Source organism: Aptenodytes patagonicus, chromosome 17 (genome assembly GCF_965638725.1).
Source record: "Aptenodytes patagonicus chromosome 17, bAptPat1.pri.cur, whole genome shotgun sequence".
Classification (NCBI taxonomy): Eukaryota; Metazoa; Chordata; class Aves; order Sphenisciformes; family Spheniscidae; genus Aptenodytes; species Aptenodytes patagonicus.
This window is the reverse complement of record NC_134965.1, coordinates 11,402,291-11,640,550: the sequence shown is the minus strand read 5'-3', so window position 1 is coordinate 11,640,550 and position 238,260 is coordinate 11,402,291. Positions and strand designations below refer to the sequence as shown.

At 44.1% G+C, this 238,260-nt stretch overlaps 3 protein-coding genes and 1 long non-coding RNA gene across 18 annotated transcripts in view; 1 reads left to right on the top strand and 3 right to left on the bottom strand.

The window, feature by feature from the left end:
- Positions 1-5,251: 5,251 nt before the first annotated feature.
- On the bottom strand, positions 5,252-31,862 carry TADA2A (transcriptional adaptor 2A). Of its 2 annotated transcripts, none has more exons than XM_076354501.1 (16): positions 31,823-31,862; positions 30,118-30,302; positions 29,175-29,281; positions 28,025-28,084; positions 27,295-27,386; positions 25,754-25,911; positions 24,215-24,303; positions 23,358-23,430; positions 16,911-16,974; positions 14,958-15,001; positions 14,312-14,422; positions 12,861-12,932; positions 12,111-12,243; positions 11,355-11,398; positions 8,692-8,765; positions 5,252-6,829 (listed from the first exon to the last, which is right to left on the bottom strand). In XM_076354501.1, the coding sequence occupies exons 2-16, from the start codon at positions 30,140-30,142 to the stop codon at positions 6,644-6,646; spliced, it is 1,332 nt and encodes a 443-aa protein (XP_076210616.1). In that variant the 5' UTR covers positions 30,143-30,302; positions 31,823-31,862; the 3' UTR covers positions 5,252-6,643. The 2 variants fall into 2 exon arrangements, with proteins under 2 accessions (XP_076210616.1, XP_076210617.1); XM_076354502.1 differs by lacking the exon at positions 31,823-31,862 and adding an exon at positions 30,851-31,042.
- Positions 31,863-32,030: 168 nt separating this feature from the next.
- Positions 32,031-185,180, top strand: ACACA (acetyl-CoA carboxylase alpha). Of its 14 annotated transcripts, XM_076354481.1 has the most exons (59): positions 32,031-32,156; positions 41,151-41,321; positions 41,491-41,621; positions 49,515-49,561; positions 51,528-51,780; positions 55,881-55,952; positions 65,839-65,971; positions 66,607-66,745; positions 66,977-67,086; positions 67,548-67,629; positions 68,855-68,953; positions 69,534-69,640; positions 70,399-70,509; positions 71,019-71,228; positions 71,776-71,946; positions 74,282-74,443; positions 74,722-74,885; positions 75,785-75,935; positions 76,463-76,566; positions 77,466-77,547; positions 78,661-78,806; positions 79,805-79,955; positions 81,292-81,426; positions 82,334-82,480; positions 83,007-83,195; positions 83,791-83,891; positions 84,474-84,562; positions 85,976-86,100; positions 90,635-90,748; positions 92,321-92,434; positions 93,126-93,215; positions 93,697-93,815; positions 101,297-101,320; positions 104,002-104,145; positions 104,768-104,864; positions 106,213-106,320; positions 108,571-108,627; positions 108,933-108,977; positions 111,810-111,851; positions 112,463-112,678; positions 113,204-113,359; positions 115,211-115,414; positions 117,878-118,033; positions 118,639-118,785; positions 131,219-131,488; positions 131,850-131,947; positions 133,710-133,830; positions 134,292-134,402; positions 148,431-148,574; positions 149,338-149,458; positions 151,904-152,000; positions 155,794-155,890; positions 156,591-156,726; positions 162,975-163,152; positions 164,971-165,083; positions 175,373-175,527; positions 176,299-176,469; positions 179,809-179,945; positions 181,329-185,180. In XM_076354481.1, the coding sequence occupies exons 5-59, from the start codon at positions 51,554-51,556 to the stop codon at positions 181,453-181,455; spliced, it is 7,116 nt and encodes a 2,371-aa protein (XP_076210596.1). In that variant the 5' UTR covers positions 32,031-32,156; positions 41,151-41,321; positions 41,491-41,621; positions 49,515-49,561; positions 51,528-51,553; the 3' UTR covers positions 181,456-185,180. The 14 variants fall into 14 exon arrangements, with proteins under 14 accessions (XP_076210596.1, XP_076210601.1, XP_076210599.1 ...); XM_076354486.1 differs by lacking the exon at positions 55,881-55,952; XM_076354484.1 differs by lacking the exon at positions 101,297-101,320.
- Positions 35,007-36,769, bottom strand: LOC143168371 (uncharacterized). Its single transcript, XR_012996678.1, has 3 exons — positions 36,705-36,769; positions 35,994-36,133; positions 35,007-35,169 (listed from the first exon to the last, which is right to left on the bottom strand). It is a non-coding gene; the product is annotated as an uncharacterized LOC143168371 (long non-coding RNA).
- A 4,001-nt stretch (positions 185,181-189,181) lies between the features above and the next one.
- Positions 189,182-238,260, bottom strand: part of AATF (apoptosis antagonizing transcription factor) — a 57,316-nt gene continuing 8,237 nt past the window's right edge. Inside the window, exons 5-12 of the mRNA XM_076354500.1 lie at positions 225,369-225,483; positions 224,811-225,015; positions 223,882-224,046; positions 223,030-223,113; positions 212,006-212,073; positions 209,891-209,971; positions 206,521-206,592; positions 189,182-190,426 (exon numbers count right to left, since the gene is read on the bottom strand). Of these exons, the coding sequence (XP_076210615.1) occupies positions 190,363-190,426; positions 206,521-206,592; positions 209,891-209,971; positions 212,006-212,073; positions 223,030-223,113; positions 223,882-224,046; positions 224,811-225,015; positions 225,369-225,483 (854 nt within the window). The 3' untranslated portion in view covers positions 189,182-190,362. The remainder of the gene's footprint in view (positions 190,427-206,520; positions 206,593-209,890; positions 209,972-212,005; positions 212,074-223,029; positions 223,114-223,881; positions 224,047-224,810; positions 225,016-225,368; positions 225,484-238,260) is intronic.

The following is a 238,260-nucleotide window of genomic DNA, read 5'->3' as shown; positions in this document are numbered from 1 at the left end:
CCAACAACCGCATCCCAGGGTGGTCAAACCACAGGGCAACAGGCACTGACCGTCCCGGCAGCACTGGCGTCCCAGCTGAACGGCACCTTTACGGCGTTCGGGAGAGCTGCGGCACGGTTTTGGGGTGCTGCCTTCTCCTCCTCACCTCCCTGATGGCAGCAGGGACCCGGGGGAAGGCAGTGAGTGATCTTCTGGGGATAAATCCAGCCGCGGAGCCATCGGCTGCCTCTCGTCCAATGCGAGGTGACAGCGCAGAGCAGAGATCCCTGAGCAGGCGCTCAGGCTGTGGCTTGTTAATAGGGAAAACAAAACCTGGGCTTTAGGTCACTGCGTACAATTTAAGTGGCCGAATACCGGTCACCGGAGGCTTCTCTGGGGAGGCAGGGGGATGTCAAAACGCGGCAGGATTTTTGTTTGCTTTCCAGTGACACAAGGAGCAGAGGGGTTAGCACATCCCAACCCACGGGCTGAGTCCCCCTGGGCAGGAGCAGATTTTGGCTTAGGGGCTCCTGGGGCGCAGCCGGCTGTGAGGGTGCATGACCATTTCCAAATCTATGGGATGCTCTGATTCACAGGGCCAGTGGGTGAAGCGGGAAGTGTTTCCATAGCCCGGGTGTGTTGCACCCAGCCCCGTTTGGCTGGCTGCGGGGAGCCACGCATGCCAGAGGTTTGGTCACCTCTGGGGCAATCCTTGTGCCTCGTCCGGGCATCCCTGGCTGCCTGGCCGGGCTGCCTGCGCCGCATGGAGGAAAGCACCATCCCCCAAGGCCAGTTTTCCCTCTGCTGTCCCGCCTGATGGGCTGTAGGTGACTGTGGGCTCTATAGGGTTGTGGGGAGCAGCTCCACTGTATGTTTGTTGCATTGAGGGGTCCCCTCGTTGCATTGACCGGCCCCTCGTTAGACAGCGGGGGAGCAGAGTTGGTGCGTTGCGCAGGCACCCCGTGGTATGGGCTGCGTTTTGGCAGCTCCCTTGGTGAGGCGCTGGGCACAGAGGGGTGCCGGGGTGCTGTTTGGGCTCAGGAGGGTGGGGTGAACTTCATCTGGGCACTCGCCCACTGAGTCACGGGGCTGTGCGGCCACGCAAGCCAGAGCCATGGCATGCGTGCCTCCAGCCTGGCTGGTGGGTGATGCTCCGCGTCCTTCTCCAACCCCGCTCCCCATGCCTCGGGGAAAGGCTCTGTGGCCAGGTGGGGAAGCGAGGGCTGATGGACTGACGTGGCCTGGCAGCTCAGCCTCCTCAAAGGTGCTTGCTGCTCCTTGCACCTCTCCCACCGCGGCTCCCTCCCTCACCATCCCAACCCATGCATCACTACCTGCCTCCCGGGCAGCCGAGCCGGGGTCTCTGCCCCATCGCAGGGACCTCAAACATCTCCTGGAAGCCCAGCCTGCAGTGTGCTCCTGCAGAGCTTGCCCCGCCAGCGCTGCGCAGGGGTGCTGCAAGCTCGCGTCCCCATTGCATTTAATGGGAAGGGTTAGGGAGCGCTGGTGCCTGCGGATGCTGGTTCATGAAACATTGACTTTCCAGACAGGGTTTGCAAAAGAAATGAGATGTTAGTGATTGTACGGAAAGCTCAAGGGATGCCAGGTTGCTTTCTCAGCTGCAAAAGGTGATCCTTGCTCAGGGCCGGCAGGGAGCCTGCGGTGGAGCAGGCATTGCCTAGCAGCTCCCACGCCATAGAGGCCCAAAACGCTGGGTACCCCGCGTGCTCTGAGCTTGTGCTTGACCCCACGTCTGGGTTTCTCATGCTCTTTCCTACTCCATTTGAGGCCTGTTGGGTTCCCACACGGTCCCGACCCAGCACTGGGATGTGTGGTCTGGCCTGTGGTTCCCCTGCGGAAGCGCGTTTGGCTCCGTGGGGAGCAGCCAGGTGGGACGGGGGCACAGCAGGACAGGGGGCTGCAGGCATTTGTGTGCATGAGGCTGCCGGTGGGTTCGCTCCCTGTCACCCTCTGTCGGCTCCAGTCGAAGGGAATGGGGTGGAAACGTGTGTGCTTTCCCTGTGCCACTGCGCGCATTCTTTCCGCACTCACTAATAAATCCGTGCTGTTTTTTCCCGGAAGGCTGCTGAACCAGTTTGTTGGAAAAGCAGAGGAGATGGCTGTGGGGCATCGCCTAGTGGCTTGGATTTTTCCCTTTTTCATGTCGCACCGGCCAGGAGGGCAGCTCTGGTGTTTCTTTAACCGCAGCTGAAAAGCTGCTGTTCCAGTGTGGTGGTGTTTGTCTCCAAAAGGAGGTGGTTTAGGTTTCACCGGCTCCACCTGACGGGAATTCGAGCAGGCACTAAAACTAGGGCTTCTTGTGCCTCCTTATCGGCATTATCTGCTCCGCTGCAGCAGCCGTGGGGAGCGGGGGAGCCCGGTGCTGCGCTGGGGGTGGCGCGAGTCCCCGGGATCTGCTCCAGGCAGCCCCCACCTCCCAGGGCTGAGTCACCAACGGGCCGAGTGCGTTTGCTGCTGGTGTGACGGCAGCTGTGAGACCCAAAAAAAACCCAGCACTGATGCTTTTAATGACAGGCGAGTAACACAGCCCTGAAGAAGATTCATACCGTGCATACCTCATGCGACGGCTATTAGTGGTGACTAAGGCTGTGCTGGGATGGAGCAGCGACAGCCTCCCCGCATCGCCCAAGTCCTGGCGTAATTAATTCTGCAGGTACCTGTATCGCCACATTAACCCAAACTGGCCGTCTTCCCGCCTGTCCCCAGCCTTGTTCCATATTTAATCTTTCATGTTCACCTGAGTCTCTAATTAAGCCAACTGCAATCCTTAGCTGAGAGCCCGCAGTTTACTAACGAGGTCTGGCGTTCCCGGGGCGCCGTGCATGCGAGACCCACACAGCAGCCCACCAAAAACAACCCCCGCGACGATGTGTTTTTCCTTTGGTTTCTCTTTCTCTTTTTTGGTGTGTTGTCCCCCCAGGCCCCCGAACTAACACTGGTCCCAAAGCAGGGTCTGAAGTGAGGGCCCGTTAGCAGCAAAGTTCTCAAAAACGGTGTGTGGGGACTGTCTTTTTTTTTTTTTTTTTTTTTTTTTCCCCCTTTTGTTACAGCAAAGTCATGACCAGTTAGTTTGAGGTATCTGAAAAGTGCTTTTATTTGGTTTCTTTTCACTGGCAGCAGCTGTCCAGAGAGCTCGTGTCTGCGTGAGGCAGGGCAGCACGGAAACCCCACGTGCTGCTTCCCAGGCAGCCGGCGGAGGAGCTGGCCCGCGGCAGGGGCAGGAGCAGCCGCTGTCCTGCCCCTGACGTCCCGCCTGGCTGCCTTCCTATTACAGCATCCCAGTTAAAAATAAAACCCCACGCCAAGGCGGTGAATGGGGTTCTGATTTCCCTCGGTTGCTGCGCGGGTCTGGGTGATGGGGAGAGATGCGCGTTGTAAATAGAACAGCATATCCATGGCAACCCCAACTTTTCATTATTGTTAATTACTTGCACAGAGCCAGAGCCGTGCATGGCGCTTCCCAGCGCGGATAAAGATAGATCCCCCCTTTCAAAGCCTCTCCAAATGACATCGAGGCGACAGCTAGCTCTTGGGAGGCTGGAGCCAGGTCTGGCAGGCAGCGATGGAGACATTTTGTGAGGAGTCGGAGAGGAGCCGGGATTTAAAGGAGGAGGGACTGGCGTGGCAGAGAGGCAGCTGGGAGCTCGGGGGCGTCTTTTCTCCCAAAAAACACCTTCCCTGTGTGTCAGAAAATGGTTCAGAGGGGCCAGAGCAGCGCGCACCCAGCTGGGAGGAGGGGGACAAAAGTGATGGGGAGAGGGGCCGCCCTGTGCCTGAGCACTGGCTTTTCTTTCCTCTCCGTTTAATGGTGCTCAAGAGAGCGTGGAGGGGAGGAAGCGCCAGCGGTGATTGTCACGAAAGGGGCAGGGATCTGTTGGCGTTGGCTTGAGCCCTTGTGCCCTGGAGGAACCTCCTGCAGAAAGCCTGCCCTGTTTAAAAACCAGTGCAGCTGAGCTCGCTTCTGAGCAGAGCTCGGCCTCAGCTGGCCCCGTTTGGGTGGGTTTTGCTTGTCTGTTTTATTTTATTGGAAGTGGTTTGAAAGTTCTTGGGTGAAGAGGTCCCTGTCCTGCCTCCCCCCTCCATCAGGCAGTCTGGCCCCAGCCGGTGCTACAAGGGGCTAAGATTTGTACCCAAAACCCTGCTGTCGGTGTGTCTCTGGTGACTGATCGCTCACCCGTCCTCAGACCGCGGGTGTAAGCAGCAGTGGGATGGTCGTGCCTCGGTGGGGTGTGCATGGCCACGGCCACGGCACTGGCCAGCCCCCGCGTGCCTCCCCTGGTCCCCACCTCACCCCCGAGCCTGGCGCAGGCACAGGTGGAGCTTTTTATCCCAACAGCCTTCTCCTGACGTGACGTTTCTGGCTTGCTTTCTGCAGCACAACGGTGCATTGTGTTAGAGCCCGGCAATTAAAGGCAACAGGAGCAGCAAAGAGGTGCTGACGCTGGCACGGGCGCGCTGGAAGCCTGTTACCTTCCCTGCTTGGGAGATGCCCTGCGAAAGGGGAAAACCTGCTGTTTGTGTACTTTGATGCTATTTGAGGGAAGCATCCCAGCCCCACTTCCCCACTGCCTCGCGCTCTCTTACCTTGGAAAAGAAAAGTCTCTTTTCTGGTTCCCCTCCTGGCCAGTTAAAGGATCTCCGTTCTCACCTTTCCAGAGATCTTTTCTCCCCGACATTTTCCAGATGACCAAATTATTTAGCACTGCCCAAAGCGCAGGGCTCGGCAACAGCTCGGATTTGGGTAGTTCTGTGTTTGGTCAAAGCAGGTCACGCTCGCGGTCCTGTTTGGGTCCCTTTGGGGCAAAGGAACGTCACTGAAGTTTGCTGGGTGGGGACGTCGCTGATCTCGGGATGGTCACAGCAGGTACCAGTGTACTTCGCTCACCTACTGCTTTTTTGTACAAGCCACAGCATAGGAGGCTGGGCAAGAGGAAAGGTAGTTTGGCTTTTTGTTTAATGTTAAAAGACAACTGGGAAAAACATTCCCAAGGATTTACAGCTTACTTTGTCCCTTCCCTTGGCTTTCCCAGTCTATACAGTCTCAATTCCTCCAGACTTTAATCTTCAACGTGTAGTTTATTACTGCTGCTTTTCTTTAAACAGTAGTATTTTCTAGGTAATTTAGTGGTCGCACCCATACAGCCACTGTTGTGCACGTCTCTCTTCCCTCTCATGGTGAAAAGCTGATGGGTATAGATACAGGCAGCTGCATGACCTTTGTGGTACCACTTGGAGTCCACCAACACGGATGTAAGATTGTTTCAAGTAATTTTGATTTTATTGCAAACCAAAATACTTCACATTCAATGGCACCTCAGGTACACAGGATAATTACTCTTGGGGGAAAAAAAAAAACCCCAAACCTAAACACCTTAAATAGGTATCGGTATAGTTGTAGCTCAGGCTTTTCCACATGAGATCCCAAACTTGAGAGCACCCAACATCCCACCTGCTTTGGCTGTTAGGTTACTTATGGGACATTATTTCAGCATTATACGTTAGCAATGAAATGTTTGATAAAGACTTTACTGTCTCGTAAACCATGCCGAGCCGCATCTGAAAAGAACCACCTTCATCATCCAATTGTATTTTCAAATACAAATGTTTTGTACTGGTCACACAATGGATCATCTGATGTGACAGGGTGTTGTGTGTGTAGCAACTTGTTGCACCTCATCGTTGCTTTGTTGGTCAACTGGGTATGTCGCCGCTGAAGCGGTAAGCTGAGAGAATAAGGCCCCAGGAACAGGAGGGCAGGAAGGGCTGAAGTGTGTGCTCTGGGCAGTTTGTCGTGCTCTTCGCTTGTTATCTTTTGTGAGAGAACGTCGGGGTACTGAGCGTCTTTTTATTTATGTTCCGAAAGGCTGCTCTGGTTGTAACATCCAGCCTTTCCGACAAGCCGGAGCAAAAAAGACTTAAACTGAGGGATTATATGTAACTTGACAATCACAAATCAAGTAGCGAGCAGATGAAGCTTATTGGTTTGTACAGTGCTTTCATGCTGTGATATGTGCTAATATCACATAAAAGTAACAACTGTTGAGGAGCTTCCCTGCAATGTCCTTTCCCATCCTTTATCACAATTAAGTTAAAAAGACTGGACCACTGCAAGCTCTATTTTTATACCCTGGGGCATGAGCTGTCTCCTTTGAAAGCTGACACTGTTTTAGGAAGGAGTACAAGAAGGGAGGGGCCTGCATTTCTATACCCCTGTACTCACACAAAGTCAAAGTGTGACTCTCATTACGTGCTGCTCTTCTGTCCTTATTCTGTGTCACTGTCAGAATAAAAGTGCCGTGATTCTCTTTTTAGTTACAAGAGGTGTTAGAAATGAATGCCCATTCACATTTAAGGTTAGCTTATATGGTGTGTGGTTCTTTCCAGTGCTATGTGGCAGCGTAATTCTGACAACAGCAGTGTTAAACGGCAGAGTCAAAAGAAAACCAGACGAAGAAATGTCAGTATTCATACAATTTAACAAAGCTCCCTACTTGTTTTTACAAAAAAAAAAAAAAGCCCCAAAAGATCTTAAACAAACGGAAATGTCCTTCATTCAACACTGCTAAAATCTTTCAGTGCTGTCAAAGTGGCTTCAAAGCTTCTCCACATCTGTCTGCTCTAGCCAAAGCGCTGATGTCTGTCCTCAGGCTTTCGTGATATACCCTTCTCTGATAAGGAAGTCGTAGATTTTCCTGGTTTTGTTCACATCGATCTTGATGAGTGCTCTAGCCTGTGCTAGTCTCAGGCCTCCTTGTTTGTTACACTCGTTCACTAAAGCAGCTTTATATTCTAAATAGGCTCCAGGGACCAACCTCACCATCTGACAGAGCTGGAAAACAAAAGGTGAAGTTAATAAACACTAACACTTGTCACGCTCCTTCATTCTGCGATCCCTGTTGAGGGAGTAACATTGTGAATATCTTTCAGAAAACATTTTAAATGTGTTTTTTTTTTTTTTGTATGGGGGAGGCACACAGTAATTGCATTATGAGCTGTTTCGATCCACAGGTAGGGAGGGGAGGAGCTTGCTGGCTGCTGCATTCAAAAACATTCCTGACTAAAAAATAAACTAGGAGGATGAAAGGGAGCTCTCGGCTCACAGGAGCGTAACTATGAGTGTGTCCTGTGTGGGCGTTGTTCTTTACAAACCAAGGGAAGTACACATGCCAAAAAGACTTGCAACCAGCAATTCAGCATGCTGGACGAGAGCCAGGGAGGGCATCTGTCTATTAATCCCCTGCAGACTAAGTCTTTAATATCTTTCTACAAAAGCAGCTATGCACACAGCGCCCTGCCCCCTCCGGAAGTCTAGGGTGGAAACTGCGCAGGGAGGGCACGATGTGTTTGGAAGTTTGGTAAAAGGAATTGCTTTCAAAAGCCCCCCTGCTCTGCTGGTAGGTTGCAATGCTCCTATTTAGCTTCCAAATACCAGTCGCCTTCTAGATGGTGCACTGTGTTGCTCCCAATGGAAATACTGGCTGTCTCCTCCTTTTAATAAGGAAATGCTTAATGATTGTTCCTCATTGATAGGAAATTGCAGAATTCAGAGGAACTCAGACTTTATGTCTCAGCTGACGAGGAAATCTGATTCCCCATACACACTAATGTCCTAGTCACAATTATTTATATGCTGAATGGAGCCAGAAATGCCATGTTCCATGGTGAATCTGTGTTCTGATTTTCAATGCTGCCATCTCCAGTGAAGGGGAAACGGCTTCCACGCAGAGGGAAAAGTCTGAAATACATCTGCGTTTCACGTACACTGAAATCTGCCTTGTGGACAATCTAAGGACGGATTATGACTTCTATTAAAAAAAAATAAATCTTTTATTTCAATAGCTTTCCAGTGTTGCCTTTCACTGAATTAGGGGACAGGCCTACACTGGGCTGCAGAAGAAAGTGAGCCATAAATCCACAGCAGGCCCCTTGCTGCGTTGTTTACCTCTCCTGTGGGTTGCCGCATGGGTTGCAGTCCCATTTCTGTCTGCTCTGATCTTCCCTGTGCCTCTGGTTGCTTTAGGTGACTGTGCAAGAGCACTCTATATGGGACTGCAAATGGCAACACCAGGCCGAGCTAGCAACCCATGGCTTAAAGAAAGCCAGATTCCATTCTCTGCTATACGCGCATACAAAAAGCTTGGTATATGCACTGTAAAGCAGAAATATGGAAAAAAACATGAAAAGAACAATACACTGTTATCGCCTCTATGGTTCACATTAGCGTTACAGTGAAAAACCAACCATAACTGGTTGAGGTTTGGCTGCGAGGTATCTATAATATAGAAAAAGCTCCGCTATTCAGGTTCAGTGATCTGTCCAGTGAAGCCCTTGACAAAATCCTCTGCCAGTTTTAAAACCAACGTTCATTAAGAAAAAATAACCCTTCTGCTCACCCCAGTCTCACAACGGAGGAAGAGAGGATGTCATACTCTGGATGTTATAATAGCACCTTGGCGCACTCCACCTTTCTTTGCTAAATAAGCTAATTTGCTGCAGCTATGTTGTACGTATAGTACAGTAACTGAAATTAAGAAACCAACTGGGAAACCTGAATGATTTTTATGAGCAGGAAAGAGTAGTCAGGGCATATAGCTGAGGTTATACTCACAGCACCTGAGACAGACGGTGTGAGCACCCCTGCACTGTGAAGATAAAATTTTATATAGGTTATCTTTTCATTCCTTTCCTCACCTCCTTCTCCTTCTCATTAAGTTTCTCTGTCCCTGGGAGACCTGTGAGGTTCAGTGGTGGGGCGCTCCGTCTACCTGCAGAGACAAGAAAGGAAAACACTGAAGAACTCTGAGCAGTTTGGCGGTGGCTGTTCCTTAGGTGTCTTATCACAGAGGCAATTAAATCCCTGTGATGTTAACCCAGTATGATCCAAGTGTTTACAGACAGGGTTATTTAGGGCTTAACACAAAAACTGCACTGATGTGATAAAAGGTATGATTTTGCAACTGACATAGTTAAGCACCGTGAATACTTGCATGAGGACTCTTACGCTGTTAATTCCGGCTCACTGGCTTTCAGGAGGAACTGAAAGACAACAGCTTTCTATCAAATTGGCACTGACCATGTTTAAGCTGGGCTGTACCTCCTGACTAAACCAACTCTTCCAGCCGGGGTCAGGGAGGTCAGTGCTGCGTGGAGGGTGTGCACAGTGTGCAGGACTAACTCCCGGCAGGTGTGAAACTGGTACTTTGCAAGGATGCTGAGATTATTTATTGGTGTGATTAGCAGCCGATTTCTCTGGCACTGCTGACAACTTCATGAAGCAGAGTTTTCTTTAAATGCCTTTGAATATATGCAGATATTGTAAAGCAAATGCAGTTTGTGGATTTATTTTCGTCTGTTGTGATAAACAGTACTGAAAGAAATATTACAAGGTAGTCTGATAGTTCTCACTTTCGCTATTGTTTATAACTTTGCTGAACTTGAACTGGTGCAGCTTAAACTTTCATGAGGGCTGTCTACTTGCAGGTTTGGTGTGGTTTTTTTTTCCTAATAGTATTTTTTTTAACTTCCAGAGCTCAGAACAAAGCTAGGGTTATTTATTTACATTTTTAGAAAGTCTATTGCCCCCGTGCTGTGGGTTGCATATTTAGCGCTGTTAGAGATACGTCTCTCTATCCCAGGACAGACTTCCCAAATTTGGTGAAGCGATGAGATCTTGGGAAATCTGCAGATCCATCTTCCCAAGGACTGTGCTGGCCAGTGCTCCAGAACCTGCCCTGTCCGGGTCCTACCTCTGGGAGTCTCTCTCTCTTTCTCCTGTGCATCTGTAGGAGACAGATGAGAGCCTGTCTGGGTGAGGGGAGCTTGATCAGAGGGAGAACTGAGGGACTGGAAAGAAGCTGGAGTAGTGAGTGTCTGGTAGGTGTAGAGGAAGTTATTTCCTAGCACTGCTCCCTCTTTCTACAGCCTGGAACGAGCGTGCTATGATGAGACAAGACAGAATTTGGTTTTACTCTTTTAAAAACCTAGGAAATAACACACACGCACAAACTACATTAAAGAAAACATATTAAGGCGGCAAAGTCAAGATCTCAAAAATCTAGAAGTAAAGTTAAGCAACGTTAATTTGCCCTATTGTATATTCAGTGTGATGCAGCCTTTAATTATATAGACACGTGGCAGGTTTTCCGCAGTATCCTTGCCTTATTCAGTATGCAGGATGTTTGCTTAATTAGCAACTATATGTATTTTATTTGGGTTTTGTTCAACATGCATGCTATCTGAGTTCCATAGGCAAAACAATTCATGTTCTCTTGGCCTCTTCTCCTTCACTGGCCACTGAATACTTGACAAAAAATTAATTTCATTCTTCATACTAGCCCTTCAGCTGAGGGGATACCATCCCCATTTCATGGACTCTGGATGCCCAGCCTGAGATACACAATGCTGTTTTCTCTCCAAAACACCAGACCTTAGCTATCACCAAATATGTTTAAAACGTAGTGCATGCTGCAATGACTAATTGCTTGGTATTCTGACCCAAATTTCCAAGGCTCCTGGCAGAAATGAGGAAGAACATCTAGACTCAGTGGCCACCTCTGAGAAGTTTGGTTCAAGTGGTTTATTAGCATCCACATAAAAACTGGATGTAGAGACAGAGCTAGAAGCCAGTTTTCCCTGGCAAGATTTAACAGCCTTATAGTAAAACTTTATCGTAGTTTCATTCATTGCATGCCGCCCTGTGACCTCAACAAATGAGATGGGATTTTATAGAAGTCTTGTTCACAAGGGCCTTGACTGACCCCTGAATCTGTCCTTACTGGGCACTGAAAGAAGTAAGGGTTGTCTTGGTGGAAAAAAACGTAATTTGTGATTACAGAGTTAAAGAATATAAAAGCATATTCATAGAAAAGGAAAACTGAATTTGCGTATCATCTCATTCTGTCACTCTAAAGTGCTTGATGCTGCAACCACTGCCTGCTTCTCAGGCAACTGTTTTTTGGTGTTCTGCCCTCCCAAATCTGCTTTCTGTCAGGTTCATATTGCTATGGTATGTGCTATACAGCTTCATTAAAAACCTGGATTAGCTTTATCTTTTAAAGATAAAATTTTGTTCTCATGTGAAAATTCTTTTCTTTCCTGCCTTGTTAATGTAGCTTTAGGATGGGTTTTCCATCTGTAGCCAGAAAAATCTAGACATTCAGCAAAAAACCCTACAAGATTTGCACGTGGAATGAGTTGCAGATTGAGGTAAAGTTGACTTGACCAGTGCTTAACCATGAGGCTTGAGGACTGACGCTTTTGCACTGAAGCAAAAGAGTCACTCTCCAACTGGCTGTCAGAACGGTATTACTGATGTACGGCTGGCTTTTTATCACAGACCATCACCCAACAGTTACCTGAATTTGAAGGAACTGGTACCGTGGGACTCAGTCCAGAATCACTGAAAAGAGAGGAAATTTCCAAATTGCCTTCATGTTTTTTTAAGAACAACTGCACATATTGGCCCTGAAACTACTTTTTCCCCAACTGCTAATAATTATACAATTCAACCTGCATAAGCCAGGCCCTGATCTGAAGTCAACAGGATTTCTAAATATTTAGCACTCCCAGATTGAAGACCATGTCTGAAACCTGTTTTAAAAGAAAAAAAAAAGGGGGGGGGGCAGGGAACACAATAAAAAATTCAGTGGAGACGGGAAATTCCAAATCATCTTCTCAGACCATGTAGCATACAGGATGCACTTCCTTTGCATTGCAGCTTGCTCCTTAAATCAAAGTGCTTGTGCAGGGTGACTACACGTTAATAATGCTGCTACATCTAAAATCATCTGAAACATTTCGAGTGTCATCTGTGACCTCATTAATATCCATAAAGACCTCATTTCCCTCCACGACTTTATTAACAGCAGTTAAGTTCCTGAAATATAAAATACAGAAAACTGAGATTTTGAGCCCTTACTAGTCACTTCCTTGTCTGCACTTCAACAAGCACTACTGCTGTTATCCACAGTTTCTTGCCCTTCTGAATTTGGCGGACTGTTCCTACTGTAATAAATTGGGAACGCATTTGTTGTTATCATACAGAAAAACATGTTTGGTGCACCTGACTAAAGCGTAGGTATGTAAAATGCACAGTCTTACTGTAACCGTACATATCAGCTTGTCGACTGAGCCACTGCTGGCAGGCACTGCTGTCCTGGATGTACTGCAGGACTTCAGAAAGCATAGTGCGCTTTAGGCGTTCCTCATCTCTTGTCTTCTTAAGGTGATCATATGTTCTGGCACCTATGGCAAACAGATACCACATCCTCACCAGCTGCCTTGGTCAAAATTTTCTGTTTGTTTTTCTACTTCAGAAAATAAGTGAGAAACTGTTCTCTAGCTCTGGACCAGACTCTGCTATTCTCCCTCATGACAACTACTTGGCATCAGAAGGTATTAGATTCCACCCTGCACCCCTCCCCCCATTAATTTTTGAGGCCAAAAGCAAACAAAAAAGGCTTCCATGATCCAATTCCAGGATAAAACAGGCCATTTCATCTATGCAGAGGTCTTAGGCCTCTCTCCAGATATCATACTTGTTGATAACCAGTGAAAGTGTCCAGAGATAAAGCATGGAGACCACTGTGCCATGACATACATATTTTTTTTCTGAATCTTTTGCAAAGTGGTGACTAAAGCAGAGCTCTGCTAGACAGCGCGTTCTCCAAGCTGATGGCTCAAACTAGCTTTAAAAAAGCACAGCTGGATGGAAGCATTATTGCTAAAGCCTTGTTCAGTTAAAGAGCTAGGCAAATGCATTTCAAAACTGTCTTTTTATTCAACACATCCTAAATGTCGTAAAATCATCCTTCCACACCTTGATGAATGGGAATGGGCTGAATAATGCATCGGGTACTTACTACAGAAATTGGTGATTCCTGCTGCTCTGTATTCCTGCAGTCGCTTTATTTCCCTTCGCAGCTCAAATTCCACTGTTTTACCCCAAGAGTAAGCAGAAGGGAAATCCAAAAAACAAATGTGGGTCAGTGGGGGTGGCAGTGAACTGTGGTGTACTAGAAACACTGCTATTTCTTATTTATCTACACAGTTCAGCTATGAAGTATACAGAACCACAGACAGGGTTAACCTCTCTGCGCAAGTCTGTATCAGATCTCAAACTCACTGTGTCCTAACACTCTTGATCACAGATTTAAGCTGGTTTCTAGCGTTTGTGTGCTCAGAAAAGTTATTTTATCTTCATGCTTTGACAGTTCCTTTGCCGTACCCTGGACGAGGCAAATAACAATAATGTAGGATTTCTGGAAGGCATTTTAATTTTCAATTGAAAAACTACTCCATCCAGGCTCCTTATAGCATCTAATATTGTCTTTGAACTATGATTTTCATAACCGGACCTTCCAAAATATTTCCTTGCAGACAACTCTTTTTCTGCAGTCAGTAAGATTAAATACCCGTGTTTCTTTTGCTCAGAGATATTTACTGCCTATAGCTTTTATCAGCTGGCTTCCAGGCATTGCTTAGTTTTACAGCCAGCAAGTTTGCTTGTCTTGAATTTGTTTACTTGTACTACTCAGGAGATCTGTATAATGCGTGTACTTGACTATCAGGTTAACTTGAGGACTTCGCTGTCACTACAACAACAAAACTAGGTTCCAAGACTAGCACTCACACATGGGACTCATGATTTTGCAAGATCATACTTTTGGTATTTCACACAGGCTGTCCTGAAAATACAGTCGCAACTGTTTAAATGCTTTGTTCCTTCTAATGAGCAACAATTTTCCCAGTTTACATCCTGCTTAATTCCGTGACTTAATGACTCATACTGGAATTTGACTAAATGCATGCTATGATTATGCATAAAAACTCGAGATGATTTGGTGATGGAACAATGCCTCTCCCTTTAAGGTAAGGGACATAATGACAGCTGTGCTATATAACTATGTACACATGTAATAGTTTAACATGTATCTTTCAAAGAATTCACAATTTGCTTCCAGCTCCCGATCTCTCAATACAGACATAAATTTTAGGTATTTTGTTCTTTCAGTGATATAGAGTCCCAGTAAATGAATAGTGGTCTTTTGATAAGAAAATACTACTTCTAACACACGACCAGAATGTTCAGTCAACTGAGAAATCAAACAAAGAACTCGGACACAGTTTAGTGGAAAAAACCCACTTGCTGCTCATTTAATGTTTCAAACCACAAATGTATTTGTTTTTCTGACGTAGTTAGATGGGGGAGGAGGAGAAAAACAACCTCCTTATTTAGGAAAGATTGTAGATAATGCAACCCCTCATTATGCCTATTGAAGAACATATATGCTAAAATCCTCAAAATACTTACATGCATGGCTTTCAATGAACTTATCGTGCTCTACCGGTCCAAGAATTCGTGCAAATCGTCGCATTGTTTCATAAAGGTCTTGAACCTCCTTTGGATATCGCCTTTCCAAAACTAGAGGGGGAAAAAAGTGACACACCTTATCACTCCTACTGCGAGAAGAAAATAAATTCAGTGGAACCTGAAGTGACTACCAGCCTCTGAACTGCCCAAAGATCCATTTTCGGTACACCTCTTGGCCATTTTGGTGTCACAACTACAAATTGCTGAGTAAAAAGCAAGAAAATTATACAGCCCTTAAAATTCTAAAAGCATAAAGGATGATATTTAAATGTTGTTTAATCATTTCTTAGAATAGTGAGATGCACTTAAAAGGTCTAGATTTCACCTTCACCCCTCTCCCTACTCAGAGGAGCCTAAAACGCTTCTGAAGAGCAATTCTGAGGCAATAACTAAAACACTGAACTGGGAATAGTTAGAGCCAGCTGGTTGGAAACAGTTGGGGCAGGAAATCTGCTGGAATTCAGACCATCTGAATATGGTCGAGTATGAATAAACCACACTGGTGCGCTGGAAACAGTGAACATGCAAAGTTTTGCTTCCCAAGTAGAGGCCACTTTCAAGTTAAGCAGTTACACCTGATACTCACTCTGAAATTTTCTGAGGTTGATTAGGCCATGATCTCTTATAATTCTGTAATTGAGAGCAAAATGGTATTAATAAAAGGCGTTAATTTGTGTATTACCTCATAAATACAAAGGCTTCAGAAGAAACTTTGATTTAGACCATCAGAGGGGTCTAAAACTAAACACGTATGAAACTTCCATAACCCCTGAGCTGGCTAGCCAAGAAACATGATGTAGTGATGCAGTGCGGCTTTCATCAGGGTAAATTTTGGATAGCGGTGTACATTAGTCCAACTCTGACAGCACTAAGCACAAAGGGAGCTACAATCGCTTTAAAGGTTTGAAATTGCTGCTTTAGGCACAGATTTCACATCTACAGTGTCTTACAACTTGTCCTTCCAAAACTGGAGGTAAAGGAATGTCTCATGAAGCATGATTTCCAGCTTCAGAGAGAGACAAACATCCTTCTACTAGAGCAAGGGTGAGAGAGAGACTGTAAATTTCACCACTGGGAGCAGGATGAAGGAATTTTTCCATGACAGCTTAGGTTTTAAAAAGAGGAAAATGATTTAGGTACCTCATAAGTTTGACGTGCTCCTGACAGGATCAGGGAAGTGAGCAGAGTAAAAAGGCAGGTAAGATATTTACAAGTGCATGACAAATACATTTGTCACAGGTTTCAGCAAATGTCATGTGGTCAGTCATTGCTATGTGGCGATTTGATAAACACCCGACTTTCGCAAATGGTAAGAGATACTACAAAGTTGGGCTCGTCAAGGTCAGGCTGGAATTTGCTCTATAAAATCCATTACATTTTCTTTAGTATGTATAAAAGAATATTCCTGCCCCATGTAGAGAAAGCCTTTCTGAGAGTGACATCAGCATTTTTATGCCATTTTCCAGATTTTTGTCCCATCCTGCTGTAGAAACTTTACAAAAACTGACATCGATTTATGTAACTGAGCCTTATGGCACTTTCTTTTAGTATGACATGATTTATCATAATGGAAATTATACCACATAAATATTTTTTATTTATGAATTATAAAGAACCAGGTCAATGCATATCAACTCTTACCTGTCATTCAGCAGAACTATGCTGTATTATGAGGAGAAGGAATGGAGGAGTCTTACTCCAAATTACTAATTCTTCCAGCAGGGAGTAATACAGCAAGATATAATTTTAAATATTGAACAAAGTATTTGAAAGTTATAACAAAACTGAATTTAATTAATAGATTGAGTCATTCTAAAAAGCTGTCAAATGAACTGAATAAATTATTCAAACTCACATCAGCAATATAGTTATCTTCATTACACATTGTGGAAAACTAACTTATGGACCACTAAGAATTAAAAATAATGATGCAAACATTTCTATGGAGAAAGTGGGGGTCTAGCAATTAGTCACAGACTGGCGGCTTTTTTTTTCCCCTAAAGTAGAAAATGAATTATGTGCAGTCCATCAGCATTACCTAGGGAACAAAAGGAACAGAAATTTGCCTCTTTTCTGGTTCCTAGCCCTGAATCTGTGACCAGTTTCCCAGATAGTATTTCAGTTTCTCATTCTGCAAAACAGCTACATGATCTCATAAGGTGTGCTAAAAGCTTAGTTATTTATGTATAACTGGATTGGGGATATGAAGAACACTGCGTACATGACTTTCACGCACTAAAAAGGACTGGAAAATACGCTTTTCACAATTAATGACTTGGTTTGAGAGTTTAAAGGAGAGTTATGGTGTGTAGAGGTCCTTTGTCAACCATGTGTACAAATAAGTATCAGGGTCTGTTAATCTCTGTTTTCTGGGCTGGTACCATTGCTAAAGCCACGTGCCTGATCTTAATCTGTGCACAGAAGGAGAACCACACATCCAGGATGAAGCCTGTCATGCAAATCTCATAGCAGAAGGTCTCCATGCATGGGAATTGTCTGGAAGGATACTATAGGAAATCAATTATGCTTGAAAACTCACTTTTTTCTTCTCTGTCTTTCCTTTAACCTGGAATGATAGATATCTACAACTGCAATCTTCAGAGCTGCAAAATAATAAAAAAAATAAAGATTACAGAATACATAAGTAATCACTGTATTAGGCTAATTTTCAAGCCTTTATGTTCATGGTAGGCTGAAATGGTCACTCTACTTCACTCTACTTTGCTGTTTTAAAAATCCCGTGGCAATTTTACAGGGGCATAAACTCACTAGAGGCTAACCTTCTGCAGACTATACTTGCTACCTGTAGAAGCTTTCTTTTGCTTACTCCTTCCAAATACAGTACTGCCTGTAAGCATGAACCTGGGTAGATCCTGAGAACTCTTTTCCTCTCCCTTCTTGGACTGTTTTACTGTTAGCACTTATTTGTTCCTTCATACATGCAATTGTTAAGTATTCCTTCTCCTGAAAAGCAAATTTATCAGATTTAAGGATCTGAGGTATCATCTTTGGACAAAGGCTTCTTTGCACAGAACAAGGAACTCCAAAAAATAGAAAGACACAGTTCTGAACTGTGAAGATTCAAAGTAGCCTTTGCTACAGTTCTCAAAAACATCTACAAGATTTTAGCTTGTTAACTTCTAAACTTATCTGTCTGCCAGAAGAACAAAGAGAACAGCTCACGACCATGTGAAGAAGCACAGGAAAAAACCATGCTCATTAGAAATCATATCCTTTTCAAAATCAAATCTGTCTGCAGTCTGGCTGATCCACTCGGAGATTCTTCAGCTCCTTTTTCCTGTAACCATTAGGTTAATAAACTTTTTTGGTAAATTCTTGAAAGAAAGGATAAGGAGACACCTATCACCTTCCCCTCCCTCATTTTGTTAAATAATGCAAAAATTCTAGGTCATTAAATAAGCGTAGAGCTGGCTGATTTCTTGGTTGGCTTTTCTTCCTTTACGTTAATCATTTCAATATGCTCTCAGGAGGAAGAGGCTTAAGACTTGACAGTGGCTTTACAGTCTGTAGAGACCACATACAGCTCTCTGAAACTAAGCAAGAGCACGTCCCCTTTCAGCCCACTGTGCTGTGCAAACAGGGGTGGCCCAAGTGTGACAGAATCCAGAATCCACTCCTCCCTCTGTAGTTACAAGAAAAGGGCAAAACTGATACTGGCAGTTTATTGATTGCACTCTCCAGTAAATAATTAATAATGCAATTAAAAAAGAAGTGTGGTTATGTGTCTATTTTAAAATATGTATTTATATGTAAACACCAGGAAGCCCCTAGCCTCTAGGCAATTCATCTGTGCAGTCCCCTGGGTAATAAAATTTCTTATAAACAGGGACAGCTAAAGCCCAAAGGCTGTGCGTATTAGCTCAAGAGCCAACAGTTTTGAGTTACGCTTGCTGTTCCTGTATTAGCAAAAAAAATCTTCAATTTATACAAAACTGACCTGATGTTAATCGAGGAGCAAAAGATTACGTATGAAGATAGGAGAGGTGGTACAATATTCTTACTTCTTTTTGCAAATTTCTTGCAAGGCCAGGGTGTTCAAGAATCATCATGTATTTTCATAAAAAGGTATTTAAGTTTCCTAATTTAAGAACAAGCACAGGTAGCAAATTCTCCTTCTTGCTTAAATGTGGGAACAAAAAATTGGCAAATGCAGCCAGTTAAACATGAATGAAATACATTACTAAGTGTTGAATCGGTGCCAATTTATGGAAAATATTTTTGTATTTTTAAACCCTCTGCAAGCAAAGCTAACATGTTATTTTCTGGGGTTTGTGTGGGCAGAACTTAATAAGTACATGCAGAAATTGCATTGGAGAACCTCTATAAATATCACAAGTAATTATGCACCTATAACCATTGCATTTTGATGCTTTCACCTGAGTGCACAATATTCTGAAAGAAATTATGATCAACTGGGGAAGGGAAGGAATATTCATAAGAACAAATAAAGGAAAAAAAAATGGAGCTTCTGCTTACAGAAAAATTAGTATTTGCTGCCACGTGCACTTTTGGAGGGGCTTTTGTTTTTAATAGACATATTCACACAGGAACAGCCGATTACAAAATCTGGAATGCATGAATAACTCAGACTACTATATTGTTACATGCTGCATTGAAATGAGAAAAGAGATGCTGTACGAATGAAAATGATTTGCCTGTGCTTTTCCCCATGCATTATACTAGAGAGGCAGTTGTTTGTACTGGTAACTTAAGATAATCCAAGCTGACATTGTGTTCAAAGTGTCCATTTTGGGAAATGATAAGGTTCTTTCAGATGGTCAGAGTAGTTTTGAAGGATCCCGTGATAGGCAGAAATTCAAGGCTCCCTTCTTCATTCCAAAAAATCAAAATATTTTGGTTTCTCAAGAGTGTGTCCAAAACAGTTTCTCTGCTTTTCATTTCTCTTCAGCCTCATTTGGACTGCAAAAACTTTTTTGAACGCTAATGAGTGAGACCTTTGTTTCAGGCTAGCTAACCTCTGTTTGGCATGCAAAGCCCAAATAATGGGAAGAATGCAAACTAATCAAAGTAAACAGGCTGTGTATCCAGTGCCTTGGTTCGTACAAACTTAATGCCTATGATCCAAATCCACCCTCCCTAGGGGAAAGCAGGACCCTAGGCAAACAGAGTATCTGCCTTTGGAGCATGTCAGGAACTTCCACAAAAGAATAAACATCATGTAATATTTAGAAAGATATTGACTGCCTTGTATCTTATGAAATGAAATTCCACTACTGTACAGCCAGAGTTGCAGTCTATTTCCACGCACTTCTAAACCTGCGGTTTCAGCAATTACTTTCCAGTGTTACAAGTAAAAATCATTTACATGAGAAGGAAAGGGGAGAAAAAGCCGGGAAAAAGATAAATTAGGAAGGTTACAATTCAGTCTGATTAAAACTTGTAATTCATGAAATATTCAAGCACTCTGGGCTGAATTAGATTTGTAACTAGTTGTTTCTTTTGATATGTCCATTATGTTTTTGTTTAACTGCAATATATAGTTGCATGCACTTATGATATTGCGAGTACTGAATAAAAGTTAACAGTTCAAGAAGTTAATTGAAATATGAGCGATTTCATATAATTTCTACCATCTCACTAATATTAAGAAGTGAATAAACAATGCCTGTGACCTCTTGTGTGGTGGGAGGAGCTGGTGAGTCAGCAGGTACAGGTTTCTGTGTTCCTCATAAAAGGCTGCCTGGGAGTCTTTCCACCTTGTATTAAATTGCACTCTTCTTTCTTGTGGGAATACTGAGAACTTGTTTAGGGTGACAGGAAAATATAACAGGGAAAATGCAATGCTATCAGGAAACAGAGGTCAAGCAGCTTAGATCTAGAACTTTTTATAAAATGATTTTTACAAAATTTTAAGAAAAGCAGAGCAATGTGGATGAAAGGGAAGAAGGAGGAATTCTGTTCTAATGAAAGCATCAAATATTCCTGTGTTACGTGCAACCTAGACATTGCAGTACTGATCTGCGACGTGTGAAACAAAAGAAGGAAAGCGAGACCATAGGAATTATTCTGGTCAGTGTGTTCTCTGGGTCTAGCTTGAGTAACTTTCAGAAAATGGAATATAAAAGTAGTTTTCAAAAATTAATCTTGAACCCAGTGAGGTTTAATGTATGGCAGGAAAACAAACTGAGGATTTTTTCACAAACCTGATACTTAACCTATGCTGCAAGACTCCATTTGGGTTTCTCTGGGCTATAAAATGAATTAAAACCCTGTTTTATATCTTTACCTTTTTAAAAAAAAAAAAGTTTGCTGTTTGGCCAGCAAAAATTTGTCTCAAGCAGGAGTGGAAGACAGCCACAGGACTGCTTTTCAAGGACGTTTCTGTAAGATCTAGTGTAAGAAGTTTGCCAGTGGGCAGGGCTGGGGTAGAGAGGCACGTTAGAGCCGCTGCCTGGAAGTAGTGGAACAGGCACCCTTGGGAGAGATTACGAGAACCCGGGCCTCCAGGGCTGCCTCACAACCTTCTCTGCCTGTTAACTAGAAAGTACAAACGCTTCTTAAATCATCCAAATGCCTGTCCCTGCCTTCAGATCCAAGTGTTGAGCCACGTTCTACAGTATGAAATCCTACAATTAGGTTGCAAAATACTCTTGAGCAATCAAGCAAAGTCAGCATCTGAGATCTTTAAAACTGCAGGACAGGGAGCATGTGGCTCCTTCCTTTTTTGTATTAACTTGGAGAAGGGAAAGATCTAATTCCAAAGTTTTTTAGAAAATAATTCTTTCTCTCCCCAAGACGCCTCATGTAAAAGAAAAACAGCTGGCTAGACCCTGGGACTTCATTTTTTAGAGGCATTCTCTCTCACATGGGCAGATCTAGGACAGCTGTGGGAAGGAAGATGCCAGAGTTCCTGAGCTAAGAGATCAAAAATGTAGTTGGTCATGCTCCATAACCTCTGCCAAACAGTTTTCACAGGGCAAATGCCTGACGTCCTATACTAAATACTGAAGACAACTAAAGAATGGACTAGAGAACATCCAATGACATTTTCAGGCAAAAGATTTGACAGACAGAAGTAAGTATTTTTTCACACAACACAATTAAATTGTAGAACTCCTAACTCAATTGTGGAACTCACCGCTACAGGATGTTATGGGGGCAGAAGTACAAATATATATAGTTCTAACAGTAGTTAGCTAAGTTCATGGAGGACAGGTCCTTTGGTCAAAATGGTCTGAACACAACGTATGGCTCAAGAAGTCTCTAAACTTATCACTGTAGGAAATGTGGAAGATGTGCCAGGAAAAGCATCTGCCTGTACTTGCCTTTTCTTACATTCTTCTCCTGTGCGTCTGCTATGGGGTACTAACAGAACACCGAGCTAGACAGACCAAGGGTCTGGCCCTGCATAGCTTTATGACATTCTGAAGAGATGAGGAAAGCTGATTTTTGCATTCAGATCGACAACTTAAACAGGAGGCTGGTAGGAGATATCTTAAATGGCTGAACTGTGCAGTGGGAGGAAGACGGGTGTGAGGGGTATGGAAGACAGTGCTGGTAAACCAGCTTGAATGAATATTAAGCTATCAATTAATGAACAGAACTAGGAGATTATTTTGCTTTTTCAGTTTACCAGGCCTCAGAATAGGACATGGAAGCAAGAAAACATATCTTTTCATAGTAATAAAAAGAAACAGTAGAGAGATGGCATGATGAATCCGTGACATGTCCACAAGACAGTCCCCCTTTCAATAAATGTTAAAAGGGAAGAGAGACTGACATACGATTCTCATAACCTTTTTTGAGCCGAGGGAGTTGCATTCCTTAAAGCTCTGTGTACACTGCTAAATTTCAAACTGATTTTTTAAGTTTGGAAAGACTGTCTGTACGTAACAGGATTTGTCTGTCTCCAAGGGATACTAAGGCTTTAGCTTAGAACTGCCTGACATAAATGGGAGAATTCTGAAGCATAAACACAGTACTTTTAAACACTATATGTACTTATAAATGTGGGGAAAATTACCATCTTTTCTTCTCTATGGATTAAAACGTCATTTTAATAATTCCTGTTACTTGGTATTATTAAGGCAGCTATGTTCACAGAAACTCAGTAGCAGTAGTTGGACTCATAACAAGAACCATCCTCTTTACAATAAAAAAGTTGTCACATACAGCTAATGCTACTATAACTCAGCGTGCATGCTTAACGCATGAAAAACCGCACAACTTCAAGAGTAGAACAGTTTCAATGTGTTACACATAGTCTTAAACTACATACCTCCTTGCTGCCTGTATTAATACCTATCCTGATACCAGATTTCCTAAACTAACAGAGGTTAGAGAAAGTGACAGATCTTCTAAGAAACTAGATATAGTAGGGGAAAGGGGTATTAGTAACAGAGAAGAAAGTGTTCCCTTTTCTGAATCAGAACAAAAGTTGTGCCTTGCTATGATGCTCACAGACATTATGTAGACGGAAAGAATATCTTTCAGCCAGGGAGGGGAAGTAATGTCAAAGCATTGATGCTTCTGTTTTTTAACAGGCCTGTAGGTCTGTTTATTCAAACACTGATGTACTGCTACCTGTTTCCAGACAAATTGCTATCTTGGATAATTTGCTTCTACTTAGCTAAACTTTCTCTAGAGTTCATACTGGATAAAACATCATTTGTGTCTTTCCTAAAGAGATGCCTACTACAGGTGAAGACTATTTGATTTCAGTCATGTTCTACTTTAAACCTGGCTACATTTCAGTAGTGAGTGAAGTGCTTTATTCTATATATAAGTACCATTTGTACGTCAGTTGATTAAGAGCTTTTAAAAGAGATTCAAAAGGGAGGACCACAGAAATGCCAGTGTTTAAATCCCAGCACACAGAAGTGAGATCATTAAAAATGTATGTTCACTTTTAAAAAGGTGTGTAGAGAAAAAGAGGCCCAATGAAATGTTGTGTAGGCACTCTGGAACATTGTTTTCAGACAATGTACAAAAATATGGGACTTACCATGCAAAATGTCTGAATCATCTTCTACAAAATCAATATCTCTCAAATCCCATTCAGCATAGTTGTCAAACTCCTGTTCAGAGGTGATTAATAAATGGTCACTAACTAGCACTAAAAAATTCGTATGAAGTTTCAGTACACTTGGAAGTACTGAAAACAGTACTCATACACAGTTGTACAAGGTTCCATCCTTGAGCAACATACATCACAGGGAAGCTTTAACTAGGGAATGTATAATGTGCACCCCCACGGCTGGAACTGGAACAGGATGCTGTGATAGGATAATGAGAATTAATCAGGTAATCTCCATGACTCCCACACTGTGGTGGAAATTCTGCTCAAACGTACAAAAACAACGAGCCCCTATATGGCTGAATTCATTACTTCATGTACAGGAGCTTGTTTTGCAACAGGAATTGGGGCCCTGGGCCCACAGCTAGAAACACTGAAAACAATGCAGGTCTTTCAAGTGATCTTTGTATCAGGCTCATACGTGCTTCTCTAAGGCAAACGAAATAGAAGCATGCTGAAGCTGACCCCTTTTGCTAAGCATCTAATTCACAACATCTAGTCCGCTTACATAAGAGGCCTTCATTACTGGACATCTGGTGGCAGCAGCATGCCTTACAGCCCGTGTACACAAAGCCAGTGACTCACAGACTGCCTGCTAGCAGCTTTGTAGGCCTGCAGCGCCACCTCTGTAATTAAATCCTTGGTTTAATCACTCTGTCCTGTCCTCTCTTCTAATGTTTTTTATATGAAGAGTAAAGACCTATAGGCAGGGGCAAACAAGTGTCCGTTTGCTGATCTTGCATTCAGGAGCAAATTTAAAATAATGGGAGAAGAGAGAGTCTTACCTCAACAAAGTCAGCTCTCGCTGGCATGTACCCAGCCATATCCCTAGAGAGCAAGGAATCAAAAGTAGGCCGTGGGGGATCATCAGCAGCTGAAAAAATAAAGGTTTTTAGTTGTTGTGTAGGGAGTGGGGTCTTTTTTTAATACAAAACGATCCGTAAATAGGTGTTTCTTCTGCAGGAGAAGTGGGAATAATTAGCTGAAGAAAACCACCCTGATTGGGCTTTTATTCAGCGTTATATTTAGAAAAAGACTGAGTTCATCCAGGGAAAAACACAGTAATCTGAGATCTTCATAGTGTTCTCAAAAGTCAAACACATAAATTCAAGGTAATAAATAGGTTATAAAATGTAAACTCTACATTTCAGAGCTCAGCATCCCCCCAGTAAACCTCTGCAGATCACTCGGTCTCAGCGCGCAGGTTCTTTTAGTTAATAGCAACAGGGGTGTTAAATCTGCCATCTTCTGGGTGCCATTTACAGAGAGCTGCAATTAAAGGTATACAACTCTGAATTTTCACAGCGCTTCCCAACTGAGGAGTTCAGTGTTTTACAGACAGTAACAGACCGAAGCTCACAACACACTTGTGAAGGAGCTAAGCATTATAAGTCCCATGCTACAGATAAAGCAAGCCGAGGCACAGAGAATTTGTCTTCGCCCAGGTCACATAAAAAAATCAATGGCAGCCAGGGACAGAACCAAAATTGTCCAGTTCCTACTGCTTTAGCTCTAACCACTTTATCGTGAAATTTAAACCTCCAGACACCAAGGAATCTTTTTACCCAGCCATTTTGGGGAGCTTTCTAATGGAACAGCTGCTAGACTGGGGGAATTCTAAAGATGTTAAATTTAAGAAAAACTGAAAATTTGTTAAATTGCTGAAATTTAACATACATGTTTTAAAAGGCAGTTTTAAAGAGAGAGGTGTGAAATCAGCAGTTTAAAGGGAGTGATTTTATGACAAATCACATCAGCAGTTAGGCCCGCTACACAGTGGATAATCAGATGAAATGTTTTAAAAGTAGAAACCCCTCCTCAGTTAACATTGCTACGCAGGGTCTGGACAAGAAAAGTAACCACCCCAGCATGACGGTGAGAACTCACACTGGTATTTACCACGAAGGACATGCTGTTATATCGTGCCACATGTGAAGTAGCTTTGAGGTAGCATGTCCTTTAAATGAATATGCACATCCAGGCTTTTGCTGTGGTGATTTCTGTGAGTGACCATTTCCGCTGGCTGTGCAGGAACTTCTCGTTTTGTGAACTGATGTTTGTATCAGACCACTCTGTTCCCTCCCTTCTCCCACTGAACTGGCAGTCTTGTTTATTTGATACACCAATGATTTAACACAGTGTGAAGAAAACCCTACTACTAACATTATTCAAGTTAGGCATCAGAACAAGCTCTCCTTCGGGGAATGAAAGCAAGCTGTATGTGTGGTGCATGCCTTTCTTGAAAGGCTGCTCATTCCAGTTTTGGAAGAGCAGAGACATTGTGGGAAGCTCCCTCCGTGTGCTAGTGGGCAGGGGATACTCACGGTGGAAAGGAATGGCTGTTTCATTGTGCTGCGCCTCCTCCGCCTGCTTCAGGTTCAGTAATGTAGATGCAAACAAGGGATTGTTGATAAAGTGTTTCATATAATGTTTCTCACACTCCTCCTTGGATTTTGTACACATCTGGTTGGCTACATCCTGCCTGAAGTGGGGAAAGGGGGAGGCTTAATATGAAGAACACAGAAATGTTGAGGGATTTTTTCTAGTGGGAAAAGATAATTTTGGACAAGAGATTGATCGCGTTGTATGCAGAGAACTGATCTGTGATGATGTCTGAACTCACATTTTGCCTACTGACACTGAGCCAATACTTGCACGTTTGATACAGTGCTAGGGAGCACTTTTTTGGTGGTCACGAGCAATGCAGTTCACTGTCTTTACATGAGAAACTCCCTGGCTGATGGAATGTACCAAATGGTTTATATGTTTGAAAATTTAGTATTGTTATCTGACTGCTTTTTATACATTTTACTAACTCCAGGTAATGGTAAAGTCTAAGTCCGGAACTGCGTTCTGCTTCTCAAGTTTCTCTTGCGATTTTAACTGGATAGTGGTTTCCCCTTTCGTGTAGTGATGTTAAACAGGTTTTTTTTAAACACTGAAATGTTTGTACAAAATGCATTCTAGAAATCATTGCCAAACTTTCTTGGAAAAGTGGTTGACTAGAAACATGAAGTATTTTGTCTTAATAAAATGGCTGTGTAAGTTGAGGACCTTAAAAAAAAAAAAATCCACCAGCAGCAATCATTTTAATTTCTGTTAAAGTAAAAACTGGATGCAGGGGATTCCAGGAAGAAAAGTCAGTTTTTCCTTTATTTGGTAAAGGCTGAAAAAAGCCAAGTGCTTAAGGAAAAAGTTAAGATTACTTGTATTGCTAAGTAGGGCAAAGTGTACTAGACAGCATACTTGCAGAACATAACTACCACCAGTTTTCAGTCTTAATTATGACAGCAATGTACACATAAGAACTCACAGTTCTGTTTCAGTGAAGTCTGGAGTTCTACACTTTTAATACAGCTATTTTTTCATGAAGGAGAAGAGAGATAACTCATGACTACACATCTCCTTTATTTACAAATGCATAAAAATCCTGTAGCAACTACAGAAATTAACTTAATTAATATCTAGCTAGTCAACTGTAAGCAAACCAAAATCACACAAGGTAAGAAATTTCTGTAGTTGGTTTTTACATAGAAATAAACTGAGGCACAGAAAATCTTGTGCAATAGTTGAGCTCCTTCAAAACCTAGTGACTTTAATGCAAACTGAGGGAACTTTGTTCTCCACTGGAGGTGCCCTGCATTTCACAAGAAGTCTTTAACAATTTCCTTACATATCTAACAGCAGATTTGAAAACAGAATCTGCTACCCCATTCTTCCACTTTAGCTGCTAAATTAGTGTCTCACCCATAATAAGTCATTGAACATTCGGTGTGCACTGATGTATGCAACAGTAAGACCCAGTGAAATGAAAGGAAAAACTACCCATCATTCACTGAAGTTGGCTGAACCACTAACTTCTCACCAGTTTCCAAATCCACAGTCCATCACAGCTTCTAGGAGTGCCATTTCCTCTTGAGCTGTCCAGTTAGGATCCAAGACAGGGAAATCCGAAGTCTAGAGAAGATAAAAGCAAATCAAACTGCTGTGATCCTCTGTTATAATCCACCACATGAAGAGAAAAGAAGTTCTAAGCTACAGGGCAACATAGTATGTAATACTGGTAGTTTTAAAACTTTTACTGTGTCCCATGAAACCTGATCAAATAATTGTTGAATTATTTAGGGCATTGGGTCATCAACCACAGTAAAAACTAGTTTGTCACTACAGATCTTCTGATATACTGTTACATGTTGTATCTACCAGATGTAATTCAACAATGTTATGCTATGAAACACAATAAAAATTACTGAAGACTTTTAAAATTATTAATTTTAGGGAAGAAAAAACAAGAATAGAGAAACAGAAGTTGATTCACATGGTTAAAGAATTGGAAGTCTAGTCAGATGCATTGTGCTATCTAGGCACAATAAAAAAATATAGCTTTAAATGTCTCCACTATTCCATTAGGTTCCAGGTGGATATTTTTCTTTGCTCTCAAGGAATACTTTTTCTTTTTTTAGTAGTTCTAAACCTCTGAATCAAAGAATTGTATCACTTAACTTTTCAATGTAATATTAGTAAGCAAGGGTCTAACTCCTGGGAAGTTATGAAAGCTCAAGATTGAGTAGGCGTTATCTAAAAGGAATATTTACCATTATCTCATAAGTATGATCACTTTGATGTTTCTTGTATTCAAATCCTCGTGTGAAACACTGTAGAACAAAAGATTAGCATTATGTTAGTCTCTTGCTTCTGCCCTGAAAACACTTTAACTGGTCCCTTTTTTCCTTTTATTCTCTGACTACTGGGTATCCAAAACTGACAACCTGATATGCTGAAAAATCTATTCAACTTTCTGATTTCATTTTAGAAAAAACATAGAATGGTAGAAAAATCTTTGTTAGAACTATGTTAAATCTGTCTTTGTATCTTACTTGTCTTTTGCACCAAGACATAACTCCTGTGAATCGACATACTTTTTTGTTAAGTATTTATGGCAAAGTTAGGCAGGTGAAAGAAGCTTGGTGGTATGTTTTAAAGTGGATCGTTCCAGGAAGATAGCACAGAGCATTTCTTAAGCACTGAAAACACAGTTTCCCTTTAATCTTGTTTTTTTGTTTAAAAAGCACCAGCATGGTTTGCAGCAATTTTCAACAGTTAAATTTCTTTTTAAGTACAGGTAAATGAACAAAAATATGGTTTTGTGCATTTTGTACGTATCTGAGCAAAAGGCTAAGCTCCTTTTTCAGTTTTAGAGGTTATTGCCATTTTTTAATCATAAATAACGCAAACTTATTTATTTAATAATTAAAACTAGCAGTACTTTCTGTGGTTATCAGATCACACACATAATTTTTAAAGAATTGTATCTGGTCACAAACAATTATTGTCAATATTGCAAACTTTCCCCAAATTTTCTTTGCCATTTGGGAGGAAAAAACCAATGTGTGGTGACAGGGAAAGGGTATTTCTTGATGGCTTTTCTTTTCCATGCCATAAAAAATGACAGAAACGATACCTCTCTAGACATGCAGCGGCATGCTCCGTTACACAGTCAGGCTGACTGCATGTCTTTAGGTAGCTTTGGCTGCCTTCACAAAGATCTGCTTCAGCTGCTCATGCCCAAGTTCTTCAGCCTCCAACATTTTCTTTGTCATTTCCCTGTCCCTGAGCAAATAAGTGTGTTGATACAAGTTTACAGAGACCAGTTATTAATGTGTTTATGGAGCAGCTTGGCACCGGACAGGCCTTTGATGACTTTCTCAAAGAAATGAATGCCTTTGCTTTTATCCTTGCACTCACCTGCAAACACAGGAGGAAGGGAGGAGGCCCACACTCAGCACACTTAACGTAGGGCTCTGTGAGGTATGAAGAGCAACCTCGGCATGGAGGCTTATCAAAAGGGTCATCTGCGAAGCCAAAAGTAAATCTCATGCAACACAAACAAGGCACTGGTTTTGCAATCACCTAAATTCACTTGTGCCCAGTAATTGTAAGTGACCTCAACTGTATATAACCTCTCTCCTACTGCAGCTTCTCCAAATATCTGTTAAAAGTTCCCTGTTCAGCTAGAGTTGCAAGAGAGATGTTGGCACTGCATCCCTGCTAGACCTGATACACTGAGGGCTAAACCGAAACTTGTGCAACGGACTCAAAGGAAAATCTTCTCTGTAGCAGCCTCCTCGTACAACTCAGCAGTGACGCCAGGAGCTGTGCTAGCTGGCTGATTTGATCCGGTGCCCATGCTCGTGTTCTGCACTGAAGACCAGACCCAAGACCTTATTTGTGGAGAATACTGCACAGACAGCTGCGGTCTCCCATCCATCTACCTCAAGTCAGACTCGCAAAGCATATTGCTGTGGTTGCAAAGGCATCAACAAGATTGTTCTGTAACCCGTCCAAACCTCAGACTCTGCTCAGATTGCTGAACAAGGAATGAAACACTGCTCTGCAAGTTTTTCTTATTCTGTTCATTGCAAAGTAGTCAAAATAAATAGACTGTCAAGTTATAAGGCACATTTTTTCCAAGAAAATGGATTTGAACTAGCCCGACTATAAGAAGTAGATAGAAGAAAAGACCTGAATTCCCACTGAATCATTCACGTACTTGTGCTCTTGAGAATTTGATCAAAGAAGTGACCCTGTGGACCAAATACTGCTAGTTTTTCGTCTCCCTCCCCAAGATGGCTGCTAATGTCTTTAAACAATGGCAAACACTTTCCAAATGTCATCTTACGGTACTTACTACTGAAGGAGGCCAGGCGCTCCATTCCTTTCCCTCGGTGGTGTTCTTGCTCCTCTGAGTAAAACCCGTCTTGCCTAAAAGCCCGTAGCGTAAGCCTTGCCCCAACCAGTATGTCCAAAAAGGGTATTCTCTCCCTGAAGACGTCTCTCACGCAGCCCTCGCAGATGAGATCCTCCCAGAGCGTCCTGAACAGAAAAGCAAAAGGGCGGTCAGCAGTCTTCGTAACAGGGACCACTTGACACGGCTGAGAGTCTGTTTTCTGCGCATGAGAAGAAATCAAATGCGGAGAGACGGGATACAGCGTAAGAAGAGATGTGAAGTGATGGGGATATAAGCCAATCCTGAAACGAGGCTTTCGGTGGGAATGTGTGTGCTGAGCAGAGAGTTATGAACAGCTGTTGTGCAAGAAAGTGCTTTGCACCTCGAAGAAGCACCGGGAAGAGAACGAACAGGTTAGATGTGGCATGGACACAGCGGTGCAAAAATCTACCATGCTCATGTCAACTACATTTTCAGTGTTGACTGTGTGGCAGCCTCTATGAACAGGCCTGATTCACTGACACCTGTACAGTGAGGTTCTACAGTGCTGTCCACCATCAGGGAATTGAGTTGCTTTCCACTGTGGGATCACTAACATGTCTCACTTTTACAAGGAATTTTTGCTGGGAATGGCTCAGGCTTCTCACTTATTGCAATTCATGTTTCTCTTTCTAGACTTTTCTCCTCCATGCACCGTGTGAGGAGGCATGGTCCTGCGTCCAGTGACACCACTGAAGCTGTGCTGCAGCCCCTCCACGCAGATGGCAGCTGCTTCCACCCCGGCCACACATCCCTGCAGCTCTGCTTGGATCCTCAGACAACCAAGAGCAACTTTCCAGGCTGGACGTTTTACCCCGTGGCCGCAAGTGACACCGCACAGCCACCTCTGGGCGCTCACTTCGCTCTCTGAATTGCAAACCGCTCTAGCCCCGTCTCCAGGGCTGCTTGAACCTGCGCACCACCAACCTGCCAGTGCAGTGCCAGCACCAAGCACAGCAGCACAGGCCACTCCTGCAACAGCCCCGCGCGCTCCCCCCATACGCCACTCCCCAAATCTCCCCCCCCCCCCATCCCACTCCCCAAATCTCACCCCCCCCATCCCACTCCCCAAATCTCACCCCCCGCATCCCACTCCCCAAATCTCACCCCCCATCCCACTCCCTATAACCCACTCCCCAAATCTCACCCCCCATACCCCACTCCTCAAATCTCACCCCCCCACACATCCCACTCCCCAAATCTCACCCCCCCACATCCCACTCCCCAAATCTCACCCCCCCACATCCCACTCCCCAAATCTCACTCCCCATATCCCACTCCCCATAACCCACTCCCCAAATCTCACCCCTCCCCATCTCCCACGCCCCGTCCGGCCCTGGCGGACCCTTCTCCCCATCACCGCCAGGCGGCGCCCTCCGCTCCGCCGGGCCCCGCCCCCGCCAAGCGCAAGCGCGGCCCGTGAGGCGGGTGTGGGAAGCGCGCGCTCCCGGCAGCCCGCTCCCCCCTTACCCCCCCCGCCCCGCCGCCGGCTGCCCGGACGCCGCCCTTCCCGCTTCCCCCGCCCCGGAACCGGCTCCTCCCCGCTATGGTAGGGTCCCGACTTCCCCCTCGCCCCTCACGGGCCGGGCCGGGGCGGCGCGCCGGCCGCGCCCCCGCCGCCTCTCACCTCACGCCGGGCGGCGGGCAGGCCCCGCGCGCCACGGCCTTCCGCGGCCGCGCCCCGCCGTGTGCGTGCGCGCCCCCGCGCGGGGCCCCGCGCTGCGCCGCCGGCCCCGCCCCGTCCTTCGGCGGGTGCGGCTGCGGCCGCTGGTGCTCGCTGTGGGGCTGCGGGTGCGTGGGGATCCCACGGGGCGGCCTCAGCGTCCGTCCACGGCGGCAGGGGAGTGCTCCCAAGCGCCAGCAGCTCTGCGTGACGTGCAGTGTGTCTCCATCGCCCGCCCGCCCCACAGCTGGCGCTGACGGGTGTCTGTTTATCCATCGCTTTGAGGCTGCACAGCGCGGTGCGTAATGAAGAGGCCCTGGCGGCCTCGGTTCTTCTTCTGATACGGCGCTGTGCTGCACTGCAGATACACCAGGGAGAAGTTTAAACTTCTTCCCTTATCAGTTAATAAATCAGCTTTCAGGTGGTTCCTGCCAATGGAATCATCTTTTCGGGTTCATCCTTGAAGTTTCTGAGGTAGTGCAGGCAAATCTTGGGTGACTTTCACTTGAGAAAGGGCTCTCCAGTCCCTTCCCTTCTGCCCGCAGGCACTATCCTGCCTACAGGATCTTCTCGTGGCTGTCTCCCATGTACGCTGTGGATGTCTTGTGAACTAGGTGCACACGTGGGCTTGGGCTTGTTGAGAACATCCAGTCAGAGGGATTTGAGTAGAGCTTAACGAGTCTTGCATTGCATAAAACCCTAAAGCTCGGGAATGGTTTATGCTTTTTTTTAAAATAGCAATTTGTTTTCATATTAGACGGTCTGCGCAGCCAACCTGGCACAGTGGCAATACACACCTCATAGTATCTCTTGTCACCTCTGCGGTAGCCTCGTACGCTGTATTGTGTTCCCCTGGGGACATGGTACTTGTTCAAAGCCTGGTGCAATTGTAATGGCAATGCTGACAAAATGTGGTTTAACACAGATATTAAGTAGATTCTCTGTATGTTTATGGTGCCCTGGTGCTGGCAAATGTAACTGGTATTTCATGGATTTCAAATACTTGCTTATACTTGGGGGCTGTTCTTGCAGTAAACTTGACCTGCCTGGAACACCTTGCATGGCCAGGGCTGGGTCTACCCCACATAGCTCAGTGACCCCATACCTCTTCCAACAAAAAACTCCTCTCATCACTGTTTCTGTGCAACATTTTTTATGCTGTTGTGAGATACTAATTTTGTGTGAAATTCTTCTTGTGCCCCTCAGAGCATGCATGATGTTGATTTAGATGAACAGGATCTGCATCACTGGGGGGAAGTGGTATGTTGTTTGCTGTGAGGCTCAAAGGCTGCTTCTATTCATTTATGCAGATTCCGAAGCATTGAATCCTTTGCATGGGAACTTGAGAGCTGTTCTCTGTAGCAGACAGATGTAGCCTTTGGCAGTTCATATCTGAGAGCTGAAGATTGCGTTAGATAGAAGTACATTGCAAATAGATCAGAGATTCATTTTGTATCAGCACATGAAAATGTGCGCCTACTCAGACCTAGGCAAAGGCTAAAGCTCAATAATTAATATCTGCGTTATTCCTGTTGAGGCTGGAGGAGAAGGTCTGGTATGCTGAGTTTGCTACATGTCTGTTCCTTGTCTGAACTATTTAACTGCAAGACTAAAAATACTGGAAATTATTTCCTTTTCCTTTTGCCCAGGCCCCAAATGTATGTGAAAAATGATGGGAAAATATTAAGAATTTGGGAGAGGCAGAGTTTGGAATGTCAACGAAATATTTATTGCTTATGCCAACAGGTTTTTCCTGTATCTGGGAATTAAAATAAGAATCTGGGTAGTTAATGGAAGGAATCAGCATATGGGTGTCTTCTCAGTGGTTGCTTTCTGCTGTTTCCAGTAAGTGGTGAGGGAAAGGTGATGCACCTTCACAGGTAAAAAGGGTGTTCTTCTGAGGCCTGCAGCTTTTCATGGGTAGGTTTCATGCATGACAATGATTTTGGATCTTTTCATGTAAGGGTCTTGCTATTATGCCTCTGCCTGGCAAGGAAAGAAAAAATATTCATGAGGAATGTTAAACAACCCTACTCCTAGAGTATTCCAGTGCTGCACTTTTCAGATCAGTAATTCAGTGGTGCGACATCTCCTGGCTGAATGGAACTAAAGAAGTTACGGCACGCCTCATGTCTCCTGGAGAGAGCAATGACATAAAAAGTCTTTTGCCTTAAGTCTGTTCAAATGGTTTTCAGCTTAGTAGAGGCCCAAAGGTGTCACCACCTGATGGCTGTTCAATGGCTTGTGTGAAATGGCTCTTAAGGGTCTCAGTTCAATTTCCGAACCTCTCACTATAGCACATTTCTCACTAGTTACACTCCAAGAAGATCTAAGTGGATAATTTGTAATGAATAATGTGCTCACATGCTGCCTTTTTCTACTCAGAAGTTTTAAGAAATGAGGTAATTTTCATTTGCTATTTGAAATTATTTGCTGATAATTTCTGCAAATTAAATGCTCTCAAGCGGTTCGTTCTGTATGTGTAATATCCAGAGGGCTTCTTGTGTGTCGGCAGGGCTAAGCTCTCCAGCCTCACTACAAGGCAGTCGTTAGAGCTGGGTGGCAGACAAGTAACTGGGTAAGCTGAAGTTGAGAAGTGGCTTGATCCCAAGTCACAGTGAGAGGTGGGAGTAGAGTATAACTGTTCAACCTCAGCAGTTCACTTAATGGGGTAGGAAGCACAAGATTAAATCGCTTCCTCGTGAAAAGGCACCTTAATATGTCAGGGTTATTTAATTTCTTGAGGGGGAAGGGATAGGTCTATCTTCAAGCAGTTATTGTTGCTTAGATGCACCTAAAACCAGGTTACCCTGTGAAGAGCAGAATGGATGAGCCCAGACCGCCCCATACCTCCTCCCCAGGCCGACAGTCCCAGCTTCCCTCCTGTCTCACTTAGCTCCCTCCTGTCTCCACTTGTGACCATGGGCATGATGGCATGTGCTGCGTGTGCTGTTTGCCCAGGAGGTACGCAAGGCTTGTCGGATGGCTGCCAGCCAGCATGGGGACAGCTGAGCCCACCCAGCTTCCCCCGGGGACAGATTTGGCTGTCTCCTTACTACCTAATCAGATCTTCACTTGGAAACTTGCTTGCATCGAGGCCTGCTATCCCTCGGTCAAATTTGGTTGACACTGACCAGTAGTACCTGGGGAAGGGAGGCTGAGGGTCAGACAAAAGCTTTCAGTGGCTTCTGTTCTGCGCCCTTCAGAAACGGGGTTAGAAGTGTTGCTGTTTGGTCATGCACTGGGACACAGGCTGCAGACAGGCTTCTTCTGCTGCTCCATATGCTGTTGATCCAGTCAGGGCACAAGCACTCGGGAAAGAAGCAAAAGCAGTTAGGGGTGTGTAGGGGGTGGTGGGGAATACCAACTGTTCAAAACAAAAAAAAGGCTATGTGTTTCTGGAGGGGCCATGGTGAATGCTACTGGATTTTTAGGCATCAAAGTAATACGGCTTTACAGAAGGAAGTTGGCATATCGTAGCCCCTGATGTCTTTTGTTCTCAGTATCTCCCTCTTGTATACATGCCCTCAACCAGCATGCTTAAATAGTTCATCCTGCAGCCTAGAAGACTAGAGAGGCTTACCTGTCCTTTGAAAGTCTTGCCTATTGTCTTCCACCCCTAAACTGTTCTTCCTCTGGCATCAGGAGTACCTCTCCCAGCTGGCCAGCAGCTGCCCGAGCACAAGGTTGTTCTGTGCTTCTTTCTGACAGAATTGCCTCACATTGACAGCAGTAATTTGGGGAGCAGGTGATTGCAACCAAAAATCAGACATGCCTCCCATAAACCAGTAGCTGGGTTGACAGGGAGCTAGTGAATTGCTCTGCTGCTAATTGCTGCTGAGAAGGAGGAACAAGGTTTCCTCTAGGAAGAGCAGTCTCCTGATATATCAAGAAGTTTGTGAGATGGTTGTGGTCATCATAGTACAGTGAATTCAGGAGGTCTGCAAATCTCAGACCATGTATTTTTCTTGTCTCACTGTACTGAGCACACAGCTTCTGTCCATATCTGTAAAGACAGTTCTCCCTTCCTGAAAACTTGGTAAACGTATTTCAACTCATCAGTCATTCTTACAAGGCTGTATTCTGGATGAGTGTGGGGGATTGAGATGAGAAACTATCATGTTCAAAAACTTACCAGGCAGGGAATTTCGTATATAACAAACACGATACAGGGTAGTGCGAAGGCTAACAGGATGCAAGCGATGAACACTTTAATGACGACACTTAGTTTTTGTCTGTTCAGCACATCTTTGTCATTTATGGATGGAATTCCCTCTAAAATGAGATAGAGAAGAGTATTTAAAATGTGTTTACAATTCTTTGACAGGTCAAAATTTTCTTCATTTTGGTTAGGTTGGGCTAAGTTAGGGGGACCACAGCAGAGGAACAATTCAGAGTCTCCTGTAGGCTTTCACAGGAAGCTGTAAATCTCTCTAGAATCTTGGAATCTTTTTACTTTAAAATATTTGAAATATCTTTTCGGTTCCTGCCTGGTCCCCAGGTGAATTTGGTGTGTAAGCCCAGTCACAGTAGAAAGCCTTGTAACTTCCCGATGAAGTCAGGTGAGGTTTTTAAGGGAAGCTAGGAGCCCTCATGGGGCACACTTAAAACATGGGTAACTTTTTGTGAAAGTCGCTGCTTAAATACTGTTTTCTCATCACAGCCATGGATTCACAAAACACCTGGGCCAATGCACTTATTGGTAGAGGCAATACTGCTATTCAAAGAAATCGCTGCTTGGGAGAACTTCGTCAAAGTCGTGTGTGTGAAAGCCAGTATCTTTTTCTATCCTTTACATCTACTGCTATACTACTTTTGTGACTCTGGAGGGAGAACTGGTACGTACTCTCTGAAGTCTGGTTTTCTTGGTGCACATGTGGGACAGTCAAACCCTCTGCAAAAACTTTCAGCTTGGGCAGCTTTGCTGTGATGACACAATTGGATATCCCTGCTAGAAACACTGGAAGTAAAAAGAAGTTTTAAAACCAGATGTTTGTATGTGTTTAAACTGAAGAACCAGAAGCAGTTGAAGGCTAGAATTACTTGCACGCTGACGCAGTTGGCAAGAGGTGGCAGCGTACCTGGCAATTGGCAGTAAAGTACTAGAGACAGTTAGTTTTCTTGCTTGTGTGCAATTCCCAACGTACAGAATTTTCTACATGTATTAATATTGGAAATTATATTTGCCAAAACCTCCTGGCCCTCCCAAAAGAAGGAAAAACACCACCATGGAATTGTTCCAAAACCTGAAGCTTTCAGTAGTGTTAATTCTGGATCATTACTTTCTCCTAGTTCTTCTTTTTTTTTTTTTTTTAATAGGTACAAATAGTCTTTTTTAGTAACTGCTAAGGTATCAGCTATATGAAACTGAAGACTGCCGTCCTCTGACATACCTAAGCATATATTTGCTACATTTAACTTTTTACCTTTTTCTCTAAGAATAAATTTTCTCTGAAACTTTTTTCTGTGGCGTGTTAGTAAAACACAGGTGTGGCTGATAGCAGGCTTCCTGTCTGCACTGGTGACGACTTTCAGGCTCTGCAGGGTACGTTTCTCTACTGTCTGGTTTGCCAAATCTCCATGCATCTTCTCCAAATACAGCAGATGCACTTGCACGGGGCTTTGAAGACTAAAGCATTCCAGAGTAATGACTTTTTGGATTCTGCTTAACTTCCCCTTGGTTGCTGCTATCCCAGGGGCTGGAAAAGGATAAGAAACATTAGAAATGGCTTCTCTTAAATTATTTGTAGTTCTTCTTGCAAAAGGCTCAGGCCAGCAGAGTTAGCTGTGAGGGACGTACTGCTGTAAAGGAACTTCAGAGACGGCTCGCTGTTAGTGTTACAATGAGGAAAATTCAAGCAAGTTCCCTGTGTGTAATCCCTTTGGTGGTTCTTTTTTGTCGGACTAGCTTTATTCTTAATGCTCAAGCACAGTAAGCTGTTACACTCCGGAGGACAACATTCACACCGTCTAACTTCATAACAACGTAACTACCTATGGGCAACTCCCTGAATAGTCAACAGACAGACCCCTCTGTTTGGGGTCCCTGTTGCCCTTGGGGACTCAAAAGGCTGTGTAGGAGCCGAGGCCCTTATTAGAGGTGCTCGGATGCCGAAATCTGAAAGTTTCAGATTTTATGCATAATTACTGATGGCAAGTGACACCAACCCATCAAAGGTTACTATAATGGTCTCTTTGGTTTTTAGCAAAACAGAGCTAAAATTTTGCATGCCCTCTTGCATCCTTTTTGGGCAGGTGGCTGAGGAATAGCTGAGACAGCTGAAAATGTGAACCAAACCATTAAGAGCCCTGACAGCTTTCCTCTTCCATTCACTCCTTACCTTGCAGGAAGATGTTCAGGCTTCTTATGCTGCCAGATATTTCTGAGGCATTTTCCACATGACATTTGTAGTCCCTGGGGTCTGAGGGAATGGAGTGAAGGATGAACCACTTTTAATTCCAATGCACAGTTAAGTCAGTACTACCCTCTTTTAGTAACTAATTTCAAATGTCAACGTTCTGCTGACAGCAAAGGTGCAAAAGTTTGAGGTGAGGGCGTATGGATTAAAGACTTAGTTCAGCATATGGTAGAGGAGAGAAAGTTAACATACATTTATTCCTAATATTACATAAGTTAGTTTCTTACAAAATCCTTAGTTTTATTCAGGTAGAACTTGCAAGGATGTGAACAACTCACCTTTTCTGCTGAGATTGTTGTGCGCAAACACTAAGCCAAATATTAATATTGTGAGCATAATTACATCTTCTCTTGATAATCTCGAAGCCCGTTTTATCTTTACTGCTTCCTTTGAGTAATGTTGTAAAGGTGTTTAAGCAGATACCGAGCTGATTAGTAGAGATCCCCAAATAGCTCTGTAGTCATATATTCCTGTTCAAAACTCCTGCACCTTTAACCTGGTCGACATATGGAGGGTTTAAAGTTAGAGCCTTAATTCACTGTAGATTGTACTAATTTCTAGTTTTGATCCAGTCAGGAGAGATGTGGTATTTGTTAAAAAATGGACCTGAAAAAAAAATCTTACCTGTCGGTCAAATCTCCTTTCAATAGGTATGTCGCAAATTAACCCTGGTCCTGAACACGAGTCCCAGAGTTAAGCACTGAAACGGGTGAAACAGGTAGACGCGGCGTCTCGTGGGAGAGGGGTCTGGGCCACGCCGGGGTCCTGGTGTGGTCTGGGGGCCGCTGGTTGCCATGGGGCCGAGCTCCTTCTAGAATGGGGCCCCACGGCAGCCGCCCCATTGCTGGGGGGCAAACAGAACCCTTTCCTAAAGCCTTCTCCCTCAAAGAGAGGGTCCTCAGCAACCTCCGGGGAGCTGCGGGGGCGTTTGAGCCTGCCCAGACCCTGAACACCCGCAGGCCAAGGGCGAGCCTTGGTGCACAAGCGTGGCTAAATACGCCAAGCCGCTCGGGTGAAGTAAAACCAGCACCATGCAATCCCTCAGCCGGCATCGCCTGCCCTCACAGGCCTTTTGTAAAGACGAGCCTTCCCACTTGCCTAGGGCAGCTCCAAACGGGGGCAAGGACAGTGCTGCAAAGGGTCACAAGCGCTGGCAGGGATTTCTGCCGGAGCTCTGGCATGGGGAGAAGTGATGCCAAGCAGGCTGGTCCCAGGCCATTTCGGGCTTTTTAGATTATTGATAAAGCCTAAAATCACTTAGGAAATGAAGGTAGCCTGTGATTACCTGCTGGCCCTGGTGCAGGTTTGCTCCCAGGAGCTAGGAGGGAGCCCAGGCTGAGCCCCGCGTGCCGCTGGGTGAAATGCAATAGCTCTTGGGGGCAGCTGTGACCAGCAAATTCAGAGACAATACATAAAGGCAGCACCCAGAAATAAGCGGGAAAATTATCAGGCTACTGTCTGCAGCTTTAATCAAAAAGTCCTGGTGAGATTTCTTTAGGCTTCTTGGGTGTTTTTGGAGAATTGGCATTTTCTGTATTAGACACAAGGTGGCGATGAAAATCACTTTTTCCTCCAAAGCCTCTGGCTTTTAAATGCTGAATAACCACAGGTTTATGTCCCCGATCACAGAACGAAGGATAGAATATTGTTGTTCAATCTAAAATAACCCCTGACATTCCAAATGACTGATACTCTAGAGGCTCAAGAAAACGTTTCCATAAGCATTGATAATGCCAGAAGACGTTTAAGTTTAAAAAGAGAGCAAATGGAGTGGGAAGGGCTTGGCATGTCAATATTTATTTTGCATGCCTATTTTGTTTAGATATTCATGGTGGGATGGATTTTAGTATAAATATTTAATATTTACAATCTATCAGGTGGTATAAAAAAACAGATTCTCATTGCAATTGCCTCTTCTGCAGGTATGGAGACTGTGGTTTTTATTTTAGTGTATTCAGCTGCTTTAGTTCAATGATTTTTTTCAATTAAAATTGAAAAGCCAATAGTAGAATTAAAAAAACCCAACCCTATGGTAAAGGTGTGAAAAGATAAGATAGTTCTAGAATCTGAAATAGCATGGCTAGTGTGAGATAACATTTGATCTGCTCCATACCTAGGAGGGCTTCCTGATAAACTGGCCCTCGTATTTATGATTAAGTATTTTTCTGAAGTGCTGTGTTTGTTCATAAATGACATCCAGTTACCATAAACTGCAACTTGACGCCAACCATAAAGAATGAATGTCGAATAAGGATACCATTCACCATTTTCCAATTAAAAAAAATAAGAATGTGAATCTTCCTGAGAAGTATAGAACACCACACAATCCCCCCCCCCCCCAGTGTAGTACAAAGAATATGTAGCTGCAAATCAACACATTTAAATGTTTATCCAGTTGAATGAATCTTTTATTTTGGAAATGGTATATTAATGCAAAATAAAATAAAAATGTTCACTCACGTTTCTCTGCTTGTGAAATGCAGTGCACAGATCTCCAAGGGAGACCTGTTAGGATCCTTTATAGAGGAGGATTTCATCATCTTGTCAATAAGTGTGTTCTCACGCAGCTGATCAGAAACGTCTTATCCAAACTTTCTTTTTTAAAGAAAGTTTGGAGAAGACACTTCCCTTCTGTATCCTTTTTTTAAGCTGTATTTCCATACTTAATGATTTCTATGCAACTTTCTCAAGATAGAAATCATTAGGAATCCAAAATTCCTCAGCCTGTAAATAAAAATTCAAAAATACTGGAAAGAGAAATAGATTATAAATAATTTCAAACAACTAAATGTTCATTTTTAATGCAGTTATTCAATACCATTACTAAATGTTCACCATTCCATCTACAGTGCTCAGTTTTGCTTTCTGTTTAGTTCTGCTGCTGCTCTTCCTGGGCTGGGAATGCCGAGACAAGCCTGACTTTGCAGTTTTACAAGACGATTTAGGGCGCTTCCTGAAGCTGTAAGAAAACTTGGGACCAATAACAGCACATCTTGTGGAGTGAGTTAGCGATGGCAGCTAACCTGCTAGCTGGAGAGAATGAGGTATTTTGTTAGTGATTATCCTTGAAAACAGGCAGATATTGTCAGTGTTGCGAGGATTAACATTTAAATTCTGATGTTTAAAATCTTCTGTAACATTTTCTAAATAGCTAAAATATGATTTTGCTTTAAAAAAGCCGTCTGACCTTTCTCTCTTTTACTTGCCTGCCAGGATGTGAGTTGTGCCAGGATGGATGGCGTCACTAACCCCCCTAACCTAGAATAATCTTTCCTGTGTTTGCACTGGTGATGTTATCAGAGCCTGGAAAAGAGACGTGGAACCCTAACCTGGCGTCATAAAAGGTAGTAACATTTCCCTTGTATTTTTTTTGAAATTATTTACTTGCATCATTAAGGCTACACTTGCTTTTTTGAGAAAATGTGTGTGTGGCGGGGCGGGGTTGCACGTGTAAACAGTGCATGCACTCCTAAGCCATGCAAGAGTGTACTGTGTCCAGTTTCTGAACGAAATGGAAAAAGGCCATGCACTTAACCACCCCCCTCCCCCCCAAGCAGAAATGGGGTTACCGTTCAAAATCTGATAAAACTACTGGAAAGTACTTTGTGAAACAGTATGTTTGCATTAAAACACACATTATTGCTGCCCACGGTTTGAAGCCTGAACACGTTTTTAACCAGTGCTTTGTAACTACTTCAGTCTAGAACTGAGGGAAATTTTGAACCCATTTCTGCTCCTATGTAAATCAGCAAAATTCACCAGGTGTCCTAAATGTGGGATTTGATTCAGCATGGCCAGTAATAATTGCTGGGTATTCCTTACCCTGCAGTGTATTCCGCATCAGTTACTGTAATTCCTCCCAAATTGCCTTTCCTTGTAAAAAGTGTTCTGCCAACACTTGTTGACAATGAAGTGGGATTTTCTTGCTGGCTTCAGTGGGTAAGAGCAGGTGTGAAAGATATAAAGCCCAAAGCTTTTATTTGCTTGTGTAAAATTCACATAGTGGAGTATTTTGGGATCTGTTCTGTGCTGTATGCGTATAGGCTATTAACAGCTGTCCTTCTGTACGATGTGCCCTAGGATCCATCTGTGAAAAAGCCCAACCGTTAATGTTGTAACAGTAAGTGAAATGCTGCTTTAAGGCCATCAAAGCTGAGGGTGGCCCAGGGATATTATTACTGTTTAACTTCAAAAGCGCCTTCCAAATCCATGCTTTATTTTTAAGGTTAATGTATTTCATTTGCTGTTTTCACAAATTTGCCCTTTGAACGGGAGAGTTGCTACAGGATTTAATTATCTGTAGCAATCGCTCCTCCAGCAGTATTTGAATAGTATTTATTAACTGAGTGGATGAAATGGGCAGGGCAGACAAGCAGCACGCAGGTTTTAGCATGACCAGAGTGCTCACAACACTAGGCAGGATGAACTACCGCACCTGTCGTAATCTCCGATTTTGTAAGTTCAGTATATAGTTAATTATCAGTGATTTAGGGCACAATCCCTCAGCGTGCCAAGCACTACCCCTCACTTTGTGTGAGCTGGGATTTAGTACTGTGTATGATTAGCCTAACATTGACTAGCCTTCTCTCTTAGCGCCTTCATACAAGTATTTAAACGGAGGAAGATTCTTTACGTAAAAGACATTATCTACAGAGATATAAATAAAAATGTCCATGCCCTGAACAATTTTCCAGATTTAGTCCTGATGGAGGTGAGAACATGGTCTGTTCCCCCTAATAACATTATTAACCACAAAGCTACAAAGCCCCAGATAAGATTTTCCAGATGTGCAATACTTGCCTGCAGTAGGCACACATGCCAACACGTGCTCCCAAGTCAGTGTACCGTTTCCCGGTAGAGCACAGTCTCACATCCCTGGTAACCATTGGCTCAGTCTTGAAACACATTTTGAAAAGAAATTGCCTGGAGTTTTAAACTGTCGTCTGTGGCTGAGGAAATTCACTGTTCTGTTCTCACTCCCGCTGCTGCACTGAAGTTTCTGTGAGCCTGAGACAGCTGTCCCAGGGCAGTCCCCAGAGCCAGGACGAGCTCTCTCAGGAGTATCCTCTCAAACCTGGCATCGCCCTTTATTCGAAGTGCAGGAATAAAGAACCCAGTGCACATATAAATTATACAACAAAACCCTGTTTCCCCCAGGAAGGAGAGGAAGGTCCAGTGACGTACGGGTGTTGGCTCTGTCCCTCTGAGCACTGCCGGAAGGTGCTCACGGTGACGAGCCCTGCCTGAACACAGTTCGAATAGACCCCAAAACTCTCTGCGCAGGTACTTATGCTTTTATACCTCCCTGGCACCACTGCCACTCCCAGTGGGGAGAGGATCTGCCTACACAGGTGACCAGATCCAGCAGCATTAGGAATTAAACTTGCATTGCTTATTCGATTTAAATTTCAGCAACCCTATAATGCAGCAGTCTTTAAACAAAACTGAAAGCAAGCGGAAGGGGCAACTCTTTAAGCCATCGTTCATCTACAGAACAAGCGGCTAAAGGTCAAAGAACAAGTAGGGAACGCTCTGGCAGTGCCTGGCCCGCTTTGCCGTGTCCCGGCCACGCGTCGTCTGCTCCGTGCCCCGGGAGGGGACAGGTCAGTGCTCCCGCTCCACGCGGTGCTCTCACGCACAGGGCGCCGGGCCTGGTGCGTCGCGTTGCAGGGACGGGGTCGCTCCTGCCGCGGGGCCGCCGTGGGCGAGGGTCTCGCTGGGTGGGGGTCCTGCTGCTGCGCCAGGCCCTGCTGCGGGCTGGCGTCCAGCCTCACGGGCCTGGCCGTGTGCGCCAGGCCCAGCGGCGTGGGGCCGGCCCGTTGTACGCACCAGGCCCCGCTGCCTGTACCGGGCCCCCGCGTGGGCCAGGCCCTACTGCAGGTTGGGTCCCGTGACCGGCCCCGCTGCGTGTCGGTCCTGCAGCCCCCACCGTGCAGTTTTTCTCCCAAATACAGCGATTTCGGGACGGGAAGGTCTGCGGGGGCCCTCGGGGGCAGGCAGCGGGCGAGGCCCGGCGGCTCCTGGCACGGCCCGCCCGCCCGCGGCCGCCGCGGCCCGGAGGGGTTAGGGGGGCGCGGGGGGGCCGCGCCAACAGGGGCCGGGGGGAGTGTGAGCGCGCGTGTGTGTCTGTGTGTGAGAGCAAGCCCAGCCAGCAGCGCCTCCCCCGCGCGGGCAGCCAGTGGGCGCGCCGAGCCGGCGGCTCAGGCCATAGGCATCTCCTCATTGGCCACGCCCCGGGCGCTCTGCCTGATTGGTCACGCCCCCCGCTGTGTTCCCCCCGAGAGCCAATGGGAGCGGCGCGGGGCCGGGGGCGGGAGGGGCGGGGTTAGAGGTGCCTGACCTGAGGTACCCTCTCGCATCACACCACCGCGGCGGCGGGGCCGGCGCGGGGGGCGGGGCCGGGCGCGGGGGGCGGGGCCGGGCGGTGAATGGGGGGGCCGCGCCGCGCCCCCGCCAGCTCCGCCGCCCAGCGCCAGGCCGGGGGCCCGCCGCGCCTCCGCAGCACCCGGCACCCTGAGGTGAGCGCCCCGCCCCGCCGGGCCCGCCGCGGGGCCCGGGAGCCCGCGCGATGGGGGCCGCCGCGCTGGAGGGCCGGAGGGGCGCGCGTGGGTCGGGGCCGGCAGCCCGCGGAGCCGGGGCCCGGGGGAGCGCGGGCCGCGCCGCGCCGGAGGGAGGCGGCGGAGCGCCGCCGGCTTTGTCGGCGCCGAGCGGGGCGGGCGCGGTGCTCGTGGGCTGCGGGCGGACCCGGGTCCGCCTTCGGCTCGAGAGCGGCCCGAGGCGGTCCCGTTTCGCGCGCGGAGGGCGGGAAGGGGGTTTCCAGCCGCGGGGACGCGGCGCGGGCGGCCGCCCGGCGCGGAGCCGCTCCTGCCGACCGGAAGAGCCGGCCGGTTTCCCGCCGGTGCCTCGCTGCTGCCCGCGCCGGAGCGCGGTCTGGTCTGGGCCGGCCCCGCCGCTGCGGATCCGCCGCGCGGCGAGTCGTGCCGCGCCAGGGGCGTGTGGTTCCCGTGTGCTGCTCTTCGACCGCTCGTGTGGCCCTGCCGGGTGTGTCCCGTCCCCCTCCCCCCCCCCCCGCCCCGCGCACCTCCCGCCTGCCTCCGCGGACCTGCTGGTTGCGCCGGCTGCCGCTCCAGCGCGGAACAACAAGTTGGTTGTGGCTTTGCCTCCTGCGAGCCAGCTAATTCACAAAAAAATAAAACCGAGTGCGTTGGAGCCACCGAATCGGCGTAGGACTAAGAGCGTGAGGCGCTCGCTTTGCCAGCTTAGGCATCCCTCTTCTTTATTGTCATCCTTCTTCCATCGCTGACGGGATTGGGAGGTCTTGAGGGAAGAGTTTGGGGCCTGGTTTTTCAGAGGGGCTGAAAGGAGCCCCTGGGAATGCCTTCTGAAGGTGCTGCGGGGTTCTCAAAAATAATAAAGTTGTAAAAGCAGATTTGCAGAGCAAACCGAATTATTATTCTCGCCTCTCCTTTCGTGGTGGTGTCTCTTAAATTTTCCTGAGAAAGTTTTAAATTGAAATACACCACGTTAAAAAATAATCCAAAGTATAACTGTAGTCTGGTCCAATTTAGCAGGCTGTAAATAGTCAGCAAACCATTTAAGTTATGCCTAATTCTCTCAAAGATAATGGGATTTAGACAGTGTCTTGAGTGTTTTCGCAAACTGGGATAGCTGTAAATATAGGCTCTGTTTTTGTCTTTATGTTCTTTTTGGAAGTGAGACAGACATGTTTTACCTGAGCAGACCTAGGAAGCATGTATTCCACTTGTACGTTTAGCTTTACGTCTCCAATGTTGATACAGTAAATCTGAAAACTAACTAGAACTTCTAACCTGTGGACATACGGTTTGTGAAGTACCTTTCAGTACAGAAGAAGCAAAAGAACTTCGTAGGGTGTTTGATATTTGCCGAGAACATTTTAGGGTAGGAAGTTAAGCAATGCCCAATTATTAACCGGGAGGCATGGCTCAGGTGGAGCAGGGTTTGAGTAGCGGCCCACCGGTTGCGTAGAGATACAGGCTGGCGAAGTCTTGAGACCGAGCGAGTCTTAAAATGCGTCGGCAGGTGGCCTGATAGAAGAACGCAGGCGAGCAGCTCTGCAGGTAAACGGTTTGATGCTTGGTGGCCTGTCTTGGCGCAAAAATCATCTCTTTGCCCTCTCCTGGTCTGGAAGCTCACTGTCAGTCCTGGTGTAGGTGAGCATGTCACTGATTTAGTGTGTTCAGTAAAAGAGATTAAGTAGTCAACTTGTTACACGTATACCATCTATTTTTACTTTGTTTTTTCCTTTTTTGTTCCTTTGTTTTCTGTTACCCGTGTTTATTCAGTTAGGGTGGTGAACGTACACCTCTATTTCATTGTTTTAAAATTATTTGTGTTGATTAGCGATACCACAGATCCCTGGGCTTTAAAGAGGAGACCTTTAAATAAAACTCTTCTTGTTAATTTCCTTTTTATGTGACTTATCAATATCGTAGAGGTGCTATTCTGAGTCTTTGAAAGAACCTACAACTCATTTTCACTGAAATAATAATGTTCTTTTCAGTAGTGTAATTATCTTCAGAATGGGGTGGTTTGAAAAAACTAGAAACAATTTCCAACTGACATTATGTGAGTTTCATGCCTAGGTGTATTTTACAATAATAAAAATGATCTTAAAGTTACAAAAACTTCTAAAGTCTAATATTTTTACATGTGCGTTTCACTGGCAAGCCAAAAATTTTACTAATGATAGTAGTAGAGCTGTGGAGAAGTGAATTGGGTTTTGTTTCACCTCAGGCAAAACTAGATACGTTACTTTTTGAATTTGGATTGCAGAATTTTCATTGCTTGTAGTGTGAACACAATTTGCATCTTAAATAACTTATTAACTGCAGAGGTGGGGAGTTAGGAAAATGCTGTGTATCTTCAGACCTCTAATGTGAGCTGATTTCTTCAGGAGGAGGGAGGACAGCGTGGCTCAGGTTCTGTTAAGATTCAACTGTGATTTAACACGTTTGTGTAACTGAACATGCTCGGAGTGTGTGATGTTACCTGTTCTTAAATCTTTGCAGGATCAAATTCTCAATCTGCATCCTTCTGTAACTTAGGTTTTTTTTCAGCAAAAAGTTGTCTCTCTGCAAAAGTTAACTTGTTTGACAGGCTATTGACGCCTGCAAAAATAAGTGTAGGGGCTGCATACAGTTGAGGAGCCAGACAATTTTGTTTTTTCGGGTCTAGTTCAACATTATTAAAACTAAACAGTACATCTGTTAAGGTTAGTGGTACATGAACGTTGTCTCGGTGGTCAGCTGGATGCTGTGTTAGAAGCTATAGTGAATACAGTGTGCAGAGGTTTGCTGAGACTTGCGCATCCTGTTTGCAGCATTGAAAGCGAAAGGCTTCTGTGGGGAGATCTCTGAGAAAGTCTGCATTTCATTTGGCCCCAGACGATGCTGAAATTAATTTAAATATGAATAACGAATTTGAGCATACTGAGAACAAGCTGAGCTTATGTCTAATTCAATGCAATGTTGAGTTACCAGTTGATTGCAAAACTTTAGCGGAACTCATGACTTTGGGACTGGACTACAAGGGGTTGGAAGTGCATTGGTAAATGCACTTGAATGGGGCTTCATGGGTAACTAACTGCTTTTGAACCGAGTTGTACAAACGATGTTTGAGTCAAGTTGTTTGAGCGTGGCATTGGGGATCAGGAGCCTTGGCATTGGTTTGATGCTTTCTCATGGAGTATTTGAGTGAAACGCTTCACTGCCTGTTCCTCTGTTTCCTTCTCTGCTTAGGAAAAAAAAAAAAGCCTTGAAACTTGCTTATTAACTATAAGTTCTTAAGTTTTTCTTTGTTAAGAAAGGGTTGAAGTTAGTTTGGCTGTATCCCAGATTCTTCAGCGCTGGTAATTGTACCAACAGTAAATCCATCTGGATGAAATTCTGTAGGAGTGATCTGATGCCAGGATAAATATAAACGTAAATATTATCTTCATGTTTACATGCACAAACAAAATTTGATTAAATTTGTGCTATCATCTGAGCTATAAGTCCTGCCCAAGCACCTCAGTTAAAGAAATCTTCTTGTATGGTTTAGTTTCTGCACGTCACAGATAGGTATGCAGACTTTACAGTCATGCTTCCCCTTCTTCTCCATCTCTACCCTCAAAAAGGCGGATCGACTCACCCTTTTAATGCCTATGTTGGACAGATATTTGTGGCTTTTCAGTCATAAAATGGTTAAGTACGTCTCTCTCTAAAATGAACTGCCCGTGGCCCCAGTGAAACTGGAGTTTGTGGGAGTAGTGATGTCAACATAGGGTTTGATCTAAATAATTCAGTCAAGTACATTGATGGTAAAAGTGCATAAGCCAGTTGGATCAGTTTTTAATTCTCAGTTACCGATGAAAAGAAAGAGCATAGTGTTTAAGGATTGCACTGTCTATAAATTCCTTGTCTGTGCTCTAATTAAAACTATGATCGTGTCCTATTTGTGGTCCAGTTTTGCTTGTGTACTGGATGGAAGCTGTCATGTTCATATCAAACCAATTATGCTGCATCCCTGTACTTGGTATAACATGGCTATAATTAGCAGGACTGATGAGGTTTTCCCACCGGTTTGGGATATCAATGCGGCGTGAGAGTTAAGGGTATCAAACCAGTCCTTTCTGCATAGTGAAGTACCTGTTGGGAGAACGAGGCCCTGAGATAAATGTCCCCTTGTCTTGTCCTTGTCTGTATTGCTGTATCACAGTGTGTTTCACAGGTAAACTATTGGTTTTTTCATGTAAAAATATGGTATGTCAGCTGTGTCTTCTAGCCACCAGTTTTTCACGAGATTTCTAGTTATCATTGGGATTTACTCTTGACCATCAAATTCAGCTGAAATTGGCCAGCAGATTCAGAAGTTGACAGAGGAAAAAAAATTGACATAAGTAGATAGCACTGGCACAAAGCGTAGTTTCTTTTAGAAACAGAACTAAAATATATGTGGGGTGATCAGGTGTGTGCTAGCACATTGCTCAGAAGTTGCCAGAACACTGGACTAGCAGGAGGTGCCGTGGCTTGACTTGGACATCGCAGGTTCAGTTCCTGGTTTACTCTTGTGACCTGGAGCAAGCGATCTAATCTGTTTTGTGTGTTTCTTTTTTTTCCCCACAACAGTTTTGTGTTCACTGATTCCTAGTCGGGAAAACAAACACAGAGTATTCTTCATAACAATTATATTTACTTGTTAATTCTTTTCTTTTGCAGTTCATTTTGGAAGTGGATAACTGCTCAGATTGCAAGAATAACAAGAGGTTAGTGCATAAGCAGTCCTAATTTTATAATGATGTGATTTCCAGCTGTGTGTACTTGTCATATAAGTGCATCGAAGTCAGGCAGAGCAGGGTGTATCAAATGTTTTTTACCCATCCCACCTGTCTTTGTGCTGTGAGATGCTCCTTTGTTTTCTCTATCTGTCATGTTCTTTCTTTCTCAGTTGAAATTTTTTTTTTTTTTAATTTTGAAGAAAATACATTCATTCCCTGTTGGAACAACACTTAATTTTGATACTCAATTCCCCGTATTAAGGGATTCTTCTCTATGTAATGATTTTTTTAATGGAAAACGGAGACTTGAACTTTTATATTTTCCTCTGACAATTGTAAATCATGCCACTAAGTTTCAGTATATTACCATAAAGTAGGTACTATCCCCTTATTGACACGGATGACCTGAGACCAAGAGTTTTAAGTCAGGGTGAAGTTACAGAAGATGGCTGAGCCAGTCTGACAGCTCACTGCTGCCAAAGAGGGGAAGTTTCGCTTCTGTCCACATCGTTACTTACCAGTGTCTTCCCATCCGCTCCCTTTGCTGCTCCAATTCCACTTGCTAACCTCGCAGGAAGTTCTCTTGTTTTGTTGGTTACAGTTCTGATGATTTTGTTGAACCAGATCAGAAGGTGGTCTGGAAAGCACCAGAGCTGGTGGGGAGTAGGCAGTGTGAACACATAGCTGGGGCAGAGAAGGGAAGAGGTGGGTATGAATGGAGTGAGACCTTTCACTTTGACAGTGGTGGGTCGTTAGATTTGTTAAAGTCATCCTGGTGGTGACTTCTCCTCAGACTTGAACGAGCTTTGAAGATTGAAGTCTTCCTAAAGCTTGATCTTTTGAGGTTAAGGATAAAGCAGATGGCACAACAGTATGTGGAAGAAGTTTAAAAATAATTGCTGCTTGTGTTATACCTGTTATATGCATAGAGAACTCTTTAGAGAATTGTTTTTTATAAGATATTCAGTTAATCCTGTAGTTGTTCCAGAATCTGTGGATGCTTCTCTAAGTGAAAACCTCAAAATTACTCACTTTGCGTCAGGAACTTTTCATGCCATTAAGCCCAAAGGTAGCAATTCTGGCTTGAGTTCTTGGCATGGGAAGCTGAGATGATATTTTGGGGAGGCAAACTATATGTTCAGCCCGTTCTTTTTCTCTTGTCCAAGTGTCTGCTGTTGACCACAGTTGGAGGTGGGCTCGTGTGCTGAACACTTCTTAGGTTTTGCCTAGCCCCACCTGGCTGGCAGGCTGCTGGCCATTACACTGGATCTGCTTCCCAGAGTTTGGTAGATCAGCTCAGATTCCTAAAAGAATCCTAAGAAACATGAGGTTTTCTGAAAGAATGTAAGAGATAATGTGTCTTGCACCTGGCAAGGCCTGGGAAAAGGACATTTTTGACCAATAAAATCCATCATTTGAATAGCAGTAAATGATGCTATGTGCAGTACCTAGCACAATGAGTCCCAGTGTTGAAATACAAATTTTTAATCACAGAATGGCTGAGGTTGGAAGGGCCTCTGGAGATCATCTAGTCCAACCCCCTGCTTAAGCAGGGTCAGCTAGAACAGGTTGCCCAGGACAACCAGTCAGGTTTTAAATATCACCAATAACTAACTAACCAAAGAAGAGTCGTAGAACAAAAATTTTGGATTTCTAGTCATGTATTTGTATGTGATTTTTTTTTTTCCTTTTAAGTGACTACTGCAGCTTTGTCTAAACTAGCAGGTTCTGCAACAGATCAGAATGACCAGCTGCTTTGACCTCATAGTCCTTGTGCAAACAGAAGAGTCAATGATTGTAGCAGAAGTAACTGTTCTTGATCCTGGACTCCTATCTGGGTTCAGCTATGGTGTTTTAACATGGCGTTTCCTATCAGAAGTGAACCTTGCTTTGTCCTCTTCATTGTTCTGCAATAGCAAGTTTTGGGTTTTTTGCTTTCTTTTGCCCCTTACAGTGCTGAGAGCCCAGTTTGTAGGAGCCATGGAAGAGTCTTCCCAACCCACTAAACCCCTGGAGGTGAACGCTCACTCTCGCTTTATTATTGGCTCTGTGTCAGAGGATAACTCAGAAGATGAGACAAGCTCCTTGGTGAAACTTGATCTGCTAGAGGAGAAAGAGAGGTCTTTGTCGCCTGTATCTGTCTGCTCGGATTCCCTTTCAGATCTAGGACTTTCTAATGCTCAAGATGGCCTGGCAAGCCATATGAGGTACGGATAAAATAGTACTCATTCAGTCTTCAGTCTTTCTACCCCATCCATTCCAAAGATAATCCAAAGATTCAACTTTATATCCAGGTTTGGCTTCAAATGTTTTTGTTGTGCCAAGACAGCTTCTGGCATTTTGTTTCAAAATGACCTCTTGCATGTTTATCTGTATCAAACTCGTATTTGCCATTGGTTTTAATGAACTATCTGTGCCTAAATTCCTTAAGCACTGTTCAGACATCTCAGCTGTTGAGTGTTACGGTGGGCTTGCTTATACTGTCTGTCTCTTGCCCCGGCTTTCAGAAAATTGAAATGTGTTGACTGAGATCTTTAAAGTTTTCACTTGTATATGTCTTTTAGATGGGCCGTGTTTGTTGAGAACAAGGATGTTATTTGCTTATTTTGTCTTTGTATGGGATTTGATGCTTTATATGTAGCCAAAGAATTGGCAGGACCCCTGGGTAAGATTGATGACTCCATATCGCTTGGAATGTTTTTTGTTTTGGATAGAGAAAATTTTGTTGATGGTTAAAGAAAAGATTGGTATTAATATTAATTGGTGTTAATATTTCCTTGTCAAAAGGCCCCTTTATTTTTACGGTGTTGCTGATTTGCATACCACTAGTGGGATGTGCCCATTGGGATTTTCTCTGTTATAGGCTAGGTATCTTGTATTTCTCAGTGTGTGTGCAGATGACAGTTTCTCGGTGTCTGATCAGTCTTGCTTCACTCTTCCATGTCCCCTTCTTTTGTTTCCCATATACTAAGGAAGTCTGGTGCCCAGACCTGTACGCAGTACTGTACCTGAGGCTTTGTCGGTAGAGCAGCGTGGGTAGAGTGAGGAGGTATTGTACCGGGGGAGCAGCAGTCCATGAACAATCACCACACTGGACATGGGTAAAGTTATACTAGGTGTAGTAATTGCAATTGTCATTACTGAATTGCAGCTGCTCGTTTCAGGTTACTTTGCCACCTTGTCAAATTCCTTTAGAATTAGATTCTTGATTTCAAAGCATCCTCAGTCGTTCATCCATTTGATGGTAACCTCATAACTGATGAATTTAAAAGGAAAATGTTAAACAGTGTTGGTGTTGGAATGGATCCTTCCCAAAGCCCCGCTTCTTACATCCTTCCAGTTTAACTGAACAGTTGCTCACCAACTACCCTGCGGTTGTTTCATGTACACTTGTTCTATTTATGGAAATGTAATTTTGGACAGTGTCAAAAGTATTCCTAACATCCAAATTTACTGCAGCAATTGACAGTCCCCTGTTTGCAAGCCTTTTTAGCATGTAAGGGAGCAAATGCATTTTTGTTTAGAGAAGATTTGTCCTTGATGTCTTCCAGCTGGATGTAACTTACTGCCTTTTTGTCTGCTAGTTCTTTACAAATAGGTTCGTGATTGTTTGTTCTGGTGCCTTTCAGCCTCAGGTTCTCCCAGCAGTTCCTCCCAATGGTCAGAACCAAATCTAGAAGAACCTCCTCTTGAGCTACTCCTTCTGCCTGCCTTTTTAAAAGGTGTTGTCCCATTCCAGGAACATACAGGACAGTCTGAATCCCACTATAGTTTTTACTGAACAATCCCTCACTACTTCTAATCTGTCGCTTTTGAAGAAATGGTTGGTTCCAAAAAGGCTTCTGGCTTTTACTGACCAGTAGGAGATGTTTATATGACCAGCTAATCCTTTAACCATGTTCTTCTGTTTTACTGGTTTCTCTGCTTGTGCAGACTAAGGAATTTTAATCTGTCCTTTTATTGGTGGTTCCCTTCCCACTTTAGGGACACAGCCTCTGAAAACAAATCGTAGCAGACTCTGGGTTGGGGCAGAAGGGGGATAGTAGTCAATACTTTACAGAATTGTTATGGTCATACTGATGGACATGTTTAGCCAGCTGGCACTAATATAACAGAGGGAAAATCTTAACGCAAATTTAAAGGAGATTACCTTTCCAGTGACTGCCAGTTACAATAATTTGGCAGCATAAAAGGTAATTTTGAAGCAGGAAAAGATCTAGCCCTGGAACTATATATATTTTAGGAACAGAAGAAACTGGATGAACACATAACCATTAGTGTGGAAATAGACAATAGGAGAGCAAGAAAATCAAACAACTTCTAGGACACTCCCTGGCATCGGAGAGCTATAATGCAATAGGTGTGCAACCTTGAGCACCTCTGTTGTAACTTGCTTACTTTGGCACTCTCTTTTGAGGGTACTTGACTTTCAGTTAAATTGGAGAGAAATGCCAGTTCAAATAAAACAAGTTGCAGCATTATAGGCTGTTTTTCTAAGATAAAGTAAGATGAATTGAAATAGTTTTCCAGGATGGTAGTCCCTTTCATCAAAAGATTTCCAAATAATGTTTACAGATGGAGAAACTGAGACAAAGACAAGTTCAACAACTTGCCTGAAGTCACTCTGTGACAGTGAATTAATGGAACACACTGCTTCCAGCTTCCTTTTGGTAATCACAAAGGTACAACGTTTTCTAAAGTGACAAAGATAAATTCATGGGGAGTTCTGTACAGTTTGACTAGTGGGTCAAACAAGGTGCAGGTCCAAGGGAGCGTATCTTTTTGAAGAGGTTGCCAAAAATCTTTCCATTTGCTGGTTAGTTTCACAGAGGAGATTTTGGTCAGCTAAACATAGAGATAGCTTGTATTTGAGGTGAGGGGCTTTGCTGCAGAGAAGTCCTTCTCAGAGAACAATTATGTCTAAAATCCAGAATTTAGCTGAAAAAGGGTTTGTGAGTGTATCTAAACTATCCTTTTACCTCTTCATAGAGCATGTCAGGTAGTAAGTCTGTTGCTCTGATGGCTAGAGAAAAGAGATTTCTTCTTACAGCACAGGAGAGCTGGAAAGTAGGGTTGTCAGCCATCTGATCAAGTTGTTTTTTCCTCTCATAATCCTAGGTCACTGAAGTTCAGACAGTAAAACTTCCTTTCTCCTCTAAACTCCATGTTGTTGCTTTGTGGTGGTTGAATGTAAGACTGTCTAATCCATCCCATAGTATTCAGTGCCAGTGATCGTTTGTACCTTTTGTGCAAAGGGCTGTTCCAGCGCTTATCTTGACATCCCAAGCAGATTTTCACCCCTCTGAGGAGCACTATGTCAATATTAAAATGACTGTGATAGTTAGAAATGCTCTTCCTTGGTCATCAGCTCTCATGAACTGTCCTGTTCGTGCTGTTTTATAGCAAAGCAGCTCATTCTACTAGAGGCCATATTAACTATATTTGTGAAAGATGCTCGAGCCTCTGATGCCACGATGGGAATCTCATGGCAGTCATGCCTCACAACACATCTGGTCATCTGAGAGCCTCTTTTGCTGTAGTAACAGGCATTGCTGCTCCTCTCTTGCTCTTAGACCCCCGTAAAAAGTGACATCACATAGCCAGTTCATGAAGCATAGGTGTTTCAGTAGACTGTTTGGCATATGTTCAGTACCTGAGATTTGCAGGTCTCCTGTCTGAGCTGGAAAACATTGCTGAGAGCCTTATTGTCTGACGGAGTTGTGATGTCTAATCGATATATCCTGACCCAGCTATGGGTAGTCTGTATGCCAACTCATGTTTCTTCATTTGAGCATGCAGACTGTGTGTGCTCTGTGCTGTTCCATCTATCACCTTATTGATCATGTTAAGTGTTTATGCTGTTGCTAAAGACAGTCTTGCTGGGACAGGTTGTACAATATAGGCTTCCATACCACTAGAGATCTATGAAGACCTTTGATTGTGCCAGTTGGCTGCTACTATATAGGACTGAGAAAGCTATGCTCTGATAATGAACTTTAAATTGGTGTGTGGTACATCAGCGCTTAACAGAAACTGTGTGTTGGAAGAGTAACCGTGCAGATTAAAATGTTCTGATTCTTTTCTTGCTTGTAGTTGTGCTTTATTTAAAGAGTATCAGTAATAAAAATCATGCAAATGTCCTCCTCACTCTGTTAGTTATAGCATTTAACATTGGAAATGAGTGTTCTTAAAGAAAATACTCTGCTTGTGTACAGTCTACATCAACAAAATTTACTCTTTGTTGCATTTTGCACCTTTAGGTAATAAAACCAAACATACTGTTTTTTCTTTATCTTTTTGCTTCCAGGCATAATTGTGTTGTCTTTGAGTTCAGAAGTTTCCGTCAGCACTTCCAACCGAAGGCAGTAGTCCTGTTGGGGTACAGTTTTTGCTTGCTGTGTAGTGAGCTGCTAGACAGTTGCTATGCTCCTTTCTGAAGTTTTAGTGGTAGACTAAGTAACTTCTCTATAAATGCCACTTGGAAAGTACTTTGAGTCTGTTTGTTTTGTTTAATATTTGTTGACTATTGCTAAATTTAATTCCTAGCCTCAAAGATGGTATCTTATATCAAATTCTTGTTTAAAATAGAATAAATCCTGCATGTCTTCTGAATTTATCATCAGGGCTCTGGTTTCATAAGCAATGAAATGGGTGTACAAAGTCACCTGACAATCCACTTGCATCAACTGAAAGCCAAATTTTTAGAAGTAGCTCAGCTGTTACCTCTGATATTAAGCCAGCAGAGACTTTAGCCTTTAGCACCTAACAGTATTTGGACTTCTCAGTAAATAGTCTCAATAAATTATTGAGATGCTTAAGAACAACTAATCATCTATTAAAGTAATTTTGGAAGAACACCTCAGTTTTAGTCTGGACAGTAGTGTGTTGAGTACGCCCAGCCCGGCACTGGGACAGGGTGCCTGCCTAGAAACCAGTCATAGAGTGATCGCAGAGAGTACTAAAAGAAAGAAAGGACCCTTTCGAGCTTGTTTTGGATTTAAAAAAATTCCTTTCCAGTCCGACTGTTTGTGGCTAGGAGATTACACTATAGAGCATTGATCTCATAAAATTTTAAGTGCCGCTGTAATTTTATGCACAAGTGTGTGCATAGAAGTACAAGTATGCTTTAGTGTCTGCAAGGCTGATGCTTTCACTGCCGTGTCCGAGACTGGCCCAGCTGCATCGAAAAGGATTTCTCCTTTGCTGAACCGATTCCTTCCCGTTCCAGGCTTTCTGCATACTCCTGGCTGTGGGGCCGCTGCTGGAGTGGAGGGCTCCTCCTCTTGCTCTGCTGTCTGTGCTATCAGTTGCCATGGTGCTGCTGAGGTTTTTGTGTGGGGCGACTTGCATGGGTTTGCATCTCGCAGACCAGAAGGCTGTTAATGAAACTGGAATTGCATGCTGCTTGCTGAGACATTTTCCTTTGCATGCGATCCATTGCTGTTGGCTCAGCAGATAGGGGAGAGTGATACTGTTGCGTGTTTCTGCAAGTTACTGAAATAAAGCTGTGCATCTTCAGGGAATCCCTGCCAAAACGAAGGATTTACCTTTTGTTACCGCTGCTGCCAGTGAGTGATGTTGTGATTTATATTTTGAACCTGATTCACCTGGAGTGAAAAGTTGAATTTCCTCCTGTATCTGTTGAAGAAGCAGCTTGTAAGGTGTTTTGGATTCCTAGCTGTTTCTGGTTATACTGATGACCTGTGAATTATAACTTTTTTCTTCTCTGAAAGCTACTCTGTTTGGTGAACAAATACACTTTAAAGGACTTTTCATCTGCATACCTCTCAAAAGTAGCATTCTTCTTATTTTGGTGTAACAGATATTTTACTCCCTTTGACTTAAGTTAACATGGGGAAACATCTCTAAATTCAGTAATTTGTAGGGAGATTTTGCAAAGATTAGCTGGCTGAGATACCACAGTGGTGACAGTGTCTCCTACTTGCTTACTTATCTGATATTTCTAATTGAAAAGATGATGAAGTATACTTTGTCCCTATCAGAATACTTCAGGGCCCCCTCCTGTATTTTGCTGAATGCCCTCGCTTTTCACCCAGACTGGGATGTGTAGCAAAGGCATTCAAAGACAAGTGCTTTTGCAGAATCCCCTCACGGCCTAGCGCTTGTATCTTCAGTGGCTGCAGGAGAAGCTGTCAATGAATGTAGGCTTGCAACAAATCTGGGAAAAGAGGAAGTGTCATTAAACCTATTACAGGTAGGGAAAGCAAAGAATCTCCCGGCTAGGGAATAACTTGCATCTCTTGACTCCGTATCGTAACTCTGTCTGTAAGACTAGTAGCTGAAATGGGCTGCACCGTGCTTTCTGTACAGGATTCTCTTACACTAGGCAAAACCTCTTTCAGTGATAAATTTTATGCAAAACTCCCTCACCTACCCCCTTAATTCTGGTTGGTAAAAAAGATACATTCTCTCGTTCACGCAGATCAGATCTGTTAAACACTTGAACTTTGTCAAAGAGCGCTGGGATGGCTCCTTGCCAAAGACTTCAATTCTGCTCTCTTCTCAGTTGCAGAACTGTCTCTTACTGTTGTTGTTAATAACTTTTAGCTTGGTGGCAGGGCTTGACCTGGAGAGCATTAGGCTGTTGCTCCAGGAACGTGTGGAATTTTCTACTTCATGAGGATGTAAAAGTAAAGATCTTTCAGTACTTTGTGGTTTTAGGAACTGGAGTACGGATATCAGTTAGATTTAAATTTGGCTATTTATTTGGATTGACATTTGGATTTACTGGGTATTTTTGAGGGGTGAAAATTCGGTGCCATGGGTCTAAGTGGGAAGGACATGATGAAGAAATGGGTTCTGAAAGATAAATTTGAAGAAGAAGGAAGGGACTTGGAGCGTGCAGGAGGCTAGAGGCTTGTCAAGCATGAGACTCAAAGTTGAGTGCAGAATACCTTGGAAGGAAGAGTCAGAGGGAATGGGTCACAGGGTATGTTGAAGAGCCTCAGGAGTGAAGTGGTTTTGATCATAGTACATAAGAGTGTGTGATCCAGAGGAGCTCAGTGAGCTTTAAATCATCAGGTTCCCTCCCATAATAACAGCTGTTGTGTTGCTTTGGAATTTGCAAGGAACACCAGTGTTTTGGTGTGTGCATCCTGTGGGTATGGTCCAGTTTAAAATGCATAGGGCACAGCAGATAAAAAGCCAGCTATGTGGTTTAGGAAAAGAAAATATCTGACAAACAAGTGTCTCAGCACTTAAAATCTGCATCCATTGCAGCTGTTGGTACTTGGTTATTTGAGAGGAATCCTAGCATCTTGTGCCAGTTTGGGCTCTGTAGTTCTGGAACCAAAGTTACTGCTTTAGGCTAAAGACCTGCCTCGATGGCTGTTCAAAATCTGCGTTAGCATGAAAGTGAAGTTACTTAGCCAGGGAGTAGGGAGAGCGCTGTTTTTGTTTTTTGTGCTGCATCCTTTTTTTAATTTCCTGAAATCCTTAGGCTCAATCCTTTGTCAGAGCTGAGTTGAGTTTAAATTTTTTTATTTATAGGTTGAAGCACTGATTTCCGGCAGTGTCTGCATTCAAGCCAGCTGTTCTGTCTCTTTAAAATTGCAGGCAAAAACTGTCTTTGAGTAAGTCCAGATAGCTGCCTCCCAGTGCCTATTACCCGAGACATAGTGAACCATTTACTTCAGCTGCAGAATTATGCATTGCTTGCTGGACTACGTATATGCTTGCTCTTTCTCTCTGCCTTTTTGTGAAGTAGGTTGCAAGAGCAGATCTAAAACTGGAGCAGATCTTGCGGATGCTTCAACTGGCTTGAGTCTTACCACCCAGATAGATACACGCTCACATCAGCGCTTACATATTTACAAAACATACAGCCCGAATTGATGATGAGAGCTGCCCTCTCTCCGTACCCTTTACAGGCCTAATCTGGAGGGGAAGAAAAAAAATCCTTTCTCGGGGGTTGTGTGTGTGCGTGTGTGTATGTGCTGCAGTCTCCTTAAGGCTGCCTTTCAAACAAGCCAGCTAATGCATCACTGCCTTTGGAATAAACTGCTACGTCACTGATAGCACTTGGCATGTTACAGTGCTGGGATCAATGCAGGCTCCTAGCTGCGATGTGCGTCAGGTATGTGTCTGTAATGAATGCTTTTTTTCTTGGAGGCTAGAACAGAAGAGAACTGCACAGGCTTTCCTTTTGTCTAACAGCAGGCCTAGGGTCTAAAGAGGGGGATGGTTTTCATATGATATTTGCCATTTGCGTTCTGAGTAGTATTATGTTTAGGAAACGAGCTTTGTAGTGTGTGTGTGCGTTTGGTAAGTATTGTATCAGAATGACACATCCGTGTGTAGCATATTTTTGTAGGGATGTTGCAGCAAATCGTGTCCATTGATTTCGTAGCAGTGAATTCAGCTGGTAGAAGGCACGGTGAATATTTTTAACCAATGCTGAAGCTGCTCCTCTAACATCAAGCTGTGTGTAGCTGTAGGATTTGTTTCCTTGCAGCTACAATGGTCAGAAACTGTTTGGATTGGGGGCTGTGGGTGAGGTTTTTTGGAGCACGGGCAAGTATTTGGGAAACCGTTTTCACAAAACCTGAAAAATAAAATTTCAGTTATACTGTGTATAAATTTTAATCTTGAATCAGGATCAAAAACTGAGGAAATCTAATGGAACCCTAGATTGTGCAAGTATTTTATTTTGAAAATGATGAAATATACCATTTTCTACATGAAATACATATCCAGTAGAGTCACTGAATGTCTGTTGGGTTTTGCTGGTCTTACGTAGTGATGACCAGAAGAGAAAGTGACACAGGTTTTATCAAGCAGAGTCTGTAGGTTCACAGTTCTCTACCCTTATGATGGCTTGTTTGGAACTGGTGAAATGGTGGGTTTGTGGTAGCCTCCCTGCAGAGGTGAAGGGAAGTAGGAGCCTGGAGAACCTGGGAGAGCAGACTTCCATGGCCGGAGTCATGCGTGCTGGGGTGTGGGAGGCTGGGACCCTGAGTTTGCTCCGGTGGGCTGGGAGCGGGGATCTGTACCATGCCTGGGTAAGTGGTGTGGTGGGAGGCCTCTCGAGATGGAGCCAGTGCTGGAAAATATTTCAAGACAAGTTGCTTTTTCTTGCATAGTTATGTTTTAAAATGAATTAAATGGGTAATTTCTTGTATATGTCACAGTTCGGTAGTTTGAGTAGTTCTTCAAAGAGGAAACAAAGGCTGACCCGTGAGAGAGGCATTTAGTTATTAGGCAGATATGTAATCTTGGGTTTTTTTGTTTGTTTAAACTCTGTTCTTTCCCTGGTATCTCTTGTCTCTGCTGTCTGGTGAAGAGATTTATTTCCATTGCGACTGCCGCCTTCAGTGCCACAGTGTGTTTCTGTCCCTTACCCTTCTGCTGACAATGCTTGAAGAAATTAGATCCTCACAGAATGGTTTGCCTGCACTTTATCAGACACATGGCACTTGCTGTTGGTCATCGCTCACATTGTCGCTCATATCGCCCGTACTATTCTTAGTTCCCTGTCTCCTGCAGTGACCTCACCTGCCCTTCAGGGCTCAAGGTTGCATACTGTCATCATGTTAATGTGACACTTTTCCTCCGGGTACTTGTTCCCTTTTTTGAGCGATCCCCTCCTGGGTGATTGCATGGCTTTTGCTCAGACTCTTGGAATGTGTGTGCATCAAATTAAAGCTGTGCTACCTGGATATGGCCCTACAGCAGGACAGACCCAAATGTCATGAAATTTAAAAACGTAATCCAGTTGCTGTGTCTAGTTCCAGTCCAGGTTTGATCGTTACTATTGCTGTAGTCATTGCCCTTGCTTATCCTTTCCCTACCCCCAAATTTGCAATTTATGTTTTTGCATGTGCTCGATACTGAGTAAACATTCTTCCTTTCTCCAGCGATGTTATTGGACCCTGCAGTACTGTAGCACTTTGCTTGTAAGGATACTTATTCCTATAGCACTTGGAGTGATCTCATCTCCTTTTTATAGGTGGAGAAACAGAGGCACAGAAAACTTTAAGTGACTCGTCCAGGGTCTCCCAGTTTCCAAGCTAGTGTCCAGTGTGATCTGTTGTCTCATGTCTGGATCACCACTGTGCTCTGTGTGCCTGTACGAACTGTGCATCTGACTTTCTTCTCTGCAGCCCTGGAAATGCTTTCCTTGTCATCTCCCCACCCACTGTGAAAGTCTGGTATTAAATCCTACATGTTGATTGAATTCTTCAGGCTAACTGGCCCCTGTAGTTGCTCCTTCGCTCTCACAAAGCTAGCTGCTGAGGAGGTGCTCGCCTGCTCCCGGCGCAGTTGTGTGGCCAGCCGTGCAGGGTTCCTCTGGACGCTGACGGATCGCGTGGGGAAGCTGTGCAGTCTCTGCTTCCTTGCGTGACCCCCGTTGTGGGGAGCGTGAACTGGGGCTGACCATTGCTGCAAACAGCCACTGTGCATCGTGTGAGCTGCAGCAGCGGTGCTGTGTGTTAAGCCTGATTACGTAACCTGTAGATCATTTTCTCTCTTTCCTGATCAGCTGCTTTCCTCTGAATGCAGAAGAGGGAAGCTGCTACCCTCTCTGTGCATGCTGCGTCACGGGAAGAGTGACTGAGAGAGAGGGGTGGTGGAAAGCAAGGGACAAAGGTTAAAAGATTGAAGCAATCTGGGAAGCGCCACTGCTTCAAGGAGAACCGCATGAGTGCAAGAGGCTCTTTGCAGCTTTCTCCTGCTGGGTTTTGAGCTGCAGTATTGAAAAAAATAAAATAGCAGCAGCTACACTAGACGAGTCATAGGCAAGCCCGAAATCTGTTAATTCCTTCACTGAGACAGCATGGAGGATTCAGCAGAGCAGAGTCAGGAAATGAGATATCACATGCTGCAAAGGTAAGAATTACAGATACGATTGTCTCCTCATAGCAGCAGCCGTCTTGGACTGAGGCCGTTGGGCACTTTGTACTGGAAATGCATACTGATATTTTTCCATGTTAATTTTATCCTCTGAAACCTCACCAGTGACTGAGGTATCTGTGCATGCAGTCTGTAAGAAAGGTGCTAGAATACATCTTAGTGGGGAATCAGTGTTAAAGTTTGAGATTCTGCACAACTTCTAACCTCTATAAACTGAAGGATAGATGAGCATTTTGAAGGTTCCTCTGTAACAAAACATTGCAGTTGTGACCTGGTGATTAATAGGGATGACTGTTACTAACTCAGCATTTATTCTGTTTTGTTTAGAGCTCGGTGTTCTTTCTTCCTTGCTGCCCAACTTCTACCTCATCTTACCCTGCAAAAAGAAAAACTCTCTCCTGTTTTAATTATAATGTGCAGCCTGTGGTTATTAGCAAATAAACTTAATGTTCTTGGTATGCTTACTGTCACAAATTAAATGGAGCTACACTTGCTTATACGCAAGTGTTTGTGCATTATTCTGCATGATGAACCTCTGGTTTTGTTGACATTTTATCTGTAGTGGTATCTTCATGTGTGTAGTAGTTTCAACTTGACAGGATAGTTCATATTCATACATGTTCACAGGTTCTGACCCCAAGATTTTTATCTTTTTTCTATTTTTGTTGAGACTGCTCTCAATAAACCTGCAATGAATAAACCTGTCTCACTTGTTGGACTCTGCTCCTTCCTTGCCGTGCCATAGATTCTGACCCTCTTTAAATACATCAATTTAGTAGAAATTCAACCTTAACTACACCTTTCCCCTTTTTCCTGCCTGTTGGCTCCTGTCCTTGAATTCCTGGGCTGAGATTATCACAGAGCAGTTTGTGAACTCTTGCTGACAGGGACAAGTTTTAAGTTCAATGGTGATGTCTATCTCTGAAAGTGTAGCTCACTGGAAGGGAAAGTACACGGGGGAAGAACCTCTGCACACTTAACTTGTTCTTATGCCCTTCTCTGGATATCAGCTAGCAGCTCTTACTTGAGACAAGTTACTAGACTGGATGTACTTTGGTCTGACCTAGTGCAGCCATTATATGTCCCAGAATATCACTGGGAGATAGGCATCTGGTTTTTTTTAGCATGCTTTAAAATCACCCTATTGGTCTTGTTTTTCCTGTTACCTTTACTTCTCCCACTCTTGGCTTCATGGATTGCTTCAAAGTCTCTTTCATTGTGCTTAAAACAGGTTTTCACTTCCCAGTTAAGCTCAGCATTTGCAAGACCATAACTTGAAGTTCTCTACCAGCATGGCCATTTGTCATGGGAATTTCTCATGTGTGGGAGAGAAGGATTGATGTGTTAATGCAAAACACAGGATCTGAATTTCAAGTGCTGTAAATATGCTTTCTTGCTGTTCTGGAAAATCTCACAATGTCAGGGTTGTGCCGCAGTAGGACGTCACAGCCAAAGTAGATGGTGTGCACGAAGGCAGAGAGGCAGGGAAGGATCCACTCCGTCCTGCATGTGGTAGATAAACATGTCTTTATGGTCAGAGCTGGGCACTGATCTTGCCTTACCTGAAAGATCACCTTTCATTCTAGTACAGTTCTTGGTTGGTTATACTGGGATTTGGCATATACTTTTTTGACTAGGTTGTGCTGGATGATATGGGTCAAGATCCTTTTTGTTAATGTGTACTGCAAAGTCCAGTGCAGTCTGTGTTAGTACCATGATCGTTCATAGGAAAGGTGGGTAAGAGAAGAATCTGGATTTAAACCAGACACTAGCTACAGTTTGTTCAGGGCTTCTTTCGTCAGCAAATTTTTTAGTCAAACTACTGGCCTGTGGTGTTACTGTGCTCCTGATGAAGAGTTAAGGAGGGTCTGCATTCTAGATGGGTAAATCTTCATAGGCCGTAACGTATTTATGAGGGAACGTGAGGGGGAATCTGTGTGTTTCCTCTCAGGCTGTCACCAAGCACCTCTAACAGCAACTCGTTCAAGCCAGGATGCTCTAAACCTCATGTGGGGCAGTGAACTTCACAGGTACAGATCTCGGGCTACCTGCCTTTGGTGGCTGTGTTTAAAAGGAGACCTCTAGATGTTGTGCGTGACTTGGCTTGTCCTTGCTGTCCTTCGTGCCCTCCCCCAGCAATTCCAGTCACTTTCTGCCACATCCCATCCCATTTCCCAGTGGAGTTGCTCAATGGTATCAGCACTTCAGCAGCTGATTAGGTCAGAGGTTCCTGATGGGTTTCCCATGGCCGAAGAGCAGCCAGCAGGGCCTGTGTGGCTCCTGGGGACCGATGCTGCCAGTTACACAGCTGCTCCAGTGGCACTGATCCCCTTGGTTGCACTTGGGTCTTTCCAAAGCATTGAGTAGTTTTTTAAATACCTTCCCAATATTCATCTCTCCTTCCTACAGACAGGTTCTGTAATCCTGCGTGGTGGCACGGGTAAGGACTTCAGTGTGTTCGTGGGAAAGGAACCTGTTAAGAAAAACGTGCTAAATACAGTAAGAAAAATGGGTAAACTGTGGGGTGACCCGAGAGGTAAAGCTTCAGGAGCTTTAAAATAACAAGTATCTTGTTATTGCCACGGTCATGCTGCACTACGGTAGACGCATGGTGTGAAGAGTAGGTCTTTGCTTTTCTATTGAGTTTCCTCTCACAATTTCAGCTTTGTAAATTTTGGCAAACCAAATCCTGTAGTACTTGCAAAAGCAAAGGGTGATTTATCCATGTGTCACTTCTGAGGAAGCTGAAGCCTAAGAAAGGGAAGCGACTGTCCCATTCCCACACAGAAAGACGGTGGCAGAGCACAGAGTTGATCTTGTCAGACACAAAATTGGCTTTCACTGCTTGTAGTAGAAGTAACGTGATTAATTTGTCCTCTAGCTGTCAGAACTTTTGAGGAAGATATCTAAGACTGGATGGTGGAAAATGCTTGTAAAAGGGTAGCAGAGTCTCTCATTTACACCTGGAGACTTACTTGCTGTGGATCCCAAATAGGATTTCTTGATGGAGTCTGATCTTAGTAGTTTGTTTCACCAAAGCCAGAAAACATTGTTGTCATTTCCCAGCTTTCCTAGATGAATCGAAAGCAATGGGGTGGAGTATTGTTGTTCTGTGTTGGGCAGCAATATTTTTACCTATTTATATATTAGCATAACCAGAATTTCTCCAGATAACCTGGCTTTTGCAGAGAGATAACTGAAAGTTATTTAAAAAACAAAGTCATCGCTGTAAAAGCTGAGGACCAGGCGCCACAGTGGTCTGGAGGCAAGGAGTGATTCTGCTTGGGGAACACGGTCAAGGGGAACTTTACAAATTATTCACATATCGTCTTCTATTTGCGTACCTCTGCACTGCCAAGTTGCTTTTTTCTGTCTCCCACAAATTGCCTTAGGCCCAGTATGTCTGGTTTACACCTTGTAAAGCAAGGCCGGGACAGGAAGAAAGTTGATGTGCAGCGGGATTTCACTGTGGCTTCTCCAGCAGAATTTGTTACTCGTTTTGGAGGGAATAAAGTTATTGAAAAGGTAAGTTACTGACCTTTTTGACTTTAGCATATTGCATTTTGTTCCCTTCTCTTGAGCTATGATTCTCTCTATATAAGGCTGTACACTGCAGATATAGAAATATTAGTATTCCTGAACTTGAAAGTTGTACTTCTGCCTGTAATCATTTTGTTTCCATTTTATTTTATATGTGATAAATAAACATCCCATTGTTTTAGCTTAGTGTGACAGGAAAAAAAATAGAGTGAGCTAGAGCACTTCTGCTGATACAGAAGGATTTATAGACAGATACAACAAAAGCAGACTGGAAAAAACACTAAGAAATGTATTTAAAAATATATGATCGTTTAATGGATGAGGTCTCTTACTTTCAGGTATTGAATGTTTTAACCACTCGTTATGCCTATTCTCATGTGTCCTTCTGCTCTTTAATCCAAACAAAGTATAATACATTAAAGTCTTTATGGTCGAGAAAGAGCTGATTTCTGAATTGACTGATGGGCCATTAAATGTTCTTGCTGAATTGAATGCTGGGTAACGAAACTGCACAGCCCCAAAATTGGATGAAGAGTCTGCAGAGAAAAAAATGTTTTCATTATTGTTTAGAGTTTTGTGCTATTTAGACTCTATCTCATCCCTGCTTCTAACATACTCAGGTCCTGATAGCAAATAATGGCATTGCAGCAGTGAAATGCATGAGATCCATCCGACGCTGGTCCTATGAGATGTTTCGAAATGAGCGGGCAATCAGATTTGTTGTCATGGTGACTCCTGAGGATCTGAAAGCAAATGCAGGTGAGTTGTGAAGAGTGTGAAGGTGCACAACCTTCTCCTTGCACAGACCCGTGTGCCCACAAGGATGCAAGAAGTTGAATGTATGTCTACTGCATCACGTACCGTTCTGTCAAGTAACAGATTTTTCTGAGAGGAGATTAAGTATTTCCAGTACTGTAGATTTAGGGAGTTTTAGACCAAGTACCGTTTATTACATTTGCAATCTGAATGAGACCACCTTTGTGTTTGCAGAGTATATTAAAATGGCAGATCACTACGTCCCAGTTCCAGGAGGACCGAACAACAACAACTATGCAAATGTGGAACTCATTCTTGATATTGCTAAGCGGATTCCAGTGCAGGTGAGAAGTGTCAAAGATAGTTTTCAAAACGGGAGGTAACACTAAGCAATCTTTTCTCCTTAAATTATGAGTTATTTCTGGGGAAAAAGACAGGTCAAAGAAATTGAAATTACAAACCTATACTAGCACCAAAAGGCAATGCATATTACAATGCAGTGGGTTTCCCAGTATGAATATCTGCAGGAGATAGAAGGTTCCCTTCACCCTGTCACTTCCCTACACTTAGTTTCTCTTCAACAGCTTGCTTTGGCAGCCGCCTTTGACTTGTCTACAAGATGCAGGACACTAGCCCTTTAAACTAAGCGTACCACGTAGTTCAGGATGCTGGTCTGGCTTATGAATGTTATGAGGCTGTTTTCAATGAGGAAAAGAAAGACTTGAAGTATCTGCATGCTTTCTATTTCTGCTCACTTGCTTGTTTTACTAAAACAAAGAGTTAATTATGTTATTTTCTTCTGCAGGCTGTATGGGCTGGCTGGGGCCATGCATCTGAGAACCCTAAACTACCAGAACTTCTCCACAAAAATGGGATTGCTTTCATGGGTGAGGATATATACTTCTGATCTAACGTCTAGTCCTTATTTTAAGATGCGTGGTTTTAGTGAGATAGAAAATTCTGAGTCTAAAAGAGAGCCATGAGGTATGGTTTACAAGTGCGAGATCAATGATACGTCCTTTACAGTAGTCAGAGCAACAGAATATGTTGTCTAACAGCATAGTCTGTTTCCAGTCGTCGAGGCTAACGGAACTAGGTAAGGTTTGGACATATGCTGGGAAATAGTTCTTGTATGGGAGAAGTGGCAAGTTCTCCAACATGTCTTTGAATATTGTGAGATACAAAATCAGAAAAGATTCCTGTTAAAGTAGATTGTTTCAAAAGCTGAATGTCCCTGTTGTCATTTTAAAGAGGGTGTTTGTAGTTTGGTTTTATGGAAAGAGTGGAGTTCTACGTGGACAGTACATGAAGTTTGTGTTCTATTTAGCAGTGTAGTTAACCAAGTGCTGGAGATGTTTGTTGCAGTAAGCCTCCTCTCCTGAACCACGTGGATCTGAATATTGGAGAAGGTTTTGGACACGTGCTGTGTTTAAAACTAAAGATGGACTTGTGATAAAAGTCATGGTCTGAACGTAGCCTGAGGACAGTTGTATCGTGTTCTGACTTCTAGCAGATCTTTTTATCTGTAAAGTCTTGAGCCATAACCACAGAAATACTCTGGACCCTTGAAGAGGAATGGATTTAAAAGCTGTATTTTAATTCCAGTTTAAATCTCTTACCAATCATACACTACGGTCCCATGCAAACCACATTTCAAGTAAAATCAGGGCACTGAATTCCAGTAGCATGCGATGTGCACACCTAATACCAGTTACTAGTACCTGCCATCCCTTTGAGAGCAGGCCCAGCTTGAGGACACATGGACAGAGAGTAGCACTTGCAAGCTGAGCGTGCCAGGACTTCTTTAACAGGATGGGCGCTTAACAAGCTATTGTGATGTGTCTGTGGTTGCACTGCTGCAGTTTCAATTGCCTTTTCCTCCTTCTTGGTCAAAAGTACTCTAGTCTGTTTTTAGTTTCCTGGCTGATACAGTTAATACACTCTCTTTTGATTCAGAAATGTTGATTTATACCAGTTGAGATGTGGCATGCAGCAACCCTGCTAAGAGTGTTTGTTTATCCCTCTTACATGGAACCCAAATCAAACTTCTGGCCATTTCCCTAATGTCTGGTATCTCTTGTGTCTCTCATGCATTGTTTTTGCTCTTTGCAGGTCCTCCAAGCCAAGCAATGTGGGCCTTAGGAGATAAAATTGCTTCTTCAATAGTGGCTCAGACTGCCGGCATTCCAACTCTTCCTTGGAGTGGCAGTGGTAAGAAGGAAATTGCTGTGTTTGTCAAGATCATTCTAATCTTTTTTTCTTCAACACATCTAATCTTTAAGAAGTGTCTGTGCACAAAAAGGCGTTGGAAGAGATGTTCCATCTGTTTAGGGTTTCAAATTTATATTATCTGAGGCTTAGACATAATGACTACAATATATATGGATATGTCAGGCAAAATTTACATGTTGTGTAACGTGCTGTTAGTCTAACAGTACAGCTGTAATATCTGGTATTTCTGCAGTCTCTACTTTTCTAGCGTGTTGTTTTGGAGCATACAGCCAATACTCTGCTTCCATGGAAGCTCTATACAGTTTCAAAAGACTGTAGATAACTTGTTTCTCAGAATTGCACAAGGTAAATGAAGGAGGATGTAATTTGTTGGATGAAGCGATCTGCTCCCCAGAAAACAGAAATGTCTGTTTACGTTCTGCATTCTCTCTTTTGTAAATGCTTCCAGACTAGTTCCTTGTGGAACTATGACTGCTGTTTGTTTTGCCAATGTCTGATGTGTGAGTTCTCACTGAGCCTTGCAGCAGAATGAGCTAAGAAGATAATGCTTATATTTCAGGTCTTCGAGTGGACTGGCAGGAAAATGATCTTCAGAAGCGTATCTTGAATGTTCCTCAGGAGCTATATGAAAAAGGCTACGTGAAAGACGCAGATGACGGACTGCGGGTAGGTGGCTAGTATTTTGAAGGTATTTGAGGACTTGCTGCATACACACCTGAAGAGAGCTAGAGGTTTAATTTATTTTTAATGGGAGTACAAACTAGAATTAGACTGTCAGCCTCACAGAACTGAGTCTTGGAAATTGGAAAGTGATCTTTCACATATCATCTTTGGGCCCAGCTTGCAGAATTAGGTGAGAATTAGGAGAAGGAGATAAATATGGGAACAAAGTTGTATTTCATTAAGGGCTCTCTTCTGGTTTTTGTTTAATGCAGGAAGAAGGTGTTTTTAATAAAGACCCGTGACCTCACACTTGGTTTCATCTTTTGTTAAGTTTTCCTTTGAGGAAGATTTCTAGAATAAGAAATATTCCTGGCACAATACAGGGTTTGGGAATTTTCCTTTGTGAAGAGAGGGGGTGGGGTATATGATTTTTCCATGTTACCCAGCTTAATGATTTTCTGTATTACAAAAAAGTTTTTCTGTGAGTTTGTAAATTTAATGGCGTGAAGCACTGACAAAAGATTTTGTGATCACTTCGAGAGGCTAGAGTTCTCTATAGTCACAAAATCACTGCTGATTTTTCCAACTACAGGCACCCTCTCAAACTGGAATATTTGGTTTCTATCCCATTCATGTCTTGGTTGCTAAATAGAGTCAGACATGGAAGCTTGGACACAAATCAACAGGGAAATAATGATCTTTTCAACTTGATTCTGCTAACTTTTTGTACTTACCCATGTTTTTCTGCCCATCTTGATCAGGCTGCTGAGGAGGTTGGCTACCCTGTCATGATCAAGGCTTCTGAAGGAGGAGGAGGAAAAGGAATCAGGAAAGTTAACAGTGCAGATGACTTTCCCAACCTATTTAGACAGGTAGCTTTTCCCATTGATTTGTACTGTCTTGTTCTAAATGTTCAGGTTGGGTGATTCTGAGAGCACTGAATTGGAAATGTTAAAGAACTGAAAAAGTCTGCATTATGTATCAGAGCCTGTTTAGCTACTTTGAATCATGAGTTCATGCTTTCTTTGCTCTGTATGTTGGTAGGATTTCAATATATCTGCATACCCAATAGAGTTGTCAAATGCCCAAACATCACAGGAGATGCTGAATAAATCCAAGTAATGGAGGGCACCTGCAGTGTAACTCAAAAATGTTGAGGGACATGAGCCTTCTTTAGTTTGTGGGTTATTTAGGAAAGCTGAGAGGAATGGAAACAGCACTGTAATTATATACAAGTGAACACAGGGCATTTTCAGCCTTAAGTGGCCCAGAGGAAATATTATGGATGTTCCTTGCTTAAAAAATGAACTTGGGGGGATTGTGACTAAGATAGGTGTTTACAAAAAATGATCTGCCTGTTTATATGCTGTCTCTGCCATAGGTTCAAACTGAAGTCCCAGGCTCTCCAATCTTTGTAATGAGACTAGCCAAACAGTCCCGCCACTTGGAGGTGCAGATCCTGGCAGATCAGTATGGCAATGCCATCTCTCTCTTTGGCCGGGATTGCTCCGTGCAGCGCAGGCACCAGAAGATTATTGAGGAAGCACCTGCTTCTATCGCGACTTCGGTGGTGTTTGAGCACATGGAACAGGTGAGAGTGGCTCTGCAAGTTCTCTTTTCCTTGTGAGTCTCCAGAAACAGGCAGGACTTCTTTGACATCGCCAAGAGTTTTGCATTGCTGAATCTTTTAAAGGAGCAATATAGGGTTGCGTGTCTTAAACTGCTTAGTGTGGGCAACTAGTCACATTTCCAAAACTGACTGAGTCCACCATGTGCTGACAAACAGCTGTAGAGCTCCCTTCAAAAATGCGTGCACCCCAAAAATAGGAGGGAACTGTGTTTTAAATGTATATTGTCATATTAAAAGCAAGCTGCAGGAGTTGTATGAATTATCTAATGCTGAGTATTATAAATATTTGCTTCAACCTCTGCCTTCTGTAAATTCTAAATGAAATAACCTGGAAATGAAAACTCCTGTGCCATATGCTTTTCTTTGAGCAGTTCTCGGGCCTGTTACAAGCTTTTGGATGTTTCAGAATGCCAGTAAAAAAGTCTGAAGTGGGTGGGGTGGGTGAACAGAGCATAGGTAACTGAGCATGGGGCCTGGAAATCAAATGCTCTTTTTTCCTGTATCCTAGTGTGCGGTGAAGCTTGCCAAAATGGTGGGATATGTGAGTGCAGGCACTGTGGAATACCTGTACAGCCAGGATGGCAGTTTCTACTTTCTGGAGTTGAATCCCCGCCTGCAAGTGGAGCACCCCTGCACAGAGATGGTAGCTGATGTAAATCTGCCGGCAGCGCAGCTCCAGGTGAGTCAAGTGCCCAGGCCCTGTGCTCCTGGAGGCTTTCAGAAGTACTCGAGCTGGGGTATACTGAAGAGGCCTGAGCATGAAAAACCTGTTCTGCTGAAACCTTAGTAAAACAGGGGGGCGGACTCTTGTCTGAGTCACAGCCAGGGTTCTGTGTTAAAACTGGATCACATACTGACATTATGCAGACAACTAGATCTTGGTACTGATAGAGGGGAGAATATAAAGGAAGTATTAGAGAGCTCTGCTAAACATGGCCTATATCCTCATGTGCAGATAGGTGATAGATGACTTCCCCACATTTCCTCCTCAACAAAAATACCCAATAACTCAAAGGCCCATTTTGGTACTTTCTCAGCTTGGGATTTATCGTCTGTGGCTGGAGCAAAGCTTCATTCAGTGTTCCAAAATATATATGCATCCCTTCTGTTACGACTGTTTCACTAAGTTACAGCTCTACCATTTGGCTCTTTCTGATTTGGAAAGCAAAGAGAGGTTACTTTCTAGTTGTTTCTCCTGGACTGCTCAGGTAGACCTTCAGTTAAAAGGAGTGTGAAGGGAAGCAATAGGGGAGTAAAACATAGAGGTAGGAAAACTGATTTAAGGAAAGGTTGTGTGTAAAAAAGCCTGTCTCAACAAGCTTTAGCCATGAGTAGTTCAACTTTAAGCTCTGAAATTATTTTGTGAAACAAGTTGGCTTCTGAGGCTAGCAGTGTGATCAAATGCTGTGCCAGTTTTGAGCAGTGCGTTCCCCACTCTGCCTCCAAGGGACAACAGCCTCTTCCCAGAGTTTCTAATGACAAAAGGAGGGAAAAAAGAACAGACAATTGGATTTTTCATCTTTCAGCAAGTTCAGCAGTTGTTTGAAGTTCAGGAAAGTGACTTGGGTCTTTTTAAATTTGATAAGCAGTTCCTGACTTCCAGAGCAATTGTTTCCACGTCTCTAAGCTCCTCACTGATTTCAGGTGCTTTCTTCTCCTGGCTGAGTTCCCTGCTCTTTAGCTTTTCTACAAAACAGGATCTTTGCTTAATAATTAGGTACTTGAATAAATGTGGCAAAGTGACCAAGAATTTGTCTTGATTTACTGCTCTTTCAAGGGGAAGTCATGACAGTAGGTGACAGTTATGGCTTACGTGATCGAGTAGGCTTTTTGTTGTTCTGATCCCCAAAGTAATGAGGGAATCCTTCACAGATCCTGTAGAAAGCATTTGTTGAATATGCTGTGGCTCATCTGTCCCTCGTGCATCCCCACCGAACTCCCTGTGTGCTGCCATGCTATCTCCCTCTTCTCAGCCCCCATCTTTTCCACCGGTGGACGAAGGCCGCAGTCCTCTTTCCCTCTTTTAGACCACATTAGGGGCTCTAGGTGCTTTTCTACCTCTGTTTTCTCATCCCTCCCATTCTTACCCTCTTGCTTGCTTTCTAGTTTCTTTCTTCTCCCTGCAGTTTGCGTTTTGAAGTTTATTGGATAGATGGTAGAGAAAACAAACAGTTGAACTGTAATGTCTTGTACGCTGCTCAGGAGCAGGATCATCTTAATTTTGTTGGGAGGCTATTTGGCTTTGGCTTGAGCCTTCTCTCAGCAGGTGATTCCAGTAGCTCTATGTCTGTATTTGCCAGGCACTGAGAATTTTGTAACTGGTCAGGTGCTTTCCTCATTGTTTGGGCACTGTTCTTCGTATTGCTGATGCTAGATACAATTTCATAGAATGGCACATTGATATTGTAACCAGTTTGGTCTTTTGTCTGTCGGTGTCTGGCTAATAGACAGCTGAAATAAATGGTTAAGCTAAAGCTCAGCCTTTTTGAACTGTAGCTGTAAAAAAATTTCCCGGCTAATGAACAGAACAAGTGGGACTTTACTCCATACGGATACAGCCAGCAGCCAGTTCTGCAGGTTACTCTCTCCCCAGTTTATAGTTGCAAAATTCCACGGTTTCTTATAACCAATTAGGAGCCTTCTGTCTCACTGGGACCTTAGTATATTTTTAACAGGCCTAATGCGTGCCTATCTTCAGCTGACCTAGCACTGGCCAGCTTTCTCTGGAGCCTTTTAATCAGTCAATGGAAAATGCTGGCTGAAGGGCTTAAGGTGGATATTACACTGAGCTCAGCTGTCCTGAGAAATATGAATGTTCCAAGACATGTCAATGGAGAAGGCTCACAGAAAACAGGCATGCATATTTGCTATACTAGAACTGCAGCATCAGCTTCTACAGAGAATTGGTGGAATTAATTCTTCAAGGAATAGGTACTCTCTGTGAGGAGAGAAACTTACTTAGTGGTGGTTTCTATTATTATTATTATTATTATTATTATTATTATTTTCCTTAGATTGCCATGGGGATTCCCCTCCACAGGATCAAGGATATCCGAGTGATGTATGGTGTTTCTCCATGGGGAGACGCATCTATTGATTTTGAGAATTCAGCCCATGTCCCCTGTCCACGCGGCCATGTCATCGCTGCACGCATCACCAGTGAGAATCCTGATGAGGTGAGTGTTTTAAATGCTGTAGTTACTGATCACACTCTGATAACCGTAGACTTTACACCGAGGTTCAATCCCTGCTGCTGATCCTGAAAATTTTGGCAGCAAATTTAAAAGATTCTTCCCTTATCTCACTTAGCTGATGGTTCTGAACTTACTTGCATATATATCATGTTGCAGCACGAAGAGATGCTCTGGCCTTCAGAACTCTAATTACTTCCCTAATTCTGGATTATTTACTTTTTTTAGGACGTATAGCAATGTCTGTCTGTCTGTCTTTACAGGGATTTAAGCCCAGTTCTGGTACAGTTCAGGAACTGAATTTCCGCAGCAATAAGAATGTCTGGGGCTATTTCAGTGTTGCTGCTGCAGGAGGGCTTCATGAATTTGCTGATTCTCAATTTGGTCACTGCTTCTCTTGGGGAGAAAATCGTGAAGAAGCCATCTCGTAAGTAGTCGGAAAAGTGGTAGATCCTTGGAAATTGCTTGGTTTTGTCCTCTTTGATCCAAAGTGCCATGGATAAAACAAGACTCCTTACTTCTAGGAGTTTTAAGATAAGTTTCCCTCTCTTTACCTTGTTTGCCACATCATGGTCAGGCTTCTCATCCTGTCTTGCTTTGCAATTCCACTGTGTTGCACCTACATTTCTACACTTTTTGCTTACTTCTCCATTTTTTTTTTCCTTTCTGTTCCATTCCTGCCTTGTATAGAATCGTAGAATCATTAAGGTTGGAAAAAGACCTCTAAGATCATCGAGTCCAACCATCGACCCAACACCACCACCCTGCTGCTTGGGGTATGATATAGCTACCATTGTGAAGTCCCTCTTTGAAAGCGTTCAGGTGGAAGGCTTCTAACAGGAAAAACGATAACTTGTTATGCCAGTGCCTTATAATGGTTTATAAACCACTAGGTGTCCTTATGTGGTGTGGAACGGTAAAGCATCCAGTCGTAAGACAAGACTGTCTGACCTGCCATCCATGCCGTTTTTCATCCAGAGCCGTTCCTTTGTTCCATTCTGGGTGGGATGGAGACCATGTCTGTCTGTCTTATGTATACTTCTGACATGTGGTAGGTGCCCAGATGATGATAATAGTGGGAACTCCTGATCTCGTAGCTGGTGCTGGCTGAGCTGCTCTTGTTCACACCGGCAGCAGATTGAAGAAAATCAATATTCTTTCATTCCCAAGCATGTCATATAGGATCTTGCTCCAGTGTACATGCGCTTCTGCTATTACCTTCAGACTGTTTTTTTCCCAGCAGCTCATGGAGAACTATCTAGAGTTACCAGCTTGCACATTACTGTTCAGTATGGGATAGATAATAGGTATTCTTTTCTCTTTCAGAAACATGGTAGTGGCTTTGAAGGAGCTGTCCATCCGAGGGGATTTCCGAACCACTGTTGAGTACTTGATTAAACTGTTGGAAACAGAAAGTTTCCAGCAGAACCGCATTGACACTGGCTGGTTGGATCGGCTTATTGCTGAGAAAGTTCAGGTGCAGCTGCTTGCTTTACAGGATGACAAATTGGAGTGAGGAGGGCAGGGGGTGGGGGAGCAAGCTTGGTGCATGCTGGTTGCAAGAGGACAAGGATTTGGGAGTGGTTAATTTCCTCTTACCACTTTATGAATAAACATTTTCACTGGCCTTAATTCTTATTTAATCAAAATCCCAGGTCACCCCTGTCAGGGAAAAGTGGTCTTAAAGTTGGCCGGAAAAGCATCTTAGTGTACGTGTGAATTAAGGCTAGTATTTTGGTTTGCATTTTGGGACAGATGGTAGTGGAAATGCAGGTGAACCCTCAAGATTTGATCCAGGAAGAAAAAAATGTGGTTTTCTTCTAAGGAGTTACAGAGGTAATTGCTTCTATATAGTGTTTGCATGGATGCTACACCAACTTAATTTTAAAGAGAGGTTGGCCGTGAACCAAAAATAGAGCTGAGACTGTTGATTCTTCAAGTGGGTGTGCAGAATGGACTGAAGCTAAAGGAGATGTAACTGTGTTATGCACCCTTTCTTTCTAGGCTGAAAGGCCTGATACCATGCTGGGAGTGGTGTGTGGAGCTCTGCATGTGGCTGATGTGAGCTTCCGAAACAGTGTCTCAAACTTCCTGCACTCTCTAGAAAGGTAAAATTGCAAGCTGGCCTGGTAGATAGCTGATAAGCAGATAGTAATTAGTTTTGATTTACAAGTTTTGTTCCAAGTACAGTACAGTCCAGAAATGGCCAGAGCTTGTTATCAGCTGACTGTTCTCTGGTCCCAGGAAGCTGTTTGTCTACTGGCTTAAGAAAACTGGTAGATATCTATGCATGTCCCCAAAATATCCCCTGCTGTTTGCACAGATGTGTTTTGTTTCTGGCAGTTTTGGCAGAAGCTCCAAGAAATGGGACAGAAATGTGGAGTTCTTTCTCTGTGTGCTGCTAGGGCAACATCAGGGAGTCTTGAATCACCAGATATTGTCTTCCTCCTGTTTTGAGGATTGATCTAATTTTTCCAGATTTGCAATAGTTTTCCAAATTGAATGTTTCCCACTAGTACTTAGAAAACCCTCTCTGCTTCTGCTGGCTTCAAACTAGAGCAAGCACTGTAGGGAAACTAGTCATAACACTCTGTGAGGCTAAACCTGGTGTGATCCTGGCAGGTCTGCTCTTAACAGAGTTCTTCCCCTCAGTGTCCTGTTGGTGAGTCCATACGTAAACAGAGCTGCAGGGGGAAAATCTGCTTTATTCCAATGTGAAGTCATGCTACATGTTCTGTAATTCAGGCTGTGATGTTCCTTTTGCAGACTCTTCTCTAAGGCAAAAGTGGGTGAATGGAAAGGAGGGTAAAGCAGTCTGTGTGAGAGATGGGCTGGCTTTGTCAAACTGATACGTGCCTCTCCTAAGAAGAGATGGTTTAAAAGCCTACCTCCATCTCTCTGCTAGTGTTTTCCAAATTCTTGCATGCATCTTTGAACCTGCTTGGGTCCCTGATAGCCGTTTGGTGGCTTCTGGAAGACCAGTTTTATTTTGTACTTCTCTTTCAAGGGGCCAAGTCCTGCCTGCTCATACTCTGCTAAACACTGTGGATGTGGAACTCATCTATGAAGGACGGAAGTATGTGCTGAAGGTATGATGCACAGTGTGGAAACCCATCCTCTTGCCACTTTTAGTTGGAAATGTCTGTTTGTGTGCTGCTCTAGCTTAATCTTTGCGATATGTGTAATTATTGGCATTAACTGTGCAGGGTTTATTTTCTCTGCTTTAGTGGGGTTAAGAAATCAGTACAATCTCCCTTATGGTAATACCGCATCGCATCTTTCCATTGCAATATCTCTGTAAACATTTTAACCTTTCGGGGTCAAGAAATGCTTTGCATAGGGTGAAGATCGCTTTGTTGTAGGCAAAGACTACTGCCCGTTGGTTGACCAAAACTTTCAGTTGATGTTTCTGAATATGTAGATCTGTTCTGTTGGGTGTTTGAGCCCAGTTTCATCAGTATGACAGAATTTGTAGCAATTTTTCCCTTTAGTGTTGCTTTTTCTTTGCTGTGTGCAAAAACCTGTTAGAAATACTGTTTAAAGGTTGCAAAACGAAGCATACAAAAGTTAGGAAATATTAGACTTAAGATTGCCTGTGCAATCTTAATCAGATTCCTCGGGCAAATTTATTATGGTGATCACCTCCATGATTTTATCTTGGCACCCCTCTGATGAGAAATAGAGAGGCACTGAACAGCAGCTAAAGTATGCTTTAAGTGATTTACCCAGCTTCAAATAGGAACTCTGTGGCAGAGACTGTGATAGGATCCCTTTTTCCGGGGAGAGTTTTAGCTGCTTTCTCTGTGAGACAATCTCTCTCTCCCCGCCCCCCCCCACCAAATTATCTCATTCATTATGCAATTTTAGTACACGACTGTGACTTGTACGTAGATCGGGGTGGAGAAATGGTGTATGATTGCATAATCAAACCTGTACAATTAATGCATAAGAGTGAGAGGATTAAATCAAGATTCATGGACAGCATTAGTTGTGGCATCTCTTGACTGCTAAATGCTTGGCTTTGTGATCCCAAATTTTTTTACATTGTTTTTTTCCATCTGACATGAGAACAAATGGCTCTGTTCCCCTTCTTTAATTCCCGCTGTTGCAGTGCTTGGAAAACGGTGTATGTTGTGGCAACCAAGGCACTATCAATGCTGTGTTTATTTCATGTCATACGTACCATTCTTGTGGATCTGCAGGTGACCCGACAGTCTCCCAATTCCTATGTGGTCATCATGAACAGCTCGTGTGTGGAAGTTGATGTGCACCGACTGAGTGATGGAGGACTGCTCCTATCTTACGATGGTAGCAGCTATACTACCTACATGAAAGAAGAAGTGGACAGGTAGCAACCTGTAAAGACTAATGTTTAACATTCACATACAACCCAAAATTAGGTGTACTTGTCACTTTATGCTTCCCAAAGATCAGCTGGGAATGGAATTCTCTCCTAGGAAGAGGTTACTAGATGTATTATGGATGAGTTTAAAGGGAGAAGTTGCCTTCACCTGAAGAACAGATCTTGGCTACTGTTAGAAGAAAGATCTGAGCGTGTACCAATGTGGAGTCCATATTCTCCTGCTTGTTCTTTAAAAGTGCCCTTTTGGATTATAAAAACAAAAGACAGAACATGAAAATCTTTAAAATCCTTGAAACTCCACAGCTGCCTTAGAAATAGATACAAGATTTACTGTTTTGGTGCATTCCCTCAAAATTCCCTGCAGGGATCATAGCCATAAGGTCAGTAAATCTCCAGCTTCTGGAATGTGAACCACTGCCCCCTCTGCTGGTTTCTTTTCTGTGACAAATGTTAACAGATCTGGTCAGGAGTACAAAGGGAGTTTGGGTAACTTTCTGGGTTGGAAAATGCTATAAAATCTTAACCTTTCAGTCTGCTACATGGGCGCATCCTGCTCTTTTCAGCTTTGCTCTGTATACAAGAGGATTTTGCATGAGGTGGGCAGTTTGGTGAATGTATTGTGTGTTATGCATGGCAAGTGTAATCTCCACTAACATCAGTTTTTGTTTATATGAAATCTTGAACTTCATTGGCTCTGGTTCTGACAGTGAGTGATGCCTGTTGGTAGAGAAGAAGCACAAAAGTAACATACGTACAACCTTGCTAAGGGCTATTCTATCTGGTTTCTGATCCCTGGCTTCCATAGTCCTGTTTTGATATGATTAATCTGAACTTTCATATGCAGTTCAGCTCAGAAGAGCTGATTGGGGTGTTTTTGTTTAGTTTTGTTTTGAAGTAGAATAGGGAAAGAGAGAATGGATTTTCCCCTTCCTATGCTTTCCACAAGAAATTCTGTTGCAGTGATTTGTCCCATTCTTTCCTAGGTATCGCATCACTATAGGTAACAAGACCTGTGTGTTTGAAAAGGAGAATGATCCCTCCATTCTGCGCTCACCTTCGGCTGGGAAGCTTATCCAGTATGTGGTGGAGGATGGGGGACACGTGTTTGCAGGGCAGTGCTTTGCAGAAATAGAGGTAAAAGAGTCTCAAAGAACTGACTTGGCTGCAGATGCTGAATCTGCCCAGGCAAAAGCTTGGGGGGAGGGAGGGAAGTTGAATGCTTTGGAACTGGGAATTGAGCGTGAGGGATAATTCACAGTATTTCCTTTCCAAATTTTGTCTGTGTTTTAACCTGGACTAATGCAGGAATCAGCAGTGAGAGTGATGGGGTGGGAAAGAAATTACTTAACAGCTGAAATTTGAGTGTTAATGACTGTATACCAAGTGACAAGCAGAATTTCTCAGCAGTGAGACCATGGTTATCATCTTGCTGTGATACCAAGGGAGAGCAGGATCCATGTGTACTGTGTTTTCTGGCTGTGACGAAGGCGGCCTTCTATTTGTAGACCACTACTTAGTACTAACGCAGACTCAGAAGCAGTTACATGCCAGGATTAAGTAACAAATTAAGACTTCTCTGATTACCTGATCATTTATCAGGTTGATTGGATGAGTTAATAAGTGTCACTCCTCTCTTCTCCCTTGGAAGTTACTTAACTCTTAGAGAGGAGGAGGATGAACAATTTCTGCATCACTGTGAGGAAAGCATGAGTTTGTGTAGGAGTGCATGGCTCAAAACAGATTTGAAGGAGGGGAGGGTGTGTGTTGACAGAGGGGCAATTAAACCAGTTGGGGACAATGTGTAGGAGAAAAATATCAAGCCAGATATTTCATGTAAGTGCTTTTACGCTGCAACAGAGCCATGGCTAAGAAGCAACCACCTGCTCAATTCCTCTGTTCCCAGTTGTGGTGTATAGTATAGCAATGGTAAAACTAGACTGTCTCCCCCCATACCCAACCCTTCTGCTCCAAAGGCAAGAGCTTCCATGGTTGATCTAAGGAAGCATCTCTGTGAAGAGCAGTCTGAGACCTGTGACCTCTAGAAAGTAATCCTAGTTCCCTCTGCTAAAAGCGAATGTGTTGCTGTAGCTTTTGAGAGTGGCTCTCCCACTTTTAGCCTTTAGAGTGCAGCAGCTGCAGCAGTAAATTGTATCTGCTTTGTCCATTGTGTTGAATGTGGGACCTTCTTGGGTACCTGTTGGTCCACGCAGTGTGGAACAGGTGATGTTCCTGAGGATGATGGCTTCCTGCTGCGGTAATTTGTGGCCAGTTATTTTGTTCTACCATTCACTTCAGCGTCTGGGGTTTCATTCCCAATGTGTGTGCTTTTAGGCCTTTGAGAAAGCCTGAACGCAAAAGGTGCTCATGCAGGTTAGTTTGTCTGTGGTAGGACATTGGCTGTTGGCTCACAAAACTAGAACCATTTGGGGAACATGGAAGCTGAGTGTGTAACCTGTTTTCTTTGCTACAGGTGATGAAAATGGTGATGACGCTAACAGCAGGAGAATCAGGCTGCATCCATTATGTCAAACGCTCAGGGGCAGTCCTGGATCCAGGCTGTGTGATTGCCAAGCTCCAGCTGGATGATCCCAGCAGGGTGCAGCAGGTAAGAAGTTGCAGGAAGCACAGATGTGTTTTTAATAGGGGAGTGATGTTGAGAGTGGTACAAGATGGTCCAGTGTACTGAACCAATTTCAGATTTGTGCATTGTACTGGAATTGTCACTTTACCATTTATTTGTCTCAGATGAGGACTAGGACTCAGATAATTGTCTCGTTCTCTGATTCAGGCTAAGCTTATGTACCATTCTTGTTCTCTTCTTACCTCAGTACTATTGTGGGTACATGGCTGCCCAGGGTATTGGAGGTTGGCCAGATTTTTCTATCTGCTTTATTCCTATGCAAGTTTATTTAACTTCTTTGTATCATGTATTCTTCTTCAAGTGACCCTCTTTGGGAGGACAGGAGTTGATATCCCAACTCCAAGAGTGTCGGGCTGTGTGAAAGCAATTGTAGCAAATCTGAAAATACAAAAAAAGAGCCTAGGACATGGATCTTTTTTAAGGTGAAAGGCAAGGAGATATATTCTTTCAGGGATGGTAGGCTGGGATGTAGCTGGTGGAGGTGGAAGAGAATCTATTGTTCCTTTAGCAATAGCCAGTTGAAAATTGTGGGAGGTTGTTGTGCAGGGGGTGGAAAGTGATTGTCAGCACCAAACTGTTGGCTTTTCCTGTGCTTTTCTTTGAGATTTTTGGTCATCCTGGATCTAAACAATGAGATCAACTGTAACGTATTTGGGAGAGAGGCTGGAAGCTTATTTTGTGGGTGTACACAACATAGAACTGTTGGAGATCCAGCTCCTAACTTTTCTGTCTCTCAACCAAGTGCATTTTCCACTCTGGGAATTCTTCCAAGTTAAATCTGAGCCTCCAGTCGAGGGTAACTGGATGTTACCACCGTGGCTGATGCCATACAGGAAGGTTAGTGACACTGTGCTGTTCATTGTGTTTCCAGGCTGAGCTGCACACGGGTACCTTGCCGCAGATCCAGAGCACAGCACTTCGAGGCGAGAAACTCCATCGCATCTTCCATTATGTCCTAGATAACCTGGTCAATGTGATGAACGGATACTGCCTGCCAGAGCCCTACTTCAGCAGCAAGGTACTGGTTACTTCTTGTTTCAGAGCGAGAGCACAAATATTCTTTCAGTTCAAGGTAAGGCTGGCCAATTTGCACGTCACAGCCAGAGGACCAAGGGTCGGGGCAGTACTACCCTGCTAGTGCCAGCTGGATTCGGTTTTCTTTCTTAGACTTCCTTATAGTCAGTCTTACCAGAGAGTAAGATAGGAGAGTCTCATCTGTGGCACCCAAAACAAAGACAAGGAGTTGAGCTTGACCTTTACTGCTTGTGCCTGCAAGCCTTGTACATGGGAGCTGCGTGCGTAGCCATCTGTGGTAGAAGTCCTAGAGGGAGGAGGAAAGAAGGTGGAGAAATCTGAGTCAGCTGTCGGCGTAAGGTAGCACAGCAACTTTGTCATCTACCCCAGTTCTCGCTTTTAGTCCCTGGACTAGCTGTGTGATAAAACAGTATTAAAGAAGACCTCAATGAAAAGCCTTTCCTTTTCTCCCTTCTTGCTGCTTATTCTTTTCTTCATGCTTGTCTTTACACTGGCTTGTCTCTCTCTAGGTGAAAGGCTGGGTTGAGCGACTAATGAAGACACTGAGAGATCCATCTTTGCCTCTGCTGGAACTTCAGGACATCATGACCAGTGTTTCTGGACGGATCCCACCCAATGTAGAGAAGTCCATCAAGAAGGAGATGGCCCAATATGCCAGCAACATCACATCAGTCCTTTGCCAGTTTCCCAGCCAACAGGTGATCAACCACACTTATATAGAGGAATAAAAATTGGTTTGCGTTGGTTTGCATGGAGAGAGAGTTCCTTTAAATTATCTGGAGGTTAGTTGGACCCGAAAGGTGCGTTTGAACATGGGATCTTCATGATGAAAGATACTTACATACATCACTGGAGCTTAAAGGCTTGCCTCCTTTACCTGTGCTGAAGGGTGTGTGTTCCCTGCTCAGTATAGCTTTAAACAGGCAGTTTGGAAGCAGTTTAATCATATCAGTGGCCTTGTGGGCATTTATTTATTTGCTTTTTGCCTGGTACATATGCTGCAGTGCAATTTGTAGTGTCAACGTAACTTTAAAAAAGAGTGATTGCAACTCAGGGAGGCTTGATCAGGTAATCAGATGTTGGAAGATGATTTCTCCAGTATACGATATTGTGCATTGATTTTTGTATCATTGTCAGGTCATTAACTTCCTTAGCAGCTTAAGGCTTTGGCCTTTGCTGGACTCTGCTGGAGCTCTGGTCTGGTCTGTCTGGAAGTTCTCAGCTTCTCTGCTCGTTGTTCAGCCAGATCATTCCATCCAGGACTGGGACTGTCATGTGATTGCTCTCTTTCAGATTGCCAATATCTTGGATAGCCATGCAGCCACCTTAAACCGCAAATCAGAGCGTGAGGTCTTCTTCATGAACACTCAGAGCATTGTGCAGCTTGTACAGAGGTGAGCTATTTTCAGGGGTGTCCCCTAACTCTTCTTTTTTTTTTTTTTGCTGCTGCTTGAAAGACCTGAGCCTGCTTGTCTTTATTCAAATGGGTTTATTACACTCAGAGTCTAAATCATTAGGAATAAGACTGCATACTTCCCTCGGAGAGGTCAACAGTGAGGGGGCCATGTGTGTGTGGCTCCTTGGCTGCCTGTGTGAAGCACACATACAGATCCTTCCTCTTTTTCCCTTTGCCATATGAAAGAAGGATTTAACTTCTGTCCTGACACTGAAAACAGCTTGGCCATTTCATCGAGCCGCTGGTGTGTGTTATGCCATTCAGTGTCTAGAGTTTTGAGTATTTTTAGAAGAAAAAGGACATTTTGATGCAAAATACGAGCCGTGCTACCCCACAACAGTAATGGCAGGGGTTATGTATTCACATAACAATTGGGGTTTTCAGAACTGGGTACGCTTCTTTTCGTAAGCGAACAGGCTTATTCTGCCACTCGTGTTGAGTGTTATTCACTTGCAGGTCTTCAGAAGCAGGGCCGTGCCAGTCTTACTCGGTGCTAGGTTTGACTTACTTACTTCTGCAGGTACCGGAGTGGTATTCGGGGTCACATGAAAGCAGTGGTCATGGATCTGCTCCGTCAGTATCTGAAGGTGGAGACTCAGTTTCAGCACGGTGAGTCTCTAAGCATATCAAGGATTTAATTTCTGAAAGAACCACATTTGGTCCCAGAAGCTCCACATGAACCCCCTTCAAGAAAGATTACTCTAACTTTATGGTGAGGCTAAGCTACACAGGTTTTCTTTTAAAGGTCTACCAGTCAGATCCTGGTTTTTGTAGAGGAGCTTATGTCCAGTTTGAGTTTTTGTGGTAAGAGTGATCATAATACTGATGACAAGCAAATGACAAACTCCACCCCAAAGCTGTCTGTTCTGCTGGTTTTCCACTGTTGGTATATCCACCATCTTTTACATCCTGTGTCATCTTACCCACAGTTTACATGTCATAATGCAACTCTGGTCTCTTTTCGGTGTAGGAATGCTCCTTTTCCCTGTAAATCTTCAAAAGAATAGCTCATATATGAGTTTATGATCCTCTAAGTGAGGACTTTTGTATGTCCTGGAGTAAAAAGACAGACTCACTGAATTATGAGTTTCTTTGTGTTGCCATTTCTAGTCTGTTACTGAGCTCGCTAAGGCTCAGCCAGTCTGCGTGGTCTCTGCTTGTTCTAGATCAGAGATGAAGCAGTTCTCCTTTGCGTTCCCTCACTGACTCTGTCAGCAGTGGCCCACTACTGGAGAGTTCCCCCACTTGGGTACTCCACATGTAGAAACTTCATGTTAGAAGCTTGATTTTTATTTCCTGATTTCTAAGCATCTGCAGAAAAATTAGAATCAGAAAAACTGTTTAAATTCACCATGCTATTTAGTTCTATCTTGCCTGTTTATTAAATTCTATAGTGAGAAAATCAAGTGCAGTTAAAAAAAAAAGTCACTGAGTTATTTGCACCTGCTGTAAAATACCAGGAAGCTGTTTGCTGTTCATAAGAACAAACCTCAAACCTCAACCTGAAACGGAGAACTGAAATAAAAGCATTGCACTGCTGTATCCAGGCACAAGATGGCAATGAAGCACTAGCTAATTTTGAGGCTCTAGCTCTTAACAGGTAGTTCAGATTCCGCTCTACTTTTCTTTTGTCCTGCTCCAATACCTGCACCAGCCTAATGGTACTGCAGATTCACTTCCACCTCAATTTGCTGGTAGTAGAGGATGGTGCAAGTCTTTTTGCTATTACTTTATTTTGGTTATTTAAATGAAAGACTGAGCTCACCATTCCTCTCTTCGTATTGCTGGCAAAAGAGGTATTTGGTATTGGAACTGTTTTAATAAAAGTAGGATGTTTAAATTAAAGTTTGCAGTTGAGGGGGTGGTGGTGGGAGGAATGCTTCCTTCCCAGAATTGATTGTGTGGACCGTGCAAAGTAGATTCTTAAAACATATATGTAGAAAAATAAAGACACATCTGGTAACTTGTATTCCTTGACACATAGGTGTGGACGCTGGAAAAAATGTGCATTTCTGATTGCAGGTCACTATGACAAGTGTGTCTTTACCCTTCGGGAAGAGAATAAAAGTGATATGAATGCTGTGCTGAACTACATCTTCTCACATGCTCAGGTCACCAAGAAGAACCTGCTTGTTACAATGCTCATTGTAAGTTGGTGCTCTAGAAATTTGCTTCTTCTTGTAATTGTATGTTTGATGCTTTGATGCTTTGAAAGGTACTGAATTGACAGCTCTCATCCTTAAAGATGCAAATCTTGTAGCTACAGAAGCAGTGGCAGCAGTGTGGAGTTTCTTCATGTGTTCTTAGGGCATGTAAGCCATGCATTAGAGGAGACCCAGAACATACTGTTCAGCTCAGTGTCTGTGCACCTTCTGGTTCATGACTGTCCTGCATTGATTGCCTATCAGAGTGCAATGAAGGCTAATTATGCAAGTGATTTGTGAGCATCTGTGGGGAGATAAGAATGCAGACTTAACTCTTACATTGGGAGTGTGCTAGAGGCTAACTTTCAGACACTGGGCTGTGACTTTATACTTGGTTTAGTTTGCTGCTTCATCTTCAGGGGTCTTGGAGAGGTCCTGTCTTTGTATAGCTTATGGTACTCAAACTGGACTTGCTTGGAAAGCAATGCAATATGCTACCAGCACAAAAAGCAGATGATTTTTTTTGTGGTAATAATTCTGTAATAGCAACATTTTTATGGTCCTTCATTACTAATGAGGGTGACTTCTTGGTAGTGAATGGCATTAGCCAGCCCATTTGGAGGCCCTTGAGGGGTTTCACGTGCTCTTCCTCAATGAGCCGTAGTTTGGTCTTACAGGTTTGGCAGTGGCTCTCTTAGCTTCTTCCTGGTTATAGTCTCAGAAAGTCTTAACTTGGGTCTACAGTGGTGCTTTCGGACCGGCTGTACTCTGGGCTGCATGATGGAATCTGATGAGGACTCAATATCTCAACACAAAGCTGGTCACTCCAGATCAGGCCTCTGACCCTTGGGATGGTGTGCGGCTGTCCAGGGGGCTTGCAAAGGGATGGGGAATTTCCTGGTGTTGGAATTCCTCTTGGAGAGACAGAGATTCCACCCTAGAAACACAAATGAATCCTCATGCCAGGACCTGCCATCACCTTCTCATGTTCTTCTGGCTTGTTACTCCATGAAAAATCTCAGTTCTCATTAACTTCAGCCCCACTCTAATGGGTAATACTCCCAGTAAATTACATTCCCAGGAAAAATAATTAAAAAACAACAATTGAGTCCTGTCTCTTTTTTCCTGTTTCTGAAAAAGCCTCAAAAAATCCTTGTCCCACATAATGCTTTGAAGCAGAATGAATGCCCACCTTCCTCATGGCAGGGTGAATTTAGCTACAACATGATTTTCAACAGACTAGTTAGGTATCCTGCTTTTTAAGAGGCTAATTACAATACTATCTCTCCCCCCCGCCTTTTTTTTTTTCTCTCCCCCCCCCCCCCAACAAAATGTGGTCTGTTACTGCCAAAAATATGTCCAAGTAACCATCCACAAAATAACTCTCAAAAGCAGGAAAAGAGTCATAATTGTCCTAGGCTGAGGCTGGGTTTCTTAAATTCTGATTTGTAAGATATAAGGACCCTGGCATTCTTTCTTTCTGGCTCTCCTTTTTCCCCTCTTCTTTTTTTTTTCTTTCCCTTTTTGGTGTGTGGTGTGATTGTAAGTAACGCTTGCCTTAAGAATCTCATTATTTGAACACGGAGCCATATTTCCTCTGAGAATTCTGGAGTAGCTTTGAGCCGGGGCTGTTCATTTCTCAAGTAATCATGCTGGCGTGATGGAGAGAGAAAATGGCAGCTGTTCGCAGCTCAGGCCTTCAATTTTCTTCAGAGTCCAGTCACTCAAGTGTGTAATTACACGGGGGTGCCGGGGAGGCGTTAGGCCTTGTCAAAGAGCTGGTTTGAGGCTTTGCTCGCTGCCTTTGCCAATCAGTGCAGGCAAAAGCCAGTGCGGCGCCAGCTACCTGCTTTATTTTGTTGTTGTCATCCTGATTATTTCTTGCTAAAATGGGACTGAAACTTTTTGTCTAGTTTTTCACCTCCGTGCAAGCCGTGTCTTGGAGGCAGAGCCTTGCTGTGTTTTCACGTTGGCCGGCACAATGTCCGAGGGAGTGAGGGGCGTGCTGGGAGATAGGGAACGCAGAGAAACATCAAATAGTTTTCCTTTTTCCTTCCTGTGTAGTCGTTCTTCCCACCACTGTCAGTTATTTCTACTCAAGTAAAGGCCAACATCCCAGTTTGCTGGAGCTTAAAACATACTGGAGAGACCATGCTGCATGTGGTGGAAGAACAGCCGGGTAGCTAGCCGGGGATCCGAGCGCCATTTGTATGGCCTCTGCCAGCGTGGTGCCCGAGGCCTTGCAAACGGGCGTCTGCCCTCACGCGAATGCTGTGTCACAGGGACTTCTCAGGTCGAGTGGGTAACGGGGGCTCAGGAGGGGTGACATGCCTGTGGTCACCATGTCATCTATGGCACAGCTAGAGATTACCGTCTGCTGAGTTACAGGTCACGCCATTAACCAAAAGACCGTCATTCCTCTTTCTTCCAGCTCACATTACTCTTCATGTCTGAGGGACCCCGTGGCACATCTGGTGTAATCATGGTGAAGGCTGTGGCATTTTATGGGTTGCCAGGCTATTTATGTGGGATGGTTTAAGTTTGTCCTCCAAGGGCAAACATCATGTCAAAATACCTTGATGCTTATGTTGCTGTTATTGATGTATCCCTAGGAATCCATTATTAACAAGGGGCTCTGAGGATGGTTTTAGTAATAGTGTTATGCTGCCATCATTCACCTTTTTTAGCTAGCAGGCGTTTAAGGCAGGATGGGAACTACTTCATCCTTCATATATTTGTTGAAATATAGTGTGATTTGAAGCTATATGTTCATTTTATGTACTTAACTGACTGTTGCATGCACATCCTAGCCTTAACTGGACAGAATCGTTTGTGGCATGGCAGATGTCCTGTGTCCTATCAAATTTTTGTTACCTTGAGCAGTAACATTACAACAGCCAGGAATTTGTATTTCAAATACAACGAAGGCAGTTCTTGAATTATTCGCTGTGAATTCACACAGTGACCTGGAGTGGATAAATTTACAGAACTTTATTTCGGAACAATCATTGTAATGTTTGCTGGCCCAAGACTGGTTAGTAGGGGACAACAATCTAATAAGAGTTAGTAGCTTAGATTTTTTTAATAAGAGTGATTTGACTGTGGTCTTTCTCCCTGGGAGATGTATGCCATCATTCCTAGAGATGGCATCATGCTTGAGTGGGGTCAGAGAAAAAGGGGTCAAGAGCAATGTGGGGCATAAGCTATTTAGCTTTGGAATCGCATGTAGCATGAGCTGTTATTTGTTAGTCAGTCTATGGGACTTGTATTACTTGTTTTTTGTTTTTTATTTTGTTTTCCCTGGCAGGCTTACCAATCTAACCTGCTGTGCAGAAGTTTCCCTTTTTCCCTTTCTATTTCTTGGATCTTCAAAGGGCGTTTTCTAGAATGTATGCATTCAAAATCTCTTAAAACTTTAAGGCACCAGCTCTCTTTCCTGTTGCAAACCCCTGTTTCATCTCGCATTTTCCTCCTGTGATTCATTTACCAAGAGAAAAGCTGTTAAGTGCTGTATAGAAGAAACATTAGAGGCTCCTAGAGGATTTTCAGCTTCGGGAGTGGGAGGGAAGAGGCTCACAAACCAGTGTGAGTAGTTGAAGGCTGTGGGGTTATTCATGGGAGTTGAAACTATTTTTTGAAGAAAGTGTGCATGAGAGTGCACCTCCTCTGTTCAGAACACAAAACAGATTAAAGTCTTTACTGTTTGCATTTTTTTGAATGGCTGAATCCAAAAGAGTTTTGAAACAGTATTAACACTGAAAATTATGCTGTTCAGTTTTATTGTTTTATCCAGCCAATTTAGACAGTAAAATCCTCAGAACCAGGATTCTCTGATTAGAATAAGTATTATGGAGTCAGTCCTGTGCTGTGGCAGGAAACACATTATATCATTTTTGGTTTTAGTTAGCTTTGCTTAGCTTTGTTAGAGGAATGACAGGATCTTTTTTTTTCTGGTGTTGCTGAAGCTGTACAAAGCGTGTGGTTGGTTTGTGACTGTGGAGTTGTGGGGTTTTTTTGGTTTTGAGGTGTTAAGTGGACTTCAGGAGGTTCTCCCGGCCGTTAAACTCTTTCTGTCTGGTCACCTTTCACGGTGAAAGTTTGCTAATCTTTGCATGCTACACAAGGCATTTTGCTACAATTAAATGCTCTTTGAATTTTGCATCGCTGCTAGGGGAGACTTCTGGTACAAAGCTGAAATTGGGTAATGGGAAAATGTTTTACTTGAGTCTCTTTGACAAGTCAGTATTTCTCGTGTGTTTGGATGCCAAAACACGTGCTACAAATAAGAAAATGGGTGATGGTGCCAGTCCCTTCTTTCCTCTGTAGCTTTATTTGTATGTGTAAAATTATTGAAAGCCTAATACTTGTACCCTTGCCAGCACAGAATTACAGAATAATTTAGATAGGGACCTCTAGAGGTGATGTGGTCCAGCACCTGAGTGCATGTGTGTATGTATTTCAGGTTTAAACTCCTTTGTGGGAGGACGGAAGATGATTTTCCTCTGTTCTAAACGTTTTCAGTTCTCTTTATTTTTAGGACCAGCTATGTGGCCGTGACCCCACCTTGACAGATGAGCTGATTAATATTCTGACAGAGCTGACCCAGCTCAGCAAGACAACCAACGCTAAAGTGGCCCTGCGAGCACGGCAGGTAAGGGAGCGTGTTTAGCAATCCAAGCTGATCCCTGCTAGAGACAGACTGTGCCATTGCTGATCAGATCAATATGGACTGCTCCCACTTGGAGCTCGCTCTTTCGGAAAGTCTATACCTCTTGATGTTTATTTTGATTACTATGCAAATGTGAAGAGTAGATTACTGTGAGCAGCGCTTTAACAATGAAGCTAATTAACCAATGATTAACCATTGTGACAGTCTAACAAAGATCACAGTGGATTCCCAATCACTGTAAAATTTGAAGTTAAGATTATATTCCTTTGTCCTTGCTCCTCCAAAAAGTTTTGTCTGGCTCAAATAGGAGTTAATCGAGAGTAGCCTATGGTTTGTGCTATAGAGGAAGTCAAAATACGTGGTCACTGTGGTTCCTTCTGGCTTCATAATCTGTGAACCCGACAAGCGCAGGCTGCCTGGAACATGCAGGCAGCTGTGCAGTAAACAGCCAGGACATGCTGTCCAGGTTCATCAGCTACCTCACAATTGTGAATCAGTGTGTGCAGAGAACAGGGAGAGAAATTTACAGAAGAACCAGATGTTCTTTGCAACTGCTAAAGAATTATTGCAAAGAATTATGTTGGTCTTTTGCAGGGTTTCTTCTAGCTTTTGAGTTGCGTTTTATCAATTTCTTTTTAACCTGAAAATAATTGGAAAAGCTCTTGATACTGTCAATTCCAAGAGTCTAGTACAGATAATAATTTGAATGCCAGATATCCACCTGGATATTATTGTGAGCTTCCTCTTTAGCAGTTAGTCTGTAGCCAGGAAGGAATAAGAGGGCATAATTGTTTCACGGTAATGCTAACCCTGTAGTCTGATCACTCCTCTCACTCCACAGTCTCTATCTCCATTCTAAAAGTCTTCAGCGGGAAAGCTGACACTTTGGGGATCTCTCCTTTTATTTCAGAGCTTGACTGTTGAAAATGAATGGGGCGTTTGAAGCTGCTCAGTGACCTTATGTTTCCTTCAGGATTGTATTTGTGTCCTTGAACCATTCAGTTATTGAACCTCTCAGCATCATGCTGGGGATGGTGCTGCAGTCCTTGTGTATGTCTTTATGTTGCTCTTTCACTTCATTTTCCCCTGCAAGCTGCTTTCCCTTCCTATCTCCGTATCCTTCATGTTGGGCATTTAATACCTGGCACCAGTGTCTCTTGCTTCCTCTGCTCAGAAGCTGTGAAAGACGGTCTCCGTTGCTGGCCTCCCCACAGCTGCTGCCTGCCAGATCTGCTTTCCAATTAACAGCCGGTCAGGCAATCCCCAGGACTAGCAGCTCTGCAGTGCTAAATCACATGCACTGATGGAACTTGATTGAAGCTGTTCCTTTTCTCCATGGGGAATTGCCAATAATACAAACCAAGCAGATACACAAATGAGGCTGGGGAGGGGAGAGAGTTTGCAGCATCACCCAGGTGCCACAGAATTCACAGGAGAAACCAGTCACCTCTTCTGGGATGGAGCAGACTATTGCTGCCTTGGAGGTAACAGCCTCCTGCCGATGGCCCAGCATAGCTCCTTTCACTGACACTCCTTGTGTTTGCTGTTTACCAGGTTCTTATTGCTTCCCATTTGCCATCCTATGAGCTGCGTCACAACCAGGTGGAGTCCATCTTCCTGTCCGCTATTGACATGTATGGACACCAGTTCTGCATTGAGAACCTGCAGGTATCTACCGAACTTCTCTCCTTGTTTCCCTGCTTTCTTCTCACTGATCTTAATGTTTCTGCATTAAATCTCACCTGTAGTCCCAAGGTCCTTGTGGCTTTATATTGTATTGTTCTGGTTTCTAGCTTCCCCCTCATTTTTGTTTTCATTCTTACACTGATATCAGAATGACCTCGTCACGGTCTACAGCTTCCTCAAGGGAGGCAGCAGAGGGGCAGGCGCTGATCTCTCTCTGGTAACCAGCTATTGCGGGTCACCAGAGAGGGGAGGACATGAGGAAATGGGATGAAGCTGCATCAGGGGAAGTTCGGATTGGACATTGGGAAAAGACTCTTCACTGCGAGGGTGGTCAGTCACTGGAACAGGCTCCCCAGGGAAGTGGTCACAACACCAAGCCTGTCAGAGTTCAAGGAGTGTCTGGACGACGCTCTTAGTCATATGGTTTAGTTTTAGGTAGTCCTGCGAGGAGCAGGGAGTTGGACTCGATGATACTTAAGAGTCCCTTCCAACTTGAGATAGTCTGTGATTCTATGATTTAATATAAAAAGGTCATAATCCTTGATGAACAACAGGAAAAGCATGGAAATCAGAACTAGTCAGGCTTGATTTGGGGTTTTTGCTTTTTTGCCTAACCCTGTTTGCAAGACAGGCAGTTCTCTTTTAAAACTCTGCTTAATGTGATCTCTTCTAGAAACTCATTTTGTCTGAGACATCCATCTTTGATGTGCTACCCAACTTTTTCTACCACAGTAACCAGGTGGTAAGAATGGCAGCTTTGGAGGTAAGTTTATTCCCATTGAAAAAATAAGTATTTTTAATTTTTCTGTGTCTTTTGTTTTGTTGTTTTGTTTTGAGCACTGTTACCTTGCAAGATTAAGAGAGCTGTAGGTTGTGTGGAATCTGGCATACTTGGAGTCTGGCATATAACAGCATTAATATTCATAATTGACTGAAATTTCAGATTCAAGTTCTCTTCTTTGCTTGAAGACTTAGGTGGTTGAAAGGATTGAAAGTCAAGCTGCTGTCAGAGAATGTGGTCAGCCTACCCGGTGTGCCTTGTGCTGATGGTTGTATCCTGCCAGACCAGCCTTCCTCAAAGAATAACTTTAAATTCTGGTTGAATTAGAGTTCTATCTAGATACTCATTTGGAGGTATCTGTTTGGGTTTTAGTATTTTTGAAGCCTCTGGTGTATTATTTGTCTTCTTTCTCTCTTTCTGCTTCCTCAGCACAGTTAAGCTGATCAAGTTTCTCTCTAACCAGGTATACGTTCGAAGGGCATATATTGCCTATGAGTTAAACAGTGTCCAGCATCGCCAGCTGAAGGATAACACTTGTGTGGTGGAGTTCCAGTTCATGCTACCTACCTCCCATCCGAACAGGTCAGATCACGTGTTCAGGTGCCTTTGGAATCGAAGGTTTATGAGGGGCTACATCCTATCTTGGCAAAAAAAACTTGCAATAGAATTGGTGGAGAAAGGGAGAGTCCCAGTGCCTCAAATAAGCACAAATTATTTAAGATAAAACCCTACATTACCCAGTTCCTTCTCCTAACTTATTTAAAGCCTCGGGAGCTGTGGGTACTAGTTTCTGCAGTTTGGATTCGTTTAAATATGATACAGTTTTCATGTATTTTCTGATTCTTAAGTTCAGCTTGTGTAGTAACTTTCCTCTAGACCTTCAGTTCTAGCTGAATCCCGAGCCTTCCAAAAGATACAATTCCAGACAGAACAATCAATTACTTGGAATTTTAATAAAGACCAGTCAGTCAGTCTCTGTCCCCTTCCTGCAGCGCTCCCCTGCCAGCCCATTGTAACTGTTTGTGATTGACTCTACTTTCAAACCTGGCTTTACTGGATAAGGTGAAATCTTTTCTAGCATGTGGTTTTTTGACTGAGAAGACCAAGATGCATGTATGAATGTATTTTACATAGAAATGCTAGAGTTGACATACTTTGGTTTTCAGTCAGTATTTTTCAGAATGTATTTCTCACGACTGCAACCAAAAGCATCAACTATTTGCTGCCCTATCTTATACAAGAAAGGGTCGCCATCTCCTAGTGTGTGCTAAGATCATTTTAAAACAAACAAACAAACAAACTTGATTATCAGAACTTCTTCAGCATCTGCCAGGTTAGTCAGTTCCCGTGTTTTTTCATTTGCAACAGAAACGCAGGAGGGTATTTTAGACGATATCTTATTTTTGTCCCAGGCAGCGGAGAGCGTGCTGGAGCCAAGAGGCGCAGTGAGTCTCCGTGGCCGCCGGGTGCCACTGTTGATCTGTGCTGGTTTGGCAGTATGGTACCAGTGCTATTTTTCTCCTTTGTTTCCAAACATCTTTTTCCTTATTTTATTTTTGGTGGGGCTGGGCAACGGGGTCCAGTCTCGCTTCATTGAGAATCCATCAGTACATTTTATGAAATGGTTTTCAGAATCTGGTTTGCTAGAAATGAATGACTGTCCTCAATAAGCAGCACAAAACACTCATGATACAAATGGGACATGCATTTGGTCTCATCTGTTTCCTACATTTCTAGAATATTTGTAAATAATTGCGTACTATTTTTAGTACCCCTTTATAATGCTCTCTTTCCCCCCCCTTCTTTCTCCATTTCTTCTCCTTGCTGGTCTCGGTTACCTCCGTTGCTTGGGGGTTGTTTGGCCTGCCCATGCTGACCACAGCTCTCTTACTGTGCACAAGCTTAATTGGACAAGGTCAGCTGGAAGAGGAGAACTGTTACCTGGTTGGGGAACAGCTTCTTTGTCCTGAAATCTCCTCTCCCCTTTACGCTGAATTCGCTGGGGCAATGTTCTGAAGCTCAGTTCTGCTTCTCAACCATCGGCACTGCTGATGATTGACTGAAAATGCATCGCAGTCCTTGTGCAGAGGCAAGCAGGCCTGGGGACAAATTCACTGCTTGGATAAGCAGGTTCAGTTCCTTTGAGTTGCACCTCCATCTGTTAGTGATGAATTTGGCTCCTGTTGCTTGTTGCAGCTTCTTGCAGTGTATAGCTACTTGTGCGGCTATTGTGTGGTTGGGTGCTGAAGCACAGCCGGTAGCAGGATACCTAGGGTCTTAAATTAGCACTGAGTGTGTAGATTTAAGCCAGCTGTAAAGGCAGACCTTACATTAAGCCCAAGACACAGAAATCTCAAAACTCTGACATTGTCTTGCTTAAGTCGTCTTTGTTGTTTTTGACCGTGTTCTATGTCCGTCGTATGTTTTTCTGTATCTTCTGTAGCATGAACTTTGAGACTGAAAAGCTAAAAATGCATTCCAAGGACAAACCCCAAGGCCAAAATATCCCAGCTGACCAAGCAAAACATCCCTTGAGGCTCTGCAGGGTTGGGTCCTGGTGAACCAGGAGTAGATACCAGAGAGCCCTTAAGAGAGCATTCTCTTTTGGAGCTGGTGTTAGTTGTACGATGCCACACATTTTTCAGCACTTTATCAGATATTTTTAAGCCCTGGTCCCTTTTGTGTCTGATTTCTGTGAAGATTTAAGGGCCTGAATGTTACTGGAGCAAATGTTCATGTAGAGAAAATTGCAAACTGATAATGGTTGCTATATTTAAATTCTTTGTTATTGGTATTTAACCCCACTATGCCTTTACTTAATTGTAACAGAAACAATCACAGTCACTACTTCTGATCTGACTAATCACAGCTAGGCACTCAGACTTTGTATTTTTGGCCACTGAATGATTGCCATCAGCTACCCACAGGAAAGCTTCACATGGAAGCAGAGAGCAAAGAAAAACTGTTAAATCTGCTAACAAAGTCATAGAAATGCAACGTGCTCCTGGTGGGTTTTGTGGGCAGAAACTGTTTTGGGAATTACTTGTTTAAATTAATAGAAAACATCCTGTTGTAAGAATCCCCACTGATCCTGATTGCAAGGGTAAGACATAGGGAGAAAAACTGCTTATAATTGAAACCATAGAGGGCTTTATAGATCAAAACCAGCATTCCTTATTGCCCGGTGCAAGGCAGATGAGGAGTACAGTGTAACCATCTGGTGCCTTTTGCAGTAAATGGAGTTTGCAAGCCCTCTCCAAGTAGAAGGCGTTGCGGTAATCCAATCTGGAGGAAGCGATACAAGGGTATCTACGGGATGCTGATCGCTACATGCTGCAGCAGGGTACTGCAAACAAATGCTTATGTGCAGAGCCCCTTGCATTTGGATAACCTGCCTCTTTCAGTCATCTAGAGACCTGGTGAGAAAAGATGTGAGAAAAATGAACCCTGTTCTGAGCTCTTCTTTGCTTCCCTCTTGTTCAGACTGCCCTGCTGAGATGGGAAGCTGGTGGAATATTGACTGGTGTTTAGAGAGTTCAGCTTTCTTTGTGAGAATGGGAAGTCAGGTGACAGACACTGAAAGGCCTCTCTTAGGTGTTCAGCACATGAAACAGGCCTTGCCTAATCTTAGCTTAAAATCTTCTGTTCAAAGAAACATTGTGTGTCTAGTATAGGGAGAGGGAATTATAGTGCTTTTTCAACAGGAGAAGTTTTTTTTCTAATAATCCCCCTCTCCTCTCCTGCTTTTGAACAGCCTTTCTTATGTCTGAAGCTGTAAGGTTTAAATTAAACTGGGACATTGTCTGCTGTAGCCAGCTTTTGGAGCCTGCTGCAGAATTGTGCTGCTGCACTGCTCCTCCTAAAGCATCCCCTTTTCTCCAGTTCACTGCATTCCCCCAGCCAGGTTGTTCAGCTGCTCTCTTGATCTTTCCTTCCCCAGTAGCAGATGTGCTGGAGGATCAGAAGGGAAGAACTCAGAGGCAAATGTGTTCCCATAAAACAGATCCCTCTGTTTTACTCAGAGGTAAATGTGTTCCCTCTGTCAGATGCTAAGACAATTGCTGACAAGGGTGACTTAGAGCTGCTGGATATATCTTTATTTTGAGGTATGGCAATGATACCACAGGGCTCTGCCTTCTGAATATGTTGAACCCCAAAGGAAATTGAAGTATAACCCAGGCTGTTTTTCTCACTCTGATGCCTTAGCCATGCCTTCCCAATCCATCTGTGCATTGAGCCCACACCTTCCTTTTGTCCCCCATGCCACTCCTAACTGCCACACTTGGCCTTGAGACATCCTGGGGAATCTTGAGTCAGGATGTACCATTGGAAGGTGGAAGTGAAGGAAGGTTTTAGCACTGCAGATTAAGACTTTAAGTTTTGATAATTGGCTTAGTTAGCTTTAAAGCAAGTTTTACTTTTGAAACTTGGTAACCAAGATGTCTGATACCGGCTAACCCTGGTTGCACTTGGTGTTGGGAATGCACACAACTCGGCAAACATGGACATACGGGCAAATGCCTTACTTAGACTTGTCTAGGTTGAATTCATTCTTGGGACTGCATCCTGCTGTCCGTGATGCTTCCAAGGGTGGAATTCAAGTCTAGTCATTAGTTGCTTTGTATTTCCAAGGGTATCAATACAAATGTCTCAACTATCTTGTGCTTGGTTTTGCCCAGTATCTCCTCTTTCTGTGCTTGTGGATGTTTGTTGACACCCTACTTGGACTTCGATGTTGCTGATTTCAAGGCTTAAGAGTGGTGCATGATCTCTCCTTTGCTGTCTCTTGATGTTTTATCATCTATGGAGTATTTTGGTTGTTCTTTTTTGTCAGCCTCTTTCTTAGCTTACAGGTAGAAACCATTTTGAAGGCTGAAAGCCAAATTAAATATTGCTGTTTCCAAACAGTGCTTTTTACAGAAGAATTAGGAACCAAAACTCGCTTACACTGAGAGCAGTGTTTATAGGTTCCTTCCTCCTATCATTTTGCAATGATGTACTCATAAGAATGGAATTTCTGACAAAATGGAAGCGTTTTCTGTGGACTAAAGTAGTTGCTAAAACAGTCTCTTGCATCAGTCTTTGGATTACTAGTATTGAATCAGCTGTGCTGCTTTGGACTCTAACCGCACGAGCCTGGAGACCCGAGTGTATAACTCGTAGCGTATCATTAGGTAGCCTGAGGTCCCCTCCTTGTTGCAGGAGACTGGCTGATATCAGGAGGGAGGAGGGGAAAATGATTCCAGGACACCTGTAAATCCCTGCAGTTTCGTGCTGAGGGTTTGATGTTAATTAGACAGCAGGCAGCAGTAATGTGTTGCAGTTCCCTTGGCTTGCCTGTTTCAGAAAGGGCAAAATCTTCCAACAGAGCAAAGAAGGGGCTGTTGAAGGGGCAGCAAACTGAATGGAACGACGATAATTTTATGCAAATTGGACTTCAGTAGCAGATTCAGCTTGGCTGAATCACAGAGGGAGCAGAAGAATAAGGAAAGAGAGAGGGAGAGGAAAAACCCAATCAAAATGTATGGTTTGAGGCATGTTTCACAGCCTTCTGTTTAGATTCTTCTACGGAAATGAAGAAACATAAGAGGAATGCCACTGGTCACAGCCAGTGGAATTGCTCTTTCTCCTGTGGTACTGCTGTTAATAACTACAAGTGGGTTATTCAGCCGACCTCTGCTGATTCCGCTTTGCTGCCTGATTTCAAAAGCTTTGCCCTGCGCTGGCACTCAATCACAGCTTGATATAACCAGTGGTGCTTTGCATGCATTGCCATCGTTTTCATAGGGGAATGCTCTTGTTTAAAAAAAAAAAAAAAAAAAAAAGGAGGGGCAAGGGGAAACGAATCCAGATTCAACCAGGAGGTGCAGGGGGCAGCTAAGGGGATTTTTGTTTGCTTGAGCAGAGGGAGTAATTGTAGCAGTAGAGCTTGTATCGGTATGGAGCAGATTCCTAGTGAGATCAGCTTCCTTGGTCAAGAAGGGCCTTTTTAAAAGTTCAAAAGAGTCAGGGAGAAGGGCTGGGGTTGGTGTGGTGAGAAGGTTTCTGATCCTGTGGTCAGCTACGTGGAGTTGGCTGTGGAGAACATTGCCAGCACGTGCTCCATCGGCTGTGCCTTTATTCAGCTCCCAGAACCGTGGTACTGCTCGTTGCACTGATGTTGCCATAAGGCTGAGAAGGCTGGCTCGCAGCTGGTGTTTTGTTTGTCAGAGCTGCAGAGGTGTAGCTCAGTGGGTGGACTGGAGTGCCTTTCCACAAGGCCTGATTGTGCTACAAATATCAAACCTTTACCTCTTAGTGCATTTCAGTGGCAAGTGACAATCCAGCTCCTGATGCGAAAAGGCCCTCCACAGCTATGATGACCTGTAGATACAAAGCCAGCCCCATAGTGTGCAGCTTGAAGACTATTCCTCCATTCTTTTCTGAGATCTCCAGCCACTGGGTCTTCTGTTTTCCTCATTGTGATTCTTCCCATAATCTCTTCAGCTCTGTACTGAGTGGCTTGAGAACAGTTCCTGGAGCAAGGCAACGGGGTGCCTTTTTTGAGACGGAAAGGAACATTTGTTATGCTGGGATTTTTTTTCTGTTTTCTGAAAGCATTCCAGGGACTGCTACACAAGTGTACCAGGTGTAGGAACTTCCAGTCCTCTCCAGACTATCTTTTCCAACTAAAATAGATCACATGCAGCTTTCCCACAATTTGCCAAGCTAAAAAAAAAAAGGCCTCGTGGCCCTTTCCGTCCTAACCACAGGCTCTACAGCACAGTGTCTCTCCTCACTGCCTCCAAATGAAATTAATACTTGTGTTATTTACCATTGAACAGATAGGCCATTTCGTGCTTTCTCCTGTATGGCTTAAGGAGATCATGGGAACTTTTTGTGCCTCTACCAGTAATGCACCAAACATACAACCTTGTAGTGAATATGACCCTGCTGTGACAAAACCAGTTTAAGAACAGGAGCAGGTGCAATCAGTGTATTTAGCGGTGTGACCATGGAAATACACTGGTCATTAAGTACCGAGACTTCATGCCCAGTAGCTTGGGGTCTTACCTATGGTCAAGGATGTTAAGAAAGTCTGTGGTTTGATCTCTTACAGGTTTCTGCAGGGAAGGGGAGGGTGAATGTCCAGTTACATGCTCCCTGAAGCTTTGCTAATCTCTGTGCACAAGCCTCCTGTGTGCATGTATTTTTTTTCAATTTAATCTTTACTATTTTGAATGTCAGATCACAGCAATTTCTACGTCTTGCATGGAGCAATATACCACCTTATGCTTTCATGAATGTGGCTAGGATGGGCTAGACTGTGCTGTTCTTATGCTGGTATGAAAATGTGCCCCTCGCCTTCTTTCTGTCTTACGTGCATCACTAAGCCCCAGTCTGCATGCAAAAATGTGAAGAATTTGACTGATGTTATAAAAGGAACTGTAAAATTTTCCTAAAATTAGCCTGAAGTTCTGCTTGTTCTTTTTGGTATTCAAGGCCTTGAATGCCAAAAATGCAAAGTATTCATGGTGTTTATGTGTGTGTTTGCTTCATTTCGGCATTGTTGTGGGAGCCAGTGCGTGGGCTGCTGCTTAGCGTAGAGATTTGGCAATGAGGATTTGGCTTGTTTTCCTGAACCTGTTGCAGTCTTCCTGTGTGGTATGGTCACTTTTTGCATCTGTGCCGTTTGCCCTTCTGTCAGGGAGTGCAAACTCCCCGCTCTGGTCTTGCTTGTGAAGCTCACTTGGTGTATGCAAAGGGCTTGGAGTGGGTACGATAAAAGATGCTATAGAAATGCAGGGTACCTTGCAAATACAATGTCTTTTCCTGGGGTATGTTATTTGCATGTTATGTGCATGGTCTGTGCTCATTCCCATGGCAGTCGTGGCAAGTGAAGTCAGGTGGTGGGTGCCTTCTCAGGGTCAATGAAATTGAATTCTGCCTGATACCTGATGGTTGACAAATTTTGGTTTAGTAAATTGTAAACTTGTTGCTGGTCTGTGTATCAGCTTGATGATAGTTCTTTATTATGGCTTTCACTAACCAATCTGTAACTAACTGTGGTTGTTTGATTACAGAGGGAACATCCCCACGCTAAACAGGTACGGTACTTGTCATCTTTTAAAATTTGAAAAGACAGACTAGAAAGAAGTAGCCTAATACTTACTGTTTTAACATGTTTTGTTTTAGTGCCCCTATCTTTACTTGAGAAGCTCTCAAACATAACTCTTCTTTTTCCTTCCCTTTTCCTCTCCCTTTGTCTAAAACATGTTTTCAGCTTTTCTTTACCCTTTAAAAAAGCTTTGCATGCAGCAATCTTTAAAATTAAATTTGCCAGGTGACTCAGCTCATCTGTAGTATGGTACACAGCAAACTTCTAGCAGAATGCTGTTTCTAGGGTCTCTTTTTGGAACTGGATTCCTAGCTGTTGACCCTCTTGGTAGGGTGTCACAGTGAAACAGGCACTACTCCTAGCCGATAGCGTACCTGTTGCTACTCTGGTTTCTTGCAACTAGCTTAGAATTTGTTGAGGCTGTTTCACCTCCCTCACACCATAGATGAATCTACATCTCAAACAGCTGACAGCATGTTTTGTTGTGTTTTGGACGCTAATTTTTCCTCTCATGTCTCAGTTGAAAAGTATTTCTTGTTTTAAATAATACATGAAAAATGTCTGCTGTCTTTTTGTTTAGTTACTGTTCTGTGGTATTTTTTGTATTAGTTGTAAGAAATGTACACCAAGGCATGTCCTGAAAAATTTTTCTCTTTCAAAATGTGAATACCTATTATTTATTACTGCTTACAAGCCTATTTAGGGAAAAATAGTAAAAATGTGCTGGAAAGTCTCATGGCTCTTAATCAGAGATAAATTACGGAAACATAGAGTGACTTTAAACACGGAGAGCTATTAATCAAACTGATGATACTTTAGACTTGTAACTGTACTTAGGACCATATCACAGTGGTTTTCTGTACGTGGAAGGAAAGAGATCTTAGTAAAGCCGGTAGGTAGCAGTGTCAGCAATCCACAGTTTGTTCCTGAATCGGTGTGGCTGGCAGCAGCGCTGTAGCCAGCATGGCTGGGCCCCTGGTTTGCCTGCTGTGCCACTGGCGTCTGATCCAGCACGGCAGTTGAGCATCTTTTGACTTTATGAGTTGTAAGTCAAGCATGTGCTGTGCTGAATCAGTGCCCTGATTCCCCCCCCCCCCCCCCCCCCATTGCCTTCTGCCTCCTGTTGTGGCACCAGTTGGGGAGGACAGGAACTTAACTTCATTAATGTCTTCCTAAGCCCCGGGGAGAGCGAAGCAAGTGAGAGTGCACTGTTCCTGTGTCGCAGAGCACTGCTGTGTGCCAGCACGGCGTTTCTGTCTCTTCAGAGCAAGCTTGAAGGTCTCACCATGTTGCAGGGAGCTTTTGAAGTAGGTCCCTTAGTGAATTAAGATGATTCTGTAGCACAGTTCAGAAATCAGAAATAATTACTGCAGAGAAGGCAAAACCCAATTCTAGTAGCTAGGGAAAGGATGTCTAGTTAGTTGTATGCTTTGTGTTCACTGTGTGAGAAACTTCCTGCTAGTCTTGACCGTAACATTGTGGGCCTTTAAAAAAAGCATAAAAATAATAATAATAGCCCAAACCCCAAAATAACACAAACTATTTCACAGCTGGTGTGTGCTGCCATGGCAGTTGGACTGTATGAGAACTCAGTGATACTTTAATATATTCAGGATCTTGCCCTCTGCCAGGAAGGGATGCTGACCTTTAGTGAACGGTGCTCCTGCTTTAAATAGGAGTCTCTTACTCAGTGCCTTCCTCTGAGCTTGTGTGAATCTGTCCAGTCCTCCTCACTTAAATAAGGCATTGGTCCTGTATGAGTGACGTGTGTACTGCAGCGTGTCTCAGTGCTTGAACAGCAGACATCAGGCATGAGTATGACAGTCGTAAGTGTCTGGAGCTCTGCCTTCCTTGCTCCTTAAGATAGATGTGTTCTGTGGCCAACTGCTTGTATTTAGCAGCTGCCACCTTTTAGCAATCAAAACTGAGCGAAATAAATGAGTAGGGGGAGTTGCAATATTTTTGAAGTATGGATTAAATTAGATGGAGGAGCACATTAATTTGGTCAGCAGTTAAAGTGGAAGGCACTGTAATAGGACTTTATTTAGGGTAGGAATACTAGTGTAAGACTACAGAAAACCCTGTTTCCAGTATAGGATTTTAGAGAGGTCACTGTACTACACTGCATTTGAGGAGCGTAAATTATAGTATGACCAGAAAAATTGTGGAAGCAATAAGATAATACAGCTTGGTACACTTAAACTTAATTTGTAAAAATTTACTAAACCTTTAAAGTGCCAAAGCTTAGAATTATTGTTGTTTATCTCAGTATTCCACCTGTAAAGCAAAACATACATACAGGAGGAAAAATACGTTCAGCTTTGCATAGTCATAGTTCACCTGTCGTCTCAAGAAACTCCTTAAGAAATACTTGTTTTAAAGGGTTATAACATTATTTCCTAACTCTTTTAACTGTTCCCGTACATTGGGACAACGTCCAGGTAAGGGCATTAATGGCACCAGAGGCATGCCAGCGTTGCAGGGACTTTGGAGAAGACAGCACAGCAGGTCTGGCGTGCTGAAGAATCTAACAAATCGTGCAACAGTTGTATTGGATAAACAGCCACACTTCAAGTGGTCAAAGCCTATGCACATGCACAAATCTTTTTCCAGTGATATTCTTCTCTCCCTTGTCCCTACTAACTGTGATCTTATTGAATTGCCGTTTAGAATGTCCTTCTCTTCCAACCTCAATCACTACGGGATGGTCCACGTAGCTAGCGTGAGTGATGTACTGCTAGACAATTCATTCACTCCACCGTGCCAGCGGATGGGTGGAATGGTCTCCTTCCGCACATTTGAAGAATTTGTCAGGTATGTGGGGAAGGGTGACGATTGTTTGTGTTGCCAGCTTCCTGGGTGGGCCCAAATGGAACTGGACAAAATCTTTGCCTTGTCTAGAGTCAGGTTTAAACTGGTCCTGAGCTTGTTTGCTAAGTTTCTGGAGTTTCAGGTGCAAGTTTGTTTGGATCCCCTTGTCTGTCTCTGTGAGATAACTGAAAGTTTCAGACTGCTGTAAGAGCAGTTTGCAGCCAGAAGGCTCAGCATCTTGAATTTCTGCTGATTGGAGATAATTTGCAAATGTGCTGATTTCTTCTAATGCTCTTGTTCAAACATATATATGTGGGAGGATGTGTTCATTATGCTTTCAACCTTCTAGGGGTAGACAAAAAAACCCCAGCAGAGCCCATAGCCGTCATGAGGACGTGCAACCATAAGATCTCTGACAAACGTTAGAAGATCCAGGCTCTGCTTTGGTTTGAGGGGTGGAGGAGGTATTGCCTCCTCATCTTTTGAGTTTCAGGCCTGCAAAAGGAAGGAGTCCTTTTCTCTCCCTCCCCTCCTTAGCAACATGATTTGTGGATTTTAGTGCTATATGCTTTCAGTGGGCTAGCAGCAGTGTGCTGATGACTAATACTTCTCTGGTGTATTTCAGAATCTTTGATGAAGTGATGGGTTGCTTCTGTGACTCTCCTCCCCAGAGCCCAACCTTCCCCGAAGCTGGCCATGCTTCCTTGTATGATGAAGACAAGGTACGGTAGTTTTTTTCTCTTGAGATTGCTCTCAGGTTGGAAATAGAAGGCGTGCAGAATGCCACAGTGACTGCAGGCTAGATACTTTTCACTAGTTCGAGTGCTGGAAGCAGGAGTTAAGAGCTTTATGTATTTATGTATGTGATTTGTTTGCTTGTTCCACAGCAGGTGATTCAAATTAGGTGGCCATTTTCTGAGCCTGTTCTAAAACTATGGCTAAGTCTCTTACTCTCCATGTAAATTTAGTTTGTAGCTTTTGACATCAGCAAAATTACTGGATCCACTGCAGTGTAACTGAGAATTTAGACCCACGATTATGTTTCCAGACCTTCTCTGTGCATCGGGGTGTTGAACTGCATGTTCAACTGTCTTTACCTTAAGTCTGACTTGCCTTATTTTCTGTCTTACATCCTTTCTAATCATGTTACATTCTGATTCTTCCCTCTGTTCTACCTCTTAGAACTGTTTTTAGGAGGAAAAGGTGAGAGGAACCCCTCAATTTTTGCATTGATGTGAAGAACAGGTGCAGAGGAAGCAGGTGGTTTATAATCCTTAGTGTTAGAAGACCAGTTTCCCTTAGGGACACAGGTAGCTGCTCCACTGCTTTGTCCTGGCCCCCCAACAGCAGGAAGCTCTGTTGGAGTACAGTCTGTGTCCAGAATAGGGCTTGGTTTTAAACTGATCCGTTGATCTTGATGTGTGTAAGTACTGTAGCCTTGTTCCAGAATATTACTGTCCACCTTAATGTCCTAGATCTCTCTCTTTACCTCCCCCTCGTCTCACCAAGGATAATTTCCTGTTCATACTCAGTTTTTCAGTCAACTGCAGGCTCTTAAATGCTAAATTTGTCATTTCTCAGAGCTCTAATGTAATTGATGCTTCCACATTATTTCATTTTGTTGTAGGTAGGAAAACACACATTGTTTTGCTCCTACACTTTCAATTTGCTTAATTTCATTACCTTTCTTGATGCCAAAGTCCTCTAATGTCCTGCCTGTACGGCATCTTGTAAAGAGAGGACCTGACCCTGCTTTCTTTCTACATCCAACTGAAGCATGCTTGAGTTAGCCAAGTCAGATGTGACCGTCAGAATTGCATTCTCCAAATGAAGCTCCTGTTTGCTGTTTGTGGACATTAACTCTTGCTTCTGTGAAATTGCAAATTTGTGAGGTTGCTCGGTCAAGGATTTCCCTCATAGTTTTCCTTGGTTTACAGCATGCTCTGCTGAGGTCATTTTTCCCTAGGGTGTCTGTATTTTAGAGTTGTATTTACGGAACCTCTTTTGAGAACTCACAGGTGTTAAGTTGTTAACTATTTATTTATGGGGAATATTTTCTTTAAATTGCAGACTGCCCGTGAGGAACCCATTCACATTCTTAATGTTGCTATTAAAACAGACAGTGATGTTGATGACGATGGGCTGGCAGCCATGTTCAGAGAGTTCACGCAAAGCAAGGTAAGTTGCCTTGATTCTCTCTCTGGAACTGTGTGATTGTGCAGGACAGTTCTGTCTGCTTTGGGAAAAGTCAGTATGTTCCTCAGTTTTTTGTTTGTTTGTTTGTTTTTCAAAATAAATAAATGCAACAGTTGCATCCTTAATTTATCCTATCTAAAACCTTACCACTTCTTTGACTGGATGTAGCTGCACCTTTCTGAAGCCTCCAGGTCATTGCTTCTCTTTGCAGTACATTGTAATCCACCAGGTCAGGACTTCTCCCCTTTAATTTTTGATAGGGTAAAAGACCTTCAACGTTTTAAACGCATCAGGTCAATCTTCAGTATCTGTCTCCAGATGCTCTGAAAAAATGTGCTGTATCCCTCTCCCTGGTGGTAAAGTTGTTATATGAGTGACAGAGGCATGGAAAGTGACATTAAAATGGCCTATATTTTCTGTATCACGATAGTCTTAATGCAATTAAAATTTGTTCTCCTTGTTGTTGGCATGCTGGAGCATCCACCTAGTATGATATTTCTGGCACAAGGTGGAATTGATTTGGTATGTTCTGTTGCTCCTTCGTAAGTATGGGCTACACTTTAGAGTACCAAGTGTTAGTCCTGTGGTCGGTTGTGAGACATCATGGGTTGGGGATAGCCTCCTCGTGTCCACTCTGCCCTCTGGTGTCTGCCTGCACTTGCTTTTCTGGTTGGTGTGAAGAACTCCTCAACTGGCTTGTGGATGTGAATAGCCCATCAGGCACTGGGACCCTGCTGCATCCGTGGTACCTGCAATGACTGTGGGAGGACTGAGCAAGAAGTTTCTAACTTCACTTCCAAGTGTGGGAGGTGGTAATACATTCTGCGGGAGTGAGGGGTTCCAAAATGGGGCTGGTATCCACGTGACTTCAGCAGCTTCCTGTCTCTTTAAGCCAAGAAAATAATCAAATATAAAAATTAAAAGTAGTTCTGCTTTTCATCTGCTTGATCATGCTCCAGGCGTTTTATGGGAGGGGATAAAAGGGAAGAAATAAAAAAAAAAATTCTAAAACACATTAAACTATCAAATAGGTTGATCCAAATTGTCCAAATAATCTTCTAGTCCCAGCATGTTGTGTGTGTTTTTTTTAATAGAAATTAGGATCATATACTTGTAAATGACTTGTGGAGGAGATTGAGGCAGTCAGTGTAAATGGAGTTTCTCCAGGTGCTGATGGCTAATCGCTCTGTAATAGCTGTGGACTTGCTGTGAGACCCACATTATTACGATGTAATCAGAATCCTGTTGCTATGCTGTTATTGTCTGCCACTTGTGGAATTTTAAAAGCAATAACAATTTTTGCTTTTTAAATCATGGCATTATTAAAGTTATTTTCTTCCTCTTGCCATGAATATAGTCACTGATGCTCATTTTCAAAGGGCTTAACCTTAGTAAAACATTTCAGTCTATGCCGAAAAGGGTTGTTTTGTTCCTGGTCTAGCTGAGTTCTTGCTTCTTTTTTTGTTCTCTCTTTTTTTTCCCCCCCCCTCTTTGCTTTTGAATTGGAAAAAGGAGGAGAAAGGAAAAAGTTTTAGAAAGAGGAGCAGAATTATGAGATCTTAACACTTCAAAAGATCAGTGGTGTGCAGTGGTGTGGCAAATACTGATGGAAGCACTCATTTGAAATGTGGCTTAGTGGAATTTGATAAAGAAGCAACCAGAATGGACATTCTGTCATGTATTTGAAAAATCTAAGCAACACCTATCACTTATCACCTTTGCAGTATTGACACATCTGTCCTTTGGTCTGGGTTGTCTCTGTGCTTATTGTGCCAAAATCAAGTATGTGCTACATGCTTCCTTGGGTTAGTTCCTTTAAAAGTCATTTTCCATCATTTTCCATGGCCTTACCATGTCTACGCTGTGCTCCCTTCAAAAAGTAATCTTTGCAAAAAAGACCAACTGACTTTGGCAAATGAACAAGAATATTTCCTGCAAGACTTGTATATGACTCTTCTGCTTTACTTGTTAGCAAGGCTCAGCTGGAATACTATGTTCTTGTGATTTGATTACTTACCTCTTCAGATTTAATGTATTTGCTTATGTGTGCTACTAGATGATGATCAGATGAGAAATCTTAGCTATGAGTAGACTGAAGTGGACTAGGAACTTAGAGCATAGATGCAGGAGGATCTGTAGAGTTCTTCCAGTTCATAGAAGACTTTGACATGTTTTTGATGTGTTCTTTTCCTGTTAATCCAGTCACCTGATTCCATCCTTGCCTTTTTACAGAAATCAGTCCTGATTGAACATGGGATTCGGAGGCTGACTTTCCTTGTAGCACAAAAGGTATTTTGATATCTCTCATGCTGCTCAGAATTCTTTGGTTTCTAGCTCATAATAGCATTGACACTTGATGTGTTTTTTTCCCCCGTTAAATGCTGTATTAACTATATTTAGTTCTCTCTTCACTGTTTTTTGTTCTCTAAAATTTGAGATGGTTTTGATGAATTCGCTTAAGAAAATTAATTTACAATTGTAAACAATCTTGGCACCTCTTGTATTCTTGAATTAATTAATTTTTGATTTTCATCCTAATTGCTAGCTTTCTTCTGCTTTTTTTTCTTCCTGTGTTCGTATGTTTCGTTTGTAAGGACTTCGGGAAACAGGTCAACTATGAGGTGGATCAGAGATTTCATGTAAGTAAAAAGTGCCTAGAACACGGTGGTATTCTTGTCCTGAGGCCAGGAGACACATAAGTGACTCTAGGCTTCTCGTTTGGTTCTTAGTCAGGCATTTAATGCCAACGTTGGTGTCAGAGTTAAGTGAAGTGTTTAAACAAACATCTAACTTCAGCTACAGGAGTGGGCCTTTTGCATTCAGTGGGGCCATTCACAGGCTAAAGTCTCTTGTTACCTGGCTGAACTCATGACTGCCACACTAATAAAGATCTTGTTTGTTTCAGTATTGTTTTGTATTCTAAAATGTAAAATGTAAAAATACAATTAAATTTTTGTATTTCTTAGGTAGTGTGGTGATTCCTTTAGGCTTCTTACTGATAGCTTAGAGGAGTAATTGAAGTGACTTGCTAAATTTCGCATAATGGCTTAGTGATGTGGAAAATGTTTGATGCTCTTACTGCTAAGAATTACTTCTTTCCCCAGAGCTTGGGCATTAGTGAGGGCTAGTTTAGCCCTGTTTTCAATGTGGCAATGTAAGGCATAAACCAGATTTTTATGCCTTGTGTATCTACTTTACAACTCTGGAAGGTATTAGGAGTCTTGAAAGTGCAAGAAATTCATCCTGTGCTCGACACACCTGGTTTAGCAAGCTTTACAAAAGGAAAATTAGTTTACAAATCAGCAAAAATAGTATTTGAACAAATGTGGGCATCACCACATGGGAATTGCTGCCCACAGTACAGGTATAGATAGGTATCAATCAATGGCTTAGGTAGGAAGCTGGACTCTTCGGAGAGGTGTTGGGACCTTAAGCAAGGAAGTCCAGGCTTTAGATTTAAAAAAAGGAAGTTTTAGAGACCTGAATTGATATTTGGGGAATGAAAAATAAGAGTCTGTGAGTAAGCACTGTAGCATGTGTCAGTGGTCAGAAAGGAGGCAAAGAATAAAAGGAGTCATCACAAAAAATTTCCCCTGAGCTGCCATTTAGAGCGATGGACTGCTAGGATGCTCCTAGCTCCTAAGCCAGAGGAGGCAGCGTGGTATGTCATCTGTTAGCAAAGTTTGTAGAGTACCTCTGGGATCTTTTGTGAGTGTCAGTCTTTATTACTATCTCCTATTCTATTCCGTTATTACTGGACCAACTATTAACTTAGACAGGGCCTGGGCTTGGGTTTGTTTTTGTTTTAATTACAGTCTATATAATTAGTTCCCAGCATGTTGAGGTAATAGAGAGTTGCTCCAGCAAGCTTCCAATTTCCTCATCTCATTAGGTTTTTAACGTGATTATTAGTATAATAATCAACTATGATGATTTCTGTTGTAGCTTTTCCCATTCTGCGGTTTGCAGGGTGTCTTGATTGGCTAATTTAGGCAAATTATTTTGATTGTCTTGATGATGGTTGGTTGATTAGAACACAGCAGGGGTATAATTCTTCTGCCTAGGAAATGGAGCACTCTTCCAGATTTTGGTACCAGAGCACTGAGAATTTTTGTGTGTGTGCACATCTAATTATTATATTTGCCCACAACACTAGTCAAATGCCTTGAAAGCAATTACATTAGTGATAGAATGAGCATGGATGATGTTAGGAGAAATTGGCAGCGTGCAGAGGAGGACAGGTAGGAGGGGTTTGAAAGAGAAGTGAGGAAACATGGAAGTGGTTGCTTTCTTAGAGTATAGTTGATGCTCATACGCTTACCTAATATGCCCATTGCCTGAATTTTCAGGCAGGATTTCTTGTACCACTGGCTAGTCTGGAAGACACACTCCAGGCAAACACAAGCTATTTTGCTCAACTGAAGAGCCATCAGGTGAAGTTCTGGGGACTGTTTTTTATAGGAGGTAAGGAAGATGACTAGCTAGAGGATTACTTCTAGCCTTAAAAGCTGTGTTGCTCAGTGGAGCCTTATACTCTGTCACCATGCAGCAGTTGTTGCACTGAATCAAGCTAGGGTTGCAAGTCTTTCATTGATAGTGAAATGTGATTCAGAAATTCAGTGACTCCAGGTCAGACACCTTCTTTTTTTCTTAGTAAGACAGTTCTGGCAAGTTGTGTATGCTCTCTCAGGTCACCTTTAGCATAAATGGCTGGTATTCTCATGTTGGTGCAAAGCATTCACAAAAGTTCCTACACCCAGTAAAAGTGTAATTCCACAGAAATGGATGGCTTTGCTTGAATGAAACTGGAGGGATAGGTAGAAGGATGCTGTCTAGTCTTTCTCTCTTCTTCTAAGACACGTGCAATATGCCACAAAAATGTAAAGCCCTTACCATTTGCTAGGATTTTATCTGTGCAACAGAGTAACAGAGAAACCTAATCATCTTTGGGGGATTTTTGTAGAGTACTATTTAATACATGAGGATAAAATTGAGTACAATTCATAGTTTTCCTTGGGAAGAGAGTATTTCTAGCAGTAATAGTATGAAGAGAGCTATGGAATACAGATCATTGTTTTGTGTACATCTGTTTACATAATGGAGTGTTAATATCATTGTATGGCTCCCAAACATTTCCACACTAATCATAATCATAATAGAACTAGAAGAAGTTTCCCAGTGCTGTCTGGACAGTTCCATGTTATTGTCTGTTAATAGTTGACAATAATAACGAGAAGCCAATCAAGTAGCCTCTGTTGCGTTAGCAGTGAAGACAGGTTTAAACTACCTCTGCTGCCTTCTTGAGGGTAACTTGATTTTCCACCACTCTTTGTGATGTTGAAAAAGTACCTTGTAACATCTTCTGTCATCTCCTCTGCTGTGGTGCTACCCCAGGTCTGGCCTGTGGGCGCTCTCTGGGTAGATCAAATGGCTTACTTTTGGAGGGCTAACATTGTTGCTTTTATTTTCAGAGGGAATTTCCAAAGTTCTTCACCTTCCGTGCCCGGGATAAGGTAAGTTGTATATTCTTAATACTTTTCTCTAAGCGTTGGCTTTATCCTTCTTTCATGTAGCTGTTCCTTGCCAGTCTGAGAAGGTGGGAGCTACTTCAGCCCAACTTCACTGCCTAGTGCGGTATTTTCTCCTCCCTCGCTAGGCCAGTCATCCGCACACGCAGCAATTGATGTCAGTAACAATGATGAGTCTCTGATATTTGGGGATAAAAATTGGTGCATTTGGAAGCCTGACCTGAAGCTTCTGTTTATGCAGATTTTAGTCGCAGTGTAACAAGGGAACGTTGGAATCAGTACAAAGATTCAATACCAAACTTTCTGGCTTCTGTGAAAAAGAGGGGTTTGGGGGGGGTGAGCTTGAGAACTTGCAGTCTTGCAATTTGTCTTCTACTCTCAGTATTTCAACAATTTCAGCACAGCTCTTAGTGCTAATGACTGTGCATGAGAGAGAAAATTCTGGGTTGGTTTCATTTGAATTTTTAGTTTTTTAACTAAATATGAACTATCGTAAGGGGTGTTGTCTAGTTCTTCCCATCCTCTGGGTTTCAGCTTCTTAACTCACCCTCCTTTTTTGCACCCTTTTCTACCTGTATGATGCCGGGTGCCTCCAGTTTGAGGAAGATAGGATTTACCGTCATCTGGAGCCAGCTCTGGCTTTTCAGCTAGAGTTGAACCGAATGCGAAACTTTGATCTCACTGCCATTCCATGTGCCAATCACAAAATGCATCTCTACCTGGGAGCAGCTAAAGTTGAAGTGGGAACAGAAGTGACAGACTACAGGTTCTTCGTGAGGGCTATTATAAGGCATTCAGATCTGGTTACCAAGGTGAGTTTTGTCCCCCATGCAAGGTCTCTTTCCAAGACAGTGTATGAAACACCGTAAGTCATTCTAGGAACCTGCATGCAAACATATTACCTGTATAGAGTATTGTGGATGCGTGCCCTCTTTTTGCTAGTGTTGGCTCTGCAGAAGCATGTCTTCAAAGATCTAGCATTCCTGTGCTTCAAGGAGATTTTTCTGTGGCCCAAGTGGATAGTCAGAAATCCTTGCATTTTGAGGCAACAGTTGTTTCTCTGTGTTTCTCCTGCACTACTGCAGTAATGGTTTGCCCTGTCTAGTTTCGGATTTATGCTGACCTAAACGAGGGCACAATTCAGCCAGGTATGCGAGTCCAGGCAGTGGGAGTACTGGCTCTGTGATTGTGATGGATCTGTTTCAGGGTTGTACATCCTGCTGAAACTAATGTAACCTATTTTCTCAGTCAAGTCCTTCTGCAGTTTTTCAAACACTGTATTCTTGGGCTGTGGTTTTTGAGTAGAAAGTAAATTATTTGTTGACAATATCTGGCAGGAAGCCTCCTTTGAGTATCTGCAAAATGAGGGAGAGCGATTGCTTTTGGAAGCCATGGATGAGTTGGAGGTGGCATTTAATAACACCAACGTGCGCACTGACTGCAATCACATCTTCTTAAATTTCGTGCCTACTGTCATCATGGACCCCTCTAAGGTATGATCTCTTCCCTAACTCTGAACTGTTTGTTTTTCTTGGGCTTGACTCACCAGAATTAAATGGTCTTTTGTTGCTTTTTTATGTTATGTAAGTGCACCTATTGACTGAGTACATTTTAATACCGTTTTGTGAATGACATGCAGTTTCTACTAGTCATTTTATAACAGAAAGCACAAGAAATTGGGGACCAGTATTAGAAGTGGTAACATGAGGGTCAGTTTAGTTACTCTACAAATACTGGAGTTTTGCTTTTCAGTAAAGAAAGTGGGGTCATGTAACTAATGGATGTCTCTAACTAAAGATCGCTTCTTGAGCTGCTAAACCAACTTCTCTTCAAAAGCAGAGAGAATACTTTTTATTTTAGCTAGTTAAGGCAAGCAATTAGTTTGTTTCACATTAGGAACCTGTTTGGCAGTGAGGAAGGAAGAAACCTTTATTTTTTCTTCCAATCTATGAATAAATATTAAATGTAAGATTTCAGAACTAGCAGAGCTTATATTTTTAGTGGAGTAACGCTGTCCTTCAGGCAATGCAGCTCACTTCCTCTGTGTAAACTAAGGAACGGTTTATTAAAAATATGTTTTGTATTTGAAACTAAACTTAGTTTTTTCATTGTGTGTTTGAGATAAACAATTTTAATAAGGAAATAGCTTTAAATGCTCTTCTGTTTGTTACAAAAGTCCAGATTCTGTCCAAATAAAACGTGAGATAAATCATGAACTTAAAAAGAATTTGTAAATTCAGCTACAAAAATAAGTGCCTTATTTTCATTCTCTGATACAAAACCACAGAGATCAACATTATAAATAAATGAACATTAAGCTTTGTAGATGCATAAATGAAAGTGTTTAGGCATAAAGCATGTTTCTGGTTAGCAGAACCACCACAAAGTCAGTCCCAAATAAACTGTAAAGGCTGCGTTTAGTTGGAAATCAACATTCTGTTCATGGTTACCAAAAGATGAGAACTGACCTTTCCTTATGAGAATAACTGAAAGTTTAAAAAGATGAATTGGTTATCAAAATAAGTATCTCTTGCTTGCTGACTTTTAAATCATGATTAAAAATTGGTGGCGTAAATCGCTTCTGAATAAATCCTCTCTCGGCGCAGCCAAAATCTTTAGTTCCCAGGAAGTTCAGAAGAAGCTGGGATATTCAGCCCCTGGAAGTTAGGCTGCCCTCAAATGTGTACCGTGACTTTTCCCTGAGCTGCTGTAGAAAAGAGACTTTCTATTTTTTGAAAGCATGTTAAAAACAGCCTATAAATTGCCTTCTTTTAATATGTGCTATTTGCCAACAGTAGTATATTATAAAGTTTAATAGAACACAAGAAGGCCAAGCTCCAAGTAGTAATTGCTTTGTTGATTTAAAGCACCGTACCGCATGTGCGGTGAAACATGATTATTGTGCATATAAGTGCTACATAACTGTTTGTCAGGGATCTCACTTTCCTGCATTTTGTAGTTCTTAGCCGTGAGCTATGCCTGCAGGAAGAAAGGTAGATGAAGGAGAAGCAGTGGGCACGCTGTGCCTTGCTGGGGTGTGATGTGCCATGAGGAAAAAGGGATGTGAATCCAGCGCTGTCCCTCTACCTCAGTAGTCCCCAGGTTGCGTTCAGCTCTTGCCTGTCTCAAGGCTCATTAGGATGAGAACGGACAGGCCACCGCAGTCCCATAACAGCACTGGGCATGTGCTGCTGTTTGGTGCTTCCATCTCTCCTCTTCTGTGATGTTCCCCCTGCACACTGGGGTGCCCCTTTGAGCAGGACCCTACAATAGCGGGATGGAGGGGTGGCAAAGCGGTGGATGTGTCCAGAAAAGTGAGGGAAATTCTTCTCGTATGTTTTAAGATCGAAGAATCTGTGCGGAGCATGGTGATGCGCTACGGGAGTCGCCTGTGGAAACTCCGCGTCCTCCAAGCCGAGCTGAAGATCAACATTCGTTTGACACCAACGGGGAAGGCAATTCCCATTCGTCTCTTCTTGACCAATGAGTCGGGCTACTACTTGGACATCAGCCTGTACAAAGAAGTGACGGACTCCAGAACAGGACAGGTATGGTTCCATATGGCTCCATGGTTTGATGAGCAAATTATTTGGGGGGGACACGTTCTACCTGATGAAGTTCTTCTGTGGTTTGCGGTGTTTTCAGGTAATATAAAATTACCATTCAACTTTGCCAAAGGAAGAAGAATGTACCATTGTAAGATAATCTTGCTATAGGCATGTAGATGTGCAAAATGTAATCAATTATGTAAAAGTGCATATCTTCTGATTGTTTTGTACATACCGTCAGTCATTTGTACATCTGTTTTCATCTGTGGCAGAGCGCTCAAAAAAGTAATAGAAAAGTAATCACTGTTGGTGCTCATCTTGTAGGTCGTAATAAAAAAATATTATTAAGTACATGTTTCCCTGAGTAGATAGAGAAAATCTGTGAACTTGTCTTTTAAACTCTAAAGATCTAGGGAATGACCTGGGTAGGATGATATAAAGTTATTGAAGGTGCTTTTATATCATTTTTATGAAGCATAATGGGCTCTTTTGTAATGGCTGTGGCTATTCTGGTATTTCTTCTTTTCATGGCATAGGAATAGTGTGGTTAACTGAAATACCTACATATGCTAAAATACATGGAGTATAGGATGCATGAAAAATATTTAAATACAGAAATATTTACATCTCCCTCTGTAATAATCTCTCTGCCATGCAGTAGTAGCAGCAGAATAAATCACTTGGGCAGCATTAATGTTGAACACAAGGTGCTGAGTCACCTTTTCTCCCCCTCTTCTCTATTTAAATTTTTCCAGCAGGCTGCCTGGGTGTACAGTCCGTTTGGTTCTGGAGATCCTAGAACAGATAGTGTCTGTATGTTTTACTTCATTTCTGCCTTTGAGTGGAGATGAGGAAAGAAAAGGACATTTTAATAATCTCCAGTAGTGGAGCTTAACACTTGAGTTTTGTTAGTCATTTGTGAAGGTCACCTTTCCTCTCAAACTCTGTCTCTGATGAGCTTTATGTTTCTAAAGCTAGGAGAATGCACTCGTGTGTGTACAGCTTTTAGCAACTTTTCCAATATTTGATTTTCTTAATTTGACACACACCCCCCCGATATTACACCAGTTCTATTAAAAAATTGTACTGATAGGAATTATTTCAATTAACTCTTTGAGTAGTTGAGAGGAACGTTTGTCTTAAACTAATACCTTCAAACTTTGTAAGAAACTTTGGTAAATCTTCCCCCCTCATGACGGAGGTTTATAGGACAGGTTCAGACCTATGTATTTTTTTCCTGTGTTTTCAGAGAGTTATTTTGAATTTAGAGAATTCCTTTAAAAAAAGAATTTTTAAAAATTCTTTTAAAAATTCAAGCATTGCTGATGTACCGGGTGCAGGGCGTTTTCATGACTTCTGAAGAATGGAAAAATAGATTAATCATGAGGGAATGACCCTGATCTCTTGTTTAGCAGTTTCTGCGGTAATGAGTGGCGATGCTCAGTACAGACTTCTCCAGCTCCCACAGAACTGCTCAGAAGGTTTCCAGAGATTTAGGGAGAATTGGTCCCCAAGTGCAGTAACAGATCCTAACACAGGCGCTGTCACAAATGCTTGTTACCCTGAATAAATATTTCTCCCATTGAAGAAGCTACTTCACGAAGCAACGTTTGTGAAGACTGACGAGAGCATGAACTACTATTTCTAATCTAAAAACTAAAATACGCTTTACTTACTGAATTTTATCTTTAGTGGAATTCTTCAATTAATTCACCTTCAATTAGAAAAAGATCTGCCGTTTGTAACATCAGATCTGATCACCATTCTGTTAAAAACAGCCTAATCGTGTTGCTTCTGTCAGGCGTCTTTCTATTAAGCAGCATTTATGCAGTGTTGTCCCAGTTAAGCAGTGCTCCTCCTGTTTCTTAGTTGAAATAGAATTCCTTCTGAGTCCTGGTTGAATGGAATATATAGTGCCATGAAGCATGGCAGCTGATAATTCATGTCGCTACTATGGGAAAATCTTTTAAACTTATAATATCAAAACTTCAAGCCAAATGACATATGCAAGTCTTGACCTAGCTTCCATGATCAGTCAGTGGAGATACGGATACTGTGCTGTTCGACTACATAAATAACAGAGTTCTCCTCTCTGCTCCCAGCTATCGCAATCCATCGGCGTAGATACAGTGTCAGGGGAAATACTGGTGAATGTGAAGTCATCTAAGTCACAGGCTTTTTTTCTGTGGGGATGTGGCTCTGTTCACTTTGCTTTCTGCTGTGGTATGGTAATAAGTCAGTGATGCTCAGATCGGTGCAGTAATGGTCCAGCACTGTCTCCAAAGGGTAGTAATGCATGATGAAGCATGGTGTTACAGGATATGCGAGCATTAACGTGTTTGTAGAGAACAGAAAGAGGCCTGATCAGTCTGGAATGTCCTGATGATTTTTGGTAAAATTTGAGTGAGATAGCTGTATGGAACCAGTGGATTAAACTGTAATTGGTCATGTTTTGTGCTGCAGATCATGTTCCAGGCATATGGGGATAAACAGGGACCGCTTCATGGGATGCTGATCAATACCCCGTACGTGACCAAAGACCTGCTTCAGTCCAAGAGATTCCAGGCACAGTCTTTAGGGACATCATATGTCTATGACATTCCTGAGATGTTTCGGCAGGTAAGTGTTCTTAAGGCCCGGTGGGTTGTTCTAAACTTTTGTACCTGCAAAGCACTTCTATCAGTTGCCATCCTTGCTTGTCAGGGAAACAAGTGGCCTGGAGTGGCTAACAATGGTCTCCCAGGATCTATACAGCCATGAATTGAGTCTGCTTGGAAAGAAATTAGGACGCCTGATACACTGCTGCTATAGTTCCATTAATAAGTCAAACAGTAGAAGCTGAAATGTAAACTGTCTTGCATTTCTTGTTTATGTTTCTTTGTTTTCCCACCCTGTTATCCAGCCTTCCTAGAGGGTTGGACAGTGCAGGGGTGGTAGTTCCTAGGATAGGACTCGTACATCATTGAATGTGTTAATGAGTTGCAGAATTGATTGTGTATCTGATTTGCTGGGTTCTATCCTGAAGCACGTAATTTGAATTATGCTACTTTGAGTGAAACTGTGTTTCATAGTTTAAATGCCAAAGTAATATCCACTGAATATTGTCAGTCAAATTGGGAGGAGGGATATTTCAGTGTTCTGTCTTGAATATTAAGTCACAGTAGATTGAGCAAAAATATTTGCAGATGACGTTCTTAACAAGAATTTATCTTTTCATCCTCTAGTCTTTGATTAAACTCTGGGAGTCTATGAATGAACATGCATTCCTGCCAACACCGCCGCTGCCTTCTGACATACTAACGTACACTGAATTGGTGTTGGATGATCAGGGCCAGCTCGTGCACATGAACAGGCTGCCGGGAGGAAATGAGGCAAGTTGCACTTTCTTTAACGCTACTTTTCTTTCCATATCCTGCAGTACATTGTGTTTTGGACTAGGTTTGACAATTGTAATGAAAATTTACCAGCCAGGCACAAAATCTATTCATTCAGTCTTTCACAGGTGAAATCTCTCTCTTGAAAATGAGATTTTTGTTTCATTAAAAATTAATACCTTCCATACAATGGGTATTTTAACCTCCATAGTAAATGATCATTCCATTTCAAACCTGTGCCTATGCTGTTTTTCCTTCATAATTAAAAAGTGCTCATTCAGCTATTCCAGGTAACTGGGGTTTGTATTTGAACAAAATATGTTTTACAAGACTAAATAGAAATGTTTTCATTTGCTTAAAAAACGAAAAACCAGTTTTATGCTTTCCATTTAAATACTCACCATGCAGTGTTTGTGTAGCACACTGGCAAGGTGTGTGCAACATCCCCCTCTAGTGAATGATTTACTTGAGACTAAGAACCTGCTAATGCTGTTGGGATAATAGTTACTCCTTCAGCTCAAGCAGGAGGAGGCTCTGCTGTTGTGGTGGGCTTTTGCTGGTGTGTCATCACATTAGCAAGCCAAAGATTGCAGCATTGAAATGACTGGAGAGTAAACCTGACTAGTAGAAAATGTCTATTTTTTTTGCCTGGGCTACGTGGGATTCAGTAAGTGAATGTTCCTACAGTAATTTAAATTTGAACAGTTCTAAGTGGTGGTATCATTTATTTTTTCTTGGCATCATTGAACTAGCACCGTCCTTTTACTGGATATATAACTTAAGATTTGCAAAAGCTCTGTTCAAAAACGTCAAGTATAGTGATGAGAGGAAATAGGGGGGTTCGTCACTATTTACTGCACGTATCTTGTCAGGGGAAGGTTTTGAATGTGATGTTTTCAAATTGAACCTAATCAGTAAATGGTGACTATGGGAGCACTATGTCCTTGTCTTTTGCTGGCCTATAGGAGAAATGTTTTAACTAGTATAATTAAACCTGAAATGAGCTATTCCCTGCATTCTTAGTGAAAGCTGAGGCTGCAGTGCTGTGGAGGCTTATGCCATCATCTTTCTCTCTTTCTCTGCTCTCATTCAGCGTTTGAGTGGATGGTGGCTGGGGAAATAGCAAGTCCCTCAGGGATGTAGCTCTGTTCTTGCTGAAATTACAAGCACAGAGCTGCCTGGGCATGAACATGTAGTGTTTACTCTGCCAGTATGAATACAAATAGTCTTATTATAAGAGATTCTGTACCCAAAGACCACCAAAAAAAAATTAGGAGTTTTTTTAACCCTTGGTAGACTTTGTTGTGCTCAATCTGAAAAGAAATTACATGGCTGTTGTGGTGTGCATAGTGTTGTTATCTAATGCACAGGTTCAGGCCCTGCCTCTGTGGCTCTTACACTGAGGAGCTGAGTCACTGGAAAGTGTGATAAACAAGGGGAAAATATGATGTTCCCCCCACGTTTTTCAGTCTGGCTGCTGAAGATTGCTTCTTGTGGAGGTATATGGCAGACTCTAATCTGCATTTTAATGACTTCCCAGAAATGAGGTGAGGGCGCTGGCCGCAGAGATGAAATCCCAGCCCAGGGTTCGGTGTCTCGGGGAAGCCTAGCGAGTGGTCAGACCGGGGAAGTGCTCTGTGCCTCCCCAGAGAGGCGTGCAGCTCACAGCTGGTAGTGCTAAACTGTCAGCCCGACCTGTCTGCAGCTGGACGAGTCGCTGTAGGACCATGTGCGGCTGGAATGAGGTTTGAGGCTTTGGTATTGAATTCTGTTACCAATAGCCACTGCACACAATAGCGCTCATTCACAGGTGAGAGCGGACAATCTGAGGAAGAGGTTCCAGCAGCAGTCTGAAGGACAGGTGACATTCAGGAGGCGACGAGCTGCCGAACAGATTCATTCCTCCGTGTTGCACTTTCTTTATCTGGATGAGCTGACTTTAGGCTTTTATGGTTTTAATTCCATTCAGCTGAGGAAACAAATTTTCACAAACGCGTGCTCAAGTTTCTCTTTCCAAAGAAGATGGCTGCAGGGGTGGAGAAGGAAGAGACAGGATGCTAGATAAATTCAGAGCATAAGCCTTTTCTTTGTTAAGGCTGTAAGTGGATCCATTCTGCTTTTTTTGAGAATCAGTCTGCATAGCATCTGGGCAGAGAAATACTGCATCTTATCTGCCAGGAAGCAAAGATCCTTGGGGTAATCCATCTATGTGGCAGTAGCTGGTAGTATTGCATAGGAAGAGGAGACATGCCACAAGGAGCAGGAGAAAATATTAATTGCTTCTGCACTTCTTCCATATGATACAATGGTGAGCCATTCTCAAAATATGGCACATTTCCTTGGCTCTGTAAACTTGTCTGAATTTGTTAAGGAAGAGTTTTGTCCTCAGATAGATGTATTTGACTTCAAAATGCTAGAAGCCCATATACACTGAAAATTGTGTTACAGGGGAGATGATCCCTAAAGAAACGAGTACAGTGGGGAAGTCGAGGTTCCCAAGCTTTGCAGTGGCTTACTTGGTAGCCTTAGTCAAAGTTTTCACTGCTTCAGTTTGTTCATATCCTAGTAAGATGGGACTGCTCTGGGGTGTTATGAGGATAATTTAGACAAATATGTTTTAAGAGTCTTTGAATTTTTACTTGCTAAATAAGTGCTGGATATTATGTTAGACAGCATTCCCCTAGTTCTGGTTCGTAACCCTTGATGGTCAGTGCCAATGGAGTCTGTGCCTCAGAGATCCAGAGGCATGAGCTGTGTCCAGCTCAGACCCCAATGAGCTGACAGGCGGGAGTGCTTGGTAGGAACTTTCCAAGTAAATGTGATTTTTTTTTTTTTTTTTTTTTCCCCTTTCTTCCCAGCAAAAGTTGCTGATTTTCTGAATCTGAAGTCTTTTGAGAGATTGTACATCATGTGTTTTTTATTAAAGAGGAAATTTCTGTTGAAAACTTCTGAGTGTGGTAAATATAGCTGCTGTTTAGTGCATTCAGGTTCCTATTACTGTTCGACTTGTTTTAGCTCAGAGACTCAAACACAGCTATTCCCCCATTGCAAGTGAGCGCCTTACCGTCGTGGTATCAGCTGTTCTGAGGTAGGGCTTGTCTTTCCTGTTGGAGCTGTGCTACATGGTATGAACAATTACATTTTCTCTATGTGAAAAGGGGTCAAGACTCTCTTCCTCTTAAAGCATTCAGCTGAGCTGAGTGCCCTAATTGTTTTAGCTAGCAGGCGAAATTGAGAAACCAGCATAAAATCCAGGAGATTTGTGGTCAGTGTGTTCAGCTGGATGTCAACAACCGAAGTTGCAATCCCTGCTCTAATACGGGGCAGAGCAGGAGCTTGAGGCTGAGTTTCTCCTGTCCTCTCAGATTTTGCAAGCAACGTTCTGGGCTAACCTGGCTAACCTGTCTATGTTTTCAGGAAAATCTGTGAAAAGGGAATTCTTAAGAACTTTCACAAAACGAGGTTTTTCTCCGCTTAGCTTGCGACCACTTCACGTAGCCCACCACCTCATTTGGCAGTAATTATCTCTTTGCTAGTAGTCTCAACAAAGAAGCCAAGGACTTAATGGACCATGAAGATACAACTTGCTATTTATTCCTAGATAGTGCTTGCTCCTTCTGAGCAGAGGATCCTGTGTCTTGTCATGGCCACGCGGGGGAGCTTGCAGCGCTGCTGGCCGTGCCGCCTACTCTTGCAGCACGGAAGACATCACTAATGCAGGGCCTTTTTCCAACCTCTTGTCCACTCAGTGCAGCCAGAGTTCTTCCTGAAGCGCATCTGCTGTTTCTTTGGACTGCAGACAGAATCCTGGATGTTGCCTGGAGCTTTCTGCTAGATGGCTTCTGTTCTGGATCCTTCATGTTAAGCTTGTGAACTGTGTCCTGGTCTCTAGTTACCCTTTTTTTTGGTCTGGTTTTTTTTGTTTTGTATGTGTCCTCTATTGCTAGTCTGGCTGCTTTGACACCTCTGCTCACCTGTGAGACTGTTCTGATAAGCTCTGTCTGCTACCACAGGATTTCAGTAACCCAACACCCTTGACAAGACTGAATGTGCCATGCTAAAAAGTTGAGAACAGTTTGTAAATAATTCTCAGAGCCAGCAGGTAGAGAAGGGAGCTGAAGAAGACAGTATTTTATCAGTATTTAACCAGTCGATTAGCTCCCTTCTAATGCTCCTGAGTAAAGACTGAATAGACTTTGGGACAAATGGGGTATAATTTTTTGTACAACTGTGAGCATATCAAGAGCTAAGCACCAGAGGTGGATGCTCAGCCTGACTCCAGTCTCACTCTTAAGATAGACATGGACCATTGAAACGTATAGAGTTTATATAGGCGGGAGCAAAAAGATCTCCTTGTAGTTTGTAATCTTATGCATTTTACGCTAAAATGTCTTTAAGAAGAAAATTTTAAGTTCATACCACAGCCTGGATGCTTATGTAGATCATAACACGAGGCTTTTAACATTTCTGCTATTTTATTTTTTTTTAAATAAGCGGAAGCCTTTTTTTTAGTGGCACAATCTTTGGTGTTTCTGGCTAAGATCTTCACTGGGCATGTGGGGTGGAGGTGTGTGGTTGGGACTTTCTACACTAATATTGGGAGGGGTGGGTTTGAAAGGATGCAGCACCTCACCCTGTTTGACAGTGCAAGAGGAGCTGATGGCTGTCCTCTGGGAGCCTTTTGCCCTGGCAGCTCACCTCTGTCCTGCCCGTCATCTAAGCCTCTGATGTTGCTCTGTAGTTACATGGCTGTGCTAAAATGGGGAAATCTCTGAAAGAGTCAGAAATTGTGTGAACACAGACAAGTGAACAGGGCTAGAGTTCAGAAGTGTATGGCAACTCACGCAGTATTTAAAAACATGTTGGTTGCAGTAGCTCTGCTGAAGACACGACCTGTAATGTAGTGACATCCTCTTCAAATGCCCGTTGAAGACGGCTTTGTTCCGAAGATTAGCATATTAGCTGAAATCTTAGTGTGAAAAGGTAATTCCCTCAGCCTGTTGGAGAACTCAATATGTTACTTGTCATTCTTGAGCTGGGCGTTCTGATGTTTTTCTATAGCACTTTATGTATTTTGACTACAATTTACCGTGATCCTCTGGCACTAGGACTGCACCATCCGCTGATAAGACCCAACTAATCTTCAAGGACAAGGAGAAAGTGAGTGTAAGGAGCGCCTGCAGCAACACCCCACATTACCCTTCGTCTCAGTCTCATGCAGTGTGCACGTAAAATGTGTCATTTTCCCTGTTGGCACTAGATGTCACAGTTTTTCCTTCTCAGTAGCATGAGGATCAGAAATAATCCATAATCAGAGCTGTTAGCTGGAGCGTTGGCAGGCACCCTTTCTTGTGAATGTGGGAAGGTTTGGCCAGGTGAAATTCAGGACGGCGGTGGGCAGAGGGCTGCTGAAACTCTGCTTCGGCAGCTCCCTGGATTGCCTGGGGCTGAAAGGTGTAGCTAATGAATTTTATACAAGCAAAGCTTAATAGTTGAACTGCATGTTCTGCTTTGTCACCCCATGTTCCTGCATTTTATGACAGGCACAGGGTATTAAAACATCCGCTGGGTTACTTATGGCGGATGGTAGGTACTTGAGAAAAAGCAGAGAACGGGTGATGGCAAAGTCAGTGAATTAACATGAAGGTGAGGGAAAACACCCGTGCATCTTCTCCCCCCTGCCCCAGCCCCACCGCTATTCTTCCCAGAGATTACTGTAAAAATAGTTGTTTCTCTTTGGGTTTCCCAACCCTTCTTCTTGATGAGTTTTGGGAACAATCCTAACCTGAAGGCTCTTCTGGCAGTAGGAATGGGTTTAAATAACAGGGAAGCTGGACAACTATTTGTGCTGCACAGCAAGTGGTGTCTCCTCATCTGAAATACTCATCATGCAATTTCAGAAGGTGATCCTCCTTTGGCAGAATAATTTTAGCCCCTATCAATGAGATGCTCAGAGGTCACCATGAGACGTGGGGGTAGGGATCAGGACAGAGCACGTTTTTGTCATGGACTGGAGAGTGTTATTTTTAGTAAAAGGTGGAATGTCTTGTGGCAAGTGAAATATAATACAAATTAAAAGAGGGTCCCCCTAGCATCACTGAAAGCTGATTTTTTTTTTTTTTCCTCACTTATATGCCTAGATCATTTAATGTAACTTTAAGAGTAGCAGGTGTGTGCATGGGAGGATGGGACTGGTGTGGGGGGGTCTTTTGAACTCTGTTCGAGATGGGATGGATGCATGTCACAGTGTATAGGGAGCATCTCCTTAGCTGAACAGTGGTTGTACGGTTAAGCAGGCGTACTCTGTAATACCTTGAATTGTTTGAAGGGTTAATATTCATGCAGATCAGTATCTTCAGTGTGCTGTTTCTCACAGTGTTGTAGATGCAGTATCTCCCATGGCCTGATTTTTGAAAAGGTACATGTATGCTATAGCAATACTAGATGTTCAAGATTTGAAAAGGCTTTCCTTACAGAACCAGAGGTTATGAGCCTCTAACATATACCGTTGAGTTAGTTAGAATTTAGCAGTTATTTAAAAGGTGAATTTTTGGAAGGTTATAAGTAAATTTTTTTTTTTTTTAAATTTTATATAATCAGTTAATGACTGTTGAATTTCATAATGCTACCAGACAAATACAGAATTTTAATTTTGTTACCTTTCTTGTAATTCTGAATTTTATCCAACGTTTACATTTAAATCACACCTCTAATAAGTGTATTTGATATATGTTAACGCTTTACAAAAAATAAATTCTTGGGCAGGAAATAACCCCACACATCGCAGGTGAGGCTCTCAGAGGACACTGAAAGCAGTGATTGCCCAAATCATGTCTTATTCAAAGAGCAACTAGAACTCCAAATTTCTTGAAGGGTTTTAAAATCCACAAATACAAGCATTACTAGGTCAGAGATGTAAGTGGTGGTGCAGAGAGTTTTATTTTGTATTTTGATATAGATGTTTGAACATGTGTATATGGATAATATGGATACTGTAGACAAGAAAGTTCTTGCCTACAAGAAAGCTCCTAATAAAGGTTATCTGTCGCTCTGTAATATACTTTATCTGTCTGTAACTTCACCAGATGCAAACTATTTCAGCTGAAGTTTTCAAGCCTTACACTCTGCCTAGGGAGAAGTTATTTATTGTTTAGTTTGGAAAGCTTCATCAAAAATGCTTTTGTTTTGGTGAAGAAGCTGGCAGTGTTGCTCACAGTTGATTTGGTGGGCTTGCAGCAGGAACTTGAATTTGATAGAGAATTTGGTTTGGGTTCAGCATTATGCTTTTTGCTATCCCCAAGAGACACTGTGCAAGCTTCATACCTTGCAACACAGATGTGTGTGCAGTAAAAACTACTTTTACAGTGTCTTTAATGGCTTTTTCTGAGCTTTCCTTTTGGTGCTCTGTGTCCATCCACTTTCCCTGAACATCAGCCAGCCTTTTGCTGGTTTGCTTCCTGGCTTGCCATCCGAGTGCCCTTTGGTCTGGTGCAAGGAACCAAGGCAGTACGAATTCACGTCTCCTTCAGTCCGCTGTACTGCACGACGCCTTTTACTGAGCAAGCCTTTGCCACGTGTCATCCTGGAACCATTTCTTCCCATCTCTCATCCACTTGGCCGCATGCTGTTCAGAAGAACCATGCCAATGTGTGCTTGGCTGTGCTGCCTGCGACCACTGCTTTGATCACTAAATGACGCGTTTTTCAGAGCCAAGAAGAGAATGAAGGAATCCTGGGTTTTGGCACTCCACCCTTGTCAAGGCATTAAGTCTGAATGCCTCTAGCAAACCACGTGCATCATGCCCTTTTTCTGGGAGTTGGTTCATGCTGAAGATAAAAAATTTTACAGCTTTTGGTTACAGCATAAGTACGGAGTGTCTCTCTTTTAGATCTGAAGTTCTTGGCATCAGATTCGAATGATGAAATACCAAAATTGCTACGTCTGCATCAAGTAAAATTTCTGGGGATGTCTTTGTTCCTTTATAGAACACACCTTGTCCACGGCTATGCAGCAGAGTGATTCAGCATCCTGGGGTCAGTGGACACTGGTTTACCTCCAGAAAAGACAGAGGTTGTGAAGGGGGAATAAAGCACATGTTCCTTGATTTAACAATGTCAGAACGTGTGTGCACAGCAGGGCGGAAATGTGTTTTCATTAATGTTCAGCTTCAGCATTTCTAGTGCTCACGTGCTAGACCACTACAACTGTTGCATTTCCTTTCTTATTATAATTTTTGTATGTAATAAATACTGACATACAAATGTATTCGTGTTTTATATATATTTTTTACATCTAAAGCTTACATATGATACAGATGCAACAGAATGGGAACAAGACAAAAGTGTTGTCAGGGTTCTGTAAGTTCAGTTGTTCTACTTAGAGATTTTGAGACCCGCATTCAGGTTTCCAAATTTGGACGTAAATAAATAAAATGAAGCATGGCATAAAGTACCTAGGCTCAAGCATCATCCTTCTTGTGAGAGAAGTAGAATAAACCAACACAATTGGCATGGCTCAAGAGTAGATACTGTCAAATAATAAGCTGTTCTCGTTTACATCAGATTTTCTGTCAGCTACGCTTCTCCAGGAATTACAGATCCTGCTAGAAAGAGACTTAAAAGCTCCCTCTGCCTGAACACCAGCCACCATTTGCGTTGGCTTCCCTTCGTTCGGAGTCTGTTGTGCTTTCAGGAGGGAGACGGGGATCGGTTTCTTCCCCATTCCCCTCGGTGCCTGTTGTCAACAGCTCCGGCTGCCACTAGCAGTCAATTTGTAACTGCATCAGTGTGTGTATTACTGTTCACATCGATAGCGCAATTAATGTTGGAGTCAATTTTGGTGTTAATTTTAGGCCATGATTAGTGTTGACACTGTGTGTCAAACTAATGGCATTTATGAGCACCATGAAAATGAATGTTAGTTAATACCGTGTTTTTACTATCTGTTAATGGTTACATTAAGCCAAAGATCTAGTGGGAGAAGGTGTGTATAAAATTATATATATAAAACTTGTGTGTAATATATGTGTGTCATGCAATTCTGCATTGCTGGTGCTATTCAGGGAGCAAATGACATCTGAGCACTGAATCCTAATCACAGTTTGGAACATCAGAAATAATGATCACTTCTGATCGGAGGTTGTGAATAATTCATCTGGTTTGATTTTCACGTTCTGTCCAGTGATACTTTTCAAACCAAATGTGTTCCTACAGGAGAATAATGGTCCCACTTCTTATGGAAATACTGTGGCACAAATCATTTTACCAACATAAAAACAGTTAAATAAGACGGTTCCTGCTTTTATTTTTTCCTCCCTCTCTTCTTCATTCCTCGGTGTGCTGGGAATAGAGCTGTGGCAGGAGAAGCACTTCCAAACTACGCTGGCTCTTAAAAAGAGCCCGTTTTGAAGCCACTGCTGCTTACCATCACCCATTATTGTTCTGACAGTGCTCTTAGGTGATTAGCTCAGCCTGTCTAATTAACCTGTGAACTCTCCATTTTTTTGGCATGCTGCCGTTAACTTAAAAATCTCATCTTTTTTTTTTTTTCTGAAATAGAAAGCTATCCTCCACTACCCATAAATTTAAATGGAATCTACACTGTTCATAGCAAAAAAATCCTTAGTTGTGCCCTGTGATTTTTATTACTGGATAAATGGCACAAAAAGCGCTATGTATTGGGGAGGCAAAAAGACACACAAGTTAATAAAGTGGTGCATTTAATTTTTCTTTTCTTAAATGGCATATCGTTGCTCCATATTTATCAGCTATAAAGTATTTCCAAGAGTTTGTGTTTGCTGTGCCCTGGCTAGATAGTTTTTTCTATTCTACTAGTGAGCATTAACAAAAGGGATTTTATTTATGTAGCGGATACATGATCTCGGGTTAGGGAACTATTCCAAGACTTCTGTCACAATCTGAATTTTCTAAATAGGAAATGCTTTTAATTTGCCTGTTTTCTGTACTGTCAAAAATCATCAAGCTGATGAAAGTGAGGAAAATCTCTTGCATGTTGATAGGTGAGACAGGCTGTGGGACTAGTCCTGGATACTAACTGAGCTCGGTCACTAGTCCCTAAGCCCTGGAGCAAGTGTTCATTCATCTGCCTCACATGTGAGCTGAGGGTGCTAGAATTTTACTTTCAGTATGTTGTGGTTATTGTGTAGGTTTCTGGCAGTGTCTTTATGTGTTTCTATCTTGCAGTTTACTGCAGTGACAAGTATTTATCAAATACCAAGCCTGAGCATTTCTCCTGTTGCTCGTGTGGCTTGTGTTCATCTGACGGTGCTTGAAGCTTCCTGGTGTGGCCCTGGCTGATGGGATCAGTGTAGCTGCAAGGAAACGACTACTTGGGCAAAAACCTGGAAATTAGTGTTATTTCTGTGCTATTTTGGAAGAAGTTTACAGTGCAGTTTTAAAGAGAATATTACCCTATCTTCCCTTTGGGTTTGTATCAATACCTAAAGCTGGTTTCTGAGGTGGTATCAGAAAGATTTGGTAAGTCCCCACTTAAGGATTTTAGTTATGGCAGGGAAAAAAAAAAAGCCTGTAAAATATGGTAAAGAACTGAGCTGCAATAGGTGATGGGTTATAGACAGGCATCCCTTATTTCTTAGAGGCTAATTTTGAAGCCTTTAACTTTGGATTTGCAGACTTTTTTAACCTGCTGTTTCTAATTGCAAGCTCGCCCACAGTTGAGAGTTAGAACAGAGACACAGTATCCAGTCCCTGGCATCTCTTCCTGCAACAGTCAGGTCAGAAGGACAAAGCTTACTTTTCTTCTCCTTTTTTCACCTTTATTCTTCCTTTTTCTGCTATGAAAGTCCAGCAGTGGAAGAACAGAAGTCCAAGGAACCCCTCTGGCTGTGTAGGTTTGTTTGGGATGAATTAGGTTGCTCTTTCAGACTCTGGACTGGTTGTCTGTGTGACCCCTGGTCTCTTTGCACACACTTTCGGTCTGTGTGCCTGACCAACAGCTGTGTCCACTTGTTTTACAGCATTACAACTCTCCCCTTTAATTTTGCAATAACACTGGTATTTTAGCAAAGCATCCCAAGGACTTTTAGGGATTTATGCTCCTGTCTTTGAAACTGCTGCAGTATCTCTCTCTTCCAAACGCTGCAGTTGGATGCTAAGATGTAACTGTAAACCTGCAAATATTCAGAGGCAAACAAATTAATCCCTTACGACGTATCAGTCAAAATAGCAGTGGCTGAAACTGAGACCAAGGAGAAGGTGAACTGAAACACCATCATTGTGTTAACTTGCAATCTCAGCTCTCAAAAGGGGAGGTGTAAGGGAAGGATCTGCCAGTAGCCAGTTGTAATATTTTTGGATTGCTGCCTGCTTTACTTCCAATGACCCTTTGATTAATTCCTCTGCCTTTTTATTTTTTTTAATGAGTCTGTTATGGCATATCTTATTGCAGATGCTGATTGGATCTCAACTGTGTATTGTGCCATTTTGATTTGGATTAAATGGCACATATCTATCTGCTGCTTCTCCCCTCTCCCCCTCCCGCTTTAGTTCATCATGTGCAGAATTCAGAGTCTCCACAATGAGAGTTTCAACCCTCCTGATTGCAGAGGATGTGCAATTGGCTTGAGGAATGTGTACTCAGAGCTTATGATCCTTGGGCAAGCGGAGACTGGGTGATGCATGTGGCTTTCAAGGGACGCTGCTATTTCCATCTGTTAATGGCATTCCAGGATGGCCAGCTCCCCAGTGCAGTGATACGCGGCAGCTGAGAGATGGGAGATGCAGGGTACAGATGTTGCTGATCTCCATAAGATGGGCCAGAAGAGATCATCTGGTGATTTTAAAAAGAAGAATATGCAGCAAAAAGCATTACTTATCCAGGCAGGTTTGGAAAGAAACTGCTGCAATATTTGGGAAGGAAAAAGGGAAGAGCCAAAGAAATGAAAGGAAGGACAGAAAAAAAAATGGAGGTAGTTATGAAATAAAAGGATTATTAAAATGAGGGCAGGGTGAGAGAGAACCAGGGTGATGAGGTTCTGGGGTGATATCTGGGTAGCCTAAGCAGATGGTCAGGATTCCTGTACGGCAGCATATCCATCCTCACCCTGTGAGGTCTGGCACACGGAATAAATGCAGCACCCTGCAAGGGGGGCGTTTGCAGAATGTGTTTTGGACCTGTGACAAATCCCTGAATGGGGAGAGGGAGGGCCAGTATTACTGTCTTGGGTGGGAAGAGAGCAATGGAGGATGTGCTCCAGTGAGTGTGGAAAGGATCAAGTCCTGCCAGCTGTGCTCTATGCTGGCAGTGCATATCAGAGCTGCTGTTATTGGAGTTCCCAAAGAAGATATCTGAAGTGCAACACACACAAGAAAAATGGCCCCTGCGTGATTCCCCTCTTTCACATCTTGAAGATACACATTTAGTTTTTGTTGTTCTCTGCTCTTGATTGCAGATTGGGATGGTGGCCTGGAAGATGACTCTGAAGACCCCCGAGTATCCAGAAGGCCGTGACATCATTGTCATTGGCAATGATATTACATACCGAATAGGTTCTTTTGGGCCTCAAGAGGACATGCTGTTCCTGAGGGCTTCAGAGCTTGCTCGAACACATGGCATCCCCCGTATCTATGTGGCTGCCAACAGTGGAGCCAGGATTGGTTTGGCTGAGGAGATTCGGCACATGTTCCATGTAGCTTGGGAAGACCCAGATGACCCATATAAGGTAAGGAGGCACAGGAATCAGAGGTGAAACTGCAGTAGCTCACAAAAGAATCTTACTTTTACACCACCTCTTTTAATAGAGGTAACGGTAAATATTTGCTAGACTGTTAGATCCAAAGTTCTCCTTGGTATTGGATCTCTCAGGCAGCAGGGTTGGCATCCAGAATGAGTTAGTGCTAAATGTTGAAAACATCCCTAGCTTTCACTGACCTCAGCTGGAGCTCTGATGTTAAGAGAGGATGTTCTTACTGCTATCTGGAATTAAATTCTGCTCCCTTGAAACTTTCTTTTGGAAGGGGTTATTGGGGATTGGGAAGGGACTACAGGTGGGAATGAGATGAATGAACTGTTTTTCCCTACAGGGATACAAATACTTGTACCTGACTCCTCAAGACTATAAGAAAGTCAGTGCCCTGAACTCAGTTCACTGTGAACATGTGGAGGACAATGGAGAGTCCAGGTAAGCACAGACAGGTCAGAACAAAAAGCTTTCTGTTCATCGTGAGGTATACAAAGTGATGCATGTCACGTCCTTGTCTTCAGCTACGACATTCTTTAGGATCCAGGTACGTAGAAAGCCATAGCTATGTGTGGTCAGAGCATGAAACGAGAGTTAAAAGTTGTATCATGACATGCCTTGTTTGAGGTAGTTGACTCCTACTGCCTAGGGGCCCAAGCCATGACTGAGGGTCGTGCAGTGGCGAACACTGAATGACCAGGACAATGACTCTTGCCCAAAGACTTGCAGTCTAAATTTTGAAAATTACTTTTCTGCTAGATTCTGTAGAAAGGAAAAGAATTCCTGAGTGAAGGCTAAGGCCTCCATGCATTTTGAAGGGTTGGGCTGCAGTGGTTGCACTAAACTGCCTTATAGCCTATGATTTTCCACACACATCTACTCTAGGTGTCTGCATCTTCCCAGCTACATCCCAAAGGTAGCACATCTGAAAATGAGCAAAGAAGCTTTCAGAACTAGACTGCAGCTGTAGTGGTGCTCCTGGGCAGAGGGAGGAGGATGTGCTTAGGAAGAAAAAAAAAGCCTAGTTTGCAGACTGGCAAGCTCTGGAGGAACAGAGGGATGGTGCTGGGTGCAAGCAGGTGTGCGTGCCTCTGTGTGTGGTGGGGAAGCTAGTGGCTCTCTTCAGTGAAGCACTTAAGCACATGCTCAAGTACTTTGCTTAGCAAGGGCCTAGTGGAAAAGATAGAAGCCGGTCTGAGAGCACTGAGTAAGAAGGGACCGTGCTGGGGCAGGAAGGCATGAAAGAAGAAAGTAAAGAAAAGGTAAGAGCCTCATTATAATCTCTTGTTCTATTTCTTTTTTCTTTTGGCTGCATTCTCTTCCTTTCTTGCCCTTTTTCTTATAATCAGCCTGCTCCTCACGTCCTGTGGGAATGGCAGAAGAACACTTTTCATGGGCATTCCTCTCCCTCGGCATTTCCTCTTTGCAGTGCTGCTGTGGCTGCTCATATGTAGGACTATTCCATGGTGTTCAGCAAGGCTGTAGAATGAGCCCATGTACAGGTCCTGGTCGGGTTTGTTGTGGTTTAACCTCAGCCGGCAACTGAGCACCACACAGCTGCTCGCTCACTCCCCCCCACCTCGGTGGGATGGGGGAGAGAATCAGAAGAGTAAAAGTGAGAAAACTCGTGGGTTGAGATAAAAACAGTTTAATAATTGAAATATAATAATAATAATAATGATAATAGTAATAATAATAGAATATACGAAGCAAGTGATGCACAATGCAATTGCTCACCACCCACCGACCGATGCCCAGCCAGTCCCCGAGCAGCGGCTCCCCCGGGCAGCTTTCCCCAGTTTATGTACTGAGCATGACGTCCCATGGTATGGAATGTCCCTTTGGCCAGTTTGGGTCAGCTGTCCTGGCTGTGCCCCCTCCCAGCTTCTTGTGCACCTCCAGCCTTCTCCGTTGGTAGAGCATGGGAAGCTGAAGAGTCCTTGACTAGTGTAAGCACTGCTCAGCAACAACTAAAACATCGGGGTGTTACCAATGTTATTCTCATCCTAAATCCAAAACACAGCACTGTACCAGCTACTAGGAAGAAAATTAACTCTATCCCAGCCGAAACCAGGACAGGGTTTTATGCACATTACTCTTTGGAGCCTTAATGGTATTTAGTCACTTTTCATTTTCTTTGTAGCAAACTGATTCAACAAATCACTGGACCTTGTGACTCAAAGGCTGTATGTGTCTCCCTCAGGTATAAGATAACAGATATTATCGGAAAGGAAGACGGACTTGGAATAGAGAACCTCAGAGGATCTGGCATGATTGCTGGAGAATCATCTTTAGCCTATGAGAGTATTATCACCATCAACTTGGTAATCCCCCACTGCTTCTATTCTTCAAACTGTATTGTCTGTTTCAGCTAAAAATCCTGCAACGATACCCAGAAGATACATCTGGGATCAGAATTCTGGTTGATGTAAATTGGCTCCTGTAGGCTTTGAGCAACGCTACTGGCACCATTACAGGGCTGGGTCCCTTTCAGACTAAATTTGAAACACTTTTAGAAAACAGTCATTTGGCTTCATGTTTGCTCAGTCTGTAAGTTACTGCTTCTCTTTTTTTAAATAAAATACACGTATGTTCAGATACTGTGTTTTACAAAAAAAATAGATTCTGGAGTTTTGCAGTGAGAGTAGATTTTGTAGCCTTGTAATATAAACATGCCTAGTTTTATCTAGGTGTTTGAATCAATAGGTTTTGGCTGTGTGGTAAGACAGAAATCAATGTGACTTGGTTTTTTTTCTTTTTTTTTCTTTTTTTTTTTTTTTTTAAGGTTACATGTCGGGCAATTGGAATTGGGGCTTACCTTGTTCGGCTAGGTCAGAGGACTATCCAGGTTGAGAACTCTCATATAATCCTGACTGGCTGTGGAGCCCTCAACAAAGTAAGTCTTTACATTTCAGTCTTCAGAGCTATGTGAATTGAGTTGGTGTTTCTGTGAGCTCTGCTGGAGACTGAAGGAGCTGCCACCACTATACCTGTCATTGCGCTTGGTCCCTTTTGCTTTGTCCCTTCTCGGGCTCCTCCTGATCAAGGAGGAGAACTGACACAGGGCAGCAGCTGTGAAACTTTCATGCCTTCGCAGTCTTTTTCTTTTTTCTTTTCTCTCTGGTCAGAGAGCAGTCCTTTCATGCACCTGTTTTTCCTGACAAGAACATCGTATTGACAGCCAGAGGCACTATTCCAGGCATCCTGGTTGGAGATTGGCAGGGGATCTAGGCAGAACTGCAGATTTAAGGGCTTGAGCATGAACCAGATGAAGGGGAAGAAGGAGAAGCAGCTTTTAACATAGGTTGTGTGCAATGACTAAATGACAGAAGTGGAGAAGCCCACCGACTGGCGGCATCTTCTCCCACCCACTGTGTACTGTGATAGAGGAAATAGGAGTGCTGCCAGTGTCTGGAAGACCACGTTTCAAAATACGCGGGCCAGAATCACCCTGAACTTTCAGCCGTCCGCAGCATTGCATTAATACTGGGGGAGCACTGAAGCCTGAGAAAGAGTGTGCGGATGGTGATTTTCAAGGGGTCAGACCTGCTGGAAATCTCAGCTGTGAGGTCAGGGAGGAATAACTCGGGCTGTAAGAAAACTTACTGCTTTCACTACTAAAGTGGTGCTTCCCCCCCCCCCCCCCCCCCCCCCCGAGGCGTTTTTTCTCCCTTGCTGCCCCAAGCCTATTAATATCACAGCCTCCAGCTCCTTGTCTGTAGCAGACACGGCTCACAGCCGACTCCACTCTTGTCCCTCTCACTGAGGGCTTTGTTTACGTGGGAGTTAGGATTGTGCGGGCACAAGTGCCCTTCCCCATTGTGCAGCTTTGTTCTCAGGCACTCTCCAGCACCTGGGGTGGTTGTGCTTCATCGCAAGCTGCGTTTCAAGGAGTGCCTGCCTGACAATGGGAGATAAAAGGAAAATAGTCTCTCGTTGAATTATTCCTCTGAATAAAGGGGGCTCTGCAGAAAATGAAGCATTGATCCTATCAACTCTAGGATGCAGCACCCTCAGTTAGATCTCTTACACACATCACACACACCTGCATCAATGGAAGGAAAAGAGGCATTTGAAGATCCATCCTTTAAAAAGAAATTGAGTCAGTTTAGTGCTTGCTGAAGTGGAGTAAGTTGCCTGGTTCCAGCTGTCATTTGTTGGGGATCGGAGCCCTGCAGAGTTTTCCAGATGGCAGGGCCAGTCTGTTTACTCCTCCTCTTCTGCCTCTTCTTTCCAGGTTTAATGGCACTCTCTATCTGTGGAGTGAATGTTTGTTTTTATAGGACTACATTAATCTCACTAAATTTTAGGCACTTAAAAATTAAGGATTTAGTCTAAATTAAACACCTGACATCCGTCAGCAGGTGTAGGCAGAAGGAGATGCTTTCTAGGGGTGACTTATCCCATCCCAAGAATTTCAGTGGGCTGAATAATCCCATGTGTCCTTTTCTTTCCTCCCTGCTCTGTTGGAAAGGCATATATTTTTATGTAGGCACTGAACCTCTGCCTGCCTAAAGGTCAGGCAAAGGAGGAACCTATTGCATCCTATCCAGCTTTCCCAGTAAGACAGCTAAGCCCAGACCCAACAATAAGTTTACCTGTCCTTGAATAGTGGGAGACTGGGAATCCCCGCTCACTCCTGGATGTTGTGTGACGTCTCTTGCTAGTTCATATGATCTTCATTTTCCAGTCCCTGCAGTTCTGGTCAGAGCTTCTTGAATGGATCCAGCTATAATTGTGTCCCAGAAGTATGTCTGAAGTAGTGAAATGATGTCCAGTGCCAACCTGAAATGACCAAGCTCAGTCCAGCTGAGATCTTAAGGAGGGTGTGAAGCAAATGGTGAATGCAAATGCATCTGCATCATCCTGCCATGGAGGCAGTATCTACTTCAGACTTATCCTCTGTCTCCCTGTTCTTCTATGTAAACTGTTAAACACTTGTCCCTTGAATTTAGATGGGCAGTTTGAATTTTCTTTTGGCTAGAAGTCAGGTCACTATCAGCCAGGGGCCAATTAAGCAAAGTCTTCTCTTGTAGGAATGCAGAGGCTGTTTGGGCAGGATATATGATGTGTTCTTGTTCATTCGCGTGAATAAAACTCCAGAAGGGTCTCATGGTGGAAACCTATTGTAGTTTTTCTCTGTGGAGTGAGTGAGCCTTGCTGCTTCTTGTTCCCTTAGAGTAGATGTGCAGCAAAGTCAGTGCTTTACTTTGTGGGAATTAGAAGGTCACCAATCCAGCTGGCAGGGTCGTGAGGAAAGATCACGACTGAAACAAAAATAAATAAATGGAAACTGCTACCTTGCATGACGGTTGGAACTGAATGTTTCCTAACACAGTTGCATGCAAATATTCCTTTAGCTTTTCCCAATTAGGTGTCAGGGATTTGGGACAGTTTTTTCCATTGCTGACTTTTAAATACTGTCTTCATAGAGGATGCCATACAAAGCTTACACATAGTCTTGTGTCTGCATACACATCTTCAAAATGTCTTCTCTCTGCAAGAAGAGAATGTGCAATGCAAAAATGTTTCTGCAGCAATGGAGACAATTAGGCTTTCAGAGAGCAGTGAGGTTTTTTCTGGAAAGCTGTTTAATTTTTTTTTTTAATTTTATTTTCCTGTGAAATACTGGATTCTTTTTAATTTACAGGGGGAGCAGAGGGGGTCTGTGACAAACATTATGTGCCAGCAGATCTGTTGCTGGTCTTGCTCATTATCATTATGTAAAACCAGCCTGAGGGTTTAGGTGTAGAGGGAAAGGTCCAGCTGCCAAAACCAGACTGTAACCTATAACTTAGATGATGAGCTCAAGGTCAGTATAATTTTTAGCTGAAGCTAATGTTTGGTTCTGGAGGTTGACTAATCACGTGCTGGCTGTTCACTGCATCTGTGTCACTGCTTTGTAAGTAGAGAGGCGTATCACTGTAAGACACCTGATATCAGGCAGGTTTAAGGATTCTCTCAGACCCATTGCCTGTCAGGGGTGACAAGAAACTGCGCAAGAGCTGTACAAGGTTTCCCTCTGCTCCTGATTAAGATGTCTTTGTTTATAGTCCAGGCCGTCGGGCAAGGGAAAGACCTGGGGAAAAGGTGTGATGCTCTGAGGTGGGGACAGTGCTCTGCACGTGGGGCACCAGGGCTGCATTTCATCTGTACCCCTTTTGTCTTCACCACTGCATTTCAGCAGGGGGTGGAGAGGTGGAAATGACATTTCATTCCTCTCCTGTGAGTGTGTGCGCGCGCCTGTGCTGAGCCTGCTGACCCCCCTGAAAATTGAAATAATGATAATGCGCGTCTCCTGACTGCATCAAAGTATCAGCACATCAAAAGCCAGGAGGCATGAAATGCAAATGATAAAGTGAAAGCAGATGGATTGTGCATGATCGCCTGATGCCCAATGAATTTTAAAAGGTGCTGGTTCACATGGGGAGAAGGGCTGAAATAAACACGTTATCCCTGCAATTTTTTTTTTGTTCTTGCCGCTCACTCCTGACAATATTTTTTCACACTTCAGCGAGCAGCCACTCCATCTCTCTCCCTCCCTCTCCCTCTCTTTCTCTCCCTCTCTCTCTTTCGCTGTCTACCTCACACACGTCTCGGGTCATGTCGCCGCAGCTCCGGTGGAAATAATAAGATATAAACCACGAGGTTGTTATTTGCATAGAAATAGCATGGAGCCCCAGGCAGCATGGGAGAAGGACACAGAGATCATTTGTCTAAAATTTTAATGAAAACTTTTGCTGAGGCAGAGATTTTTATTTTTTTTTAACTTTCCCTGCCTCCCCCTTTTTCCACCCCCGTACCTTCCTCCACCTCCCTCAACTCCCTTTCCTCGTCATAAGCTAACATGGTGTGATTTCATATGAGATAGGTGACGTGCTGCTGCCATGCACTAACAGGTTAATTTCCATTGGGTTTCTTTTTAATGGAAGTAAGACTGAAGAGCCCAGCACGCCCAATTTATGCATTGCTTATATGGTTCAAGCTTCCAGGACTACATTTCATTTCAGCCCTCACAAGGATGTTCCCAAGTCTGTTGCTGACTTATTTTTAATCCGTTTGCTCCTCCTCGTCTTTTGTGTTTAAAAGAAATCCTGTCTTTAAGACTGTTTTGTTAATGTAAACAAATAGTGGCTTTCAATCACATTTTCTCTACAGATATATGTTCTAGGCTTTCTCTAAGGGAAGCCAGGTTGAGCAGAGATTTTTCAGGAACCGCTACTAACTTGGTACACCTCAGTTTGTTACATAGATGTTCAACCTAGTATCTCAAACAGTTTATTTTCTGAGTGATGATGAACTGTCTCACACACTGCACTTCACAGTAGGACATCTAAAGTGGTCATCACTTCTGGAGGTGAAGGGAAGAATCTAACCAGCAGGCTGTTTTGTTTGCTCTCCCTCCTATTTAGCTTTATTTTCCCCCAAACTCTCCAGGCTTGGCCTGCCGGAATGATGCATCGGGCCCTCAACCTGTCCTCCGGTGTGCTCGTCCCTGGGGCCCCATGGCCCCATGCTGTTGGCCTGGTTTGTCAAGAACAGCCAAGTGTGCCAAGGGTGAGCTTGACAAATACCACCTGCCAGGAGTGTATGTCCATGTGGGGAAAGAGGCAGTGAAGATGAAGAGTCAGAAACCACTAAAATACGAAATGTTCAAAGCATAGTTCAAAACCAGAACTCTGGGCTTCGTTTCCCAGTCTGCAGCCAACTGCCTGCCTGCTTGTGGTCTGACATTTTTGATCAGATTGGGTATAATGGCAGTTACCTGCTGACAGCTTGGTCTTGAAACCTTAGTTCATTTGTATTTGCAACGTGTTTTGAGCTCATCAGGTGGAAAGTACCTGCCAGCAGTGGTGCATTGGCAGGGTAGGTAACCCCATCCTCAGAATTTCTTCCTGTGGAAGTTTTTGCCTTCAAAATGATCTTAATTTAAACAATGTGTCTGCTTGTATAACCCATTCTAGACCTGAAAGAGCTCAGGAACCAATTTACCAGATTAGTAATGCACTATTTCTGGCACTGTGAATTGGTGTTTTTTAGGGGGAGAAAACATTTTTTGAAGAACAGCTTTAAGAGGGGTGTTTTTGAGATAAACTGATTAGTGGAAACTTGATGGCTTGCTAATGCAATATGTAAATATCTAAGAAACTTCTAAGCCTGGTACCAGCAAATGTCCAGTGACCTTTCCTGAGCACATCTTTCATTAATGCAGACACCGCTTGTGCATGGTAAAGACGTTAACATGATAGGTGCCATACTGTGTCAAGATAGCGTAGTGTATGTGTCAATCACGTGACTGTGGATGAGTCCCCGAGGACTTGTTGATACAACAGACCATAATTGCTGCAAGGATCGTTTTGACAATCTGCATTTAAAACCTGACACCCCACCAACCCCTTTGCACGGGGCCAGAAGAGAATATCCTTGTATTTTAAATTCAGTCCTGAATTGTACTGACTGTCAAAGCCAGAACTTGAGATCAGCGTGGCTGCTTTTGAGGAGATTTATGGTTTCATTAATATAGATCTGGGGTCGGATTGCAGCTGAACTGTGGGACCATCCGCACGGCAGGCAGAGGAGCAGCGTATATGTGAGCTAGCTTGAAACCAGCTCACTCGGATGGTGGTTACCCCCAGCTGTAAGTTGCTCAGTGAGACAAGTTTATCTTGAGGCACTTCAGCCAACATGGCTCTCCGATGTTGGTTGCTCTTCAGTGTCTTCTGACTGACGTGTGGATGTACCCTGCCTGCTTGTTGGGATGTCATTTGGTCTCTGTGCTAAAGCAGCCTGGCACTGACCTGATGTTTGCAGGTCTCAGCTGAGGGAAGCTGCAGAACTTGTTGGGTGCTGTGGGACTGGAATAACAGGGTGAGACAACAGGTCAGGGCTTGGGAGGAGCAGGCAGAGCTGCTCGGGGGTGATGTGCCCACACGAGAGGCTGCTGGGTCAGGTCTGAGGCTCACTGGAGGAGCTCTGGTGTGAGGAATAGAAGCTTACGCAGTCTGTCAGTCTGTCTTGTGTGAGTGATTGGTCTTCAGTATTGCAAGCGGTAATATTTACCCTTCAGTTCCACAATCTGGAAAAATAAATAAAAGCCCTGTGAGACTGATGCTGTTTGGGGGTTTTACTGTAAAATACAGAATGTGGAAAGCTCTTTTTTTGAGATTCAAGGCAGGGATAGCTCAGTATCTGCTCAAGATGACTCCAGTCTTGGGATTAGATCAAAGCAATCATGTGAGAGCAATCATGTGAGTTAGAACAGCAAGTGCCATCCCTGTCATTCAAAGAAGCATTATAATTATTAATGCATGATATGAATCTTTCTGTAGTGGCACAGCAAGACTATTAGGAAGATACGTATGGGCACAGGGTGTTTGAGAATGCTAATCAAAGAGGGTCTAGGAAATGTCAAACAGAAATTGACACTTCAACAGCATTAACTGTCAGTCGGTTCCTCTCGTGGATCTTACCAAGGTTAGCCCGCTCTTGGCTCCAGCGGTGGGGGAAGCAGGAGGGGCCGCTCTGCTGTGCCTTGGGTGGTTACGGCAGATGATGTGGTGAGAGCAAGGGTGGTTTCATGGGTGGAGGTTGGTTCCTTCAGCTCTCTTAGAACTGATGCAGGACCTCAGTGCTGTTGGAGGTCTCCCTGGCATAGGTCACCATCGCTCACACCCCAACAAAGCCAGTCTGGTTTGAGAACCAATATCAGAGTAGAGCTCTTCTAAGAGTCGGTCTCAGTTGAGCAATATTTGGCAATAGGAAGAGAGCAGAATTAATTTCTTTTAATGCCAGTGAGAGGCATTAGCTGCTGGGAGTGTCTGGTTGGTGGCAGTCTTGGTAGCACAAAGGTCTTTGCTCTGTGTAGAGAAATTCATGTAAGCAGATGGATGCCTGGACTTCAGATGAGTGCAAGTAAATAAACGGCACCCTCCATTTCTGCATTTTATTTTTAATTGCCTTTCTTTAAGTGGCGATATTTGTGTATTGTTCCCATTAGAGACAATTTACGTTCCAGGCATTGCATTATCAGTCCCTTTATGTTTGCTTAGGGAAGAAAGTCTAATAGATTTCTGTTGACTTTTTTTTCTCCCTCTTCTATAATTTTTAATATGGATCTTGATCAGTTTATCTATGTGGATGGTGCCTGTGCTGTGGGGGCTGTGTGTGTATTTATTCCTGCTAAAGAGGAGTTTAGCATAGCGGCCCATATTCTGCCTATCTAAATCTCTTCCTGTACCTTCCAGGGAAACTTCTATGTATTCTAAACCCTATATATGTTTCATGTAACCGGGATTGTATCCCAGTTCCTGGTGATCCTGCAGAGTATCTTATTACTGGAGCGTTATCTCTTCTACCTGATGTTCCACCAGAGCTGAGCGGAAGAAGGCACTTTTCAAACATGTCCCGTAATAACTGGTCCTGACCTCCCCTCTCTTGGGGTGTGCCTAGGAGGATATCGGGGTAACCTGCCTGTGGGTCTTTTCTGCAGTGAATTGCAGAGAAATTATCTACCATTCTGGACACTTGAGTGGGAACTCTAGAAATGGCATTGGAGAATTGTCACTTATGTCATGATTAAGCCCAAACCCACACTGCAAAGTGAACAAAGTTTCACTCCTCTCCTGGTGAAAGAGGTACCTGCACTACAGCCTGTCCCCTTGGATGGTCTCTGAATAAGAGGGTTCTGTTGGGGTCCAGAAGGTGACCAAGGGAATGACCAAAACAAGATCTTTAAGTATCATGAAGACAATCATTAATATTGTTCATAGGGCTAGTGTCTAGATTAGGGAACCCGTAACTGAGACAGATGGGATTTATGAGTATTTGTACCATGTAGAATAGGGGGCTGTAAGTTTAGTTTGCAAAGTATATTGAGTCCTTTTGATTTACCACTGACTGATGGAATGACCTTGAGCAAAACATGCAGTCTCCCTACACCATGAAAGGAGAGCTAGGCAGGAATTTTTTGACAAGACATTTTTCATTTGAAAATGCCAGTTCACTGAAACTGGAACTCTCCAGGAAAAAGTACTAGTTTTGTTGAATTTCTCATTTGGAATTTTTTTGGTCAAATAAGTTTTTTGTTTGTTTGTTTGTTTTCTTTTTCCCTCGACTGACTTTTCTTTCCAAATCAATTTTTATTTCTAATACCTACAACAAATATTTCAGAAGTCAAAAGCAAACATCTTGACCATGTCTGATATTTGTTCAGATCTCAAGATTGCAAAATTTTATTTTCTGTTGAAAACCAGAAATTTTCAAAAATCCTCATCAATTATTGCAAGATGGAAAAACTGTTTCCTCCCAATAACGTTTCATGTTGCCACCTGCAAACAGAGAGAATGCCTCTTCTGTATCTGATCAGCTGTGGAGCCCTGCTCCCTTTGTATTGGTAGGGTGCTTTGGGATCTTCGGGCAGAAGGTGGTGTGGAAAGGCCAGCTGCAGTTGCAGTGTCCATCTGGATGCGTCTTTCCCTGCTGCCTCCGGGGTGAAGTGCAATTGCTTTTTCCCCTTCCCCCTCTCATCTCACCAAATTAAAGCAAGAAAAAGACTCCACCAGCAAGACCTGCTTCTGGATTTGCAGTCAGTAGCCATCTCCAATAACCATCAGGCTGTCAGCTTCCCCCCCACCTCCCCCTACCTCCCACCTCCCCCATCACTCACCAAAGGAAAAAAAGAGCTGGAGCCACAGCTTGAAATATATCATGCAATAGTGTATCATGAATTTCTTGTGAATCACATTGGTGAAGCAGGTTTATTTATTTCTGAGACTTTAAATCAATACAAAGTAGGTCTCTTAGTTCTGAAGCTGGGATGGAGTGTGAAAAAATGAGCCCATTGTACTCTTAAAACTTTGGGGAAAGGAGATGACAGCTATATAATTCCATTTACCAGGCACTAGGGGCTTTAATGTGAAGGTGACAGGGAGCTCTTTGTGCATTTAGAGCACCATATCTTCTAAATAAAAGATCTGTAGACTTGATAGTGGAGTATAGCTCTGACTTTAATAATCTCCAAGCATTAGACCGAGCCAATATGTTCCCAAGTCAGAAGGGTCCCCCACCGAACGCTCGTAAATTAAAAGTGCAGGAACTGCACACATTCATAGATTAGAAATGCAAGAAGTGCAGTCCGTCTCCAGGCAGAGGGGAGGTGTCTGCGCTCGCGCCGTCATGCGAATAGGCTAAAGGCTCGGGAATGGGTTTGTTCAGGAGCACAGCTCTTGCTGGCATCCTACCTCAGCTTGGTTCTCCTTTTCGACGTTGCTGCTATTTTACCTCTAATGACGTGATATATGTGGGGGAAGAGCTGAGTGATAGAAATGAACACTGTAAGATCTGTTGAGGCTTGACTGTACATAATAGCAGTAAGGTTTTAAGTTCCTACATTGTATTTTCTGATGAGACATTCATTCTGATCATTTCTGCCTGTTTATGAAAAATAGGCTATTTATAGTATGTGCATGTGCCTTTTCTGCTTCAGGTTTCTGGCAGATAATACAAATTGTGGGATGGGAATTGCAATTATTGAAATTATTCGGATAAAAATCTGGCACTTATATTTGATATAAACACATGATATGCTCTGAATAATAACAGCACTTATGTTACATAATGATTCCCATTCAAGCCCTCTGCTGTCAATTTTTCAGATCTTTCATCTTTGATGAAACATATGAGCCAATCAAGTTTGCAGCCAAACCAGCTTTGCAGTGAATGTCTCAACTAACTAGCAGCTCAGTTTCTGAAAAGGAGCACAGAGAAAGCAGCCTGGTCATCATGAGTTTGAGTGCTAGAAAATTATTAATATGCATATGACATGCCTATAAACCTGTTGAGGACGGTCTTTTAAAGGCTGAAAAGGCTGCTAGAATCCTGGCTCTCCTTTGTACTTTCCAAAAGATGCTCTGAAGTAAAAAGAGATGCGGTTTCCATTACAGTAGGGAGAGTGGCTTTCGGAGGACCAAATTAAATAAGTGTTGACAATACTGCCTATGTATTTTGTAAGCATGTGGTATCAAAGGTTGCATTAGCTGGAAAATAGTGTGTGTTCTTGCAGTCACGGGCAGAGCTTTAACACGTGCAGTTCTAGAACTAGTATTGCCTTCTGACCACTTCACCGATGTCCTCATCCTTCTGTTGAGGTGGGGGCACAGAGGAAGCATTTTGTCCGGTGTACCCTGTGAAATGCGCTGCTTTCTGCACACTTGAAAGGTTTCTCTTCAGGAGCAAAGGAAAGGGAGACTGAGTGGCTCATCTGAATACGACCTGGGTCCCTAGTGATGGGGAGGCTGTTCGGCATCAAATACGCAAGGAGTGGGTGGTGGCAGTCCTGCTTTGGTTATGGTTAATGCTAGTGCTTGAAGGGGTGGCAGGGGAAAGACTACTGGTGTAAGGGAAAGCGGACCTGTTTGCTAACACCTTCCAGCGGAGGGAGGCAGCGCTTGCTGCACCTCACTCAGAAATGTCAGACCGGCTGCTGCTGAACTGGAAAAAGGAAATTATATCCAAAATGCAAAGGCACTGGGATAATGTGCAGGAATGGAGTAGTAACAGAAGCGAGGGGTCCCCACTAGAGACTTCAGAAAGGGCAAGTTTGGGATCTCTGTGTGGGGCCGGTCACCCTCAGCAGCTTCCTTTGACTGGTAGCATGTCAAACTCCGGGTGGACAGAAACAAGGTTTCTGGGTTTCTGAGCTTTCATGGGGTGGAAAGAATTTTAATTTAAAGCAAATTTTCTGGTGCCAGAAGCTTACTGTCTGGTGCTTTGCTGCTTGTGGCTGCTCTTTTTTTGTCTGTTTTTGCCATCAGATTAAGCACAAGATCAGAGGTCAAGTATTGCCAATATTCAGGTATATGTGTATTGTGTATCTCAGCTTTAAAATCCTGGAACCTGTTCTTTCCCACCCCTCTTGCTGGACCTTTCTTGATCTCTGGTCTGTGGCAGCTGACTCTGGTAGCTGTATCTTTGACTGTTCCCTTGAGTGCTAGTAACCTTTCTGCTAGGAAGGGCCTGCTTCGCAAACTTAACCCTTTCATGCACGTGTTTGGTCGTTAGACAGATGCCTTCTATAAGCCTTGGGCTAATGCTACCTTCACTTCTTAACCTCCTACTTCATGTGACTTGGTGTACCTCCCTAGCAGACCCAAACTCTCAGGGTTTGAAGTTGACCATTTTGACAGATCCTGGTCATATCAGATACCGGGTTTAATCCTGTGCAGTCTTTTCTCCGAGCTTGTTTCTATCATTACCTGTCTAACTGATTTAGCAACATTTCTAAATCCACTCGTGCCTCTGCTGCCCATGTGTCTTATTGAGGAATATCTGAATCCTTTAATTGCAGAAGCATCAGTTTTGGACTTCTCCAGCAGATGTATTCTCTTTCACCCTTGGATAGTTTCTTGCAGAAACATTTATACAGCAATATGCATTGCACCATTTAAGATTGTTAATTGGAGATTGAATTACTTGTCAGCCTTTAAAAATGTAGTCCTCTGAGGTCAGAGATGAGGTGGTTAGCACAGCTGAATGGATGAGCTATTGCATTCATTTTTTTCTCAAGCCCAATGATCATTGTCTATAAGCTGGCTAGCCCTTCAGTGCCTTTTAACCTCTGGCACCCAATTCAGTTTGCAGCTGTATGTGTGAAACAAGTTGGCAGGATCTCTCATCGTTCCTGAGAAGACAGAAGAGCACACGTGCAGAAGCAGGTTAGGGGACCAGTATCCCCGGAAGACAGCCTCTTCAACCCCTTGGCTGCACAGTTTCTGCACTGGGGAGCGGAGTAGCTTACTTTGCATTTGGACTGTGCTTAAGTCAGGGTCTGATTTAGAGCTTGCGTGTGCCCGTATTACATGTCCCTCCTGCTGCGCTCAGAACAGGTGCAAGTGCACATGTGTGGACATATATGTCATACAAATGAAGGCAGCGAGCGCTCATTGGTACAACTTTTAAATGCAGCTTGGGACTACGTTGCCTCTGCTGACAAACACTGACAAGTAAATACTACGCTCGCTCAGTATTACAGAGGGATTTCATTTGCACAGCCCCGCACAATGCTCTGCCACTTCACTGAAATGTCTGGAGCACTCGGGAAAAGGAACTGCATATTTATCTTGATCTCCAAAAAGGGATTTAAGGGTGAGAGCAGGCGGTATATTAGACTGTTTTCATTGCCTGTCAGCAGTGGTAAACCTGAGCTGTCTACAGTGTCTCTAGATAAGCAGCAGCAGAGGCCCATTTTGCATGTACATACGTTTGCATTAGTTCATAGATGGGGAGTTTAAATCCTCTTTATTTTTATTTTCCTCTGTGGAAAGCATTTAGCTAGGCTTGTACCTGGCATCTGGAGGCCTGTGCTTTTCTTTTCCTTGAACCTAAATCTATTATGCTGCTGTCTTTTCTACCATGCCTTTTCATGGCACTGATTTTGTTAGAGGAAGATGAAGGTGTTTGAGCTCAGAAGGGAGACCCAGGAACATCTCTGTGCAAAACCACAACGCTTACATTGACTTCTAAATTTTTGGGCTAGTTGCATAACTTCTGTGCCTCGGTTTCTTCTGTACGTAAACCTCGACTGACATCTGTCTCACAGGGAGTTTTGTGAGGATCGTCCAGTGCTTGTAAAATGCTGAGTTTTGTGAAATGCCAGACCACCGGGCCTTTTCTCCTCCAAAGGAAAATAAATTTGGAGTTAGCAAATGATAGTGTTTTGCCTTACCGGTTAGGCGGTGCTTTAGATGGGCACAGTGGCTCCCTGACCCCAGCTGTGATTAACTAATGTTGTACAGGAAGAAAGCTAATTGGTCCAGTGTAGTTTTATAACCAGATCAAAATTTTCTATTTTCATATCCCTTTAGCACCTTCTTACTTTCAGCCCAAAAGGTCAAATCCTGAGAAATGTGGAGTTCCTCAGTACTACGGGTGGGATGAGTTATGTCCTGAGCGCTCATTGTAGGATGTCGGGATGAGGATTAAGTCAGACCCAAGCATCCCTTCCGTAAGGACTGGCTTGCCTTGGGCTCCGGGCTGCTCCTCTCTTGGGGTAACCCTTCTTCCTAAAATGAGCTGCGCTGGTTGTTTGGTGGGGGAGGGCAGGTTGTTTGTGTGTGTTTGAGGAGGGGTTTTAAGATCTAAATGAAGCAGGTATGTAATGCCCTCTGTCTGTTAGAAAGACTCAACCCATAAAAATAACAAACGGCATGTATTTGCTAGAATGTCAAAGTTATGAGTTTATTTTGTAATGATGTGCTCCTGCCTTCATGAGGTAAACTGGCCGTGGCAGAGGTGTTATTAGTAATATGGACTCAGTGGAGCAGAAAGCCGAGTGACCGAGAGATCAGTGTATCAGTCAGTGAGAGGGCAAATGGAAAGAGACAGCAGGAGAATGAGAAAAGAGCTGCGGTGCCTGGGCTGAGATTAGAGATGGAGCCGTGCAAGAGAATTGGAAGCCCAGCAGTCAGAGTCTTATCCTTTGCAGTCTCTCTAAGGAGCTGGTGGGGCTTTGTCTTTGCTATACTCATCTTTATGCACGGTGTTGTTGTTTTCCTTAGCTAAAGGTTTAAATGGGTCTACCGTACCAGTCGTCTTAGTCGGAGCAATTTTGAATTGGTGAGCTGAGCTCGGGTCAGCACCCAGGAGACTTGGTCACATATCAGCTCCATTGCTGCTTGGGGAAGGGCAAGTCGTATAACTGCCCCCTGCCTCAGTTTCCCCACTTGTATTATTCCCCTTGGGGATCACTATTCACAAGATCTTGCCTGCACACAGGGCTTGGGAAGGTCTATTGTGAGTGGTTTGCTCCATCCTTTGGTGTTGAAGTGATCGTGACTTGCTGCAGGGATGGGCTTGTATGTATCTCCTTAGTCAACACCTCCTTGTCACATCCCATCCTCTGACAGTTTTCCTGTTTTTCTTTCAAAAGGTGCTTGGACGAGAAGTTTATACCTCCAACAACCAGCTGGGTGGGATCCAGATAATGCACAATAACGGAGTGACGCACGGCACTGTGTGTGATGATTTTGAAGGAGTCTACACTATTCTGCAGTGGCTTTCCTACATGCCAAAGGTAATTCTTGGCCCTGCAGGACTGCAAGGTGCCATTACCTATTCACTTTGGTCACAGGGTTTTATGGGGTGGAGGGCGCTCTGCATCCGTGGGGTTTTTTTCTGTGTTTGTATGGTGCCTAGCAAAATGGTTTAGGCTCATGATCAAGGCTGTTAAGCGTTATGGTATTGAAGTACACAAAATAGTTTTTGTCTTAAAGTGCTGCAGGAACTGGGATGCGGGGCAGCCTGGCACTGCCTTGGGTACTTTTACATCACTCCCCTGGTGTGCTGCCCTCAGTTCTGGGCAGCAGGATTTTATGTAAGCAGTGGATTGTCTCTTACTGAAAAGACTCTAAAAGTTCCCCTCTGAGGCAGTAATTTGTAGGTGTTGATGTATGTGTGTAAGCTGCTCAGCAGCCAGGAAGGCAGCAACAAGAACACACAGGTCACCTTCCTTCAGGAAAGAGTGCATAGAATGAGTCAGGTGGCCTGGTCACCTTTCAAAAATTAAATTGCAACCCCTCACTGATGCTGGCTATGCCTGAAGTTCAAGAGCAAATGAAGTACAATGTATGCCATATGATGCCAAAGGAGGGTTTGAGAGAGTGTATGGAGCACCTTGGAAGTTTCTTCGGGCTCTTGCCAAGTCTCTGGGATCCCATCAGTCAAAGGGTTGTGCAGTGTGGGAGAAAGAGGACTCCGACCAGGTCCTTTAGAGCTGGTGTTTGGTGCAAAGCCATGCAGGAGAATTACTTTCTTCAATATTTTTCTTTTTCCCGTAGAGTGTATACAGCCCTGTTCCAATCCTCAAAGTCAAGGATCCTATAGACAGAACCATAGAGTTTGTTCCTACCAAGACTCCTTATGATCCTCGCTGGATGCTGGCTGGACGCCCAAATCCAAGTACGTAGATCTTTGGTGGCCAGGATGTGCAATAACGTGTCTTGTTTCAAGACTGTTTGTCAAGGCTTTATGTCTGCAATCCAGATATATTTCAGAGTTTATAAAGTAGTTAGTTCTAAACAATTTTAATATAATATATAAAAATAGCATGTAAATTCTGAGTGCTTGAGGACACTTACAATTATTAGTTACTTTTATAGATTTTCTCTTTTTCTTATGGTTCAGAGGAAAGTCCGTATACAAAGGGTCTGTATGCTAAAGGAATCACAGTATTCCTGCAGATCTTGGAGAATAAATTGTATTGGAAACGCTACAAACCACTGAACCCCCATGCATGCTTTTGGGGTTGTGCAGCCTGTGTACAAGCTGCAAACTGGGTGACCATTATGCCTGCTGTTATTAATGAGCTTGGGGGGCTAAAATGAGATCTGTGATAAACTAAGTTTTCTGGTTTTGGATAATATTTTTTCATCATCTCTCAAGTAATTCATCCAGCTGTCTGAGTGCAGCTAACGCTGGCTTCCAAATCGAGTGACTTCAGATTTTAATTTAGTGGAAGCGTTAAGGAAAGCAGATGATTCCCTGTGATAAGTTAAAGCAGATATCTCCTAGGTGAAAAGTTAAAGCCATTTATTAGAGGAGATATTGCCGTGATATTCTTCAAACTGACGCCCGACACGAGGCCAGAATCTAAACGATCAGCTTTGGGCTCACGATAAAGAGATAATTTTGAAATGGATGGTCACATTTTACAGTGGGGCCACAGAGGCAAGGAATGTAGAACACAGTAATTACAAGTTTGGTCTTGATAAAACACTCTCCATCCTGTTTAAGTCAGCAGAGGTTAGCTTGCTTGGATCTCCACTTTTAATTGGTTTTGGACTTGGGTTTGCAGAAGGAGAGGTACTTCTTCAGATTAAAGCATTCCTCAGAAGCTGTGTGCCAAGGGGTAAAGCTGGGAGGGATTTTGGGTTTGTTGGGGCTTTTTTGCAGAGCTTCGTGAAGCCCCAATGGAAAGCAGGTGTCCCCAGAGAGTTGTGATTTCTGTAATTGTCTGGGTGGGTAGAGTATCTCGATGCCTTGACTTTGGGATATACAGCTTATACAGGTTGGAGCACTGCAGAAAGAGAGCTGTCTGCAAATCTTACTTGTCACTCCCCAATCCAGCATCAGCAGTCAGCCCAAATGAAAGCTCTTTGTCGTGTCCTTACCTGTTCACTGGAGTAGATCCAAGCTGAAATATTGGAAAACCTTCCTGCCATGGTCTTCCTGTCTGGAGAGTGGAAACAGTGCCATGCCACTGCACAGGTCGGCTTAACTCATTCATAGTGTCTTTTGTGCCCGCTTAAGAAACACACAGGGAATGTAGAGAAATACACAGTAAACTGCCACCCTGCTTCCCATAGGGGTAATTGTCATCCTGAGAATTTTCTTTGAAGGAATGTATGTGGATTGTTAGTGGACAGATCTATTGTTGCATGTAGGGGTGGAGAGGTATTGTCAATATATTGGAATTTGTGATGCAGGAGGAACCCCAAGTCTGATACTGCACTGGCTTTATAAAGGGCAAATAATACTAGTTCATAGTTAGCGTGATCAGGGTAATCAAGCCCTCATACTTCAGGGTAGAAGCTGATTGTCTGCAAGGGTCAGGAAAAGTTTATTTCTCTTAGAACTGCACAGTCATCTTGGTGATGTGCTCTTCAGGAACAGTTTGATTTCTCTCAAGCATTAGGAAGTTGCTGCCTTCTTTGGGCAAGAGAATAGGTCTGATAGCCTATGGGCTGATCCAGGACGGTGACTCTTAAAGCATGCTTTAGTTAGGGAGAGCTGCATCATCTGGTGTCTTCTGTGGAGCAAGTAGGCTTTTGGTATCAGAGTACTTCAGTTTTTCTAAAAGAACATGTGAAACATGCTCAGATGTGTGGTCTAGTTTTAAAATATAATAGAAATTTTTATATTTAATTCCTGAATTTCTTCAGCATTCTTTTTTTAAAGGAAAGATTAGGCAGAATCAAGAGAAAAATGTGAGGTAAGTTTTAAAATAGAAATAGGCATTTTGAAAAACATCTTTAATGACTACCGCCTTTTGACAAATGTTTGTAGTGTCTTGAAAAAAACAGTTATTTATTTAAAAGCATGCGAAGTCCCTCTGCTATCCGAACCCCACCGTTTAACAATAAATGATGCTTTTGCTGATAAATGACTGTCTTTATGCAGACTAGCAAATGAAATAAGACATGATGGCTGAAGGCAGACAAATGCTCAGCTGTCTAATGTTCCCTTGTATTATAATCTATTTAAAAATAAATAAATAAAAAGACAGCGCCAAGTTCTCCAGTTGGGATTTTTAAGCAAGTTTCAATTGCTCCTTTTATATTCTCTCTTCTTTCTTCCCTCTCTCCTCCCTCCTCTGATATTTCCATTTTTTTCCCTTCCCTTTAGGTCAAAAAGGACAGTGGCTAAGTGGTTTCTTTGACAATGGCTCGTTCCTGGAGATCATGCAACCCTGGGCACAGACAGTTGTGGTTGGTAGAGCAAGGTAAATTCCAAGAGGCATTTTAGACATTTGTAGAAATCAAGTTTTTGTTATGCTTTGTGTTTTTCTAGAACCTCCCTTGAAAGTTGATGGCTATAAGTAAAAATAAGTCATTACTTGAATAGGATACTTCTTTACCCCACGAATGAAGCATGGTCTGATCGTTTCTCCTGTTTTGCTTGGAGGTGACAGCTTTAACATGCACAAAAGCCAAAAAGAGAGATATTGTTAAAAATTATGGCAGACAATAGATGCTACCCTAGGTAGATGGTTGCATAGTGAGGCCTTCTTGCAGCTCTGACTTAGTTGAAGGTACATTATGCCGTCTATTGTTTTGCAGTCTTATTTGACTTGCAAGAAAAGTTCAGCTAAAACTAGAGCAAATTGCAAGAAACTGCATAGAGAAGAGCTTAACGTTGAGGTTTGCGTGGAGTAACTTGCAGCATTTTCCAAACCAGCACCCGCCATACCTGATCTTAGTTGTTTTTCATGATGCAGAGATGTGTAGCTCCAGAGACCTGTGAAACTTGCCTCCTCCCAAGGGGAGTCACTTCCCCTTACCTTGCTGTGAAGTGGCACCTCTGCAGGATTCTAAAATGTTCCCCATTGCCTCGAGATTTAGATCCCTGCCTTGAAAATATTTGCAGCCTGGGTCATTCTCAGTGTTGCAGGTCCATGAACTCTCAGAGCTGGCAGGAAGAGGAAGCCTGGAGATAGAATCCTGCATTCTGACAGAATGCAAATCACAGCTAGGCTCAAAACCCCCTCGATCATCTCTTTTCTAGTTTCTTTAGTTTTTTGCCCCCTCAAAAATGGCACTGTGAGTTTCCTGATCTGATTGTCTACTTCCTTTCAGAATAAAGCCATTTTGAAAGAGTACATTTATCTCCCTTGAGTTTCCACTACAAGTGGTTGAGCTGTCCAAATGCAGCATGCTTATCCTTTGTCATTCCTCAGACTACCCGCCAGCTCCCCTCTCAAGACAGAGCATCATATTCTTGCCTCCAGCGGACTCCCAGCTCCTAATTGATGTCAGTGGTTTTAGTTAATTGTCAGCCTTTTCTTTTTTTGTTAACAAGTGAGAGGAGAGAAAAAAACCTGAAGAGCCTGAATGGGATCCTGGAGGCTTCAGGTGTTATGCTTAATGAGATACGGTCGTGCCTGTGCATGACGGGTGTTCAGAGTGCCTTAGTTCCTAGCAGAAGTCTGCGTTGAAGAAAAATCTTTTATATGCAGATCTTTCACCTCCCGTACTGTCAGTATCACAGTGTCAACAATCCAGAGCCAAATTACCTGATAATCCTTACAATCTTCTGGAAATCCTGTGGCCACCCCTGGGGTCTGACTCCCTCAGCCTCCAGCTGCACCAAACTGGTGATGCAAGGACTGACCGTAGTACCAGGATATCCCTGGTGATGCTGTATTTGATTACCAGAGCATTCAATGGGAGACAGGGAGAGACACCACTGTTCCTGAAACACACAACACAACTGGGATAGCCAGCTAGGCTCCCAGCCAGCATAGCCATGAATCAATGCTGTTTCTTATCTCCATTATGTTGATAGCACACGTGGGCCCAGAGTATTTGGCACTGGGAGCTCCCATTTCTCTTGTAGACCCTTTAAAGCCGCAGCTCTACAGAGTCCTCCTAATGAGGGTCAGAGAGCCAGAGGTCGTGCTGTGAGATAGCAAAGCTTATGGCATTCACTAGAGCTCAAGTGCAACATCTCAGAGGATTCTGTCCATTCTGGACATCTCTAAAATGGCCATCAGGACCTATGTTAATATGTTAATGAAATGCTGCATAATAACTGAAGGAGGCTTCCAGATACGAGGGCATGCTCAGCAAAATGTCCCTCTGCTGCTCTTTTCTTAAGACTTTCGAGGGTCTTTAATGGGTTTGAAACTGCCCTTGGACTATCCTAGTGCAGAATGTGATACAGAGAAACATACCCATTTCCTCAGATATCGTATCAGGGCAGGAGGAGGAGTCTGTGCTCAAGACAGAGCAACATGATAGTGTGTGGGCTGCACAAGCCCAGCTAGAGACGAACTGCTGCTGAGCCAAAGAGGCGTTCGTGTGCAGGTGCAGCTCAGCTCTGCCTTCTTGGAGTTTCATGTCTCTGACTGACCACTGCTGGTCCCAGGGGTCTGAGTGCTATTACCCCTGAAGATCCTTGCCACTCAGAATATTGTCTGATCTTTATACATGGTTGAGAGGAGCCGAAAATACCTGCTGACTCCACTCCTAATTGTAGCACGTAACCTTGGGGTGTCCTGTGACCTTTTGATACACTTCGGTATATTTATCCGCCATCTGTGACACTCTGAAGTTTTATCTCACAGTGTCCTATAATTATTTAAAGGCTTTTAGGTTAAGCAGTATACCAGGGGCGGGGGGCAGGCGGGGAGGCACGGAAATCAATGATTTGGCAAAGCTAGAAGGTCTCTGTCCAGGCCCATGCTCAGCTTCACTTGCAGTTCCTTTCTTCTGACAAATTCCAAGTTGCTTTAGACTCTCACATACAGGTATATATAATACAAATGAAACTGACTTCTTTCAAAAGCAGTGGCATTTTGAAAAAACAAATATGAATGTATTCTTCTGGGATTGTTACTGTAAGTGCTGCCAAAACTCATCTTTTGTATGTATGTTTGGAATATGTGTGCTGTTGGCTGTAAATTGTCTTTTATTATTCTATGGCAACTTGTCCAGGGACACACTATAAAACAAGATGTAGCATCTTCATGTGCTAGCCTGATAAAATTTATATGAAGTATAATGGAAAACAGAAGTTGTTTTGAGCTGTTTTCAAGTTCAATAAATAACTGTAATACTTGGATAAAGATGTTCTTTATTAGGTCACATGGGCCCTAATATAGAAGTTATAAGTTACCGATTTAAGACGGCTTCTGCAATTACGGGTTTCTAGGCAGACTCTTAATCATAGTGAATGGGAATATTTTCAACCCCCTAGCGCACATAGGCCTTGTCGCTTTTTCTGCCTGCAGTGCGTGTCATCCAGCTTGAGGTGGTTGAGGAGAGAGTGTAGGCTCTGCTGGGACTCCCGTCCTGGGAGTAAGCGGTTGTCATTGGAAGCAAGATGCCTTTTGTGTAAAGGAGTGGTTAGATGCTGTGGAAAGCAGAGCTGAGCATCCTCCCTAGTGCCGACGCTCCCTGGTGCCTACGCTCCCTGCCCATCCCTCTGCCCTGCACCCTTCCCACCCTTGCAGTCATCCTGCAGCAGAGGCTCTGGGGAGGAGGTAGACGGACAAACCCAAACCTTTACCCATCATTCACCCTAACCTCTTGGGAGAGGGAGTTTTTGTAAGCAGTGGAGGTTTAGGGTGGCTGAGACATCAGCATTGCTTAGACATGCAGCCTGTGGATGTATTTCATCAGCTAACAGTGCTTGTGAAAAGGGGGATTGGGAAGCCTTGGATCTTAGTGTTTATTTTTCGTGGTCAAGACCATCAGTATCAAAATCTGTGTGGTGGCAGGTGAAGGGTGGTGGAGATGTAGCTATATCATTCAAAATTTGGGCTTTGGTTTATTCTATTTAATTTTTAGTGAGCTATGTGCTAATTTTTAGAACTAGATTTTGCTTTGAGAACTGTAAATTCTACTCTGAAATTCTCCAGCCGCATGCCTGAACTCTTCAAAAAGGCCAGAATGCTTCTTCCACCGTTTGCTTGCATTATTTGTCTCTCTTGAGTATTTTGATGCAAATTGGAAAAAAATTCTAGTTGTGTAACAATAGAAATACAAATTTTGATTTGTCTCTCCTGTTACCAGGCTGGGAGGAATACCTGTAGGAGTAGTTGCCGTAGAAACGAGAACGGTGGAGCTTAGCATCCCTGCTGATCCTGCAAACCTGGACTCTGAGGCCAAGGTAGGTTGAACGTGTGCTCGGTTGCTTGTTTGTCCTCTGCAAATGTCTCTGCGGAAAGAGCATTTGTTTTGATGGGATTTTTTTTGTGTGCCAAACGTGGGACAAAATGTATAGCCGTTCCTTGATGGGGTGCTAATGCATGGCAGTTGCTGGGAGGAGTGAATGGACAGTTGTGTTGGCCATTTGTACAGGAGACATTCCCCAGCAGTCCTGCTTCTCTTGTGACTTAGGTGAGATGCAGGGACTAGGGCCCAGGAGATCTGGCAAGCAAAAATCATTTCCCTGTTCTCTTGCTGTGACCATAGTGTTTCATGCTCTTTCTGCTCTGATGTTTTGCTTTTCTCTTTCCTGATTTCACAGCTCTAGCCCTACATCATCTCTTCTGGGTTTTCTCCTTTGCATATCCTTTTCTCTCTCTTCTTCTCCTTCACCTTCTTACAGCAGTCATAGTATCAGGTTTTCCATACCATCTCTATTCCTCTTTCTAGCTACATCAGTGGGAACACTCCTGTTGATGTTGGTCACAGGAGGATTGTCCCAATTTTTCTGTGGGCAACAGATCCTAAGCATTTCACGTGCTGTGTTCCTTGTTGTTGGTTCCACATCGCAGCTCTTGTTGCATCCATTTCTATATTTTTGTGCTAACTCTTATGTTAATGTAAGTGTTTCAAGGCTTAATGATCTTTTTTATTCCCAACAGATAATCCAGCAGGCTGGTCAGGTGTGGTTCCCTGACTCTGCCTTTAAAACTGCGCAGGCTATCAATGACTTTAACAGAGAAGGGCTGCCTCTGATGGTCTTTGCTAACTGGAGAGGCTTCTCTGGTGGAATGAAAGGTAACCACCAATTTGGATCCCCTTTTAGTGTTGTCCTGTAGCGCGGCTTGTCTTTTACTGCTCAGGGCACTGCTGCTGTTCCCCGCTGCGGCATACCCACTAGCACTAGCTCCACCGGTTTAGCATCCTGAAGCAGTTCTCGGGGACAGACCAGCAGTGGGAGCATGTGGCAAGGGACAGAAACAGGTCATGTCTTTGGGCAGCAGCTAGCTATTGGATTGGCTTAACTGTGGTGACAACTTGTACCCATAAACTTGCAGAGTGGATCTGCTTCACCCGTCTTTGATGCAGTCTGCATACAGACCCCCTCTTTCATGGCAAGTATGTGACCTCCCTTAGAAATGCTAATAAGGGGATACTTTTCTAGGCCTACCAGAGTCTTTGGACATGTCAGCCCTCTGAAATCATGTCAATGCTCTGCTCAGCTCTGCTGAAAGGCAGTTGTGATCGTTGCACAACCAGCTACAGGACAGGGACACTCTATGCTGCAGCAGCTGTGGTGAAGGGTTTCATTCCTCTCCTCCCCATGTGTGTCTTGTCTTAATAGGCACGTAGCAGGAATAACATAGATTATGCAAGGTGCAGATCTGATAGCAAGTTCTTTTCAAAATAAGCAATGCAATTGTATTTTAATATGTACCCTCATACACGGTTATAGGAACTGGCCAGATCACCTGCAGTGAGAACAGGTAATTGGATGCTAACAGTGGTCTAGTTGCTAACAAAATTTACAGCTGCCAACCTGGGCTAATTAAACACTAATCTCAGGAAACCCCTCTTGCTCGGAAAACTTTATATCCTTCTGCCTCAGCTTAAAATTGGGGCTGGATGAACCAGCAATATTGCATATCAGAAATGTATAGGCATATTCTGTCAAGTGAAAACACGGTCTCGTTGATGATTTTTCCCACTGTAATATTGTCCTATCAAGGACTGTCTCCCAGTTGACTCTCCTGGTGGTAGTGATGTTCATATGAAGTGAACAGTTATAAAACTGCTGAGTTAATATACCAGCAGTTAGATTTTTGCACCACGTATTGCTACTTTAAATTTTGTGAAGTGCTAAGAATGTGAGATTGATACTATAAAATTTAAATAAGTAAAAGATTACGGCCTCTTACCTGCATGTGGCACTTAACAAACACAGAGGAAAAGTTACAGATGCTCTAACACAGTAAAAATTCCTGCTCTGGGAAGAGTGGCAGGATGACAAAGGCTGTGTTGCTCTGCTGTCTCATTAGCAGGGCAGAAAGCAATGCCATTGAGTTTGCAGATGCAAAGACGGAAGATGGCAAAAGATGGCAAAATTCTTTCCTCTGGAAAATACCTGTTACCTTTCAGGATGGTTTCTGCTCCATGCGCTGCTACTGCACTCCCTTAGTGACTTCGTGACTTTCCCTGCCGCACAACTTTTGGGGAAGTAGTTGATTAATGAATGCTTGGTACAGTTACAATATTATTTTGCCGTACTATGTTGTGAAATCTGTTGACTTTGTCAGTGCCCTTTGCTGGGTTCCTCAGAAACCGAGTTTAGCTTTGGAGTTGGGACCAGAAGCCCGAGGTGGAAAAGGCACTACGAGGACGCTAATAATTTGTATTGCATATCCCCAGCCGGTAGCAGGAGGAGGAAGGAGAGTGCCACCACAGAGGAGGGAAGAACAGAGCCACTGCAGTTTGCACCTTGGTCCGTGCATTTTCCTGCATACTGTTCGCTGTTGGGGCCTGCGTAGCAAGCGTTGGGCTCTCCTGACGCTCTCTCTGTTTCTTGGGGAGTTGTTTGCAGTTTTGGTTTCAATGCTGGCTGGGGATTATGCAGGGAGGGAAAATAAACAATTATGCCACCCCTCAGTGCACACAAACACACTGCCAGGAGCCGACTGCACTGTGGGTAAAATGACTCCAAAATTGTGTGTAATGAGTAGGAAAAGATTAGAGACAGCTCTTGCTATGCTGAAAATTGACATTAGCGGAGGGGGAAAAAAAAAAGAGAGGGAAAAAAACCCCCTCTCTTTCCTAGTCGGCCTAGGAGGTCTAATTCAAGCCATAAAACAAATAAATAAATAAATAACATAAATAAAGGCATATCACAATGGTATTGGTGGTTTCCCCAATGAGCTCTATCTGGCCGGAAGGCTATTCAGCATAATGCAAAATTAAATTATAAAAACTGGCTTGAATATTTAGATGGAGGAGCCATTTGGAAGTGGTTTATTTAGACGAACCGGCAGTGACCCACAACGGGGAGACATCAAGCGTGAAATTTACTGGAAATTAGCACCAGGGTCTTGGACTCGGCATGAATAGTTTGATAGCATGCAAATCCCCGCGACATTAAACTGCAGCGCTGCTTGTGCTACAGGGTCACTCGCAGTTGGTTTTTCATGTTTTACTTATGATTTTTTCCTGGGACAGGTTATAAATAACAATAAAAAAAAATTTCAGGAGAATGAAAAGGCTGTTTTAAATCTCTGATTACCTGGATGTTGAATGACAGTATTGCTTGTATGTAATGGGTTTATAAGGGACATTATGTGTCTGCAGCCGATATATGCCTGGTGTTTACCTTCAGGTCCTATCTGATAATCCAGCCAAGCTGATGAGATCCGTTCCAGCTTTGGAGGTTCAGGGCACGCTGCCCGACACTATAGAAATGCAAAAAGCTGTCTGTAGCCTTTCTAGCATGCTTGATGCATCTGACTGCCAATATTTACACATACAGTGTAATGATAACAGCTTCCAGCAGATTTCACGTCTGTGTGTAGTAGACGCTGATGCACACTGCAGCTGAGCAGGCAGGCAGAGAATGGCAAAGTGTGCTGCGAACACTGTCTGCCCTACTGAGTAACGAACAACACTGCTCTTCCTAGAGGACTTCTGCAGCATTTCTGTCTTGCAAGTGGCTTATTATGCAGAGGTCTGAATTAATACAGGAATTAAATTTGGCCCACAAATACAATATTTAATTTTAATTTTTCCAGTCTCAACATAAGCAACTTCTTTGCAAGAACAGTTGTGCAAACAGCCTGCTCTTAAAATGTGTGTGGTGTTCTTTGCTGCACAGATCATGATGGAAGCGATTGGGTTTTGTTTTAAACATAGTAAGCGTGTTAGTTATAGTACTAACAGTTTATAAAGTCTGCACCCTACCGAGGCACTAGGGCTGCACAGGCAGCTCAAGCACAGAGCAGTGGGCACCACTGAGACCTGCCGTCATTTACCACCTGCAGCAGTTAAATTTGGTGCACTGTTTTCCATTGTAAGAGTGGAGAGTGCAGCAAAACTGCAAGTAAGAGGCAGCTGTCACAGTGTGGCAAATGTTTCATAGTTCCACACTCAAATACAATATTAACGTAAATCAGGGAGGTTGCGTGTTCTGGTGATTGGGCATGGGGACTACAGGCGAGTATCTTGGGTGGTCTTTGCAGTATTTTTATGATCTTCACAAACTCTGCTTATATTTTACCTCTTAAAAATATACATTCTTTAAGAGTCCCCACTTTGCTGAAGTGGTAAGTGTAGGCAAATTGAACGGTTGAGATGGTGGGAGGGGAAAACCCTGCGGAAGAGTAGGCTGCTGTTAATGCTAGAGACAGTTCAGGAACCCTGCCGTAGCCCGTGGACACTGCAGTTCTCCTTGGCTCATCTCTGGAGCTCAGCAGCTTCTGTGGTCTGGAGCTGTGCATGGCACCATGGAGACCCTTCACTGGTGGCAGTCAGATTGACTCTCTCTTCTTTATTTGGGCAAAACTTGGTCTCCATTAGTGGAAGCTGTTACCTTAAAAAAAAGGGGAAATCTTCTACAACAGAGGTGTTTACAGCCAAATCTGAAACTAGTGCAGCAGCAGGTCCATTGACCTCGGTGGAAGTTTTGAGCGTGCAGGAGAAGCCAGCAGTTGGTGTAAATCCATGTACAAAATATTAAGCTAAGGCTGCTGGGACGTTACAGGAAAATAAAGTGCTGCATTGCAGGATCCCAAGAGGAGTAACTGTGTACAGAACCGCATAGCGGTAAAGTTCATGCTTCTGGCTAGCTTTGACAGTCTGATCCTGAAAGTATTGTAGGCACAGAAATACTTCCCTGACCTTGCTGATGCCACCTGGTAAACCTGAAAGAGATTTGGAGCTATGCACAGAAAGCGTGAAGTTTCTCTCAACCTCCCTGCTCCTCCTCCCTCTGCCTTGTTCAAACAAGTAGCGCTTCTTTTTTCTACACTTAACCTGAGTAAAATATATACCCTTGGCAGGAGTGAAAAATGTATTGCTAATTACACAATCATTTTATTATGTAGCACTAGTAAAAAATGTCTAGTAAAGAATTAATTCAGTTAAAATAATTTGAATCAAGCAATTATTTTCTTAACACTAGAATTAGCTGAAAGTACTTCAAGTGGTTTATTACTAGCACTAGATAATAAAATAATTGTGTAATTAGTAATAAATTTGTCACCCCTTTTGAGGTCTTTTTCTTTGCTCAGGACAAAGGAAAAGGTTGGAGTTTTGTTTGGTTCTTAGTCCCCACTGTCTCTGCCAGAATTTATGTTTATTCGCAATTAGAGGAAATAAATTGTTCTTCTCTTCATCAGCATTTGACATTGCTAAATAACATGAAACTCCTTTTCTTGGGTACTTGGACAATGACCTTGCAAATGAACTGGAGAGATCACATCAGTGCCTATGGTGCTAATATATATATGTGTGTATGTGTACACACACTTTATGTACCCCTCTCTTGCTTGCTTTATATATGTTACTGCGTGTGTATATATGTAAGAGTGTGTGTGTGTATTTCCCAAAGAGTTAAATGCTTAGTTATGTTCATGTTAATGCTTAACATTAAACTGGCGTGAAATGACAAGGGAGCCTTGGCTGGAGTCTCTTCCCCAGAACAAGTGATTGTAAGGATTTTAGATGAATAAAAGTGTCTCAGTCTTTTAAGACTATTACTGAAGGCCAGCATGTGTGCGTGGTACATACATGCAACCCACTTAGTTTTTCTGCTCTATGCGCTGGTATTTTAATGGCCAGAAAAAATTAGGCAAACTGGGAGGCACTAAGCAAAGAACAAAAATGATGAAGGGGATTGAAAATACTGTCCTGGGAGACATGAGAAATGAATACCTATGGAGTGTCTAAGGAAAAAAAACCAAACCACTGAAAAGCCTACTGCTATTTATAGCAAGCCCGAAGGAGTGGAGAGATTATGTAGGGTGATGCAAAGAGTAGTAATATGAAATTGATGGGGATGAGGAAGGAGGGGAAGTTTGGCTGAATACTGAGGAAAATTTCATCTGTTTGGCTGTGGAAATGCCCCTAAAGAAGTAGTAGATTTATTGTTTGGGATTTCTAAATGAAAGCTTTAAAAAGCACTGGGAAAGAAACAGTCCTGTGTGAATAAAGAGATGGACTAGAAGATCCTAATAAGTATTTTTCATTTCTTGTATATTTGATTTGATACTTCTATGTATAATTATATGTAACAAAATATATATATTCGAGGGTGCCTGTTTCCATTACAAACTGTATCCATTGTAACCTAGATCATCTCATACAAATTCTTTTGCCTTCCTTTTTTATTTTTTATTTAAATCACCTTGGGGCTGATATTTTCAATGTACTGTCTTTACACAGTGGAGCTGTTCTTATTAATTTTGAGCAAAATGCCTTAAACAAATCTTAATGCAAGAAGAGAAGAATGCTATTTCACTTCTGAACCCTTCCCACACACTGATTTTTATAAAGATATGCAAAAGGTCTGCTGCCGTTAGGTGTGCCATGTGCATTACATGAATCATGATACAGGTCCACGGTAGTAAGTCTGAAATGGGGCAGCTGTGCTGGTATTAAGTACAGAAATACCCGACCTGACTTTCAGAACTGCTGAAATACTCATTGGCTTGGCTGGAAAGTAGGGGATGGATTATCTCCAGGACACATGGTGTAGGACTGGCTGGTGTGAACTGAGGACCCTGCAGTTCACGTTTTGTGAATAGATGTGGTTGCACTGGAAGTAACCGGACTAGATCTCCAGAGTGGAGGTCCAGTGTCTGGAAGCAGGACTGATGTGGGGACATCTCCTTTCTCTGTCTGTCTTGCCCAGGTCCAGATAACGCCAGCCAGAGCTTGCAGTATGGTAGCAGGAGATGGTCAGAAGAGCTGAATAATTGTGTTTTTTTCCCAGTTTGACCAAGCGTGGCAGGGCTGAAGCACTGACATGCTGCGACTTCAAGCGCTGTGTCCTTTTTCTGCAGACATGTATGACCAAGTGCTCAAGTTTGGTGCCTACATTGTGGACGGCCTGAGAGAGTATCATCAACCCGTGCTTATTTACATCCCACCGCAAGCGGAGCTGAGAGGAGGATCCTGGGCTGTTATTGACCCTACTATTAATCCTCGTCATATGGAGATGTATGCAGACCGAGAAAGCAGGTATGGCAGCTTTCTCCTCCCTCTGTAACCACCTGCTTTGAGGCATAATTACCTGGCTGAGTGGGAAGCTCTCAGTTAAGAGTGTGGCAGTTTGTTACTGAAATGGCCTGACCACTTTCCAGTTGTAACCCGTGTCTTGGAGGAGTTTGCTGTGTAGTGATCACAGCTAGGACAATTCCAGTCGTCTCCTGACTCAGACTTAGATGGGGGTAAATTCTGTAGCCAGTATGAGCCAGCCTCTGTGAAGGTTCATGACTAACATTCACAAAGCCCAGGGAGATGTTGGTGCTGAGGATTTTTTTTTACCGTTCTGATATTTCCACACCCTGCTTTGCACTTTGAAACAAGTACCTGTGTATACAATTTTGCAAATTAAATAAATGTAAATAAGTGTGTACTTTAAAATCCCTGAGTGTTGTACTATCTGTCATGGGCACTTAGGTAGTTGCACTTTTCAAATTAAATACAACTTGGGTAAGTGAAGTTCTAGTTAATGGTGGTTCAGGATATAAAACTACAGGCAAACTCTTGGAAGCAGATTTTAAAAAATATTTTAAAGAATCTTTAAAGTATAGAGATACTGAATCATTTGGAGGAAAAAGCCAGCCCTACCTGGGCTATCTGTAGCAGATAGAAGGAACGTGTATAGAAGGACAGCATGAATATTGTACTATCAGGGCATCCTCTCAACTCCCACCATTTCAGCAGGGCAAAATTCCTGGGTAGCTGTTCCAGGGGGAGGAAAAAAAGCATATATGGGGAGGAGTTGAGAAGATGCCCTTTCCAGATGCCCATTTCCCTTGCCTTTCCCAGCTGAATTTTGCTCCTGATGGGATCCTTGCCTCTCTCTTCTAAAGAAGCGAGACAGAGACCTGTGGTCTGTTGGCCTCGGTATTTCCTGCATCTTGAGCAAACATTGTCTAATCTTCACCTCCTGGAACTCAGAAGTTTTTGCTGTTCTTTTCCTACTTAGAAATGTGGAGCCTGTTTGCTTCACAGTCAGACACAGCGTGAGCAGGATTTCTACAAACTACTTCCCCCACCAAGTGTTTTTGGGGGTGCATGCTGGATCAACTCCCTCCTGCTGCTTCTGCCCCATACGTTTCTAGGATGCTGGCCGTGTGAGCTTGCCTCTTGGAAATCTCAAGCCAGCTCCCCACCTTGCAAGACAGGAAGGACAATGTGTGGTTTGCAGAGCTGTAGTTGGACTCTAGAGGTTTTGAGCTCCAATAGCCAAGAAAGAGATTATTTCACAAAATATGTCATCCTGTCCCTAAGTACCGTTACGCATTTGTAATAATTCTCATCGCTGTTGCTGTTCCATAACCCTCCGCGCTGACCTTCCTCCTCGTCATTACTCCTGCCCTCACAGTTAAAGACTGAAGTGATTTTATTTACCCAGCCCAAGTTTCAAATCACGTGCTCCTCTGTCTTTGACCTGGGAAGTGGGCAGGATCTCTAATGAAAATGGCTGGTTAATTGGGTTGTTTCATAAAGCTTACCTACCTTTTGAAAGAGCTTTCAGGTGACAGCTTAAAAGAGACTGCTGAAGAGCATTGCTTGTACCAGGCTGAACTATATACTGTTGGATAGATGTGTTTTCTGTGAAGCCTGGTGTGCATTTGTGGCATTGGATAAATAATAGCTAAGATTCTTTCTTTCTTGTTCTCTCTTTCTCTTTGTTTTGTCTCCCTCCCCCTTCTCTTCTCTTCTTTTTTTGCATACTTTCTAGATAACATTGAACCATTCCATTTTGTGTTTCCCCTTGTCCGATGACCTGAAAGTGCCTTTCTTTTCTCTTTTCCCATCACTGATCAGAGGAGGAATCCTGGAACCGGAGGGGACAGTAGAAATCAAATTCCGCAGGAAGGATCTGGTGAAGACGATGAGGCGAGTGGACCCCATCTACATCCACCTGGCAGAGCGGCTAGGTACGTCTGCGCAGGGGCCGGCAGAGCAGTGATCCGTTCAGCTGGTGGCTAATGAATGTGTTTATAGACCTTAAAAAGGGGCACTGAGGCATTTTATCAAATTCATGATAATTTTTATTTACTGTCATCTAACTTGGGAAGAAAACCAGATGAGACAAGCTGCATGTATGTACATGTGAGAGAGATGATATTCATGTGCATGTAGCATACCTAGGGTGTGTGTAATATAGTGTCTTTTTGAACTGATTTTTAAAATTTTTTTTAATTTTTTTTATTGAATTGGTCTTACAACAGGCACTACAGATGCTTGAGTCTAGTTTCCATCTCAGCAATCGCTCAGCTCACTAACAGCTCGTGGGCCAAACCTTCAGCTGGTGTCATTTGGCGTAACTAAGAATTTGGTCAAAGACACTTTGGGCTGCTGGACTATCACTGTGTGTCTGAGGTAGTTTTGAGTAATGATATGTCTGCTCTTCAGTTTCAAGAAAATGAAAAATATTCTTCCCCTCCTCAGTAAAATACGGGGCGATGTGCAGTGCTCAGTGGCTAGCACGTCACTGCGTGTGTTGTATTATTACTGTGCCTTTCACTCCAAATGATCCCGGTGTCTGGTATATACCCAAACCCCCAAAATACAGAGTGGTCAGCAAAATACACTTAATATCAGATATGTACTCTCTCGGGGGAATAGACTCTTTAAATAGCTCTTTACTAGCTCTTACTATAAGAGTAATCTTTTTTACCTCCAAAATTGACTACATTTCAGTAGTGGAAGAAGCATGCTACATCGGTATGGTTTGAATTTATAAAGCCTTTTGGGATCCTTCAGGAGGAAAAGTGTTCTGCAAATGACTGATAAATCGTGGCTATTGCTGCAGTTATGTTTTATTATTTGGCTTTTTTTAATTTATGGCAGTGCAACAATTTATATACAAAACAACCATTCTGATATGCCTTGGGAAGAGAATAATAATTGTAAAGGATGCGGGGAGTGTTAAGAATCAGACTGCTTGCTGAAAACTAGGTTCTTACCGATGTCTTTGATAGCATCAAAGACATTTTCTCTCTTTTTTTAATGATAGTATTTTGACACTCTCTTTGTTTTCTCTCACTGTGCCGATTGCTTTCTGGAGAAGAAGCAGGTTAGCAGGTGTTTTGAGTTTTGCAGACCAGCACAAGGCAGCAGTTTTATCTGAGTTCAGATCTTGCTCGTGTACATCATGTGTTACTGCGTGAGAGAGCGGACACAGATACCCAGATGGATGGATGTGTTGTTCTGTCTGCCTGTGTCTGTTGGAATTAAAAACCAGTTTTAATGTTTGTAGTTGCAGCAAGGAGGCTCTTTTCACAAAACCTCACTTTTGACCTATGTTAGACTTGACAGTGTCCCTGTAGGAGCAAACGGATAGCGTGACCACACCAAATCGTGGAGACCCAGCACAGGGTCCCAACAAATGCTCTCTCAAGGTGTTTCACACTTCACAGTTTAAAGGCTGCAGTCGAGTTCCTTATGCAGTCAGGGCTCACAGCTGCATCTCCTGCGGGTGTTTGCACCTCTGCATCCGAGGCAGGAGACCTGCCTCTCCAGTGCGCGAGTCTCCAGGGGAAGGAGAAATCAGATGTGTGGTTAGAGAAGGCAATATGCTGAGCAGTCAGCTCAGGTCCATGCAGATAAATGGCACTACGGCAGGAGCGCTGTTTCTGAGAGTATTTACCTTCGTTCCACCATAACAAGCACTGGCTCTGCTGACGAACAAACCAGCCTACTGCCTCTGCAAAGAAACGGTGTCTTCTGTGTGGCAACTGCTGGATGAATCCTTTCCCAGGAGCAGAGTCACTGGCTGCGGACAAAGAGTGCTGCCAGACTGTTTAAATCCTGAAGCGGTGGAGGAAGGGGGGGAGCAGAGCAACGCGAGCTTAGTCACTGTCAGGTGGCCCCTCCAGAGGGTCCGTCACCCAGGATGGGTGAGGGTGGTGATGCCTCCAGAGCACCCTTGAATCACACCGGTGGGACCTGCATCAGCATCCCCAGAAAAAAATGCAGGGAGAAAGAGGGGATACAGTTTTCTGCCAACAGTCTCAAAAATCCAATGCCACGGCTATGTGAGGAGGCAGGAATCTGTTCAGGGTTTTTTTCCCCTCTTCCTCTACAGGGTAATTACTCCCAGCAAACTCCATACACTTTAATTAAAATGACTGCAACACAAGAGCAAGTCACTTACAACTGTACATACAGAGAGCTCTAAAAGCTTCAGTCACTGATAAGCATCTCACTTAGATGGCTCGAAATTGCTCCCAACATCGGGCGATCATTGCTGTTGTTTTGCCACTAATTCAGTACCATAGCAGGAAAGCCAAGATTGCAGGACACAGTGAATTGCATAATTTTTTTTTTGCTGGTTTTCTTTCTGGCCAATTTAAAATTTGTCAAAGTCGGTCTTCTTCTGGATCACTGCCCTTTGATATTTCGCGCACTCCATTTGCCACAAACAAGCCGCAGGGCCGCAGTTCATGCTGACTCCAGCAGAAGCAGAGAAAGCTCCATTTATCTTACACTGCCTGCTGAATTCTTACTCATTAGCTGGGGGTTCACTGCCTCTCTTTAACCCCTGAATGGCTGTCATCCCTCCCTGGAGCTGCTGAATAGCGGGGGAAAAGGGAGATGCTCTCAAACGTGTGCCTGTTGCAGAGGGGTGGGGAAACAGGGTGACTGTGGTCTCATTCCAGGTGTCTTGAGACACTGGGGTTGGACTTGCGATTGGGGAGTGTGAGAGCAGAGAAGGCTGGCGGATACTGAATAATTTGACATAAATCTGTTCATTATCAATTCTCCAGCACTATTGCTGAAATGTTTATTAGCCCCATGTTTTATTAAAATGTCACTCAGAGTTGTGCCATTACAAACCAGCAAACAGTGCGGAGCAAAGGGTGAGGAAGGAAAGGATAGCCCTTATCCTGCCCAAGAGCACATTTCCACACTGAGTAGGTGTGCAAGGAGAACGGTGATTGCCTAGAAATGTAGGAACGATTCAGATTGCAAGCCTCAGGCCATAGTTAAAAATCTGGAGATTCAATTTTATTTTATTTATTTATTACAATTAGAGTAGAACATTTAGGAGTGGAATAAAAATTAGCTTTGTCATGCAGATTCTGGGCATGTAATGTGTCAGTTGCACGGTGTAATGTATGCAAAAATTCGGTGGAATATGAATGAAAGGAATGGCAAAACGGCTCCAGTTAGAGCGAGTTTGGATATTGCATTTTCACATTTCTCTTATCAGGTATTTATCTCGTAGTAAAAGGGAAGCATCTGTTTGTCACCTGATACATGTTGTAATAGTGTGACTATCCTCTTCAGCTGATCCTGCGAAATAGTTGGCTGTGTGCTGGCATGCATCTTTAATTTTATTTGAAATCATATGCCCATTTTGCATTTGTCTGTATACATTGTACAAGGCACGAGGGGGGGGAGCATACAGCTCCACACGTAGTACAGCAGCACTTTGGGAAGTGGGAGGCAGTGGTTGTTTTCTGCACAAACACTGATGCTGTAGACAACCTTTAACTTTCCACAGGTCAGTCTGTGATGCTGGCTTCTGACTTGCTTCGCACTTTATTTGGCTAAAGCATGTGCAAAACTTTTCTTAAATTTCCAAATAATGAGTGAACACTCAAGCACTGAACCCCTAACTCCACTTTAGCATAGCAGTTCCTCTGCAAATAAACGTGCCAGGGTGCAGTACCCGGAGTGAACTCGCAGGTCCCTCTGGGCCCCGACTGTACCAGCTGGTGAGGACTTCGCCGCCGGTGTCTGGGGGACAGCCCTGATGCAGCCTTGTTTCTTGAGTGGCTGAAAACTTCCACCCTGTGACCTGTCTGGTTCCAAGCTTTAGCTTGGAGAGTTAGATTGCAGCTCTAAAGTCTAGTAATTCTTTTCGGGGGGGGATGGGGGGTGTGTGTTGTTTGTTCGGTGTTGTAATTAATCAAAATGCCAGTTGTTTTCTTGAGCAACAACTAAGAAAAATACTGCTGTTTGATTCCGTCTCTCATGAAGTCTTGGACAAATGCAGTCGGTGCGATTTTAACTTTGTCTTTTTAGGCGATGCTGATTTCCAGTAACTGCTTCTATATGCAAGTGCTGCTGCATTCAAATTGTTGTTAATTCACAATCATGAGTCTAGAAGAGCAAGTACTGATTTCTGTCAGCTCCTTCATGACAATTGGCATCTTGACTATCCTCCCAGGAGGGCTGTAGATGTTTCCTCCAAAATAGGAATTTTTTGGAATTACGTACCTGCCACACTTCGCCTGTTTGCTCTGATGCCGATATGAGGCCTTAGGAGCAAAGAGTTGGAAAGGGCTAGGATAGACAAGGATATTTCAAGCCCGTGTCATGAGCATGTGTGACCTTCACTGTTATTTCATATTGCACCTTTATAACATAAATCCTACTGAATATTTAGTGAAGCAATTACAAGCAGTCTCATTTAAAGAAACAAGCGACAATCCAAAAATGCCTGTCTCTCCAGGGAGGTGAGTGGCTCTGAGTGACCTTCCCTCTCCCCTCTGGAGCGGCTCCCTCCAGCTGGGGTGGGAGATGCGTTGCCTGGGCAGCCCGGACACGATTGGCATTCTTGCTGCCTTTGCTGAATTTTTGTCTGGCAAGAGCTTTGTTAAAGGCAGAGGAAGAGAAGGTGAGATTCAGGTAGGAGGATTATTGTTGCAGGTGTAGAAATCAGATGGGACAGTCATAACCAGGGTTAAAAATCGACATTTAATTATGTCATTGGATGCGGAGTAACTGCTGTACTTCTCCAGAGTTCATTTCTTAAGGACCCTTCCAGCACATGCTGCAGTGGGATTTAACCGCTTTGCTGAAAAGAATGGCCACAAGCAGATGCCAAGATAAATTGAACTTAACGTGGATTTTTTGGTGTTACCCAGGGAAAAAAAAATCCCCAAATTTGCCTGTAGTAATTGTACCATTGAGATAATCAATTGTTATTAATGCTTCTTTGTAGTCCGGAAAGATAGCTACTATTTATGTTATAAAAGTCATCTTTGAAAATCATGGGTGTGGGGTAATTTGCCAGGGTCAAACGTGTGTGTGAGCAACTGAGGTCTGGATGGAGGCACCAAAGGAAGGGTCACATCTGGTCTCTGCAGCGGTGGGTCATGGGCACGTCCTCGGCTTGTCGTTCAGAGGAGGAGGCTTGCTGCTGCGGCCGAGGGGGACGCTGCATCTTGGGTCTGCGCTCCGCACGCTCACACTCACCAACCACTCGTGCCTCTGCTGTGTCACTGGCTAGGTGCGATGGGCTGGAACCTGGGTTGAAGCCGTCTGCTTTGCCTGATTCTCAGCGTGCAGAGCCTGAGAGTAAGCGTGAGGGCCGTCTCCGCGAATCGGTTGGGTCAGAGGCCTTGATGCTGGGCTTTGCCCAGATCTTTGAATGCATGTTTGAAGAAGAGGCAAGAAAATGGGCAAGTAAATGCTTGGCCATGCTGAGGCTGTGTGCCGAGGGTGAGGGAGAAAATCCCACATTTTAACAGCTTAGAAGCCGTAAACCATCAAATTGATTCAGAAGCTGCCTGGCTTTCTGCAATCAGAGGGAACCTACAATAACATTTCTTGAAGTCATTTTGTCTAACCTGTTAAACTGGTCATATTTAAAAAAAGCACTTTGCTACTAAATGTTATGGGAAGCCGTGATTCACGGTCCTGCTGAGCCATTTCCGTCTGGCAGGAACTTTATTAAAGGCAGCCCGCGCCCTGCCACCGCAGCAGGCTGCAGTCACTGCAGGACACCGCGCTGTCGATGGCTCCCTCTGCCAGGCACATGCACTGGGGGGATGCTCGGAAACGCCGCTTACTTCAGAGGAGATTTTTTGTTTAATGGGGCACAAATCAAAATAGTTTAGATGTTGCTTTCCCTGCCATGATGCTTTCCCTTAACTTTTGGAGAGGAGTATAAATTGATCTTCAGTATCAGAGCGCTTTACAGGAGAGGTCTCTCTGTGGATTTATTGCGGCAGCTTTTCCATTTGTCTGCACGGGGAGGGCAACTCCTCTGAAGCCTTCCTCCATGATCGTGGGCTGTAAAGCACGCCTGCATGTCCCTGCTGCAGCGGCCGGGAAGTGCTTCTCTGCAGGGTGGTTAAAGGGCTTGTTTTGGCAACCATAGTATTTGGCATTTATTGTTCTGTGCCACCGGGGTACTGAGGGGCCATACCTGAGGTTTGGGGACCTGTTACGGGCTGTAGGACGCGGAAGAGCTTGTAACCCTGAAAGCCTGGCTGTAGCAGCTGGATGGGGAGGCTGGTGTCACCCTGCAGAGAGACAGCAGAGATGGGCAAAGGCCAGGGCGGGGACGATGGGGGAGAGAGACAGGCACGAGCTACCAGCTTCTTCCATGAAGTATTTGGGAACATTTTAGGTTAAATACCTCTTACGTGTGGTTTTAAACTAGTTTTTGTTGGTTTAACCTGGGTGTGTTTGAGCAGAGGGTTTTAGCAAGGGCAAATCCCTTGCCTGTTGTTCATGAGGAATTTTTGTATGGTGACGGACATTTTGGCAAGACCCTGGATATTGCTCTTTTGACCTCAGAAGAGACTCTCTAATCTTTTTGGTACCCCAATGTTATTGCTTCCCCAGGGCATTTTTTCAACTTGTTTAAGGCAGTTTTCCTACTGATTAAAAAAAAAAAAAACAAAAAGAAAAAAGAAAAGACGCCATAGAACGAAGAGGTCTTGGTGCCTTTACCACTGTGGGTAGGCTTTAAAGGTGTTGAGAGCTGGATTAAGACATTTACCTGGCCTTTTCCGATCATGCCAATGGCTGTGATCATACCAGCACTATATATAGATAGAAGCGTACTTGGAGACTGCAGAGCAAACTGCAATCCAAGATAAATGTGACATTTTATGGCACTTAGAGTGCTGCCTTATAAAGTGTCCTGTGCTGCCTGCCAAGTTAGGAAGGTCACACATATGTTCCTTCTTCCTTTAAATTGTCGTCCTGTCTTACCTGCGTGCCCCACCTGCATGCCAAAACCCGCCACACTTTGTGTTTGCATTGTAATGTGGCCATTTCAGAGTGCTGCTTCTTTTGTTTCTCTATTGATTAGTAGCCGATCCATACCTAGAGGTCTATAATGTTCCTATGATTTAAACTTTAACAGTTTCATTAACTGTCAAGTACCTTTAGAGCAAAGGAATCCCATATTTTAACTCCCCTCTCCTTGCCAGTATAAGATTTGTGGAAGGAGACTTCTTTTTCCAAGAAATAAATAAATAAAGCCCTAGCTTTCTGAAAAACCCTGAGGCCTCAAGATCTGACTAGGAAAGAAAGAAAACCATTCCAAGATATTTAATTGTACAGGGGGCTTACAGGATTGATCGAGAGCTTAGCTTTTTACAATAGTCCAGTGAATAAGAAATGCTCCTGACAAACGATCGATGATGGGATAATCACTCTTTATCCCCCCTCCTCATTGTTACCTTCTTTCTTCCAGGAGAACAGGGTTCAGAAGTCAAAAATCTTTATAGACGCTGCTTTTAAATTAAGCAGAAAATAGACATTGACATATTTGTTAATCTCACCTAAATCATTACTGGGCCTGGCTGGTTTGACTGTACACTGTGAGTGTGGCAGATAGGCCAGAATACATGAGCATTACTGGCTTAAGTGCATGCATTGCCATTTAAAACAGGGATGTGTAGGAGCCTGTGAATTTAACATGGATAAATATATATAATTTTTTATTCTGAAGGTTATAAGAGTAGCTTCTCTTAATTAAAACCTTCTTACTAGCATTTGAAAGGTTAGATAACATTTATATTGGTAGGCACATAAAAACATGCCTTCCCTAGAAAGAATCATTGTATGGCTGGCCTGTGTCTTGGAAATGTGTGTGTGTGTGCGTGTGCGCAAACCTGTTCTGACTTGGAAGAGAAACTCTGAAAGGAAATGAAAACATAGGTAGTGCAAAGTAGAAAAGAACAGGGCCTGCATGCAGTGGGCCCCTGAAGGTGGGTCTGAGCCAAAGCCCTGGTGTCACGGTGCTGTGCATGAGCTGCTGCGGTGCTGCACCCACCGGTGAGAGCCACTGGGGTGCTCGGCCCTTTGGTCCATCAGCCGTGGATCATCCTGTCTGTGGGAGGTCAGCCATGGATGCTCAGGGAAAGAGTAGAAGCATCGTGCAAATGCAGTGTGATGCTTTCCCCAGGATGCCCTCTCAGCTTTCAGCAGTCCTGTGGTTTAGAGGCTTCCTGAGAACAGATTTATATCTGCATCTTTGTGCTTAGAAGCCTGCGATGGACTTCCCTTGCATGAATTTATCTGATCACTTTCTGTGAGCCCATTTGTACTTTTGGTAGTCAGGACCTCCTGTGGCAATGAGTCCTACCATTTGATTTTGCGCTGTGTGAAAGTGTTCCCTGTTGTTGGGGTTTTCATAAAGCTTCTGCCCGCTAATTTCATCTGGTTTTGTTGGGAGGGACTTGGATTGCTCTGGCTTCCTGCTGCAATTCCAGAGCCTGCGGTTGTCAGACTGGACTGTGGCTGTGGAGCTGCTGAGGACCCCCGTTGCTCAGCTGTCCGCCTGCCTCTCCCCAGCCATTGCTTTCCATGTCACCCAGCCTGGAAGCGTGGCAGTTTAACAATAGGTGTTGATGTAAGGGTAGATGTTGCACTTAATCCCATTGACATTCCTTTGCAAACGATAAAGATTAAAACCAAAAAAAGCTCGGTAGTGTTCACACACCACAAAATGCAGTCATGATACTCAGCCTACAAGATAACAAGGGAAGAACCATTGTCCTCCGGCTGAATCACGGCACCAGCTTTTGTTCCAGGTTCTCCCGTTGACTTCTTGTGCTACTGGGTAGGACGCCTCTTTGTTTTATATCTCAGCTCCCCTCTGTACACTGAAGACGCAATCGTGCTTGCATGTCTCCCAGGCGCGTGGGCGGTTATATTAACATTTGAATGGAAGGTGCTGTAGGATAGTTGAATGTTACAACCCACCAGTGCTTGGAACAAGACTTGTCCATGACCCGGCTTCAGATTGCCAGCGACCTCAGCTTTAAAAGGGGAGGCGGGATGGGAGGCAGCTGTCTCGGAGGCTGTGAACTTGCAACCAGAGCTTCTGGTGTGGGTGGGAGGTTAAAAAATGGCACAATTCAGCAGAGTATCCAGTACCGTATAATTTGGCTCAGATTGCAATCTTTGCTTAAATTGAACTAAGATTGGCTCTAAATAGTCTGCCTCTGCACAAGGACCTCTTGCACATATTTTGGTGAGGCAGTGTAGGAGAAGCATCAACCTACTTCTGGGCCAACTTTGACCTGGTGTAAATTACTGTAGGTTCAGTAGAGTTGCACTTATGGTTATGTTCCCTGTGGCCTGTTAGAGGGAGAAGAGGGGATTTACATTCTTGGTTTGATAAAGGGGCAGCTGCGGGAAGGAGCACCTTGTTCTGCTGCAGGAAGTGGCAGGAGCTGCGATGTGTCTCCACAGCACGATGCGTTTCCCCTTGCCTGGCTTAGTCTGGGTCAGGCAATTCCAAAATTAATCAGAAACTGTTTAACGCGTGTTTTTGTTTTAATCAAAGTCAATTTCATCTGGGCTGAATGTTATAAAATAAATTAAAAATTATGAACTCTACTGGACATTATCTTCTTGACACAGTTTTATTCTTGTCCATCATGGTAGTCCGTGGTTGAGACTAGTGTGTGCTGATCGCTGGTAAACTGAATGTGAGCGGTTTTGGCGTCTCTAGCCTAACTTGTGTGTTTTCCTTAATGAGGCAGTGGCTCTAACAGCTACTGGCAGGAACCAGCCTGCAGGAAAACTTGAAATTGTGTAGGTGGTTTTACATTGTCCATGTTTCTTGCTAAATGAACTGCGTGTTGGGACATTACTCTTTTTTAGGAGTAAGTCCAGTAAATGTCACTTAATTGATGGTTCAGCTCATTGGCATTTAAATGGAATAGTTTCCATGGTGAAAACTCCTTTGAAGCTCTTGCTGAATATCGGTGGCAGGAAATCTGGGCTGGAACACTTACATTTGACTCAAGACTCTGCTTGGCATTGCTGGGAGCTGATGGTCTGGTGTTTGTCCTGGCCAAATACAGTCTGGGTTTTGCCTGTACGCAGGAACAGAAGAAAGTTCCATTCTCCCTCTGGACTGTCCAGAGCTGCTTGCCTTTCCTCCGTGCAGCAGTCCTTTGTACACCCCTCTGTTTTACCCTGTCAAAGGTCTCTGATGTGTGGCTATGCCTGCTTGCAGGTACCCCCGAGCTGAGCCCTGCTGACCGAAAAGAGCTGGAGACCAAGCTAAAGGAGCGGGAGGAATTCCTGATTCCCATTTACCACCAGGTAGCCATGCAGTTTGCTGACTTGCACGACACACCCGGCCGGATGCAGGAGAAGGGTGTCATAACTGTGAGTATCATGGAGCTTTCCTTGGGGACATAGCTGGAGGGTTTGCCCTCAGTGGGGCAAGCTGCTGCTGGAGGCAGCAGGATCAGAGGAACTTGTCATCCGGCGGGGCTGCAAATAAACCTCTGCCCCAATGACTCTTGCCACAGGAGCAAACCCTCTCCACCCGCCAGCTGTTTTCTGGCCCCAGAACACAAGCACATCATGTTTTCTAGCACCTTTACCTGATCCGTGTCCATTTGAGACCCCACATTTTCTGGGCTTTGCCGGTTGGTCATTAGCGACCACATCAAAAACCCCACAGAGCACATTGCAGTCTGCCCTGGCAGAAGGGGAAGGCAGGGAACGTGGTGAGCCTGTACCCGTGGGGACCCTCAGTGATGGGAAGGGCTATAACGGCATAGCTGAAGGCCAGCTGTCATGTCAGGGTTTGAACCCTGGACAATTAGATTTTCCTAGTTCCCTCTCCCCTTGGATGTGAGTGTCTTGGGCTGTGCTGCTCATCTGGGGAGCTGTGTCTCTTTTTGCAGAAGGGAGCAGACTTCTGGGAGACAAAGGAGGCTGGATGTAGCTTCTGGTGACTGAATGGTATGACAGGGTGGAAGTCTTCAAAGCTCAGACGTAGGAGTCTTTGTATTTCTCTTGTGTAAGCGGTATAACTAAGTATATAACGAGTGTAAGCCTTTTTTTGCCATTGGGAATGGGGCATATATATTTCTCCACATAAATGTTGTCCCTCACTCATTTCTCCTTCTCCACTTATGTCTTGGGCAGGACATTCTAGACTGGAAAACTTCCCGTACCTTCTTCTACTGGAGATTAAGACGTCTTCTTCTAGAAGATGTGGTAAAAAAGAAGATCCATGATGCCAATCCTGAGCTGACTGATGGGCAGATCCAGGCTATGCTGAGACGCTGGTTTGTGGAAGTTGAAGGGACAGTGAAGGTAAATGAAAAAGCAATTTCACCTCTTTCCTGGGCTTAAGTTCAGTGAAGTTCTCCCAGGTGGAGTTTGATCTCTGTTTTTAATTGTAATGTCCACAAACATTTTAGGTGATGAAAGAGAACTTCTGAGTAATGTTCCAGGTCATGAATTGTTTTATGGGGACGCTTTTTATAGCAGGCCAGAAAAGCAAAACAGGTTTTTTCCCCAAGCATGTAGCACCATTGATATGAAAATCTTACAAAGACGAACAGCTCGCTCAGCAGAGCGAGGCAGGGCAGTGTGTGGGAAGAAGACTGCGCAGAGGTGCTGCTGTCTGGCAGAACTGGCAGCAGAAATCCCAGGAGTCACAACACACGCTCTATACACCAGCCCTGAATATCTTCATCTCCTTGTTTCTGTGCACAGCGTGCCTAAAATAGCACTGCGGAGCTGCTTGCGGTTACAGAGGCTGTTACGGAGGAGCTGTCCTAGCTGTGCAGACCAGCCCCTGCATACCCTTGGGATCCTCTGTGATGTGGAAGCAGGATTTTTATTTTATTTTTAATTATTCTTTTTTACTGAGTAATATCCTCAATCCTGCTCTATCCCACTGACACTGAGAAGGGTGTGGGGATTCACTGCTTGTATCCAGATGTTCCGTCCAGCAGATGTACAGCCAGCCTATGTTACCTACCTGCCCTGCTGCTTGCAGGGCAGACCATGGCCATACTGTCCCCCTTTCCCCTGGGCTGCCCTCGCCTTCCTTCCCTTTCCCCGGGCCACAAACTTAGAGATGGTGGGGACAGATCGCACGTGCCTGGCAGTCTGTCACCATTGCCACGACTCAGCCCAGGAGAGCCCCTGCCATTCTTCTGCCAAGTGTCCCGCGTCCCCCGGGTTGCGCAGTGCTTTAACGCCACACGGCACGGCATGCTGTCAAAGGCAGGGATGCAGATCAGCTGTAAGATCTAACTGCCAGGGTTTGGGGTGAGGGGTCACCTTCGCACCGTCCGCAGTCCTCATCTGATAGCTGTGCTGAGGATTTCGTTTTTAATTGTGCTAAAACTCTGAAGATCTTTGAAGAGCAATCTCTGGAGCTGCTCTTAGGTTGTTTTTGTCACAGTCCTCCAATCTGAGCATTTTACTTTATTTTATTTTATTTTATTCTATTTTTAAAGCCACAAACACTCAGGGGTTCCAGAAAAGGGGGGGGAAGTGTTCTCTGGAGGGCAGCAGGCTTTCCAAGGTAGTGTCTGAGCGTCTTTAAAAGCTGGCATCTCGTTAGCTAATACATTACACCAATCAAGGAGAGTTATCTTAAGCCACAATTAATCTGCTCCCTGGCATATGTTGATAGGAAAGCATCATGCTGTTTCTTAATTAAAAGCAAACGGATTAAAAATGATTAATAAGAGTATTAAATATTCTCCTAAACTAAAAGCTTTGGGATTCTTGGGTAAATCTAGCTTTATGCAGGTCTGCAACCGTAAGGCAGCTTCTTGGGTTTTTTTTTCCCTTCCCTGAAATCTTCCTAAGTGCCCTACTTAGTATGCAGGGAGCATTTCTGTCATGTCTAGGGGCAGAAGCAAGGAGCAAAACCTAACGAGTTTAAAATAATAAGAAGAAAAAACAATGGAATAAGCAAAATCTTGAGGTTGAAATGACATCACTGATTTAAGACAATCATCATAGGTGTAATGTTAAAGAAAAAAAAATCTTGGTTTCTTACTAAAGTGTGTCAGGCAGGACCGACGCTGGGGACTGGAATAGGATCTGCACTTTGGGCTTCCTCACGGCAGTGCCGGCTCTCACCCGTGGGTGCAATAACACCTTCGTCAACACGGGGAAGGAGCGCTGCTTGTGAGAGTCCCAGGGAAGAGAGAAACAATTTCTTGGACTTTGGAAACTGATAAATATGTAAATAAAGGGTGAGCAGTGAGAAGGCTCATCAGTGCGAGTGCTGCCTTTGCACTCCTCTCTAGTATTGGCAAGGACAGGGGGAAATCAGCTTTGCAAAGGCTTGTAACGGGCTGGCGGCTGTCGAGGCGCAGGCGTCGCTCTGTTGGGAGAGTGGGAGAGGTGAGACGCTGCCTCAGACGGCGTGGCTGGCTGGAGGAACCCACCGCGTGCAGTGAAGTAGAGTCCTGGTAGGGGAGGCGTTCTGCTGGCTTCACTGCTACTGCTCCAGGGGTTTCCAGGGCCTTTCCAAAACGCGCTGCCCCCCACACACCGAGGCTTCACCTTTGGGTGCAAACATCCATCGTGTGCTTCTGCCGCCCGCTCCCGGGCCAGCCCCTGAAATCTCCCTGCTCCCAGTCAGGCCACAGAGGCAGCACGAGGATCAAAGGTGTTTACGGTTCCCAGGTGGAGCAGTGGTTGCTCTGCTGCCCTCGGATGCTGGGGTCTGCGCCCGCGCCGGGAGGGTGCCCGCTCGGCCCCACAGTGCATTACTGCATTGAGCTCATTGTCATTCTGACTTTGACTTCGTTAGTGATAACAGAGAAGGATAGTGCACCTTTAAATGACGAGCTTTGTGTTTAATTACCCAAATAAAATGACATAAATATGAATGAGTGCTAATGGCGGTACTTGCTTTTCCGGAAACCATTAACAAAACGATTCTTAAATGATTTGTAAAGAAAATGAGAGAAGAGAGGAGCGAGAAGGCTATTAGGCATCTAACACACTCCTGAATTATTATGTAGTCAACTACCTAGCAAATATCAGGTGAAATGATCTTGCAAAAGAAAAAAAGGGTTTTGTTGCCAAGGCTTTTCAGGGATGTGGACACCCCGACCTCCTCTGCAGTGCACACACCTGCTGAAGAGGCTGTTTGGTTTCTGGGCTGGATCAGGGATCCCATGATTATTGGGGGACACTAACACCAGGTTAGTCTTAGGTGATGGGGACTCGTGGGTCCCATGTCAGCTTAGCACTGGGAGAAGCCCCAGATCAGCTGCACCTCTGACCACCCCTGCCCTCACCTCAGGGTCAGTCATATTTCACCAAGAGTTGGGCATCTGACCACAGAAGGAAACTGGGATTTTAGCTGGGACAGCTTCTGGGGCTGATGCAGCTAGTTTAGCAGCAGCCACTGGCAGCACTGCTGCCTCCGTGGTTCCCCTTTAGTCACGTTTATGGAAGGAAATGCAAAAGAAATATATCGTCTTTTGACTTTTGCTAATTGTTAGTTGTGTTTGTAAAAGCCACACACACTGGGAAAACCACAGAGGGCTGCCAGCCAAATGTTTTACCCATGGCTGCCAATAATCGCGAGTTAAATTTCGGGAACGGTATGTGGGGAGCGGGAGCGTGCACAGCACTGGGGCCCGCCGGGTGACACGTGCGGTTTGTTTGCAGGCGTACTTATGGGACAGTAATAAGGACCTGGTGGAGTGGCTGGAAAAACAGCTGACGGAAGAAGAAGGCGTTCGCTCAGTTGTGGATGAAAACATCAAATACATCTCGAGGGACTACATCCTCAAACAGATACGGAGGTAAGCCAAGTACGCACGCTCTGCCCCTGCAGAACAGGGATTTTAAAAAGTTCAGGCTCTGATCCTGGCCACGTGTGCCTCCCCGGCTGAGGAAAGTGGATCCATCAGTTCCGCACGCATTTCACATTGTGTGGCAAACACATAAGGAGTGTGTGGAGATGCAGTTTCCTTTGGAAATGCAAATACAGGGGCAAATGTGGAGCTACTGTGAAACAGAGGGATTTGTACAAAGTCTACATCTCCTGGTCCTCCTGCCCAGGCTGTAGTGCTACTGTACGTGCAGGTGCCTTGAGCAAAATCACAAACCAGCAGAGTGGAGATCTAATCCAGCAGTACCCAAACCTCCCTGGCCATGCCCACCCTTTACTGAAACAGGAGCCGTGAAGAGCCAGGGCACAGAAATTTCACTGCTAATGTGTCTTTTCTCCATTTGACACGGATTATGGAAAATTATTTTAGAGGGCCGCATACTGCGTGAAGCAGGGAGAGAAGGCAAATCTCTGAGCTGGGCTGCCGCTATCAAAGTGGTGTGTTGACCACACAAGGCCAGAATATCCTTCCAGCTTCCTTCCCTTTATTTTTTCTAGCCCCAGACTTTCCAGGCAAGCTACCTAGTTTCTTCTGTGCTCAATGTCATAAAATGCCCAGTTCCCTTCGATTGCTTTTTAGAAGTACACCAAATAAACCCCCCAAATACTAAAACATTGGTAGAGTATCTGTTCCTCCTGCTTGTAAGAGTTACTGTGCGCGGCTGCACAGACATTCATCCAGCCTCGTGAGCCAAACACTTTTTGCTAGACTTGAACAGATCTAACTCTGATAATTTTTATGTCTGAGGCTAGAGGTCTCTTAGAGCAGCTTTGCCTCTGAGACAGCAGAGCTGGGGGAGGGCACCAACCTGTGGAGTAAAGCTCCGCTGGTTTCTGTGTCCCGTGTCTGACTCCGTAGGGCGTCTCTTCCCGTCATTTCCACCAGTTTCTCCATCTGTGCTACAGCGGACAGGGCTCTGCAACATCTGGGAGGGGGAGACGTGGGTGCTCTCAGCAGCCTCTGAAGGTGCTGCTGGTGGGATCAGGGCACGCTCCAGAGCTCCTGGCCTCCCCATGTCTGCCCTGGGTCCACATGGTCCGGCCTCGCGGGATTTCAGCCTCCATCCGTGTCTGAGCAGGTCTGCCACCAGCAAATTGAGTGGCACAAGGGCCTCCAAGCGAGCACAGCTCTTGTGCTGCTCGGAGTCAGTTCACACAAGTGCCTGCTGCCTCGTCCAGTCTCTCTTAAAGACCCCATATTTCAGTCCTCCCCCCTGGGCCTGACGGGGAGCTGTCGGACACGCTCGGGTGCGAGTGTCGGGGCTGCCGTCACTTAACTCTCGCCTCTTTCCAGCCTGGTCCAGGCCAATCCGGAGGTTGCCATGGATTCGATAGTGCACATGACCCAGCATATATCACCCACCCAGCGAGCCGAGATCGTGCGGATCCTCTCCACAATGGACTCGCCTTCTTCGACGTAAGAGCATCGATTTCCCACACTCCCCCCTGCCCGGTACAGTGGAGGGGAAAAAAAAAAAAAAGCTCAGAATTGCCCTTTGTCTGCTCGACTGCGACCACTGTACCGAGACGGGGAGGCTCAGGGAAACGCTGGAAGAGTGACATTTTTATTTTTTCAAATCAGACTGACCAGAGGAAGTGTGTTCTTTGGCCAGAGACACGAGGAAAATGTATAAACACAAGCGCCTGCGGAATTGAGTTACAGCTGTCTAACTGTACCTTATTTATTTAACAAAGCGTGACTGGACCAGTGCATCAGTTCGCTGTTCGGCTGCCACCCGAAAGCGCTACAGCCAGGCAATGAAGGGTGCTCCGGTACCGTGAGGTCTTGGCATAGCAAAGCAGGGGCTCGTTTAAATTAACAACGCCCCTGTGCCCCTGCCTGCTTCTCTTTTCACACCCCGCCTGGTAGCGGCAGCTTTGTGCTGACAAGTGCCAATGTTACACCCTGCGAGAGCATTGCTGCAGCCGAGGCCGGGCTCTGCCTCCCAGGAGCGGGTGGGAGCCCAAGATCCTCCCGCCTGGCGCCCTGTGGGTGAGTGGAGCCCACCACCGAGCCAGGCCTCTCGTCTCTGTCAGCCAGTGGTGATTTGTATTTCAAACGTCTGTCTTGCTGTTTTTCCTCTACTACTAAAGTAACGTTTAAGCTGGTGCGGCCAGTGCTGTCCCCACGCCCCGGGCAGGCTGTGGGGAAGGCTCCTGGGCTTGCCAGGAACTGTGAAGGTGGCGGGGGCAGGATTTCGGAGGCTAAATCCCCGCTGGCTTTGCTTTTGTGCCCAATTCCTTTAGAACAGGTCAGTAAACTGCATGAAAGGCGCTTCTAGGAGAAGGTAAAAGAGACCAAAATGCAGCTGCTGAGCCATTTCTGCTCTTCCTTCCCTACTTATTTTGAGGGATAACAGACATGGGGCTGCCCCACATTGCATATACTTCATGTAAGTGCTAATCCCTTTCATATGAGTAGGTAACTGGAGCAGAAAGCAGATACAGCCTGCCAGGGTAAGGGAGGGGAAAGGACAGAGTCAAATACACCAATGGGGTTAGAACTGCGAAAGGAAATCTCAGTCTAATGCATCTGAGCGAAGTTTTTCTCCATCGCCCACCTCTGCCCCGGAGCTGGCTCGAGCGGAGCTGCCTGCACTTGCGTGGCCCTGGTGCGCGGCTGGGGGAAGGGACTGCCGTTATTCCCGTGGGAAGACGGAAATATAAGAACAGTTGTTTTTGGTAATCCCCTTCCTTAGCACCAGCTGACTTTTTTTACCCGTTCCAATGGTCACTCTTTGCAGCCGGTCAGGAATAATTGTCCCCAGTGGATGTTCGGCAGGTAAGTGCAGCGCCGGCACTGAGCCAGGCTGCCCAGGTCAGAGGTGTGGCAGCAGCGCAGATCACTGCAGGCTGACCCCAGCCCAGGTCCCTGGCTTATTTCTACCCTTTTTTGTTTTCATGGGCCTCCTGACCGTAATAAAAGATCAGAGAAGCTGGAACTCTGGGGTGAAGCACCGTCAACCCCTAATACGGGGGTTACGGAACTTAGTCTGAGTAGTACTGGAGAGCTTACACCAATGATTGTCTTAAAAGTATTTCAGTTTTTACAATTCCTCTTTTAGTATAGCATGAATCAGAAGGGATGTTTTTACGAGAGAAATAATTAATGATGATGCCAGTGCCTCACACCTGTACTGTTTTCCTTCTGAACTGCAACGCAGCCCTTTGTGCGTGCGGTGCCACAGCTCCTGTAAAATCGAGGTGCAGCACCGGGGGTCACGGCTCCCCTCCCCAGGGGATGAGCAGCAGCGGCGCAGCCCTGCCCGTGGCCAGTGGAGCTGTGTCATCCAAAGGACTAGCTTTTTCTTAATAGTTAAGAATCCTAATTTGATTTAAAAGACTTTTTTTTTCCACTAGAGCCCCCTGAACAACCTCCAAAGATGCTTTTACTTATGCCTGTGTGGGCTGCAGCAGGACACACAGGACAGGGAGAGAATGTCTCAGCCAGGCAGGACCGCTCAGGGGGCACCGTGGCGGCGCAGGCGACTCGTTGGGCTCCTCCTCCGCTGTCACCAGGATTTCCTACATAGTGGTGTCACAAGTCAGTCCCTTATCCAGGATGTTCCGGGAAATGTCCCAGCGCACACTGCTTGGGGTGGGAGCTGCCAAGGTCTCTTGTGTGCTGGGCAAGAGCAGACCCCTCTGTTTCAGTGTTACAGGCACTGGGTCAGGGTCCACTTAATTTGGGGGTAAAATAGCTCCAAAAAAACCCCAGCCATTAGGGAAACGTGGGAGCTGGTCTGAAGTCAGAGTCCGGCACTAGCCTTGTGAGCCCTGTGGAGGTCCGAGCCTGCCGGCGCACCGTGGCAGCGTCACCGGCCGACGTCCCAGCTGTTCTCCCCCAGTCCCGGCTGTGTGCCGGTGCCACAGGCTTGCGGTTCGGTTACCCAGCGGGGCAGGGGCGGCCGGGAAACCACCCTCGGTACATACAGTTCTCGCTGGTGCTGAAGTTATTTCACTTACCTCAATTTCTTTTAATAAAAAGAATGAATTACATCTCCATTGCCGGGAGTGGAAATCTGTCACCCCTTGTCCTGAGCACCCCTCGGGGAGCTCTGCTTCTCCTTAAGGACGGAGCAAGGAGTCTTATGCGGCACCTCTCGGAACGAGGTCTGGTGGCTGCCGACGCTGGGAGGATGGATCCAGAGTGCCTTGTGGTCTCGGCTGTGCCCCTCGCCTGAGCTGCTCGGGCTCATCACAAAACACTGCCTCTCGCCAGGCCCCTGTTGCCGCTCTTGTTCCTACCCGTGGTCAGACTCTGCAGATGTTTGAAATAAACCTTCTGAGATGTAACCCCACAGGGCAAAACCTCAGCCAGCCAGAGAAAACCTGAGTATTTACCTTTCCTGGAGCCTCATCATGTCCACTTCGCATCCTCGGCAGCGGGAGGAGCTGGACCGTCGGCACTGAGCCGTGCTGGAGCCACGGGTGCCGGGGCAGAAGGACCAGCTCCTCGTCCCACCGTGGGCTCTGGTCTCTGCTCAAGGCTCGGGGTGTAACTCCCAGCCACAGCCGCTATCCCAGTGAGCCATTAGCGAGTCCTGTTCCTCCTCCATGGATGTATTTGCTTAACATTATAGTGACTGAAACAAACAGAAAGGAAAAAAACCCAGCCCCAGCGATTGCCTCTGAGGGTGGTGGGAGAACGTCCATGAACCCTCTCCCCGGAGCTGTTACTAGGCAGGGAGCTCAGCAGGAGCCTGCCAGAAACAAACGGCCAGGACCTTTGGTTGAAGGGTGGCCCCTGCCAGCCCGGGAGCGCGGTGAACACAAACACCTTTCAGACGGTCCCCACGCTGAAGGTGAGTACTCGTGTGATGTTAAATTGGACCATGGTAGCAAACCCAGCTCCAGCAGTTACTTTTCATGCATTTCTCAAACCAGAACCCTGATAGTTAAAAACCTAAATCACCTTAACAAACATAATATAATGGGGGACGGACCCTGCTGAACTCCAGAAACACATTTAAAACTCTTTAGCCTAAAATATCTACACATTAAAATGCCAAGAAAAGAAGTACCAAAGCCGTAAGCTCTCAAAAGCCCAAGATCAAAGTGCCATCATCTTTTAATGTAAACCTTTTGTTGCATCAACAGTCTTAAGAGGGATGAGAGACATCAAAATAAAAACTGAGACAAACTGTGGCTTTGTAGCTGTTTTTTGTTTTAGTCTCTTCTCTCAATTTGGGCCATGAAATAGGTCAGCTCCATTACTGATCAGCCTTCCCACAAATATTTAAAACAAATTGAATTGCACACCCAATACCCATCACAATTACGCCAGGCACAATAACTAAATTAGCAATTCAACAAAATAATTGGAAATGCGATTCTCTCTATTCCACAGCCTCCCTCAGGGGTTTGGCCGATCTATGGGGGGAAACTCTGCTTTACTAATTCTGCAGCTAATTAGAGACACACTTGTAAATGAAGTTGTTTGTCTGAAAGTTGAAATTCTTTGCTATTGGGGGGTTGGGGTGGAGAGGATTAACACAGCCCCTCTGCCCCCCCCATCGCACACAGAATTCCCCAATACACCTTCTATCTAGTTGCTGTGCAATGTTTTGCAAAGGTATAATGCCCATTTGTGTAGGTACTAATTAGCAGCTGTATCAGGAATTAATAAAGAATTAATATTCTGTTGGCGGGGGGAGAGATATCTCACTTGCTGTTAATTGGCAGCATTAGGAAAACTTAGTGGAAATCATCCTGGTTATCTGTGCCCTTATTGAACGGCACTCGACGCTTCTGCCCGTGCCGCAGCCCCGCAGCATCGGGGACAATCGCTCTGAACCTGCCAGAGCTGCCGGTGCTGCCGCTGGGCCACCCGCTCCCCGGGGGACGGGGCAGGAACTGGGTGAGCTGAGCCTGCCTGCACCCAGACCGGGGGTGCAACGCACGGTCCAGCCTCCTCCCGCACACATGGAACCCCCTCCCTGGCCGAGCGACCGTCCTTCGTGTGCGCTGGAGGCTGCGAGTGTCCGGGGCTGTCCCCGGGGCCGTGCAAGGGAGGGCAGAGCTGCGGAGCCGCCAGCTGCCCCGCTGCCGGACACGGGCACGTCACCGCCGGAGCTTCTCCGGGTGGTGGCTCTGATGAGTTGTTACTCGGGGATTACACGGGCTGCACTTTCTCCTGCAGCATATTCAAATCCAGGCGAGGGACCATTTTCATGCCAGGAATAAAGCGCTGCGCTTACGATCAAGGTCAGCAGATGAAACGGGGGCCTCATAAGCTGATGCTGCCGGCCCAGGTTCTCCCCATGTACCACATGCCCAGGTGGGGGGGATGGCAGGGAGAAAAGCCTGCTTAAACACTGATAAGTAAATTCAAAAGCATGCTTAGTAGGGCTTTGACTCTTATCTCTTCAAACAATACAAACGAGAAGTTACCACATTTAAAGTGTTTCATATTACCCTTTTAACGTTACATCCAGTGCGCTCTCAAAAAAAAAAAAAAGAAAAAAAAAATGAAGTGCCCTGGTGCTACAACTTTAAAGGACACACGAGTCAAACTGGAAAAAGGGGTTGGTGCAGCGGCAGCGTTCAGCCACAGAGGCCAGACAGCTTTGCCAGCACAGCAAACCCCAAAGTAGGGTAGGGACATGGTGCTCTCTGTTAAACATCCTTAATGCTTGCTCTGACAGTGCAAGCAGCATGAAATCATTCCACCGACACAAATTTTGGAAGCAGCTAATTTACTCCCCTTGATGCCTTTCAGAATTGTGGTTATTAAACCATGAGATTTTAACGATGGTCGCAGGCCACTCAGCTTTGCTGCTGCTGCTCAGAAAATAAGTACAGGTACAGTTCGAGGGGTGGGGAGACACGCCGAGCGCGGATTGTGCCACCACGGTACGGTGGAAGGTGCCGCCGCGTCGGGCTGGTTTCTGCCTATTGCTGGGGAGCCAGAATTGATGGGGGTGGGGTGGGGTGGGGTGGACGGAGGGGACAGGACCTGACATTGCCAGGATTCACCATGGAAGGTGGTTACACCCGGAGGACCGTTAACAGCTGGGGAGGCCCACGGGTGTAGCGCGCTGCACTGGAGCAGCCCACTGACTGGCATCATCATAAACTAAACGAACTGGCTCGCTAACGAACAGAGGATTGCTCATTACCCCCGGTACTTGTAAATCAGCCCTTCCCCGTAGCCACGGACCCTTTGGGCCCGTCTCCCCACAGCTCCCCGGACGGTGCTTTGCCTGTGACTCTCACAGCTTGCGTGAGCTGCGCGGGAGGGGTGAGCATCACTGCCGGGCTCTTTGCTGTACAAAAGGTCACTAGTGGGATCCTAAAATGGAAAGGGCAGCGGAGAGGAGCCAACGGTGACATTTAGTGCGTTTCCGCCTGGCAAATTTTGACCAGAGAGCTGCGAGCTGGAGGGGGACGGGAGAAATCAATGCACTTCCCTGAGAGCTGCAGCTACAGCTTCGCTGCCAGCGAGCGTATTTGTTCATCCATGATACGTTATGTTTTCCACACCAAGTCAATACTCACCTTGGCACTTATTTTCTAAAGCCAAGAAAAAAATGCCACATTCTTCCACAGGGCAGGGAGCCTGCCCTCCACTGCCGCCTCTCCCCGCATCGATCGAGAGGGCCAAGGCCCAGCACCAGTGAGGAACAGGGAAAAGAAAAGCTCCGACGGCTTTGCGGAGCCGGCAGCTCCTCCTGGCACAGCCAGTGCTGAGGCACCGGGCCCACGGCTGCCTGAAGAGCAGGCAAAAAATCCAGGTACTACTCTTGGGCGCACCGGTCAGAGGAGCTGGGTTTAGCGACATGATCACACTTTTTCTTCCCCGCTTTTAAAAAAAGGAAAGTCACGAAAGAAACCTGGGGCAGCGCGCCGCCTCCTCGCCCAAAGGAACACTTGCTGTACCTGGTAACTGGCCGCTCACATCGCGCCGCGCGGGGTTGTCCCCAGGCTACTTTGTGCAGGGGTAGCGGAATTCAGCCAGAACTGCAGCCGTACACAGGTGCGCTTTTTTTCCCTGCTTTTAAACCCAGGATTTCACGCACCAAGTCTCTGCAGCTGAGCTGGCTCTTCCTTGGTGTGGTGGACCCTTCGCTCCATACAACATGGAAGGTATTGGGAAGCAGGTGACTAGAAGGGCGACAAATCTGCAATGATGAGGTGCAAAAAACATTAATTAATATCAGCTCTGCAGACAGCTCCAGGGACACAGTGAAGTGCAACAATGCAGCTACAGAGAAAATCTGCTAAGGGGAAAGAAAAAGGATGAAACTGTTGCAACACATCCCCTTTCAAGCAGAGGCAGGACCGGGGCAGCAGCACGGCAGGAGCAGAGGGAAAGGGATAATCACCGCAAGGAGAAACAAGGTGGGATCATCTGCTCCCGCGCACTGGGCCTCGTCTGCCGGGGAAGCACGGGTCGTGGAGTGGGCTTCCCTTCCTCTGCTCTAACCTGTTACATACTTAAAAACTGAGTGTATTTTTATTTAAGCTTAATAAGAAAAAAATAATTTAAAAAGTAAAATTCAGCTGCCCACTGAAAAGCTGGTAAGCTGTAACTTGCTCAGGGACAAAAACAAAAAACCCCACAGAACAGAAATGGGGCTTTTCATGTAAATCCTATTGCAAGCCTTTGCATTTTCCTGATGAGTGCCGGGTGCCATTAAACCAGCACCCACTGCTCAGTCTCTGCTGAGCGGCTGTAGCAGCCGCCCTGTGCCTGCAGGAAGCCGGGGCAGCAGCTCAGCTCCGTGGCGAGGAGCCCACAGCACCGTACGGACGCTCAGAGACACAAGGCCCCTGCAGAAACTTCCCCACGCCACGAGCGGGACCTCGTGGGGGCAGGGTCTCGTCTCACCGGTGCCCTGATCCCTGTCAAATCGCTGTACTGAGTCTGACCGGGTCTGCAGCCCCCGGTACCCCAGGGACTGCCGGGGCATGAGCTCCAGCGGCACAAGAAGTTTCCAGCCCCAGGCCCGCAGGGCTCCTGCCTCTCCATCTTTAAAACTCCCTGCACGTTTTGGCTGTTTGCTGCTCGCGCCGCTGCTGCTCGCGCAGCTCTGGCTCTGTGCAAAGTGACGCCGAAGATGCCAGTTAACTAACACTGTGCCGGCGGGGCCAAGAGAGGCCGTGGCTGCTGGGACCTTTTCTGCACTGATCAAACTTGGACAATCAGTTTACGAAGTATTTTAATTAGCTCGCACAAAACGAAGTGCAGTTCACATGGTCACAAGCAACGGCCACCTTACACACGTGTATGTGCCCATATTATTTACGCAAGATAACCTCCATTTCAGATTGATCACGGCAGGCTAACAAATTCCCCTTACGGAGATTTAATTTCCGGCTTCTGACCTTTGATATAAAAACCCCACAGAACCCCTCAAGTGAGTCATCTCTGGCCAGTTTCACATTCGTGCTGGCATCCTTCCACAGCGTGTCGTGGTGATGGTGAAGACCGGACGGCTCAGAGTCATGATCAGCAGAAATAATTAAGTGTACAGGATCAATGCTGGACTGAAAAATTCACCAATATGTTCTAATTGCAGAAATATCCCCAGACGTAGCCCCGTGTTGTGCTCATCACCAGGCAGCAAATGTCCCTGCGTGCAGGGAGCACCCATTCAGAAACGGGAGTGTGAACCGGGAGCTCTGGCTGTCTGCAAGGGAGAGCACCTTTTCTCTGTTTTAAGGCCGTGTTAATTATGTAAATGACATTTAAATCCTCTTGACTCGGTGAAAAATAAAGTCACACATTCCAGATATGCAGCCAACAACCAGAACAGCACAGTTAAAAACACCCCCCCCCATCCCCCAAATAAAAATCTCTAAGGATTTAATACAAACGTGGGTGACCTGATTGCAGGGGGGGCTGGTGGTCCCTGCTGGTCTGAATCGCGCGTCCCTCCCCCCCCACAGAACACTCTGCCCGTGCTGAGCAGATTGCAATATCAAGGTCAGGAATTTAAAGAGAATAGTTAAAAATGGATTGTCTTTGGGAGGAAGCAGAGTTCATTTTAAAGCTAGAGGGGAGGGCGTTTAGCCAAGCTAAATGTCTGCCCCCCGCTCTCGCTCTGAGCCTGTGTGATTTAGCATTTAGTCTTTGATGTTCCTTCAGTGAGGTTTTTAGCAACAAACCAGCAGCTGGAGAGACCCCGCTCTGGGTGCTCCGGGGCAGCTTTAAGCGAGCGCAGGAGGGCAGGGCCAGCAGCCGCCCAGGCAGAGGAGATGTCACGAGACGGGGCGGCGTCGGGCGCCCAGCGCAGGGAGAGGTACCCCGGCGCCCTGGCCAGGCCGGGGGCGTGCGGTGCGGAGCCTGCCGGTGCGGTCAATCCTGGCGCCAGGGCCCGATGCTAATTCTGCTCGGGTTCTTCGGGACTCGTGATTTTTCCAAACAGCGAACGATAAAGCTCCGTCCTGGGGAAAAGAGGAAGGAGGAGGGGGAAAAGTTACTGTTCAAGGTCGAAGTGGAAGCAAGAGGCTGCCAGCAAAACCATCCACTCCTTAAAATGAAAAGGCCTCGGATAATTAAAAATGCATTCCACAATCTTTATTAATAAATAGAAGCAAAGGGGAGAACTTGCGTAAGACCAATCACATGCAGTGCAGAAATATGTAAATATTTCAGTGTGGCTGGATACGACGTCTCTAGAGAATGAGGTTTTCTATAAGTTTGCCCTTTACAGACAGGCTCTTCAAGAAAAAAAACAAGATTGAATATTTTAATAGGATGTATGAGACCACAGAGCCATAAGGAAGATTCAATCAGACAGTCTACGTGGGACTATAATTTAGTTTTCATACATTTTCTTAGACTTGACGGTACTTGAAAAACAATGAAAATGACCCAGCAACAAGATTCCAATTAATATCACATATGCAGCAATTCTGATAACAGGAGCAAGTTTCTCTTTAAAAAAAAAAAAAAAAAAGTGGGCTGGTGTTATTTATCTTTGATTTTAAAACCAAAGTAACCTGAGAAGAGAGATGGAGGAAAGGAGAGAGCGTTTTTATAAGTCATGCATTTCTGGAAATCAAGGCAAAAGCATCGGGAAAGCCTTATTTTCTACACATGCACTTTCTAAGGCAACAGCCTGTTGTGAGAAGACGGCACACGCAGAGCAGAGGACGGGATTTTTTTCCTTCACGTTGCCGTGGGCCGGCGTCTCGGTGGTTCATCAGGGCCAGTGCCTGGGAAAGCAGCTGCTGCAGAAGCTGGGCCAGGAAAACTGTCAGGACAGGCAGAGAAAAGAGACTTCTCCACCGCTCAAGAACGAGTAAAATAAGGCTTCAAAGGATGAAATTCAGACCTGACAGACATACTGTGATTTTGGCTGCCTCCGCAATTAAGACCACGACAGGGACCACTCTCGCTAGGGGCTGCTTTGATGCCTCGCTCCTTCACGGATCAATAAAAGATGGCAACTGGTTTCAGAACTGTCTGCTTCTTGCAGACGCTTCCACTGGAGAAAGTTACCTGTCAGCCTCGTGAAAGAAGGAACTTCTAAGTTTTGAACAGTGATGGCAGAAGAACGCCAGCCATTAATCCGAGGAAGTCCAGGAACAAAGTGTGCGCTCCAGCAATGCAGGAGGCTGGACAGACATGCACGGACCACTGAGACAAGAAATCATTCTAATTCACAGGGCCACATCTCTTAAATTAATTTTAATTTAGAAGCTAATTAACCAATCAGCTGCTCTACCCTCAGAAAATGAGTCTGTGGTGAGGAATGCGTCTCCTTACCTAACAAAATGGTCGACACCGTGTTTTGTGTGCAAAGCTCAGCCGAGACCATGAAACCCCAGCTGGAGTTTGTGTTAAACCAGGAGCGTGCACGCAGGTTTTGGCAAGTTTAACACAAAGCCCAAACACTTCTAGAAAACACAACCGATACTTGAAAAGCTGAAAACTTTGACACTTGAAAGAAAAAAAGGAGGAGGGAGAGGGATGCCTTACCCAAGCCTACAACATTTTCCATCCTTCCTGACTATTAACAGATAAACCTAACTCGCTTTTGCTGTTTCAGCCGAGAAACCAGATGGCAAGCGGCACTACTGCCAACAAGGACTTTGCGACTTTAAGGCTCCGTCAAGCGATCGGAAGGAAAATGCAGAGCAATGCTATTTAGTCCTCCGACAACCACAGCCCTCCAGCATTGCTTCACCGGCTCGGCTCAGACCCCGTCATTACACTGAGCAAATGTTTCCACTCGTACCGCAATCCCGGTGAAATTCCTGGGCAGCGCGCAGCGGTTCCCGTCCGCGGCGGGGTTCATGACAGAGGCAGAGAGGGAAATGTTGAAACCAGTGTTTTGATAGAAGATCATTTCACACGCAGGTGGGCAAAGCTGACAAACACTCGCGGCTTTCTCCTGTCAGAAGAGGCTGAGCGGCTTGGGTACTTTCAACGAAACATCACCCATTTCATTCTCTCTCCCCTCTCCCTGGTATATGCCTTGTTTTACGTATGGCGACTTAACTGCACTGAGGAAAACAATCTAAGGAAGTTAAATGACAATACCAAACGCACTCGCTTTGCTGGTTTCCAGCCCACAGTAGCGGGAGCCACACAAGACCTCAGGAAGCTGACAGCGACAGACTCCGGCCTGCTCACTCTTGTGCCAGAGGAAAGCATCTCTGCAAAGAAGAACCCTCCCAGCAGCCAGCAGGGTCTCGCGGCTCCTCTTCTCAGGATTGTTTCCATTTTCTCTTCCACCGTAGGGATGCTGCTGTTGCCCCGGCTCAGGGCTCGAAGCCTCTACTCTGTGCAGCTCCTGCAGTTTGTTTGTTTTAATGCACGTGCTGGGCACAGGCACTAACCAGACAAGTTCGATTCTCAGCTATTAAATAACACACGTCTCGCACACGGACTCCCTCCCACCCCTTCGTGCTTTGCTAAGGCACAACATGGTCTCCACACGTTTCCTGCGCTCTGTATGCTCTCCCACAGATTTGTACAGCTGACCCAAACACCATTTCAGATCTTAGTCCTGATCCAGGACTCTGGAGCTCTGCAGACATGGCTGTTGCTTGGGAGGATCCGCTGCTCCCACTGCAGATGGCTCCACTGCCCTCCACCGACGGAAACTGCCCAGCGTGGGGATATTCTTTGTCCTGGCTATAAATCCACACTCTCCTCCAGCCCCTGAGTCACTTGGGCAACACAAAAGACTGGGCTGAAGAAATCCTCTTTTGGAGCCTGTGTAAGCGCTGCCAGGGGCACAAATCCACTCCCAGGCAGACCCTGTTCAGCCTGACCACTGCACGCACTCGCAGCAAACCGCATGCAGGTCTTCTCCTGCTCCTCTTCCACACCCTGCTGCCAGCGAGCAACAGAAACTCCTTTTATTTTGTCCACAAGCCTCACTCAAGGCTTCAAACCTTCCGGCTCCTCTGGCTGCTTGCCAAACATACCTCAAAGGCATTTTGCAAAATTCAAAGGGGACTTGCTCCCAACCACCACCTCCACTGCACAGAGGAGGTCCCGTCTGCAGTTTCTCTACATATGCCCTTCTCCTCTTATACATCCATTCGTTTTTTTTTTTACAGTCCCCAGTAACGTAAGGACGTTCAAATATAATGTGCACGTTCTGGGGAACCCCACAGAAACTAGCCAAAGACAGCAAGAGTTTCTGTGTTTTCCCGGTGAGCAGGCAAAAGCCAAAAGTAATGTTTCTTTGCAGCCTGCCTTGGCCTTTCCCACTGGTGGAGAACCAGTCTCCTCAGGTTTTTGTCGTCTTTTTTTTTTTTATAGTCTTCTGATGGGTACCTTAAGAGTTCAGGGATCAATGCTGAATTTGCTCCAATCCTACAGATTTTAAATAAACATTCATTTTTCAAGCAAGCAGGGCCCAGGGAGACTTCAAGCAAGAATTTGTCTTCCCCAGCAGAAAAATGTTGCCAGCACTGACAGACGCCGACATTCATGCCCCGGGTTTCACGGGTGCAAAGAAGGGTTGTACCTGCAGCCGCAGGCAGGGAGGCAGGCCCTGCAGCGCCGAGCCCAGCGCCCCCGCGGCCCCCATCCTCCCGGGCACGACGCTGGCAACCTCTGTTGAAGTAAAAATTCAAGTGGAGCTGTTTGGATAGTAACTCGGCATGGGTAGACACCCTGGCAGAGAGTGAGAGGAGAAGGAGGGATATCAGGTAACCCCACCACCCCCAAAACAGAACAAATATTTCACCCTGAAAAAAAAACCAACAACAAAAAAACCGCAACCTTTTTTTCCCCTCTTCTCATCATCTAGGCTACCTTTCTTCTACAGCATCTCCCCTCAGCAGGATTTAACCATGCAGAGAGTAAAACTCATCAATCCTCCAGGTTTAACCTTGTCTCTGTTTCAATTCACCAGGGTAAGTGTGGATTTTAATACTTTCAGCCCCCTTAAGGCTACGCATAATGAACCTGGATTTTGGTTAAAAAAATATAAAATTTCTCTCCTCCACCCACATATATTAAACATCAGACTTGAGCCACTGAGTTGAAACAACCCACCACCCCACTGCAAGTCTGCTACCTCCAGATGAAGGAAAGGTGACTTTAGCACAAAGAGCTACTGGTCTTAGCAATGTGCTGAGGAATAACCTATGCGAGTAATTAACAGTACTTACACCTCAGGTAGAGAGTGTGGAAGAAGCAGGTCGATACAGGGGTCTTCCTTGAATTAAAATTTAACTTACCCTTTATTGCAACCTACAAAAGCAAGTAATGAGCACTAACATTTTTATTTCTTTTAAACTGTCATTTAGGCTGTAGAGGGGATAATTACCTATTTCCACTGTAGTAAGGTTTTATCACCCTTAGTGAGGCATTTTCTAATTTAATATTTTTACTATATTATCATAAAACCTGTTTCTGGAAAAAATGATCACGAACCACACAGCCATTTGCCATAAAACATGTGTGTGTAAGTACCTTGGCTTAATTATTTATGCATTTCTTCTGAGCTGACTCCAAAGGCAGAGGACGGCACAGGTGCTCGATGCACCGGGATCGCTGTGCCCAGGCACTCACCCCTTCCCGGCTCCAGGGCCCGCTCCACAGGCCCTCACAGGCACCTAGAAAGTTTGCACAGCCCTTTCTTTCAACGCACCAGCAGTCTGAGACAAAAGGTATACGTGAGGGGGGCGTTTTATGCTGCTTTCCGTGCCCCTGCGCAGTTGGAAGAATCCTGTTTTCGGTGCGATTTGCAAGTCGGTTGTGGCTACGCTGGTTTCGTGGGAAGAGCAAGGAAGGGACGCCCCTGCACTGCTCACCACCCCAGCCACGCTGCGGACCCCGGGGAGGGCATTCCCCACGCGAGCCCCAAGCCAGCAGCCCGACTGCCTTCCCATTCGCGGCTTAACACTTGCACAGCCCTTGGCATGGTCGCAGCAACGCTCCCGGCTGCAGGGAGCCCCCACCACGGCGCTGCGACGTGAGCTTTGCAGACAAAGGATCCGCTGCGCACAGAAGAGGTGCCAAGGCCCTGCTCAACCCGAGCCCCGTGTGCAGCCCCCACTCCACGGCACGGCAGAAATGCTGACCAGCTCCCCCCACCATACAAACTGGTGATTTCATGTCAACAACGTTATTTTAAAAAACTAAGTAAAAGGAGCAGCTACTTCAGACAGTGAGCTTTGTGTGCTAATTGACCAGTGGACTTTACCACCCTCCAAATCCCAGGTATTGCTACTACACACATTTCACAGGCAAAATCCTTGCAATAGAGAGCAAGGAAACACACACACAGAGGGCAGGAGTGCCCTGGGTGAATACTAATAGCAATAGCACATTTGATAAATATATGGATCATCAAAATATAAATCATAAAAACTGTTAACGGTTCCCCAGAAATCTACTTTGCCCATCTGCAGTAGCACTATTCCACCAAATATACAAAGGGGAAAACAAACACATACCTGCACATGGGAGAACAGCTAATGCTGTACTATTTTGTGTAATTATAGTCATGTTACTTCTTTTTTTAAACATAGTTCTGTAAACTAGTAGAGGAACAATATTAAGGGGGAAAATTCAGTTTCTGGTGGGTTTTATTCAGTGTTACTAATATAGCAATACTGCATGAGTCACTGCTGTGCTGTTTTAGTAAAAACACCCTCCAACCAATTTTTCTACCTTTTCCCATGTACCTTTTACTTCTTCTCTTCTTCCAGGCCAAAAAAAAAAAAAAAAAGATAATTCAGAACATGCCCCAAGCAGTACTGAAATAACTATACCTACCCCATTCCTACTGACATCCTCCACTGGGAACAATGAATTTTTAATTCAGAAAAACTGGTGGAAGATACAGCATGAACACCCATGAAGAAAGAGAGGATGAAAAACACAGGCCTCCTGATAAGAACTAGAGCTGGCTGTGGAACAGATGGCTGATCATTTTCTTGGAAAACTTTCTGTCCGTATCCTAAGGAACCTTTTGTCCACCAGTGCGAAATTCAGATTACTAGGTACCCAGCAAGCAGAGCAGGTACCCAGGAAGAGAAAACAAGCTGAAGCCCTTTATTTCTCAATTTCTAGTCAAAGGCATTACCCTAAATGTAATGCACGTGGGGTGTGGGATTTGGCTCTCCATTCGCACACCTTCCAACATGCATTCCCCACTCTGGTAGTTCCGCAGCGACAAACCCATGCTACGGTCGATGACGTGGAGCGAAACGAGCAGCGGCAATCATCAAAGCTGAATTAAAATGCCCGTGTCTCTTAAAGTGATGGGGCTGAAATGCAGAGCAGAGCGCTGCTGGGTGTCCGGCGTGCGGTGCGGTGCGGTGCAGTGCGGTGCGGTGCGGGCAGCGTGGCGCCGGCCGGGAAGGCAGGCCCACGAGATGGCACTCTCTCACTCGCTTCCCCGCCACGGCCCAAAACCAGAGCGCACAACTCCGGCTATAAATTACACAGCCAGACGGCTCTCATCACCGTGCCCGGCGCTTGAAGGAGATTCAGAAAGGTCTGCCGCAATTCTCTCTCGCTCAGGCAGGTCAGGATTGGGTCCTTCAAGCCTGTGCAAATGCTTTTAGCCCCACGGCTTTAAATTATGAAAGGTGACATGTGACCTCTGGTTTGTCTCATGAGACCAGGCACAAGATTTATAAATATTTCAGAAAGCTGGTTCTTGCCCTAAACAAAGGGACTCTGCACATTTTGTGAGGCTGGATCTGGGGATGGGTGGGGAGCGGGAGGACAGCAGAGAGATGGAAGGGCTGCTGCTCAAGGTACCGTCCCCCAAACTTAACCAGACCCAGGGTTCAGACCTGCCATCTCTGCCACCAATTCTGAACACTTCCCCCTTACACCAGCACGCAGCCACCTGCCTATTGACCAGCCTTGAGCTCAGGACAGCATTAACAGGAGCAGAGATGGCACCTCTCTCATCCTGATTTTAGTCCCAACAGCACTCACATTTTCATATGAGCTTTTACAGCACAAAGCATAAAAGATGTGGACAAGTGGCTGGAGAAGTGGCAAAACACAGGGAGGTTCAGAAACCTCCAGCTTGCTCCACTGGGATGCTTTCCAGCAGCTTTAATTTTCCCATGAAATTTGTAAAATGTTGCTTTCTCAGCCTCTGTTTTTAGACGGGTATTTGAGCAGAGCAGCCACTGTAATGCTGCATGTGCAAGTGCCCTGCGCAGACGTGCGCACAGCCGCACGGAGGGGACCATTCTTTGTGTACCTTAACATCCCATATTCCTAGGATGATTTCCCTCTTTCACAGCTTGCCTGTTTTATAACAGATTTGATGCAGGAGAAGACAAATTGTCTCACAAAGGAAGGACGACAAATCATCTTGCAGCTCTTAACAGGTTATTTTTTTTCCCCTTTAAAAAGGAAATTTCCATAACAGAAGCGTCTGTCTTCTTACTAGGGATGTCAAACATCAAATGTTGGGACATGATGATTTCAGCCCATTGGCACTAACCAGGGTCACGTACACCACTTCACTGCTGCCAGCTTCAAAACATACAAAAACTCCTTGTTCAAATACCAGCCCTTCTAACAACTACGGTTAAAAGCGATATGGGATACTTAACTGCATCTACATGAGCTGACTTCTAAGGCCAAGTCAAAGGTTAGAGGGATAAAAATCCACCAAACAAAACGATACACAAAGGGCAGAATGGTACTGAAGCCATGGTGCCTCAGGACCAACAGGTTTAGTTTCACATGACAACACATGCTTTTTTCTCGGTTCCCAGTGCAGCTCAGGTCTCCCCCTCGCTGAGCACCAGGCTCCCCAACGAGCCAGCTCAGGGTGTGCAGCAGGGTACACATCACCTCCCCAGGAGAGTCCCTACCTCTCCCCCAAGGGACCCGAGAGGGTCCCTGCCATACCAGGGGGCTCCTCCAGAAGCCACAGAGCCCAGGCAGGCAGCTTGCCCTCCCACCCACAGCCTCATGCCAGAAACACCAGTTTTCTCTAAAATGTCAGGGCACTGCACACTCTGAGAGACCGCCCCACATGTTAGCGCTACTCCCTTTGTTTCCCAAAACAAAGCCAACACAAAGCAGCACAACCTTTCTTCCAGGCTGCGTCTATATAAACTTAGAATAATTCTTCTCGCACCAACACAGTCACCCGAGGTTTGTGCCACGCAGCACAGAAGCCGCTGGTTAGTTCTTCCAGAAAGAAGGGCTTTGCCTCCTTTCAGGGACTTCCGTCATGGTGAACATACTGGATTGACAATCGCAGAGCCCAAATTCCTCCATTAATCTAGTCTCATGGTGTTTTAATACCTGAAGTACAAAGTGAGCTAAGTTAAAGGCTGGTATCTCACCAACTTTTTATTATTTTTTTTTAAATATTAAATTCTTATGTCATATAAGTAAATTAATCTTTTAATACCAGGATTTCCTACTACGTACCCCCCTCTGCTTGCAGCAAGACACACTGTGACAAAGCAACTGTACTAAGTCCAAGAGTGAGAATGCTGATTGGGAAAATACACAACGTCCTGGCTGAATCCAAGGGAAATGCTCTAATCCAAACCTCACTGGCAGCTGGATAATCTGTGTCTTAATTCAGCTTCCCAGCAGGCACTGGTGTGCTCATGCAAGAACAAGAGCGGGCTGGATGCTCTTCTCCCAAGCATGACCTGAAGCCAACGGGACTGCTGGAGTCATGGGCTTAATTTCTTGCACTTGGCCGTGGGATTTTAGGCAGCGATTCCTGCCCTGAGCCCAGTTCTGCTGCCTTGCAAGTCTGCACTTCCAAAGTCAAACACAAAACGTACCACCATAGGTGTGGAGAGACTTTTATATACGTATGTATATACATACAGGTATCTATATAGTAATGCTAAGTACGGTGCACTGGAAATACCTGGTCAGCACTTTACCACATACTAAAAAAACAAAAGCAGCAGAGGAAATACACTGTGATCAGCCCTACAACGCATGGGCAGTACGCAGGAGCTGGAAGAAGGGAGCCACAACATGGACACGCATCCCTAGCTTGAAGCCCCAGTTGCCTGGGGTTCCTCCAAAGCAGGGACATGACAATAAGGTAACTTCCACCAGAGGCGAATAGGTTATCTGGCTAAACTACCACCATCAGCTGGTGGTGTATGATCAATACTGCCCGAAGGCAGGGATCAGTTCACTAACTGGTGACAATCACAATGTTGAGAGGTCTGAGAAGAGCAGGGGAAATTTCCCCAGCTCCTGGAAAGGTTTCTGTGCCTCATGTTGCGGGTGGAACTGCATGGTTTGACGCAGTCCCATTACAGCCATCTTCTTCCCTCTAATTTGGCTCATAACGGATGCAAAGTCCTCCTCCGTAATGAAGAACCATTTGCCAAGGTAAAAAGCAACCTATCTAAAAGCCAATATATTCTCCCCCACGTTCACCCAGTTAGAAATCCCCGTTTAGAATTTCAGCTTGCACTTGAGAACACGTCTCTTTTGTCCTGCCTGACTTTACTGCAGAAAAGCCTCCTTTTGCCTCCCATTTCTGCACTGGGTGCCATCTTTAATGATGATGTATGGGTGTCCTTTTCCTCAGCAGTGCTGTGGGGAGGGGGTCAAACATGTGACACCGCCAGCATGTGTATCAACAGCAAATTATAAACCGTGTCAATCCAAGTTAATGCAAAGCTGTAATCCTCTTTAACAAGAGATCAAATCAGTGCCATGAGTTATGTTCATTCTGTAATCTGATAAGAAATAGAGTGAGCCTCTAATAAAAGAGTAATGAGAGCCCTTAATGATGCTGTTAAAAGGTAGCGCCGGTTAAAATATTGCTGTTGTTCCAGCTGATTAGATCACTGTTGCATATTTGCACAATCTTGTTTTACCTGTCAGAATAACCTGAGTTGTCTTGGGAGATAAAGGTGTTTGGACCAAACATGTGTGTCCTTAAAGAACGTCTCTCCTGCAAGTTACCGTCCTCCAGAGGTGAAATAACGATGTTCATCAAACTTAGCAGTAATTTGATATTAGACCTTTTTTTAAAGTGTCTGTGTTTAGTCTCTGTTCCACACACACGTACAGTGCAGAGATCTGAAGATCTATATATCAAAGCTGACAGAGAGATATAACAAAACCAAAATCCACACACAGATCTTCCCAGGAACACAGACTTTACCCGACCTTGCCACAACTAGGCTGTTTATAGGATCAACTCCTGCAGATAGGGCAACTCTGCACAAACTGAAAATATGCTCGCTTGTCCATGGACATGCAGGCCTTCAGCCACAATCTCTAGCCTCAGTTTGCCCATAAAGAAGTAAATCTACCTAGCACAGGAGCTTTCTGTGAGTGCAGAGATGTCTGATCTCCTGAAAACATGAGACTGTTCAGAGCTAGGCCAGCTGAAGGTGACTGCACCAAAGATCTGGGTTCAACTATGGCTCTGGCCCAGATCTGCTTTGTCACCTTTGGCAAGTCACTGAGGCTCTTGACTCACGGACTTCTGGACCCAAATGCCTTTGGAGATACGGGCTATCATTTCTCTGTGCCTCATTTCCCAAAGTGTAAGACAGAGAAGACTGGCATCTTCCCAGCTCTGTTGAACATGGTGGTACTGAAGGATGATTATATTAAAGATTACACTACGCTAGATACTGGAGCAATGGGATCAGTGAAGTACCCTAGCTCATGAAGATGGGAAAAGTGTATTTCAAGCAAAGTCCAGTAAGTGGCACCCACGTGATGCCACCCTCAAACCCAGGCGAAATCACAACCAGAGAGAGATCAACCCTGTTCTAATCCTGGGTAATTCCTGCCCGAGACCGCTACCCTCCCCTCTGGACAACCACCACAGCACACTTACATTCAAGCTTTCGCCTTCAGGTTCCCTGTCTTAGGGCAGGCCCATTTACATAGCAATGACCTTGGACCGATTAGAAAAACCTTGGCCCAAGAGTACAATAAACGTATTTAAGTCTATAAACATATACCCCAAGATAACCATAAAAATCACTTTCCAGTGTATGTTTTAAAATACTACCAAAGAGGGGTTAAAATAGAGGAGGGCTCGAGGCCACCAGTGTCCCACACATTACAACATAATATATGTGAGCACAAGGTTAAACAGCCATGCCCATGCGTAGGGTGCATGAAAAACTGGCAAGTGGAAGATTAATTGCCTGCACGAATGCTATTATTCCAACCAGCAGCAAGAATAAGAAAGAATGTGGCAGTGATGTTGACAAAGGCAGTTATTATACTTGTACGTTTCTTTTCTCAAATTCAGGCTGTAAAACAATTCTGGAGTGACTGTTCATCCCCTTCTCCATGCAGCGCTCAGGCTGTTTCTCCTCACATGCATTTGCTCTTTGTTTCCTCAGCCAGCAGCAGTGGCAAGTGATAAACTTGATGTGCCAGATCCCCAAAAGTCCTGGGTGTCCCACAGCCATGACACCACCACACAGGGACCTTCAGGTGAGTGCTAGCAGTTCCTTGCACTATTTTAAGGTCTCTCTGCACAGCCAGAGTAGTGTAAAATGGCTTAAATGTACAGGAGAATCAGGCCCCAAATGTATTCCTAGGCTGCATTAGCTATTTAAATACACAGAAAACAGCAAGGTATTACAGTGCTACACAGACTCATGCCTTCGAAAGCACTTAGAGCAAGCAAAGGAAGGAAAGAGTCACAGACAACTCCCCTCTGCTTTTGCCCCAGTGACAAAGGGCTTGTGCAGTTCATCACGGGGAGTGAGGACTTGGCGCAGCCGAAGAAGAACCAGAACTACTCCACCACTCGCACCCCCCGGACTCCACACCATCCCCCCAAGCTTCTGCCCATCCATATCTGCACATCCATATTTATTTACTGGCATTTTCCCAGGTATCTACCTGCCACTGTAGCCACTGGTAGAACCTAAGGAGAATGTTCTGCCAGCTCTGTTTCTACAACCCTTTTTTATATACAGCTCACTGACACTTTAAAATTTCTCACACTACAACACAGAGCGCCCCGTTGTTCAGATGTGTATTTATTTTGGGGTCATGCCTTTTAAGTGCCTGAGCAGAAAAAAAAATGGCTCAGAGCATGATCACATCACTGTGAAGTGTATACTTGCATTTTCAATCTAGTAATTCACACTTGCAAACAATAAAATTACCTTCTGTCACAAAGGAAAGCTGTTATCATTACTGCTTCCCTCTCATGCGTACAGGCCTGGTCCTTTCTTTTTAATTCACCTGCAGTTTAAAGCAGATGTTGAATTCTTCTTGCCTTGTCCGGTATGGCTATGTGCTGCTAGAGAGGTATTATGGCCCATGGCAAGTGCAGGGGCATTTTAAACAGAGATGTGAAGTGACCCCTAGAGAGTGGCTATGATTTTCAAAAAAATGACTGATAGCAGCAGATATCTTCATTTTGGGAGAGTTGAACCAAAACACCTATAGAGGCCTAATTTTCAGACACCGGCCGCTCCAGTATTTTGAATATGTTTTATGTCTCGATGAAAACATAAATGGTGTAAACTAGGGAGGAAAGGAAGGAAGCTAAGCTAAATAATGCCCAGGTTTTCAGTGTGCAAAGCAAGAATGCCCACCCAAATGTGGAAGGGCTGCTGCAAAGAGGAAATAAGAATCTGTTCTTAAAGCCCACATTGAACAGGACAAGAAATAATGGGCCTAAATTACAGCAGAGGGAAATTTAAGCTCAACATGAGGACTAAACAATGCCCAAGCACATCCCGTGGGGAGGAAGCTGCAGAGAAACTGCTTAAGGAAGACTGTAATGCCTGCAATAGGCAAAGGTAAGGCATATTCTTTGTGTTACAGCTAACCAGCAGGCATTTTGGCAAGCAGCGAGGAAAGCTTAGGCTTCTATTTGTGTATCTGTGTCTTGTCTAAAACAAAAGCTGTGTGTTAAAAAATGAAATACTACTATTACTATTTCTAAACCAGTTTTTTACAGGCACTTCTCAACAGCAGACCTCCGTGGCTCAGAAGGGGAATCGGAGTCACAGAAACACAGAGCGACCTGCTCAAGGTCACCCATGAAGCCACCGGCAGAACTAGGAACAGAACCTGCCCAGCCTGATTCCAGCATTGCCCCATCCATGTCCAGGGTTTGCTTGAAAGCCTGATCTTGGCAGAATGGGGTACAGCTGCCCACATGGTATGACCCTCAGGCACACTTGCTGGTGTGCGAACACATCAACCGACAGTCTCACTCTAGACGGCTAAAGCAACATCAGGAGATAAGTGACTAAAATGCCATTAACAGAAAATATGGCGGGCCTCCAAAGTGACTAATAAACTTAATGTAAGAAATAAGTTCCCGCAGTCAGACAATAAGCAGCAGCAGCTGCTGCCACACTGCTGCCACCAAAGAATCAGTAAAACATGCAAGCGCTGTAATAACCCGCTCAATGTGGAGAAAACCCCCAGGAGACATTTTCAGTAAACCAAATGTCAAACACTCTGTCCCTACCACAATGATAACTATGTCAACACAGCATAACATAGATAGCATCCTATTAGCTGTAATAGCTTCTGAGGGTCAGCCAGACCCCGTGCAGTTTGTGGTGGACTCAAGGTGCCTCGCGAGAAGCGAGGGGAATAAGGGTTATGAAGATGGCAGCCAGATGAAGTGTAGCTGAGGCCCAAGAAGGCTATTGTGCAGAACGACTCCACTGTCCCAGCTGTTTCGATGCACTTCACGTTTGCATTGACTTGCTGGAGGATTTTGGCTTACAGAAAGCATTTTCTATGCAACTTTTAGAACACAAGTGAGTGCGGTGGACTGCAAAGGAGGAGGCAATGTCACCTCTGGGGACAGCAAACATAGTATAACTCCTAGATTATTAGAATCAATCTTACTATTTTTTTTTCACCTTCCTCCCCCTCACACATACCCCATGCAAGCTGAGCTTGCCTTCATTCTGGGGACAGAGCAGGAGTCTCTGTGCCTGCCTAACCTGTAGGACAGCGCAATATTTACTATACACAAAAAATGACAGACATCCTAACCTCATTCAAAATTCTCAAAGCATAAGTAGTAGCCAGTTGTATTGGGTCTGGCTGAGAGGGGAGTTAATTTTCCCCATAGCAGCCCTCATAGTGCTGTGCTTTGAATTGGTAGCGACAAAGGTGTTGATAACGCACCAGTGTTTTGGCTACTGCTGAGCAGTGCTCCACAGCATCGAGGCTGTCTCTCCAACATTCCCCCCTCACCACTAGGCTGGGGGTGGGCAAAATCTTGGGAGGGGACATAGCCAGGACAGCTGACCCAAACTGACCGTATCATATGACATTTGCTCAGGAGTAAAAGCTAAGAGAGAGGAGGAGGAGAGGGGGGCATTCGTTACTACATTTGTCTTCCGGAGCAACCGCTACGCGTACCGAGGCCCTACTTCCCAGGAAGTGGGTGGACATCGCCTGCTGATGGGAAATAGAGAATAAATCTTTTGTTTCCCTTTGCTTCCGCGCGCGGCCTTTGCTTTTGCTTTATTAAACTGCCTTTATCTTGACCCACGAGGTTTTTTCCATCTTATTTTCTTCCCCCCACGTCCTGCTGAGGAGGGGAGTGATGGAGCGGCTTGGTGGGCACCTGGCATCCAGCCAAGGTCAACCCACCATACCAGTCAACTAGACATAATACTAAGATAGAGAAATACTAGAGTCATGTGTATTATTAATGCATGTGGTATGAACCGGTTTTTCGTAAACACACATATGCCACCTGCTAATTACCCTCAGACAAAAAGATGTGGGAAACGAGCAGCACATCCCAGAACCATTTCTACAGGATGGCGTGACTCTACTAGGAATGTGTGTCTATCCTGCCCCATGTTTGATTTGGGGCTATCCAAAACAGCAAAGACACCAATTCCATACAGATAAGGAAGTCCTTGCCAGCTGGGAAGCACAGATAGCTGCTAGCTCAGGCCCTGCATATCAGAAACAAAAACGCACTTGATTTATTTGCCAAATAAACAAAAGTGTGTATGTCTAATCTCACAGTGCCCGAGCCACTCCTATGATCCAGGTAAGGGGGTGGCAGAACTGACCGCCTTATATGGCTGGAGGCATAGCTTTCATCCTACACATCCAACACATTTATTTTTGTGGCGAGAGGATCTAGACAATATTCAGAAATCAGAGCAGTTTTCTCACTTGAAAAAAAGAAAAAAAGAGCAAAGAAACTATGAGAAAGATGCATGATGAAACAGCACAGGTCTTATTATGGACACAAAACATCTTAGTGCCAGCTTACTGGAGAGCTCTCATCCAGAAGTCTGTGCAATACTCCAAAAGGCAACAGCCTAAGAACAGCGGGTATTTGGTTTCCATTTTGCAAACAGACAAATGACATCTCTCTCTCACAAAGCACAAACATGTTCCACAACCCAGGGGAAAGATGTTTCTCAAGCCGCCTACATCCATTCACTGGAAAAATTATTCCACCTCCTTCCCACAAAAAGCTCAGCATTTTGAGATTTAGTTTAAAAATGTAATACTTAAGAAATATGGGTGTATATGTAGAAAAACTATCTAGTAACTATGCACAAAACCTCATTGATATTTTCTTTACTAATTAGCACATTAAAACATTATAGTCTTCCAATAAAATTCTTCACTCTTTAAATAAACACAAGCAACATTTAGGCCTTGAGTAAATCTTGACTGAACTCTTCCAGTTATTATCTGATTTAAGAAAATGCATACTAACCAGAATTTAAAACAGTTGCCATTTCTGTTAAAAGACAAGTTCTTTGTAAGTTTCGATTATACCTGAAGACTCCAGATAACTTAGTTGTCTATTTCCAAAATAATTCCATAAAACTAGAAGATTTCAAAATTGGAGGAGTTCTAAAGCAGGAATCAAAATGTAGGTACTGAGATTTATGAAAATTTCTTGTTTGGTGTCACAGTAATTACAGACTGAAAGCTCAGCCAGACTGCCTGGACAGATGTGACCGAGACACCCAGGCTATGATGCCAGTGACAAATGGTTAACTGATAAGAAGAAATGGAGGGGGCGACAGACTGAAGAACAGGTCAATATCATGCTGTCATGAAGCCATTTGAGAAACATAATTAATCTATTACTCACCTGGCATCATCATTCATTGTACAGTGGTCAATAGGTGCCATGAAGCTCACCAGCTTGCTATGGACATGATACCTGAATAGTGCAGGAAATAAGCAGGCAGCGCATTAGTAACTATTAATGAAAAGGAAACGTTGCTGCTTGACTAGAAACATACCAGCCCCTGAAATGCAAAACACTGGTTTTCCTGGTGGCTGATATCTAATGAGTCACTAGTTGTAGCTGGCAATTCCCCCTCCCTCCCCTCCTCCTCCTCCTTTCTTATAACACGGACACAAGAATAATCAGATGATGCAATGAACTGAATAGCAAGCAAATCCTTTTTTATCACAGCTAGAAAGAGGACATACAGCAGCCATTAATTGTGTGCGAGTACCTAATCAGACTCCCAGACAGACAACCCTGAAAAGTCAGACAGAGAAACAAGAACTCGTTTTCAGCCTTCCGTTCAGCTGGTGTCTTAATCACCTTCTGGAATTTGTGCCCAAAGAGCCCACTGCAGGCAGCAGAAGCGTCAGAGCATCAGACCTTCTCAAGCATCCATCTGCTATCGCTTCTTCCTTGCTCTGTGGTATCTAGGGCCCTAAAGGATATCAAAATCCCACTCTGCTAGCCATACCCATAGTTGGAAAGCCTTACCCTGAATAACTTACAAATGGAGCATGTAAAAACAGGCAAAGAAGGAGACAGGAAAAAGATCTGTGCAAAGAAGAGATGGGGCATGTCAAAGGCGATACAGTGCTGCATCTGTCTCAGCTTCTGATCCACCAAAATACTTCTGCAAGCTGTACTGCACCTCCAGATACGGGATCCCCTTCCTGCTTTCCACGCTGGGCTAGGAACTTGCAGTAGCTTTTCACGACTTATATTCAAGGACCTGACATATAACATTTAACAGAATACTGAAAAACTCTGAATGAAAAGGTGGCTTTAAACCCTAGTGTCTAAGGGCAGGAGATTCCAAACCAACGGCTCTTGGTGTACACTACCATGCTGCCGACCCAAGTCTGAAATGTTTTATCCAAGCTGCTGCTATTTTTAGCGCTTGACAAATAGCAGGCAAAAGGATTCACAAGCATTTGCCCAGAATCACCTTTCCACTCTGTCACCTCTGCACTCCCTTTTGTTTGCTTATGCAGGAACATTCCCTCGAGGGGATTTTTAGCTCACAAGACTATTTCAGAATGGCTCTTCAGGCACAGCACACGCTCACCCTTACACAAGGGCTTCTCTGCACAATCAAGTCTTTGTCACTCGTAATGGAAGCAACTGCCCTGGTCTAACGCTGTAATGATCGAGTCAGGGAACAGACATAGCCGTGCAGGGCTTGGACTGCAACAAACAACAGGTCAATAGGCTGGACTATGAAATAGTTCGCTCATGAGACATTAACAACTGATGGATTCATACAGATCAAAGCTTATACAGGGACAGTCTGCGTAGTGGCAAGGGGACTTAGCAATTCTGATAAATTCTCTGACACGAGTTGTTTGTCCAGAACTAATTACTGTCACATTTTTTAAATCAGGACTTTAAAAATCCCAGTCTAGCAGATAAAAATATTAAATTTCATTCACAGAAAGACATCCCATGCAGCACAGGACCAGAAATCACTGACATGAAAAATAGGTGTGCACACATCACTCCTCCATATCTACCTCAAGAAAAGGCAGGTCCCAGCGAGGGACAGCAGAGTTCTAGGCACCAGGTTTCTTAAGCTCGACTGTGGAGTTTCAGGATGAGCTTGCTTCCCCTCTTAGTGCCCCAATTTCCCTGCCTATGAAGGGGACAGGTACTCACGTCAAGCACAAGATCGACTGCTTTTGGAAGCACTTGAAGATCCTCAGACCCTACAATAAACTAGCACATTTCATCCACACATGCTATAACATTGAAGGTTTGCTAAAGGATTGCTAAAAAGGAAGAATTATGGAGACAGATGAAACTTAGTATGTGATAGTTTGCTTTCCAGGATCTCAAAGTCCGTCACGAAAACAAATCTAAGTGCTGCTGCCCCAATTTTAGAGAAGGAAAAGGAAGAACAGAGGACAAGTGATCTGCTTGGGGTGACACCGAGTCTCTCAGTGGAAGAACCAACTATTTAAAAACACCCATTTAGGCTCTACTGGACTATTCTGAAAAGATGCTGGAGCTTAACTGCATGTTAATCCTAAACACAGACAATGACACTTTTTTCTTTTATTGATATTTTCCCTGCAGGGTCAGTGCAACTTTTATTTAAAGAGGAAAAAAAAGGCACCTAAGATCTAAGAGGCAATTGACTTGGCGAGATAGCTGATCTCTCAGGAATGCTGAAGCGCACAGATTGCACACAATGAGAGACTTCCCCATTATTCCTGGAGGTTTACGAGTCTGACTCAGTTGTGTGATGTTGTCAGTAGTTTTGACTGAATCATGAATATATCCAATTATGTGTGATGCTGACAGAAAAGAATATTGATAGTCAATAATTATAGGCTTTTCAGGCCAACAAAGTAGCTCTTCCCTCTTTTAATAAATTATCTTATGACATCTATCTTAAAAATTGCTATGCCAGGCCTGACCCAGACTGACTCCACTGACTTTCTATCAGATGCCATCTAAACTCACGATTTATAGTTTACTCACAAAAGGATGGTTAATGTTGCGGATTTTTCAGGAAGCGGTGCAGCTTTTCAGCATGCCTCCCTGCCACAAACACCTCCTCTACTACAAATCATGCAGTCATGCTAAACTCAGGGAGACTAATATATCTGCTCTGCAAAGGGGAAAAAAAAACCCTATCCTCTCCAGACTGCTTCCCTTTCTACTCTACCGCGTGGAAGATTCTTCCAGTGGAAACACAACGGGAGAGATCAACCCAAATTAGTGATCCAGGAGTCAGGATGTGTAATGCTTTGAAACTAAAGAAAGCTGTGATGGGACTTACAAAAATAAAGAGAGATTAGACACCAAATTCCAATTGACAGTCAGTGGGAAATAGACATCTACCTCACTGAGGCATTTCTGCACATCTTCCCCTGGAGCTGCTATCCACGTTTTAGTCAGCTAAATATATATCACACAAGAGGTGTTTATTGGCTTTCACTAGAAATTACGGCCCCCAATCGCTTAGGAACATTTGAACACCTCCCTCCAGTGTTTTCTGAGATCAATGAACACTATGGCCAAGACTAATCTGGGCAATGCTCACAGCCTGCATCCAACCAAGCCCTTAGCTCAAAAAACATTAAGATACCCCAGTGGATGCCCTAGAGCAAGACATCTTGCCCTAAAAGGCATGAATAAGCCTACCAATGCACCCCAGAGCCAACCCAGCGCAGTCAGACTTCATTCGGCAAAATCAGAACTTCTTGCAGAAGCTGATACCCACCGGATTCTCCTTCCTTTACTGGCTTTTCTGTCCACTTTCTTCTTTATTTTGCTTCGTAACTTCTGGATGGCCAGCCATTGCCTGAGGAATGCAAAACGACAGTTACACAACTTTCAGAGCCGCTAGGACAACGAGCATTAGGTACGCTGGGGTCTGAGGCGCTTCCCAGCCCTTCTACCTATTGTATTTACGCAAGTGAAGGAGATCAGAACCTCAGGAAAACAAGTATGAAACTTCAAGTGCCCGGGGTACTGCTTCACTCCACGGACGTGGCATTTAAACAATAAGTGTTCCCCCCGACTCCAGCCACAACGGGACATGCAGACCAGACCTGCTGATCCCGATGAGACAGTTGCTGTTCAGTGAGAATATTCTACCTGCTGGGAAACCCATGGAGGCCACAAGCTTGGCTCCATTTTTCATTCTTTCTTCATTACTGAATATTTTTAAGAATCTTTAGAATTAAAAATAAAATCTTCACAAAACATAAATGCTAAAATCTGTAAAAAATGTCTTTACAGGTACTGCTTTTTTGTTTCAGCCTCGATCACTAGAATGACTTCTGTTTTGCATATAGAAAGCCCGTAACAGAATAGATGGTCTGCCCCATCCTAAACTGATTCTTTAAGTGAGACAGGTTATGCTAACTTCATGAACAGAATTATCATGATGCAGTAGCTGCTCTGAATTTATTCCCTCCCTCAGTTTTGCAAAGTATATTGAAAATTATAAGCAAGTATTTCTCCCCACCATCTCCGACTTAAACCTGGCAAATCTAGCAAGAAGCCCTATATAATGCTCCAACTATTACTACACAAAACTACAAAAGAAAGAAAAGCAATAAACACTTTCAGAAAGTGCTGTCTGATCCCCAACTGTATTTAGAAGGGAGAGGTCAACTCCTCAAACAGAACTTCATCAAGTCAAAGAAGTTTTCAGCAGGGGAAAACTTCTACTAGTTATAAATATTTTTTTACGAAAACGAGCGTCATCTTACCTGATTTATACAATGAAAACTCAACATCAGGGAAAAAAATCTAGCAAAATCCAATTACTGCAATCTTAATATAATCTTAATTACTGTAATCTATTTTATTGTAAAGTCAGATAAATGTACAATGTAATCACCACTTAAATGTAATTTTGTCTATATCATGTTAAATTATAGTGAATAGCTTTCCATAGCATTCCAGACATACACAAAATAAATTTGACACATTGCACTAAAATTTGGGTAATATTTTACGAGGATAAAAGTTATTTCACAATCACAAAATTTCCTAATGCATTTTCTCCCCCTCCCCATATGCATACCCCCATAGCACTTTTTCAGCGGAGAGCCCTACTCCAGCATTTTCAGCCTTCCTCTGCTTTTACACTTCTCTAAATTATAGCCCATGGCTATTTAAATGTACACTGTTCATTAAGTGGTATTTGGAAGATTCTTTATTTTCTAACTATATAATTAAACAGAGAAATAAGAGCTTCCCTGCATGGAATTATATTTTACTTCTGCATGCAGAAAACATTCCCTGATACCGTTCTAATTGTATAGAATCTTTTCTTACAGCAGGGAGAGAGCATAGACCAAATTGCTTTAACTGATCTCACGACAGAAGGTTTGCTCCTCTAAAACAATGACAAATCAGAGCTCATAATGAGAAAAGGCCAAATTTCAGCAGCGGGCAGTCACTTTGTCTAGTTCCCCCTCGTGGGGGTCACTTAAGGCACCCCTCTATGGATTCCCTTTGCGCTGCCTGAACCACTGAGAGACAGAGATATCTGAAGTCCGGAACAAGCCTTTTACAACTGGAAAGTATCTTCAGGGGATCGCAGACAAACCAGGGCACAGCTCAAAAGCTGGCAAACTCGGAGTCAGACAGTGTGATCCATAACTAAGGAATATGTTACAGAAGATGACTTTCCTGACTAATGTCATACTGTTTTAATAACTTGTTATGCAATTTCTTACACCCAGATGCTTTCTCCAGAGTCATTAAAAATTTTGCCCTCTACAATGAACTGGACTGGAAGCCCACAAGTAGTTTTGCACTTCTGGACTGGAATGCAGTGCTGGGGTGAAGCTCGTGATGTTACAGACAACTTCCTACTTACCTGCCCATTGCCACCTGGTCATTGGGGTCCAACGAAGTGGTTTTACGTTCTATGAGTTCTCGAAGGAGCTAGAAGAAAGACAACAATCCCATTTAAAAGCACAGTAAAGACATGTTAATGCAAACAGGCTCACAGGTTTCTCAGAAGACTTAAGAAATTAGCTGCCAAGTTCCCAAGGGAACCTGTATGCCTCATTTTTTTTAAACTCCCTAGAAAACCCCAAGCCAAGAACCAAGGCTTTTTAACATTTCCTCTGTACAAAAGAGTTTTCCAAGGGAAAAAGCTGGTGTCTCTGAAAATGTTCAAGCAAGGAAGCAGAACCTTATGCTAAAAGTGTAAGTAACTGTAGATCATCCCCCTCTTCCAAAAAGGTCCCCACAGAATATGTGACTGGGGCATAACACTGAAGGCCACTACAAAGAGCTTCTGTATGTAAGTTAATTTCAGATGAATCTAGGAGCAACATAACCTTCCCTTCAAAACATCATGGTTTATTTAGGTGACATGTAGCATCATGTCATTTATCTGAAGAGAATCTAAAAGGTTATGCAGAGCCAGAGGAGCACAACTTGGCAGCACCATGGTCCAAGCACAAGGAGCCCCACATGGGCAAAGCAAACTGGTGATCTTCAGTCTAAGCAACGGCAAGGACTGGAATCCCTGGGGGCATTGCAAAGCCCCCTCTGGGACTGTCAGATGGGCCAACCGTTCGGTAACTGCTCGTCCCAGGAGCCCTGAGCAAAGTGTACAATCCCACAGAGGGCAAATAGGTGACAAGCCTGGGGGGATGTGAGCAGTTGAGCCTGACACGAGATGGTCGTTTCTCACCCAGAGGGGCAAAATGAAGAACTCGGCTTGTATTTCAGAGGCTGGTACTGTTCCTTGGGCTTTTGGAAGGATAAAAAAGGCCTGAATCTTCACAGGCTGTTGTGTACACAACTCCCATGGGCAAGAGATGTAACGCAGGCAGATCTGCAGGAAGACCTCTGCCCCACAGGTCTTGTCCCACACTTTGAGTGGGGAGGGCAGGGGGGAACTGAAACACTTCACCAAACAGAAATCAAGTATTGCTGGGCAGTAACGCTCGCTCTGAGGAACAGCACAGCAAAAGAATTTTTATAGCTAGAGCAGGAATGCTCAAGCAGGCTTTTCTATTTCTTTTCATGTCCTGAGGGTTAGGTTTTGTCCTTTTTGCTTCCTGCAGCCAAATAATATTGTGAACAGCCTTTTTGGATGCTTGACCAGTGCTATATGTTTATCACCACTCACTGTAAATTGTACGTGCTGTGCCTTGGGTATTAGCCAACATATTAACACAAAGAACAGAAATAAACCCTCCAAAACCGAGGGGCACAGACTGCTTTCTAGGTGCCAACATTTCACTTCAGAAAGGACCTGAAACAGACCCACCTAGAAACCAGAAGGACCAGGCAATTCCACAAAGATGCTAGAGAAGAAAGGATGAATGATGCTCTTCCTCCACCCTATACTTTTGCTCAAGTAGGAGATCTGGACTGCAATGGTCAATCGAGGTATGGTAACAGTCACGGAAAGCAGAGCTTGGGGAGCAGCCATGGTCCTGGCTATAGTCTTCACCTGGCCCAAGACAGCACGCACAGACAAGGCAAGAGGACAAGAAAGAAGCTCCACATCCCCCCGGCAGCCGTGGATGTGTATAAGGAAATACCAGCTCAAGTGAGACGACGGCATTTCTGAGCACAGCTTAGCTCCTGACTATGACTGTGCTCAGAGCAGCCTGCCCCCAGACGGCTTCCCAGGCACTGATGCTGCCCCACCGAGCGCAGCTGACACCAAAAGCTGTCCCGGGCACAGTGCTACGTGAGAAACTCGCTGACCCCCATAGTTTCTGATCACTTAATTACACTACTGGAGTGAGGGAGAGAAAAGGCGTGCACCCCACAAAAGAAAAATGCCATAAAGGTAGTTGAGTATCATTTTATGACCCTTTTTTATTTTCAAATAAGAGACACTCAAGCAACAGAGGTAATATTTATACCTGTCCACATCTTTCCTCTCCTTCAAGGTATACATCATATTACAAAAAAAAAGAGCGATTCAAGCATAATTAAAAACCTGCCATGACTTTTTTTCTATTTACTTATTTTTGGAGATTATTACTGCAGCAATTATATTTAAGAATTCCAGGAAGAGAGGCCACTGGTTTATTATCACTAGGAAACAGCAAGCTACTTCTCTGCCCTGTTTATCTGATTGATTCCCAACATCTTTCTGGCACACAATCTATCAGTTTATCTCTCCCACTTCATCACAGTCACTTCTGGCAGCTAAATACAAGATCCAAATCCAGTGTTACACAGACATACGACACAGTAAACCTATGTAACACCGCTACTCTGTAAACAGCTGCCCTTAAGGCTAAGAAGAAATGGGATCTTGGTTTCTAGTCAATATTCTGTCAAAAGCAAGGTGGGAGGGAGGGTTTTCACAGCAGCGAGAAACGGTGCAGCAAGGTTTTAGTGGTTTCTTCCTGTACCAGCAATAAGGTGTGTTTACTGTCTCCTCTTATCTTGCTTCCTTGGCACGATGCACAGAAAAAACTGCTGAGTAGCAATGGCAGAGGCCAAGGCACAAGAAGACAGTAATGCACAGACGTCCTACACTCAGAGAACTAAGCAGCAAAACGTTTTCAGCAGGACTTGCTCTTCCTGGTAGCCCACCAAATCCACAGACAGGTAGACTAAGGAGTGCCGCCAAGGTCTTACAACTACGTCCACACTGGTTAGAACAAGATGCGTTTTGGGGCAGGTTCCTAATGCTGTACCTGGGAAGTGGGCAGGATCTTGTTGGACAGGATCACTCTCCTTTTGGCAAGGCAGCATTTCCCGTGACAGCTGTGAAGGGCAAGGAGTTGAACTGTGTGCCACTTAGCATGGCGACAGCAGGGATCCCCTTACTTGCTGGGGGGCACGTCCTCTCCTCTGTGCACAGAGGATCCTCTCACCAGAATTAGCAGGGAAAAGCTTTGTGCAGCAGTCGAAGACTAAACCCTGCACACAGTCGTCTCCTCTGCACTAACTAGGCCACCAGCCGATCAGCCATTAGTTGAGGCAGAGATGGTTTTGTTGACCTTGGGGCTGACAGTGAAACGGTCTTTCAATGCAGCGTCAACTGCAGGACTGGGGACACTCCTGGGGAGAGGAGAGGGAGACAAAGACGAGGGGGAAGTAAAAAAAAGCAGGGACAAGAGGGAAGTTACGGAATAGAAATAAAAGCTGCGAAGCATCTTATTACATCTAAATAGTGTACGTCTTAAAGCTAAAGTTATAAATCATGCTAACAATGGTTACTAAAATAAAAGTGGATGTAGCCAGAGGCTACCACTGAAAAAGTCAGTCTAGACCTGCCTCGCTGCCTTTGGTCTTTAAGGATTTGATTAGTTTTTCCGCTTTCTAGTTCAGAGTCTTGCATTCAGCCCATGTTCCAGAGCCAGCTAGGGCTCAGGATACAGAATGAATGATAAATTCATTTACTGAATAAAGCAACACTGTTTTCACAGCACAAGACTTAAACCACTTCCAAAGCTGTAATATTTCATTAAGCTTGGCGATTCTGGTTAAAATTTATTAGTCAAAACAGAAAACTCTCATCAGACCCCATATATTCCATTAGGAGTGATATATGGTGTCTCCCAATGTCTAATTATTAACTAGGAAATGTAAGTAAATCACTATCAGCATTAAGCCCTGATGTGTGAAGACAAGAGTTTGAGTCAGGCAATTTCAGCATCAAAAGGCTTTGATTTGAAACATATCCTTTTTTGCTCTCCCTCCTTCACCTCTTCACATCTTCCCTGAACTTCAAAAACCTAAGCTCAGTCTCCCACGTAAACGAACACAACTGCCAACCTGCAACGAAGTGCAACCACGTCCAGCAGTCTGCAACTCAACTACCAACTCCGAGCTGCTCCTACCAAAAGCTGGAACCAGGAAGACAAACTATGTGCAAAGTGGACAACGGGCAATAGTAAGCAGAAGAAAGTTGCTAACATCATTTTTATTTGTCTTTGGAACGAAGCGGCGATGCTTGCCACGAGTGCTCCCGCACACGTGTGTTTCTGAACTCAACAAAGCTTTGCTATGAAAACCAGCCCCGTCAGACTCCCTAGTCAAAACCAGGGACTACCAACCACACGAAAAGCACGCAGAGGTCGCGCGGTTTGCCAAGGCCCACAAGCTGTGTTCACGGAGGGCTGGGAGCAGATGAAGACTGACTCTCCCTTCTGTGTCCTGAGCGCGCAAGAGCTTAAAATCTGCAACCGCTAACAAAGAGCAAGGCAGAACGTGTCCAAAGGCAAGAGCTTCGAAAGCGGTTACTATTCAGCTACCTTTGCTGACACCAAAGCCATTGTTAAAATTTACATTGGAGTCAATGATGTGTGCTTTCTAAAGAATTCACCTTAAAAGGACTCCCTCTCTACACTAGTTAAAGAGATGCACACAAAGTACATTGTACAAAATTAGAGGGATTTAGAAATGCCATCAGGGTGTTGTTCAAGGGTAATAGAGATTCATTTCTCATTTTAGAGGTCAATTTTCATTTTAGAGGTTAGGTCTCATTTTCATGCACTATCTATCAGTGTTTCTAATACTACAGTTGCTGACCTTTCTGATTTGCAGACCCCTAAGAATTTCCACTTGAGACAAAGAGCTAAGTATAGCTGAAATAAGCCTCGTGACAAAAGGCTCGCTTTTCTCAGCCCTCACAGACCAATTCAAATTAACACCTCGCAAAAGTTGATCTATAGTGTATCACAAGAAACAGTTTAGTTTACAAAGCTTAGGAAGATAATCAGAACAAAAGAAACACTTTTTCTCTGATGTTATTAAAATCTTCAGAAAAGCCAGTAAAGGCACGGGTCATTTCTGCTACAGTGCATCAAAGCCACCTACTCTGTCTTGCAAGTGGCACTGCTGCCTTTGAATTCACCGAGTCAGATATGCGAAGAGGTGAGACGCAGTCTCAGCCCGGCCGTTGTGCTGCCTGCTGTACAAGGAAGTCAAAACAGTCCTATCGGGCTCCCTGCACCAATAATAATATCAAACAAGGGGCCGACAATGTTCATTTTACAACAACTCTGTAGAACAATGGAAAAGCAGAACCTCGACCGCTTCTGCCATCTTAGTCGCTTGCTGAAAGCAACAGAAACAGAAAAAGATTCGACTATCCGTGGATTCTGAAACAATGAGAAAAACGTGAGAAACCCAGCCTTCAGGTTTACCAGCAGCAGCTGCTTACCTTTACTAGAACACTCTGTCACTCCTTGGCTAAAAAAATACTCAGTTTATTAATGAGGAACTCTAAAGTATTTGCAAATTGCTTATGTGGACTCTTCTAGCCAAATGTGTACTTGTTACTGGAGACAGTAAACAAACAATTATTGTGGTGTGAAGGTCTACTAACAGTGCTCTGCTACCTTTTAACAGAATCCTTTCAAAAACTCAGGCAAATTACCTTCATCCTGCCTCACAGAGCCCCAACATGACATGTCACATTGAAAAAATGTGTTACTGTTATCTTTTAACAGTTTAAAAAAGTTATTTTTTACAAAATAACTGTAGGAAACAAAAAGAGAGAAGCTAAGTACAACTTGTCAAGTCCAAGTAAAGAAGTAAGACTACAAACACCAAATGCTTTTCCTCTTTCCTGGTGAAAATGCAAAGTCACTCCTGAACAGAAAGTTGACAAAGCTGCATTTTAGCAATGTAATTTCAATACTTCCTAATTTAATTTTTTTCTCCTTTAGTCTTTGGAGACACATGGTGAATCACATGATTTTTTCCTTCTTTTTCATATTTACACACCATACAATTATTTAAAGCAGCATAAATTACGAAAAGGTTGCTTCTAGTCCAGGACTCAGCATACATTTTACACTGCATTCTGCCTGGATGTGGAAGCAAGCTGTTTCTTTTCCTCTTTCAAGCTTCCACACGGTAGTAGCATAACACCATTTGGATTTCTAGCAACACCAGAGAAAATCTAGACTACAGCTCAAATATTTTTTTTAAATCCCCTTGAAACACTCTTTTAAAATTTAACTTTCTGCAATCTATTTATAATGTAAAAACCTAAACTGCAAGATTAAATCACTGGACAATCTCTTTTTAAAAAACATTTTATTAAAATTCAGTTTTGTATAAAATAGGCATTGACTTGCATATTTTCTAATAACCCATTAAGAGAAGTTTCAAATCAAGCTTTAAAACGTGTTATTAACCATCTACCCAGCCATTTGAAAGATACATGCCTGTGATAAGAGTATTGTATTGCCATTAACCTGTGGGACGGTTCGAGACATCTCTTTTTCACACAAAACTCTAAATGCATCTAATTAAAGCCACAAGATCAGCTGTCCATATTAATCACTCACCAGTTTAATTAAGGTAAACCAGCTTGTCAGAAAGCCAGTCTTCTCTCTATTCTTCACCATTATCGACTTTTAATAGTTCACTGGATTAGTAATTACTTGTTTATGGCATTATCAAATACCTGGGAGAAAAAACCACAGCATGTGCCCAGGAAACTGCTTTAGGCTGACTCTTGCTTGGGACACGAGGAGAAATCTACCCCATCAGATAAAGTTTTCTAAAAAGCCATACAATGCCATTTAGACACAAGTACAACCCAGAAGAGAAACAAACCGAGCTACAAGTATCTTAACAAGAGATTCAGACTTGGAAGTTCATTTTGCGGTTACTCAGATTAATGCAGGCATTCTGAACACTAAGCTAGGAAAAAGGAAGTTAGTGAGATCTCCTGCTCACTTGTAAAAACCACGTCTTTCACACAGAGCGGGCAAGAGCGGGCAGGCACATACAGTGCCACTCCACAAGGGACAACAATAAAGTAAGTTACAAGTCCTACAATTAAACAAAATTTTCTACAGGATCAACTCCTTTCCTAAGTAATTAGGGTACAGATAAGGAACGGAGCAAGCCTCTTCCTCACTATTCAAGCATGCTCACCTTGGGAGTAAATCCCAGACAGTAACAGTTCATTTCAACATACTGCAGTAGTTGAGGGATGACAGTCCTCTCCAACCTACTGGCAGTCCTGCCTGGCAAGCCGCTGCCATCTCTCTTTGAAGACTTTAGCGTTTCGTTGAATGTTCCTCATCTGTCTTGGCTCTGCTCAGCTTCTGAAGTTGTGGTGATCACAGACAAGACTGATGATTGTGGGTTGTTATAAACTGCGATGGCATACAACATAACCAAAATCAGGGGGAGGAGGGAGCAGGAGAGCAGAGAGAAAAAGGGATTATGTATATTCCTAATTCTCCTTAGGCATACCTGCTGCCATCAATGACGAACATTTGTTCCGGGAAGAGCTGCTACCAGTGGAACGCTTAGCATATGAACACTAACCTAATTCCTGTTGGAAATAAACCAATTTCCACTCTCTCCTTTACTAGAGAAGTATTTCAACCTAATAATAAAATCTCCACTGTAGCATGTCAGACCAGCAGCTCTCTGGTAGGAGGCTGGAATTTTAAGTCTCAATGCAGCAGTATCGGCTATAATGAATTCTACGTAAATATGACTTCTAAAAAGTCTTCTAGCCTTTTTCTTTCCTTAAAACCATGTATGAATGAGAGTTTAGAAGAAAAGGAAATGGGGTCTAGCCTCTCACTGCTGTCAGTAATGAGGATCCTTCTGAAACAGTTTAACTATTCCCACCCAGTGCAACCTAAATAAAAATATTTCACTTGCATTATTCAGCTCAGCTTTACATTACCATTCAACATGGGCCACCACAATAAAAATTATAACTGCGTATAAAACAAGTGAAGAATATTAGAAAAGGCAAAGTGGGATGAACAGACAGAACAGTTAAATCCTGAATCGTCGTAAAATTCCACCAGCCCCACACGGTGAATTCCACTTAATACCAAGACCTGGACAAGAAAATTGTTTTTCCACAGGAAAAACAGATTCATTAAAGAGTTCTGTATTATAATCTATAACAAAAGAGTATAGCTACTTATTCTGTTATCATTAACTTGTGTACATTCATCAGACCTCCTTCATTTTTACTTGCTTAATTTCACACTGAAATATACAGGAAGTTGGTTCCCAATGTCCTTCTTTATCTGAATGTTTACTTTTAATAAACCATAAACAGTAATCAAAATAAACTAATCATTATAAAATGTTATTTAGAAAAATTAAAGTGATACTAAAAAAAGTCTGGCTCAATTTAAATGCAAAGAAAAAAGCACCCATTGAAATGTACACATATACTTTGCAATAAGTATTACGCACAGAGGTCAGAGTTTCTGGGCAACCTCAGCTCCAACAACCAGAGACGTTGCTGCCGATTACTCCTGAAGAACCAGTTCCCTTTCTACATTTTATTTATATATGTACATCCACAGACGCACACAAAAGCGCTGCACAGTTATGACCCATCTGAAAGAAAATACATTCACTGTATTGTCAGCGCTCTATTGTAATGCACTCTACCCTTTCTGAATGCAATGTTCAGCTCCAGCTTACCACTCTGACAAATAAAGGAAAGCACTTTATGAAACCAATTTAATTGGGAGGTGACAGAAAACATACAGCCATTTTCTTTAGCCTTATCACTGAATTGGCTTCAGCTCCAATCTCTGCCAAATCCCACTCAACAGAACACATTAACCAGGTCAGCGGAACAGGTGCTGTGCGGTGTCTGGCAAGGGGCTGGCATCCCCACAATTACTTGCACACAATGAAGCAGTAATCTTTACAGATCATCTCTCCCAAGAAGCATATTGGGGATGGGAGGAGAGAAGGGAGGGAGGGAGGGAAGGAGGGAGGGAGGGAGAGAAGGAGGGAGGAAGGGAGAGATTAAAAAAAAAAACAAGCAAGGAAGGAAAATGAATGTGTAGCTGCCTCGCGGCTCAGCAGATGTCTGTGCGTGATGTACGAGGCTAGGATAAGCTGTCGTAGCCCGCTGCCAAAGAGTGGTAAGTGATTAAAGCCTCCACCAGGCTAAGCACCATATTTAGAGTCTATGGGGTTTCAAAAGTTGCACCCATTCCTTGCTGTGCTGCCAGATGTTGTTGGCTGGTCCGGCTCCTATTCACTGTGCGCGGGAGGCAGCAGTTGGTACAGCAAGGAATGCAATCTGGAACGTTTCCGGAGGTGCCGTACATTAAAACGGTGTCACCCATCCTTCACCTCTACCGAATGCTGAAACAACTCCAATTTGCTGCCACTTCCCTCTTGGGAAATGGCCAAGATACAGTTGTGCCTGGCAGACCCATTTGTTTTACTCAGGTGATTCTCTTCCCTCAATGACCTCTATTAGTTTAAGTTTTAATTTAGATTAACCCCAGCACCCCAATTAACCAGTGAGGGGAAAAGCTAAGCTGTGACTAGTCATATTTCTGAAATCACGATTTATCGAAGTTAAAGTTATTAGAAGGAAAGATGGGCCATTCATCTATTGCTATTTTTCTTTTAAAAATTTAACATTTCATGGCCAATAAGCACCTTCTCTGCTCAGGTCCATGGACTGTCAATCACAGCTATTTCTCCTCGACCACTTCACTATTTTGTTATACTAACTTAATTTGTTCTGTGTTCTTAGGGTCCACTTGGTGCCCAAAGCTGGGCTTCTGGTCCACTTGGACCCCAAATTCCACCTCAGTATTATCTCACTGCATTACAGATGTGGCCTCTTCAACCACTGCTGCCAACAAGACAGGCACTCTCTGATCTCCATTTTAGAGCCTACAGCGATGAACCTGATATCATCACCTACCCAAGAGAGGCTGCTCAGTTCACAGCAATGTTAGCAGAGATGCTCTTACAATAAATACACAGCCTGGAGAGGAGCTAGCTTGGAATAAATTTCTGGCTCTGAGGCAGGCTGCCTCGAATAGATCCCTCACAAACATTAAATATTCAAATTGTCCTAATTCTGCACTAGGTGAGGTCTACTGCAAAAATTTTCTTGGACATCTACAGCAGTAGGGTTGGAAGTATGTTGGAGGGGAAAAAAAAAGGCAGCATTAAAGGTCTCTGTATTTCCTATCCACAAAACACAGATAAGTATTGCCAATTTAATACATCTTTTTATTCATCTTTAGTCCTGGCTCTGTACATGAAACCCCAAATTTTGGAAGTATTCAAATGTTTCTGGTTAAATCAGTTATCAGAGCACAGTCACATGGCAACAGCTCTCTTCCACTGCCCTAACACTTTACTAGCCACTCTAATAACTATTCAGATCAGAAATTTCTGCCTTTCTAATGACATAATGATATTTGTTTAGTCCTGAAGTTAAAGCTCTCTGTGGATCATCAGAGCAAAACTAGTTTTTCGTGCACTGGGGAAGGACTTACAGTGAATCATAGTCCTCAATATATGGTAATTTCAGTATTTCATAAAGCTGGCACCGTCATTTATTTAATGAATTACAAAGACAAGGTTTCCCTAAGCTGCAGCCTCCATGCACTGGGTGCAAATTCCTTGTTTCTAAGACTTTTGCAAATAGAAAGAATAACTGGCCTAAATCCAAGCTGGCACAACTCCGAGAAAAGTGCTAGAGAAGCCCGGCAGCTTTTTCATTCTGTAGGTAGATGAGATGATTTAGGTTGAGATGAGAGTAACTTAAGTGCTTTTGAAGATCTACCAGAATCGTTTTTCATAATGGGACTCTACCCACAGAGAACAGTCACCTTTGGAGAATTCAGTAGTTTTTCTCTTGTGTAGCAATGTTCACCAGCGAGAACTACAGGCATAGACCTTGTCCTGCAGCCCTGACTCACTCAAGTACAGCAGTGCCAGCAATGGCAGTAAGTTTACATCCACAATGCAAGTTTAAGCTCGCATAGCCCTGTATCAAAAGTTGAGACCGAAGTCCTCTGAGGTATCTACAGAGAACCAATTTTCACTGGTAAGAGAAATTTAGAGCACAGAACCAACCGCATTAGCTCTGTAAGTATTAAAAACCAACTGGAGCCATAATTCCGACACAGATTTACCATCACCTACCTGGTGATAAAAGTCATCATCATCAAATATCTCCTCATCTATGTCCTTCAGGTGCCTGTTGGAATCTGACTGAGGGAGGACTTCCTAGAAGCACAAAGGAAATACTGAAAGCTCATACGTGCGTATTTCTGTCCCTAACTCTGATGACATCACATGCAGCAGTTTGTAAACACACTTGAAGATACGAAGGAATGGAGAAAAGCTCCCAACATAACAAGCTTTTAAGGACTAGGAATACATTTAAAGGCAAGGCAGAAATGCTGCCAATGTTGAAATAGATTTATGATACCTTTACTGGGAAATAAATAGGACTGTGCAAAGTCTTTGGCAAAATACTACAGATATTTTTAATGTAATGGCAAAAATATATCTTGCAAGTCCAGTAATTCTACATGATCTCTCAGAATTGAGTATTTATTCATTCTTAAATACTAAATTAATAATAGACTTACTACTAACATATTCTGTAGGTTATATGCAGTATGATTTTAGAAGTGACTTTCTGGGTTAGATTCTAAACTCCAGAGTAAAAACAAAGTTTTGTAGCCGCCACCTCAAAAAGCAGATTTAGTGAACATCACTCCCTACAGCACAGGAGGGGCACAGTCACAGACCAAACCTTGTTTTCCCCTGTCAAGAACTGGCACAGGAGATAATGCAAACACCATAAAACTGGAATTGAAATGTCTACATCTTTTTCTTAGCCATTACATTACAGGAATCAACACTCAGATATCTCCTTCATCAATCTCTCACAAACAAGAATATTACCTGCTAAAGGCTCAAGCTAATTGCTTTGCAGAGAGTTTCACTGCTGCTACAGGATGAGTTATATAAACAAAATACCCTTACCGAATTTTCAGGCAAAGATTCAGGGACCGGATGAGATTCCTGTTCCTGCTTTCCCAGCACTGTATACACAGATCGCTTGGTCTGTGTCCGCCGTAGTAATCTCTCTTTGTCCATCATAATATGATCAATCTGAGTCAAGATTGAACGCTCAAAGGCACCGAAACCCTGCAACAACATTAACTAGTGTCAGATAATGCAGAAAGCTTTTCCTCAAGGCAGCAATGTTCCTCTATCTTTCCATGTCAGTGGATAAGCAGACAGCATTCCAAGAGGAGGGGGTTTGGGTTTCGTTGCAGGGATTTCTGCTAGGATTTTTTATTTGTTTCTCCCTCTCTCTCCCTTCCCAACCTGAGGCAACCTCATGCCTGGCTTAATAAAATGCCTTTGCTGTTCTGGTTTAGATGAACTTCTCAATGATTAATACGAACTCACAGATGTTAGGAGACCCTGGATCTTCAGGTGAAATGATTACCCATTGTATTAAAGTGTACACTTCATGGAGGAGGAGAGCCACAGAAGCCCGTAGTTCTGTTATAAAACACAAACAGCTTGTTGATCAGCAATAGTGGTATTTTCATAGAGCTTACTTTCTGCTGGAGACTGGCTACGATGAGATGTCTGGTTGGGAGAACACCAATACTATCCAAGAGTTTTTCCCAAAACTTGGGAAACGGTTTGCCCCTCAAAAATTTTTTCCTGCCCATCTGCTCAAAACAAAAGAGAGCAGCTTACGCCTTTGAAATTTGAGGGCCGAGCTTCTCCCAAACTTCTTTAAGGTTGGGGAAAAGTGTGTACCTGTGTATTTAATTCTTACTGCTGTAATTCTCGGCTTAACCTGGAACATCCATGATATGCAACTTCCAGATCAACTTGTTCCACAAATCTCTGCTAAACAATAAGCATGTCAGCACACATAAACAAAGACTTGCCTTTCCCATTTTGCCAGATGCCAGCTTTGTCTTGTCATGCCACTTCTGCAAGACGTTGTTCCGATACGTCCTGAAGTCAGCATACCGCTTGGCTATGAATTCTGGGTAGTCCTCCATCTTTAGCTTTCGTTTGGGGAGGCTCCTCCTCTTCTCCTGACCCTTATCCACTTGCTCGTCATCGCTACTGCTAAGGATTTCATCATCACTAGAACAAAAATACGCAAACTAAACACCCTACACCTCTCTAAGGCAACATGTGTGAATTCTTAATGGCCCCTCCACTACCACCCATGCTTTTTCCACACCATGGTGATATTTATGGCAAAAGACCCACGGTTTAGCCACTCCTCCATTATCAGAAAGATTACAAAACAGACTTCCCACACTGGCAGAAGGAATTCAAGTGGTCGTTTGTCCAGAGTGTCTGTCACCCAGATACAGCAGCAACTGAGAGAACAGCAGAGAGTGAGCGTGGTCAGGAAGGCTGTCCATTGTCCTCTTTGTTGGAGAGTTGGAGACCAAAGGATTCAGAAAGGTCTTGTCTTATTTTGTATTTACCTCTCAGTTTTTGATTGCTTTCCATCTACCAGATGCCTCGTGCCTGGGTATTGATAAAGTAGCTCATCCTGAAGGTCCACTAATACTTTCAGCAACGCCTCCAGGGCTTTACAACCTGCAGAACAAGAGACACAAGCAACAGTTTTCCACTGATCCTTGCTTCTGGTCAAGATTGAGCTTTGCAGTGCTTAGTTTCTCATCTTGAATCTGAATTTCTGCCACAGGTACTGCATGTAACTGCATTAACTGTTTTTCTCTAATCAGTTAGAGATGTGGTTTTATCGTCAAACTGATTTATAGCTGTTAATGTCAAACACCACCACACTGGGAAAGAACGTTTCGTTCCTAAAAAGGGAGGAGAGGAGGCAGGACTGCCTTCTAAACATCTGCCTGGCTGCACACCGGGAGTATACTGATCTAATGTTTCATCGACAAACATTCAGACTGCAGAGCCTAAAGGATTAACATATTGAAGAAGCAAATACTGTGTGCCGAAGTGTCTGATGACACACACGTATGACAACAACCTTTTTTGCTGACTAACTCATTTCTCTCCTGTGTTAAGTTTTGCAGCAGAGGCCAGCTTCAGCTGAAGAATATGAAGCAACACAAGGGAAAATGTATATATGTACATCCTGTCTAAACTTGACCTCTGACTTTTCCTTCTTGTACGTAATGTGCATGTTACAGGGAGCAGAAGGAGGGAAGACAAGAAGAAAAACCGAACTCCTGCAGGGCTGTGACTACTGCTGGTTTCTATGCCGCTGTGCTCACCATGCAGGAGGTATAAGAAATTAGATTGTAAGTAAAATTAAATGTAGCAAGGATCTGATCTATGGGGGAAACTTAAACAATGACCTGGCAAGTTTAATGAGAGGATTCTGATCAGAAAAGCAGAACTGCAGGCCCAGAGATCCTTAGAAAGAGAGAAAGTGAAGAAAAGATTGGGGTGGAGAGGTGTACAAAATGATCAATACATGGTGTGAAGGTTAGTTTTACAGGGATGAGTAGTTGCTTTCCAGGGTATTTGCAGACACAAATCCTGAATGTAGGTCTCATGCTGTGTACCCAAAGGCTTTCATAGCTGACAATTTTCCTGTATCTATGCAGATGCAGAGAAAACGATCTCTGTTCCAATGATCTTATGTTCTCCAGGGACACACAGTTGCAGCTGACTGCAGGAAGGGTTAACTGCACACGGTTGCAGCATCTGTTCTTTAAAAATAGTTCTTTTGTGGCAACCAACAAGCCTCCCTGCAGAAAACAAGTGTTTGTCTAGGCCTACACAAACTCTCCCTTTGTACATTGCTACACATCAACCACAGGGTCAGCTCTTACAGGTAAAACACTTAGTATGGTTCTATCAAAAAACCTAAACTGAACTTTACACAGATTAATTTATATTTACCTGACACTGGTGTATTGCCTTCTACTTTTACAAAGAGGCACCACAGAAAGGGGAAAAAATGCACCGCTTGGAGGAACGTAGCACACCACTTCAGGATCTGTTTTCTTGCAGGATACGTTCACGCAGGCTTGGCTTCCCTCCCCACGCACCCAGAACAAGCATCCTCACGGGCAGCAGCTAACGCTGGCTGACAGAGCACGTGGATTTGTCCGGAGGGCAGGAGGAGCACTGCAGTGGTGGGACATTCCCCAAAGCTTCCCCTGGTACCCGCTCCACCAGTTCCTCCACTGGCGTGAAGTCAGTAGGACTCTTCTGCTTAACTCCCAAACCTGTTTCTTTCTTTGTAGTTAGCATAAAAGAATGGAGAGAACTTTTCACCACTCGATTTTTTTATTTCTTTTTTCTGATGGAGGACACAGAGATCATGGGTAGAGCGAACAGCAAATCTTCATCAGCCAGACAGAGACAGTGCAAGCAGAAATCAGCCCAGACACTCAGAGGTCTCAATCTCCCGCATGTTACCACTGTGATACTGCTCAGTTGTCACCATCTTCAGATAAATTATGGCCTGACCTCAGTAACGGGAATGTCAAGGAGAAGATGCTTTAAGATTTTTGTTGCAGATCGGCTGTTGGACTCATCCTCTCCCGGCCTGCAGTTCATTTTAGATACGTTCTGACAACTCTGCTATATAAACCTATTAACGGATTAGGTTTGCCACACTTGTAAAACAGCCGTGTGTTAGCATCAAAACAATTCCAAGAGACAAACAGACAAAAGCCCTTAAAAATGCATTTGTTGTACGTGTCTGCAGCTAAAGCATCGCTTGCAAAAGGAAACTGCCCCCACCCTAGCCTGAGTGCACAGCTTACAACAGCAAAATCTTTCCCACTGCCTGCAACACAGCTAAATATCCCCAGAGCTTCCAAAACTGTTTATTTTCTACCCGCTGCCTATCCTCCAACAGCAGTGCTAATGCACCCCAGGCAGCTTTGATCCTGTCAATTACAACTGGAGTAGCACTCCAGCTCTTCTGGGGTATATCAGGGCCACGGCAAGCAGGCAAGGAATACAGACAGGCTCAAGCTCCCCCAGGCTATGAGATATGGACCCCAACAGAAGTGGGGATGGGGAGCAATTTTATTTGGAGTGAAGGGGATGGAGAGGGCAGGGAAGACAATGACCGTGCGCTAACCAGGTGGGAGGGCTAATTATTCCAGACAGTGGCTTCATCATGAGCCTCTTACAGCTGGGTAATTTCCGTGCTTTCGGTTCTTGTGTATTTAATAGCATTATTGGATGGCATTCTCATTGTTACTGTTGGGTGCTTAAGTGTGCTGTAAACTCAACTTCAGAAGCCAAGTGTCACCCTCCCCTGCTCTCTTCCCATCCAGCCCTGCCCTATCCATTTCACGTTTAATTCCAGAAGGGACTGCGTTCTTCCCAGTCTCTCCTCATCTTCTCTTCCCTTTAATGCCCTCATCTGCCTTTACACCGTCGGCTTTGGGGAAAAGACTGAATCCATTTGTGAATGAAGGCAGCGTAAAACAAAACTGTTTCACAAATGCAAACTATGTCATTTTGAAGGAAAGCCGGACGCTAACCCTCCTGCTCTCCTACCCCCTCCCAGCACATTTTTTTTTAATGCCGCTCCTTGTCTGAAACAGACAATTAAACAGAAGAGAGTCACAAACACGGAGCTTTCAAGCACGCTAGTACATTAAGGCAACCAGCTAGCAGCTTTCACATGTGATAACCATCAGGTTTGTACCTCCTGCTCCCTTCCCTGCTCTGTTCACAGAACAAAGCCAGCCATACCACTAAGAGCACAGGCAATGCCAGCCCTGACCGTGTAGCAGGGGCCTCCCACTGCCATGAGCTGTGTTAGGTCCTAGGCAGTCCCTGATGATTTTCAGTTTCTAAAGTTTTCAGGATCAAGAAGATATCGACACTATGGTTTTCACAAGCACCACAACCCAGCCAAGGCTGAAACAATGCTGTTAAAGCCCTACGACTACCCTCCCACCACTCATTCACCAGCAGGAAGATCCTGATGCCAATAGCTTATTCCCAGAGCTACTACACTAACTCTGCCATCAGTATCACTTCTGGGTGTTGCTCTGTTGAGTTCAGCCAACTACAGATGCTTACACGTCCCCAGCTGCCCCTTCCCAGTCCAGTGCACCAGGCAGTGGCCAGTGACTGCAGGCACAGCACTGCAAAAGCAACTGTCAAGTTGCGGTATGTAAAACTCTCCCGACCTGACTTTGCAGGCGCAGCCTATCACCCCAGTTAACCCCAGTCTGTGCCTCTCCCACCCCTTCTCTCCTACTCTCTGCTGGCAGCTTTGCTGCATCTCTCTTACAACCCGCACTGCGATGTGCTGGGGTAAATATTCTACCTTATATCGACATCAGTGTCACAACTGACACCTTTAACATTGGGCCATACATCATCAGTGAGAAAACTCTCAAAACTATCTCCTTTTCCAGGAGTTACTTCTGCACGTCCAACCTGTGTTTTCTGAGGACAGGTGGCTCAGCACTGCCTTAAAAACAAAAGAAGCTGGATCCCTTTACGGCATTTCAGGATGAGCAACTGAAATCCCCAAAACAACAACTCATACTCTGTGTGTAGGAGAGGCCAACTAACGCCAGGACAACACGCAACCCCTCCTTCCAGCAAACCTTTTCAAAGCTGCCCTTTGGGAAAGAAAAAAGGATGCTGAGTGGGATCCATCTGCAGCTGCTCCAAGAACACAGCAAACGTGGTTTGAATATAACTTCCAGCTTAAATGGGACTCAGAGTGTCTGTGGTGAGACGCTAACTTGTAAGAGTCACTTTTAAGAGTCCATGGGAGCCCCTTCATTCTGTGTACAGGAGTGAAAAAGTTGTTCCAGATCCAGCAGACAGCATATCAATCCACCAAGAAAGCTGGGAGCCAGTATCAGTAAATCAAAGTGTGCCTTTCTGCTAATACTCTCTCATACGTTCTCATTTTATACATCCCTTCACCCAGTCAGAAAGTAGCCCTGGAGTATTTAGCTCCATTCAGGGATAGCACTGCCATGTATCAAAGTGTCAGGAGACCCACCAGAGATGAAATCTGTCCTACTGCTCTCAAACCACAAAAATCAATTTTGTCAATGCCAGTGGCTACGGACAAACTGGCTGTGCTGCTGGCATCCCCGCCCTGTGTGGGGTGGCTCCTGGCTGCAGGGTACCGACCCCATGACGCGCTCCCCCCACCAGCCCTCTCCGCACGCAGAGGGCAGCTGTGCCTCCGCTGCCGCTGAAACACAAGCTCTGCCGTGCTGGGGACTTGCAGGCATGATGGCTTCCGTGCTCGCCCATGGCTGTAAGTTCAGCATTTCTATAGCAAGGCAGCTTCCTGCGCAGAAAAATATCTGCGCTCTTTTTCATGACCTCTAAAAATGGGGTCTCATTTCATCTTCCCAAGCAGCTGCGGAGAGCAGCAGCTGGTGCGGAGCAGCAGGGAGTGGCCTCACGCAGAGACACTTTAAGTCGATGGAAAACAGCCGGTGCCTCAAGGACAGGCTTTCAAAGGTATTCACAGAGAGCCAACCACTGGGATTCCCAAAACTGCTCCACCAGGCAAGCTCCTCCCCACCTGACCCTGGTGCATCCATCCAGCAGATTCTGAGTACAACGGTCAGGGACGGAATCCTAAAAATAGGGGCAAAACTCCCAGGATTTTCACTCCATCGCCGTATGTTCATGGCAACTTACAGGGCGTGACGGGGCACTGCTGTGGCAGTGCTCCCCTACAGAATGGTGCCTGCCTGTTACTGTGTACACACCGTATGCAAACACAAACAGGAGCATCGTTACCGTGATATACCAGCACGAAACACCACACGCACAGGACACGGCTGAAATTCAGAGCCCATGCCAAAGCTGGAAATTAACTACTTTTTCCCCTCAATTAAATCTGAGGATCTGGCATCACAGGAATATCATCGGCATGCAAGCTTTTAATCTTCCATATACCTCCAGAGGCTGTGTAACGTGCTCACACAGAAAAGCTGGAACAACGCTGGTGTTTGAACCACGGTATGAAGAGCAAAAGCTGAGCTGCCAAATATTGGGAGAGTTCCCCCTGCCACCACGGAGAGCCACCATGTCACCACTGCACGGAACAGGCGCAGTGCCCAGCACACTGGTCGCATTATGCAAATAAGAAGAAGGAGAGGAATCAAACCTCTTTTATTTCAACAGCTGTACATAATGAAAAGTATCTTTATCAGGTACACGCATTTATCCCAACGTTCAGATGAAGAGGGGAAATTTTCACTCCTTTCAAACGACTGTGGGACAGGAGTTAAACTACAGGTCAAAATGGCACTCAATACGCTGGCCTGAGAACAATACTTCTCATTCAAATCCACAAGCCAGCCACTTGCACTAGTCATCCCCAGCAATTAATCCCCCAAGAAACACGTTTGATTAAATCTTTTCAAGCAAATCCTTTGCTTTGCTTTTGTTAGTTCACTTCTTGTCAACATCTATTAAAATATGCCTTTAATTCTCCCACAATCTTAAAAAACACCGATTCCACTGTCTTCAACTTTAATCAACTGTATGGCCGGCATTTTTCATTTCATAATAATGTGCTGTTTGGAATTCAAGAGGCAGGCTCAACATCAATCATTCGGCAAGAATTTTTCCACTGCAATAAATATGCAAATGAGCAAAGCCAGTCAGTCGTATTTCAGGCCCGACTTGCTAGTGTTTTAAAAAAGACACAAATTTATTAATTGCCGTTGGCCAGCGGAATCCTATTACTTTGGGCATTGATTACAAAGCTGTGTGAGTGATTATTGTGCAACTCGCAGGCTATCCAGGCATGAGGAAAAATTATTAAAGCAAGGCAGAGATTATCAACTCAGAATAACAATAAGCCTTAACATTTTAGGCCTCTAACTTCTTCAACAAAGAATTACGCCAGAGCTCCAGTGTATCATAATTCTGAAGTCTGTCAGTATTACTTTTGGAGCTTGCTCTATATTCCCAACAGCAGAGCAACGTTACCAGCCAGGAAAAGGCGGAGGGAATTCCTCCAGGTATCGCATCTTAAACATGGGGCTTTGGACAACAGCTTTTCTGTAACTCCGGCTGCACAACTAACTGTAGGAGGAACAATATGGTGCAGGCAGGACTTTCGCTATCTTCAGATTTGCACCCCTGTATGTTCTGGTGCCCCAAAACCAAGATGGCACAGAAATAAAAGGCTACTGGGAAGTGTAAGACAGAAGCTACAAGAGCCAGCTTAGACTAAATTATAGGCTAGCTGCAAGCCCTTTGGCAGCAGAGAGCGATCTTATTCTTTTTTTTTTTTTTTTTTTTTTTTTTTTTTACAGGTGGTGTAGTTACATATACATTTCTCACGGACTTCAGCTGAATCCTAGCACAAAGCACCTGTAAATCTGTCCAGGTTATTTTAGGAAATGATGGGAGTAACATTCCCTTCATGCTTCCCAAAACACTGAGTTTGTGGAATTTTACCAAATGATGGTAGGAAAAAGGCCGACTTTTCTGCTGATTGCAATAAAAAGGTCTGCTCCATACCGAAGGCCCAATTTGCTGGTTCCATTGGAATGCAAATGATGCAAAAGCCTTTGCAGAGGGGAAAATTGTATTCCTTCAGCACAAAGGAGCCAATGCTGCAAACCCCTTTCACACAAGCAGTTCAGCTGACTCCCAAAGAGTTACAGAACGGACTCAATTTAGTCCTTTCACTCTAATATTACTGCATTTGACAGTAAGGACAACAGCATCAGACACAGATGAGTTTGCTAAAAGTAAAGAAAATAACTAGATGCAACAACAGAATAAAAGGCTTGGTATTCACGGATTTTATTAGTGGGGACTGGGGGAGGGGGAAAGCTGAGAAGGGAGTGAAAGAGAAACACTTCCATGAAGTTCATGCTCTACTGATTTGCCTCAACCATCATCTTTTGATATCAGCCCAAACCAGGGAGGGGACGGGGCTTGTAAAAATGAGATTTATAAAAACTGATGTTTTACATTACTGTAAATGTAAAGAATCTGACAGCATGCATTCCCGTCTCTGCCAGGCAGGAATCCCCAAGTACATATGCAAGAATGAGAAAGGAAAAAGAAATGTGAAATTTCATAGTTATCTAGATACTAAGGCCAGAAGGGAACATTAGCCCATCTAGACTGACCTCCCCATATAATACCAGGCCATTAATTACATTTATCATGACAAGCACTGAGTTTCCATCTCAAGGTAACCAATTGCCAATTAATCCGAGTTAGCTGACATTTGCACATGCTTGTCTGGATGCTTTGCAAGCCTTTGTTTCCCTGCGTCTTGTTTGTGGAGTATACAGACTAAGATGCACAAGTATTTAGCTAAACTCAATTTAATTAGCTATGAATTATCTTGGGAAACTCAAGTGTAGGCAAACCTATTTCGTGTGCTTAAAGTGTGGTGTAATCCCACGGTCTGGAGTTTGGGTGTATCAGGTCAACAACTCTCCCAGCATTTCTTGCACTAGAATTTAAGACAGCTTTAAAATAAACCTCAAATGCCAATAGTGTCCAACACATATGGCTATGGAGATAACCTATAAAACAGGAGCATTTCAATTTTACCACATCTATACAAGAGAAGCAGACAAAAATTCTGCTCAGAAAGACTAAATACCACAAGCTAAAAGCCTTGGCACTCAGTGAGGAAGGGCAAGAGCGTTTTTATCTGAAAAAAGCCCAAAACTGCAAGTTAAATAAATATCCTGCGCTTCTCCACTACCTCCTACACAGGATTTCTGAACAATTCACAGACAGCAATGACAGGCCACAAAATACTTTCCTGGTACCTCGCACAGCCCAAACTCTGCACATGCACGAAACCTCACCCCCCCATTACCCAACTAAACACACACACAAACAACAGAGCTCCAAAACTGAGACCTCTGCCTTTGTCTAAAGCTTCTCACTTCATATCTCTTCCCTCTCACTCGCTGGCACGTACGCAGAATGGCTACCCATAAGCCCGGGAGCTTATCATCCTTACTGACCCCAGTTCTTACCAAAAGCTCTCCAAGGCATAGGATCATTACAACAAAATTTACAAAAAAGGGTCTGATTCATTCATCTATTTTAGTTGAGTGAAAAGTCTTCATTAATGTCAACAGGCTTTGGCTCAGTCCCAGAAAGAGTTGAATAGATTCTTCAGTAGATCAGAGAGGAAAGGTGAAATTTGGAGACACCTGCATCCACATCCATTTAAATCAAATTCAACCCTGCATGAATTGACAAGCACGATGTTTTTTGTATTCATAAAGTGTCTAGACTAATACAATTCAATTAACATGAACTACCAGTTTTAAGTGGGCTAGATCTGATCACAATAATTTACACTCAGGCTTGAAACCCAGTTCTGCTGTCACACATTTGTGCAGGCTCCCAGTAAAATCTTCAAAGCAAGAATATATTTAAGTCCGTGATCTTGCCTAGCACCAATTAATCCTGTAACTGCTCTATGCCTCTGGAAACTGTGTAATCTGCCTGTGCCTCAGTTCCTCCCCCACTCCCCTGTGACACCTACCCTGCTCTGTATTAATGCATTATCATCTCCAGATGTACGTATGGATACATTTGAGTTTTAAAAGTGATCCACGAATAGAGATGATAACAAAATTATGAGTGAATTATCGGCAGTTGATTCCTGCAGGCTTCTCTGAAAAATCCCGAGCCTGTGTCAATAAAGCACATTTCATCTGACAGCTTTTCTCTAACCAGATGCGTAAAATGACAACCAGGTGCAGCCGAGGAGTGAGGCAGAGGGTGAGCCCATCAGGTGGAGCATGCTGCACGACCGGTGAGGAGGACGCCTTGCCAGACACATCCCCTCTTACAAGAAGTGGAACAGGTTCTCCGGTACCTAAAGCAGACTTGATCTTATTCAAAGTTAGTCAATGCTTAATCAGCTTCTTCAACATGACTTACCTGGATGTTCCACAGAATGTAATTTCTTTTTTTTTTTTTTTTTTTTTTTTTTTTTTAAAGATCAGGAATTGGAGTAACAGAATCCAGCAAAAATCCTCTATTAAAAAGACACTGAGAACATACACTAATAGATACTAAATAGAACCTTTCCCTCTGTCTTGAGTCCCTTTTCAGCAAAATATTACAGAACTAACCCAGAAGAAAATAAAGATATTCAGTGTGAAGCATTCATACAGAAATGTTTAATACGCAAGGATGTAAAACCAGAAAACACATGGCATCTTTGGAGGTCTCCTGCTGGCAATGAATGCAAGTGGGATCTAGATCACATCCTTAAGAGGCCTTGTCCACAAATGTGCTGTCTAGTCACAAGCCACAGATACTTGTCACAGCAGCAGTTAACCAACCTGGTGCACCAAGAGCCCAACTCAGGCGATTATTATAAAGGTCCACGTAGCTCCAGGTGGAAGCACAGTCCTTTACCAGCACACCCACTACAAATGCACCTATTTCCACCCCAGAAACAGACATTTCTGGGTCAGCCGAAGTGTTTGGACTGGACTGTACATTTTAGGAACAAAAAAATGAACGTCTCCTTCATTTCCCAGAGGGCACCGAGCACCCGGCCTTGTGCAGTCCCAGGCAAGTCCTGCAAAGTTTTACAAGTGTTCCTTTTAGCTCTGCTTTTCAATAAAACATAATGAAATAGCAACCGTTGGCTAGCTGCACCTGAGACATACAACACCTTAAGGGAATAACTAATCCATGTGAAACATAAGTTATCCAGCAACTGACTCTGAGTTGAAGAAACTGGCTACAGTGAGATTATGAATAGTCAGTTGCTTCCTGCAAACTTTAAATGTAGTTCACGCTCGTTTCCCTTGTTTCATCTTTCCACGTCTTTCTTTTGAATAAAAGTTTCTTCACAGCACCCCATTTAAAACACATACTGAAGGACTTAAAAGGTGCACATGCTCTAATATTCTGCAGTCCAAACTCAGTATGGAGAAGGAAAGGCAGGACTGGGAACCACTGTTCAGGCAGCAACTGCCATTTCAAGGTGTAATTGCATCCCTAGAGTGGCCACAAAGCAACCCACCACCCGTAACGCCACACAGGCTGCAAGGAGGACCAGAGGACTACTTGTAGGGTACAAAAAAGGACTGGTCTCCATCATTACATTTAACTTATTCCCAAGAGGCAAAACACACTATTCTACTGTCCTCGGCCCCCGGTGCAGCGTGCTTGTAGAGTGAACAAGGTCGTGCGTTGCAGCATTGCTTTTCAGCCAGCTGTGCTAACTGCAGCACTCTTCAACGCCCTGTCTCCAATATAAGCTCATCTCTTTGTGTGAATGAGCCCAACGCAACAATTCGTCTGGAGGGATTTCAAAGGGGATGCTACAGAAATGCTAAATGATGGGGGAAACAAGGTTTCTACCAGATAATACACCCTCCTTGAGTACAAGGAATACAGGAATTGCATCCTGTGCACGGATGCAATGCCACTAGCTCATGGCCACAGAGAATGTCCATGGTTGAATCATCTAGAGTAACATCACAGTGGTCAGGAAAATAAGATACGGTTGACTATAGAGAATACAAACTAAAGTTCAAACATCACTGAGTTGAGAAAAGATGCACAAATTTCAGCAGAATTTAAAAAGCTGTATACAATTTTCTATTAGCAGCAGACAAGGCACTGTGCTGAAAAGTTCAGGCCACTGCCAGGCAGAGCTCACTACTGCTGCTGCTCCATTAATACATTAATAACCCAGGCAGGTTGGGGATAATGGCCTTGCAAGCACATGGAGCATTTAATTTGATTTTTTTATCTGATTCACTTTATTCAGGTTTATTTTCTTATTGATCACAAACCTTTGTATAACTTCTCCACAGCTCTACAAAGTGTAAATAACAGTTAATATTTGTTGTCCCCACTCTTGTTCCTTCAGTGAGCAAATCCATTCTCACAGACCCTGCATGTCTACCTTTTACCAAAACCAGTATTCTCTCCACTTCTCCGAAACAACTGAGCTTGAGCTTATGCTGAAGAATAGAAATGCGGGATTCCGGTATTTCCTCTTAATCCACTGACAAATGGAATCAAAGCAAAAAAAAAAAGACACCACAAAAATTCAGCCCGTAGTTTGCATTTCAGGGACCTATTGAACTCTTGGAAAGTGAAAGCATATACATATGAAAACTTATACAACTACTCGTCCGTTTAAAGTCTTGCAATTTCCATCAGCATCATGCCTTCTGCAAGAGCCTCACCTGGGCTTCTCTCTGTTTTTAACTCCTCATCTTGCCAACTATAAAACTGAAAATAACACATTATACTATTTAAAAGCTAGAATTCCCAGCTTTTTTTGTGAAGCATAAAGTATCACTGTCTAACTACTAGCCACTGGAACATTGCCAGCTTAGTATTTTTAACAAAAATTGTAAAGAGAAAGTAATTAAAATAGCAAGAACAGACCTACATGACCACATTGGGAAGCCCAACTACCGAGGGCACACACAACAGCAGCTTCTAGCCTCTGCTGATTGAGAGATAGAATTTCTTAAAGCTCTTGTTGCCCCTCTGCCCCCCAATTAGCTGTGGTTTTTTTGTCACTGAATCAAGATTTAACATAACAAGCCCCAAACCTAGGAACTGTTTAATTCCTGCCACTGGATGTGGCTTCACTGATGTTGCTTCCACCCCTTCTTTGGCTCTTTCTTGCCCTTGAGGTAATTTTCGTAACATTTTCATGAGATCCACTTCTAACCTTCCTCCCCCTTGAAAACATACATAGAAATATGAATGGCAGGCATGCAATCTGTGCAGAGACACAGCACAGAAACTTGCACCTTGCACTCTTTTTCTATGTAAATAATGCAAGGATCCTGCGGGAACATGCCAGGGATTGGAATTTTTAATTAATGGGTCTCTTTAATGTGCAAATCAGGAGCAGATTGCAAATTCTGACTTGCATTGATTATGAAAAACATTAATTGAACGTGCAAGACCCCAAACAGAGGCAACATCTCAAGCCCTGGACTAGACTGGAAGATATGGTGCAAGAGAATACAAATGTATCTTGGAGAAACAGACCACTCCAGGCATCAGCACCTCAGAAACGTAAGCTGTGGGAGTTCACGTGTGCCGTGCATTAAACATTAAACATTTGCGCTGCATTCAGAGCGCAGCCACTGTGATTTCAGTATTAAAACCACTCAGACTTTCTCCATGGATGCAAAACAGGAATAAACATGAGCTCCATGACCACAGTTTGGTCTCCAATTTCTATGTAAAAAGGGTGACAGAAAAAAATCTGGAATATAATTAAAGATTAAAAAAAAAAAAAAAGGAAAGAAAAAGTAAGACAGTGCAAACAAAGCAATGCTGTCTCTTTAAACAGAAATTCATCCTATATAAATTATGGCCATAAACTTTTCCTGCAGTGCAGCCTAATTAATTCTTGTTCTATACACAAAGGGA

What these genes read in the sequence shown, in the direction of transcription:
- TADA2A (XM_076354501.1), bottom strand. Translation starts at nt 30,142, where the DNA reads ATGGAGCGCCTGGCCTCCTTCAGTA. An exon ending in GTTCATTGAAAGCCATGCAT is followed by an intron (nt 12,933 to 14,311) that starts GTAAGTATTTTG and finishes GGGGTAAAACAG; the next exon opens with TGGAATTTGAGCTGCGAAGG. An exon ending in ACCAGTTCCTTCAAATTCAG is followed by an intron (nt 8,766 to 11,354) that starts GTAACTGTTGGG and finishes TTGTCTCTGCAG; the next exon opens with GTAGACGGAGCGCCCCACCA.
- ACACA (XM_076354481.1), top strand. Translation starts at nt 51,554, where the DNA reads ATGGAAGAGTCTTCCCAACCCACTAAACCCCTGGAGGTGAACGCTCAC. An exon ending in CCTACCTCCCATCCGAACAG is followed by an intron (nt 93,816 to 101,296) that starts GTCAGATCACGT and finishes GTTTGATTACAG; the next exon opens with AGGGAACATCCCCACGCTAA. An exon ending in CTTCTCTGGTGGAATGAAAG is followed by an intron (nt 156,727 to 162,974) that starts GTAACCACCAAT and finishes CTTTTTCTGCAG; the next exon opens with ACATGTATGACCAAGTGCTC.